At 37.2% G+C, this 223613-nt stretch overlaps 3 protein-coding genes and 2 long non-coding RNA genes across 16 annotated transcripts; 3 read left to right on the top strand and 2 right to left on the bottom strand.

Moving 5' to 3' along the window:
- Nucleotides 1-40175: 40175 nt before the first annotated feature.
- THAP1 (THAP domain containing 1) lies at nt 40176-50629 on the bottom strand. The gene is made up of 3 exons (XM_045458799.1): nt 50315-50629; nt 46502-46697; nt 40176-41826 (listed from the first exon to the last, which is right to left on the bottom strand). Exons 1-3 carry the CDS (start codon nt 50383-50385, stop codon nt 41452-41454), a joined length of 642 nt encoding a protein of 213 aa, XP_045314755.1. The 5' UTR covers nt 50386-50629; the 3' UTR covers nt 40176-41451.
- On the top strand, nt 50559-51414 carry LOC123588239. The gene is made up of 2 exons (XR_006707774.1): nt 50559-50668; nt 50969-51414. It is a non-coding gene; the product is annotated as an uncharacterized LOC123588239 (long non-coding RNA).
- Nucleotides 51415-60326: 8912 nt separating this feature from the next.
- RNF170 (ring finger protein 170) lies at nt 60327-104165 on the bottom strand. Of its 6 annotated transcripts, none has more exons than XM_045458768.1 (8): nt 104052-104072; nt 97957-98032; nt 97130-97273; nt 79284-79359; nt 75998-76106; nt 71937-72010; nt 67291-67401; nt 60327-63220 (listed from the first exon to the last, which is right to left on the bottom strand). In XM_045458768.1, exons 3-8 carry the CDS (start codon nt 97264-97266, stop codon nt 62951-62953), a joined length of 777 nt encoding a protein of 258 aa, XP_045314724.1. In that variant the 5' UTR covers nt 97267-97273; nt 97957-98032; nt 104052-104072; the 3' UTR covers nt 60327-62950. The 6 variants fall into 6 exon arrangements, with proteins under 6 accessions (XP_045314724.1, XP_045314707.1, XP_045314698.1 ...); XM_045458751.1 differs by lacking the exon at nt 104052-104072 and adding an exon at nt 103732-103918; XM_045458742.1 differs by lacking the exon at nt 97957-98032 and having other exon boundaries at nt 104052-104165.
- On the top strand, nt 64801-67445 carry LOC123588241. The gene is made up of 2 exons (XR_006707775.1): nt 64801-64912; nt 67099-67445. It is a non-coding gene; the product is annotated as an uncharacterized LOC123588241 (long non-coding RNA).
- A 260-nt stretch (nt 104166-104425) lies between the features above and the next one.
- HOOK3 (hook microtubule tethering protein 3) lies at nt 104426-220655 on the top strand. 7 transcript variants are annotated; one of them, XM_045458674.1, is made up of 24 exons: nt 104447-104745; nt 112801-112886; nt 119690-119788; nt 133158-133230; nt 136340-136390; nt 137870-138002; nt 142022-142089; nt 150514-150576; nt 152200-152283; nt 159698-159861; nt 166369-166509; nt 168079-168280; nt 172544-172654; nt 173366-173453; nt 180723-180792; nt 183383-183523; nt 196568-196655; nt 199380-199385; nt 201289-201323; nt 204707-204789; nt 205362-205462; nt 208144-208248; nt 208416-208487; nt 210975-220655. In XM_045458674.1, the coding sequence occupies exons 1-24, from the start codon at nt 104689-104691 to the stop codon at nt 211113-211115; spliced, it is 2262 nt and encodes a 753-aa protein (XP_045314630.1). In that variant the 5' UTR covers nt 104447-104688; the 3' UTR covers nt 211116-220655. The 7 variants fall into 7 exon arrangements, with proteins under 7 accessions (XP_045314660.1, XP_045314651.1, XP_045314686.1 ...); XM_045458716.1 differs by lacking the exon at nt 104447-104745 and adding an exon at nt 104995-105370; XM_045458695.1 differs by lacking the exon at nt 119690-119788 and having other exon boundaries at nt 104442-104745.
- Nucleotides 220656-223613: the final 2958 nt, after the last annotated feature.

Raw genomic sequence — 223613 nt, 5'->3', positions numbered from 1 at the left:
CCAGGCCTCCATGAGGCTTGCCTCTGCCCCCAAGCCTTCTTGCTACTTTGCAGAGCATGGCTGTCTTCCCAACATCAAAGCCTCCCTAAGGTCTGAGAGGTAGAGATGAGGAATGGGGGATGGGAAAGAGGATCTGGGCAGGGAAGAACCACAAAGAATCACCAACCCCACAATTCGTGAGGCTGTTTGTGCCCAAAGCCTTACCTGGACTTTTATAAACATGACGTTAGGGGTGCCCGCTGGGCCCTCAGCTAGGATACAGTCTCCACTAGCTAAACCCTGCACTCTCAATGCACCCTCTCTCCTGGAGCCCCCACACCAGAACACCTCCTTCTTCCTCAAACTAAAAAGGCAGAGGCCCAAAGACTTACCTATGGATGTGAATTGCTGGGGAGAAGGTTGGCACCAGGAAGCTCCAACGTCCAGAAGCAGCAAGTGAAAGAAGGGAATGAGGAGAGAGGAGTGAGGCACTCCTCACAGGGGTCACTGGGGTGGCTCACTCTACGTGCTGTTACTCATAAATAGAGTTACACAGGAAGGAGAAAGAAAGTCAAAGTTGTGGAAAGGGAAGTGTACTGTTGCCTAGAGCTTTGCCTAGAGCCCCATGGCAAAGCAGAAAGCAGTGTGCCAGAGGCAACCATGGCTGTGTCAAGAGACATGGCTCTGCCTCCCCCAACACCTGTGCCCCGTGCACAGTAAGACCCTGATTTTACCTCTCTGGGCAACAACTTCTTCCTTCAAAGGAGGTGAAAGGACCAGAGGAACTCAAGGCCTTAGTTGTACTCAACGAAATATAGCAACATGAGCAGTGGTAGCCTACTGTGGGCAATGTTTTCTTTTTTTTTATTATTATTATTTTTAATGTTTTTTATTTTTTATTTTTGAGAGAGAGAGACAGAGCAAGAATGGGGGAGGAGTGGAGAGAGAGGGAGACAAGTAGGCTGTCAGTACAGAGCCTGACGCGGGGCTCAAACTCACAAACTGTGAGATCATGACCTGAGCCGATGTCAGACACTTAACTGCCTGAGCCACCCAGGCACCCCACCAATGTTTTAATTTAACAACTAGCCTAATATTAGAAGGTGCAGAGAGGTGCCTTGAAAGAAAGCAAGAAAGCATTCATTTATTTATTTTTTTTTTAATATATTTTTTTTCAACGTTTATTTATTTTTGGGACAGAGAGAGACGGAGCATGAACGGGGGAGGGGCAGAGACAGAGGGAGACACAGAATCGGAAACAGGCTCCAGGCTCCGAGCCATCAGGCCAGAGCCTGACGCGGGGCTCGAACTCACGGACCGCGAGATCGTGACCTGGCTGAAGTCGGACGCTTAACCGACTGCGCCACCCAGGCGCCCCAAGAAAGCATTCATTTAAATGAGATGAACTAAGGGGAGCAGTCAGGGCAGGGGGAAAAAAGAAGTGAGAAAGCACGGTATCTGGAGATGGTTAGTAGATCAATTTGGCTACTCAACTGAGGAGTGATGATGCCATTCAATGGAGAGCTCGCAGCTAGATTTTGGAGGAACTTGAATGGTAAGCTAATAGATTTAGTCTTTGGGTAATAGGAAACCACTGGAAAGTTTGAATATGGGATTCGCATGATGGAAACTGTGTTCTGAGAGCATTAACTTCCACTTTGTAGTGTTTGTTTTGATGTATCAGATTTTTGTTTTCAATAATTTATGAGTATTTTCTCTAGCATATTTCAAGGAATTGAAAAGGATTGAAGTGCATTAAACTAATTCTCTTAAGACATCTTAAGACTTTAAAACCCTGTGTTCTTTTCGAGTCCAATGCTCTCATGACTTACAAGAAAAATTTTAGAATCTACTGCAAATACATACGCTACTACAGTTTTTACATTTTTGTTTGGACTTAAGGAATTTATAACCTAAGACTTGAATTATATAGTTTCCGTGTGCTCTCTAGAGAGTTCGAAACTAAGCAGGTTAATTTATCTGATATCTTATAGTTCAGTTGAAATGATTGACAAGGCCATTTTTCACTTTCCCTAACAAATATGAGGTTACACCAAAGGAATTCGGCTGTTTTGATCTGTTTTTGAGCCTAATTTTGTATGGCTTAGCCAATTATATTGTTATATGTTCTGTTAGTATATACTTAATGTTCTCTTTTCCTTTAAAAGTGTCCATAGAGTATATAATATATGTATGGCATTGGGGAGAGGGAAAGATTACTGGGATAAATAGTAATAATCCTTACCCTCATATACCATAAAATCTAGAAGATTCTCAAACTTTCAAGTATATAAGAATTATCTGGAGATATTTTTTGAGAGGGAGATTTTTTTTAATTAATGAAAATCCCCAGAGATTCTAATTTTTACCCAACACATAAAGTCAGAGTTCTCAGACTATCCTCTCTCAAACACTGATCTACAGAGAGAAGCATTTCAATGACTAATATGTGTGGGATGTGGGATAGCTACAAGTCAGAGGAGGACCATTTTCTCCCTGGAACTCTGAGGAATTCACACAACATTTAGAAGCTATTGTCTACTCAATGACCTCTCAGAAACAGTCAGGGATGACCTTTGGAGAAAAGGATTAGGTAGAAAGAAGAATCAACTTTGCACTGTTAATATCACCTCCCTTGCCAATGGGTCTCCCAAGTTAGTAACAGTCTTGTTTTCAAAAATGGCCCAGAAATAGATCACTAACCTAACTGTCTCAGCTTGGTAAAAGTATTCTAAATGGCCAAACTTCTATTTTCTAAGTAGAAAGTTCAGATTAGAATTCAGTAGAAATTCAGAATTTTTATTTCCAGCAATATGACGTACACTAAAAGTATCGGAAAGCTTTTGAGAACAGAACACTTAAAATGAGATTTAAAATACAAAAAAAAAAAAAAAAAAAAAAAAAAAAGGCACCTGGCCGGCTCAGTTGGTTGAGCATCGGACTCCTGATTTAGACACAGGTCAAGATCTCACGGTTCATGTGTTCAAGCCCCATGTTGGGCTCTGTGCTAACAGTGTGGAGCCTGCTTGGGATTCTCAGTCTTACTCTCTCTCTCTGTCCTTCCCCCCATTATCTCTTTCTCAAAAATAAATAAACATTTTTTAAATACCAAAAGAAAATCTTTTTAAATTTTTTTTCAATGTTTATTTATTTTTGAGAGAGAGATGGAGACAGAGAATGAGTGGGGGAAGGGCAGAGAGAGAGGGAGACACAGAATCCCAAGCAGGCTCCAGGCTTTGAGCTGTCAACACAGAACCTGAACCCATGAACCTTGAGATTATGACCTGAGCCAAAGTCAGAGGCTTAACTGACTGAGCCACCCAGGTGCCCCGCAAAAAAATTTTTTTAAAAAATGTTTATTTATCTTGAGAGAGAGAGAAGGAAAGCATATGTACATGCGGGGTACGGACAGAGAGAGAGGGGGAGAAAGAGAATCCCAAGCAGGCTCCACGTGGTCAGTGCAGAGTCCCACGGGGGGCTTGATCCCACGAACCATGAGATCATGACCTGAACCAAAATCAAGAGTCAGATGCTTACTCAACTGAGCCACCCAGGTGCCCCCCCTCAAAATCTTTTTAATTCATGGATGAGATGGCAGGAAAGAGAAAATCATGAAAGTCAGTGAAAGAGTGAGAGAGGGAAGGAAAGGAAAGGAAAGGAAAGGAAAGGAAAGGAAAGGAAAGGAAAGGAAAGGAAAGGAAAGGAAGGGAAAAACATTACAGGCCCCAAATCCAGATAGGTATACCAGCCAAACAGGTAATGAAGCAATAAAGAGAATATTTGCCCTAAGGTAGCATCTGTTGATCCCTGGTTTCAGAGAGGAGACAAAGCTGTAGAGCCCCCACCCCCTCACACCATGAGTTTAGGGCTGGTGCTCACCCTATTTCAGTTACACAGGAAACCCCAAGGGGAAAATCCAGTTTAAAATGCACAGAGTGCACAGGTTGGCACCTGCCCCCTTCCCTGCAGGTACCTGAAAGAAGCAAAGCATATCTTTTTTGGATGCACCCTTTGAAGCCCAATCCTCAAAAACTTCAGACAGATAAAACTCTATATAATATGAGGAATAGTTTTTAAAAAATCACAGACACATAAGGGCGCCTGGGTGGTTCAGTTGGTTAAGCGTCTGACTTCAGCTCAGGGCACGATCTCGCAGTTTGTGAATTCAACCCTCACGGGCTCTGTGCTGACAGATCAGAGCCTGGAGCCTGCTTCAGATTCTATGTCTTCTTCTCTGTTCACTCTCTGTCTCTCTCTCAAAAATAAATAAAAAACATTATTAAAAAATCATAGATGCATAAAAAAATAAGCCACTCTGAGTAGAAGTCCAAAGAAACAGTAAACTATAGAATAAAGCTTGCAAAGATTTAGTTAAAAATTATTTATCAGATACAGATTCTGAAATATATTTTACATGTTTAAAGAGAAATAAAAGATGGTTATCATAAATACGATAAAGGAACAGGAGACTCTCAAAATAACCAAATGACAGATACGAAAAAGAATCATATAAAACTTCTAGAAAAGAAAAACATAATTAAAATTAGAAACTAAATAGATGGCTTAGACTGAAATTAGACATAATGAAATAGTGATTTGAAAAACTATTTAGAATGCAACACAGAGACAAATAAATGGAAAATATAAAAGATATTAAGAGACATGGAGGAAAGTGAAAGAAGGTCTAAGATTGATACATCTAATTAGAGAGGATAGGCTAGGATCACAAGGGAGTCGGTACGACAGGTGAGATAATAATGGCTACGGGTTTCCTAGAATTTATTAAAGATATTACATTTATAAATTGGTATAAATACCAAGCAGGACAATTACAATGAAATCCACAGAGCAGTAAAAATACAGAATGCCATAGGAAAAAAAAAATCTCAAAAGAAAGCAGGTAGGAAGACAAATCACATACCAAGATATGATATTTAGACTGAATATAAATTTATCTATAGCAACAATGGAGGTAAGAAGGTGGCGGAATAGTATCTTCAAAGTGCTTAGAGAAAACTATTGTCAACCTACAACTGTGAACCTTATAACACTGTCCTTCAAAACTGGGGTGAAATAGACATTTTCAACAGAGATAATACAACCTAAGAGTTAACTAAGAGACCCTCACTGTGGTACCTTCTAAAAGATGTACTTAAGAAAGAAGGAAAGTGGGGCACCTTGGTGGCCTAGTTGTGTAAGTGTCCAACTTTTGATTTCAGCTCAAGACATGATAACACAGTTCAAGGAATCAGGCCCCCCATCTGGCCTTTGGATGACGCCACAGAGCCTGTTCGGGATTCTCTCTCTCCCTCTCTCTCTGCCCCTCTTCCTCTCATTCTATCTTTCTCTCTCAAAATAAACATTTAAAAAAAAAAAAAAGAAGGAAAGAGATCATATTAGAGAGGAAAGAAGAAATAGCAAGCAGCATCATAAACATGTAGATTGATGTAAACAAACATTACTTGACTATCGAATTTTTTTGATACTCTCTTAAATTTTGTGTCCAAGGCAAGAGCCTCACTCACTTCACTATGCCCTGGGGGAGTCTCATCATTCAATGGGAAGAATTTCACTTTATCTCCCTATTTTCAACATGGTACCTTCCTCCCAGCCTCATCCTTGGGCCAGACTCCCTTTGGTTCAATATCTCAAGATAATGAAACTCTAGCCCTTTGCTTGGAAGAAGAAAGGAGATCTGGGGTCCAGTGTTTATTATCATATATCTTCCTGTATTTGTCATATGCATCTCTCATTTCATAAGTATCCAGTGTTTCCAATTCCTGACCTTTCTGGGGATCTGCCAATCAATCGAGGGCTTTTGCCACTGCTGGCTTAGGTTTCTGCTTTCTTGGGTTCATGAAGTCCATTATTACTCATCTATCTCTCTTCTAGCTTCCAAAATTTTGTCCTTTTCTTCCAACATCTTTACCCTGTGTTTATTCCTAGCATTTTAATGGAGTTTCGGTTGCATGAGAGGCATTTTTCAATCCACCATATTTTAACTACAGCTTTGTCTCCTGTGACTCTTCAGAGAGAGAAGAATCCCCAGAGGCTCCACCAGACTTCCCAGTTCATCTCAACGGTCAGAACTAAGTCACACACCCAATCCTAAACCAGTCACAGCTTAAGAGGAAAGAATTGTCAACGCTAATTCAAACCTTATTATCTGGGGTGGAATGGATGTTTGAGATCAACCACACCCACAAGAACCTTAATCAGGGAGTGGAAATACCAAAGTCCAAACCACTTACCCAAGCCAGAAAATGACCTCTTAAAGGTAGTGGTCATATTTTTACTCTTTACACCTTTAGTAGTGAATGTTGGTGTTTAGTTGACTGAGGGAATGATCTATTTCATAAATACAGTGTACAGAGATCATCTTTATGTATAAAACCATGAGATGGTGAAGGCAAGATGATAAAGGTTATCCACTCAGAAAAGACCTGGAATCATGGAGTGAGGAAAGTTTTAGAGACTGTGATTACCTGCCTGAATCCTTCCAGGCTAACCAGTAACCGTGACTTCCTGTGTAAAGAGGCATTTTAAATGTCAAAGAGCTAAAATACAGGATTATGGTAGCTCTCAAGCTAAATACAAAATCAAATTACTTCGAGGATTCTAGCCTGAAGGTCATATTTATATAACGATGGCCAAATTAGACTAGACAAAAAGTTTGGACTGTTTTGTTTAATGTGGCTTATGTGTATATACATATGTGCATATCTGGAATACTCCCTGTTCTGCAAGGCATTAAAAGTCTCTAACAAATTTTATCAAGTGAAGTTTGGGTCTGAAATTAAACTTTGTCATAATCATAAGGTTTGGGCTTAATATGAAATTTTAAGAGAAAGTCAACAGTTTGTCAGAAAATAAAAGACACGGTTGTATTGGTTGCCTAAAAAATAAGCAAAAACCATGAGAAGGCATGTGTTCTCATAATTCTGAATTGTCTGCTACAAAAACCTTGTAGTTTAAGAAAGAATGTATGATGGGGCACCTGGGTGGCTCAGTCGGTTAAGCGGCCGGCTTCGGCTCAGGTCATGATCTCACGGTCCGTGAGTTCGAGCCCCGCGTCGGGCTCTGTGCTGACGGACAGCTCAGAGCCTGGAGCCTGTTTCAGATTCTGTGTCTCCCTTTCTCTGACCCTCCCCCGTTCATGCTCTGTCTCTCTCTGTCTCAAAGATAAATAAACGTTAAAAAAAAAAAATTAAAAAAAAAAAAAAAAAGAAAGAATGTATGAAATTAAAGAGGTTTCATTTTTTGTCTCGTAAATGTCTTGTTAGGAGCTGTTTAAGTGAGGGGTGCTTGGGTGACTCGGTTAAGCGTTTGTCTCTTGATTTCAGCTCAGGGCATTATCTCATGGTTTGTGGGTTCAAGCCCCGTGGCTGGCTCAGCACTGAGAGTGTGGAGCCTGCTTGGGATTCTCTGTCTCCCTCTCTTGCTGTCCTTCACTCTCTCTCTCAAAAATAAATAAATAGGGGCACCTGGATGGTTCAGTCAGTTAAGTGTCTGCCTTTGGCTCAGATCATGATCTCATAGTTCATGAGTTCAAGTCCCACATCTGGCTCTCTGCTATTTTAAAGTCAAAGCCTGAAAAGCCTGCCTCAGATCCTCTGTCCCTTGTTCTCTCTGCCCCTCCCCTGCTTGTGCACGCTTTCTCTTTCTCTCTCAAAAATAAATTGAAATACATACATACATAAACTTTTAAAAAAAGAGAGCTGTTTAAGTGTGTTTGTAAATGCATATTTTGGCAAGATTTGGATGCATATTTGAAAAAGAACCTGGGGGTCTCTGGGAAAGATATTTATCTATACCGTTATTTGAGTTTATTGCTAATGCAGAAATCCAAAAAGTCACTGACCACTTCTAACTTCAAAGCTGCTGAGCCACAAATTTTTGGAAAATGAAGAAATATAGAAACGACACAAGCACCTTTTAAAGGAGAGTGCACAGTGGATTACATTCAAATTATATACAAATAAGTAGTGCAAATACTTCAGTACTACTTTTTTAGAAATGTGCTTTATACTGATGATAACATTTCCTACAATGTCAGTTTTTATGTGCTATGCATATGTGAAAAAAACAATACATTTCTAAATATGATGTCCCTTGGGGCGCCTGGGTGGCTCAGTCAGTTGAGTGTCTGACTTCAGCTCAGGTCATGATCTTGCGGTTGGTGAGTTCGAGCCCCTCGTCGGGCTCTGTACTGACAGCTCAGAGCCTGGAGCCTGTTTCAGATTCTGTGTCTCCCTCTTTCTCTCTCCTCCCCTGCTCATGCTCTGTCTCTTTCTTCTCAAAAATAAATAAATGTTAAAAAAAAAATTTTTTTTAATAATAAAAATAAATAAATAAAAATGATGTCCCTTTCCAGTAAACTCATGAGTTTATGACATCGTCATGGGGAATTCACTGAGTTTCACAGAAGAAAAAAAATATATACATAGGAAATCTTCTAAACTTTTGAAGTCGATGGGTGATATAGCTAAGAAAAGAAGAAAACTGCATCACACTGGTCTTTGATATTTAAAAAAAAAAAAACAAAAACAAAGAAACAGTATCATACATAAGATTTTTAAAAAGGCAACAGAACTGCAGACGTTTGCAAATACTGATCTGATATTCTCAAGCTGTTCTCATTGTGGATAATCGGGAGAAATAGGAGATGGTGCACAGTGTACATGAAATCCAGCTTCTCCACTGCCAGCCTCTATCCAGAAAGATTCACATGTATAGTGAATACCATACACGGAAATGTATGGTGATGGCGAAAAAATATTTACTATTCTAAAAGCAAGCTGCAGCTTAAGACTGTTGCTCTAAGCAAGAGCTGCCAACTCAAACACCTTTAGAGCCCAACAGGCATCGGCCAGGAGTAAAAGGGCAGGTGGGGGAAGTTGCCCCCTGCGGGGCTGCCACAGCCCTGTTTGGCTCCAGCACGTGTGGCCATGTGGAATGGCGTTGCCGGGATTGATTTCTCAAAAGAAACACAAACTTTCCATTATATGTGATTTCTCTTGTTTCTTTCTTCTTCACCTTCTCCTCCTCCCCCTCCTCCCCTTCTCCTTCTTCTTTTTCCTTTGTTCAAGTAATCTGTATGTCCAATCTGGGGCTCAAACTCATGACTCCAGGGGCGCCTGGGTGGCTCAGTTGGTTAAGCATCTGACTTCGGCTCAGGTCATGATATCACAGTCCATGAGTTCGAGCCCCGCATTGGGCTCTGTGCTGACAGCCCAGAGCCTGGAGCCTGTTTCATATTCTGTGTCTCCCCCTCTCTCTCTGACCCTCCCCCGTTCATGCTCTGTCTCTCTCTGTCTCAAAAATAAATAAAAACGTTAAAAAAAATTTTTTTTTAATTAGAAAAAAAAACCCTCACGACTCCAAGACCAAGAGTCACGTGTTCTACCAACTGAGCCCGCCAGGTGCCCCTTTCTTGATCCTTAATTTTAACAAATTAAAAAACATTTTATTTTATTTTATTTTTTAAATTTCGTTTAAGAAACATTTTTAATAGCTTGTGGCCCCACAAAATATGTCTGCTGGCCAGATTCAGACCATGACCTAGAATGTTCTAATTCTGCTCTAGAGGAAAAACAATATCTGTAAGTAGAGAATTGCAGTGCCCACTTAGGAAAATATGCAAATGGATCTTTTTGCTGAGCTAGTGTGCATTGCTTAGTTCATCCGCATAACAAAAGTAAGGTAAATGTGTAATTTTGGTGGAATTTGGGGGCCAAACAAAAACAAAATTTCTTGGGAGTGAGTGGGAAAGCAGATGTCAGCAGTATGGATGATGGTCTGCACTTAAGCTGAGGGAGATGGCAAGAACCCAGGATGACTGAAAATTTGCCCTGCGCGCTCGAGTTTGTGTGTGTGTGTGTGTGTGTGTGTGTGTGTGTGTTAGAGAAAGGGAGAGAGAGAGAGAGAAACACTGCATTAACCCTCTACTACCACAGACCTTCAGGTCAAGCCCGGTTCACAAAAACACAGCAGAGGTGGCACTCAATACAAGCCTGAGTTGCCCCACCCTGAAGTTAAGAAGTTTTGCCAAGAAAGATCACAGTATAACTATTAAGGACAATGGCTACCAGAATGCGAGTGTGTATGGAAAAGGAAGACACTAGTTTTGGCTACTTCGTTTTAATTTGGAGAGTGACATGTGATCACAAGGACTTTAAAGGAAGCATTATTTTTTCTGTGATTAGGGGGACGGAAGAACCTGGGTTTTTCCCTTTTAGACTCTTCAAATACCAAGCTTTCCCTGCCACCTGCTGGTTATTGGTTGCAACTTAAAAAAAATATCTTCTGAATAAGTCCTAAAGTATAAAAAACATCACCACAATGTGCCAGCTTAAGAAATAAAATAGTATTGGGGCGCCTGGGTGGCTCAGTCGGTTAAGCGTCCGACTTCAGCCCGGGTCACGATCTCGCGGTCCGTGAGTTCGAGCCCCGCGTCGGGCTCTGGGCTGATGGCTCAGAGCCTGGAGCCTGCTTCCGATTCTGTGTCCCCCTCTCTCTCTGCCCCTCCCCCGTTCATGCTCTGTCTCTCTCTGTCTCAAAAATAAATAAACGTTAAAAAAAAAATTAAAGGGGCGCCTGGGTGGCGCAGTCGGTTGGGCGTCCGACTTCAGCCAGGTCACGATCTCTCAGTCCGGGAGTTCGAGCCCCGCGTCAGGCTCTGGGCTGATGGCTCAGAGCCTGGAGCCTGTTTCCGATTCTGTGTCTCCCTCTCTCTCTGCCCCTCCCCCGTTCATGCTCTGTCTCTCTCTGTCCCAAAAATAAATAAACGTTGAAAAAAAAAAAAATTAAAAAAAAAAAAATTAAAAAAAAACCAGTATCAATGAAGTTTAGAATTTCCTGTATTCCTCTCCCTGATTGCACCCCCCTCCTCTTCCTAAGTACATATCTTGAATTATATGCTTATCATCCCAACACACCTCTTTATTTTTCTGTGTATGTATCTCTAAGCTATGCGGGTGTTATTTTGCATGTTTTTAAAGTTCACCTAAAGAGTATCATTTTGTATAGAATTTTCTATATGAAATCTGCAGGTTACTTTTTTTTTTAAGTTTATTTATTTAGTTTTGAGATGGCCGGGGTGGGGGGGGTGGGGGTAGAGAGAGAGAGAATCCCAAGCAGTCTCTGCACTTTCAACGCAGCTGGTCTAGACCATGAGATCATGACCTGAGCTGAAATCAAGAGTAGAATGCTTAACCAACTGAGCCACCCAGGTGCCCCTGCAAGTTACTTTTTGAATTCACATTGTGTGTATGAGATTCATCCATGTTTGACCAGTGTATTTTCACTGCCATATAGAATTCTGTGTAATGGATATGTCATAAGTTATTTGCCCATACTCTTTTTGATATGTATTTAGATAGCTTCCAATTTTCTTACTAATACAAATGTTGCTGCTCTGATCATTCTAGAATATGTCCTCACATGTAAATGTTGAGTTTCTTAGTTAGCCATAATGCAATTGTTTTGTACTTGATATTGATGGGATTTTGGAATGATGGGGGTTCGATGCCGACAGCCAAGAAACAATTCTTAAAGATGTATTTGGTGCAAAAAGGTGATTTTATGAAAGCACAGGGACAGGACCCATGAGCAAGAAGAGCTGCACTGGGCTTGTGAAGAGTGACTGGTTACATACTATGGAGTTGGGGGAGGTAAAGTCAAGAGGAAGTTTCTTAAAGGGATTTCCATATGCTAAAGAAGACTCCTAGGATACTGGACGCCTTGCTATTGTCAAGCTGAGGTTGTTTTTCCCTCCAGCAAAGCAATAACATTAAGACAGTAGGGAGTTCCTGGAGATGAGGCTATTGATAAGATTGTTCTTTTTCTTGTAATATTACTAAGATATTTGTAAACCGATGGAGACTATCAGTTTAACCATTTGTTTTCTGTCCTTTCCTTTGTTCTTGGGCAGGCAGGAGTGCCTGAGGGATGTCACACAGATTCCTGGAGGGGTTGGGGGGGGGGGGTGCTGACTTGTGCTTTGCCCTCAGTTTGCCTTATGCTCCTTCATCAGTATTGTCAGATTTCTGAATTTTTGTAGTTCTAGTGGGTGTGCAGTGATATCTCTTTGTGGTTCTAATTTCATGTGCTTGATGGCTTTTTGCACAGGATCTGTGAATCAAGTTTTTTAGGGCACCTTGAATAAAGGTTTATAATTGCCTCTGTAAAGATCTTTCATTTCCTTTATTGGATTCATTCTTAAGTATTTCATATTTTTATTGTAAATGTATTGTTTTTATTTTTTTAATTATTATTATTATTTTATTTTAGAGAGAGAGAGCATGAGCAGGAGAGAGGAGCAGAGGTGGAAAGTGAAAGAATCTTAAGCAGACTCCATGCTCAGCATGGAGTCTGATGCAAGGCTCAATCCCATGACCCTGGGATCATGACCTGAGCTGAAATTGTTGGGAAATAAAGTTTTACACCATAAGATGGCCGAAGGGACTAAAACAAGCTCTGGTCTCTAGTTTGGAGACCCCTCTTCCGGGTTCTTCTTGCCCTGTTTGCCAAGCGCGTGAAAACCCCCACAGATATGGAAGCTGACAACTATAAATTACACTTCTCACTTGCATTCTGCACTCAGATCTTTGGAGAAATGGTCTCCTCTGAGCCTGCCACTGTTAAATAAATCTCCAATCCACCAAGATCTCCAAGTGCCCCTTGGTTTTTCCACCAGCATTCCAGCCTGGTTCTGTAACAAAATTAAGTCAGATGCTCAACCAACTTAGCCACCCAGGAGCCTCTAAATGGATTATTTTTAAATGACATTTCCTAACAGATTTTCTTTTTTTTTTTTTTGGTACTAGGGTATATTAATGCAACTGATTTTTTATATTGGTTTACTGTCCAGTAACATTGTTAAGTGCTTTCATTAACCCCTAAGACTGTATTTGCAGATTCTTCTGGATATTCTATGAAGGCAATTATATTTTCCATGGGTTTTTATTATCTTTTTTCCTTTTTAAATTCTTGTTCTTGTTACCTGTTTTTCTGATCTTATTATACTGTCCTGGGATGTAGTACAGAGTTGAATAGAAATGGTGAAAACCAGCACTTTTGGATAGCCCATGATATTATCAGGAAGTTCTCTTTAGTCCTAGTTTTTAAGAGTTTACTTTTTGTTGTGTTTTTATCATGAATGTGTGTTAAAACTTATCTTTCTAGGGGCAACTGGGGGGCTCAGTCGGTTAAGTGTCCAACTTCAGCTCTGGTCATGATCTCACAGTCCTTGGGTTTCAGCCCCACATCAAGCTCTGTGCTGACAGCTCAGAGCCTGGAGCCTGCTTCAGATTCTATGTCTCTCTCTCTATCTCTCTCTTAGAAATAAATAATTAACTTTAAAAAAAAAAAACTTATCTTCTTAGCCCTGCATAAATGGATAATTCTATTTGGTTTGTCTCTTTTGACAAAATTTGAAGTGAGATTCATGAGCAAACAGCTAAGAAAGAATTCTTGAGATGTCTTTGGTGCAAAAAGGTGATTTTATTAAAGCACGGGACAGGACCCATGGCAGAAAGAGCTGCACTGGGGTTGTGAGGAGCTACTCATCATATATTTTTAAGTTTGTGGAGGGAGAGAGGGATGGAGATAATGTTATTTTTCAAGGAATTTCTGGATGCTGAAAGCAGGGGCTCACAGGACCCTGAAGATTTAGCTATTATCAAGATAAGATTGCTTCTATTTTTTAAGAAAGTGTGAACATTAAGGCAGCCATAAATGTCTTGGGGAGTGTTACACGCTGCAGTTCTCTGACATCTATGAATGGGCTGCAAGCTGGAATTTCATTTAAACTATATTTTTCTTAGCACTACGAGAAATTTATCCTAAGGATACAGGAGTGCTGATGCATAGGGGCACATGTACCCCGATGTTTATAGCAGAACTTTCAACAATAGCCAAATTATGGAAAGAGCTTAAATGTCCATCAACTGATGAAAGGATAAAGAAGATGTGGTTTATATATACAATGGAATACTACTTGGCAATGAGAAAGAATGAAATCATGCCATTTGCAGCAACGTGGATGGAACTGGAAGATATTATGCTAAGTGAAATAAGTCAGTCAGAGAAGGACAGATATCATATGTTTTCACTCATGTGTGGAACTTGAGAAACTTAACAGAAGACGGTGGGGGAAGGGAAGTGGAAAAAATAGTTAGAGGGAGGGAGGGAGGCAAACCATAAGAGACTCTTAAATACAGAGAACAAACTGAAGATTGATGGGGGGTGAGGGGAGAGGGGAAAATAGGTGATGGGCATGGAAGAGGGCACTTGTTGGAATGATCACTGGGTGTTGCATGTAAGTGATGAACCATGGGAATCTACCCCCTAAACCAAGAGCCCATTGTACACACTGTATGTTAGCCAATTTGACAATAAATTATATTTAAAAAAATTTAAAACTACATTTTTCTTGCCTTTCTTTCCTTCATCATCTTTCATTCTATTACTCCAGTAAATAACATTAGCAGATTTTTTCAGACTGAAGCCATTCTTGCATTTGGGGGATAAACTTAACTTGAGTTTATCCCAAAATTAATGAACTCAAGCCTGATATGTTATTTTCTTACATTGTCTGGTTCTGGCTTATTGGCCACATAAATTAAATGGGTCACATTCTCTCATTATCTTTTCTCTGCCAATGAATATTAAGACTTAGTAGAAATATTTGTTCCTGAAATCTGAGGCATCAGTGGAAACATTTAAAGAATGCCTCACTTCACTTTGCAAATGTATAGTCTACTGTTAAAAAGAAAGCCACAGGCCCAAAATGGTGTCACTTAGGTTGAGGCCCCAGGTCAGTAAACCAAGACTTAATAGCCAAACTAACTAGAGTTTCAACCCCCCAGAAATGTGACCGTTAGGCTGTCAACATGGGAATTTCCTGGTCAGCTCTAGGAAGTTTACTGATAGACCTCTTCCATTCCCCTTGGGGGGAGGGCAACCTTGCCTAAAACAATGCATTCTTTGCTAATAGTTTCCTTTTTACCACTCCCTATCTACCTTTAAAAGTCTGTCTTTTTCTGTAGCCCTTTGGGGTTCCTCTCTACCCCATCTAGCAGATACTGCCAGATTCATGAGTCGATTAATAAAGCCAGTTAGATCTTTAAAATTTATTCAGTTGAATTTTTGTTATTTTTAAAAATATTTGTTATTTAACAGAGCATATGTCAAAGATTCATTTAACTCCTTCACGGGGGAATCAGCAGCATAACAAAGCATAACAAAGCTGGTTCAGTGTTTGAAAGAATGAATAGGTACTGAAGCCAGATGCTGGAATATGATGGCTAGATTAGATTCAAAACAGGTTAATGTCTACGCAGGGAAATAAAATTATAACCTTTGGGGTTATCTCTTCTACCAGATAGAAGTCTCGTGCATCCTTATTGGGCAAAAAATGTACAGGTTAGCCTGCAACTTCAAAGAGTCTTAGTCCTAATCACTACTACATAGTCAATCAGAAAAAGGTATAGTTTTTTTAGAGAATGAAATAGTCTTTGGTGAGCCTGTTAGATAATGCTCTAGTAAGACACTGAAGAGACTTGCAGGCATCCTTTGCCCTACTTCCATGTTTTTGCTTTGATTTCTTAACCATTGAATGCCCATGGCGGGCTGAACACCCTATTGGGGACTAAGGTGAATGACCTCAGACTTGTTTTCAGATATCTTACAGTCTAGCAGAGAAAGACAGCCATGTAAATGACTAAGTTCAATACTGTATTATAGGTTCTATAATAAAAAGTCTCCCAGGGCACAGGAGAGACAGTAAGAAGGGATAGTCCTGTGTTAGTGGGAGAGCAAAAAGGCCAGAGGCATTGCACAGGTGCTGGGGAGGGAAGTCCATTCCAGGGAAGAACAAAGTCAAGAAGGTGTAAAAAAACAGTCATTTTTCTTGTCACAACCATTGTTTATAGCCTCTAATTACATGTTGCCCTGAATTGTCATTCAGCTGCTTTCTGTAACAGCAACATTTCAGCAGTATCATATCCTCCTCATGGGGAAACACTGGACAGAGATGGTCATATACTTTTTGAAAAAAGTCAGAAGTCATGGGTAGATGATGAGATTTGTAAAAATCAGGAAAGTTGACATTTGAAACCCAGGTTCAAATCCCAGCACAACCATTTACGAATGCGAGACCTTGGGTAAATTAATGAACTTCTTTCTGTGATTGCTTTGTGCAAAAGGGTCCCCAAACCACCTGACACTAGCACCACGAGGTATAAATGAAGGAGAGCATTTCCTTGGAAGCTCACAGGTAGAAAAGCAGCAGAGTCCACTCCAAAATAACAATCTAGCTATGTTCAGGGGAGGGGGGAGAGTGAGGGGGAACATTTAGGTGAAGCCATAATTACAAGAACTTCCTAGAGGAGGAAATGACGTTTTTAGAAGGATGAACCTCCAGAGGCGGCCTCTGGTTTCTGCCTATTGGATGTATGTTCAAAAGTTATACCTGCAGGGGCGCCTGGGTGGCTCAGTTGGTTAAGCGTCTGACTCTTGATTCGGGCTCAGGTCATGATCTCATGGTTTGTGAGTTTGAGCCTGGCATAGGGCTCTGTGCTGGCAGTGCAGAGCCTGCTTGGGATTCTCTCTCTCTCTCCCTCTCTCTCTGTTCCTCTCCCACTTGTTCTTTCTGTCTCTCTGTCTCTCTCTCTCTCAAAATAAACTTTTAAGTTAAAAAAAAATTACACCTGCAGGATTTTAATTCATGAAGGGCAGGACCAAGTGCCAACAGGAGAGGCCAATGCCACTGAGAGAATTTATCACTTATATTTCCCAAGAGAAGGGGCCACACAAGGCCACACAGGGCCACAGGGGAAAGCCAGGATTGGTCAGGTGGGAGAAGACAGGAGAGAGGGGAAAGCTGAGGCCAGAGGTTCTGTTGGGGTTTAGGCAGAAAAGGCAAGGCAGGGCTGTGTTTACAGGTTAGGCTTGGCTAGTTCAGACATGGTCTCCAGTTGTCCTATTTCTGGCCCGGGGGGATTTGGGGCTGGGGAGATACTGGTGTGCAAGAGTCAGAGAAGGGTCTTGGCCTCATGTCTGCCAGTCTGCACGTGAAATGTGTATCCTAGGCAAGCTACTCGCGGTCCCCAGGAAGTTGCTAACCCCGGGAAGGGCAGTGTCTCTTCAGGACTGAAAGGTCCCCAAGAGATATCAAAACATAAGATACAGAAAATTAAAAAAGCATAATGAATAACCTGCTGGGACAGCTTCCTGCTAAACTACTCATGCACCTTCAGCATCACCTGGACTTGTCTGTCCTCACCTCATCTACCATACGGGAGCATTCATGTTAACCAACCTCACAAGGTTATTATGAGACTTATGTGTGGTAGCAGACACTTCATAAATGGCAGCTCTGTGACCTGTCTCACCAGCCTGAGCTTCCATATTGCACATCACTTTTTTATTGTAACAAAATATATGTAACATGATTTCTTCTTTACTTTCTGTAATTTATTTATTTTTTATGATTTACATCCAAGTTAGTTAGCACATGGTACAACAATGATTTCAGGAGTAGATTTTTAAGCTCCTTACCCATTTACCCCATCTCCCCTTCCACAACCTCTCCAGCAACCCTCTGTTTGTTCTCCATATTTAAGAGTCTCTTATGTTTTGTCCCCTTCCCTGTTTTTATTTTATTGTTGTTTCCCTTCCCTTATGTTCATCTGTTTTATCTCTTAAGTCCTCATGTGAGTGAAGTTGTATGATATTTGTCTTTCTCTGACTAATTTCACTTAGCATAATACCCTCTGGTTCCATCCACGTAGTTGCAAATGGCAAGATTTCATTCTTTTTGATTGCCGAGTAATACTCCATTATATATATAATGTCTTCTTTATCCATTCATCCATCGATGGACATTTGGGCTGTTTCCATACTTTGGCTATTGTCGATAGTGCTGCTATAAACATGGGGGTGCATGTGTCCCTTTGAAACAGCATACCTGTATCCCTTGGATAAATATATAGTAGTGCAATTACTGGGTTGTAGGGTAGTTCTGTTTTTAATTTTTTGAGGAACTGCCATACTGTTTTCCAGAGTGGCTGCACAAGTTTGCATTCCCACCAGCAGTGGAAAAGAGATACTCTTTCTCCGCATCCTTGCCAACATCTGTTGTTGCCTGAGTTGTTAATGTTAGCCATTCTGCCAGGTGTAAGGTGGTATCATTGTGGTTTTGATTTGTATTTCCTGGATGATGAGTGATATTGAGCATTTTTTCATGTGTCGGTTGGCCATCTGGATGTCTTCTTTGGAGAAGTGTCTATTCATGTCTTTTGCCCATTTCTTCACTGGATTCTTTGTTTTTTGGGTGGGGAGTTTCATAAGTTCTTTATAGATTTTGGATACTAACCCTTCATCTGATATGTTGTTTGCAAATATCTTCTCCCATTCTGTCGGTTGCCTTTTAGTTTTGCTGATTGTTTCCTTCACCGTGCAGAAGCTTTTTATTTTGATGATGTCCCAATAGTTCATTTTTGCTTTTGTTTCCCTTGTCTTCAGAGACGTGTTGAGTAAGAAGTTGCTGCGGCCAAGGTCAAAGAGGTTGTTGCCTGCTTTCTCCTGTAGGATTTTGATGGCTTCCTGTCTTATGTTTAGGTTTTTCATGCATTTTTGAGTTTTTTTGTATGGTATAAGAAAGTGGTCCAGATTCATTTTTCTGCATGTCACTGTCCAGTTTTCCCATTTGCTGAAGAGACTGTCTTTATTCCATTGGATATTCTTTCCTGCTTTGTCAAAGATTAATTGCATGTAACATAAAATTTACTGCCTTAACCATTTTTAAATTTTTTTAATTTTTTTGTTTTAGAAAGAGAGAGAAAGAGAGCACGAGCAGGGGAGGGGCAAAGAGAAAGGGAGACATAGGATCCAAAGCAGGCTCTAGACTCTGAGTTGTCAGCATATAGCCCAACGCAGGGCTCGAGCTCACCAACTGTGAGATCATGACCTGAGCCGAAGTTGGCACTTAACTGAGTGAGCCACCCAGGCACCCCTACTACCTTAACCATTTTTAGTGTCGTTAAGTGGTACAAATATATTCATCTTGTATAGGCATCACCACCATCCATCCACAGATATCTTTTCATGTTGTAAAACTGAAACTACCTATTAAACAATAATGCCTCATTCTCCCTTCCCACCAGCTCCTGGCAACTACTGTCACACTTTATCTTTTTTATCTTAACTACTTTAAAATACCTCGTATAACTGGTATCATACAGTATTTGTCTTTATCTGACAGGCTTATTTTACTTAGCATAATGGAACAAGACTCATCCATATTGTAGCATATTGCAGAATATCCTTTCTTTCCAAAGCCAAATAGTCGTGTGTCCATATCCCATTTGCTTCTCCATTCATACGTCAGTGGACACTTGGATTGTTTCTACCTTTTGCCTACTGTGAATAATACTGCTGTGAACATGGGTGTACAAATATCTCTTTGAGACTCTACTTCTAGTTCTTTTGGATAATAACCCAAAAGTGGGATTGCTGAAATATACAGCAGTTCTATTTTTAATTTTTTGAGGAACTGCCATATTGTTTTCCACAGCAGTGTTACCATTTACATTTCCCCTGACAGTGTGCAAGTTCCCCATTTTCTCCACATCTTTACCAACACTTGATTTCTGGTAGCCATGCCAATGTGAGGTTATGTATATTGTTGTAGTTTTCATTCACATTTCCCTAATAATTAGAGATGTTGAGCACCTTTTCATGTGCATAGTGGCCATTCCTATATCTTCTTTGGAGAAATATCTATTCAGGTCTTTGCCTATTTTTGAATTGTGTTGTTTATTTTTTTGTTTTTGGGTTTTAGGAGCTGTCTATATATTCTGAATATTAATCACCAATAAGATACATGATCTGCAAACATTTTTTCCCATTCTGTGGGTTGACTTTTCACTCTGTAGAGTGGATCACTTTTGATCCACAAAATTTCTGAATTGTCATGAAACCCAATTTGTCTATTTTTTTTGTGTTACCTGTGCCTTTGATGTCATAGTCAAGAAATCATTGCCAAATCCAGAGTCTTGATTAGGTCTTACACTCAGGTTCTTAATGCATTTGGAGTTAATTTTGTATAAAGTGTTAGGTAAGGGTCCAACTTTATTATTTTGCATGCATCTAGTTTTCCCAGTACCATTTGTTGAAAAGACTGTCCTTCATTGAACGGTCTTGGTACTTTTGTCAAGAGTCATTTGACCATCTATGTGAGGGTTTATTTCTGGGCTTTATCTTCATCCTATTAGTCTATATGTCTGTCTTTATGGCAGTACCATACTGTTTCTAATACTGTAACTTTGTAGTCACTTTTAAAATAAGGAAGTGTGAGTCTTCCGGTGTTGTTCTTTTTCAAGATTGTTTTGGCTATTCAGGGTCCCTTGAGATTCTTTATGAATTTTAGGATGGGTTTTTCTATTTCTGAAAAAAAAAAAAAATCATTGTTTTGAGAGGGATTACATTTAATCTGTAGACTGCTTTGAGCAGTAATGACATTATAACAATATGAAGTCTTCCAATCCATGAGCATGGGATGTGTTTCCATTTGTTTATATTTTCTTTAATTTCTTACTGTAATGTTTTGAAGTTTTCATTATACATGTCTTTTATCTCCTTGGTTAAGTTAATTCCTAAGTATTTTTTTTATGGTATTGTAAATGAAATTGCTCAACTGTAGCTTCCTGATCAAAGTGTTTATTGTTCATGTATATAGATATACAACTGATTTTTGCATATTGATTTTGTATCCTGCTGCTTTTCTGAATTCATGGATTAGGGTTTTTTAAATGTTTTTTTATTTTTGAGAGACAGAGCATGAGTGGGGGAGGGACAGAGAGAGAGAGAGGGAGACACAGAATTTGAAGCAGTCTCCAGGCTCTGAGCTGTCAGCACAGAACCCAACATGGGGCTCAAACCTATAAGCCATGAGATCATGACTAGAGCCGAAGTCAGATGGTCAACTGACTGAGCCACCCAGGCGCCCCATAGTTCTTTTTTTTTTTTCTTTTAGTTTTTTTAAAAAAATGTTGTTTGTAGTTTATATATTTATTTTGAGAGAGAGGGTGAACGTGAGTGGGGGAGGACAGAGAAAGAGGGATAGAGAGAGAATCTCATGAACCATGGGGCTCAAACTCATGAACCATGAGCTCATGACCTGAGCCAAAGTCAGACACTTAACTGACTAAGCCACCCAGGCACCCCAAGTTCTAACAGGGTTTTGTGTGTGTGTGTGTGTGTGTGTGTGTGTGTGTGTAGTCTTTAGGGTTTTCTACACATAAAATCATAGCATCTGTAAACAGATAATTTTACTTCTTTCTCTCTAATTTGGATGCCTTTTATTTCTTGCCTAATTGTTCTGGCTAGCACTTCCAGTACTATCTTAAATACAAATGATGAAAGCAGGCATTCTTGTCTTGTTCCTGTTCTTAGGGGGAAAAGCTTTCAGTCTTTTACCATTGAATATGATGTTTGCTATGGGGTTTCCATACATGCTTTTTATTATGTTGAGGTAGTTTCCTTCCATTCTTATTTTGTTGAGTATTTTTATCATGTGATGTTGAATTCCACATCACTTGTATTTCGGAAAGCAATCAGTCAAATCCACCTTGACCAGATTAGCAGAAAGCTCATTATCTCTTTCTTGTGCTGTCCTGCAAAAGCAAGAACTGGATGCAGGCCCTTGGAAGATAAGGCAGGCCATTACTAGCAGTGAAAATAGACCACAGGGTAAAGGATGGTAATGGGCACTGCCAGAACAACATCTGCCAACAAACTGCTGTTGGAAGTCATGTCCAAAGCAAACTGTGGTGTCTACCCCTTTGCAGCCCCCCACAGGTAGTACATTCCTGTCCCAGCCCCAGTGGTTCTTCACATGGACAATCCTCTCACTCATCTGGTCAAGGCTGCTCCCACACACTTTCCTTTTTGCTCATGTGCCAGGCATTGCTGCCTGGGCACACCCACTGTGAGTTGAGGAGGATAGACCAGGCATTTCACACCCTGCCCTGGGCTTCCAGTCACCAGTCCAGATGAACTATTTCTTCATACTTGGTTCCTCTGGTTGGGGGGGGGGGGGGGGTTCCTTAGGGCCTTCCCTGCTAGTAGACATCACTTGGGCTCTCAGAAAGGTTCTAATAATATTAAATCTTCAAAGGGGAGTGCAATGTATCCCTTGAAACTGTCCAGATCATGAATAACAAAGGCTAAGAAACTGCTACAGACCTGAGGATAGTAAGGAGACATGACAACTAAATGCAGTGTGGATCCTGGAACAAAAAAGGACATTAGTGGAAAAACTGGTGAAATCTGATTAAGTTTGGAGTTTAATTAATGGCAACATACTAATGGTGGTTTCTTAGTTGGGCAAAGGTGCCATAGACTATGTAAGATGAAAACAGGGGAAGCTGAAACTGGGCAAGGCTATGTGGGAACTTTGCAACTTTTCTAGAAATCTAAAATTATTCCAAAGTAAAAAATTTATTTTAAAAAACGGGAATGGCTGGGGTCCCTGAGTGGCTCAGTTGTTTAGACGACTGACTCTTGATTTCAGTTCAGGTCATGGTCTCGCAGTTCATGAGATTGAGCCCCATGTTGGACTCTGTGCTGGCAGTGTGGAGCCTGCTTGGGATTCTCTCTTTCTCTCTCTTCCTGCCCATCCCCACTATCTCTCTCAAAATAAATAAACATTTTAAAAATAGAAAGAGGGGGTAGGGGATGGGGAAGAGTCAGGTCTTAGTCCCGTTTCTCCCAGATGACTCCCTGGTTCTTACACAAATTTATTCACCTCTTTCTTACCCACAAGTTTCTCTTGAAAATAAAATTCTCGGGGTGCCTGCATGACTCAATTGGTTAAGGGTCTGAATTTGGTTCAGGTCATTATGTTGCAGTTCATAAGTTCGAGTCCTGAGTCAGGTTCTGTGTTGACAGCTCAGAGGCTGGAACCTGCTTCCGATTCTGTGTCTCCCTCTCTCTCTGTCCCTCCTCCCGTCTCAAAAATAAACAAACATTAAAAAAAATTATAAATAAATAAATAAATAGTTCTTTTGAGGCGCCTGGGTGACTCAGTTGGTTAAGCATCCGACTCTTGATTTTGGCTCAGGTCATGATCTCACAGTTCGTGAGATCAAGCCCTGCAACAGCTCTGCACTGACCACATGGAGCCAGCTTGGGATTTTCTCTCCCTCTCTATGCCCCTCCCCCAAAAGCATGTGAGCATCTCTCTCAAAATAAATAAAAAACATTTTTAAAAATCTTTAAAAATAAAATAACAATAAAATTCTTTTCTGGCAGGGCAACCTGGTCAAACCAAAAACATGGATATGTTCATCTTTTGCATACAGTAATTATTTATCTACTAAACGATGCATGATTCTTCACAGATCATGGAAAATCTGCTCTGAGAGGACTAAGTAGCTGAAAACTCCTAAATGGCTCCTTTGACTAAGAAAATGTAATGTCTGGTAATCCCTCCTTACAGTAACTACTCTTATTGTTGATATTAACCAATGAGAATAAGATAATCACCATATATTTTAAAAATATTAGTAAATGAATCAAGCTACTTTTTACAAGTAGTCTATTTACATCTTGGCCTATGGTGAAGTATCATTAGTATCTTCTAATTGGAAGACATTATCTAGATATTTCTTAGGATAAAATGACCCCAAAATGAGTTCCCCCATGCAGTGCACATGCATTATTTACATTCCGTGTTGGTGTCCTTTTATTGGTGGGAAACATCAAATGACTTAGCTGTAGGTAAGCATGTTAATAAAATGTTAAACAGCTGTCAACTTGGCTGCCAACAGCTTATATCATAAGAGTGTGTTCAGTTGCCCCATGGTGGCCAAACTTGTAAATACGAAGGCATATTGTTTCAACTGAATGAATGAATGAATGTGAACAGAGACCTAGGTCCTCCAAAGTCTTACACTGACCTAATAGGGAATCCTGTGCCAAGTATACCACAGGTTCCCTAATGACAAATGCTAAGGGGAGGAGAGAAAATATTTTTTCTGGACATACATGAAAAACAAAGTTTCCAAAAGATAAAAAGTAAAAATAAATTAAATAAATAAATAAATAAATAAATCAGAGATTTCAAATAAACGACAGAGGGGCTGGCCAATAACCATAACTCTTGGTACGCTGAAGTCGTCCCAGGCCAGAAGCTGATCAGTTACTGAACTTTTCCCCATGTCTCAGCAAAATTTAAGCAAGAAGCCTAAATTCCTATACCTGTCCAACAGACAGGACTATTTTGATGCTTCTGCTTTAGCCCCTGCTCATCATGGTTCCCCCAAGATGGAGAGTCGGGGCCCAGCTGGCAGCCAGGCATCCTACACTAGATGGTGAAATGAGAAAGGGATGGGGGGTGGTGCACATTAAGTCCTTCTGAGCACCATATTCCCAAGAGCTCTATTTGAAGGCCCTAGCTATTATGAATGTCTAATTTGAATGTGTGAGTTAGGGAGTGTATCTGTTAAGGCTCTTTGTTTTAAACAAAGAGAAATCAATTCTGGTGAACTTAAGCAGAGATAAAATGACCATATTTCATTGATTCCTATACACATATTGTTTACTTTTAACATCTCTTGAAATCAGGAATATCTTTCAAAAATGTGCCTTGTAAGTGCTGTTGGCCAGGTGGTAGTTATGATATAGTTGTCACTGCCTGAACACTGATGTTTCCATTGACATGATGGAAAAGTGCAATCCTGGACATTTCTGTCAACAAGCCATTTAAGGTCCATGTGAGGGAAGAACGTGAGCCTGCTTTTGTCCGACAATCTTCTACTAACATCTGTGGTGAGATCAAGAAAGTGTGAGCATTGCAGCTTGAACAACTGGTATAAGGGACGTGGAAGAACCTTGAGTGGACAATAATAGGGCACTCTTTTATTAAATCACCTAAGCTCTTGGTGACGTAGAGTGTGCTGTTTTTTAAGGATTCTAAAAGGTCAGACTCTGAATGAGAAGATGTTTTAGGGATACCGTAAGCCATTTGATCTGCTAATATTTTCCTTTTCATGTATCCACAGGTGATATATAAGGAACTATGTCTAAATACATCTTTAAAAAACACCTTTGATGAGTATATAGATTTAACATTCCTGGTGACAAGAGGACATTGTGTCATCATGGAATTGGCAACCGCTATGAAAGATAGTGGTACATGAACTGCTTGTTCACTGATCATTTGAAGGTTTCTTAGATTTGGTGACAGTTGAGATGGTATTGTAAATAGGAATTATGGAGAGAACCAGAAAACCAAATTGAGGTTAGAAGTCAAGAATAATGCTGAAAATCATTCCAGAAAAATGGTATGGTGTGAACACCGTTACTCCCACTCCCAAGCATGGATACCACAGCTCATACAACCAATAACCTTAGCACTACAGCATCACAGCCAATGCTGACCAGAACTCAACACTGCTCTATTATAATCCCTACTAGAGACCACGTCTCACTTTTTTTCCCCACCCCTCCCTTCCCTATGTCTCACCTTTTTGCATTATTAGCTTCTGGTACAAAGACTGAGGTGGGTATTAATGCCCTTACCACAGAAACTGGGAAAACAAGTATCTGGCATTTTAGTCCTTCATAGTAGAAAGTGGACTTGGTTTCTGGCCAGTACTTATAGATAAGAGAATTCTCCAACTGTAAAAAGGGGATTCAGATGTGGGGCAGCCCGAAAGAATGACAAATATCCATACAGGGAGGATTGGGATAAGATCTACTGGTGAAATCAAAATGCCCTTCTATGGAAACCCATGGTGAAAAGAAAATCATGCTTAATGCTAGGGAGAGGCCAGAACCACAAAAACTCTGATCCCACCCCAAAATCAAAGCCCCAGGGACACCAAGGATCCCCAGGGACTGCAGTTCATGTTTCAGCTTCATTGGTCCTGGTTCTTCCCTCCAAGATAGTAATAGACAAATTATTTCCACTTTTACTTTTGGAAAGCCTTTCATATGTTTGAAGATAGTAGCTCCTTAGAAAACATTTCAACAATTTAAAATTTTAAGTTATGAGAAAATAGAAATTGAAAAATCCCAAGCTAGTACCCTCAGACTAAGACATTTTTTTGCCTTGTAAAAAACTTATTATTGCATATCAAGAAAAAAATAAAATTTATTATAGGGCTAAAAACTACCTTTCCAAGTTAAGTGAGAATTACATAGAGAAGAATAACATAAAATCTTTGTGATGATCTTTATTCACCATTACCTGAATCAGAATTTAACTTTGTATTTAGAATAATATAAATCAAAATAGCCAAAACTTTAAATGAAAAAGATCTGACTATATGGAAGTGGTTTCTGCATGAATAACAATAATAATGATAATAATTTTTAAAGTATTTATGCTGACTTAAATTCATTATCATGCATTCTTTTTTTCCAGCTTTATGGAAACATAGCTGACATCTAATAGCTTGTGAGTTCAAAGTGTACAACATTGATTTGATACATTTATATATTGCAAACTGATTTCTGTGGTAGCATTATCTAACACCTCCATCAGGTCATGCAGATACATTTTTTTTTTATGAAAACATTTAAGATCTCTTAGCTCTCAAGTATATGATATAGTATTATTAACTATAATCACTATGCTGTACGAAAGATCCCCACACCTTATTGGTCTTATAACTTGAAGTTTGTTACCTTTGACCAACATCTTCCCATTTACTCTACTCCTCAGTTTTTGGTAACCACCGCTCCACTCTATGAGTTCAGCATTTTTAGATTCCATATACAAGTGAGATCATACGATATTTCTCTTTCTCCCTCTGACTTCCTTCACTTAAAGTAATACCCTTAAGTTTTATCCATGTTGTTGCAACTGGCAACAAATATTCATAAGCATATGAATTTCATGTCCTGAAATTTGTGCAAGTAAGTCTCTGAGGTCATCTCCAAATTGCTTTTAGTATTTAAAATACTTCCTCACGAGAGGCTAGAATTCAGAATGTTCAAAATGTGTAACCATTTATTTTTCTTAAGACTCTAGAACACTAGTCAAGCCCTGGTTTTTCAGATTCTTTGCTTTGAAAGGAATAGAAACATGTCTAAATAGGTGTGGATTTCTTTACCATACACTCCTCTCATCCAAAATTAGGACCACTTTTTTACTTCTTAGGGAAGGCAATATATCATGATGGCTAAGGGTGCCCATTTTTGAGTCAGCTGCTAGAGTTCAAATCCTAGTCCTGCTTCTTTCTAACTGTGGGATTTCTCTGTCCCTTTGTGGTCCCATGTGTAATGTGAGGATAATAATAGTATCTCCCTGACTCATTGAGGTGTCCTGAGGATCAAATGGTATGAAGTGTTTAGTAAGGTGTCTAATGCACATTAACTGCTAATAGAGTAGCTATTTGTTGCTATTTTTTGTGTGTGTTTGGAACCTCAGGTTACAAAATTAACTGGTTGATCCTTTATTCATAACCCACTGTCATCATTAGTCCACATAAAGTACTCTTGTTTTATTCATTTTATTTCATTTGTCGTCATTTTTAATTTTTCTACATTAGCTTGTTTAATAGTATATTAGATACATACCAACCCACTCAACCCCAGAACTATATATATATATATTTTTTAATTTTTTTTTTCAACGTTTATTTATTTTTGGGACAGAGAGAGACAGAGCATGAACGGGGGAGGGGCAGAGACAGAGGGAGACACAGAATCGGAAACAGGCTCCAGGCTCTGAGCCATCAGCCCAGAGCCTGACGCGGGGCTCGAACTCACGGACCGCGAGATCGTGACCTGGCTGAAGTCAGACGCTTAACCGACTGCGCCACCCAGGCGCCCCAAGAACTATATTATTATCAATAACTTGCATCTACTTAAAGGCTCTCACCTTGTCCTCTCCTTTAGCCTCCCTCCTCCCAGAGATAACCACCATCTTGAATTTTGTGTTACTCCTAAATACCTCTGTATTTATTTTATTTTATTTTTTTAAGTTTATTTATTTTGATAGAAGAAAGAGAGAGAGAGAGCACTTGAGCAGGGGAGAGAGAATCCCAAGCAGGCTCTGCACTATCAGCATGGAGCCTGACACAGGGCTTAAACTCAGGAACCATAAGATCATGACCTGAGCCAAAACCAAGAGCCAGCCACCTAACTGACTGAGCCACCGCCCAGGCATTCCTCTTAAATACCTTTTGAAGAAATAAGTTATATACCTGTATGGCTCAACAATATATTATTTAATTTTGTTGGCTTTGTACTTTAGAATAAGGATACAAACTATACATTGTGTCCTAAGATTTGCTTTTATCACACATTATTTTACTACAACAATTCATCCATGTTATTTCATGAGCCCTAATTCATTCATTTTCACTGTTATATGATATTCCAGTGTGTGACTAAACCACAGTTCATCCATTCTCCTATCAATGGGAATTCAGACACTTCCTTTTTCTTTCCTAACACTGCTTCTATGACCATTCTGGTGGATGCCTCTGGTGCATTATGTGCAACAATTTCTCTTGTGCATATAAATATAATGAACGTGCTAGTTTATATGCCAAATTGTTTCCCAAAATGGGTGTACCAGTTTACAGTCTCACTAGCAATATGTAAAATATCACATTGGTCCACATGCTCTCTAAAACCAAGTATTGTCAGACTTTTTTTTCAGTGACACATTTATTTGGGGACCTTGTTTGAGAATTATACAAATAAGCAGTTGATTTTCTGTTAATTTGTTAAAAATAGAGAAGGATAGGGACGTCTGAGTGGCTCAGTCGGTTAAGTGGCTGACTCTTGGTTTCTGCTCGGGTCATGATCTAGCTGTTTCTGAGTTCAAGCCTTGCCTCAGGCTCTGTACTGATAGTGGGGACCCTGCCTGAGATTCTCTTTGTCTCTCTGCCCCTCCCCTGTTTGTGGTCTTCTCAAAACTAATAAAATAAACACTTTTTAAAAAATCATATTTAAAAAAATAGAGAAGGATATTTGAAAATACATATATGGCATTTCAGTTGCTGAGCATCAAAGTTGATCTTGTGTTCAACTCAAAAAGAATAGAATGGAAGCTGTTTTGTCTCAGCATGCTTAATTTTATGTTTGTTCATTCATGGGCTATAATTATACATTACGATTAAAATGTTAGGTTAAAAATACTAAATAATATTAATTGAATGAAAGTTGAATAAGTAAAGTCAACTCTATGTTTTTGTTTCTTGTAAGATATGATTCAGATTGCTATTCAGTTAATTGACTATTCATTTAACAGATTTTTGTTTTTACCTTTCACTTCTTAATTCTTAACCATCAAATGAGTATGAAATTATATTTCATTATGGTCTCTATTTCCATTTCTCTAGTTATTGATGGGATTGAATATTTTCTTATATGGTTATTAGCCAAATGTGTTTCCAGTTCTGTGAAATTCCTTTAAGGAGGCAGTCATATTGGCATTTAATTATTGTTGGTTAGTCTAGCTAAAGTTTGTCCATTTTGTTGATTTTCCCCTACAACCAATTTTTAGTTTTTTCTATTTTCTCTCTCATTTTTCTATTTCATTACTTTCTACTTTAATATTTATTATTTTCTTCCTTTTGCATACTTTAGGTTTAGGTTGTTCTTTTCTCAATGTCTTTAGGTGGAAGGTTAGGTTATTGAGTTGAGATCTTCTTTTTTTTTTAATTTTTAAAATGTTTTTATTTATTTTTGAAGGAGAGAGAGACAGAGCATGAGTGGAGGAGCAGCAGAGATTGAGGGAGACACAGAATCCGAAGCAGGCTCCAGGCTCCGAGCTGTCAGCACAGAGCCCGACACGGGGCTCGAACTCACCAACGGTGAGATCATGACCCAAGCTGAAGTTGGGCGCTTAACCGACTGAGCCACCCAGGTGCCCCGAGATCTTCTTTTTTAATTTTTATTTATTTATTTATTTATTTATTTATTTAATTTTTATTATTTATTAATTTTTTTTGAGATCTTCTTTTTTTAAATATAGGTTATAAATTTCCCTCTAAGCACTGCTTGGGCTGCATCCAATAAGTATTGATGTTATTTGTTTATTTTTATCTATCTCACAGAATTTTTAAATTTCTCTTGTGATTTCCCCTTTGTTCCATTGGTGGCATAAGAACATGCTTTATAATTTTTACATTCTTGTGAGTTTATCAAATTTCTTTGTTAGTGATTTCTCATTTAATTCCACTGTGGTTAGAAAATATACATTGTATGATTTCAATACTTCAAAACTTATTGAGACTTTTTATGGCCCATCATATGTTCTATGTGATTTGAAAAGAATATGTACTCTGCAGTGGTTCGGTGCAGTGTTTTATGGAGGTCCGTTAAGTCTAATTTGTTTATAGTGCTGTTAAAATCTTCCATATTCTTGCCAATTATCTACTTAATTGTTCTACTGATTATTGAAGTCTTCAACTATTATTGTTGCATTGTCTATTTCTCAATTTCTGTCACTTTTCACTTCATGTATTTCGGAGCTCTGTTGTTAGGTGGATGTATGTTTCTAATAGGTATCTTTCTGATGGATTGACTTTTTATCATTACCAAATATCCTTTTATATCTAGTAATATATATATAATACACATTTTCTGTTTTGTCTAATATTAGCATAGCCACTGCAGCTCTGCTGTGGTTGCTATCTGCCTGGTATGTCATTTCCATCTTTTTACTTTCAACCTATTTTTGTCTTTTTTTTTTTTTTTTTTACATTTTTTAATGTTTATTTACTTATTTTTTAAATATGAAATTTATTGTCAAATTGGTTTCCATACAACACTCAGTGCTCATCCCAAAAGGTGCCCTCCTCAATACCCATCACCCACCCTCCCCTCCCTCCCACCCCCCATCAGCCCTCAGTTTGTTCTCAGTAACCTATTTTTATCTTTAATGTTAACTGTGTCTCTTGTAGACAGCATATGGTTGGAGCTTGTTTTTCTTATCTAGTCTGACAATCTCTGCGTTGTGATTGGATAGCTTAATCTATTCACATTTAATGCTATTACTGATATAGCTGGATTTATGTCTGGCATTTTGATTTTTGTTTTCTATATGTCTCAAGTATTTTTTCTCTATTCCTCCTTTATTGCTTTCTTTTGCATGAAGTGAAGGTGTCTCATTTAAAGTTTTAATTCCTTTAATGATTCTCCCCTCTACACTTTGGAGTTATTTTCTTATTGGTTGCTATCGGGCTTGCCATATACATCTTAATTTATCATAATTTACTTCAAAGGTATACCAACTTAATTCCAGTGAGATATAGAAGCATTACTTTTATGTAACTCTATTACCTCTTCTCCCATTTGTCTATAATAACCTTTTAGTTATCATTTCTGTTTCTCTACATGTCTTCTTATAGATTCAAGTTACCATCTGGTTATTTCCTTACTTCAGTATAGCTTTCTTCCCACCCACTTCTTATTGTAAAATTGATTACATTTCTCTATGTTATAGGCTAACAATTGTACACATAGATTTATGCAATTGTTTTTTTTTTTTTTTAACGTTTATTTATTTTTGAGAAAGAGAGAGACATAGCATGAACGGGGAGGGTCAGAGAGAGAGGGAGACACAGAATCTGAAGCAGGCTCCAGGCTCTGAGCTGTCAGCGCTGAGCTCGACAAGGGGATCGAACTCATGGACCTCGAGATCATGACCTGAGCCGGTGTCAGATGCTCAACTGAATGAGCCACCCAGGCGCCTCTATGCAATTGCTTTTTAAATCAGAGTGAAAAATGCAGTTATATTGTCTTTTATGATTACACTATTACCTTTACTGGCAATCTTTTTATTATTCAAATTACTGTTGGGTGTCATTTGCTTTCAGTGTGAAAAGCTTCTTCTGGTATTTATTTTAAGGTGGGTTGGCTAGCAACAGATTCAGTTTTTGTTTACCTGAGAATCTTTTTACTTTATCTTCATTTTTGTAGAATTATTTCTCCTTTCAGTTGTGCCAAATTTTTCTTTATATTTTGGTAGTCTATTAATAGGTATGTGAATGTTTATAATTGTTATATATCTTATTGCTGTGTTGAAACTTTTGTTAAGATAAAATGTTCTTTTTTGTCTCTTGTGAACTTTTTTATCCAAAGCCTATTTTGTCTGATAGCCACCCTTGCTTTCTTTTGGTTACTGTTTGTAGTGACTCTCTTTCTCTCATCCCTTCATGTTTAACCTATTTGTGTCTTTGAATCTAAAGTGAGTCTCTTAGGGACAAGCATATAGTTTGATCATGTTTGTTTGTTTAAAAAAATTTTTTTAACCTTAATTTATTTTGAGAGACAGAGTGTGAGTGGGGGAGGGGCAGAGAACGAGGGAGACAGAATCCAAAGCAGGCTCCAGGCTCTGAGCTGTCACCACAGAGCCTGATGCAGGGCTCGAACCTATAAACTGTGAGATCATGACCTGAGCCGAAGTTGGACGCTTAACCGACTGAGCCACCCAGGTGCTCCTGTTTGTTTTTTAATTTTTTTTTTTTAATGTTTATTTATTTTTGAGAGAGAGAGACACACAGAGTGTGAGTAGGAAGGGGCAGAGAGAGAGGGAGACACAGAATCTGAAGCGGGGTCCAGGCTCTGAGCTGTCTGCACACAGCCTGACTCGAGGCTAGAACCAATGAACGGCAAGATCATGACCTGAGCCGAAGTGGATTCTTAACTGACTGAGCCACCGGGCACCCTTGTTTGTTTGTTTTTTAATCCATTCTGCCAATCTCTGTCTTTTGATTGGAGAGTTATTCCATTTACTTTTAAAGTAATTACTGATAGGGGCACCTGGGTGACTCAGTAGGCTAAGCAGCTGACTTGGGCTCAGGTCATGATCTGGCTGTTTGTGGGTTCGAGCCCCATGTCAGGTTCTGTGTTGACAGCTCAGAGCCTGGAGTCTGCTTCAGATTCTGTGTCTCCCTCTTTGCCACTCCACTGCTCATGCTCTGTCTCTCTCTCTCTCTCTCTCTCCAAATAAATAAACATTAAAAAAAAAGTAATTACTGATAAGGAGGGACTTACTTTTGTCATTTAGCTACTTAATTTCAATATGCTTTATAGCTTTTTTTGTCTATTTCTTGTACTATTGTCTTTTGTGTTACATTGAATTTTTTTTATAGTGAAATATTCAAATTCCTTTCTCATTTCCTTTTGTGTGTATGCTTTAACTATTTTCTTTGCAGTTACCATGGTGATTACATTTCACATCTTAAAGTTATAACACTATAATTTTAATTTATACTATTTTAACTTCAGTGACATAGAAAAACTGTTCCTTTACTGTTTCTTTCCTACACCTTTCAATATTGATGTCACAAAATTACACTGTGTGAGTAAAAACATAAACTAATACTTTTGTTAATGTATTAGTCTCTTAAATTATGTGGAAAACAACATGTGGAATTACAAGCCAAAGTTACAATACCATCTTTTTCACTAATTGTTTTGTTTTTGTTTTTGTTTTTTTTTTTTTATGTTTTCAGCATTTCTTGCAGGCAGGACTAGCAGTAATGAAGTCCCTCAGCTTTTGTTTATCTGGGAGTGTCATAATTTCCTTCTCACTTTTGGAAGACAATTTTGCCAGCTGCATAATTCTTATTTACAGGTGATTTTTGTTTTTGTTTTTGGTTTTTTCTTTTAGCACTTCGAATTTATCAGCCCACTGCCTTCTGGCCACTAAAGCTTCACCTGAGAAATCTGCTGATAATTTATTGAGGATTCCTTATATGCAGTGATTAACGTCTCTCTGTCTCTTGACAGTTTGGTTATAATGTGTCTTACTATGAGTCTTTTTGAGTTTGTCCTATTTGGAGTTTGTTGACTTTCCTGGGTATTTATATTCATGTCTTTCATCAAACTTGGGAGAATTTTCAACCATCGTTTCCTCAATACTCTCTCCAAACTTCCTCTCTCTTTTCTCCTTCTGGGACTCCCACGATGCACATGTTGGTCTACTGATTTCTGTCCCGCATGTCTCTTAGGTTCTGTTCACTTTTTTCCTATCTTTTTTCTTTCTCTTCTTCAGATTCAACAATTTGAATTTCCCAGGCTTCATGTTTGTTGATTCGTTTGCCTGTTCAAATCTGCCTCTGAACCTCTCTAGTGAATTTCTCACTTCTGTTTCTTTTCAGATCCAAAATTTCTTTTTAATTCCTTTTTCGTTTTCTGTCTCTATTTTGTTCATACATCATTTTCTTTACTTTCTCCATGTCTTTCTTTAGCTCTTGAGCTCACATCTTTATTAAAGTTGTTTTAATACTAAAGTTGTCTAGTAGGTCTGCCAACTGTTCTTTCTCAGGAATTTGCTTTTGATTTATTTTCTTCCTTTGAATGGGTCATATATTCCCTTTTTTTTGGTATGCTTTATGACTCCTTTGTTGAAAACTGGAAATTTGAATCTAATAATGTGGCAACTGAGGAAATCTGATTTTCTCCCCTCCTCAGGGTTTGCTGGGTTTTGTTTTACTTTTTTTATGTTGTTGTTATTGTTGTTGTTGTTTTTTATTGCTTTAGCCTATCTACTAAGACTCTACCAAGGGTCAGCATAAAGTGTGAACTTAACATCTTCTCAGGTCTTCCCCAAGATTTTATTTTCCCCTGAGTATGCACAATGACTAATTGTGTGGATGTTTTAATGCCTCGGCCCCCAAAGGGGAGGGGAAAAAATGAAGTAGGGAGGGGAAGGTACCAGCCTTTTAAATTCCCTGAAGTCACTTAGGTCAGAGGAGAGGGCTTGGAGAGTGAGGGGGGTGCAACAATGACTGCCTATTCTGTGTTTTCACCTTTAGGATAAAAATAGTAGTCACCTTTTAGAACACAGATCTCTGATATTTGGAGGACAGGATCCTTATCGTTCATCATAGGTCTCACCAGCTGCATACAAATTTCTCCTGCAACTCCTCCACTGCCTGCATCGGGGCTGGGGGTGGTAAATGGGTCCTTGCCACTGAGCTAATAGTTGAAATTCACTGATATTAACCACAGTTTACCATCCAAACTTTCTTCTGGAAGTTGCAGGCCCTCAATAGATTCCAGAGTTCCAAATATTTATATCAGATAAATTATGTCAGTGCCAGCGTGGCCTAGGTAAGGAGACAGATTTCCTGGTGGTTTCTACTGCACCTTCTTAGAAACCTCCTTCATTTTTGATAGTTTGCTACATATGATATTCTTGGTTAACAAGTTTTTCTTTCAGGACTTTGAATGTCATCTCACTGCCCCCTGGTCTTCATTATTTCTGATGAGAAATCAGATGTTAATCTTATTAGGGTTCCCTTGCATATAATGTCATTTTTCTCTGGTTTTGATCTTGATAACTTTACTATGATATGTCTGGGTATGAATCTCTTTATCTTCCTTAGTACTTGGTGAGCTTCTTGAATTTGTAGATTCATATTTCAACTGAGCCAGCTAGGCACTCCTCTTCAAATATTTTTCTGCTCCTTTCTCCCTCTCCCTGTCATTTCTATTCTACTCTCCCTTCTTCTGGTACTTCCATTATGCATATATTGATGAGTTTAGATGTATTATTTTTCTCTTGGGGCTTCTGGGTGACTCAGTCAGTTGAGTGTCCAACTTTCAGCTCAGGTCGTGATCTTGTGATTCACAAGTTGGAGACCTGCATTACACTCTGGGCTGCAGCTCAGAGCCTGCTTCAAATTCTGTATCTCCTTCTTGCTCTCTGCTCCTCCCCTGCTGATGCTCTATCTCTCAAAAATAAAAACATTAAAAAATATATTAAAATATATATATATTAAAAAAATAGAGGTATTATGTTTCTCTGAGCCTCTGTTTATTTTCTCTATTCCGTTTTGTCTCTGTCTCTTGATCTATCTTCAAGTTCATTGATATTTCTTCTGCAAGGTCGAACAATTGTTGAGCTTCTCAGGGCTCCTGGCTGGCTCAGTTGGGGGATTGTGTGACTCTTGATCTTGGGGTTGTGAGTTTGAGCCCCACATTGAGTGTAGAGATTACTTAAAAATAAAATCTTTAAAACACAGAAATGTTATGCTTCTCTAGCAATTTTTTTGATTATTGTACTTTAAAACTCCAGAATATCATTTAAAAACAAAATTGTATCTCCTTGATATTTTATTTTTGATGAGATATTGTCATCATTCCTTCATTTCTTTAAGCATGGTTTCCATTAGTTCTTTGGAACTGATATTTATATAGCTTATTTATAATGGCTGCTTTGAAGTCTTTGTTAATTCTGATATCTGCCCCTCTGTTTCTCTTGCTTGCTCCCTGCCCAACCCCCTCCCCATGTATTAATTACACTATCCTGTTTCTTTGCATATCTCATAACTTCTTTTTTATAACTGGACATTTTAGGGGTGCCTGGGTGGCTCTGTTGGTTAAGTGTCCAACTCTAGATTTTGGCCCCAGTCATCATCTCATGGTTTGAGATCAATCCCCTTATGGTTTGAGATCAAGCCTCATGTTGGGCTCCATGCGGACAGCATGGAGCCTACTTGGGATTTTCTCTCCCTCTGTCACTCTCCCCCACTCTCTCTCTAATGAAATGAATTTTAAAAACTTAAAAACAAAACACACAACATTTTAGAGTATATCTGTTGTAGGATCTTTGGACCTTGACCCACCCACAACCCCCTCCCAGGCTTGGATTTTTTTTTTTTTTAATTATTTGAGTTATTAGTGAAGTTTATTTCCTATCCAGGGTGAAGTCTCTGATTTCATTTCTTAGAAAGTGCAGCCTTGGGCATGAACATTGTCACTTGGAGTGACAGAGCTTTTAACAGGTCCTTCTCTATCTTCCTGATATCTTTGTTAAACTATCTAGCCTTTGCTGGTACCAAACTCAGATGTTAGTTCCAACTGCCAGTTAATGGCTTTTTGAAGATGTCCTAGAGCTTATATTGCTCTGTAGCCTGATCCACTTAGATTCAGGCCTTTTGCAAGGTAGGTTTTGAGGTTGGTCTTCAAGGCTTGTTATGACCCCAGGAGGGCTCTTCTTCTTCCCCTGTTCTCTCTGGTAAATTAGCTAGCCTAAAAATAACAGCTTATTACTCTGGTGGAGCTATTAGCCTCCTTTAATTTTTTTACCATTAAATTTTCCATTGTCCTTGAGAGTTCCCTTAGTCTTGAACTTCCCCAAACTCTTCCAAATAAAATTAGTTCTTTTGGGGTGAGCTTCAGAGCTCTCTTCTTATGGCCTTCTCTCCCATGGGAAAAAAGTCTATGTCACTCCACTGTAGTTACAGGTAGTAGATGACATGATCTGCTTCTTTAGGATTGATATGCTTGCTTTATGAGCAGAACTCAGTTGGGATGGTAGCTTCTGGTCTTCTTGGCTTACTTCTCCTGGCATGAAAACCTTACCCTATGAGCATCTACGATGAAGGTGATCAGAGTCCTGGTACTCTTGGCCTGCTGCACCTAGGGTAAAGTTCCACTTTGTGAGTGGGAGCTGGGTGGAGGGAGTCCTGACCGTTTGGCTGCACTTACCTGTAGTTTAGCCTTTGCAACACAGATCTAGGGGTGTATGAGAAATATTGGCTGCCTGCTCTCCCTTGGGAAATACCACAGGACTTAATTGGGTACTGGGAGGAGAGTGACCATTGTCTTCTTGGCTGTATCCACTCAGAATGGAGTTCTGTAGCACTATGCTGTGTGTGTGAGAGAGTGGTGGTGGACAGGTGGTTTAGGGCAAGAATAAGTTGTGGCATAAATGCCACAGACTCTCTTTTTTTAATGTTTATTTATTTTTGAGAGAGAGAGAGAGAGAGAGAGAGAGAGAAAGAGAGAGGGAGACAGGATATGAAGCAGGCTTGGCACGGATGGCAGACAGCTTGACATGCAGTTCGAACCCATAAACCATTGAGATCAGGACCTGGGCCAAAGTTGGACGCTTAACCGACTGAGCCACCTAGGCGCCTCAATGCCACAGACTCTTAACACTCTTTCAGAGATTTAGATGTTCTTGAATGTTTCTTCATTTGCTGTATGCCCCTAAGACAACATGCAGAGAACTTAAATGGTTGTTTAAAAAAAATTTTTTAACCAATCATGGTAGTTAGGGTGAACATGTAGCCAGTCCAGAAGTCATTTGTCTATTTATTATTAATATTGTACAGTTTGTCTCATGAAAAACAGTTTAAAGCAAAGGAAGTTTATTCATATCCCTTAGGATATTTTAAAAATGAAAATTTAATAATCTCAAAACACCAAATAATATGAATTTAGAAACGAATAAAAATTCCCAATATATTTTTTGAGCTTAAAAAATATTTATCATTCAGAAAAAAAATCCCAATAGAATAAAACAACATCCCAGGTTAAAAGAAAAAAAAAAAAGTTATCAAGACATGGAATTGTAACTTTTTCTGTTATTTTAAGTACAATAATTATAGCTGCTTTTTTGCTTGTTTGTAAATCATTGTTTTTTGATCACACCAAGAATTGTATTTTAATGCACAATATAAAAACATAATGCCCAGAAACACCAGTTAACATCATCAATGCTCTTCATTCATTGGTTATCTAATTCACATGGTTGCCAGTATCAGGAAGAGTAATAGCCAAGCAGATTTGTAAGCCTGCTGTGATTCTTTGTTATTCATCGATGGCTGTCTTTTAAAAATCCTAGAACATAAACGGGAATTTTCTTTTTATAGATCATATGGACTTTTACTAATTTATGTTGCTTACCACTGACTTTATAAAAGTCATAGGTGTTGAGTATGTGTATGTGTGTATAATTTTGTAATAACTAAAGATGGCCAGAGAATATTAACTTCACCAGAAAACCCCATATCAAATGAAACTTTCATTTGCTTTCACCCTTACTATTACACTTCTAAAAAAGAGGAAAAAAAAAATCTTACATACTTGGACTTCCAAGTAAAAGTTTTGCTAATAATTTTAAACACCGCTGTTTGTTTACTGCAACAACAGAATTATTTTTAGTTCACAGAACAGGTATACAATTACTAAACATTTAAATTATTTTACAAAATTTTAAAACTTCTTTAACTTGGAATGTGATGGTTCAAACTATGCAGCAGTTCAAAGTGAAGTTTGTATTTCCACTATAAACAAGTATAAAAAGAGTGGTAACTAATTCTTTCCTAATCCAGAAGCCCATTTTAAAGAATCTAATAAGAATAACTGCTTAAACAGAATAGATGACCACTTATCACGGATATTTTACAAACAGATTTCTGTAGGGTTTGGAGGTTAGGCTAGTGTTTAATCATGTCTAAGTCCCTTCTAATTCTAAAATTCTATGAGTCTATAGTTTTCCTAACAGTTCTATTAAAGAAGTTATTTCTTCTCACCATTATTGCCAGATTATGTCATTATACATAGATGGAAATTTTAGTATGTTACTGTATGTGCTTAAATGTCACCTTTCAGAATATGCTGCGGTTCACATGAGTCTTCCCCCTATTTGTTCCAGATTGAGACTTTGTCCATTTGTTTCAGACTGAGTTTGACTATACTTGAACAGGACCTATTTTAAGGACCAGTTTTCCTTTAGTTGGCAATGTAATAAACAATACAGTAGACAGAATGAATTTTGAAAGCATTCACCAAATGTTACATCTCATATTCAGAAATAACTACTTGTAACCTCAAACTCCCTATGTTAAACCATGGTAATTTATTTAAATGCAAACAGTTAGTATACATGCTGCTTGCTCAGTTCTCTCCAAATAGGGATTTACGTTTGTTAGGAAAAGAATGTAACTCAAGGTTAAATCATAATGGTAAGATGCTAAGTAATTAGGATTGCTACTTTTACAATCCAGTATTGGATTCTTGACTGTGGGAATACACACGTACACACACACACACACACATACACACATACACACCCACACACACTTCCTTTTATGTAGATGACAATTTAGATAGATTTATACTTTGCAAGATGTTCACCCATATATCCTCCAGGAATTGCTAGTGAGATGAAATGTGAAAACAAACTACTTGGAGATTTCATGGGTTTCCAAACCAGGGATGAGATTCATGAATAACTAGAGAAAGTCTTCTGATTCATTAGAGCTAGTTCTAAATGTTATCAGACAACATAAGGTCAAGTAATCTTTTGATCATAATTTTCTATTTTTGAAATACTGGTTCATAAAAAATCACGGTATTATCCACTGGCAGGACAGTAGTAAATTACATTGGAATCCACATCTACAAAAGACACTTCTGAATGTCATTGTTTCAGATTTTTAATACTGCCTTAAAAAGGCCTGTTACTCTTCAACTATCTCAGTATACTTTTAAATATAAAATAATTATAATTGGAACAGTTATTGTAAATCTAAGTAGATAATTCCTAAGGCAGTATTTGTTTAATCAGAACATATTTTCATTTCAAATATATAACTAAAACTTCTCACAAAGTCAGAACACAACTCATAGTTTGAACAGAAACTTCAGTGTTTAAATCTCAACATTCAGTAAAATAAACACTACACATTAAGTTCCTCTGGAATACAAATCACTCATTTAAGTAAATGGGATATAATTTCTAATTTGTGTTAAAAGTGAAGAAATCCTTTTTTATGTGAAGACTTGACCAAAATCAATTAGTCCTATTACGGTACAAATCAAACTCTACTGACACAACACATTTATTAGAGATTCGGATACGGATATAGCTACAGTTGGAAACTAGATGCTCCTTAGCTTGGGGGTAGTGAAAGAAAAAGGCATACTATGTGGATCAGGCCCCCGTTTTTATTACTTTATTAACAACAATGCTTACTTTATTTAATGAAGAATGTCTCTTCCACTGGAAATACACTTCTAATTTAATAATGCTAGACAGTGGGGAAAAAAAAGATGGACCCACTTTTTAAAAAATTCATCCTTTATAAAGTTATGTAACAATATTGATTAGGTATAGAATGATTCTTCATTTTATGCTCTGAAGACAAGCAATTTTTTTAAGTATTGACTTGTCAATTTATCTTTGACAAGTGATTAAGAAAGATAAACAAATCTTCTGACTTTACAAATAAGAATATGTGAATAAGAATATATATATTCTGAGAAGTTATGTCCCGTGATCTGACTTATACTTCTGATTTATAATGTAACTAAATTCTTTTAATAAACTGCATTAATTTTACATTTTAAACTTAAATCATCCTTGCTGTACTGTTCTCATTCACTTTACTTTCAATTTTTGCATTTCTATAAATACTCAAAAAACAAAACTCCTCAATTTGAAACCAACTTACATTGGAGTTCTGAAGTTAGATTATAACTTTTAAGATACTTTGTTAAAATGTAAAAACCCTGAAATTACAAACAAAAAATTTACAATTTTACAGTATATATCTAATTTATTTTTTTAAAAAAATATTCTGAATTGTTTTTATACAAGTAATCAAGTGTTATTTTTTCAAATTAAACTCCTTTATAGGCTAGAAGAAGGTATGTGGTTCTGCCCCATTAAAAACCAATACAAATATCATTTTTTTATGCTGGCACTTCAACTATTTCAAAGTAGTCATTTGGTAGAATCACATAACCTCTCTCTGATATGTCGTCCTTCTCCTTCTGGAAGTGAACAACCTCCTTTAATTTTTCAAGTTGTCGTTCTTGTCTTCTGCATCGCTGCTGTGCGGTCTTAAGCTTCTTTCGGAGTTTTTCAACTTGTTGTTCTAGCTGATGAATCCTTTTTCTCTGGTGCATTGTATCCTCCACAGTATAGTTGTGGTCACAGAAAACTGAGAGATTATCAGGGGTCTGAAGGGGAGGCATTAGTAATCCAATAGCAGCATCAACCTGGGAAATGGGAGGTGTTAAAGGAGGCGGGGGAAGCTGTTCTTGTGGCTCCAGAAGGTCTTCCTTCTACAACGATAATGAAGAGTATGTTCAAGTTTAGTAACTACAAGTAACAGTTTAAAAGAATCTACCCAGGGTGCCTGGGTGGCTCAGTTGGTTAAGCGTCCGAATTCAGCTCAGGTCATGATCTTATGGTTCGTGGGTTTGAGCCCTGCAACGAGCTCTGTGCTGGCAGCTGGGAGCCTGGAGCCTGCTTCGGACTCTGTGTCTCTCTCTGTCTCTCTGCCCCTCCCCCACACATGCTTTGTCTTCTCTCTCTCTCAAAAATAAATCAACATTAAATAAATAAATAAATACATACATAAATACATAAATAAATAAATGAATCCACCTGTGGAATTTAAGAATGACTTTTTACAAACTGGACAACCTAGAAGAAATAGATATGTTTCCAGAAACATACAGCCTTCCAAGAACAAATCAGAAGAAATAGAAAATCTGAAAAGACCAATCATTAGTGACAAAATTGAAAAGGTAATCAAAAAATTCCCAAAAGACAAAAGTCCAGGACCAGATGGCTTCACAGGTGAATTCTATCAAATACTTAAAGAGTTAATATCTATTCTCCTCAAACTATTCCAAAAAATACAAGAGAAAGAAAAGCTTCCAAATACATTCTATAAGGCCAGCATTACCCTGATATCAAAATCAAAGACACTACAACAAAAGAAAACTATAGGGACAATATCCCTGATGAACACAGATGCAAAAATCCTCAATAAAATGAGCATATTAGATAATACATTAAATATTAAATATACATTAAAAGGATCATTCACCAAGATCAAGTGGAATTTATTCCAGGGATGCAAGGATGGTTCAATATTCATAAATCAATGTGAAACACTACATCATCAAAATAAAGGATAAACCCATATGATCATTTAGGGGTGCCTGTGTGATTCAGTTGGTTGAGCGTGTGACTTGACTTCAGCTCAGGTCATGATCCCAGGGTCAAGGGATCAAGCCCTGCATCCGGCTCTGTGCTGAGCGTGGAGCCTGCTTAAGATTCATTCATTCTCTCTCTCTCTCTCTCTCTCTCTCTCTCTCTCTCCCTCTCTCCCTCTCTCCCTCTGTCCCTGTCACCCTGCTCATGCTCTCCCTCTCTAAAATAAAATAAAATAAAATAAAATCATTTGATCATCTCCATAAATGCAAAAACAGCACTGGACAGAATTCAATATCCATTCATGATAAAAAGTCTCAATAAAGTTGCTTTAGAGGGAACATACCTCAGGGCAACTGGGTGGGTCAGCTGGTTAAGCATCTGACTCTTTGTTTCATCTCAGGTCATGATCTCACAGTTCATGAGTTTGAGTCCCACATTGGGCTCCAGGCTGACAGTGTGGAACCTGCTTGAGTCTCTCTCTCCCTCTCTCTGCCCCTCCCCTACTCACTCTGTCTCTCGCAAAATAAATAAGTTAATTTAAAAAAAAAAAGAGGGAACATACTTCAAAATAATAAAGGCCATATATGAAAAACATACAGTTGCTATCACACTCAGTGGTGAAAAACTGAGAGCTTTTCCTCCAAGATCAGAAACAAGACAAGATGTCCACTCTTGCTACTTTCATTCAACATAGTACTGGAAGTGCTTGCCATTGCAATCAAGCAAGAAAAACAAAAGGCATCTAAACTGATTAGAAAGAAGTTAAATTGTCACTATTTGCAGATGGCATGATAATACATACAGGAAACCCTAAAAACTCCAACAGAATACTACTAGGAATAATAAATGAATCCAGTAAAGTTGCAGAATACAAAATTAATATATGAAATCAGTCGTTTCTATACACTAATAATGAAGTAGCAGAAAGAGAAATTAAGACAACGATTCCATTTATAATTACACCAAAAAGAATTAAATATCTAGGAATGAATTTAACCAAGAAGGTGAAAGACCTGTACTCTGAAAACTATAAAACACTGATATAACAAATTGAAGATGATGCAAATAAATCGGAAGATATACCATTCTCATGGATTGGATGAAGTAGCATTGTTACAATGTTTATACTACCCAAAGCAATCTACAGACTCAATGCAATCCCTATGAAAATACTGACAGCATTTTTCACAGAACTAGAACAAATAATCTTAGAATTTGTATGGAACCACTAAAGACCCTGAATAACAAAGAACAAGCCTAAGAAAGAACAAAGCAGGAAGTATCACAATCCCAGTGTTCAAGATATACTACAAAGCTGTAGTAATCAAAACAGTACAGTACTGGCACAAAAACAGACACATTGATCAATGGAACAGAACAGAGAGCCCAGAAATAAACCCATGATTACATGGTCAATTAATCTACAACAAAGAGAGTAAGAATATATAATGAGGAAAAGACAGACTCTTCAATAAATGGTGCTGGAGAAATTGCACAGTTACATGAAAAAAAAAATGAAACTAGACCATTTTCTTACGACATACACAAAACTAAATTCAAAATGGATTAAAGACCTAAGTGTGAGACCTTAAACTATAAAAATCCTAGAAGAAAACATAGGCAGTAGTTTCTTTCACATCAGCCTTAGCAACATTTTTCTTTTTTTTTTTAATTTTTATGTTTATTTATTTTTGAGAGAGAGAGAGACAGAGAGAGCAGGGGAGGGACAGAGAGACGGGGGGACACAGAATCTGAAGCAGGATCCAGGCTCTGAGCTGCCAGCACAGAGCCTGCCGCAGGGCTTGAACTCACCAACCAGTGAGATCATGACCTGAGCTGAAGTCAAACATTTAACCACCTAGGTGCCCCAGCAACATTTTTCTAGATACGTCTCCTCAGGCAAGGGAAACAAAAGCAAAACAAACAATTGGAGTTAAACCAAAAGCTTCTGCACAGTGAAGGAAATCACCAACAAAATTAAAATGCAACCTACTGAATATGAAAAGATATCTGCAAATGATATATCTGATAAGGAGCTAATAATCAACATATATAAAGAACTTATACAAGGCGCATCTGAGTGGTTTAGTTGGTTAAGTGTCTGACTCTTGATTTTGGCTTAGGTCATGATCTCACAGTGGGATCGAGCCTGTCAGGCTCTGCACTGACAGTATGGAGCCTGCTTGGGATTCTCTTTCTGCCCTTTCCCCACTCATGTGCCCTCCCTTTTTCTCTCTCAAAATACATAAATAAACTTAAAAAAAAAAAAAAAAGAAAAAAGAATTAAAAAAAAACCTTATACAACACCAAACAAACAATCCAATTAAAAAATGGGCAGAGGACATGAACAGACATTTTCCAAAGACATACAGATGGCCAACAGACACATGGAAAGATGCTCAACATCACTAATCATCGGGGAAATGAAAATCAAAACCACAATGAGTTATCACTGTATCTGCCAGAGTGACTATTATCAAAAGACAAGAAATAACAAGTGTGGAGAAAAGGGAACCCTTATGTACTGTTGGTGAGAATGCAAACGGATGCAGCAACTGTGGAAAACAGCATGGCATTTTCTCAAAAACTTAAAAATAGAATTACCATATGATCCAATATTCCACTACTGGGTATTTACCCAAAGAAAATGAAAACACTAATTTGAAAAGATATATGCACCCCTATGTTTACTGCATAAACATATTTTTTTTTACAATAGCCCAGATATGAAAGCAACCCAAATGTCCATTAATAGATGAATGGATACAGAAAATGTTGTGTGTGTTTACATATATATCTATACATACATATATATGTACACCCACACACACATATGCACAATACAATATTACTCACTGTAAAAAAGAATGAGATCTTGCCATTTTGTGACAACATGCATGGACCTAGAGGGTGTTATGCTAAGTGAAACAATTCAGATAAAGATAAATACCATGTGATTCCACTTATATGTGAAATCTAAAAAACAAATGAAAAAAAACAAACAAAAAAGCAGAAACAGATCCATAAATACAGAGAACAAAGTGATGGTTGCCTGAGCGGAGGGGATAGGGGGGATGGGCAAAAGGGTAGAGGGGAGTGGGGAGATACAGGCTTCCAGTTATGGAATGAACAAGTCGCAAGTATGAAAGGTACAGCATAGGGACAATGGTCAGTGGTATTTTAATAGCCTTGTATGGTGACCGATGGTAGTTATACGTGTGGTGAGTGTAGCATAATATATAGATCAGTCTATTTAGTATGCTTACATCTGAAACTAATGTAACATCATCATGTGTCAACTACACTTGGATTAAAAACAAAAGAATATTAGATTTTTGTAAATCCTTGATATGGAAATATTCTAAAATAAGAAAAAAACTTAAGTTCTAATAATTACACTTTTCCACCTGGAGTAGAAATGGGATGCAAGAAAGAGAAAGAATGACTGGTGAGATTTAATAAAATACTAAGCACTTAAAACTGAGGGGGAAAAACTTTGAAACTGAACTGTCACTGATAAAGGAAACCCAAAACTTATTAACATATATGTAGGAGTAGAAAGTGATCGTCAAGTAAGTTACAAAACTAAATTGACTTTCTTAGTGTGAGGATGTTTAACTTTTAACAAACTGCATTTTGTATTTTTAAATAGTATATCGTTGTTAACAGTGGTTATGTACAAGTTATGGCTTCCAGGTAACATTTATTTTCTTAACACTGATCTGAATTTTCCACAATAAAAACAAATTAATTTTATAAATAGAAAACCCAGTATTTTAAAACACATATTACCTTGTCATGTGGCTCAGTACAGAGAAATATCGTGGGCACTGCATTCTCTTTCAGCAACTTGTTGTTGCACTCCCTCTTAAAGCAGTCTGGAGTAAAGTGTTCTGAACAAATACTGCTATACTTGGTGGGTTTAAAGTTTTTTCTTCTGACAGCTGCCTCCCATTTTTTACAAAGACTGGGTCTTGTAAGAGGAAACCTAAGAAGAAGAGATAATTCAGTTCTCTGACTTTATTTTAAAAGAAAAAAAAAGGCACATCTCGACTTTCCTGCTTAGAAAAAAACTATCTTACATTGGCATTAACAAACTAAGGGGTATTTGATTAAAACACTAGCTCTGCTATCTTTTCTTTTCTTTTTTTTTTTTTTTTTGACAGTTTTTAGTTGTGCTTTTATTCACTTTAGTTAAGAATGTACTTGTTTTAAAGATCCTATAAATAAAGTGACCATCCACTAATGTGGGATGTAAACCACCCCTCCCAGCATGGAATTTTTGTTTTTTTTAAAAGCAGTATTTGTTAGGGGTGCCTGGGTGGCTCAGTGGGTTAAGCACCTGACTTTGGCTCAGGTCATGATCTTAGGGTTAGGGAGTTCGAGCCCAGTGTCAGGCTCTTTGCTGACAGCTCAGAGCCTGGAGCCTGCCTCAGATTCTGTCTTCCTCTCTCTCTGCCCCTTCCCTGCTCGCATTCTATCTCTCTCTCTCTCAAAAATAAATAAGCATTGTAAAAAATTAAAAACAAAAAGAAATACTGCTTTAAAAAGAATTTTCTTAAATGTTTTTATTTGTTTTTGACAGAGAGAGAGAGAGAGAGAGAGCGAGCATGAGTTGGGAAGGGACAGAGAGACAGAGAGGCAGACACAGAATCTGAAGCATGCTCCAGGCTCCGAGCTGTCAGCACAGAGTCCGACGCAGGGCGCAGACTCGGGGCTCAAACTTGTGACATGCGAGATCATGCCCTGAGCCAAAGTCACACGTTTAATCAACTGAGCCACCCAGGTGCCCCCAAAAAGCAGTATTTTTTATAGGAATCTTTTGATCACAGAGTAGTTACGAGAATGTCAGATACAATGATGTATACAATTTGAACAAGACAGGCTGATAAAAATTTACAAAATGTAAAAAGATGCATATTAAAAGTTAGCCATGCAATGGGAGGAGGAGATGATGGGAGGTCGGGGGTCAAGAGAAATATGTAGTAATATTGCTTGTCTCTCTCCGTTACAGTAAGTGACTTTCACTAATTGATACAGATATTACACACACATCTAAATACACAAAGATAAATCATGTAGCTCCTCTCTCATTTATTAATGTTTAACTTTTTATGTCAAAGACACTAAGAGTTTCAAGTAAAATACATACTATGGGGTGAATTTGTTATTAATTTTTTTTAACCAATAAAAATAAAATTGCATGTTTATATCTACATACTGCAAAAAAGGTTTTAGTTCTCTTAGGATCAGTCTGACATAATGAATTAATCAAATCATAGTCAAATCATAATGATAAATACAAGATTTTATGTATGTATGTATGTATGTATGTATGTACGTATGTATGTATGCGTTTGGAGAAGACTGGAACTGAAATGGGGTGGTCTATTAGTGTCATGAACTTGGATATCCAAGTTTCTCCCCAGGTTTGGGAAGTCTTTATTTTTTAATTTTTAAAATTTGTATTTATTTTAGTCTTCCAATTTGTTTTTAATTCCAGCATACGAATATTATTTATCTGAATTTACCTTGAACTCAACTGGAATATGTCTCTTTAGGCCCAAATAAGGAGGGTTAAGAAGAGTTTAAATTTATTGTGATTTTACTTTTCCAAGTCAAGTATTTAGTGAACTGGGGAGACTGGAAAGAAGCCAAAAGATGTTTCAACTATATGTTCCAGTTTCTCTTCCATGTAAGGTATGCTACAGCCTGACTCTGCTATATTCTGAAGACCTAACCAATCCTGGGACAGTTCTCTTCGCCCAGCATAGTTGCTGCCACTGGGCCACTGTGTAGAAACTGGGAAAATAAGTACTCCTAGAAGATCCTGCTGGAAATGGCCTACAGAAATACAAACTATGTTAGCAATTACTGGTACAATTCAGCACCTTGGGCCTCCTGTCTCAAGGACTACAATGCTCAGGCTGTTTATGAGATTCTGTCAAGGTATTCCCATCTACTCTCAAAAAACCGTTCTTTATAGGTAAGAATGGGAGGCAGATCAGCCCTTCCTCTGATTCAATCAATTGTTTGACAGCCAGAAGAAACTATTTCTGATGTGTGAATGCCATCCTTAGTTTCCAGTACCAATGAAAGGTTTTCCATATTTTTAGATTTCTTTAGATTTTAGATTCCTTGCATATTAAGAGGACTTTGTCTTACTTAGCCTTGTAACCCCAGCAGCTTGCAGTGTTTGGCATAAATTAGAAATGTGGTTGTGGGGAGCAAACTGTATGTAACCATGTCACCATCTTCTGACTTATTCCAACACTTTCAAAGAACTGGAAGTCAATTCATCAGCTTTCAGAAATTCCAATAAATCAATTAAGTAATACCAGGAAATACTGAAGTAAATCTTGCAAGTGTTAGTGTTCTAGCTCCTCCTGGAAGTGGGGGGCCAGGGGTGTTGGTGGTGGTGGTACATCAACACTCAAGATCTTTCTATGCTGCAAAGCACTCATTTCTATAGGGTCCCTCTCATATGAAACATAAAAATGCATCTACGCTCTGTTAAACACAAAACGAATCCCACCAAAAATTGAAGGAATACTTAATTTTGCTTTTGCAATTATTTACCTATGAATAATTCCTATAATTGACCACTGGTTCTAGTTTCTTAGCTACCATCTATTCAGGGTGGGGAATTTTCGCAAAACAAAGTAAGGTAAATGTAATAAAATTTGTATTTGGCTGAATAAAAATACCATCGTGTCACATTTTGCAGACATCTGATTATCAGTAAGTTGTTTCCATTTTGCAGTTTTCTCTTCGTATTTTCAAAAGAACATTTCCCCCTCTAGGCCTCTAACTGCAACGCTTTTTGGATAAAACAGCCCTGAAAGTTGTGGGGCAGGTTCTTTTCCAAGGGCTTCCTATAGGTGCCCATAAGAACTCATATTGACCTTTATTATGACCCTTCATTATGACCTGTGTTATTATTGTCCAAGTTATCGTTATTGTCCGCTGAAAACATTAAGTATTCATGCTGGTAGTACCAGAAGCTTTCTCTAAAACTTAGGGGTCCTTAAAAGTTAGTTCCTAGAAACTGGGTGAAGACATCCTCCCTGAAATTCTGGCCAAAATCAATCCTTAATTTCTGTGATGCTGGCCTCCCATCCACAGCAAGAACGAAAAAGAGTGACTTCGGAATTTTAAAGGTTTTTGTTTCTATTTCAAATTTACTTCTAAGGCGTTATTACCACCTGGTTTCTCTATTACCCCAGGAGTGAAATCCAGATGCCTCTCGGCTTGGAGGACCTCACGACCTGCGCTGGGCCGAGGTCCCGAACACTCCAACCGCAGGAGGCGGGCGAACCTCACGCAAGGGTTCCAACCCTCGAGCGCGAGAAACGATCGCCACGGCGACCTGCGCCGAGACCGCGCAGCCCAGGGCGACATTGCATGAACTTCTACCAGAGGCGGGCACACCCACCGCTCGCGGCCGGGACGGACTGTGAGGAAGATCCGGTCGTGCCCCGCCCCTGTCCCGCCCCCCTTATTAGTCTCGCGCGGACACGCGCCTGGCTCCGCCCCCGAGCCTAACCGGCCGCGCGCCCCCAGCCCTAGCTGGGGCCAGCCCCGCGAGAGGCGCAGGGTACTTACTTGTGGAAAGAAACGGGCTTATCCTTATCATATCGGTTCTTGCAGCCGTAGGCGGAACAGGACTGCACCATCCTTCCGGTTTTCAGTCACTTCACTTCTGCCTCTCCAGCAGGCAGGAGAAGCTATCAGTGTCGCCGCGCTGGGCTTTGACACCCTCGCTTCTTGTGTAGCTTTGGTCACCAGATACAGTGATGATAACCTCTTTCGGGTTGACTAATGTGCCCGTTTTGTTGTTTGCATTAGCAGAACCACAACCATCGCCCGTCTCCCATCTCCAAGATGGCGGAGGCAGCTTCAACCTCACCTCTCGCGAGGAGTTTGTCCCACTGTCTCTGATTAGCCCCGAGGTCAGAGGTAACGTTCCTTGGGAAGCAGGCCATTGGCTAAAGCCCGGTGTTGCGGAAGTGGGTGGGGCCTCCTAGCTTCCGGAAAGGAGAAAGGAGGTGCTTGGGCGAAGGGTGACATGCGTGCGGAGTGGGGAGGGGAGAGCAGCGTGATTGTAGGGCCAGGTTTTGCAACGTGTTGGGTTTTCTTGTGTAATATTTTCTGGGACGGTTTAGGGTGAGGAACAGTACGGTCTTTGGATCTGGTGGCCTAAAGGAGGACAGATGTAAAACTGAGGTCGTTGGGTAATTCTTCCCATTTCTTTAAAAGGGCAGCCACAGATGGTATATGATTTGTGAAACTTTGTGGATCCCTTTCCCACATTGCCAGTCTTCGTCCCATTACCTGTCGTTCAGGTATCACAGGCTTTGTGAGAACTCAGCTGCCAGAATTTTAACAATGAGAGAAAACATTCATTCTCACTTCTGAAGGCTTTCATTGCTGTAATGATCTCCAGGTGCTGTGTTGGAACTCTAGAACTGGTGCAAGCTGTTTTCACACCATTTGCCTCCTGTTGCGTGCCCTTCCTCTCTATGCAGATCAGAGTCTGGAAATCCGGATAGCGGGATGTTGACAAATTCCAGTGCTCTATTAAGCTTTTTTCTCCCTCCCCCCACCCCGCCAAATCTTGTTGCTTCCCCAGGGTTCCATCCTCTGTCTTCCTCTCACTCAACACCCTGCTGCTTGAATTCAATAAAATGCTATGATCTACCAAGTCTTCTATTTCTTATGTAAATTTTTCTGCCTTCGGATTATTGTCTGAATTATCTATTCAGTTGCTTAAACCGGAACCTTAGTTTTCTCACCCTCTACATCCGTTTGATGACGAGGATAATATAGAATAAGTAGTTATTAAATCCATCCCTTTCCGTCTCTCTTATTGTTCTTGATCAGGCCCTCATGGCCTCTTACCCTCAAAGGCAGTAATTTCCTCCATGGTTTGCTGTGCAGGAAGTATCAGAATGTGATAAGTGCTTGTGAACTGAAGTCTATTTTAAGAGTTCACTGAAATTCTTTACTCATCAGTTGATTCCCACAAATATTTACTGAACACTTGTTTTATGCACAAAGGGCTTGGGATACATTAGTGAACAAGACAAAGATTTCTGCCCTCATGAAGCTAATATTCTAGTGGAGGTTGGAGGAGGCAGAGAAGTGTGACCATATAAAACGTTGTAAGGTGAAGGGGGCTAGGTGGCGATGAGGGGATTGCAATTTAAATACAATGGATGGGACAGGCCTAATAGAGGAAGGGACTATTGAGCAAAGATGTGGAATGGGTAAGAGTTAGCTCTGAGGACATCTGGGGGAAGGGCCTTGCAGGCAGAGGGAATGGCTAAGGCAAAACTCCTGAGGCTCAGTGTCCCCAGCCTATACAAAGAACAGTAAAGGGTCAGTGTGGCTGGAGCAGAGTGAGCTAGGAGGACAAATATAAGGTCAGAGGAAACAGGATGCAGTCCTATGGGGACTTGTACGCGAGGGTAATAAGGCTTTGACTTTTACTCTGAGATGGAGAACATGCTTTAAGCAGAGGAGTAGTGACCCAGTCTTTTAAAACGATCACTCTACTGTGTTGTATATAGGTATCAGGGGGCAACTTAGAGGCGAGGACACTGGTAGGCAGGCTTCTGTAGTAACCTAGGTGAGAGATGATGGTGGCTTACACCTGGGTGGTAACAGTGAAGGAATAAGAAGTGATCTTGTTATCTCTTCCTTATTCCCTTCCATTTCTTTATTAACCTTTATTTATTGAGTACCTATTATGGTGGCAGGCATTATGCTAGGTCTGGGAATATACTGGTGAGCAAGACTAACATTACCTATCTTCATAGAGCTTATCCTAGTGAGGGGAAGCCATACAATAAAAATGTGAATAAAATAACATTGTGCTGAGACGCCTGAATACATTACAATGTTATAAAGGTGAATGAGGTTAGAGGAGGGGTCACTACCTACTTTAGCTGGGGGTAGTTTAGGTAGTCTTTCTGAGAAGAGAACATTTTACTGAAAACCAAAGAATAGAAAAAATCTAGTAATGTGAAGAATGAAAATAGGAAGGATGGGAAGAGCATTCTCCAGACAGGGAGTGTGTACTGGGGCCTGAGGCAGTTGTGAGTTCAGTATTTCCTGGGAACTGAATGGAGGCTATGGTGTGAGCCAGGGGAAGAAGGGTATAAAATGAGGTTGAAGAAGTAAGTGACTTGTTAGTTTGGATTTTAAGTGCAGCAGGACGTCAACAAATCTTTTTAGGGATGGTAGAGACCTGATTTAAACATTTTTTTTTTTTTTCAACGTTTATTTATTTTTGGGACAGAGAGAGACACAGCATGAACGGGGGAGGGGCAGAGAGAGAGGGAGACACAGAATCGGAAACAGGCTCCAGGCTCTGAGCCATCAGCCCAGAGCCCGACGCGGGGCTCGAACTCACAGACCGCGAGATTGTGACCTGGCTGAAGTCGGACGCTTAACCGACTGCGCCACCCAGGCACCCCTGATCTAAACATTTTTAAAGGCCATTCTATTATGTGAAGAGTTTATCAGTGCAAGTGAGTAGCAGACCAGTAAAGAGGCCATTGCAGGCAAGTAAGATAAGTTGGTAACTTGGACTTAGGTAGTGGCAGCGGAGAAAGAATGACCAGGATTTGAGAATATGTTGCAGGTAGAAACATCAAAACTTGCTCACAGATGGATATGAGAATGAGGAAAAGAATCAAGGTATTAAGGTTGACTTGTACTTGAATTTCTTCTGGCTTGAGCATTTACTGAGATGTGGATGGCCTTTAAGAAAGAGAACAAAAACTGCCAAACTACAAAAAATAAAAATAAATATATATTAAAAAAAGAAGAAGAGAGCAATGTAACCCCCACAAAACAGGAATTGTGAGATGGGAGCAATTTAGGAAGCAGGGTCATCAGCCATGGGGTTGTAGGACTGGGGAGTGCCAGAAGAGAAAGAATGTATAGTTCTCAAAGGTTGGTAATGCAAGTTACTAAAGAAGCATGCAGGATCACCAGCCAGTGCAGAGTGCCCTTCTGAGGTTTGTGATTTTTTTAAGTTTATTTATTTATTTTTGGGGGGAGGGGTAGAGAGAGCAAATCCCTGAACCCAAGAACCATGAGACCACGACCTGAGCCGAAATCAGGAGTCTAATGCTTAACTGACTGAGATACCACACACCCTGGTTTGTGATCATTTTTAATCAGTGTAGAGTGAAACTAGTCAATTAATTATTTGGTTAGATTTCCTTCCATGAAGTTCTCCTTTGCTCCCCATTTTTTCTGTTTTCTTTCTTCTAGCTATCTATAATTTGGAAGTGAAATCTACATTTTTATTATTGAATATAATCCTCATTTTTCCTTACTTCAAAATGGTAAATTGATCATGTAAATTGTATATAATTTTTAAAATATTAATTGAACTGACTGTTGAATTTTTCTTTCTAAAACACCCCCCAAATTAAATTTTCACTCTGCATGGCTTAAAAATTATGTACTTAATACAACAATAATTTTCACTTTTTCTAAACTAATTTACAACCATTGTCTGGTTTTCTTCTCTCCTTTATCCAGTTCTTCTCAACATTTCCTAAGGCTCACATAACTGTTCTCAACTTGTCAAAGGGTGACTGTGAGGAAACATTTTTACTTTCAAAGATGACCATCTGCCTTTTTAAAAAGTTGATAGAAACTATCCAAATGCCTGTTAATAGTTGAATGAATAAATTGTGGTATAGTCATATAAAGGAATACTATACAACAGTCAAAGTAAAGCTATGGCCCACAACAATATGGATAATTTTTACACCCATAATATTGAAGTCACACAAAAGTAAATATGGTATCCTATTTTTTTGTAGAGTAAAAAAGGTAGGTAAAAGTCAGTAAGTTGTTATTTGGGGGAGAGAGGCAATGAAAGGGGGCTTACCGGATGGTGGTAATGTGTGTTTTGACTGAAGTGGTGGCTAAATAGTGTGTTCACTTTATGATACTTCATTATCTGACCCTGATGATTTAGAAAATCTCTGGTGTTTATTCTACTTTAATAAACTAAAAGTTTATTAAGCAAACAAGGGCTATATAAAATATGTAAAATTGCCTTTCTTTTAGAGAATGGGAGATATTTATATGCTCATGTGATGTCTTCATTTGGCTCCTTACATAAGTATCAAAAATGAATTTATGTCTTAGCTTTATATGACCATTTAAGGGAATGAGAATAAATACAGGTAAGTTGAGGAAGGTTGGTTAGAAGTTTGATGTTTTTCAAAGTCTTAAAGGCCAAGAGCTGGTTCACTTACTAATAGGCTTTTTAAGGAAATAGATAAATACGGTTTTTTTTTTTAATGTTTATTTATTTTGAGATTGGAAGAGAGAGACAGAAAGCAAGCCAAGGGACAGAGAGAGAGAGAGAGAAATGGAGGGAGAGAATCCCAAGCAGGACCCGTGCTGTCAGCACAGAGCCTGACATGGGGCTCGAACTCACAAACTGTGAGATCATGACCTGAGCCGAAATCAAGAGTCAGACGCTCAACTGACTGAGCCACACAGGCACCCCGATAAATACAGTTTTTAAGGAAAAAAGAAAACCCTTGACATTAAAAGGATAAGTTGTGTCATAATTATTGTAGAAGGCTTAACTTTGTCTTCTTGTTTGATAAACTGGAAAGAAGTAAGCCATTTGTTTTGACATAAGGACTGAACATGTTTTAAACTCACTGATCTCAGTTTAGATTTTAATTTCTATCTAACTATGCTTTCCTTTTCTATAAACTTTTATTAAAAATACCTAGCATTCATTCTCTCTGGTTCTCATTATCCTTTTCTGTAGAATAAAAGCTATGGGACTAAATGAAGAATTTTTAATTTGAAATCCATGAATGCCAAGGTCTTTGAATCCTCTGAAAATGAAAGAAAATCATACATAGGTGTGTATATATGCATTTTTCTAGGGAGCTATCAGTAGCTTTCATCTGTTTTTGTAAGGTCCCTTCCACTCTGGTATTCTAGAATTAGTGAAACAAAGATTAATTTTCATGTAGATACACAGATTTTCTCTAAGACTGATTAGAAGGGTTATTAGTGTTTTGATCTGAATATCAGGTATTTCAAAAATTTGTTTTTAAACAAATTGAAATGTAAACTATTAGATACACGTTTAAAATTTTTTTTAATGTTCATTTATTTTTGAGAGAGAGAGAGAGAGAGAGAGAGAGAGAGGGACAGAGAGAGGGAGTGGGGGAGGGGCAGAGAGGGAGTCACAGAATCTGAAGCAGGCTCCAGGCTCCGAACTGTCAGCACACAGCCTGATGCGGGACTCAAACCCATGAATCATGAGATCATGACCTGAGCCAAAGTTGGATGCTTAACCAACTGAGCCACCCAGGTGCCCCTATACCAGTAAGTTTAAAACATCATTAGCCCTTAGCCCTCTCCTACATCACATAAACTATATTCCCCTCAAAAGGCCTACTACAGCTACGGGTGCCTGGGTGGCTCAGTCAGTTAAGCATCTGACTTTGACTCAGGTCATGATCTGGTGGTTTACAAGTTTGAGTCCACTTCGAGCTCTGTGCTGACAGCCTGCTTCAGATTCTGTGTCTCCCTCTCACTGCTCCTCCCCCACTTGTGGTCTCTCACTCTCTCGCTCTAAAAGAAAAAAAAAAAAAAAAAAAAAAGGCCTACAGCTAAATACCACTAGTCTGAAAGAATAGGGACAGTGTCCAAACACATTCAGTGTTTCTAACAAGGTGTTTACTCCTCTCGTGCACCCTTCTGGGACATAGAACAAGTCAGGAGATGCAGGTGGATGAAGAGGACAGCGACTGATAACACTTCAAATTTGCCTGCAGTCAGTATCTCAATGCTTAAAACAAATACTAATGCCATGAAGATGGTCTGGTTTGGGGAGAATAACAAAAGCTCAGTGATTGTCTTTATTTCTATAATATAGCTTCCTATCAGTAGCCTTTAGAGCCCACTGGCCTGATCCTGGGAAACTCTTAAGTCTTAGAGCCATAAAAACTTGAGTGCCCTTTCCTATTATGACCCACTCCCAGGTTTTTGGGTTGCTGTTTAGCAAAATAGAAGAGCCTGGAGTACATCAGTACATTTAGTATTTCAAAGAGTGGTGAAGGAAAGTGTTGGTGCAAACATAAAGACACAGACTCAGAAAAGAACATTTCAACATCACAAGAGAGGACAAAAACATATGGATCGTTTCAATAAATGTACAAAAACCATCTGGCAAAGTACAACATCCATTCATGATAAAAACCCTCAACATAATAAAGGCCATATATGAAAAACCCACAGCAACATACTTAATGGTGAAAAACTGAGAGCTTTCCCCCTAAGGTCTGGAACATGACAACGATGTCCACTCCCACCACTTTTATTCAAAATAGTACTGAAGTCCTAGCCATAGCAATCAGACAATAAAAAGAAATAAAAGTCATCTGAATTGAAAAGAAAGAAAACTGTCACTTTTTGTAGATGACATGATATTACATATAGAAAACCCTAAAGACTCCAATATACTACTAGAACTGAAAAATGAATATAATAAGGTTGTAGGATACAAAATCAATATACAGAAATCTGTAGCATTTTTATGTACTAATAATGAGGTAGCAGAAAGAAATTAAGAAAGCAATTCCATTTATAATGGCATCACAAAGAATGAAATACCTAGGGATAAATTTAACCAAGGAGGTGAAAGATCTATACTCTGAAAACTATAAAACATGGATGAAACAAACTGAAGATAACAAGTAAATGAAAAGGTACACCATTCATGGATTGGAAGAATTAACATTGTTACAATGTCTGTACTACCCAAAGCAATCTACAGACTCCATGCAATCCCTGTGAAAATACCAACATCAGTTTTCACAGAACTAGAACAAATAATACTAAAATTTGTATGGAACTACAAAAGGCCCAGAATAGCCAAACCATGCTTGAGAAAGAAGAACAAAGCAGGAGGTATCACAATCCCAGACTTTAAGATATACTACAAAGCTGTAATACTCAAACAGTATGATACTGGCATAAAAATAGACACATAGATTAGTGGAATAGACAGCCCAGAAATAAACACACGATTATATGGTCAATCTTCAACAAAGGAGGCAAGAATATGCAATGGGGAAAAGAGAGTCTTTTTTTTTTTTTTTAGTATTTATTTTGAGAGAGAGAGAGTGTGGGGGAGGGGCACAGGAGGGAGAGAAAGAGAGACCCCCAAGTAGGCCCTGTGTTGTCAGTGCAGAGCCCAATGTGGGCTTAATCTCAGGAACTGTGAGATCATGACCTGAGCCAAAATGAAGAGTCAGATGCTTAACTGATTGAGCCACTCAGGTGCCCCAAGACAGTCTCTTCAACAAATGGTGTTAGGAAAACTGGACAGCTACATGCGACAGAATGCAACTGGACTACTTTATGTCAATATATACAAAAACAAATTCAAAATGGATTAAAGACCTAAACACGAGACCTGAAACCATAAAAATCCTTGAAGAGAGTGTAGGCAGTATTCTCTCTGACATGAGCTAGAGCAACATTTTTCTAGATATGTTCCCTGAAGCAAGTAAAATAAAAGCAAAAAAAAAAACAAAAAAAAACCAAAAAAATTATTGGGACTATATCAAAATAAAAAGGTTTTTCTCTTTAAAAATAAATCTAACAAAATAATGCCCCTCTCCCCTGCTTATGCTCTCTAAAAATAATAAAAAGCTGCTTCTGTACTGCAAAGGAAACAACCAACAAGAAAAAAATCTACTGAATGGGAGAAGATATTTGCAAATCATCTATCCAATAAGGAGTTAGTACCCAAAATATATAAAGAATTTATACAACTCAACACCACAAAAGCAAATAATACAATTACAAAATGGGCAGAAGGCATGAACAGACATTTCTCCAAAGAAGACATACAGATTGCCAATAGACATGTGAAAAAATGTTCAACATCACTAAACATCAGGAAAATGCAAATCAAAACTGCAATGAGACATTACCTTACACCTGTCAGAATGGCTAAAATCAAAAGCCTGAGAAACAAGTGTTGATGAGAAGGTGGAGAAAAATGAACCCTCTTGCACTGTTGGTGGGAATGCAAACTGGTGCAGCCGCTATGAAAAACAGTATGGAGGTTCCTCAGAAAATTAATAGAATTACCATGTGATCCAGCAATTCCACTACTGGGTCTTTACCCAAAGAAAATGAAAATACTAATTCAAAAAGATATAGGCACCCCTATGTTTAATGCAGCATTATTTACAATGGCTAAGATATGAAAATAACCCAAATGTCCACTGATAGATGAAGAAGTTGCAGTGTGTGTGTGCGTGTATGCATATATATATGTATACACACATATATGTATACACGCACACACACACTGCAACTTCTTCAGTGTGTGCATATATATATATATAGTGTATATATATGTACATATATATATGTACACACATACACACACAAAATGGAATATTACCTAGCCATAAAAAAGAATGAAATCTTTCCATTTGCAACAATATGAATAGATCTAGAGGGTATAATGGTATGTGAAGTTAAGTCAGAGAAAGACAAATACCATATGATTTCACTCCTATGGAAGTTAAGAAACATCTAAGAAAGATATAGGCATCCCTATTTAACCAGAACTCTTAAATATTACATATCTATATAAAATATAGAGAACTGGTGGGGAGATGGGTGGGGGGATGGGTAGAATAGGTGAAGGGGATTAAAAGTACAGTTATAATGTTGAGCCCTGAGTAATGTATAGAATTGTTGAATCACTGTGTTGTATACCTGCAACTAATATAATATTAACTGTATGTTAATTATACTGGAATTAAAGTTAAAAAAATAAGTTAAAAAAAAAGAACGTTTCAGTTATCAAATATATACGCAAAAGAAACAGGAGTGGGGAATCAGGGTACAGGCCTAATTTCTAATTCACCTGTATTGTCCAGAATAGTTTGTCCAGATTAAAGAATTTTCCTCAAGAACAAAACATTTCTGCTTTTTCAATTTAACAATATCTAAGCATAATTAATTAGAAATGTGATGAGGTACACTTGCGTGGCTCAGTCTTAACTCTTGATTTTGGCTCAGGCCATCATCTCTTAGATGGTGAGATCCAGTCCTGCATCAGGCTCTATGCTGACAGTGCAGAGCCTGTTTAAGACTAGCTGCCACCCCCCCCCCCCCCCCACCTAACACCTCCCCTCCCTGCTCTCTGTCCCTCCCTCGCTTGTGCATGTGCACTCGTTCTCAGAATAAACATTTAATTTTTTTTAACGCTTATTCATTTTTGAGAGACAGAGACAGGGTATGAGCTGGTGAGGGGCAGAGAGAAAGAGAGAGGAAGACACAGAATTGGAAGCAGGCTCCAGGCTCTGAGCTGTCTACACACAGCCCAATATAGGGCTCAAACTCACGGACTGTGAGATCATGACCTGAGCTCAACCACCTGAGCCACGCAGACACCCCAACAAATAAACATTAAAAAAAAATAGAAGAAGTGTGATGAGACATCAGATGTCCATTAGTGGAAAAGGAATGCTATTTCAGGAGTTCTGAATTTTAAAGCAAATATTAGAAGAAAGGAATATAACACAAGTTTTTAATTTTAGATATGTTGCTTTTATTCAAAAGAATATCCGCTTGACAACTTAAATCACAAAGTTTGGACCAAACCATGAGTCCGCTGAAATAGTCCTGTGAGGTATGTATCTGCACAGCCACAGGGACTGACAAAGTCTTTTCGTCTCTTGTTGCTCTCAAATGCTGAGAACTGTGGTAGCTGAAACCACTATTCTAGTGGACAGTTATAATAATTATTTCTTCATCTTGTTTCCTACAGAGCTGCCCAAAGTTATCTTCTGCTCCTGGGGTTGGACCGTGTTTTTGTGAAAGTTACAATATTGCTATTTACAAAAATCCAAATAGTTCTTTTGATTTATATGATCTAACTCTGAATCATAGAAGTATTACTATGATGTTTAAAACACTGATTGACTACTTACTTTAAATACTCTCTCAGATCCCTTACATGTTTATTACCAGTGATCAGTAAAGAGGACATAATAAGCAGGTCTAAAATTCTGAGATGTCTACATGTTCCCTTTTTAGTTTAATAAGACTTCACTTTATATAGTGTTTTTGTATGTTACAAAGTTGGTACAATACACCTCTACCAGGAAAGTCTTAGAAGGAATTCCAAATATTACAATAAAATTGTAACTAGAAACATGACACGCGAAGCAGAATACATGCACAGAAAATTAAATCCTTTCCAAAAAATGACACTGCTGTAGCCCTACACCAAATCTGTAATTAGTGAAAAATCCATTTCTAGTCTGGTAAATGGTAGTATAGCAACCTCTTAACTCATTAGCTTTTCAACTTGTGACTGCCGCTGAAATGTTTTCTATGAAGCATGCCACTGTCTGTATTAGACATTTGATTTGGAAGTGTAGAATTAGGATTCATGAAGTCTTGGTATATAACCTTTCTAGACCTCTCCTTTAGGATCACCTAAGTTATGGTACTCCAATGTGTTCTGAAAGACTTCCCAAGGATCCCACTTTCTCTCCTGCTTCCCCTCTCCATAACCTTCAAATCTACTTGAACCCATACTAGGGAGTCTACTAAGAGTATAATACCTGTTCAGTCACTTATTTGTGTGTGGCTTCAGGCAAAAAAACTTTGACCTGTAACATATGGGTTTCATCTGTGAAAAGGAAGGCCTTCACATAACTATCCTAACGATAAAATTAAAAGTATGCAAGAAATGCTTTAATTATAATGTGCTATATTTAAGCACTTTTTCTCTATGACAAGCAGCTTTGTCCTAGGCCCAAATTAGAAAACACTGTTACTGATACTTCATTCAGCATCTCATTAATTGATGGCTAATTAGTCTGATGAACTTGAGAGAATGTGATAGATTTGGTTTTCCTCTCCCTATCACTACATAATGAGGCTCACTAATACATGAACAGACAGTATGACTATCAGTGACTGCAGGTAACAGATCCAACACTAACCCTTAGCAGCAAGGACTAGTTCACAAATGAGCAGTTCACAAATGAGCAGTGCCACCTGAGGGAGTTACGATTTCATAACACTTGTGGTTTTGAATATTCTAAACCAGAAAATTGCAGATGAGAGCACTGGGGACTTAAGCTGTAGCTATCAAAAAAGCAAGATAACTTTCTTATTGAATTGACTCAGACATTTACGCATTCGGTTAGACCTGAGGAATCTGGGCTCTATGCTGCCATCTAGGGACAGTATTACAAAAGTTTTCTGACCAGAGAAAAGCAAATTTGGCCGTTTTGTTGGTATAGCTCACCAGTAATTTCTCTTGTCAAATTTAAATAGTGTTCCTTTACCCTCCTAATGTCTTTAATGCTCATTGCCATGAAAATCTACTTTCCTTAGAAATGCATCAAACTACTATGTGTTTGCAGTATTATAGAAGTTCCTGAAAAAAATTTCCCTTTACAGTTACTTGTATATACTATTCTTATAAAAGGACCAAACTCTTGTTTAAATGTCTAAGTGAGAAAATCAAGAGTGCTGACTGGAGATAAACGTCTTATATCTTATTAATTCTTCTATTGATTAAGAAGTGTCTTATAAGCTAGTATATGAAATCAAATTATAAACTTCAAGTTTCTTCTTTCACTTTTAGCTGTTAGCAAACAATTATATCAGAATGGAAAAGCACAGCTGCTCCAAGTACATAAAAGTTAGCTAGTACTGAAAGAAACACTGACTTTCCCCCAATATTGTACAATATTTTATTGTAACAAAAATATTTGAACGTATCTCATACCAATATATTACCATATAGGTACTCACTGAGAAGGATAAATTGGATAAACTGTAAAACAATATCTTACTATATACATCCAATTAATCTGAGTAATTTTTGGAAAAAAAAGATATAAAAATCATCCCTTTTTATATAATTCCATATTTTTTCCAGACACTTCATAGACAACACAGAATCAGCATATAATTGTAAATTATTATTATAATTCTAACCTTAATATTAGAACCTGTACATGTAAAAATTCCAGTCATATATTGCTAGACATTTGCCAAATGAAATCAAATGTTTGTCATACAGTGGTTTTACGCTCGTATAATAATATTCAAATGCCATATGCTGCCATGGGTCCTTCTGTTTGATTTCACGTATTACCTGAAATATTTTAGTAAACTCACATTTTTTCACCTGTTTAGTCTCTGTGTTATCACCTCTCGATACATAATAGAGATGTAGATGAGCAACAAAAAGATGACAAAGAAATCATCTAGAAAGCCTAGAATTCCAAACAAGGCTTCAGGTACAAAATCTAGAGGTGATATAAGATAGAAAAAAGCTCCCATTAAACAAAGTATTATCCTGATGCGGAACATCCAGAAAAGGCCCCCGACTGAAAACATTTCCCTGAATGCATGCCTCAGTAAAGTAGGTAGATCCATAATTCTTTCCATAATCTGGCAGAGGAAAGAACAAATATGATTTGTCATCTAATATGTCAGACTTCAAAATAATATAATTTTCTTACAATGTGCAAACTCCGTTAACATGAGTTAGGAGTTTCATATATTTTCTAGTTACACATTTTACTTCAAACAGATCTTTCATTACTAGGTTCTTATAAAATAGATCTTATTGCAGATAACTGAAAGGCAATTAAAATGTCCACAAACTTGAAAATAGAGGATACAGTGAGGCAAAACTCAAGTCCTCTATTATTTGAATTAGTAAAATAAATGAAATGAAGAACTTATCAAGTCTCAGCTCTAAAGTCAGACAGGTCTGGGTTTAAACTCCAAGTCAATCACCTTGGGGGAAGTTGTTTAACCTACTAGAGATCCAGCAACAACTAATGGAGTATGATATGCCACAAGGACTAGTAAGAACTAAAAGAGATATTGTATACAAAAGATCTTTATAAATTGCTAGACAATATATAAGTAGTATACGTTAAAAACACAGTAACTCGGAGGACTCTGACAGTCTAAGAACAGCAATGAAAGGGACTCCATCTTAGGATGTTTATTCGGCTTAACTTGAGTTTAAGTGAATTACTAACTGCCACAGTGATTTTTGGAAAGCTAGACCCTACCTTTCTGAAAATGATTAAGTTTCTGAATATGTACAGAAACATCAATTACTGGGATTTTACAAAAGTGAGCATAATTTTCACAGCTGAAATTTTACAAATTATATAAATTTTTGAAAATTGAGGGATTCAGAGAAATTAGAACCCTCATACACTACTGGTGGGAATGAATGGCCTCCTTGGAAACAATCTGGCAGTTCCTCTAAATGTTAAACATAGAGTTATAATATCAAGCAATTCCATAATGAAGTATATACCCAGGAGAAATGAAAACATATGTCCACAGAAAAACTGGTACACAAATGTTAATGGAAACATTATCCATAATAGCCAAAAAACAGAAACAATTCAAATGTCCATCAACTGAATGGATAAACAAAATGTGATATATTTGGCCACAAAAAGCAATGTAGTTCTGATAGATGTATTACAACATGGATGAACCTTGAAAACACTAAGCTAAGTGAAACAAGCCAAAGACAAAAGGCCAAATACTATATGATCCCATTTCAATGAAATGACGAAATATTCAAAGTAGCCAAATCTATAGAGACAGAAAGTAAATTAGTGGTTGCCAAGGGCTGGGGGTAGGGAACAGGAAAGGGGACAATGGGAAAGGATGGCTAAAGCTTTTGGAATGATGAAAATATTCTAAAATTAATTATGGTGATAAGCCAATTATATTTACTCTGAATACATGAAAGACCATTGAACTGTATACAGGTTGCACTTTATGACATGTAAAATACATCTAAATAAAGCTGTTAAAATAAGTACTAGTATCTATTTGTATTGCTTCGAGCGACTTAGTTTATCCTCTGACTGCAAACTTCTCATTTGTTTTGTGTAGTTTGTTTGCTGACTACATGATCTAGAAGGTCCTGTGTGGTAATGAACTACCATGACTTCTCAATATAACTTCTTGATTTATCTCATTTCTCAGGGGCTAGGAGATGCAGAGAAACTGACCAAAGGAAGAAAGTCACTTCCTGTGGTCATTCCACTGTAACAGTTCAGCTATTTTTAATAATCTGTATAATTCCTATATATCCAAGTCTAGGTATGTATCTTGTGTGTTTAACAAGTACCAAATGAGAGGGAGGGGGAGATAAAAATGGGAAGAACTATTTTCTAAGGAAACAGTTTTATAAACTCCACCAGATTATCTTATAAATCCTTTTTGGAAAACTGGTCACAAAAAACAAAATGGTCTTTTTAGAATCATTCTAAATGTTAATTTCCTATTGTTTATGGGAGAAACTAATATTGAAAGCAAGACAGGTGCACAACTTTCACAAAGTCTATAGTCAGTTACTTTAAATATTCTAGTGACCAGACAGGATATCTTTTGAATATTTTTCTGTCATTTTCAGAGCTATTTGTTCACTTCTCAGATGGTGTCATTTATATAAAATCTATAATAAATAGATAAGAAGTATGAAATGGGTTATTAAGAAATGTTTATATATTAATCACAATCTTACTTCAACTTTGGAGGTGACAGAATATCAAACTAAGAGCTAAATGTTTCTATTACACTATAATTTCATAACCTACAAAGATTTCTTATTTATTAAATATCTGATATGTACCAAAAAAATAATAATTGAGCAATGGTATGCTTCACACTTACAAATATTAATAGATATCTTAAAATGATTTATTTTTAAGGTCAGTGGTAGTCTTGAATTTGGAACATGTGAATTTTCAAAGAATCATCCTATAGGTGTTACTGCAGAATATGTAAAAAAAAAATTGCTGGATGAAAAATAGCAGAAGAGGCTCCCAGATAACTGTGGATTAAATTTTCTTTCTGTTTAAACATCTAGAATATTTACCCTTTATTTAAAGGCATGGGTATGCCTTTAAAGGTATATGACATCACAGTATAAGGAACATGTGCAAGGGTGCACAAGAGCACACAAGTGTTTAATACTGAAGCATTTTAACAGCTTATATTCTTGATGGAAAGTAGTAGTATCAATTCTTAAGGATAGCTTATTAACCTATTCAACAAATATTAAGGGCCTACTGTATACCAGGGCACTGAAATTGGCAACGAGAATATAACAGTGAATATATAAACATGGTCGTTGCCCTTATGAAGCTTTTAGTTTACTGAGAAAAGGATACTGAACAAGATTTGAGTACTGTTTCTAATAAATGCTACAAAGGGAAATGTATAATGGACAATAATAGAGAATACCTTAGCCGATCAGGGCAACCCTCTTTGAAGAAGGTCTATTTAAGAGCGACCTAAAGGATAACAAGAGCAGAGGGACAAGCACCCCAAAACAAGGGGTCACATGTGAAAGCATTAGATGGAAAGACTTGGAGTGTATTTTGAGAGCTGAAAAGTGACTGGTGGAGGTGAAGCATTTTGGGTGAGGGGAAGGGAGGGACCAGGTCATACAGGGCTGTGTAAGCACAGTAAGGAGTTGGAACATTATTCCACAACATTTGGAAGTTTTAAAATATAAGAATATCATGGTCTTACTTATGTTTTCAAAATATCACTTGGGCTGCTGTGCAGAGAAAAAAGTCACAGTGAAGAGGCCACTTGCAGTTATTCTAAGCAAGAGATGATGGTGGCTTGGGCTAGTATGATGGCTATAGACACAGGACATTTTTATGAAATTAAAATGACAGGATCTCCCAAAAAGAGAGAAAAAAATGATACAACTTATTTATAGATCAGATGAAGGGAATGAGGGAAAGGAAATCAAAACAATTAAGACTGAAAAAAGAGTAAACTGAATTGAGGAGACAAGCAATTCAATACTGTACATGTCACGTTTGAGGTGCCTATGGAACATCCAAGTGGATATGGAAATGTATAGTCTAGAGCTCAGAGGAGAGGTCTAGGCCCTCCATATAAATCTGTACTTAGAATATTCTGATTTTTGAAGTACATAGTCATGCACATGTTTCTAGAATTGTTAGATTTTGAAAAAACTGGAATGAGTCAGTAAAATGTGACAGTATATAATCTATCAAACGCCTTTTTTGGGAGGAGGAGGTAAACTGTAAAATGAACGTGTTCTTTAAAAATCAAATGTTTTTGAGTAGCTAAAATGATATACCAAAAAAACTGCCTAACACTGAGGGTTACTTAGGAAAACATTTCAAACAGGAAACCAGGGTAAGTAAAAAAGAGGAAAACACAACTGTAAAACTTTTCAGAAGATCCCAAGTTATAAGCCTCTTTTATAAAGACTTATAATCCTTTTTTTTTTTTTTTTTTAGACAGAAAACTGTAGTTCTTGGGAAAGCTGTAACTCAGTGATTGACAACAACGATGAAGTTTGTTAAAACTTTACCTAAACACATAAACAATGAGATTCTTTTACAGTCAAAGAATACTTGTTGGTAAATCTCACCTTATCAAAGAGAAGTATCATTATACTGTAACTTTGCACCTGCTATAACATTACTTACAGATCTGGGCTGCCCTGAGAATCTCCGGTTATAATCATTAATATCTTGACGCAATGATACAACATCCTGAGACTGGTCATTTTCACCAAATACTGTTAGCAGTAAAGTTACCTGTATATTACAAAAAACAAACAAAAAAACACTGTTAAACCTTTCTACAGCATTAATTTTTTCATTTTGTGTTATTATTCCAACAGAATGAGAAAAGCTTCTAAATTTATATTTCACTCATTTCCTTTAATAAAGGCAACATGGGGAAGAAAGTAAGTTATCATTGCCTTACAATAAAATCCAATGCAAAATGTAATCTGAATTCCTATAAAATCAAATGCGTACCTTAACCAAACACGGGTTCTAATATGTTCCAGTTCACACCAGGGATAAAGCCAGTAGTTCTCTGTTTGAACTAACAAATATTTGAAGATACAAGAACTGAAAAAAATATTCAGGGGCAAAGTGACATAAAAATATATATCACTCTGAGAGAGAAAAATTAGGGAAGTTGGTTTTTTTTTTTTTGGGGGGGGGGTTCGCATGCAGGGGAGGGGCAGAGAGAGACAGAGAGAGACAGAGAGAGACACAGAGAGAGAGAATCCCAAGCAGGTTCCGTGCTGTCAGTACAGAGCCCAACATGGGGCTCGATCCTATGAATGGTGAGATCATGACCTGAGCTGAAATCAAGAGCAGGACACTCAACCAACTGAGCCACCCAGGTGCCCCTGGAATTTCTTTTTTTGATCAAAATTATTCTTCCACCTCACTGGTATTTGAAATATCTTTGAATGCTACCAAACAGAATGCAGAGATTAAGTTATTGCAGGGACCCACTCTCAAGCACCCATCCCTACTATAATCAAAAAGGGTAGGGGCACCTGGGTGGCTCAGTTGGTTGAGTGTCCAACTTTGGCTCAGGTCATGATCTCGTGGCCTGTGAGTTTGAGCCCCGCATCAGGCTCTGTGCTGACAGCTCAGAGCCTGGAGCCCACTTCCGATTCTGTGTCTCCCTCTCTCTGCCCTTCCCCAGCTCATGCTCTGTCTCTCTCTCTGTCAAAAATAAACATTAAAAAAAAGTTTGTTTTTTTTTTAAAAAGGTAATTTGTGACACTGTAATATAACACAATATTTTTAGCCTGGTTTCCTCCATGGTAGAGGTGAGTATACACAAATATCACAGGAACATAACTGGGGTAATGTGAAGATGACAGTACCTTGAAAAATCAGTATATTTAAATTATAACGATGTCTATAGAAATGCTAAATGTATGATGAGATACAAATGGGAAGGAGCAGTAACAGATTTAGGTTTAAATCATCTAGGTGTTTTTATCCTTCATCAGTTCAGCTTTCCAAACAGATGCTTTCCAAACTCAGATGCTTTCCAAACAAAGGACTGACAAAGAACTGTAGGTGGTAGGAAAGCAGGTACAGCCTGTTTTCACAAATATGTTAATAAAAATGAATCTTTCAGTAAATAATAACTGAGTACCTATTGTGGGCCAGGCACTGTATTAAGGGCTACATGTACCCCCCAAATGAAGACATAGCCCTGCCCCTTGCTAACCACAGCACCCAAGATAGAAGGGGAGGCAGACCTGTTCAACAGCCTGTTACAAGGCACTATGGTGGGGGTTATAATGATGCTTCAGAGGAAGGACTTCTACTTGGGGTGCTCAGAATACTGGAAACATAAGCTGGCCTTGAAGTACAGGTAGGACTATTGGTATGTTAGCGTATACATTCAGGAAGAGAAGTGGTGAGTATGTTACAGTCGGAAGCAGCAGCCTATGCACTATTTCCAGCGAAACAGGATGGGGAGCAGGTATCTGCCACCTGTCTTGCTTCTAGGATGAATTATTCTACAGTTAGGGAACCAAAAGCTATTATATAAAAACAATTTTATCTCCACCTTTTTAGCCTCTAGCAATTTATGGGTGATCCAAAGGATATCACCTGCTAATACATATATACCCTATGAAAAGCCATGGATAGAGCCAAGAAGGGGACAGGTGGTGGAACTAGCTCTTTAATGCTAGACCTATGGCCTGGTCTCAGTGTTGCTGGCAGATAGCTAAAGATTATGAGAGGTGGTACTGGCAAATAAACTTCAGTGTTGACTGCTTGTGTCACATATTAAATCAGCCACAGAGGCAGTGCCCAAAAAAAACAAACAAAAACAAAAAATATTTTCCTCCTGCCATGTGCTACAAAGTCAAATGTGAAAGACGCAGAATTTGGGAATGTACAAGCAAGGAGGAAAAAAGATAAAGCCCTGAACCTCTCTCTCTACACCAAAAAGGGAGGCAGTAATGGGGGTAAGTGGATGGCCAGAACAAAGGTTGAAAGTATCTGTGCATGTGCATTCATATAACAATAAGTCCAAAAATCAGACAAAATTAAACAATAATCTTAGAGATGCATGCTAAGGTAATAAACCTATAAAGAAAATCAAGGAAATGCTTATCATAAAAGTCAATAGTAGTTGCCTCTAGAAGATGTAGGAGAGAGTAGAGATTTGGAAGGGGTCCCGAAGAAATTTCTGGGGGCTGTTGGCCAGTTTCTACTTCATCTGAGTGGTGATTATTGAAGTGTTGCTTTGTGGTAATTCAATAAGCAGTACTTCTTTGTTTTGTGTATGTCTGTTATATTCTACCAAGAATTTTTCAAAAATTGTCACCTCTTCGATCATTTTGTTTATTTTCTGATCTCTGTGGGTTTATGCCTTTACAAAATGTCTTGTTCTTTTAGTGGGGTGGCAAGCAATAGTAAATATATGTGTTCAATTTGACATCTTAACTTGGAAGCTCTCTATCCTTTTTAGGACTTCATTTTGCACTTTGGAAGACTTCCTAAGGAGCTGCTGTCTTTTTCATGTTCATAACTCATTACTAGAAAGGTATTTTTATTTTAATTTTCTTAATGTTTATTTATTTTGAGAAAGAGAGAAAGACAGAGTGTGAGCAGGGGAGGGGCAGAGAGACAGGGAGACACAGAATCCAAAGCAGGCTTCAGGCTCTGAGCTGTTAGCACAGAGCCCTATGCGGGGCTTGAACCCACAAACCATGAGATCAGGACCTGAGCTGAAGTCAGACACTTAACTGAGCCACCCAGATGCCCCAATATTATTTTAAATGAGAAACAAGTATATAGGAGATTATGAAAAAATAGTATACAACTGTTAGAATGTTCTGTTTTACTACATTTGCTAATTAAAAAACTAAGACTTAATTTTCTCGGGTTTTTCAGTATTTTGTTTTTCCAGTTTGTCAAAGAAATTGAGAAAATGTGGCACATATCATCTGTGCTAACATTTCAGTCTTCAACATATGTTTATAAAAACTGTCTCCCTCCTGAAGTAGCTTCTGTACTAACTATAACGGTCTGATCTGTTCTGGATAACGTAATGTGGTTATGTCTCCAAAAGAGTCATTTTATGAGACTGACGCGCTGCCCGCAGCGCTAAGAAGGCACCTTAAAACAGACATTTTAAAAAATTATTATCCATCCTAGAAAGCTACCTACACCCTCACTGGAGAAGGGCAGATTAAAAATAAATAAAAAAGGAAAAATATTTTTTTCAAAAGAAGTATATGTAGGGGAAATATCTGTTTAAGCTTGATTAGCTAGTTCAGTTATTCCTTTGCTAGTATTATAATAAAGACTTATTAGAATTTTAGGGAGGATTCATTTAGCAGTTGTTTTTTTATTACAACTAAAGGATTTCAAAGGGAATTTCTTTCTTTTTTTTTTAGTGTCTGTAAGACACTAAAAAAAAATAATGGAGGGATGCCTGGGTGGCTCAGTCAATTGAGTGTCCGACTTGGTTTTGGCTTAGCTCATGATCCCAGGGTTGTGGAATTGAGCCCTGCATCAGGCTCTGCACTGAGTATGGAGCATACTTGAGATTCTCTCTCTCCCTCTGTGCTTCTCCCCCACTAGTGCTCTCTCTCTCTCTAAAATAAAAAAATAAAAATAAAAATAAATAAGGGGGTAACATTATAGAAGTTTGGAAAAATAGAACTACCCTATGATCCAGCATCTGCACTGCTAGGTATTTACCCAAAGGATACAAAAATACTCTAATAGCCAAATTACGGAAATAGCCCAAATGTCCATCGACTGATGAATGGATAAAGAAGATGTGGTATGTATGTACAGTGGAGTATTACTAAGCCATAATAAAAAATGAAATCTTGGCCATTTACAATGATGTGGATGGGGCTAGAAAGTATTATCTATGTGAAATAGTCAGAGAAAGACAAATATATGATTTCACTCATATGTGGAATTTAAGAAACAAATGAGCAAAGCGGAAGAAAAAAGAGAGAGAGGCAAACCAAGAAACAGACCCTTAACTATAGAGAACAAACTGATGGTTGCGGGGGGGGGGGGGGGGGGGGGCGCGGGTAGGGATGGGTTAAATACATGATGGGATTAAGGAGTGCACTTAATCCCGGATGAACGCAGTGTGATATATCCAAGTGTTGAATCACTGTATCGTACACCTGAAACTAATATTATACTATATGTTAATTAACTGGAATTTAAATAAAAACTTTAATAAAAATAATTCAAAATTTAGATACAGAAATTATAAAAATTTACAAAATAAACTAGCATAAATGATGCTTTCTGGATACAAACATTACCGTTTGTCTACAGATTGGACAACTGATTGCCCCAAGCCATGAACCGTATCGCCAGTATGCAATAATGCAGGTACCTAATGAGAAAAAAAACCATTAATACTGATGTTTTAAATTTTAAAGCCCATGAGTCCTCAGAAAGTTTCAAATTTGAAATATTTTTATAGCATCATCTTATTTTAAAATATTTTTATTTCATTTCATTTCAGGAAAATTCAAATCTGGTAATAATTCCCAGCCATTAAAAAATATTTTTATTTGAACTACCAATTAAGATAAAATTATACAATCCAAAGCAAGAATACATTAACTGCTTCAATACTGTGAGGCTTAATAGAAAATACTGCATTTCCTACGTAAAATAAATGAACATCACTGCAAATATGATAACCAACAAATCACAGCTAAATTTTCTGTTCCAAATGGTATATATGTTACAAAAACATAGCTTCTATTTTTTTTAAAAATTTAGAATGCCAAATTATAGTAGTATCAATAATAATAATAAAGTACTATGAATAAGGAACCAAAGGATACAAAAATTACATGCTATCTGACCTAATAAAGTTTATAATCTAGTTCAATAATTCAACCAACTTTTGTACTGGATAGATCTGATTTTTCTGCCTGAAGCTGTTCATGAGCAGCAAAACAACTAAACACAGCTTAAAGGAAGAGTTTATAGACCTCAAAATTAGCAGGTCAGCTAAGTGTATAAGCACTAAAGTTCAGACCAGTAACAAATGAAGAAGGAATATTTATTTTATTTTATTTTATTTATTTATTTATGAAGAAGAAGAAAGAGGAGGAGGAATACTTTAAAATCCTATCTGATGTTTAAGGGCCCAATTCATTTCTTCTCTGCAGGACGCCTGTTTCTCAGACCATTCAGGTCCCATTGTGAATCTGAACTAAGTGCTTCCAGTCTCACTTCTACCTCCAAGATCTTTTCTGTATTCTTTAAAAAAAATTTTTTTAAGAAGAGTTTTTTTCTAATGTTTATTGATTTTTGAGAGAGAGAGAGAAAGAGAGAGTGCGAGCAAGGGGCAGAGAGAGGGAGGGAGACACAGAATCTGAAGCAGGCTCTGGGCTCTGAGCTGTCAAGATAGAGCCCAGTGCGGGGCTTGAACTCACGAACCATGAGATCGTGACCTGAGCCGAAGTCGGATGCTTAACAGACTGAGCCACACAGGCGCCCCATCTGTCTTCTTATCCTTGTCTTAGCAACTTAGGTTAGCCCTTCTGCGTTCCTTATTCTGATTCTTCCAGATCAAATAAATGTCTAGAATTTGGAATAAGCAATGACAGTCAAATTGAGAAGTCCAAGGTGACATACTGAAATCAATCAGAAGGTAGTTAAATCTCAAACTATGTAATATTAACTTTAAGTACAAAAGGTATGTAGGAGAGAGAATTCTGGGATATATCAGAGAGTCATTTGTAGATGAGAAAGGATTTGAACTGAACTTTGTAGGATAGGTAAGATTTAGAACTAGAAAACAGGAGGGAGGATGCTCCAAGTTTTATGAATAGCAAAGAGCAAATACCAGAAGTAGAACTAAGTGGTATGTAAGGAGACTGGTGAGCATCCAACGGGCTAAGCAAAGGCTATCCAAATTGGACATTACAGTGACTGTGGGGAAAAACTGGTTCAGTGATTTAAAGATGAATTTAAAAGCTAAAGAATTTTTATCTGATATCTTTTCCTACTTTCAGAGTGCTGTGTTAGCTAATATTTATTAATTTGAGCAATCTAATTTCATATAGAAACTATATGAAAGCAAAACTTATAAATTTTGTCAGTATTAACATCTGTAATGATGCCTTAGTTTTATCTATGACCTTTTCACTCAAAAGTTCAATGTGTTTTGACATATGTTAACTTATTTAATCCCACATCTCTTTTCTACAAATTGGGGTACAGATGTCCTTGTTTTGCAAATTATGTAATGGCCACTGCCTGCATAGAAAAACTATGGTCCAGCAAATCAAACACTTCAGTTCACACACATCTGCTGTGATATGCTTAATGTTTTCCCTTTTCTTCAACCTTCCCCCTGTATAAAAAGAGAGATCCACCTAAATAAGATGGTGGGAGAGACAATGACATTAATCTGGGTCACAATCTCTCTCAATCTATTTATTTGTAAAATGGGAAAAACACCTCATAAGACTGCTGGAGAATTAAATAAAACAATGTGGGTTACAAATGCAAGTAAGATGAAGTCTGTTGCTGTTATTATTCTTAACACACTGTAAAGGAACAGACCTGTAGTTCCATATATAGGAACCAAGCTAAGGTGCTCTGGATATATACGGTATCAATATACTTGAACTACCATTCAAAGAAACACATTTCTGTTTGAGAAGCTGAATAACAAGTTTTTTGAATCTTTGAACCTAGAGACAGTAAATAAGTGTCTAGCAAGTACAGCAGGATATCAGAATCAATCTACCCAATTACGTCAGACCCAGAAACCAAGAACACAATACAGCCATCTTTGAATTGACTAGGTTATCCACTCAGTGAATTACCTAAGCCTGGGCTGGCAAATAGAGTTCATCTAGCCTGCCAAACCGCACTGATTCTTAACACCTGTCCAAAGTATTGTGTTAAAGGATGGCCATTTAGGCCATATCCAGACTCAGAAAGAATGTCCAATTGATTAGGAATATCTACCAGAGGTTCGAGAGGGGGAAAAGTATCTGCTTTCTCTGTGGTCATTTAATTCCCTGTAGCTGATCTTTCATAATTTTGCTGCTCATTAGCATTCCCAACAGACAAAGACACTGAAATAAGTGTTTTATAACTTGTTAGCTAATTTAGGCAAAACCTTTAGGGAAGACAATGAAATTAATGGATGATGCAATAATAGGACTGGTCAGGTATAGAAAAGGTATAGAAAACCCTGCATTGCATGATATGGATTTCAAAGTATTTATGTCATCCCTGAGAGCATAAATAATAGCACTATATACCTAATAATTCTATATAATCCCAAACAAAAGATACAATAGGGAGAAAGAAACTTAAAGGATGATTATATGCTATATTTTAAATTAGTCTTAAAATGGAAAATGGGTACATTTTGGGAACAATTAGAACCCTATCTTGAATACAGCCATTGGAACAAGAAAGAAATACTACAAATAAAACAACAGGTCTAGTGAATGGATAAATGTTAAGTAGAGAGTAGTTATGTAAGCCACTAATCACGTAATAGAATTGACCACAGGGTTTGAAGTAGACCTACATTTAAAATCTGGCTCTTTCTCTGGCTGGGTTACCCTTTATAAAATTTCTTAGCTCAGTTTCAGTTTCCTCGTATCTGGAGTTTGACACAATGAAGTAACTTAAATGTCCAGTACATAGCAGGTATGTAGTAACTGACTCTCCTCAATCTCATAGGAGCACAATAAGCAATGACTATATGATACCTCGTTCTCTATGAAATCTTTCTGGAGGAAAGAAATGCCCAGAGGTAGAAAGCACCCCTTACTGATACTAAGTAAGTGTGAATTGGTGTTCCCTTCTTGTCCTACTATATGCTCTGTGTTCTTATTCTCTCTTACAAACCCTCCTAAGATCACACACACACACACACACACACACACACACACACACACACACACACACACAACAGGCTAATAACTTTTGTGCTGACGCAGGATAAAAAGGAGGTAGGAGAGCTAAGGGAAGGTCTTGGCCAGGGTCCTTGAGAGAACCTTCCTGCCTTGGGAAGGACTACCAAAAAGTGATAAACAATGAAGGATTCAATGAATCCCTCATGGTATTCATATACTTGAATTACCATTCAAAGAAACACATTTCTGTTTATTGAGAAGTTGAATAATTAGGTTTCTTTTAATCTTTGAGCTCACAGATACTAAATAAAAGTGGCTAACAGGATATCAGAAGCAACCTACCCCACTTGTGAAATATAAAATGTAAATTAGGAATAATTTAATAATAAATAAAAAGTAAATTAGGAATCCAGCCCATGTACATTTATGGGTCTTGGTCTAAATAGTCACTTTTACCAAATATAGTATTGTTTGCTTACCACAAAAAAGATGTCCACAGTTTGTTTCAACAGGGAAGGAGGCTTGATGTAAACAGATTGGACAATACATGTCAGTGTAGAACTGCTGTCGAGCAGCAGCAGGGGCATCCTGAGGAGAAAACAGGGATTCATAATTACACAATGCACACAGGCTTTCAAAGTTATCTCTTAATTATACTTAAGAACACAGTCAATAGTGTATAATCCTCATCAAGTTTTAGATGTGCATTAGCTTAAAATCTTGTAAGTTTGATAAAATTATGAAGCCAAATTGTTGTTTTATTAAGCTCCACGGTCTCTACCTTCCTTCCTGAGCACATTTTAAAGACGAAAACCTACATTGACTCAGGAGTTTCTCTTTCACTGTTAGAATGACTATGTTATTCTGAGAAACACAGGCTGAGCTAATGCAAAAGCTAAAGATATATCAAGCGGTTTCCCAAGTAATAGCTTTTAATCATTTCTTACATCTTTTTCATTCATACATTCCTGGTAAGTGTTGCACGTGTGCCGTGCCTCACAAAGGGACCAGAATTAAACTTGCAAAGAATATTGGTCATTTTGGAAGAAGGAAATTTAATACCATTGGTACCTTGAACTTAATCTTCCACATGGTCAGATTAGTAAAATTTAATGTTCCCCAGTTACATCACTGTTATGAGATTGTAATAGGAATGTTGAATAGAATCATCACTACAAGAAGCATCCAGATATCAAAGAACCCATCAGAATGTAAGTGCTATGAAGGAGCACTTTACCTATAGGACTCGCTGCAGTGACCCAGGCACTGGAAGGAATCTAGCACAGTATGTAATGTGTATCTTTGAAGATACTTATAAAAAACTATATTCACAGCACCCAGCACACCTCTTATAAAGTAGCCAGCATTAAAAACGTCAAATACCAAAAAAAAAAAAAAAAAAAAAAAAAATATAGAATTCACTAAATATGAACTATTCTTAGTTGTAAACCAAATCAAAGATTTTTGTCACCTGGGTGCTTGGGTGGCTCAGTCGGTTGAGCATCCGACTTTGGCTCAGGTCATGATCTCACAGTTTGTGAGTTTGAGCCCTGCGTCAGGCTCTGTGCTGACAGCTGGGAGCCGGGAGCCTGCTTCAGATTCTGTGTCTCTTTCTCTCTCTGCCCCTCCCCCACTTGTGCTCTCTCAAAAATAAATAAACGTAAAAAAAAAAAAAAGATTTGTCACCTAAAACTAATAAACATAACCAAAATCTCCTATTTCTTATCAGTCCTAAAATACTAGAATATTCTATAAGCTATGGTCACACCTTGATGTTATAGTCTTCTATATTATTTAAAACAGGAAAACAGAAAAAAACATAGCACTTAGTTAAGTCTCCCTCTCTACCTTTTATCTTATTATTCTTTGTAAATTAACTAAAACAAAACAAAAACAATTACCAGTTACCAGTGCTGTCCAACAAAACTTTTTGCAGTAATGGATATCTCCTTTATATCTTTGAGTATTGAGTCCCTGAAAGGTGACTAGTGTAATTAAAACATACTGAAATTTAAATTGTATTTAATTTTGGTCAATTTAAAATTAAATGGCTACATATGGGTAGTGGTTACCGTACAGACCCGCACAAGAAGGGCTAAGTCACTAGCTTTATTCTAACTAAAGCTACATGCCCTGTGTGAGGTAGGTGAACTGGAAAGTGGTGCAAAGAAATCTGGAATATCCAGCTCAGTGTAGGACTTCTGGATAGCCAGATCTATTCATGTAATTCCAGTGTGCATTTAAGTAAATCTTAGTGATCTAACATGTTAGATGGGAATGATACTTGTTGCCTTACTTGTGTTTGCAGATTAAATAAGATAGCTGTAATGTGAAAGCACTCTGTAAATTATAAAACACTATCCCAGCATGAATTATTAATAACAACAGCCCTTGAACAGAGTACTATTAACATGCTTAAGCTATTTTTACATCAGTGAATTGAAATTTTATGAAGGCAGGAATTCTTGTTTGTTCAGCTCACAACTGAATCCTCAATGCCCACAACAATGTCTGACATATGGTAGATGTTTAATAAATATTTGGTGAATGGATAAATTATAAAACCCTCTTTGGAATTAAAATTTAATTGGTAGGAAATCAATTTTTAAGGGTTGTTTTTTTTTTTGATATTAGCTATCTTGGCATGCAGGTGTATAATATCCTACTTATTCCAGCCTTCATGAAATACATTTCTGGTTCGTAGAGAGTCCATTTGGTTAAAAGCAAAGAAGAGGCAGAAAAGTTTTCTTTTTTTGCCTAACTAGTTTTATTAACTTTGACCACTGAAGAAAAAGAAGAGGAAAAAAAAAAGCCACCCCTTATAGTCATTTCTTTGTAGGTCTTAGATATTAGAAAAAACACCTTATCTAGGGTGCCTGGGTGGCTCAGTCAGTTAAGCGTCTCACTCATTTCAGCTCAGGTCATGATCTCATGGTTTGTGAGACTGAGCCCCTTGTCAGGCTCTGTGCTGACCGCATGGGGCCTCCTTGGGATTCTCTCTCCCTCTCTGACCCTCCTTTGCTTGCATGTGCACATGTGGTCTCTCTCTCAAAATACATAAATAAACTTAAAAAAGAAAAATAGTTTTTCCATTACATTTCATTAAAGCCAATTAGATAGTTATTATTTCCTCACAAATAACTAATAGGAAAACTGCCGGGGTTTTTTTGTTGTTGTTTTTTTTAATGTTTATTTTTGAGAGTGAGAGTGTAAGCAGGGGAGGGGCAGAGACACAGGAAGACAGAGAATCCAAAATGGGCTCCAAGTTGTCAGGGCAAAGACTATGTGGGGCTTGAACCCACAAACCATGAGATCATGGCCTGAGGCAATGTCTGATGCCCAATTGAGCCACCCACACACCCCGGAAAACTGCTGTTTTTAAAGCAGTTTTGGGGCGTCTGGGTGGCTCAGTTGGTTAAGTGTCCAAGTCTTGATTTCAGCTCAAGTCATGATCTCACAGGTTCAGGAGTTCAAGCCCCACATCCAGCTCCCGCTGAAAATGTGGAGCCTGCTTGGTATTCCCTCTCTCTCCCTCTCTCTCTCAGAATAAACAAACATGCACATGAAAACATTTGAATAGTTAAAACTAGTCATTTGCCTAATCTGAAAATATACAATCAATAGAATCACTTAAATTAGTAAAGCAGGAAAACACCCCATGTTTCCCAACAGTAATTTATTGTTTCATCACCATTTCATATGTAAGGAGAATAGCAACATCTACCCCTTACATAAATACACATATTTATATAATAGCAATAGTACCTGTTCTGTTTGAAGTTGCTCCCGAAGCACCCTTACTAATTCTTGGTTTTCTGGGTGAATGTTTTGATGGGCGTTTCTGTTAAATAAAATATAATAAGCTTTGAATACAAAATAATGCCAGATGAATCCGTTTTCTTTATGGGTCTAATTTTCAACCAAGAACTTCATAAACGTAAATGATGGCACACAACTGTACTCCAATTCCAGGACTGAACATTTCAGGCTACTCTGTGAGGCGTTCTAAGGTTACCGAATACAGCTGATTTCAGGTTCAGCCGGCAAATGATGAAATCCAGAGGCCTAGCACCTTGTAGATTTGATGTAACTGCAGGCTTACAAATCATCTGAAGAACGATTAACGCGTTTATTTCTTCTGCAAAATTCCTTCAAAATAAACTATATAATTCTAGATATTATTACGCATTTGAACACTTTTGCATATCTAATTAGATCTTTCTCCCATAGAGCTTTTCACAGATCTTCATAGAGCTTTTATGAGGAAAGGGGGACAAAACAACAGAAAATAAAACTATGTCATACAGAAAAACCCAGACGTAACATACCACTTATACCTTAACATTAACAATTAAAAGGGAGATTCAAAGGCAAGAATTTAGTGGCTGATACACAAGGATGAGATAAGGTATGTGGGTATTGGAAATTGGAAGGGGTGGTTTAGGTTGGCAGGGTGGGGTTGAAGATTTCCATCTGAATCACAGCTTAATTCCATTTGGCTGTAACAGTTTCTTCTAAACTTAAACATTTTTTAACAGCAATATTTTAAGTCCACAAAATCCCAGTGTTACTTTATATAAGAGCCTTTATTCCCTGGGTGAGCTAATACCCAACAGTGATTAAAAACTCTAAATCAATAACTTAATGGGACATGGAAAACTTTTTAAAATACATCTTACGATTATTCAATTTTTAGTAAAAAATCCAAATTTTAGGAAAAAAGCTGGCAAAAAAGAACCATTAGTTTTGAAGAACATTAAAAAAGTCAAATTTCTTTTTTTGTTTTAATTTTTTTAATGTTTATTTATTTTTGAGATAGAGAGACAGAGTGTGAGCAGGGGAGGGACAGAGAGAGAGGGAGACCCAGGATCCGAAGCAGGCTCCAGGCTCTGAGCTGTCATCACAGGGCCCGATGCGGGCCCCACGAACCGCGAGATCAGGACCTGAGCCGAAGTCGGACACTTAACCAACTGAGCCACCCAGGAGCCCCCAAAAAAGTCAAATTTCTAATCAGAAACTAAACATAAATGTAATAAAGCTACTTGAACTGTTTAAACATCTTAAATTCTGGTGGATTATTTATTTTAAATATTACCTTCTTATGACTGAATAACGATCTCTGTGGTGGAAACAATCTATCCGGAACAGCACAAGGAACCATCTCATTTAAGTATCAATAACTACCTACCTAAACAGCATTTCTCTGTTCTTTGACAGTGGAAAACCATTCCCTTCTCCTTGAAAGAAAGACAGTTACTACTTTTCAGAGTACACATATAAACCATGTAACTGGAAGGTCTTTCTTTTGGTTTCTTTCCATAAAAGAAAAGATACAAGATTGTAAAATCTAGTAGTAGAATGTTAGAAAAGTCAAAGTATAACCAAAGAACAAGATAAACAGCCTGAGATGTTGAACGCAGCCTGTAGTTTAGGCAATTAAATGGGATTAGCAACTGCGAGTCCAGAACCAAAAATCTAGAAAATAATGGGATAATTAAGACAGACTGAAAGTGAGATTAGAAAACCTCAAGATGTGATCACTTCAGCGATGAGAAAATGACAGCATTTGACACTAGGTCTAAAGATGCCGAGGAAAACAATGGCTCTAATACAGAAACAAAATATATCATTTACCAATGATTTATGGTCCTTTGTTTCTCATGAAAGGAGAAACCAAAATTATCAAACCAGTTATGTGGCTCTGGAAAGAAGTCAGGAATCTCTGATAAGAGGAAATAAATGATATCCAAACTCTGGGTCAAGAAACAAAGTCTGAATCAAAGTTCACAAATGTGCAAGAGCAAATCTGTGGTTTATAGGTTCAACTGCTTACCAAACCCTTTGCACTGGTTTTTAGTATGTCAACAAATGGCAGCTATTCATAACAGCTTAAGAAGGGAGGACAAAAAGATTTAGAAAGAAATATAACTGTAATACACTGCTGAAGGAAATTAAAGAAGACGTAAATAAATAGAAAGACATCCTGTGTTCATAGACTAGAAGACTTAATATTTTTAAGATGTCAGTACTACCCAAAGTGACCTATTTACAGATTCAGTGCAATCCCTGTCACATCCCAACAGGATTCTTTGCAATATAGAAAAACCCAGATCTCAGGAAGATGGCAGAGTAGGAGGATCCTGAATTCACCTCCTATGGACACATCAAGGCAACAACTACATACAATACAATTCACTCTGGAACTAAAGACTGGCAGAACAGCTCCTCCACAGCTAAAGATATAAAGAGAAGTCCACATCAAGAAGGGTAAGGGCAGAGATGTGGTCAAGAACCAAACCCTCTACACAGTATCCCACAAGTGGGAGGGATATCACAGGCATGAAGGTCAACTCTGAAAAGGGAGATAAAGCTTAACATTGGGCATCCGCAGCCTTGGGGAATGGCACTGCATTTGGCCTATGTAGCCAGATGCTTATGGGAGACAGTTCTGATACTCTCTTTCTACCTTGCTAACCTTGTTAGTCCTGCTCGCCCCATCCCAGCATTCACCTGTGGAACTGCCCCACCCAATCATTCTACCCTGGCAGGCACCCTTTCAAAGTGGTTCCTGCCCTGGTGCACCCAGCAAGCAGTCCTGGCTAGAACTGGCATCTGCTCCAAAGCAATTCCTGCCCCAGAGAGGGAGGAGAGCCAGCCCCGCACACCAGCATGGCTGCAGCAGATGTGGCTAGGACGCTCAGCCGGTGGTGCAGGAACTAGCCCCACCCACCATAGCAGCAGCAACACACATGCCCAGGCACAACCAGATAGCACCTGCAGCCTACAGAGAGGACACCACTGGAGCACCTGGTTCTAGTGATGGAGGTATGGGGGGTGGGATTGTGCTACTGGGCCCCAAAGCACACCTTCTACAGAAGGCCAATATCTTCAAGACTAGGAGACCTAGCTGACACACCTAATACATAGAAACAAACACAGAGAATCAGAAAAAATGAGGGACGGAAGATTATGTTCCAACCAAAAGAACAAAACCAAACTGGAGAAAAAAGAATTAAACAAAACAGAGATTAAATAGTCTACACGATGAAGAGTTCAAAATAATGGTCATAAACATTTTCACTGTACTTGAGAGAAGAGTAGATGAACTCAGTGAGAACATTACAAAGAGAAAACATAAAAAAAGAACCAATCAAAGCTGAAAAAAATACAGTAAGTGCAATAAAAAATACACTAGAGGGAATCAACAACAGAAGAGAGGATACAGAACAATTCAACGAATGGAACACAAGGTAGGGGAAAGCATCCAAGCTGAACAGAAAAAAAGGATTTTTTAAAAAATGAGGATAGGTTAAAGGACCTTTATGACAATATCAAGCATACTAATATTCACAATTATGGGGGGATCCAGAGGCAGAAGAAAAATAGAAAGGGGCAGAAAACTTACTTAAGAGATAATAGCTGAAAACTTCCCTAAACTGGGGAAAGAGACAGATATCCAGGTCTAGGAAGCACAGAGAATCCCCAAAAATATGAACCCATAGCAGTCCACACCAAGACACATAATTAAAATGCCAAAAATTAAAGATAAAGAGAGAATCATAGAAACAGCAAGAAAAAATAAAATAGTTATATACAAGGGAAACCCCATAAAGTTATCAGCTGGTTTTTCACAGAAACTTTGCAGGCCAAAAAAGGTCTGGTATGATATATTCAAACTCTAAAAAGAAAATGCCTATAACCAAGATTACTTTATTTGCCAGAGTTGTCATTCAGAATTGAAGGAGATATAAAGAGCTTCCCAGACAAACAAAAGTTAAAGGAGTTCATTACCACTAAACCAGCCTTATAAGAAATGTTAAATGAAACTTTAAGCAGGGGAAAAGAAAAAAGTCAAAACTATAAGTAACAACATTATGAAAGGAAAACATTTCACTGGTAAAAGCAAACATACAGTAAAGTTAGTAGATCGTTCATTTATAAAACTGCTATGAAGGTTAAAATACAAAAGTAGTAAAATCAATTATATCTACAAAAACTAGTTGAGATACGCACGCGCACACACGACAGGGGTGCCTGGCTGACTCAGTTGGTAGAGCATATGAATCTTGATCTAGGGTTGTGAGTTCAAGACCCACATTGGGTGTAGAGCTAACTCAAAAAAAAAAAAAAAAAAAAAAAAGATACACAAAATAGAAAGATGCAAAATATGACATCATATACATAAAACATGCAGGGAAGGAACAAACATGTATTGCTTTCAGAATATTTTCGATCTTAAACAAGCTTCCACTTAATGTAGACTGCTATATATACATAGGATATTACATATGAATCTCACGGTAACCACAAACCCAAATCCGACAATAGACACACAAAAAATAAAGAGAAAGTAATACAAGTAAACACTAAAAAAAGTAATCAAATAACAAGGGAAGAGAGCAAAAGAAAAAGAAGGAAAAGAGAACAACAAAAACCAGAGAATAGCTGACAAAATGGCAATAACTTCATACCTGTTAATACTTTTTATTATTTTTTCATCATAGTAAGTGCACTCTTTAATCCCTATCAGCTAATTCACCCTTCTCCCCACCAATCTCCCCTCTGATAACCATAAGTGTGTTCTCTATAGTTTTGTCTTTCTCACTCTTTTTTCCTTGCTCATTTGTTCTGTTTCTTAAATTCCATATATGAATGAGACCATATGGTATTTGTCTTTCTCCAACTTATTTCACTCAACATTACACTTTCTAGCTCTCTCCATATTGTTGCAAATGACAAGATTTCATTCTTTTTTATGGCTGAATAATATTCCACTACATTTGTATGCCACATCTTTTTATCCATTCATCTATAGATGGACACTTGGTGGGGGCACCTGGGTGGCTCAGTCAGTTGAGCATCCGACTTCGGCTCAGGTCATGATCTCACAGCCTGTGAGTTCGAGCCCCGCATCGGGCTCTGTGCTGACAGCTCAGAGCCTGGAGCCTGCTTTGGATTCTGTGTCTCCCTCTCTCTCTGCCCCTCCCCTGCTCATGCTCAGTCTCTCTGTCAAAAATAAACAAACATTAAAAAAAAATTATAGATGGACACTTGGCTGCTTCATAATTTGGCTATTGTAAATAATACTGCAAATAAACACAGGGGTGTATGTATCCTGTTCATTAGTGTTTTTGTATTTTGGGGATAAATACCCAGTAGAGTGATTACTGAATCACAGAGTAGTTCTATTTTAAATCTTTTGAGGAACCTCCATACTGTTTTCCATAGTGGCTGCACCAGTTTGCATTCCCACCAACAGTGAACAAAGACCCTTTTTCTCCACATCCTTGCCAGAACTTGTTGTTTCCTATGTTTTTGATTTTAGCCATTCTGACTGGTGTGAGGTGATATCTCATTATAGCTTTGATTTGTATTTCCTTGATGATGAGTGATGTGGATCATCTTTTCATGTGCCTGTTGGTCTCTGGATGTCTTCTTTGGAGTAAATCTATTCATGTCTTCTGCCCATTTTGTAATTGGATTATTTGTTGTTGTTGTTGTTGTTTTTAATTTTTTAATGTTTATTTATTTTTGAGAGAAAGAGACAGAATGTGAGCAGGGGAGGGGCAGAGAGAGGGAGACACAGAATCTGAAAGAGGCTCCAGGATCTGAGGTATCAGCACAGAGCCTGACGCAGGGCATGAACCCACGAACTGTGAGATCATGACCTGAGCTGAAGTCCGACGCTCAACTGAGCCACCCAGGTGCCCCTATTTTTTTGGTATTGAGTTGTATAAGTTCTTTATATATTTTGGATACTAACCCCTTACTGGATATATCATTTGCAAATATCTTCTCCCATTCAATAGGTTGTCTTTTTGTTTTGTTGACTGTTTCCTTTGCTGTACAGAAGCTTTTTATTTTGAGGTAGTCCCAATAGTTTAGTTTTGCTTTTATTTCCCTTGCCTTAGGAGACATATTTAGAAAAATGTTACTACAGCTGTTGTAAGAGAGATAGCTTCCTGCGCTCTCTTCTAGAATTTTTATGGTTTCAGGTCTCACATTCAGTTCTTTAATCCATTTTGAGGAAACTCTCATAAACAAGCTAATGTTACACATACAGAAACTAGAAAAAGAATGAACAAAGTCAAAAATTAGTAGAAGGAGGGAAATAATAAAGATCAAAGTAGAAATAAATGAAATAGAGACTCAAAAAAAAAAAAAAATAGATCAGTGAACCTAAAAGCTAGTTCTTTCAAAAGATAAACAAAATTAATAAATCTTAGCCAGACTCGTCAAGAAAAAAGACAGAGAACTCAAATAAATAAAATTAGAAAGAGAAGTTACAACCAACATTACAGAAATACAAAAGACTGTAAAAGACTACTATAAAAAATTATATGCCAACTAAATTGACAACATAGAAGTGGATAAACTGCTTATAAATATACAATTTTCGGGGCGCCTTGGTGGCTCAGTCGGTTAAGCGTCCGACTTCAGCTCAGGTCACGATCTCACGGTCCGTGAGTTCTAGCCCTGCGTCGGGCTCTGGGCTGATGGCTCAGAGCCTGGAGGCTGCTTCTGATTCTGTGTCTCCCTCTCTCTCTGCCCCTCCCCTATTCATGCTTTGTCTCTGTTTCAAAAATAAATAAACGTTAAAAAAACAAATAAATAAATAAATAAATACACAATTTTCCAAAACTGAATCAAGAAAAAAAGGAAAATCTGAACAAACCAATTACTAATAACAAAATTGAATCATAATCAAAAAACAACCAAGAAAAAAAAGTCCAGGACTAGAAGGTTTCACAGATGAATTCTACCAAACACTTAAAAAAGAGTTAATACTTATCTTTCTTGAACTACTTTAAAAATATAAAAGAGAAAGAAATGCTTCCAAATTTATTCTATGAGGCCATCATTATCCTGATACCAAAACTGAACACAGATACAATAAAAAAAAAGGGAGAGAAATTACAGACCAATACTCAACAAAATATTAGCAAACCATATTCAGCAATACATTAAATGGTTCATTCACCATGATCAAGTTGGATTTATTCCAGGAATACAAGGATAGTTCGATATCCATTACTCCATCAACATGATACACCACATTAACTAAATGAAGGATATAATCCATATGATCACCTCAATAAATGCAGAAAAACATTTGACAAAATTCAATATACATTCATGATAAAAACTTTCAATAAGGTGTGTTTAGAGGACACATACCTCAACATAATAAAGGACATAGATAAAAAACCCATAGTTAACATCATAGTGAATAGTTAAAAGTGGAAAGCTTTCCTTTAAGAGCAGGAACAAAACAAGGATGCCTATCCTTGCCACTTTTATTCAACACATTACTAAAGTCCTAGTCACAGCAATCAAAGAAGAAATGAAAGGCATCCAAATTGGTAAGGAAAAGGTAAAATGGTCACTATCTACAGATGACATGATACTACATGTTGAAAACCCTAAAGACTCCACCAAAAATTATTAGAATAAGTGAATTCAGTAATGTTGCAGGATACCGAATATACAAAAATCTGTTCCATTTCTATACATTAATAAAGAAATAGCAGAGGGGCACCTGGGTGGCTTAGTTGATTGAGTGTCTGACTTTGGCTCAAGTCATGATCTCCTGGTTCATGAATCTGAGCTCCATATCAGGCTCGCTGCTGTCAGCACAGAGCCCATTTCAGAACCTCTGTCCCCTCTCTCTGCCCCTCCCCTGCTTGTGCCCACTCTCTCTCTCTCAAAAATAAATAAACATTAAAAAAAAAAGTAGCAGAAAGAGAAATTAAGAAAACAATCCCATCCACAATTGTACTGAAAAGAATAAAACACCTAGGGATAAATTTAACAAGGAGATTAAAGACCTGTACTTTGAAAACTATAAAATACCACTGAAATAAACTGAAGACAACACAAACAAATGAAAAGATATAACATGCTCATGGGCTCAAAGAATTCATATTGTTAAATGTCCATACTACTAAAAGCAATTTACAGACTCAATGTAATCCCTATGAAAATACCAACAGCATTTTTCACAGAACTAGAACAAATAATGTCCATAATTTGTATGGAACCACAAAAGATCCTGAAGAGCCAAAGAAAGAAGAACAAAACTGGAGGTATCACAATCCCAGTTTTCAAGATATACTACATAGCTATAGGAATCAAAGCAGTATAGTACTGGCACAAAAGTAGACACATCAATAGAACAGAGAGCCCAGAAATTAACCCATGCTTATGTGGTCAATTAATTTACAACAAAGGAAGCAAGAATATACAATGGGGGAAAAGGCAATCTCTTCATTAATGGTGTTGGGAAAACTGGACACCTGCATGCAAAAGAATGAAACTGGACCACTTTCATATACTATTATACACAATGGTAAATTCAAAATGGATTAAAGACCTAAAGTAGAGCATGAAACTATAGAACTCCTAGGAGAAAACACAGGCAGTAAACTCTTGGGCATCAGCCTTAACAATATTTTTTCTGGTCCTCTCTCCTCAAGCAAGGGAAACAAAAGCAAAAATACACTATTGAGACTGAATCAAACTAAAAAGCCTTGGTACAGCAAAGGATACTATCCACAAAGCAATAAGGTGATATATTGAACAGGAGAAGACAATTGCAAATGATAATAGCCACCAAGGGGTTGATATCCAAAATATATAAGGAACTCATACAACTCAGCACCCAAAAAACCCCACAAATAATCCAATTAATAAATGGTAAGAGAACCTGAAAAGACGTTTCCCAAAGAATACATACAGATGGACAACAAACACATGAAAAGATGCTCAGTGTTACTAACCATCAGAGAAATACAAATTAAAACCACAATGAGATATTACCTTACACCTGTCACAATGGCTATTACCAAAAAAACAAGAAATGGTAAGTGTTGGCCAGAATGTAGAGAAAAGCAAACCTTTGTGAACTATTGGTAGGAATGTAAATTGGTACCACTGTGGAAAACCAAGTGGCAATTCCTTAAAAAATTAAAAATAGAAATATCATACAATCTAGTAATTCAACTTCAGGGGTTTACCCAAAGAAAATGAAAACGCTAATTTGAAAAGATATATGCACCCCTACAATTTACTGCAGCATTATTTACAATAGACAAGATATGGAAACAACCTAATTGTCCTCTGACAGATGAAATGATAAAGAAGATGTAATATATGTACACAATGTAATATTACTCAGCATAAGAAAGAATGAAATCTAAGGGCACCTGGGTGGCTCAATCGGTTGGGCGTCCAACTTCGGCTTAGGTCATGGTCTCACAGTTTGTGAATCTGAGCCTCACATGGGGCTCATTGCTGTCAATGTGAAGCCCACTTCAGATCCTCTATCCCCCTCTCTCTGCCCCTCCCCCACTTGTACACGCGCTCTCTCTTTCAAAAATAAATAAACATGAAAAAAATATTTTAAAAGAATGAAATCTAGGGGAAGGAGGACAAAAGAATGAAATCTTGCCATTCATGACAACGTGGATGGACCTAGTTGGTATTATGCTAAATGAAGTAAGTCAGATAAAGACAAAAACGCCATATGATTTTATTTATATCTGGAATCTAAAAAACAAAACAAATGAGCAAACGAAAAAACAGAAGCAGACTCATAAATACAGAAAACAAATTGGTGGTTATAAGAGGGGAAGGGGATGAGCAAAATAGGTGAAGGGATTAAAAGGTACAAATGTCCAATTATAAAATAAATAAATCACAACAGTGATTAAGTACAAAATAGGAAATACAGTGAATACTTTAATTTTTTATGTTGACAGATGGTAACTATACTCATTGTGGTAAGCATTTGGTAATGTTTATAATTACCTAATTACCATGTTATACACCTGAAACTAATATTGCATGTCAATTATACTGCAATTAAAAATAAAAATTGAGGGGCACCTAGGTGGCTTAGTTGATTAAACATCTGACTCATGGTTTTGGCTCAGGTAATGATCTCACTGTCCTTGAGTTTGAGCCCTGTATCGGGCTCTGTGCTGACATTGCGGAGCCTGCTTTGGATTCTGTCTCCCTCTCTCTGTGCTCCTCCCCCACTAGCTCTCTATCTCTCTCTCAAAATAAATAAAAAATAAACTTACAAAAAAAAACATTTAAAAGAAATAAAAATAGGAAAAAAAAAAATCATCAACTCTAAAAAAAAAGAAAGAAAACTCCTAATGGGGCTCCTGGATGGCTCAGTCAGTTAAGTGTCCAACTTCCACTCAGGTCATGATCTCGGGGTTAGTGAGTTCAAGCCCCACATTGGGCTCTGTGCTGACAGCTCAGAGCCTGAAGCCTGCTTCAGATTCTGTGTCTCCCTCTCTCTCTGCCCCTGTCCCGCTCACACTCTGTCTCTCTCTTTCTCAAAAATAAACATTAAAAAAAATTTTTTTAAATAAAAATTTGTATGTTATGTCAATGGATCCCAACTAGCCAAAACAATCTTGAAACAGAGTGAAGTTATAAGACACACACTTTCTGATTTCAAAACTTACTACAAAGCTATAGGAATCAAAATGGTATGGTACTGACATAAGGACAAACATATACTAATGGAATAAAACACAGAGTCCAGAAATAAACTCATATAAATGGTCAAACTATTTTTGGTAAGGATGCCAAGACCCTTCAGTGGGGTAAGGGTGGTCTTTTCAGCAAATGATACTAGGAAAACTGGATATCCACATGCAAAAGAATGAAGATGGATCCTTACCTTCTACCATACACAAAAAGTAACTCAAAATGAATCAAAGAGCTAAAACTGTAAAAATCTTAGAAGAAAACACAGGGGAAGATCTTTGTGACCTTAGATTTGTCAATAATTACTTAAATATGACACCAACAACACAGGCATCAAGAGAAAAAACAGAAAAATTGGGCTTTACCAAAGTAGTGCACCATAAAGAGAGTAAAGGGGTGCCTGGGTGGCTCAGTTGGCTGAGTGTCCGACCCTTAATTTTGGCTCAGGTCATGATCTCATGGTTCATGGGACTGAGCCCTGCATTGGGCTCTACGCACTGAGAGTGCGGACCCTGCTTGGGATTCTCTGTCTCCCTCTCTCTCTGCCCCACCCTCTGTTCCCACTCTCTCTCTCTCAAAATAAACAAACACTTTTTTAAAAAAAGAGAGAGGGACACCTGGGTGGCTCAGTTGGTTGAGCATCTGATTTTGGCCAGGTCATGATCTCAGGGCTCACGAGTTTGGGCGCTGCATCAGGCTTGCTGCTGTTAGCATAGAGCCCACTTCAGATCCTCTGTCACCCTCTCTCTCTGCCCCTCACTTACTCTCTCTCTCTCTGAAAACTAAAAAAACACTTTAAAAAAGAGTAAAAAGGGGCACCTGGGTGGCTCAGTCAGTTGAGCGTCCGACTTTAGCTCAGGTCATGATCTCACAGCTCCTGAGTTCGAGCCCCGTGTCAGGCTCTATGCTGACAGCTCAAAGCCTGGAGCCTGCTTCAGATTCTGTGTCTCCCTCTCTCTCTGTCCCTAACCCACTCACATTCTGCCTCTGTCTCTCTCAAAAATAAACATTAAAAAAATTTTTTTTAATAAAAATAAAAAATAAAAAAGAGTAAGACAACACACAGAATAGAAGAAAACATATGTAAATCATATAGTTGGTAAGTGATTAATGCCATACTATATCAAGAACTCTCACAACTTTTGTGTCAACTATACTTCAATTAAAATAAAAAACAACAGGGGCGCCTGGGTGGCGCAGTCGGTTAAGCGTCCGACTTCAGCCAGGTCACAATCTCGCGGTCCGTGAGTTCGAGCCCCGCGTCAGGCTCTGGGCTGATGGCTCAGAGCCTGGAGCCTGTTTCCGATTCTGTGTCTCCCTCTCTCTCTGCCCCTCCCCCGTTCATGCTCTGTCTCTCTCTGTCCCAAAAATAAATAAACGTTGAAAAAATAAATAAATAAATAAATAAATAAATAAAATAAAAAACAACAAACAACTCTCAGAGGGCACCTGGTTAGCTCAGTTGAGACAGCATAAGACTTGATATTGGGGTCTTGACTTCAAGCCCCACATTGTGTGGACAGTCTATTAAAAAAGACTCTCATTACTCGAAACAAAAAGCAAGCACCCAATTCAAAGATGAGAAAAGAATCTGAATAGACTTCTCTTTAAAGAAGATACACAAATAGCCAATAAGTAAATGAAATGATGATCAACATCATGAATGAAATGCCAAATCAAAGCTCCAATGAGATACTACTTCATACCCATTTGGATGACAATTATAAAAAAAAAAATAGAAGGTATCAAGTGTTGGCACAGATATAGAGCAATCAGGGGCACCTGGGTGGCTAAGTCAGTCAGCATCTGACTTCAGCTCAGGTAACGACCTCATGGTTCGTGGGTTTGAGCCCTGTGTTGGGCTCTGCACTGACAAGGCTGAGTCTGCTTGGGATTCTCTCTCCCTCTCTCTCTCTGCCCCTCCCCAACTTGCTCTTTCTCTCTCTCTCAAAATAAATAGACTTAAAAAAAAAAAAAGAGAGAGAGATAGAGAAATCAGAACCATTGTGCATGGCTGGTGGGATGTAAAATGGGCCAGCTAGTGTGAAAAACAGTTTCCTCAAAAAGTTGAAATAGAATTACCATATGATCCAGCAATTCCAATTAAAAGCATTTGACAGACCCAAATGTCTATCAAAAATAAATGGGTAAACAAAATGTGGTATATACATATGGTGGAATATTATTCAGGCATAAAAAGAAATGATATTCTGATACATGCTAGAATGTAGATGGACCTTGAAAGCATCATGCTAAGTGAAATAAGCCAGATACAACTGGGCAATTATTTTATGATTCCACTTTATGAGATTCCTAAAACTGGCTAATTCATTGAGATACAAGGTAGAATAGAGGTTACCAGGGCTTAGGAGGAGGAGGAATGGGCAGTTATTGTTTAATTGGCATAGTTTCCGTTTAGGATGATAAGAAAGTTCTGGAAATAGATAGTGGTGATGGTTATGCAACATTGTGAATGTACTTAATGCCACTGAACTGTACACTTAAAGTGGTAAATTTTATGCTGTTTATTTTACCACAATACAAAAAAAAATATGACTCAAAACATCAAAGAAATTACAGAAAAGAGACAAAAGTTTCCTTTGAATTATAAACTACACATGCTACCCCTCTCCCAACTCATCACTAATTGATAACTGCAGTTGAAGTAACAGGATTACAAATGCCAAGTGAATTTGAATCTGAAGAGCTGGACAGAAACTTAAACTGACCTCCCACTCAATCAGATGACAGATTCAAGACAATGTCTAAATAATGGAGCACCTTACATAATTTGAAAAGTGACTTAGGCTGATCCAAAATCTATCATTTATCTTTACTTACCGGCCTTAGTTCTGTCCATGAAGCCACATGGAATAAATCTAATTCTTCTTCAATAAAACAAGCACTGATCAGGGCACTTTGGCAGCTCATTTGGTTAAGTGTCCCACTTTTGGTTTCAGCTCAGGTCAAGATCTCATGCTTTCATGAATTCGGGCCCCATCCCCTACTTGGGATTCTCTCTGCCCCCTCTCTCTCTGCCCCTCCCCGACTTGCACTGTCTTTCTCAAAATAAATAAAAAACTAAAAATAAAAAAAAAAGCTCTGATCATTTTTAAAGACAACTTTTATGTCCAACAGTATTTTCCACTAAGCTAGATATCCCCAGTCCCTTCAAGCATTCTATATGGTTTCTATAGCTTTATCCATTCTGAAAACTTCCCCTGAAATGTTTACCGGTTTAAAATTATTCACCCCCCCCAAACATAAAATTAAATTAAATTAAAATAAAATAATTCACCCAAACTGTATATAAGCCAAATGTGACCTCTTCCTGGTTATTTTGATTACTGCAGCCTAATACTGTTAAGTTTTTGACATCTCCAACACACAATTTTATATATTAAATATAAAACTTTTAGTTTGGGCTTCATATCTTCCCAGTCTGTGGGGAAAACACTCTTATTATATAAGTAATAAATACCCATAGTAGGGAAATTAGAAAAAAAAATAATGGGAAAAATATTTTAAAGTAAAATTAATTTTATCAAAAATAATTTTTAGACAGTATGGTTTACTTGACTTACAGTTTTGTGATGTCTTTTAAATTTTTTTGTTTTTAGAGAGAGCACAAGTGGAAGAGAGGGGCAAAGGGGGAAGGGGAGGGGAGAGACAGAGAAAGAGAGAGAGAGAGAGAGAGAGAGAGAGAATGAATCTTAACCAGCCTCCATGTTCAGTGCAGAGCCCACTGCAGGGCTTAATCCCTCGATCCTGGGATCACAACCTGAACTGAGATCAAGAGTTGGATGCTTAACCAACTGAGCCATCCAGGCATGCCATGATGTATCTTTCAATCAACAATTCTCACTCAACAATTTATCATGGATACTTCAACATGACAAAGTTCTATCTTCATCCCATTCTTAATAAAAAGCAGATACTTCATTTGTATCTGCCAAGTCATGACTCATTTTTAAACAGCTTTATTGAAATATAATTCACATACCATACCACACAATTTACCCATTTAAAATGTACAATTCAATGTTTTTTAGCATATTCACACATATATACAAACATCACTACAGTTGATTTTAGGACATTTCCATTACCTCAAAAAGAAACCCTGTACCCCTTAGCTATCATTCCTCATACCCCCTTCTTTCACTCCAGTCCCAAGCAATCACTAATCTATTTCCAATCTCTACAGGTTTCTCTATTTTGGACATTCATATGAACACACTCATATATATGTGGCCTTTGTATCTAGCTTACTTCACTTACTATATGTTTTCAAATTTCGTCTATGATGTAGCATGTATCAGTATATTATTCTTTTTATAGCTGAAAAATATTCTATCGTATGTGTGTGCCACATGTGTTTATCCATTCATCCATTCATGGACATTTGTTTTTTTTTTCCTACCTTTTGGCTATTACGAAGAATGCTGCCATGAACATTCTTATAGAAGTTTCTGGGTGCAAATGTGCTTTCATTTCTCATGGATATATATACACTTAGGAGTGAAATTGCATATTTAATCATTTGAAGAAGTGATAGTTTTCCAAAGAGGTTGAATCATTTTTAGATTTCTACTATCAGTGTATGAGGGTTCCAATTTCTCCACATCCTCAACAACTGTTATTATCTGATTTTGTGATTCTAACCATCCTAGTGGGTGTGAAATTGTGTATCACTGTGACTTTGATTTTGATTTCTCTGATAATTAACAATGTCAGGCATATGTTCATGTGCTTATTAGCCATTTGTATATCTGCTTTGAAGGAATGTGCATTCACATTCTTTGCCCATTTATTAATTGCATTATTTGCCTTTTTATTATTGAGTAGTAAGTTCCTTATATATTCTAGATCCATGTGACATATGGACATATGATTTGAAATGTTGTCTCCTGGGGTGACTGGGTGGCTCAGTTGGTTAAGCATCTGACTTCAGCTCAGGTCATGATCTCTCAGTTCATGGGTTCAAGCCCCGCATCAGCCTCTGTGCTGACAGCTCAGAGCTCAGAGCATGGAGCTTACTTTGGATTCTGTCTCTCTCTCTCTCTCTCTCTCAAAAATAAATACGCATTAAAAAAAAATGTTTTCTCCTATTCTATGGGCTTTCCACTTTCTTGATTATGTCCTTTCAAGTACACAATTTGGTAACTTTGATGAAGTCCAGTTTATCTATTTTTTTCTTTTGTTGCCCATATTTTGTGTCATATCTAAGAATCTTGATGTTTAAGAACCTTTTCTATAATTTTTACAACAAACTCATTGATTTGTAATTTTTGAAATTAATCTTTTTTTCTATTTAATACTTTTCTCAAAAACTTTTTTTTTTTTTTTTAATTTTTTTTTTTTTTTTTCAACGTTTATTTATTTTTGGGACAGAGAGAGACAGAGCATGAACGGGGGAGGGTCAGAGAGAGAGGGAGACACAGAATCGGAAACAGGCTCCAGGCTCCGAGCCATCAGCCCAGAGCCCGACGCGGGGCTCAAACTCACGGACCGCGAGATCGTGACCTGGCTGAAGTCGGACGCTTAACCGACTGCGCCACCCAGGCGCCCCTCAAAAACTTTTTAATGTTCATTTATTTTCAAGAGAGAGACAGAGTATGAGCAGGAGAGGGGCAGAGACAGAGGGAGACACAGAATCCAAAGCAGACTCCAGGCTCTAAGCTGTCAGCACAGAGCCTGATGTGGGGCTCCAACTCACGAACCGCGAGATCATGACCTGAGCCGAAGTTGGACACTTAACCAACTGAGCCACCCAGGTGCCTCCATACCTTTTTTTTTTTTTTTTTTTTTTTAATGTTTATGTATTTATCTTGAGAAAGAGAAAAAGAGAGCTTGCAAGCAGGGGAGGGGCAGAGAGAAAGAATCCCAAGCAGGCTCTGCATTTTAAGTGCAGAACCTGATGTAGGGCTCGACCCCAGGAATTGTGAGATCATGACCTGAGCCAAAATCAAGAGTCAGGACACTTAACCGACTGAGCCACCCAGATGCACTTCTATTTTATACTTGTATACTTTTTTTCCATTTCTGTTTTCAATTTTATATATATATGTGTGTGTGTATATATATATATATATACATATATATATATATATACACACATGTATATATGTGTATATATATAACATATATATATAATTTTATTTATCTTTGTGTGTTAACACTTAAATTTCTAGTTTATATCCTAGTCTGTGTACTGGCATATAAACATCTGAGGCTTTTAAAGATTGTTCCTGATTCTATAGCAGTAATTTTAATCTTTTTTTTTTTTAACATTTATTCATTTTTGAAAGAGAGAGAGAACGAGTGAGGGAGGAGCAGAGAGAGAGAGACATGGAATCTGAAGCAGGCTTCAGGCTCTGAGCTGTCAGCACAGAGCCCAATGCCGGGCTCGAACTCACAAACTGCAAGATCATGACCTGAGCCAAAGATGGATGCCCAACCACCTGAGCCACCCAGGCACCCCTAATCTGTTTTTAAGTTTATTTATTTTTGAGAGAGAGAGAGCATGACTGGGGGGGGGGGTTGGGTGGGTGGGCAGAAAGACAGAGAGATCGACAGAGAGAGAGGGCTGTCAGCAGAGAGCTGGATGCAGGGCTTGAACTCACAAACGGTAAGATCATGACCTAAACTGAAATTAAGAGTCAGATGCTTAATTGACTGAGTCACCCAGGTGCCCCTAATCTTAATCTTAATTCCCTACGTACTGTCCAACTTTTTTTTTTGCCTGTTTTTCCATTTGAAGACTGAAAATATTTTGCACTTATTGTCTGCATCACTTACAAATTGAGGGATTCAATTATGAAAATTATTATCTTAAACTGTGATACTTCCATAGAAAATATTAATATTTTATTCAAAATATGGTGATAAATTTAAATTTTATCTCATAAGACAGCTAAGGACAGGAAAAATATATAGTAGCATTTAGAGCCTAGTGGAAAATAAAATACCTTAGTAAATATATACAATCACTGAGCTCTATTACTCACTTTTTAAATGAAGTATTAAAAATTACTAGAAGCAGTCAGAAGGCAGTGGCCCTTGCAAATATATATTATTTCAACTCTTTTGTCCTTTAGTCTCACCTGAAAAGTGCATATACCAGGGTAGCAATCAAAGCGAAACTGACCACAACTGCCACAAGTACTTGGTCACTTACTCCTTCTATGACTGAATCATCATCCAGTTTCAAACTTTGAACCTCACTGTGATATTTGGCCATTCCAAGTCTAAAATATAAAGAAACAAGACGAAAGTTACAAATGACACAGTAAAAATAAAATATACTAATCAAAACAACATAAATATAACTGACTTCTAAGGTTTTTAAATTTTCAGAGTGCCCACTTAAGGAAGGTTGTTGCATTAACTACAACTCCAGTGAGGATTCTCCCTTTGAGTTCTGTAAAATTTGCCAGACACATTATTTTGAGGAAAAGAAAATTCTACTTCCTTTAAGGTAAACAATTACTCTAATTTGTCATCCATTTACAGTTTTTAAAAACAAATTAAAAAATACCGTTTCTTCTTCAAGCTCAGTTCCTTTAATCTTAAAGGAAAAAAAGACATTCCTCATGCTCAACAGCTCTTCTCATTCTTGAATACCAAATCAATTCTCCAAGTAAATCAGATCCCTCCTCTCCCTTATAGCACTAAATGTGTCCTGGAATGCACCATGTATAGATAAGGAAAGCAATATATTCTCTTCTTACGTAAATATTCTTATATTATCTAGCTTAGTGCTCTGTACACAGTAGGACCTAATAAATACATGTTTAAATAAAAGTGACTTACCTTACTTACAGTGTTAGTAATTTGAAAAGTAAAAGACATTTAGGCTATAGCACATTTATATCTACTAAGATTAGTTGAATTAATGAAAATTCTGGTGCTTGAAAACAATTAGCCTCACCTGGAACTAAACTCAGCTTATGGTTCAGAATTCTTTGAACTGCCTGGAATATGGAATCACTCTGAGGCTGCATTTCCTTATGAAGAGAAGAGGGAGGATATGAAACTCTGCTTCCCATACACTAAGCTAGAGAAAAATGGTAATATTCAATTTCTATAGGTATGAAGGGAAATAATCCAACCACATCAGAGTCCAAGTATCATAGGTAATTCTTATTTTTTATATGGCAAAAGAGAAAAATTTAGTCTCATAAGACACCACAAGGAAAATAAAGGAAATATTCAATTAAATATATATGACTATTCATAATTAAAATAAAATCCTGTAGGGGCACCTGGGTGGCTCAGTTGGTTAAGCATCTGACTTTGGCTCAGGTCATGATCTCGCAGCTCCTGAGTTCAAGCTCCGTGTCGGGCTTTGTGCTGACAGCTAGGTGCCTGGAGACTGTTTCAGATTCTGTGTCTCCTTCTCTCTCTGTCCCTTCCCCCTCATGCTCTGTCTCTCGCTCTCAAAAATATATACACTTAAAAAAAAAAGAGAAAATAAAAAAAAATAAAATAAAATTCTGTATATATGTACCTTATTGCACTGATAAGTTTTATTCATTAATCTAGTGAGTTTCTGTTAAGAGGAAACTGTGAAAGTCTAACACCTTTAAGAGAATCTGAACTAGCAGCTAAAAACGAAATTACCTTATGGAAGCAAACAAACAGATCAAGGTCAGTTTCCATCGGCTTTACACATAATAACAGCCTAATATATCAGGAACTTTCTAATGATAGGTTTCAAATAACCATTATGAAGGCCACACACCAGGAAACTCAGAAAAGCAGCTGTAACTTCATTATTTTCATTCAAAAGAACAGTTAAATGAACTGCCAAATGAAGGTGAAAAAACAGCCTCAAGTAGTGTAGGGGTGGGTCATGTAGTATTTAGATATTTATTTTTTCAGGTTTCCTCTTCTTATATTTTATTTTATTTTTTAAAAGATTTAAGTAATCTCTACACCCAACGTGGGCTCAACTCTACAAGTCCAAGATAAAAAGTCACAGGCTCCGGTGACTGAACCAGCCAGGTGTCTGGCTCTTTTTAGAGATGCTATGTACAGCTGTATCAAAAGTCCTAAGAACAGTCAGAACTATTTCTATCTGCAGAAAGATAACCAAAATGCTATCCCCTTGTGTCAAGATTTCCCACTTCTAACTACTGAAAAGTGAAAAGATTTTTCCCTATGCTATACATTTAGGCAATTCACTACTGAATAGGAGAATTTGTCGCCCCAAAATACGACTTTTGGTTTAAGAATTACTTTAGATTGGTTATTAAAAACAAACAGCAAACAAAGGAAAGGCTCTGAAAACTAAGTAGAAGCTATCCTATTTTTAAGAGCCATTTATGAGTAAAATCTCCATTTGTAAGGGTGTCTCTCTCTGTACCGGAAGAGGAGGACTAAATCTCTAGAAATTTTTATGAATGAGGCAGGGACTTAAATCTGCATAACATTACCCTTGTTTGCTGTGCTTTTCCTGGGAATCTCTCATAACTATGCTCCCTCCCTCCCCCAACATCTTTCTTTGGTCTTTAGCTGAAGGTGGTATATAATGTGATGGTTTGGGACATTTTGGAGTTACTCAGTTTTCCTGGGTACCTCCCATGTACGCAGAAGGTTTATAAGTTATTAAACTTCTGGGGTTTTTTCCTGTTAATTTGTCTTTTATTACAGGGGAGTCTCTGCCAAGAACCTAGTAGAGAGATAGTTATTTTTTTCTCCCCCACACTCCTTGTATTTTTTTTTAAATGGGTTACACTTGTTTTTGTGTTCTTTCAAGTGCAATCAATGGTAATGTGACTAAATTCCACTGTACAAATTATCTATTCTTTTAATCCTACTGTATATTTAATCTCTATGCAACTAAGATATTGCTTATGATATTGCTTCAGGCACACTTCCAAGAGCTCAGAGAGCCAGGATACTCTAACTCTTGCATGGCCATACTTTTGCATAATTTTACAGCAAAAGTTCCCAATGTTATTAAAATGAAGACACAATACCACAAATTCTAGTATCCTCAAAGGCGTTTGGGCTTAGAGAGGAGAGGTTGGGGGGAGAATGCTGATAAGTTTCTGAGAGGAACAGAGAGGTCAGCTGCATTTTCTGGTTACACGGAAATCCCAGCTAAACCTAGAGCTTTCATATGGAAAACTACTAATCACTGACCTAATTGTTGCGGGCTGCCAATAGCTCAACTTCCACCAGTAGTTTTCTTATGATGAGAGCTAAAAAACAAAATAAAACAAAACTGCAGGAGCTAATAGCTCAAAAATGGGGTATTATAACATCACTCTGTTTGGAAAGAAGCTGATCTAAGATTACAGAGGATAAACACTAAAAAGAAAATTTTCTACTTGAGGAGATGACATAATATCTCAATCTCGAAAAGTCAATCTTATCTGAACTTCAGTTCAACTTTTGCTTTTCACAGTCAGGTCTTGTCTAGATCAGAACAGTGCTCCTGGTTTTGTTCAATGGCATTGGCTCTCAACTCAAGCCTAAGCACTGCTACTTGGACATTAACAGTCCTAGATTTTAGTTCCAATTCTACTACCACAAACTGTGCCCTACATAAACTCTAATGACCTCTCATTTTCTGCAAAATGTAAAAACTGCGCTTGAGGATTTCTTAAGTTCCTTCCCGAATTACATCTCTCTGATTCAGGGTTTTTTGAATTAAAACAAAACAAAACAAACAAACAAAAAACCTCAGAAAGATAAATACAAGTTAAAAGTGGTTACATGTGGGAAATAGACCTGAGAGCCAGCCTTTCACCTTTCCCAGGACACAGTTCTATAGTATTCCTTTAACCATAAAAATAAAAGCCAGTGCCTAACTTCCTCCCTTGAGTGATGAAAATTAGGCTTCAGTGCTCAAAGACAAAATGTCTGTGTCCAGTCCCATTCTTACCTATCACCCTAGTCACTCTATTTCCTGATGGTCGCCTTCCTTCTAAAGGTATCTATCAAGGGCACTCTTAAGACACTCACAGAGACATCTTATTCCTTAGAGCAGTGCACAGGGAATATTACATGTGTTAGGGGCCACTAAATGCTGCTTACTTGAAACCCAGAAATAAAGTTTATAAACTTATAGAACATGATTTCTAATGTATTTCAAAGGATCCTATCAAATATGAAGATAAGAGTTACCAGTACTTCATTTTTGTTTGAGATTCACAGAAACAACACACCATAGATCTTGGAGACAGTGTGGTATAATTGATAGAAGCCTGAAGAGGAAAGGGTTTCTAGCTTGGGTTTTGCTATTGATTAGCTAAGTCTTATTAAGAAGTAGCTTCATATATTAGAGAAGCATAAGCTTTGGAGTCAGGCAACTGTGTACTCATGTGAAGTCTGCATCTCAACTCCCTCATATGTAAAATATGTAAAAATAATTTTAACCATATCAAATGCCCACTTTTTTAAAAAGTAATTTCCACACCCAACATCTCAACTCCCTCATATGTAAAATATGTAAAAATAATTTTAACCATATCAAATGCCCACTTTTTTAAAAAGTAATTTCCACACCCAACGTAGGGCTCAAACTTACAACCTTGAGATCAAGAGTTGCATGCTCTACCTAGTGTGCCAGCCAGGTGCCCCTCAAATGCCCACTTTTTGACGAAAAAAAAGCTCCTTGTTTTATGGAGTTTATAATGAGATAATGAAGGTAAAGCATTTAGCATATTGCTTGTTACACCATACAGACTTTCAGTAAACAGTTGTAATACTTTGATTATTATTATTTAAAAAAAATTTTTTAAAGTAATCTCTACACCTAACGTGGGGCTCCAACTTACAACCCCAAGATCAAGACTTGCATTCTCTACAGTTTGAGTCAGCCAGGCAGCCCTTGGTTACTATTATTAACAACTGTCAAGAAGAACCACTCTAAAACTTAGCCATGCATTCCCTATAGCTGCACTATGGTGCATCTCAAACTCTCTTTAATCAAAGCTCTAAGTATGTATTCCCTGGGAAGACTTGGGAACATGGCCACATAGGACACCCCCATGTTTATCTGAATCTGATAAACAGCTATAGATGACAACTAGTCTCCAACTAACCAAAGTAAGGAGACAGCTAAGGCAAATTATACTCACCTCTCAACTTGGCCTTTTACAAAATTTTCAGAAAAAAATAAGTAAATAAAAATAAGGGAAATACAGGAAATTCCATAACTTCCAAAGGAGAAATCCTTTGTCTTTTTACCCAAGCTCATGTAGAAACATGATAGTCACATGACTTCCACAGTTACATCCAAGAAGCTTTTAATATAATTTCCTTCATCGAGGATAATCGGAGCCACAAATGAAATCTTAAGAACACTGCAGTATCATGCATAAATGCATTATGGGTGAGCAGTCAAGATTAAAAAAGGAGGCTTAGGTCATCTGTGTCAAAGCCTTAAAAACCTGAGCAGCTGGAGTAAAGGTGTTCACTACACCACAGTCCCTCCAGAAAAAGCTAGAATTTGGTTCTCCACATCAAAACACAAGTTGTGGGTGAGTCAGGCTTAAGTCAATGTAACATATACTTACTGACTTTACATGTCTAAGAAGGGTAATGGTCATTAAAGTGCTGGGGACTCGACAGAAACAACCTAGTATGGAATGTAGGAACTCTGGTTAGACAGAGATCCAGAGGCAACAACAGAAGAAACAAAGGCAGTCAAGATACATATTTATCATTTCTAAAGATTTCTCTGCCCTTGGCATAGGGAAGAACATTTTTTAAAAAGACCATTGAGAAGACTTCAGGTAAGATTTTTTTACATTTGCAAAATGATAAATCATCACGTGTCAACTGTTAACTGGTACTTTGTAAGGCGTCCTTAAAAACTCACTGCAATTCTTAATGCTCACGGACAAAACCTACTCCTAATGGGAAAAAGGGGGGTTCCAGGAACTGACAAACCAGAGTAAAGATGTGCTCTAGGAAGTTAAGTTTGCTGCACTCCAAATAAAAGTTTGGCATTATCTTATTAAGTTAAGCATATTCTATGACTCAACAATTCTCCTAGGACTCCAAGGCATGTATCCTAAGGAAACCCTTACACATTTGCACTAGTATCCAGGTGTAAGAATGCTTACAGCACTGTTTTTAGTAGCCTCAAACTAGAACAAAAAATGTCCATTAACAGAACGTGTACACTGTTATAATCATGCAACGGAATACTAGACAGCAATGTAAATTACCTATAGATATAAACAAATTTACTATTAATTCAAAGCCACAAAATACACTGATCCCACTCGTTAGAATTCAAAAACACGCAAAGTAAAACTATATTGTTCAGGCATGCATACAGTAAAGCTCTACGGAAAAGCAAGAAAGTGAGTATCCTAAAAGTCAGTCTAGGGAGGGAATTGTTCTCAGGAAGGAACATTATGTGTGGGTATAACTTCTGAAATATGGGCAGTGTTCTTTTGTTTTTATCTGGGTGTTTATTAAATATTTTTCTTTAACCATGTACATTGTATGCACTTTTCTGCATGTTATGTCGCATAAAAATATACGGTACCCCAGCAGAAATCCACAACTCTAAAAAGGTGAGAGAACTTGAGGACAATCAAGCAAGCCATTAATTAAGACGGCCAACTCCTAGCTCTGCGCTAGGAGAAACAGGCCCTAAGAACTATCGGGGTCCTCACGGACTAACTGGCGCACACCCTCTCCCTAAAGTAGCCTAAGTTTTCAGGGAGTCGAGGCTCACCGCGACCCAAGAAGGAACGGCTGGCTCTCTTCACCCGGCCAAGCACCTAGAACCACCAGACACCCGCCACGTCGGCCCTTCCGCTGTCTCCGGAATTCCGGGCGGGAGCCGGGCGACTCTGGGGTTTAGCCCCGGGCTTCCCGAAGGAAGGCGGAACCCCTGAGTCCGAGGCAGCAACTCCCCCCGCCCCGAAGCCCGAGGCGACCCTTAGGGTAGTCCCGCTCTCGTCCGAGCCCCGCCGGCGGCTCCCGCGGGCCCGGACGCGGGTGGGCGTGGCCGGCCGCGGCCAGGCGGGCCGCCGAGGGGGAGGGGGCGCGTACCTCTCCACCGCAGAGGATACCTCGCCAATTCCCGGTGACTGAGACTAGAGATTATTTCCGGGCACGGCCCCCGCCACCCTCCCAGGCAATCACTAGCTGTCTCTTTTTCAATTTGGAGTGCGGACACAGGCGCACGCGCACTGCCGAGCTTCCGTAAGGGTGCGAGCGGACAGGCGAGGAGGACCCGCCGCCGCCGCCGCCGCCGCCAGGGCCGGGCGCGTGCGCGCCGCGACACGCAGCGGGCCGGCGTCGGGGCGCGCGCGGCGGCGGCGGCAGCGGGGAGGCGGGCCGGCCGGAGCGCGATTGTGCGCAGTGGCTCGTCGGCCGCGGTTCTGGCCTGGGCCGGCGCTCTCCGGAGGAGGGGTGTGGGGGCTGGGGGCGGGGACGCGGGGCTGCGGGCGTGGCCGGGGGCGCGCGCGGCGGGCGCGCGGTCCCGAGTGAAAAGAGAAGGAGGGGCAGCGGGGGTGACGGTGCGGGAGCCGCTGGCAGCGCCGGGAAGGTAGTCCGCGGCCCGGGCGGGAGGAGAAGGTGGGCCAGAGGCCAGGTCAACTGCCCGGACCCTCCAACGCAGCCCCAGACCGAGCGGCAGCGGTTTCTGGAGAGGTGGGGAGGCGCTGCCAAGCCCCAGCTGGGGAAGATGTTCAACGTGGAGTCGGTGGAGCGGGTGGAGCTGTGCGAGAGCCTTCTCACTTGGGTATGTGATGACTGGCGGGTCGGGGAAAGACCCCCTCCCCCAGGCCTCCTTTCCGGGATCCCCCACGCTTGTCGCGGGGGGCGAGCGCCGAGGGCGGCGGTGCCGTCACATCCGGGGCCTGGGGCGGGCGGAGCCGGGGGACGCCGGTGCGGGCCGCGTCTACCCCGCGGCCGGGTGGAGCGGGGGGCTGCGCGGATCGTCTGGGCGCTGGGGGCTCGGCCCCGGGTCCGAGGGGAAATTTGCCAGGCTTGGGGTTTGAGGTGTTGGCTGCGCTCCGAGAGGAAACCGGCCCTATGGAGGCTAATGATGGGGTGCAGGCGGCACTGTGATTAGGATTGTTGTTGTTTGCAGCTGATGAGGCGCTGGTGCTTCCCTCTCGCGCTGCCAGGGACACCGAAGTGTTGGCTGTCCCTGCGCCCCGCGCAGCCGGTAGAGGCACTCGGGACCCTTGGTTACGATGCTCCTCGCCTTTGTTGTAGCGTTCACGGAGGACGGAGGTTAGCCCCTTGAGGGATGAGCCAGGCCCACTGGAAGAGAAAAGTACTTTGAAGGCAAGATAGGAAAAATATGAAAAGGCACCCCGAGACCGTATTTTAAGTGAGAGATGCGCTTCAGCGATTAGAAAGTAAGCGGTGTGGAGGTACTTGTTAAAGGTGTAAATATAAAAACAAATCTGGAAGATATGTGGGGATCAGTAATGGAACTCGACATTTTGGGAGCAACGTTGTGGGAATCTGATTTTAAATTATTAAACTCTTATTAAAATGGTCACGTTTTAAAGTCACTACATGTTCAATTCTGATGCTAACAATTGTGCCTTTAGCAGCTTCTTCGAGAGCTGGACTTAAAACCCATGCTGTGTGTGTCACTAACTCTGGTGTCAGTTTTTGGTGTGTGTGTGTGTGTGTGTGTGTGTGTGTGTGTGTAGAGGTCTGCAGACCCACGGGATAAACCTTTTGCTTTTTCCCAGAGTGTTACTCATTGCTAAAAATGTTAAACGTCATTTCTAGAATAGGATGTTGATTGAGGTGACTACAGCATTTGGGTTCATGTTAAAGGTAAGACGCAGATGGCAGAGATTCTGTTCAGCGGTGCCTTGAGTTACAAGTTCAAATCCTTGAAGTATAGATGTCAGTCTCCTGTGTGGGAGCACTTCCGTAGAGGGTTTACAGAAGCATTGCCTTAGGTAGGTTGTAACAAAGGTGGTGAAAATACTCTTAAGGTTTTCATAATGTGTTTTGTGTCAGGATTCAGATTATGTCTTCTGATATAATATAATGGTCGGGCTTGATATATTCTGTAATTTTTTTTTTAATGTTAGGCTATTGGGATTTCAAGGGTTTTGTTTTTGTTTTTTGCAATAATACAGTTAACATACAACTTACAAATGTAATGGGTTCCAGCTTCAAACGAGGAGATGGATTTCACTGCTGTATTTTAGAGGAGAGAAAAACTGATAAACTGCATAATGTGGCCAAGGCAGGGGAGAGATAAAGGAAAGAATGACCACATTCTTTGGTACTGTGGAAGAACTAGCTTTGGCAGAGGTTGTAAACAGAAGATTGAGAATCTTAAGGTGTGCTTTTTGAGTCTATACAAGTGCCTCCCTCAATGCTAGAAAAAGAGGCAAGAGGGCAAAGATGAGGAAGCTAACTGAATCTGAAGTAGGGCTACGTTGCTTAAAGTCTAGAAAGACAAGTCTTGGAAGTAGAGGTGTATTTGAAGAGCATCCACAAAAAGATGGTAATCGGTGCGATTATTTGAGTGAGAAATGCTAATAAAAATAGAGAGGAAGAATCATAAAGGGAAGTTTGAAGGGATACTAACAGAAGCACACAATATAAGAGCATCTATTTAGAATCTGGTAAATATAAAAAAAAAAAAACAGGTATCAGGTACTAGAGAGGTCAGGGAATATGGTATTGTAGAAAAGGATTAAAACATTTTTTTTCAATGTTTATTCTTGAGAGGGAGACACACACACAGTGCTAGCCAGGGAGAGCAAGAGAGAGAGGAAGACACAGAATCCGAAGCTGATTCCAGGCTCTGAACTGTCAACACAGAGCGGGAAGTGGGACTCAAACCCGCTAACCATGAGATTATGACCTGAGCCGAAATCGGACACTTAACCAACTCCCTTAAAAGGATTTTTGAAATGTCACTGGAAAGCTCATCAAGGAAAATTTCTGGAGAAAATAAGATTGGAGATTGTCGGGGTACCTAGGTGGCTCAGTCAGTCAAGCATCCGACTTTGGCTCAGGTCATGATCTTCTGGTCTTTGAGTTCAAGCCCCAGATGAGGCTCTGTGCTGTCAGCAGAGAGCCTGGAGCCTGCATCCTGATTCTGTGTCTCCTCCTCTCTCTGCCCCTCCCCTGCTGGCACTCTGTGTGTATCTCTCTCTCTCAAAAATAAACATTAAAAAAATTTTTTTTTTAAATTAGAGATTGTCAACAAAACTGGAGAGCATAGTCTACACAAAGATTTACAATTCTGAGATTTTGAAACATTTTAAAACCTTGTGCATTGAAATGTTTTCAAAATAAAGTTGAGTTTAAATGCTGGATTTGTTTTCTTTAACTTGTCATTATAAAAAGCAGAATAAATGTGCAGAAAATGTTTGAGGTAGCTGAAAGTGTACATTTAGTCTAGTAGGTCCCCTCATATCTGGAGGCCAGCTTATGCTGAAAAACCGAGTGTAAGAGAAAAAAATGTATGCAGTACACTCCAAAGACAAGACTCCCATTGGAGCACCTAGCAGGCTCAAATCAGTAGACCCATGTCACTCTCAATCTCAGGGTCTTGAGTTCAAGCCCCATGTTTGGCATAGAGCCTACTTAGAAAAGAATAAACTCCCATTTAGACTGATTTGTTCTATTTTACGTAAACTTCTAGCCGCCTTGGTCACGTGGGTTCTGTGCACACAGAAGGTTAGAAGGTAACTGTAATATTAGGCAAGATACAAGACAGCTGCTAGTGACCTAAAAGATCCAAGAACTGAAAGTTCAGTCTGAGGATTCACCCTTTGAACTGACAGCCTTATAGAATTCAAGAGCCTCCATGCTCAGTTATTGAAGATCATAATTATGATCTTGAATATCAGAAGTTTATTTTCACTACACAGCATTTAGTACTAGATAGGTGGTATATAGTATACTTCAAAAACTCTTCCACTAGGAATAGTTAAAATAATAAAACCTCCGGTGTCTAAAGGGATGTATGTTAGTCGCCTATGCAGAATTCATTTCTGTGGACATGGAATTGCTTTAAATGCTGGATAAATTGTTATTGTATCAAGGAGCCTACTAGCTCAAGAACCAAATGTTCCAAATTTTTGTTGAAAGCGGAATACTTAGGAAAAGACAAGGTACCATCCTACCAATGGAAAATACTTTAAACTTAAATTCTCTATCAGAGTTTATGCAGCAAGCAAGTTCAGCAGGATGTGCTTGAAAATTTCCACTCTACCTCCTCTCCCCACCCTCTGAGTCAAAATGTATTCTTACCTGTTAGAGAAATCTGCCCTGCCTATTACACCTGTCAAGCCTAATTTCTTGAACTTCACATGAAAAGATTGTGCTTTCCTGGGTTTTAGAAACTGAAAAACCAGAAAAAATCTGGAACACTACCAGTTAATGGCAAGAAGCTGAGTGGGAAAAGAATCGTCACATAGGCTCACATTTCTTCTGGGAAACCCAGCAACATTAACATATCCTTGTAATTTTCATATTACTTAGCAGCCAGTGAAATGCGTACTAGTGTATAGACTTGAGGAAGGTATAATTATTGTGATGGTATCTCCCACATTCCATTCTCTCTGCTCTGCCTAACTCTTCTACCAACAATTTTTGTCCTCTGATGGAGGAATAGGAAATCCATGTACAAAAGTTAAAGCACACATTTTTTAAAAGCTTTAATTTTCTTTCTTTTTTAAAACTGAGGGTCAACATAAAATGGTAGGCAAGAGTGTAGGTTCTGACATTAGACTACCTGGATTCAAATCCTATCTTTGTCTTCTATTAACTGTTGGTGACTTTGGAAAAGTTACTTTATCTCTGTGTTTGATCAGCATCATTGGAGGCTCATTAAAACACTGATGGCTAGGCCCCCATGTGCAGAGTTTGTAATTCAGTAGGTCTGGGCTGGGACCTGAGATTCTGCATTTCTAACCAGCGTCCAGGAGATGCTATTGTTAGTGACCTGCGGAACCACACTTTGAGAACCACTGCTCTAGAGCAGGGATTTTTAACTTTAACATTACTTACATTTGGGGCTGGATAATTCTTTGTTGTGGACAGTACCCTGTTTATTTGAAAGTAGCATCCCTGGCCTCTACCTACAAGATGCCAATGGCACCCACTAATTTGTTAAAAACAAGAATGTCTCATAGGGAGCAAAATCACCTGTGGTTGAGCACTGCGGTTCTAGAGATACTAATTCCAGGTGATTTCATGTTTTACTTTTCTCATGCTTTTGTTGAGGAGGGTGAGGTGGAGGTTGGATAGTGTTAATACAGCTTTTTGGAACTGAGAGAGAGATTATGACCTTTCCCATAGAATTTCACATCTTAATGCTTTTAGGTGTAATTATCTTTAAATTTTACTGTACTGCTATCCCAAAATATGCTGTAGATGTTAACTCAGAGGTTATGAGAACTGGTAGAGGAGAGATTATTTTTTAAATTAAAGTACAATTCACATACCATAAAATTCATTCTTTTAAAATGTGCAGTTCAGTGGTTTGTAGTATGATGACCAGGTTGTGTAGCTATCACCACTATCTGATTCCAAGAACATTTTCATCATCCCAAAGGAAACTCCATAAAAACGGATTTTCTTTGGGACTTGCTCTACTTTATCTCAGAGCAGAGATGAACATCATCTACCCTCATGATCAATTATTTACCTCAAGACCCAGTACAGAGAAAGCCACATTTAAAAAATCAGGATGAAGATAGTTTTTTCTAAATCCCAAGACAGAAACAGAATTTTAAAACTAAATTATTTAAGAAGAATTATTAAAAAATTAAAGAATTATTGAAGAATTGCGTGCTTTATTGAGTTTTTTCTTCTGATTGGCCAGAGGCAGTTTTTTAATCTGCTTTGGATTAGAAGGATTCAAATGCCCAGTGCCCCACCACATAAGAATTATTTGGTAAGCTTGTTAAAAGTAGATTCCTAGACTTCTGCAACTTCCCAGATGATTCTGATGTATACCAGGTTTGGGAATCACTGCTTGTAAGTTTAAAATACCTAATGTGCATTCATTTTCTCATATATTCTTTTAGCAGCACATCTCCCTCTAATGTATTTTTCCCAATTGCTAGGTTGAAAAACTCATAATAAGAGAAGTAAAGTAGCACACCCAGGTTCACACAGCAAATTAGGGGCAAAGCTGGGGATAGAATTAGTTTATTACATTCAAAACATACTGAGGGCTTGTTCTGTATCAGACATTGTACTAAGATTAGTGAGAGAGATGAATGAGATGTGGTTGTCACTGCTGCTTTTTCATTCTAAACAAACCTACAGGAAAGATTGATGTATCAACTGTAAAATGAAAGGTGCTTATCTCTTTAAACTACATTGTTGTTACCATATTACCATTGAAGAGCCAACTAGAGATAGTATGGAGTAAACTTTAATCTCAGTTCCTGCAGAGGTATTTATTTGTTCCATTTATTCATCTACTAATTATTTATTGAACCCCTGGTAGGGGGTTATGTCCGGGAATGACTTTGGGACTTGAGGTTAGTGTCCGGGAATGACTTTTCATTGCTTCTCCCAAATGGATATCTAGATAAAATACACTTGCCATATGCTTTAAGGTAATTCCCTTAGTTTTTGTCACCATAACCACCACTGCCCACAAGACTCTCCTATATAGAAAATATGGAAAAGCTACTGACTGCACTTGTCAGCCTTTTTATTTTTTAAAGGTTTGATAGATGATACAGTACAAAGAAGTAGACACTCATCTTCTGTTAGCAAGAGACTAAATTACTAGACTATTTGTTAAGGGCAGTTTGTCAATATTTATCAAAAACCTTAAAATGTGCATACACTTTGACTAGTAATTTCACTTCTGAGAATGTAACCCAGTAAATAAAAATGTGTGAGAAGAACTGTTATTCCCAGTATTTCCATTGTCACTACTTAGTTTGATCTCATCGGTGTTCATAATGTAAACTTACTAAAATAAGTCTCTGTGCCTGCCTCTTTCCCTCCAATCCTTTCTTCATACTGCAGCCAGTGTGGTTTTTATGCAGTGCAAATCTCATTTCCTTCTTGGGGTCCTTTGCTTACTCCCCATTATTCTTAGGATAAAGTCCTAACATGGCTTACGAGGTTTTGTACAATAACGCTTCCTTCTTTAGCCCCATCTTTCACCATTATACTCTTTTCCTTGTTCCATCTCTTCCTCCTATTCTTGCCCCCCATCCCATGGTAAGCAAACGTTTTTCATTCCTAGACTGCATCCCACTCTCACTTCTAATCTTTGTGTTGCTCTTTCTTTTTGCTAACTTATAAACTGCAAGAGCATGGCCTACCTCTGTCTTTCCTCAGTGATTTTTTTTTTTTTAAGTCTTGGTTGCACTATTGGGTATAATCATTGTTGGCTTGGCTGTATTATCTTACTCGTGGAAATACTTTCTATTTCTCAGCCTTGTCATGTTGACTAGTACAAAGTTAGTTTTTGGGTTTTTTTTTGCAAATTTCTAATTCAGAATACATTTTTTTGAGAGAGAGAGCACGCCTGCGCACATGCACACAAGTGTGGGGAAGAGGGAGAGGGAGAGGGAGGGATAGAGAGAATCCCAAGCAGTCTCCACTCCCAGCAAGGGAATGAGATCTCACAACTGTGAGATCATGACCTGAGCTGAAATCAAGAGTCACTTAGTCAACTTAGCCACCCAGGCGCCCCTAATTCAGAATACATTTAAATTCAAAAGTAATTGAGGAGACAAAACATAAGAGACTTAAATATGGAGAACAAATAGAGGGTTACTGTAGGGGTTGTGGGAGGGGTGATGGGCTAAATGCATAAGGCGCATTAAGGAATCTACTCCTGAAATCATTGTTGCACTATATGCTAACTTGGATGTAACTTTAAAAAAATAAATAAATAAAAATTAATTGAATATTTAACCTACTGCAGTGAATGTAACTTCTACTAAATAAATAAAAATTAATTGAATATTTAACCTACTGCAGTGAATGTAACTTCTACATCTGTATAAAGATATTTTGGTTTTAAGTAAAAGAAGTCTCAACTTGGCAAGGCTTAAACAAATTTATCTCATATGCTTTGAGACTTCAACAGTTTTTAATTCAGTGGCTCAGTTTTGGCCTCAGGGACATAGTTCTTTGTATCCTTCTTCTGTCATACACTGCATTGGCCTCATCGTAAAATGGATTCCATTAAGAGCCAAGATGACTGCTTGTGACCATTGAGTCAACATACATGTTCACATCAAGAGGAGATTGGCTTTGGGGTTCCTGACTGGCTCAGTCAGTAAAGCATGTGACTCTTGATCTTGGGGTTATAAGTTCGAGCCCCATGTTAGGTGTAGAGATTACTTAATTTAATTTAATTTAATTTAATTTAATTTAATAGATTAAAAAAATAGATAGATTAAAAAACCACTAAATTTAGTTTAATTTAAAAAGAGGAGATTGGCTTTTCTTTCCCAAAAGCTCAAGTAAGCTCTTTGGTTCAGATTGCCTTTGCCCTGTCAATCTCAGAGTCTGTCACTGGTAGAGGAGATGAAGATATCAGGACTTGCTTAGATTGATTATCTGTGATGAGAATGAGTGCTGGGAAGTCACCAAGTGCCCAGCACAATTTCTTTCCTACCCAAGGGAAAAAATTACAGTAAGAACCTGCAGGAAATTTCCCACAAGGGAAAATGTTTCCAACTCTTCCACTTTTTAAAATTTATTCCTACTCCCAAGGTGAGATAATCACAAAAATAAGCTAAGAAATCTTCTGTGTAGTTCATCATGGAATCCACCGAACTCAACTCCCCCACCCCTCCCTTTTTTTTTTTTTTTCCAGATCCAGACATTTAACGTGGATGCACCATGCCAGACCGTAGAAGATTTAACGAATGGGGTTGTGATGGCCCAGGTTCTTCAAAAAATGTAAGAATAAATTGCTTTGTCTTTTTGTATGTTCTTATATGTGAATATTTATTAGATTGAAAATATGGACAAAAAATAAAGGGTTCATATGAAACGTGTGTTGGATGTAGAATAAGAACTGTGTCGGTGAAAATTTTGATGGCATGTACTCGTTTAGGTACAGATTGACTGGCTGAAAGTTCAGTTAGGGCTTTAATTGTTATAACACTCCAGTAGTTTTAGCAGAATTATTTGCTCTTGTGTTTTTCAGCATAAGCTTGGCAGAAATTTTCATGTTAGTGATGAGATTTTCTCATTGTATCACAATCTAGAGACTTAATCCCTCTAAAGGATTTTGCTCAAATGTTATCAGTGAGGCCTTCTCTGACCGCTCATATAAAATAAGTGACAACCATTCCCTTTTAACCTTTTGTGTTCTTTGAAGTATGTAAGACCATCTTATATACCACGCATTCATTTGTTTTATGCTGCTTCCTCCACATCCGTGTACACACAGACACACACACACACACACACACACTCACACACAGTGTAAGCTCCACACAGAGGCAGGGAATTTGTTTTGTTCACAGTTGTATCCTAGCACAGTGTTTGGTTTTTGGTTGAATCATATGAAAATGCCCTATGTAGGTCACAAATACCATAAGTTTTTCAAGATTCAGTTTGCATCATGGGTACTCATGTCTACTGAATGACTGAAAGAAGGACATACTTGTTTGGGATATACAAAACATACCTGATTCTTTCCTTCTAAGTACTTGAAAACATAGTAGTTGTAAAACTGATGTTGTATGGCTATCTTCAACTTTTGATCTGGGAAATTTTCAAATAAATCATAACATGTAAATTTAAAAAATCATTAGGTTTGATGTGATTTGAGAGAGATACTTTTTTTTAAAATTTTGTTTATTATTGAGAGAGAGTGAGTGAGAGAGTGCACACAAGCGAGCAGGGGAGGGGCAGAAAGAGGGGGAAACACAGAATCTGAACAGACTCCAGGCTCTGAGCTGTCAGCACAGGGCCCGAAGCAGTGCTTGAACTCATGAACTGTGCCGAAGTCAGACCTCTACTGACTGAGCCACCCAGGTGCCCCATAGGGAGATACTTTTGTCTTTGAAGCACTGAGCACTTTGAGGCCTCATGATATTAGAGATTTGCATATCAATAAATGGGATTTCCTGCAGTTGTGTTAAGAATTAATATCATCAGTAAATGAATTTTTGCTGTTGTTCACTTTGCAGTGGACTATGTAGAGTTGCCCATCTGAAAAGCAGTTCAGATGCCTGCATTTCAGAGAATCTATCAGTGTGCCTTTAGTACTGGGGACTCATGCTTGAAAACTAGCTTGCTGTCACTTTCTTCCAGAACTACGTGGCACATCTCTCCAGATACATAGGCGCATAGACTTCTTGATGGAGTGTGAGAAGGCTCATTTGAAACCTTGGATCAGGCTTGGTTTTAGCACTCTGAGAAGAGTGAGCTTGTGATTTTCATGGTCACTTCTGAGTGATGCCCTAATAAGTTTTAGAAGTTGAATGGTCTAGAGAGTTTCAATGAAGCTAAGCTTTCCAAGTATATGTCACTAAATGGATTTTTTGTTTAAGTTAATTAGGGTAGGATTTCTGTCACTGCAGAAACCAGAAGGACTGTATGTGTATATTGTTTTGCCAAACCAAGATCATAACATACAGTATTTTAATTTACCAAAGTCTTGTAGGCATATTTTTCATCAGTACTTAGTTTTTTTTTTTTTTTTTTTTTTACCTTTTTCCCACAAAATGCCTTCCTTTTTTCCTATTGTTGTGGTATAACATACACAGAAAAGCATAATAAAAAAAGTGAATTTGTGTACGTACATGTTGTATGTATTTGTGTGTGTATACACATCTAAGTAACCACCACCCAGATGGTTCCCTCATGACCCGTCCTAATCAATAACCCTTGCCCCCAGATAGTCATGATTGTGACATCTACACCACTAATTAGTTTTCTCTGTTCTTGGGCATCTTATAAATGGAATCATACAGTATGTACTCTTGTGTCTGACTTCTTTCACTCAACATAATGGCTGAGATTCATTCATATTGTTGCATGTTATTTATTTTTAATAACTGTATAATATGTATGATTTCAAGGAAGTTCAGTTCCTCCTTGTCCCTGTGGTATTTATTGAATGGCTACTTTGTGTCCAGCACTGGTGATACAAGGGTAAGCTACAACCCACAGGGCAGGTACCTTCAGAGAATTTATAGCCTTAGGAAAAACAGAGTTTAAATAACTATGAAAACAAAATTGCTATTATAACCAGTGCTCCCGGGCAAAAATACACAATGTTATGAAAGTTTGTAAAGAGGCTTATTTAACTTAATCAAAGAAGATGCAAACATTTACCTGAATAAAGAAATTAAATCTGCAAGATGATTGGTAACAGATTTCTTAGCATGTGGAAGAGCATACACTGAGGCCTCATAGGCTGATGGAGCATGGTGAACACCACCACGGAGAGAGGGTTTGAGTGATTAAAGCAGAGACAGGGGAGCATGTTACAAAATGAGATTGGAAGGATAGATGTTGCCAGATCACATAGGGCCTCATGTCTTTATTCCAAGGGCTGTGAAAAGCAATTGAGGGATTTGGGGTCAGGGAAGGGTTAACAGTCAGATTTACATTTTTTAAAACTTTAAAAAAAAAATTATAGTTAGTTAACGTAGTGTTATATTTGTTTCAGGTGTACAGTATAGTAATTCAGTACTTCTGTACATCTGGTGCTCATCACAACTGCACTCCTTAATCCCCATCACCTATTTAACCCATTTCACTCCTCCCCTCTGGTAGCCATCAGTTTGTTCTTTATAGTTAAGTCTCTTTTTTTCCCTTTTTCTCTTTTTTTTTTTTTTTTTTGGTGCCTTTGCTGGTTTGTTTTGTTTCTTAAATTCCACACATAAGTGAAATCATGTGGTAGTTGTCTTTCTCTGGCTTATTTCTCTTGGCATAATACACTTCAGTTCCATCCATATTGTTGCAGATAATAAGATTTCATAATTTTTTGTGGCTGAGTAATATTCCACTGTGTGTGTGTGTGTGTGTGTGTGTGTGTGTGTGTGTGTGTGTATCTCAATGTGCACCATATTGTCTTTATCCATTCAGTGGATATTGGGTTGCTTCCAAGTCTGGGCTATTGTAGATAATGCTGCTATAAACATTGGGTGCATGTATCCCTTTGCATTAGTATTTTTGTATTCTTTGGGTAAACACCAGTAGTGTGATTGCTAGATCATAGGGTGGTTTTTTTTTTTTTTTTAATTTTTTTTAACATTTATTTATTTTTGAAAGAGAGAATGTGAGCGGGAGAGGGGGCAGAGAGAGAGAGAAAGAGAGAGACACAGAATCCGAAGCAGGCTCCAGGCTCTGTGCTGCCAGCACAGAGCCCAAAGTGGGGCTAGAACTCATGAACCACGAGATCATGACCTAAGCTGAAGTCAGAGTATCAACCAGCTGAGCCACCCAGGCACCCCAGGGTGTTCTATTTTTAACTTTTTGAGGAATCTCCGTATTGTTTTCCAAGAGTGGCTGCACCGGTTTTCTTTCTTTTTTAAAATTTTTATTTATTTATTTTAATTTTTTTTTTCTTAGAGAGAGTGCATGCAAGAAGGGGAGAGGGACACAGAGAGAGAATCAGGCTCAGCATGGAGACTAATGCAGGGCTCAATCCCACAATCCTGTGATCATGACCTGAGCTGAAATCAAGAGTCGGACACTCAACTGACTGAACTACCCAGGAGCTCCTCTCTTTCTTTCTTTCTTTTTTTTTTAATGTTTATTTTTGAGAGAGAGTGAGAACAAGGGAGAGAGAGAAAGAATGAGTGGGGGAGCAGCAGACAGAGAGGGAGACATAGAATCTGAAGCAGGCTCTAGGCTCTGAGCTGTCTGCCCAGAGCCCAATGTGGGGCTTAAACCACGAACCTCAAGATTATGACCTGAACCAAAGTTGGACACTTAACCAACTGAGCCACCCAGATGGCCCTCGTTTTTTTTTTTTTTTAAGGTTTTATTTGAATTCTAGTCAGATTTACATCTTGAAAATATTCTGCAGGTGTAGAATAAATTAGAAGAGGCCATAATGATGAGGGATGATCAATTGGAAAGAAATTTGTAGTAAGTCAGAAGGGAGATTATGGTACTTTGGATTAGAAGGTAGTGAAGGAGATGAAGACAAGTGGGTGAACTCAAAATAGTAGAGAAAGCCAAATGTTGATGATTGGTATGGGAGGTATCAAAATTGACTTTTAAGTTTCTAACTTAAGCAAATACATAGAAGAAGGTGCAAGTGACTGATGTGGGAACGTTGAAGGGTGATCTGCTATGGAGGAGTGCTGGATGTATCATGAGTTTAGTTTGGGGGACACTGACTTTGGTGTTGAGACATAAGAGAAAATGCCAAGTTCGCAATAGATCACATAGATCGAGAGGGTAGAAGAGAAGTCCAGAATCAATTTGGCTATCTCTTATTGAAGACATTATTGTGGATTAAGTCACTTGGGGAATAGTACAGCATAAGAAGAAAATATGTGTAGCCTGTGCCTTGAAGAACTTTGACATTTAATTCTTGGTTGGAACCTCAAACGGCAGAAGTGCCAGGGAGGTATGAGGAAAGCCAAAAAGGTGGGTGCCAGGCAGAGAGTTGCATTGCAAATTGCAAATCTTTTCATTTTATCTGAGCTGGTAAGTGAAAAACTGTATCTTTCTGTAGTTTAAGTAGAAATTTTAGCAAATATAAATGGATGTAAGTATGTTTCTTGTTACTGTAATTTTTTTCTTTTTTTAGTCTTTTAAATCATTTCCTATTAATCTGCTTTCCAGCTTCTAAAATTTTGTTGCTGTTGTCTTCTTTCTCTTTTTTTGTCCATATAGGTTCATGTCCCCCCTCTTTAAAAGACACGTTTTTTTTTAAGAAAAGTTTTGGTTTAACAGCAAAATTGAGTGGAAAAGAATTTCCAAATGGGATGATGAAAAAGTTCTGGGGATGGATGTTAGTGATGGTTGTACAACAATGTGAGTGCACTTGATACCACTGAACCACACACTTTAAATAGTTTACATGACAAATTTTATGTATATTTTACTACTTTAAAAGAAGTTTTTACAGATTGAGAGAAAAGTATGGCAAATTCCCACATACTTCTTGCCCCACTATACACAGAGCTTCCCCCACTATCAGCATCCCATACCAGAGTGCTACATGTGTTGCAATTGATGATCCTATGCTGACACATCATTATCACCCAAAGTCCCTAATTTATTTATTTTCTATTTTTTTATTAAAAAAAAATTTTTTTTATGTTTGTTTATTTTTGAGAGACAGAGAGACAGACTGTGAGCTGGGGAAGGGCAGAAGGGAGAGGGAGACAGAATCCAAAGCAGGCTCCAGGCTCTGAGCTGTGAGCACAGAGCCCGATGTGGGGCTCAAATTCATGGACCATGAGATCATGACATGAGCTGAAGTTGGCTGACTGAGCCACCCAGGTGCCCCCAAATTTATTTTAAGTTTCTTAATTTCTTTTATAAATTTATAGTGTGAGCAAGGGAGGGGCAGAGAGAGAGGGAGAGAGAGAATCCCAAGCAGGCTCCAAGCTGTCAGCACAGAGCCCCGATACAGGGCTTGATCTCACCACCATGAGATCATGACCTGAGCCAATATCAAGAGTTGGTTGCTTAACCAATTGAGCCACCCAGGCACCCCTAAAGTCCCTAATTTACATTAAAGTTCACTGTAGATACGTGTAGATACAGAGGAGTTTTACTGTCCTAAAAATCCCTTTTGCTGCACCTAGTCATCCCTCCTTCCCCCTAGACAGACTCCCAGCAACCCCTGATCATTTTTACTGTCTCCATAGTTTTGCCTGTTCCAGAGTGTCAGGTAATTGGAATCATAATCATATGTAGTCTTTTCAGATTGGCTTCTTTCACGTAGCAATATTGCCTTTAAGATTTCTCCCTGTGACTTGATAGCTCATTTCTTTCTAGTACTTCCCTCCCCTTTTCTGCAGCTTCATTGAGATGAAATTGACATATAGTAAATTGCACATTTTTAAAGTATAGCATTTGTTAAATTTTCACCTAAGTAGATACCTGTGAAACTATCACCACAGTCAAGATAATGAATGTGTCAATCACTCCAAAAAGTTTTTCAGTCCCTCCTTTTTCCACCCCTCTCCCATCTCTAGGCAACCACTGATTTGCTTTCCGTCACTATAGATTAATTAGCAATTTCTAGAAATTTATATACATGGACTCACACAATATATTCTCTTATTTGAGGGAGAAGGTATGGCTTCTTTCATGCAATATAATTATTTTAAAATTCATTCATATTATTGCCTGTAATAGTTCATACATATTTCATTGTATGGATATACCATGATCTGTTCATCCATTCATCTGCTGATGAACATGTGGGTTATTTTAGTTTAGGACTGTTACAAATAAAGCAGCTCTGAACATTAGTGTACAAATCTTTGTATGGAAATATGCTTTCATTTCCCTCAAGTAAAATCCCGCCTAAGAGTGGAATGGCTGGAACATATGGTTAAGTGTGTTTAATATATATTTTTTTACATGAAATTTATTGTCAAATTGGTTTCCATACAACACCCAGTGCTCATCCCACCAGGTGCCCTCCTCAGTGCCCATCACCCACTTTCCCCTCCCTCCCACCCCCCATCAATCCTCAGTTTGTTCTCAGTTTTTAAGAGTCTCTTATGTTTTGGCTCCCTCTCTAACTAAGTGTGTGTTTAATATTTAAGAAACTGCCAAAGTGTTTCCATAGTGGATGTGCCATTTGTGGTCCCACAAGCAGTGTATGAATGTTCCTATTGCACCACAGTTTCACCATCACTTGTAAGGTCAGTGTTTTGTGGGGTGTTTTTTAAGATTTTATTTTTAAGTAATTACTATAATCACTAATGATGTCGAGCATCATTTCAGGCCATCTGTATATCTTTTTTGGTGAATGGTTTCCCGTAATCTTTTGCCTGTTGTTTATTTAGATTGTTTGTATTACTGAATTTAGAGTTCTTTATATTCTAAATACAAGTCCTTTTTCAGATGTATATTTTAAAATATTTTCTCCCAATTTGTGGCTTCCTTTTCGTTTTCCTAATAGTGTCTTTGAGAGGCAAAAGTTTTCAGTTTTGATAAAATCTAATTTATTTTTCTTTTATGTTTTTTTTTTATGTTTTTAAAGGTTTTGTTTTTAAGTAATCTCTATACCCAGTATGGCGCCAGAACCCACAACCCTGAAGATCAAGAGTTGTATACTCCACTGACTGAGCCAGCCAGATGCCCTGTTTTTTGTTTTTTGTTTATTAAGAAATGTTTAGCAAAGTCAGGGTCACTTAAGATTTTCTTCTACATTTTCCTTTAGAAGTTTTATAGTTTCAATGCTTACATTCAGGTCTATGATGCATTTTGAGTTATTTTTTGTATAGAGGATTGTTTTTTTTCTTTTTTGCGCTATTTATTAAAATGATCCCTTTCCCATATCTTCAGGACTTTTGATTATGTTGATTTGCCTAATGACCAGACAGACATCATCCATAGATGATTAAATTCTTACTTGTTTAAATATTTTTTACTAATAGATCAGTCACTAGAAGCATTAAAGTGTTCAAAACGGAAACCTATTTTTTCCCTTAAGTCTTGAGGGAACTGTGACTGTTAAATGAATTTTCTATTTTCAACCCACTTCAGAGAGCACAGGATTTAAATTGACTGTGCTGTTAAGCCTGTGATTCTTGGTTAACCTGCAGTATGTGTGCCAAAGAACAATCAGCACTTTTCCTCATCAGCTTTGGCTCTGAAAGAAATCTGGTTCTCCCCTAATGCTACTTGTGCAGGCTTCTCAAGTGATGGCTATTTTTACTCCCACAGGCCTTAGAAGTACACTTAGCCCAGAGGCGGTGCTCCTCAGTGCTGTTCCAGACCATTCTCCTTCATCTTCCCTAAAACCCTAGTTTTGAATCTTATGATATCATCCACTACCCTTCATTGTTGCTATCATTTCTTCTTGTTTCTCAACAGTTTTGGATCCTGGGACACTATTGGCTCTTTTCAATACTACTCTTATCTAAATTCTTGGTGATTTGGATATCCTTGCCTACCAGTTTCTTGAACTCTTCTCCATTGATCTTGTCTTCTGCTAGATTTCAGCCACTCATCCCCATGGTCATACCCCGTACCTTATAATTAGTGATAATGTGTAATCCCTCCATAATCTCAGTTTTCTCATTACCACTGTCTGATTATTGTTTCCTGTCTTTCCACCTCACTTCCTCTGGTATCAAGTGTCCAATAATTCTTTGATTTTCTTCTGCCAGTGGGATCTCAACATTGTCCACCTTCATCTCTTTTTCGTTCCTCTTATTTAGCTGAAATTGCATGGTCAATCATAATCACTCCCTTGTGTATACTTTTAGCTTTGCTGCCCCCCTCATATTTGTTTGTCAAAACCACAACTCTGGTTAAATCTACCGTCCCACCAGTTTTACTTCTTACCTATGCAGCTGAACCCAGCTGAAAAAAAAAAAGCAAACATGCTGATGGATCTCATTTTAAATTTCTCACCACAAAATTGCAAGTGTTACCTTATGGAATCCCACAGTTGTACTGTGTTGCCCTAGTCTTCCCATTCCCCCAACCTTCCAGATGACTGTCTCACACTTTTCTCTCTTCAAACCTCCAGTATCACCTTCTCATCTGATCCCCTTAACAAGGTAGGATACATCCTACTTCTCAGGAAGTTGAAACAAATATAAAAGAATTTCCGTGGAATCCCATGACGACGTGTACCCACCTACCAGCATCAGTTTGACTTTGCTTTGCAACCTGTTGTCTACACATGAGCTGTGGGCTTGATAGGGAAGGGTTCTATCTTAAAGTCAGTACCTGTACTTTGTATTTTGCACCCTATTGCCTCTCACCTACTCAAGATCATCACTTAACCAGTTTGCCTCTCCTTCCTACATCATCACTTTTCCCTTCTCTGCTGGATTGTATCTATTAGCATGTAAGCACACTGTTACTTCTTTTCTCTTTAAAAATACTTCTCATGATCTCACCTCTGTCAATCAATTTCTCCTCCTTTTGTAGCAAAAACTTCTTTAAAGCATAGTCTGTATCCAACTATCTCAGATTCCTTTATTTCTGCTCTCTTAAATGCACTTTTCAGGCAGGGATTTTTTTTCCCCAATCATTTTATTAAAATTTCACTTTTTAGGGGCGCCTGCATGGCTCAATCAGTTAAGTGTCCAACTTCAGCTCCGGTCATGATCTCGCAGTTCATGAGTTCGAGCCCTGCATCGGGTTCTGTGCTGACAGCTCAGAGCCTAGACCCTACTTCAGATTCTGTGTCTCCCTTTCTCTCTGCCCCGCCCTGGCTCATGCTCTGTTTCTCTGTCTCTCAAAAATAAATAAACGTTAAAAAATTCTTTTTAATAAAACGGCACTTTTTAGGACCACCAATTATCCACACATTGCTGATTCTCATGGCCCATTTTCAATCCGTATCTGGACCTGACAGCAGCATTCAAAGTACTTACCTCCTTGTTACCCTCTGGGGTTTTGTTTGTTCGTTTTAATGTTTGTTCATTTTTGAGAGAGAAAGAGAGTCATTCAACTGGCTGAGCCACCCATGCGCCCCAACCTTCAGGGTTTTTCTCCTGTCTCACCAGATGATCTGCATTTCCTCTACTCATTTTTCCTCTTCTATCCTACTTCCTCACACTGGCGTGCATAAGAACTCAGGCCTTGCTCCTCTACTCTTTTCTGTGTTCACTTCCTTGATGGTTTCTTTTAGTCTCATGGATTTAAATGTCATCCATGTCTTAATGACTCTCAAGTTTGTGTATCCAGCATCAATCTTTCCTTTAACTTCTAGACTTAGCTCATTTTCTACTCAATGTCTCCATTTGAGTCTAAAAGATATCTCAAAGTTATATATAAAACTAAATTCCCTGTTTGCTACCCAAAAGTCACTCAGCCAAAAATCTCATTTCAGTTGGTGTTTCTTGCCTTCCAGTTGCTCAAACCGTAAAACTTTCTTTTTCTCCCCATCCCACATCCAACCTATCAAGAATCCTGATAACTCTACTTTTAAAATGTATCTATAAAATATATCTAAATCTAGCCTTTAGCTCCAACTTCCATTTACAGAAAAGTACAGAGGCTAGAGAAACAAGTTAAATTAAATCATGAGGAAACAATTAGGCAAATCCAGAAAGTAAGATATTTCCCAGGGCAATTGACCTAGTCTCCTCACTAAGTCAGTGTCATGAGAAAAAAGGAAGGAGGTAGACTGTTTTAAATTAAAGAGCCTGAAGAGGTGAGACAGAGACACTAACCAAATGCATTGCATGGTTCTTGGAAATACTGCCATATGCAACAACGTGGATGAACCTGGAAGGCATTTATGCTTAGTGAAATAAGCCAATCACAGGACAAATAGTGCAAGATTCCACTTATGGGAGGTATCTAAAATCATCAAATGCATGGAAACAGACATTAGAATGACAGTTGCCAGGAGCTAGCAGTTGGGGCAAGTGGCAAGTAAATATACTTGCTGTTCAGTAAGTATAAAGTTTCAGTTATACAAGATGAGTAAGTTCTAGGGTTCTGCTGTACAACATCGTACCTATACTTAACAGTATTGTGCACTTAAATTTTTGTTGTGAGGGTAGATCTCATGTTAAGTGTTCTTTCCACAATTTTAAAAACACAAGCAAATGCAGTGAATGATTTTTCTTGAATCTCATTTGAACAAATCAACTATAGCAGACGTTTTAAGGATAACGTAGGAAATTTGAAAATAGGTTGAATATTGGGTGGTATTTGGAGAGTGTTGTATATTAGGTGTATATCAGAACTATAAGAAAGTGCCTTACTGATTAGAGACGTATAGTGGAGTTTTTAGGAGTAAAATGTCAAATCAAATATGGAGCAAATGTGGGAGAATGTTAAATCTCTATGATTGACATATGGTTGTTCACCATGATATTTTCCTTCTCTGAATGTTTGGAGAAGTTTTATATTAAAAATTATTACCTTTACTGCTACCACATTGACCACCATTATCTCTTCCCTTTATCATGTTAATAATTCCTGACTGGGGTGTTCTACACTTGGCTGCCCACAGTCTAATGTGAACCCAGCTACCAGAGTGATTTTTTTAGTTAGCTTAGAATTCTCATTGGCACCCCGTTTCACTCAGGGTAAAAGCCAATGTACTCATAATAGTATATCCTAAGTGATCTGGACGACTTGTTACCATTCTGATGCCTTGTTTACTCGTGTTCTTTCCCACATCAGTTCCCTTGCTCATCCTTATGCACATCAGGCAACTCCTGCCTTAGGACTTTTACATGATCTCTCATAAATCAGATGTCCACACAACGCTCTTCTTACCACCTTCCAGCCTTCACCAATATTTGCTGGTTTTTCAATATATCCTGCCTTGACTACCTGTTTAATATCATCAGCGCCCTTACAGTCTAATCCTCTTATCCTGCTCCATAGTAAGTATTTTGGAAATATTTATTGAATGAATGAATATGGACTTACAAATTTTGACTTTGAAATTAAAGCAGCTTTTATCTTTTGTATCCAAGAAGAGTTTACCACTACTCTGTCATTTTCCATCAACAATTTCCCTGATAACAGCTGGATGTCCTGCATTTCAGTTCTGATGCTAACTTCTGAGTTAGCACAGTCTCCACAAGTTAAGGCCTCAGTCCCATAAAACTGCCCCCACTTCAGATGCCAGGGGGACATGGGGTCTTCAGTGCATCCACACTTTTTCCTGGCCAACTACAAATTCAGGAGTTCCTGTGAACTCCCCTCCACTGCCACCCCTTTCAGTAATTTTCAAGAATGACACAAAACTCAGGAAAGCTTTATATTTATGATTACAATCTTATCATGAAGGATAAAATCCAAGAATAGCCAAACGAAAGAGATGTATAGGGCAAGGTATGGAGCTGGGGGCAGCGCAGAGCTTGCATGCCCTTTCCAGGCATACTACCCTCCCAGCACACTGATGTGTTCACCAACTTAGAAACTCCCTGAACCCAGTTATTTAGGGGTTTTATTTGGGGTTTCACTCCATACGTATGATTGAAATTATGAACTCAATCTCCAGTCCCTTCCTGGAGGTCAAAGTGGGGCTGAAAGTTCCAACCCTCTATGTGTTTTGTTCCTTTGGAACGAGTCTCCATCCTGAAGCTGTCTAGGGGTCCATGATGAATTACCTCATTAGCATAAACTCAGTTATGGTCAGAAAGTGCTCATTATAAATTACAAAGGACACACTCCTTCTGAGGACATTTTAAGGGTTTTAGGAACTCAGTGCCAAGAACCAGGGATGAAGACCAAATGTATTTTTTATTATACAGCAACCACATATTGATTGAAAGAGTAAAATCAGAAGTAGTAAGTTGTGCCTCTGAGTGCCTTTAGTTCTAGTTTTCAGAGTTTTAGAAAGAGGGGAAAATAAAATAGGAGACCAAAAGAGATAAAATGAAGGTCAAGCTGTGCACAATGGTCGCAAGCCTCTTAAATGGATACTTTTCAAAGAGCCCTGAGTTGTTGGTCCTTGGCTCAGAGCCTATCCCTTACACGCCTTTATTGCTTATTTTGATACAGTAGGGGCTAAGCATAATTCCCTATATTTTTATTGTTACTATAGATGTGAAATTTAATTACTATAGCTAACTCTTGAATAGACATTTAACGTCAGGGGACCAAAGTGATTGTTTTGGGTAATTAAAACATAGGAAAATAGACCTGAGAATCAACATATCTAAAAAAGTACTAAGGTTGGCTAATAAAAATGCCATATTAAGAGAGAATCAAAATATAGTGTTGGTTTTGGACCCGTCTCGATTTGGCTGAGTTCAATAAGAATATTATGGTGCTTAAGTAATTTTAGCAGTACAAATGAAATTTAATATGTTTATTTTTGTTAAGGCAATTAACTGCAGGCAGATAATATATTTCTGGAATTTTATTAAGTGTTAAAGTCAATGAGCTTTTTTCTTTTTTTTTTATTTCTCTGTCTTTTTTTATTTTTTAGCTTAAGAAGCTATGACTGGTACATAAGTTAAAGTCAAATAGATGTGCTACTGGAAAAATCTAAGGAAATGGTTTTGTACGTTTCATAGGTTCTTGTTTTTTTGTTTTTCTTAGCAAGAGACAGGACATAGTAAGAAGCTAAAGATAGCTTCTTACTCATGAAGAATGCTCCAGTAAGATTATCCGTTGTTGTTTACATGTCTGTGCAGAACTATGATCTATTAAGATCTTGGGGAAAAGTACCTTTATATTGTTTGATCATAACCTGAGAGCATTAATTAAGGGGTATTTAGAAAGCATTGCTGAAATTGTAAGCTACTTACAAAAACAGAGTTATGGCTAGATGCCTGCATATTGAGTCAATATTTATTACTCGGAAAAGTCACATTGGATATAAGAAGACTGGACTACGGTTCTTGCTATGTTCTGTGCAAGCAGTAGATTGGAGGCTTATGGATAGCTTAAAAGTTCACTTTCCAAATTTATTTTATTTTTTTTAATTGTCTATTCATTTATTTTGAGAGAGAGATAGAGGGCATTCATGTGTGAGCAGGTGAGGGACAGAGAGAGTGAGGGAGAGAGAGAATCCCAAGCAGGCTCCATGCTGTCAGTGCAAAACCCAACACGGGGCTTAATCCCATAACCATGAGACCATGACCTGAACTGAAATCAAGAGTCAGACTCTTAACCAAGTGAGCCACCCAGGCGCCCCCCCCCCCCCCCAATGTATTTTAGTCCACAGATATTTAAAAAAATTTTTTTATGTTTATTTGTTTTCGAGAGAGAGACAAAGAGTGCGAGCAGGGGAAGAACAGAGAGAGAGAGGGAGACACAGAATCCAAAGCAGGCTCCAGGCTCTGAGCTGTCAGCACAGAGCCTGATGTGTGGTTCAAACCCACAAACTGCGAGATCGTGACCTGAGCAAAAGTTGGACATTCAACCAACTGAGCCACCTAAGCACCCCATATTTTAGTCCACAATATTTATTGAGAACTTGTTATGTGTTAGAAATGAGGTATGGGGAAGGAGTGGGAACAAATACCTACCCTTAATGAACAACATAGAGTGCCATGAACAATATTGGTCTTTCTCTTTGTGATCTAGTTTATTGAGCATGCATGAAGGAGATAATTAGACACAGGACCTTTAGTGTTGTTTGCTGGAACCAGTTTTGTGTTGAACTCTGCTGACTTAAGATTTATTTATTTATTTATTTATTTAGAGAAAGAGAGAGAGCAGAGGAGGGGCAGAGAGAGAATTCCAAGCAGGCTCTGCACTGTCAGCAGCGCAGAGCCCAATGTAGGGCTCAAACTCATGAACCATGATATCACGACCTGAGCTGAAGTCAAGAGACAGACGCTCAAGTGACTGAGCCACCCAGGTGCCCCTCTGCTGATATAATTTTTAACAAAAATTATTCTGTCAACTTTGCTGCTTAATTATCTGATAGAACTTGTGGAAATTATTTAATTTCTGAGTATGATATTCTTCAATGGTAAGAGGGATAATAATACCTTCCTTGCAATGTCATTGCGAATGTAAAGTACCTGATTCAATGACTGGTATGTTTACTAGTCCTTTGCAGTGGTTTTTGTGTTTTCCCTTCCTAGCTTAGACATAATCTTTTAAGGAATAAGCAAACTGTATCATAGTGTTTTATTTGCAATATTTTATTCAGATATTCTTTTAGTTACAATAAGTATTGTTCTAAATTGCAAATTAAGTATCCCAGGAGTTCTTAGAGTATATAATTTTCTTACACATTTTTAAAGTTAATTGTTTATGTAAACTATACCCCCCAACACAAGGCTCAAACTCATGACCCCAATATCAAGAGTCATGTGCTCTACTAACTGAAACAGCCAAGCACCCCTTCTTACACATTTTAAAGCATTCTTTTCTATAAGTTTATGAGCTTGCTGGTGAAGTGTATTTTTAAGCAGTGTGACCCTAAATTGCCACTCAGTAAATTCAGCGTCTTTGGCTTTGACTAATCATCAGCCAAATAGCACCAAACTCAGATTGTCTTCCTTATGAGTCTTTTTTTGGTTGGGAAGACTAACATTTGATTGGCAATGATTATGCTCTTTAGATTATTCAAGTATCAAAAAATATTGAATATTTTCTAATTTCTGTATTTTTATAATACTTTGGTATTTTTTTTTTTTTTTTTTAATTTTTTTTTTCAACGTTTATTTATTTTTGGGACAGAGAGAGACAGAGCATGAACGGGGGAGGGGCAGAGAGAGAGGGAGACACAGAATCGGAAACAGGCTCCAGGCTCTGAGCCATCAGCCCAGAGCCTGACGCGGGGCTCGAACTCACGGACCGCGAGATCGTGACCTGGCTGAAGTCGGACACTTAACCGACTGCGCCACCCAGGCGCCCCTACTTTGGTATTTTAGAACTCAATTGTTGCTTTTCTTTGCATTATCTGTTTTTTTTTTTTAATGTTAATTTTTTGAGGGGGGAGAGTGCACATGGGTGTGAGCAAGGGAGGAGCAGAAAGAGAGGGTACAGAGTATCCAAAGTGGGCTCCGCAATGATAGCAGCGAGCATGCAGGGCTTTAATTCATGAACTGTGAGATCATGACCTCAACTGAAGTTGGACGGTTAACTGACTAAGCCACCCAGGCGCCCCGCCTTATCTATTTTTACAAGAGGTTTTAAGGGACAAGGACACTTTTGGGGGTGGTCACAATCACTTTCTCTGAAAACTCACTCTTATCCTGCCAGATGTGGTCATTTTTCCCTTAAAGTTGTGTGTGTCCTACTTGCAGCCCTCAATCCTTTTGGTTACATATAAATCGGATTAGGGATGAAAAAGAGACTCTAGCTGAATTATTTGAAACGATCTGGGAATTTAGAATTGGGACTGAATGATGGCTGGTCTTTAAACTATTTGGTTGAACTGAAGTGGTGAAGACTTGGAACATGTCTGCAGTTATCTTCAGCATTGTATGTGGAGAAACAGAAAAAAGTTGGTCTGCAGAGAGAAACTGTATAGGTGGACAGAAACAAAGATGAAAGGAGAGTACTGTCTGGATTCCTAACAGCTTTCCAGATCCTTATTCCTGTACTGTGTGAGGCCCAGTTATTTTTCAGTACCGTAACATACCTCAGTGGTCTTCCAGCTCATACCACTTCCAGTAAGTTTCCTTTTTTTGTATAAGCTTGCTCAAATTAGTTTCTCTTCATTTTTATTATTCTTTTGTTGAATTCTAAAGAAGATGAAGCTTAAAAATAAAAGGGGTATATGACTATCCACATGCTGAAGAATGCATTTAGACTACTCCCTTACACCATACACAATGGGTCATAGACCTAAGTATAAGAGCTAAAAGACTCTTAGAAAGTGAAAGGACAACTCATGGAATGTGAGAAATTATTTACACATTTTATGACCGAAAAGAGGCTTTTATCTTGAATACTTAAAAACAAAAACAAAACCCCAAAAGCAGCTCTTAGAACTCAATAATAAAAAGTGAACCCAAATTTTATTTTATTTTATTTATCTTATACATTTTTAAAAATTTATTTATTGAGAGAGAGAGAGCGAGGGATGGGCTGAGAGAGGGGGTCAGAGCATCTGAAGCAAGCTCTGCGTTGACAGGCTGACGGTAGTGAGCCTGATGTGAGCAAAAATTGGATGCTCAACCGACTGAGCCACCCAGGTGCCCCAAAGACAACCCAATAGGCAAAGACTGAATAGATTTTTCCCCAGAGAGAATATACAAACGGCCAGTGCTCAACATGATTAGTCATTAAGGAAATGCAAATCAAAACCACAGTGACCTACCACTTCACATCCACTAGGATGCTATAATTAAAAGGACAGAAAATAACAAGTGTTGGCAAGGCTGTGGAGAAATTGGAACCAACATGCATTGCTGGTGAGAATGTAAAGTGCTGCAGCTTGACCTTGCTTCAAATGTTTGAAGCAACAGTTTGACCTTGCTTCAAATGTTAAACATCGAATTATTACGGGACCCTGCAATTCTACTCCTAGGCATATACCCACATGAAACATGTCCACACAGAACTAGTACATTCAGAGCATCATTATTCATAATAGCTAAAAAGTAGAGACAACCCAAATGTACAATGGCTGATGCATAGATTACCAAAATGTATTTTATCCATAAATGGGATATTGTTGAGCCATAAAAAGGAATGAAGTGGTGATACATACTGCGATATGAATGAATCCTAAAACCATACTAAATGAAAGAAGCCAGACACAAAAGACCACATAGTGTATGATTTCATTTATATGAAATGTCCAGAATAGGCAAACCCAAAAAGACAGAAGGGTGAGGAGTAATTCCCAGGGACTGGAGAGAGAGAGAGAGGGAAATAGGGAGTTACAGGTAGCTAAGGATTTCTTTTTGAGAAGATGGAAATGTCCTGGCATAAGATTGTGGTTAGGTTGTACAATTCTGTGAATGTACTAAAACCCATTGCATTGTATACTTTAAATGGATGAGTTGTATGGTATATGAATTCTAACTCAAGCTGTTTTTAAAAGTAGGTACAGGGGCGCCTGGGTGGCGCAGTCGGTTAAGCATCCGACTTCAGCCAGGTCACAATCTTGCGGTCCGTGAGTTCGAGCCCCACGTCGGGCTCTGGGCTGATGGCTCAGAGCCTGGAGCCTGTTTCCGATTCTGTGTCTCCCTCTCTGTCTGCCCCTCCCCCGTTCATGCTCTGTCTCTCTCTGTCCCAAAAATAAATAAACGTTGAAAAAAAAAAAAAAAAGTAGGTACAAAGTTAATGTTCACTTTGATACAAGCTTTAAAACAATCATAAAATAATTATAAAAAATAAATAAAAATTTGAAAATAAAAAAATAGTAGATTTATACAGAGGTAACTTAGTTGTAACTGTTTTTTCATAAATTTTATACCTAAATATATTTTTCTTTCTTTTTTTTTTTTTTTTAATTTTTTTTTTTTTTCAACGTTTATTTATTTTTGGGACAGAGAGAGACAGAGCATGAACGGGGGAGGGGCAGAGAGAGAGGGAGACACAATCGGAAACAGGCTCCAGGCTCTGAGCCATCAGCCCAGAGCCCGACGCGGGGCTCGAACTCACGGAGTGCGAGATCGTGACCTGGCTGAAGTCGGACGCTTAACCGACTGCGCCACCCAGGCGCCCCTTTTCTTTCTTAATAGTAACATTAAACATTATAAATAACATGTGACTTCGTGTAAATATATCAACAAAATTTAGCACAGATTGTACTTTCAGTTTGAGTGACAATATAAGTTGAAGTGTAGTTTTTTTTTTTCTCTAACATTTCTTTCATTGCAATTATGTTTTTTGGGTAAATGGAGACAGTTGTGGTGTTATAGAAAGATCTTTGGACTTAGCTTTTGCTAAAGCAGGATAAACATAGGTATTCAGTCTCTGGTCTTGAGCAAATAATGTCATAGAGCATTGGTTTCAAAAACCTTAAAATGAGGATCATGCTAGGGAAAAAAATTTTTTTTTCTACTATTTATCATAGTTTGAGAGATTTTCCTAAGAAAAATAAGTATAGGTATATTCACAGGTGTTTTAAATGTGTCCACGTGACACATGTCCACATATGTCCAACATGTCTAATGCTTAGTATTACATTGAGAAAGTGGTTCTCAATCTTTACTGTTTAAAGGAATTGAAATTTTAATAGCATTTATTATTTATTGGTGACCTTCAAAATATTAAGTGATGGAGGTCATTGAAATATTAACTCAAAGGCTAATGTTAACTTTTTTCTTGCTATATTTCTTTTGTCTGTTTAAAATTGTGTCATTGATTTTGACTTTTTAGATATTATTGTATCTAAACATTATGTTAATTCCAAGGTAGCATATTCCTCTATAATTTTTTTTTTTTTTTTAATGTATCAACTGTAGGGGCACCTGGGTGGCTCAGTTGGTTGAGCGCCCAACTTTGGCTCAGGTCATGATCTCACAGTTTGTGGGTTTGAGCCCCGCGTCAAGCTCTGTGCTGACAGCTCAGAGCCTGGAGCATGCTTTAGATTCTGTCTCCCTCCCTCTCTGCCCCTCCCCCACTCATGCTCTCTCTCTCTCTCTCTCTCTCTCTCTCTCTCTCTCTCTCTCTCCCCGTCTCTCTCTGTCTCTCTTTGTCTCTCTCTCTCTGTCAAAAATAAATAAACATTAAAAAAAAAATTTTTTTTTCCTCCCCGTAGGGGCACCTGGGTGACTCGGTTGAGTGTCTGACTCTTGATTTCGGCTCAGGTCATAATCTCACGGTTTGTTGGGATCAAGTTCCACGCTTTGAGTGTGGAGGTGGCTTGGGATTCTCTGTCTCTGCCTCTCTCAAAATAAGTAATTTATTTTTTTAGTTAAAAAAAAATAAATAAATATATCAACTGTATGTTACAACTTTTATTTTTATTTTTTTAACGTTTACCTTTAATTTTTTTTAACGTTTATGCATTTTTTGAGAGACAGAGAGTGAGTGGAGGAGAGGCAGAGAGAGAGGGAGACACAGAATCTGAAGTAGGCTCCAGGCTCCGAGCTGTCAGCACAGACCCCGATGCGGGGCTCAAACTCATGGACCATGAGATCATGACCTGAGCCAAAGTCAGATGCTTCACTGAATGAGCCACCCAGGCATCCCAATTTAATGTTTACCAACGGAGAGAGAGTGAGTGTGAGTGCGAGTGGGGGAGGGGCAGAGAGAGAAGAAGACAGAATTTGAAGCAGGCTCCCTGCTGTCAACACAGCTCGACATGGGGCTCAAACCCATGAATGTGAGATCATGACCTGAGCTGAAGTTGGATTCTTAACTGCCTGAGCCACCCAGGCGCCCATTTTTCTAGTTTGTTTTTGGGGGGGAAATGTATGTATATATGTGTAATACACATTATATATGATGTATATATAAATATGTGTGTGTATGTATGTCTATATATGTGTGTGTATACATATATGTATATATACATGCATATCTTATGATGCTCTGGTAATAGGTTGATTTTAGAGAAATCTGCGAAAATTGCATCCAATCTCCAGACTGAGTTCTTTAATTGCTTGGTATGTGGTAAATACATTTTTATGTTGCAGTTAAGGGATAGATTTCATTTTTTTTTAAGCTTGATAGCTGCATGATCTTAATATGCTAGCTTTTTCTGATTTGCAGAGATCCTGCATATTTTGATGAAAATTGGCTGAACAGAATCAAAACCGAAGTAGGAGATAATTGGAGGCTAAAGGTATTTTCTTTTTATTTTTCCATCTGTTAAATAGTCTTTTAGTAGTATGTGTGTAATATTTGTTGGAATTTTATCTGATGTGTTCAGTGAGCTTTGGAAACCTGGACAGCCTGTAGTGAAATAATCCAGAATTAAAGATTGGAGGTAACCTGAGGTTGCTCACAAAGATACATAGTGTGAGTTAGTAAAGCACTGTGACTAATGGCATGGAGTCTAGAGCCATAGTGCCTGTATTCATATCATAACTTTACATTTACTGTCTGGGGAAGTCCTCCTAACTGTTCTGTACCTCAGATTCCCCATTTGTAAAATGAGAATAGTAAAAGGATCTACCTCACAGAAATAAATGAGTTGGTATATATAATGTACTTAGGATAGTGCACATGTAATGTTAGTTGCTGGTGTTGTTGTTACTAATAATGAGAAAATACTGATTATAGTTGACTGAGTCCAGAGCACTCACAGAATGAAATATTTTCATTTTTATCCTAGTAGCCTTAAGTTCCATTATTTCTCAAGCTTCTTTGACCAGAACCCACAGTAAGAAATACAGTTTACATTGCAGCCTACTGTCAACTAAATGTATGTGCAGATATAGTTCCCTTAATCTGTGCACTGATGTTTTGATTTTAAAAAACATTAGTTGCAACCCACTAAATTATTTTTTTAACTTTATATTTTGAAATAATTCTGGAGTCACAGGGGATGCAAAACAAAATGTGCGGAGAAGTTCTGTGTACCTTTCACCCAGTTTCCCCAGTGGTTACATCTTGCATAACTATAATACAATATCAAAACTAAGGAACTGACATTGATGCAATCCAGTTCATTCAGCTTTCACCAGATTTATCTGTTTTTTCATGCTTTTGTGTACAGTTCTGTGTAGCTCTATCGATACGTGGTTTCCCATAATCACAATGAAGACACAGAGCTGTTTTATCTCTGCAAGTCTCCATGATGCTGCCCATTTCTCTTTGATATAGACAGGTAGAGACTCAGAAATGCAAATGAGTAAGCATGTGAAGCCCCTGGACTTAAGATATGTTAAGCTTAGTTTGTCATTTTAGTTCTTTTTTTTTTTTTTTTAAACATTCAATTTTGAGAGAGTGAGACAGGGCGTGAATGGGGGAGGGGCAGAGACAGAAGGAGACACAGAATCCTAAGCAGGCTTCTGAGCTGTCAGCACAGAGCCCGATGTGGGGCTCGAACTCAAGAACCGCAAGATCATGACCTGAGCTGAAGTTGGACGCTTAACTGACTGAGCCACCCAGGTGTCCCCTTTTTATTTCTTTCATAAAACACATATTTGATGAACAATATTCACTGATTGCTTAAATATTGAGTCTGCCAACATTTAATTCCCTTTTTTAAACTAAGCTAGAGTGAATGAACACTGTTTAAGCCACTGTTTTAATTTCTAAATAATCTTTCAAGAAGAGGCAATTAAATGATTACTTTTATATGGTATAACATGTATAAAACAACTGTGGATGTTTAAAATAATTCTACGAATCATTTTGTATTTGCTTGCTATCTTGACCAAAGAGGGAGTTCTTTACCCAACTTGCATGCACAGAACACACACATAAACAAACATCCTGTCTTCATCTTTAGTATCATTAGTGTGGCAGAGACAGTAATATAGAGAAGGGGAAAAACTTTATCATATTCTTAATATTCAGAACTGGGATTAATAGGAAATCAACTACCATTTTATTATTATTTTTTTAATGCTTATTTATTTTGAAAGAGAGAACAAGTAGGGGAGCAGCAGAGAGAGAGAGAGAGAGAGAGAGAGAGAGAGAGAGAGAGAATTCCAGCAGGCCCCACACTCAGTGCAGAGCCCGACGTGGGACTCGATCTCATGAACCAGTGAAATCATGACCTGAGAGACCTGAGCTGAAATCAAAAGTTGGACACTTAACCAATTGAGTCACCCAGGCGTCCCTCAACTATCATTTTAAATGAACACATTGATTTTTAAGACATGTTAATTTTAAATGTTAAAATATGAAAAAAAAAATTCTAAAATAAAGGAAATAAAGCGTATTGTGTATTTGCCATGTCCCCAGATCTTTCTAGAAATATGAACATATTCGTTTTCTTTATGAGTTTTTTTAAATAAGTTTTCAGTTTATATTCTCCCTTAGAAATAAATACGTCTGGTTGCACTGGATTGCACTGCCATGATTGAGTGTCTGTTACTTGATAGTCACAGGTTCTACTGTGACTTCTGTCCTAGGACATATTCAGCTACTAATGTTGGGTAGGGACAGTTAGGGTCAACAGAATCCTGTCGTATACACATTTAACTTAACACAGTATCAACCGAATGAGATGGGTCAAAAAAAAAGGAAAAAATAACAGCTTAAAATAGTGCAGGTGATCGTGCCTGTCATTTCACTCAGATCACATATAAGGCATTGAACCCTTACTTTAGAGTGGCTGAGTGATAGGAAACATGTTGGTCCCTCACCCTCTCTTGCTTCTAGAGGATGCTTCTTGTACCACAAGTATCTTGCAGTGCCGAGTGTTGTACTAGCATTTCAACATAGTATATTTTTAACCATATGGCTCCTCAGTATTTACTTTGGTGCTCAACTGAACAATCAGCAGTCTTTTCTGACAGTGAAGAAAATTTGGAGACATTTCCAACCCTGATTTTGACTGTAATTTTCGCTTAATGCTCTAATTTTAGAATTTAACCTCTATGTGAGATGCAACTCCATTTTTCTAGGGAAGACAGTACTAGAGGATGTTTTCAGTAAGGATGGCACATTTTTTTCTTTACTTGCGGAAAATCTGATACTTTTAATCTTACTGTTAAGTCTTGTTCAATTACCCTCCAGTTTCTGTCAGTGTGATCATAACATTGAAAATTTAACATGATTGGAAACTTAATTTTTTTGCTATAATCACTTGAGATCACATAAATTAAGCCACTGATAGTCCTTTTTTGGTGATTATGGAATTCACATATGCTGTTGAGTTTTATTTTTTATATTTATGATTAACTAGAATGATTAGTTGGTTCAGAAATTTTTTATGTTAAATTATATTTTGATCTATGCTTGACTTTTACCCAGTTGTTTTATCTCTCTCTAAACAGATAAGCAATTTAAAGAAAATTTTAAAAGGAATCCTGGATTACAATCATGAGGTAGGAACTTTTTTCTCACTCTCCTTAGAAGTATTACTATAGGAAATTTAATTTTACAATATTTTACAGTGGTTTCAAGTAAAGGAAAATTTACCTCAAAATTAAAAAGCAGCTTATCTTCCATTGTTTTAGATGTTGGTTCAAACAACTATCTGTTAGGTGGTTACTAAATAGAGGCTCTTTTTCACTGTAACGTGGACAGTGTGTAGATGATTATTAATGTTATACTTTACTTTCTGCCATATATGAACTCTCTCCTCTTCTCCTCTTATGAAGGTAGTTTAGAATCCAGGCATTATAGCCAACTCCCTTGCTTACATTAGTTTTATTCCGTGGCAAACCTCCATCCCTAGATTAACTCAGTTTATCCTCTGAGTCTGCATCAGAACAGTCAAGGTATTAAAAATCAGGCAGTGGAACTAGTTTTACTTTAAATTTCATGATCACAGATAATCAAATGAACACAACAAAGCCTAGACGCCTATGTTATTTTCTTAACTGTTTTTACCCCATGAGCTTACCTTCATTTATACCTACATCTATACTTGTATCATTTATCTTCACAACTTAGTAAGTGGTCCAAAACCTATAAATCATCCTATAGTCCTTCCTTTTTTTAAATATTGTCATAAGACCTAAATCTCCAAAATAAAGCTTTTTTCCTTCTTTACTGCCACTACTTTATACCATGCCATCATTAGCTCTTGCTTATATTTCTAGAGTAGTCTGACTAGTAACCCTGATTTCACTCTTGCCCCTCTACAGTCTGTTCTTATTCTTCACTCTAAAACCAAAATGATTTTTAAACATGAAAATTTGATTATGTCATTCTTCTCAAAAGTTTTTCATGGTTTTCTATTGAGAATCAAATTCATAGCTCTTACCGTGAGCCACCAGGTACTGTGCTCCTTGCCCTGCTCACCTGTAACGCTAGTGCCTTATTCATCCTGCTTGTGTGCTTCTAGGATTTTCTTTATTCACTGTAGGGTTATTAGATAGGAACCTACCTGTTTGTCTGCATATATTTCATTTCATTTGGGACCAGTTTCCCCATAAAGGAATCCTCTGTTTCCTTCCTGATACAGGTATTTGGCTATCAGCATTTTGGAGTTAAATGATATTAAATATAGGCATGAATCTATATTTAATCTCTGCTCCTTCTGGTGCTCCCTTGTTCAGAACCTCTCTGGCTCTACTTTGAACTTCAGAGAATTTTTCTTTTGGGAGCTGGTGAAGGAATCAAAGTATTCAGTTTCTTTTCTCGGTGTTTATACCATATACCAGATTGGGACTAAATTTGTAAATCAAGATCATTATAATTTAGCTTATAGGAGGTAAAAATAGAAATTGAAAGTGAAATTGACGTAATAGCTCTGCCCTTAGCAATGAGTTTCTGGTGCTGATGAGCTAATTTGTATCAAATATTTTATTTGGACATATAAATGTAAATGCAGTTCTAATCCTTTTGTCTCTATTCAGATTTTAGGACAGCAAATTAATGACTTTACCCTTCCTGATGTGAACCTCATTGGGGAACATTCTGATGCCGCAGAGCTTGGAAGGATGCTTCAACTCATCTTAGGCTGTGCTGTGAACTGCGAACAGAAGCAAGGTAATTTATTTGATGTTAGGGTATGCATTTAAAATAATTAAGCCAAAGGAATACATATTGTATAGATTATATATAAATCACTAGTACAAACAATAGCGTCTTCGCAAGGCCACCCTCAAACAATGCTATTTTCTATGATTTTGCTAGTACTTTGTTTGCAAGCTTAAAAGAGTTTTGCAGCTTAGAATAAATTTGATTATGAGGATTCTCTCCCTATCTGCAGGACTATATAATTCTTTGAGTAGATTAGTTTTAGCTGCAGTGAATGTGATGAAATTTACTGTTAATTGGAGAATGTCCAGCTAAATTAATCTCAGTAATAATGGTAATGTTATGCTGGATCAATTTAGCTCTGGGAACTTAAAATTGGATACTTTAGATTGCAAGTATGAAGGATTTATTTCACAAATATTTACCAAACTCCTGCATTATGCTGGGGCTAGGAGCACATTGCCAGACAGAGCAGACACGGTACCTTCCCTTGTGGAACAGGTTGGTGAGTGGAGGGAGGGCAGGAAGCAATGTCACACATAATAACTGTGTGGTCTGAATGGGAATGAGTGCTGTGAAGGTAAAGTGTAATGGGCCAGGGAAGTTATTTAAGCAAAGATGTGGACATGGATGAAGAGTAATCTGAGTAGTAGAAACTGAATGTCATAATGACTTAGGTTATCTTTGAGAGACTGAAAAAACCCACCACTATAATTAGAGAGTAGTAAGGAAGGGATGAGGGGTGATGAAATAGAAGAAAGGTACATAGGGACTACTCCAAACAATGAGGGCACAGCGTTTTACTGTTACTGTATGAACTTCGTAGAAGACGGAGGTTTTTATCTTTTTAAACCCAAAGATTTTTTTCTTATTCCTTCTTCCTCACTCCTGGTAATGCAAAACAGATTTTTCTTTAAATTGTCTATACCTTTTCGGTGTTCTAATGTGATAAGTTTAATAGCTGTCAATATTGTTTTCTTGAAACTGTGACTAGTTTTATTGGTGTGTGATCCAGGAATTTTTTTCTAACAATATATTTATTTCTCTTTGTCCTCATTCCTGTTAGATTTTAGTATGCATGCTCTTACAGTAAGTTTTAGTTTTCTTTATTCAGTTTAACAATTAAAATGGAGAACTTTCTACATTTGTGATTTTTATATGTTACTAAGATGTCTAAAAGTTTTTTGCCAAAAGTTAGAAGATTGCTATAAATAAGATCCAGACACATTAAATTTCTAAGTAGATGCTTTGATTTTAAAAGGTGTATGAAAATTATTTAATGTAGTTGACTGAATTCAGATAATGACCTCTTATGTGCTTACTCTGTTAGGAGATTCACCTACTCTTGGAAGCAGCATACCTGTTAAGAGTTGACCAATTATATTTATCACAGGAAAAGACATGGATGTTACCTATATCCATAGTCCTATGGAAAGCAATCATAATATTTATCCAGATTCTCACACAGACCAAGAGTCCTGTGTAACACCTAGATTCATTTTTTCCCTTGAAATTGTGTATAAATGATGAAACCTTTGAACAGGATTTTAACATCTAATTTATCCAGAGGGCATTCCCTGTTTTCAGAAACATAGTTGAGAACCAAGAATCAAAGTAAATGAATTCCTGAGTTCAGATTTTCGGTGTAATATGAGGCTTACTAAAGCGGCTCTGCCACTTACTACCTGATTGACTTTGGACTAGGTACTCAGCCCATTTCCACATCTACAGAATGAGGATACAAAACCTGATAGTCGTGAGGAGTAAATGAAATTGTATATGCATATTTGCTTTGTAATCCATAAAGTGCTATACGGATAAAAAAGCTTTTATGTTTAGATGAGTTTTTCAGTTACTAAAAGTAAGGAGCAATTGCTCAAAACATTGACTTAACATACATTTATGTTGGCCATCTGTCTTCCTAAACAGGGCAAATAAATGGTGGTAAAATTGAAAAGGCAAATATTAGTAATATAAAACATACTACTAATCATTTCTAAGTGTCTGTCTTCTGCCTGGTACTTTATTAAGTACTCATAGAACAAAAAAATACTTTATACACATGAGGAAAACTAAGTATTACGTGATTTGCCCAAGGTTTCTGGTTTGTGAAAGGCTAGGCAAGGACAATAACCCATGTCTCTCCATGTTTAAATCATGCTCCTCATACTCACCTGCTATAAATTTTGGCCTTAAAAAAGCTGTTTTCAGGATGAACTCTGTGACATAGCACACCTCATTCATTGCCTCGTAGATCTGCACCAAATAATCGTATATATTTATATTTTGGACACAAGATTTGTAAATTTTTTTTCTTTTCAAAAATTGTACATTAACGTAGTTGTCATCATCATTTTATCATGTAGCATTTTACGGTGTTCGCGGGGAAGGGCCTTGACGTGGCAACACCGCTTCTTAACTAACGCTTCCCCTCTCACACCTTACTAACTTCCTTACCTCCCTGTTCCCACTGTTAGTTTCTTCACTTCCAATAGGCTGTCATTAAGTTTCCTTCCCCATTATCAGTGCCACTGCTTTTTCTTTTCCATGTTCACAGTCTTTTATTTTGAGGGCTGTTAGTCATCCTAGCTATGCCATTTTCTCCATAGCCCTGGGATTCTGTGTGTAGTAGCTTTGAACAGAACATCTACAAGCACTCCCTTGCATTCCAACACTTAGAGGATGCTCCTCATTAACAAAACAGAACAGGAAACGGAGCTCAGACTAAAGAATTTTTTTTTCCCCAAATAGTGGTTCTGATACATTCCTACTATTGTCCTAAGAAAATACCTGTGATTTAAGTGTGTTGTGTGTGCTTGTGTCACCACACATTTGATTGGGTACAAGTATCCTAAGAACAACACTTGCTTAAAAACATGTTTTTTAAAATCTTTGGCATCAATAACCAGGATGTCAGAATGTCACAATTTAGTGTTGTCAAAATACTTTGGTTTTGTTTGTTTGTTTGTTTTTAATAAGTTGTCTGTCACACACAGCTTTATACACCTTGGCATTCCAAATACATGAGTCTCGTAAGTTCACTTTAACAATTTCACAGTAAGACGCCCATCATGTAATACTTGAAGTGCAGAGACAAGTTTTTGGTGTACATATGGAGAGGATTTTTTGGATGTATGTGGAGAGGCAGGTTGAGACTAAAATTTCCTAATTATTCTTTTAAATGTTTCTTATTAAAATGTATTTACCATGTTTGTTAGAACCCACCTGGCCTGTTGATTTTATTTTATGCTTAATGCCACTTTTTCCATTCATTGTTGGATTTGCAAATAAGGAAAAGTACTTCTAGGGCTTTGTTTTTAGGAGACAAGAAATAATTTTTTTCAGCTTTTTCATTACTGACAGCTGAGAGATCCTTCTCTTTTTTTGGCAGTGGCGAGGGTAAGATTGATGAAGTTGGTACTTCAGCTTATTAGAGATGTGTGTATTTTAAAGTCCAGGGTTATGCAATATTTATTTTTTTATGGTATCAGTTTTTATCTTAATTTCGTCTTAATTCATTGTCCTAAGCAACTCTCAGGTTTATTAAGATTTTTCTATTCTATAGCAGAAAATATTAAGGTAGAAATTGTACACAGTGCAGTGCTTTGTCACACAAGCATAAGGCACAGACTTCAGAGTTATTTTTTTTAACTTGTAACAAAGTATAATGTGAAAGACAGATTTCTAAATTTTAGGAATAGCAATAAGGAGTTCTTTCCATCCTGGCTTTAGGCTTTACCAATTCATTGTCTTGCATTCCTGAGATACTGTATTCCTGTGACCTTTAGCTTGTAGCCTCAAACTTTGTAAATTAATGGGGTGGTGGGTGTGGTTTCTTAAAGAAAGAACTACTGTAACTTTCAGCCTGTACTTTACCTGTAGTGCAGATATTTAACCACTTATGAAGAATTCCTGGAAAGAGTCAAAACATGGGAGACTACTTATAAGAATTCATGAAGTGTAAGCCTTTTACTCCCTTGAGTATCTTTAACTTGAACAGTGACATTCCAGATTATTCTTGTTTTCAGAGTACATCCAAGCCATTATGATGATGGAGGAATCTGTTCAACATGTTGTCATGACAGCCATTCAAGAGGTACGTTGGAACTTTAAGTATGTGTGAGAAATTAAAGGAGCAAATAGGAATATGAATAGCAGAAGTAAAGATTTTAAAAAAAGATTCTCCTCATTTTTTTTTGAGAATTTTTTTTCTTACACTTACAATATAGCTTGCCTCATTTTTATTTTAAAAAATCATACATTTTTCTCATTTTTATTTAAAACTTAAACATTTGTCTTTAGGTATATTCAGTAACTATTCCTAATTTTTAAAATTGCTCTACTGAACTAGGAATAGTAGACTAATTCCTAAAGCCATTATAAATACATATCTTAAACCAGCAGTGTACCTCACACTTAATTGTTAGTTTCTTGTTTGGCAGAAAATACGTCTTCAACTCCAACCATACCCAGAGCAGTTTCTAGATGAATATTTATACTGAAACTATGGGGAAGGAAAAATATCTTTTTCCTCTACCCATCCAAATTCGCAGCTGGGACCTCTATTAACAAAAGACAGATTAACAAGAAAAAGGGTACAAATGTATTTAAAGGATGTTTTACATTACACCAAAACCTTCTTAAGGAAATGAAGACTAAAGACGTGTTTAAACCTGAGTGTTTTGATGCTAGGTTTGATGAAGAGTGGAGAATCATGGAAAAATGTGATAGGGCAAAAAAGGTTTGAGCTAAGGATAGTAACCTGGGGAAAACAGCATATCCTATTCATTCAGAATCCTTTCAAAATCTATCTTTGGAGATAAGGATGCTTCTTTCATCTGAGTATAGGGAGAGCACCTCTCACATGAGGGTCTTATGACCTGCTTCAGGAGAAGGTAGAAAATCTTTCCTGTACCTACTCAGATTCCTTCAGCTTGAAATATTCAGTATGCCAGGATGCCACATTTTGGGATAGCATGTCCTCAACTCCATCAAATGTGAAACATAAAACTATAAAAGTAAAAATAAAATGTAGATTAATATAACCAGTTTATCTCAGGATGTGAGAATGTTTTTGATCATAAAAGGGGAACAGATTGTTAGGGGTACTAGAAAACAATATATGATGTGAATGTGCAACTGACAGAGAAAAAATATAACAAACATGAAAAATGCTAAATGCAAATTAAGTAAAGTTGTGGTTTTTTAAAAATCTGACCAAATGACTATAAATCTGGAGGTTCCCATTACCCCCTCAGGGTGCTGATTCACAGAACTCAGGAATGATGACAGTATTATAGCAGAAGAATACAAACCAGAACCAACTCCCCCCACCCCCAAAATGCATAGAGTGAGGTCTAGGAGAGTCCCATATGCAAAGTTTCTGTTGGTATCAAGGCATACCACCACTCCCCCAGCATATTAACATGTACTGCCAACCAGGGAAGCTCACCTGAGTTTTCATGTCCAGAGTTTTCATTGGGGTTTCATTATGAAGGAATGATTATTTGGATCTGTGACCATGGGGTTGAACACAGTTTCTAGCTCTCCTCCCCATCAGAAGTCAGGCTCATTATCAAGTGATAATCTGATACATCTGGTCTTCCTGGCATGACCAGCCCCCAACTGGAGTCATTCATCTTTTTAGCTTAAGCTACCTAGAGACCCACAGATCATAGATACTCTTTATCAGTTAGGAAATCCCAGAGATTGAGAGGCTACTTGCCAGTAACAGGACAAAGGCCAGCCAAATTCATTACTACACAGGACGTTTCAAAAAAACAAAGCTTTGAAAAGATCACTTTAGCAGTCAGCTCTGATGGTAGGAAGATAAACTGATACATCTTAAAATCATGTCATATTCTTTTATATCATGTAAGATATTAAGTCATGAGTATTAAAGTATCAAAACAATGATCTCTTTTAAAAAAAAGTTTTTTATGTTTTTCTTTTACTTTTGAGAGAGACAGAGTGTGAGTTGGGGAGGGGCAGAGAGAGAGGGAGACACAGAATCCAAAGCAGGCTCCAGGCTCTGAGCCCTCAGCCCACAGCCTAACATGGGGCTCGAACCCACAAACCATGAGATCATGACCCAAACCAAAGTCAGACACTTAACTGACTGAGCCACCCAGGCATCCCTCAAAACGAATACCTCTTAAGCAAGATAGAAGATTTTGCTCTTAAGTGGTCCTGGACTTTGCTCTATCGTCATGAGGGATCCAGCTTTCTTGTTTCTTATTGTCTGCCATCCTTAATATATGATTCCCAGGTAGTGGGAGCATCTGTGGGAGTGGGAGTCATCTGTGGCTTCTCAAGTTCCATCTATCACATTCACATTTCCAGCCATCAGGAAGGATTGAGGGGATAGTTATTCACTTCCTCTAAGTAAACTTTCAACAATTCTCACTCCTATTAGCCAGATATTACTCACACAGCTACACAGGGAAACTGGGAAATACGGTCTTTTTTTAATTTTGAGATAGAGAACAGGAGAGGGATAAAGAGAGGGAGAGAATCCCAAGCAGGCTCCACGCTGTCAGCACGAAGTCCAGCGTGGGATTCAGTCTCTCAAACCATGAGATCATGACCTGAGCTGAAATCAAGAGTCAGTTGCTCAACTGACTGAGCCACCCAGGCACCCCTGAAATGTGGTCTTTATTCCAGGTAGTCATAGCCCAACCACAATTTGAGGAGTCTGTTATTAAGCAAAAATAGGAAAAAGAATAAGGAGCCACTAACAGTTCTGCCTTACAATAATTGATCCTACAATTCTATTTTTAGGAATTTATCCGAAGGAGATCTGAAATACAGAGGTACATAATAGTAATAGCAAACATTCATCTAGCACCTACTATGTGCAAGACAGTGCTGGTACTTACTAAATACAATACATCTATTAACTCTTTTAAAATTATAATTAATACTACTGAAATGTACACTTAAAATTTTAAATGGCAAATTTTATGTTCTACATATGTTCTACATATATGTTCATACATATAGTATGTTCTACTACATACTACTACATGTAATAGTTCTGCAACTACATGTGGTTCTACATACCACAATAAAAAAATGAAAAATTAATTGTAATGTTTTGAGGTATATATTGTTATTATCCCCATTTTATAAAAGGGAAAGTGAAACATAGAACTCAGCAGTAGGGAGACAGATAAGTAAATTATGGTAGAATAATACTTTGGCATAATATGTAGCATTGAAAACATATAACAACATGGGTCAGACTTGTCTAGGGAAACAGAGCACATAAGCAATAGAATCCCATTTCTGTTAGAGATTAAGATGAGTGAAAACAAACTTGTAAAATGTTAATTATCTCCAAGTGGTTGGATGTTCTATATTCTTTTCTATATTTGCCAGTTTCTCTATAATAACAGGTTTGCATCTATAATCAGAAATATTTTTAAAATTAAAGTCTATGACCAAGCGATTTTTAATTCTACATATCTAGCCCAAGGAATTATTTAGAAATTCAGACCAAGATTGGGTACAACAGTGTTTTTCCAACTATTTTATTTATTTATTTTTTTTAAGGTTTATTTATTTAATATCTACACCCAGCATGGGGATTGAACTCCCAACCCCAAGATCAAGAATCAGTGCTCTTCTGACTGAGCCAGCTAGGCACCCCCAAGCTATTTTATATTAATAGAAATATGAAAATAATGTGCATCCATTAGTAAGCAAGTGTTTAACTTAGGGTACCTCCATCTCATGGAATATTATATAGCTGATAAAATTTTTAAAAAGTATATTATGACAAAGGGAAAACATTTAAAATGTCACGTGAACAAAGTACATAAAATTATACATACAACTAGATTTTAAAAATAGATTATATGTCTTTATGTGCGTATTCCTTGTATGCATTTAACACATACTGTCAAGCCCTTAATATGCACCAGAAGCTATAGATACACCAGAAGCATTCAGGATACAATTGTGAAAAAGACAGACATGGTCTCTTGCCCCAGAAAGTCTAAGTCTCTTGGGAGAAATGGCTAACCAAGCATTTCACGTACATTTAAAGCATTCAAAATGAAAAGTACCATGTTGGGGAAAATATTAAGAGGACCTCCAAGAAGTAGCTAACTCAGCTTGGGGACTTAAGGGAAGGCTTCTCAGGGAAGGTGGCATCTCCTCTGAGCACAGAAGGATGAGATGACATGAGGAAGGGGTAAAAATTGTTCTAAAGTCCAGGTGGCAAGAGAAGCAAGACCTGCATGGAATGTTGGAGGTATTGAAAGAAGGTGCCTATAGCAAACATGGTGAGGTAGGAAGTGCTTAGAAATGAAACCAGAGACCTAAGATCATTAGAATATTGAGCAGTTTCATTAGAGATTTGGGACTTTGGAAACCAATGAATAGATTTTAAGGAGAAAATACACTGAAGTCTGTATTTAAGAAAATCCATATGATGAGAAGAATGGTTTGGAGGAAAACCAGGTTAGAAAATGGGAGAGCAGTTGAGAAACCTTGATAATTATCCAGCAAAGAATGACGGAAGCCTGAACTAGGTTATGGCAGGGTGGAGACAGGTGAACAGATTTGAAAATTGTTAGAGCTTGAATCAATAGGCTTGGTGATTGATTGGACCTAGAGGGGAGAAGGTGTAGCTGGATAGAATAATAGAGGTAAGAAGGGCTTTTTTTTTTTTTTTTTTTTTTTTTGGCATATTCTATTTGTATTTCTTTATTCAAGTACTAATGACTTAGACTTTTTTTTTTTTTTACCATGGTAAAATACATATAACAGAAATTTGCCGTTAGTAACATTTAGTGTGCTCATAATGTTGTGTAAGCATCATCACTGTTTAGTTCCAGAACTTTTTCCATCAGCACAAAAGGAAACCTTGTACACCCATTACACAGGCAATTCTCATTTCCTCCTTGCTCCAGCCCCCATCAACCAGTAATTTGCTTTCTGTCTCTATAAATTTCCCTATTCTGGATATTTCATATAAATGGAAACATAGGATATGTGACCTTTTGTGTCTAGCATTGTTCATTTAGCATAATATTTTCAAGGTTATTTTGTAGCATGTATCAATACATACTCCTTTTTATGCTGAATAATGCATTGTATGGATGTGTAGCATTTTGTTTATCCATTCATCAGTTGATCGACATTTGGGTTGTTCCTACCTTCTGGCTATTGTGAATAATGTTTCTGTGAATGTTAGTATATGGGTTGTTGTTTTTGAGAGGGAAAGAGAGACAGCTGGGGAGGGGCAAAAGGAGAGGGAGAGAGAGAGTCTTAACTGGGCTGTGCGCTGGGCATGGACGTGGATTCAATCTCACAACCATGAGATCATGACCTGAACTGAACTCAAGAGTTGGATGCTTTACGAACTGAGATACCCAGGCTCCCCAGGTTTTTGGTTTTTTGTTGTTTTTTTTATAAAACACCTATTCTGCCTATGTTGAAATTGAATTGCTTGGTCATATGGTAATTCTCTGTTTAACTTTTTGAGGATGCACCAACTTCTTTTGCATGGGTGCTGTAGCATTTTACATTCCCACCACCAGCACTAGGATTCTAGTTTTTCCCCTCTTTGTCAACCCTTGTTGATGTCCATCTTTTTTATAATAGCCATCCTAGTGGGTGTGAAGTGGTATCTCCTTGTGGCTTATTTGCATTTCCCTAAAGGCAAATGATGTTGAGAATCTTTTCATGGGATCATTCTTTGGAGAAATGTAAATGGTGGTCAAGTAAATGATAAGTCTTTTAATTCTTTGAATGCTAATTGGAAGAAGCCACAAGTAAGAGAAGGACAGATGTTGATTTATAAGAGAGAGGATGATAAATGGTACAGGGTCTGTGAGAAGCTGGGAAGGGACTGGGTCAGGGAGCACAAGTGAAAGGATTAGCCTACTATGGGAAGAACAATACTTGTATTACAAGATTGGAGAAGGAAAGGATGGGCATGAATGTTGCCAATTTTGTGGATTAAGACATGGGAAATTCTTATTTGGAGACAAAGATTTTTTTTTTTAAACTTGTTTTATTTTTTATTTTACATCCAAATTAGTATATAGTGCAACAATGATTTCAGGAGTAGATTCCTTAGTGCCCTTTACCCATTTAACGCATTTCCCCCCCCCCCCCCCCCGCCACAGCCCCTCCCGTAACCCTCAGTTTGTTCTCCATATTTATGAGTCTCTTCTGTTTTGTCCCCCTCCCTGTTTTTATATTGTTTTTGTTTCCCTCCCCTTATGTTCATCTTGGAGACAAAGTTTCCTGGTGAAGAGTATGGGGGTGTTGGTGAGGTTTGAGAAGTAGGAAAGGTTTAGAATAATCTCTGAAGGGAATAAAGAGACTGCTGACTGGGGAAGCATAACTATACTTTGGGGACAACTTTGAAGTCCCAGTTGAAATTGGAAACTATGTATTAATAGTGTTTTAGGATTAAAATATTTTTTGTTTACTCTCTCAGTACTTAGCAGTCAGGATTTATGGTCAGAACAGACAGGTATTTGGATTGATTCTAGATTGAGATTTTGCCAGGAAGAAGAAGGAATGGAGGTAAGAGAAGTGATGATATTGGCAAAAGTTATCAACATAATAGACCATGGAAAATCTAGGCTAGAAAGAGAAGGTAGTTGGTTAAACAAATGATGAACCATGGAAGCTAAATCAGTGGAGGAAGAAAATAAGATGATGTTAGCAAAATAAAGAAGAGTAAATGTGAGCAGACAAAAACAAGAATGTTTACTATAAAGTCTAAGCAGAATAAGAAAGAAAGTGATGGGTTCCGACTGGAAACCTGGGAGAAAGGAGGCAGGTAGAGGGCCTGGAAACCTCAAGCGGAGAAGCACGTAAACTAAACATAATTGAATGAGAGAGCAGGGATGACAGAAGGTTGTGTTCAGAGTGTAGGACACCTAGGTTTTTATTCAGAAGTGTTGCTGTGTTATGAGGAGGACTTAACTGCAATAATGGGAAAAGGAAAAAGATGGGGAGGAGATCACTCCTAGTATTTCTGCCACCTGCCTCCAAGTCAGATACCACCTCTCTGATAATCTGTCACAGCCCTTATCACACTGTGATGGTTTTTTTCACTTGACCTGTGCTACACCCATGGTTGGTAGCTTCTTAAATATTTCAGAATTATAAAAGGTAATGATTATTATAGATGGTAAAATAATGATTTTTCCTTTTTATATTTTTAATGAATTATATCTTCTCTACCATGGGATTATTTTTTCAGTTGGAAGAAGTCTTAAAAATCTTTTGATTAATATTGTCACAATAAAAGCATAAACATTGAAGCCAGTATTTTTTTGCTCTTCCTAAGATTTTTTTTCCCCCTAATTATGCTAAGGGACTTTGAACTCTTCTCATCCCATTAATATAGAGCAGTGATTCTTAAACTTCAGTATGCATCAGAATCAGCTGGAGGACTTTATTAAACATGTTGTTGAACCCCAACCCCAGAGTTTCTGAGTCAGTACATCTGGGCTGGGACCTGGTAATTTGCATTTCTGATGAGTTTCCAGACAATGGTGATGCTGTTGTTTTGAGAACTTAACTTTGAGAACCACTGATAAGAACAAGGTACAGCTGAACATAACATTTCAGGTCACTCCAGATTGGGATTAAAGGCTGAAATTATAAAATCTCTCAACAGAACATCCCCACATTTCTAATTGTCCCCTTTTCTTTTGTCCTTCAGACAGAACATAAGAAGGAAGCAAAAAAAATTGAGACCATTTGGGTCTGCCCCTGACTTTTGTCACAATCAGATTTTATCTTTTTCTCCCCTAGCCCCTCACACTTTATGGATCCTTTCTCTTTGCAACACAAGGGTGAGAGAGGCTAAGACATAGATTTGTGTGTGCATGTGTTATAAACATCAGCCAATTCATTTTGGCTTATATTGATTTATATTGATGTTGACCATATTTATTCTTTAGAAATAGTTAACTTGTGTTGCTGGTTTTTTTTTTTTGTTTTGTTTTTGTTTTTTTGTTTTTACTGAAAAGTCAGTTTTAAAATATTTAGCCACTTCTTAAACTAAAAGACTTGTCTTTTTAGTGATAAGAATACTTGATTCTTATGACTGGGCCTACAGTGAAAATGAGCACCAGAATTTAGACCTATAATTTTATTTATTTTTAATGTTAATTTATTTATTTTGAGAGAGTGTGAGCGTGCACACGAGCGTGGGGGGAGGGGCAGAGCCCAACTGTCAGCCCAGAGCCCAACGTAGGGCTTCATCCCACAAACCATGAGGTCATGACCTGAGCTGAAATCAACCAACAGAGCCAACCAAGTGTCCCCTAGACTTGTAATTTTAAATGAAGACATTATTCTAGAATGAAAAAATATTCCAGACTGAAAAGTTTTAATGTGTAAGAAAATGTTCCTTTTATGTTTGTGTTTTCATTTTCATTTTTATAATTTTATGGTGATTTGGGTATTCGTGTTGTTATGTAAGTACATTTTATATGATGTCTTTTTTGCCACATAGTTACAATCATTTAAATCTTAATTTCAGCTGATGAGTAAGGAATCTCCTGTCTCTGCTGGAAATGATGCCTATGTTGACCTTGATCGCCAGGTATCTCATTTTGCATTGTTTTTATCCATGCAGAGATTGAAAAGAATAAACCTTATATATTCACAAAAAGAATGTTTCATTTGAAATTGCTTATAGAATATATTGGTTTAATTCGTTGTTTTTTACTAAAATTCAAGAGCTTAAGCTACTTTACTAGTGGATATTACACATTAGTAATTACATTTGTAATTTGTAATTAAAATATTGCATAACCCACTTTAACTTAAAGTCATTGTAATTCGTATTTCCTAGTCATGATTTTTCTTTTTCCATTAGTGATATCTTTCTTCATGCTACATTTAACACACAGCATTTCCTGGAAAATGGCATGCATTTAATGTTATGATTTATTTATAATACAAAATACCTTTTATTTCACATTATTCTTCCTTTATCTTTGTGAGAAGGACCGTTTACCCTTTATCTTTGTGACGAACAGTCAACAGATACTTAAATACATTAAGGAATGTACTATATTTTTAAAGGAACTCTGTGGTGTATTCTTTTGGTTTTAACCAAAAGTTATTTTGTAATTTTAATTACTACTTTTCAATAGAATACTCTTAGTTACATTGTCAGTTTCTATGTTCCAACTATCCTGGGACATCTGTCCCAAAGGGTGAACAGATATCTTCACATTACCCTCTCTCATTTCTTCCCCATGGTTTCTAAATGTTTTGTAGGAAAATCTTTGGACATATGATTTTAACCCAAGTTGTAATTTGCGTCCCTTACTTTGTGATGTTAGGTTTTAAAGGTGTTACTTTTTTTTAAGTTTATTTATTTTGAGAGAGAGAGAGAGAGAGAAAGAACGCATGTGTGAGCATGTGAGCAGGGGAGGGGCAGAGTGAGAAGGAAAAAGAGAAAATCCCTTAAGGGGGGGTCCAGGGTTGGGGGGGTGGAGGCTGGAACCAGAGATCATGGCCTGAGCCTAAATCAAGAGTCTGACTCTTAACGGACTGAGCCACCCAGGCACCCCTAAAGTTTGTTACCTTTATGAATTTTTTTGTATCTATATTACACAGAAGTTTGGTCATGTGAAAGGAAAAGCCACTATAATTTTTTAGCCAATTTTTCTTTTTTTAAATTAAGTAATTAATTTTAATTAATTTTTTCATGCTTTGCTAACTTAGAGTTTATATAATAATGGGACACAACTTAGAAGTGTTTGGTTTGTGTTGAGAATCAGAATAATAATTTAAAAACTGTTATGCAAACTAAAGGTTTAATATGACTGAAGAACTTGGGTTGAAATACATCAGCTATATATTTCAACTATTGAAACCCCTATCCTCTAGCACATGCATATTTTATCAAGGTAAAATTTCTCACTTATTACAGAATCAACATTACCGAGAATCATGTAGCCCAGATAGGCAAATGTAAGAAAACTTGATAAGAGGAAAGTACCAGATTCAGAGTACAGAAAAAACAAGACTTAGGACTAGAAGATACTGAGTTAGAAATGCCTTCTTTTGACTCTCCAGAAGGATTCTCCATTTCTCCCTGCCCCTCAGAAAGAAATGGGATGGAAATGTTTTAATTCTTTATTGTACCTATGTAATTATTAACTGTTGCTCCTTCATATTGAAATGTTTATTGTATCTCTTTGTTTGTAACTAGTTGAAGAAAACTACGGAGGAACTAAATGAAGCTCTGTCAGCAAAGGAAGAAATCGCTCAAAGGTGCCATGAACTGGATATGCAGGTAAGAGATCCGTTCTGTGTACTACCTGTTTGAAATGCACCATTATAAGTAACACCAGATATACTGTGTACTACCATGTACTATAGTTTGGCTGTAACACAACCCTAATTAAAGAGAAAAAAAGGGAAAGCAGGTTTTTGATTAAAAATAGACTAATCAAATATGTTAGCTTTCTTTCCTTCTTACAACCCTATTAGATTGATAATAACTGAATGAAAATGGCATAAGGACCCAAGAAAAGAAAGGAAGGATATCAGTGCTAGCTTTAGGGAGGAGTGGAGATTTTTAAAAGCCCTGATTGTAGTGTTTTCCAGTATCCATAGTATAAATACTCTAATTTACATGCAGTCCAGCTTCTTGTAGAGCATGTGACTCTTGATTTCAGGGTTGTGAGTTTGAGTCCCATGTTGGGTACAAAGATTACTTAAAAATCTTCAAAAAAAAAAAAAAATTAATAGGGTAGGTAAATTTCAAGAAGTCACTAATAAAAAGACAGAAAGTAAAGTGAAATTAGTCAGAGAAAGACAAAAATCATATGACTTCACTCATATGAGGACTTTAAGAGACAAAACAGATGAACATAAGGGAAGGGAAACAAAAATAATATAAAAACAGGGAGGGGGACAAAACAAAAGAGACTCATAAATATGGAGAACAAACTGAGGGGTTGTGGGAGGGGGGATGGGCTAAATGGGTAAGGGGCATTAAGGAATCTGCTCCTGAAATCATTGTTGCACTATATGCTAACTAATTGGGATGTAAATTTTAAAAAATAAAAAAATAAAGTTAAAGAAAAAACAAAAAAGACAGAAAATAAAAAAAATATTTGGGATTTACCTCAAAATTAAGGAGGTTGGGGGCATGGAGAGAGGTACAAATAAGACATAACTGACCATGTTTTGATGCTTGTTAAAGCTGGGTTATGAATATACTTAGTTCATAATATTTTATAATAGAAGCACTTTACTTTGAAAGGCATAGGTGTTGGTCATTGCTTTGGATGCACATAGGAGGAAGTATAATCATAGCACACTTGTTGGGTTAGAAGGTAAATAATATTATCTGGTCACAATAACATTAAAGTTATACACTGGGATTGGTAAACTACACCTTGTCATCTGTTTTTGTAAGTAAAGTTTTATTGTAGCACAGCCTTGCTTTTTCACATCTTGTCTATGACTGCTTTCATGCTGTAAGGACAGAGTTCATGCCACAGAGACCTATGGCTCTCAAAGCCTAAAATATTCACTGCTTGATTCTTTACAGAAGAGTTTACCAAACTTGGTATAGACATACTGCAAAGTGAATGGCAGGGTTGCAGACAGGTTATGAGAATAGAAGGGGTTGCCCTATGACACACTTAGTTCTGCAGAAAATAGTAGTAATACACTTGATACTCTGATTTCTAATGTAATAATATAAACCAATTTCAACATGTAGAATTGTCCTAGAGAGAAATGTTATTGTGAAAGTAGAGGTGCAGGTGATAGTAGTTGAGAAGTAAACTAGGATAGGAGCCATGAGGAACACTAATGTTCTTGTCTTACCAAGAAGTCAAGAACCACTTCTGTGGCACAGCAGCTATTACATGGCTGGCTCCTTCTAGTCATCCAGTCTCAGCTCAAAATCACATGATTAATTTGGCATAAAATATGTATTGGGCACTTAAATGTGTGAAGTACTAAATTAGGCCTCCCGGAAAGGCTTTCCATGGTCCTGTGGTCCGTGGTCCATATAGTAGGCAGATGAGTGAGTGCATAAATGGGTGGGGGATTGAGTGGAGGAGTTAATAAGTAGTTAAGATTGCAGAGGTGACCAATGAAGGAAACAAGAATAGTGATATAGCTGTTTGTGGAAAGGAAGGATGGCACAAGTTGCTATAATTTAACCTGTCAGAGGAGAAAGTCACTAGATAATGTCTGATGTTGATAAATCAAGAAATAGAAGTGTAAAACAGTTAGAGATGTAAAATAACAACCCAAGACAGTAAAATTAGGAATAGTTAAAATTAGTTGTCTGTTAGAAGCAGAAGCACTCTGCGGGAAACTATAGCTTTTTTATGATAAACCCCTTTTTTGTCTGATTTTTTTCTTAAATCATGTTTAAGTATCATTTTTTATTACAAGCATACTTAGGAGTTATTGTTCCATACTGCTGCAATAATGCTGGTATCCCAGTAAAGCAAGTCAAATGAATTATCTGCCTTCCTAGTGTGTATAAAAGTTATGTTTATCCTTTATCGTAGTCTGTTAAGTATGCAATAGCATTATGTTGCCCCTAAAAATGTAGGGGCACCTGGGTGGCTTAGTCGGTTAAGCGTCCGACTTCGGCTGAGGTCATGATCTTGTGGTCTGTAAATTCGAGCCCCACATCGGGCTCTGCGCTGACAGCTCAGAGCCTGGAGCCCACTTTAGATTCTGTGTCTCCTCTCTCTGCCCCTCCCCTGCTCACTCTCTCTCTCTCTCTCTCTCTGTCTCTCTCTCTCAAAAAATAAACATTAAAAAAAAAATTTTAAATAAAAACAAATGTATATTCTCTTTCTTTCTTTTTTTTTTTTTTTTTTTTACAAATGTATACACTTTAGGAAGACTTTATCGCTAAAAATTGCTAACCATCATCTTAGCTTTTAGTGTATCATAATTTCTTTTGCTGGTATAGTGTTTTGCTTCAGCATTTATGGCTGCTGATAGACTGATCAGGATGGTGGTTGCTGAAGGCTGGTGTGGCTGTGGCAGTTTGTTAAAATGAAATTTGCTCTATCAATTGACTCTTCCTTTCACAGTTGATCTCTCTGTAGCATGTTATGCTGTTTGATAACTTTAGCCACAGTATAACTTCTTTCAAAATTGGAGTCAGTCTTTTCAAACACTACTGCTGCTTTCTCAACTGTTTATGTGATACTTTAAATCCTTTGTTGCCATTTCAACAACCTTCACAGCATCTTCACCCCAAGTCACTTTTCCACCCCAAGTCACTTTCTTTGCTTGTCCCTATGGAGCAGCTACTCATTTATTAAAGTTTTATCTGAGATTGCAGCAGTTCAGTCCCATTTTCAGGCTCAATTTCTTTTTTGGTTGGTTTGTTTGGTTGGTTGGTTTGGTTTTTGGTTTTTGTTTTTTAGAGAGAGCGCACGTGCCAGGGAGAGGGGCAGAGGGAAAGAGAAAGAGAATTTTTTTTTTTTTTAATTTTAGAGAAACAGCGTGCAAGTGGGGGAGAGGGGCAGAGAGAGAGAGAGAATCTTAAAGTCTAAGCAGGCTGCATGCTCAGTGAGGAGCTGGACGCAGGCTCCATCCCGTGACCTGGATCATGCCCGGAGCCAAAATCAAGAGCCAGATGCTCAACCCACTGAGCCACCCATGTGCCCCCAAGCTCCATTTCTAATTCTAGTTCTCTTGCTATTTCCACCACATCTGCAGTTACTTTTTCCACTGAAGTCTTGAACTCCAAAATCATCCATGAGGCTTGGGATCAGCTTCCTCCAAACTTCTGTTAATGTTGATTTTTTTTTTTTTTTTTTAACCTCTTCCCATGAATCATGAATGTTCCTATTGCCATCTGGAATGGTGAATCCTTTCCAAAGGTTTTCAATTCATTTTACCCGGGTCCATTAGAAAAAGTATTATAATCTGTGGCAGCTACAGTTTTACCAAATGTGCTTCTTTTTTTTTTTTTTTTTAATGTTTATTTATTTATTTTGAGAGAGCCACAAGCACAAGTGGGAGAGGGGCAGAAAGAGGAGGGAGAGAGAGAAAATCCCAGGCAGGCTCCATGCTGTCAGTGCAGAGCCCAACTCAGAGCTCGAATTCACGAACCGCAAGATCATTACCTGAGCTCAGATCACAAGTTGGACGCATAACCAACTGAGCCACCCAGGTGCCCCCCAAATGTGTTGGTTAAATAATAAGACTTGAGAATCTAAATTATTCCTTGATCCATAGTCTACAGAGTGGATATCGTGTTAGCAGGCTTGAACATTAATCTCATTGTACTTCTCCATCAGAGCTCTTGGGTCACCAGGGGCATTGTCAGTGAGCAGTAATATTTTTGAAGTCATCTTTTTTTCTGAGCAGTAGGTCTCAACAGTAGACTTAAAATATTTAGTAAACCATGTTGTAAGCGGATGTGCTGTCATCGGGACTCTGGTTCCATGGGTAGAGGACAGGCAGGGCAGATTAAGCATTAATTCTTAAGGGCCTTAGGATTTTCAGAATGGTAAGTGAACATTGGCTTTAACTTAAACTCACCAGGTGCATCAATGTTTAATAAGAGAGTAGATCTGTCTGTTGAAGCTTTGAAGTCAGGCATTGACTTCTCCTGTCTAGCTGTGAAAGTCCTAGATAGCCTCTTCTTCCAATAGAAGAGAATTTCTCATCTACATTGAAAATCTGTTTAATGTAGCCACCTTCATGAATTATCTCAACTCCTTAATTTCCTGGATAATTTGGTGTCTGTCGCTTCTATATCAGCTCTTGCTACTTCATCTTGCACTTTTTGTTATGGAGGTAGTTTTTCCCTTTTACTTCATGTACCAACCTCTGTTGGCTTCAGACTTTTCTTCCGCAGTTTCCTCACCTCTCTCAGCCCTCATAGAGTTGAAAAGAGTTAGGGCCTTGCTCTGGATTAGGCTTTACCCTAAGGGAATATTGTGGCTGATCTCTCCAGACCACTAAAACTTTCTCCATATCAACAATAAGGCTGTTGTTTCACTTTCTTATCATTTGCGTGTTCACTGGAGTAGCTTTAAACCTTTAATTTCTTTCAAGAATTTTTCCTTTGCATTCACAATTTGGCTATACTGTTTAATACAAGAAGCCTGGCTTTCAGCCTATCTCGGTTTTCAACGTGCCTTTCTCACTAAGCTTAATCATTTCTGCCTTTTGATTTAAAATGAGAGATGCGCAGCCTTTCACTTGAACACTTACAGGGTATAGTAGGCCTAATAATTTCAGTATTTTTGTGTCTCTGAGTATAGGGAGGCCTGAGGAGAGAGATAGACTAGTGGGGGAGGAACAGCTGGTCAGTGGAGCAGTCAGACCACACTCAACAGTTACCAACTAAATTAACCATTTTATATGGGTGTGTTTGGTGGCACCCAAAGCAATTACAATAGCAACATCGAAGATCACCGTAACAAATACAATAATAATGAAGAAGTTTGAAATATTATAAGAATTATCAAAATGTGACAGACACATGAAGTGAGCAGTGCTGTTGGAAAAATGGTGCCTATAGACTTGAGACTGTATTGCCACAAACCTTCAATGTGTAAAAATGGCAGTACTGAGGAGTACAGCAAAACAAGGTATGCCTGTAGTCTCCGTTTTCCGTGTGTGTGAAAAGGACTTTTGCCAAATACACAGGCATACATCATTTAAAAAAAAAAATGGAGGAAGGTGCAGAAATGGATGAAATAGTCCAGTGACATGGAATAGAGCCACTGCTCTCTTCTGAGACCAGACTCACGCATTTATAGAAACCTGACAAATTATAGAGCTGGCATTTTAGCTTCATTCATTTATTCAACAAATGTTACTGAGTGCCTTCTGAAGAGAGTGTGTGAAGTGGATATCAGTCTGAAGAGGCCTTAGAAGCCTTTGTAAAGATTTTGACTTTGAATAAGTGGGAAGTTGTTGGAGGATTTTGAGCAAAGTAGTCATGTGAGCTGACTTTGTTTAAATGGATTATTGTGACCGGTGTATGCAGAATAGACTAAAGGGAGGCAAGGGCCAAATTTAGAAGACTAATTAAGAAACCACTGCACAAATCCAGGCAAAAAAAAATTATGTTAGCTTAGATTGGAATTTAGGGCTTGTTAAGAAGTGGTCAAAATATGTTTGAAGGTATAGCCAATGATATTTTCTTACAAATTGGATGTGAGTATGAAGGAAGATGTTAAGGATTATGACTGAGCTACTGGAAGGACAGAGTTCCTTTTCACTGAAATAGGAAAGACTGGAGGGAATGAGAGTGAGAAGCGATTAAGAGCTCCACTTGGACAATTTAAATTTGAGATGCCTGTTAGGCATCCAAGTGTAAATGATGTCCAGTTTAGGCATGCAGGCTAGAAATAGAAATGTGCAAGTTATCACTGAATCAAGGACGTTTATAGCCATGAAACTGGAAGCCATCACTGTATGTAAAGAAGAAAAGCTGTAGGGTAGTCCAATGGCAGGGAAATAAAGAGGAATTGACTAAGGAGACAGGGAAGCCTGGTAGGCTGGTATAGAAACCAGGAGAGTAAGGGGTCCTGGTAGCCAAGTGAAGGAAATGCTTCAAGGAGGAGTATGTGATCGGTTGCTTCAAACATTGATTGATCGCAGTGACATGGAGGTGTCAGTAGTGATCTGATGAGCAGTTTTGTAGAATGGTAAGGCCAATAGCCCAGCTAGAATGAGTTCAGGAGAAAGTGGAGGATGGGGAGCAAGAATTAGAAATGGCAGTTAACTTTTGTTATTACAGCTTTATTGAGATAAAATGAACGTATAATAAACTGCTCATATTTGAAGTGTACATTCAAAACTGTTGACATATGTATGAATGTGTGAAAACATTACCACAATTGATATAATGAACCTATCACCCTCAAACGTTTTCTCATGACTCTATATTCCCCCTCCAGTCCCCAGCTCTGCTTTGTTACTATAGATTTGTTTGTATCTTCTTGAATTGTATATAAAAGGAATCATACATTATATACTTTTTTGTCTGATTTTTTTCATTATTTTGTGATTCATTTATGTTGATGGTATCCATAGTTAATTCTTTTTCATTGCCAAACAGTATTCTCTTATATGCACATACTAGAATTTATCCATTAACCTGTTGATGAACATTTGTGTTGTTTCTAGTTTTTCTCTATTACAAATAAAACAGCTGTTAACATTCTTTATAAATCTGTGTGGCCATGTGCTTTAATTTCTCTTGAGTAAGTAAATACTGCCTAGGTCATGTAGTAGTTGCATGTTTAATTTTTTTTTAAAAACGCAAAGCTGTTTTCCAAAGTGCTTGAAACATTTTACATTGTCACCAAAAGCGTATGAGACTTCCATTTATTCTACATCTCTGCCAACACTTGGTATAGCCAGTATTTTTTATTTTAGCCTTTCTAGGAGTGTATTGGTAGAACATTGTGGTTGTAATTTACATTTCCTTAATGATTAATCATGAGTATCTTTTTGTGTGCTTAGTTGCCATTTACATATCTTACTTGGTGGACTATCTTTTCAGATGTAAAGAATGAATTCCTGCTTACTCTTGTATATTGCTCTGCCTGTGCAGTATTCAAAGGTAGTGTAAATGTTTGCAGTGGAGGTTGATCAAAACAGGCTTTAATTCATAATGGTAATTCACAAGTGATTGTGCTGATGCCAGTGTAATTGGAAGAAATAATTGCTGTCTTCCTATATTCTAACAGGTTGCAGCATTGCAAGAGGAGAAAAGTAGTCTTTTGGCAGAGAATCAGGTATTAATGGAAAGACTTAATCAATCTGATTCTATAGAAGATCCGAACAGTCCTGCAGGAAGAAGACATCTGCAGCTCCAAACTCAATTAGAACAACTCCAAGAAGAAACATTCAGGTAAAAGACCCCTCACTAAAGTCTATCTATTAAAACATTTGGTAATTGTCTTTTAAAGTTAAGAATATAGTGTTAGGACTATAACACTAGGTGGCTGCAAACCACAGGAGGATGTAAAATAAACAACTTCCCCAAATCTTCCCATGTGACACGAAGGTAACTTCATACCTAGGAAAAATTCTGTCAAAACCACATGCTCAATATTACCTGAAAGACAGTATGCCTCAGCCGTTCTTGTGAGAAAAGCAAACAAGAACCACACATCCCATACACATGTCCCACCCCATCCTGCTAGGTGCTTTGAGGCAAGTAAAAGGCAGATTAACAAAAAATTAGAGGAAGACAGAAAAATACAGGGCCTGAGGGTAAGGTAAGTTGGAGAGATCATCAGAAAGATTAAACTCCCTCAAAATCTGAAATCAGTTTTAAGACAAAAAAGAGATTAAACCACAAACTGCAGGGAAAAGATTTCAAAGTCAAGTGAGTTGCCTTAAAGGACCAGATACCCTGAAAACATAGTGGCACTAACATAAAGAGATTGGTGCCCTTTGCAGGTACTTGGTTTAAAGGGACACAATAAAAAGGCCAGGTCCATGATTTATAGAGATAGGCTTATTTAAAGGTCAAGCTAATTTAAAGGGGCTGTTTTCTAAACACATCTTCTGGGAGAGGAAAAGGCTAAGAGGAAGGGAGAATCACCCTTTGGCAATTGGATGGTGAAAGGGAAAAGGAGAAAAGGAAAAATTTGGCATCCTGCCAGATAAAACAGACCCACACGATTGAAGGATTTAGCAGTAAGATATATATTTTGCTTTAACAGGAAAAAACAAAAAAACTATATTTAAGTCTTTTCTGAAACCTTAGAAATAGTCCATCCCCTGTGGTCTACATGAGCAATTCAAGATATGGTCTGTGGGCCCCTGCAGGTTTGCAGAGACCCTTTCAGAGAGGCTTCCAGCCCATCCCTTTTCTACCTACATGTCTGTGCAAGGGTGGATTTCCTTCATACATTTCAGCCAAAAAGGTGTCACAACAGGTGAATATAGAAATAGCTATGACAGCCCAGCTGTTTCCTGTAAGACTGGATTATTTGAATCACAAAAATGTAAAACATCACCACTCTTCTCCCTATTTTTGTGTTTTAGGATATACAGTTATTTTTCATAAATGATGTGTTGTCTATATTGATATAATAGTTTTATTACTGTCCTTTTCAATATATTTAGGTGTTTCTGTTTTAAGTTTTAAATATGATAAGTAAATATCAATAGATAAAACCTATGTAAAAAAAAGTTCTTTGAAATGTCAGTAATTTTAAGAGTGTGAAGAGGTCCTGAGACCAAAAAGTTTGAGAACCCTTCATCTTAATCTTGACCTTCTAAGACAGAATTGGTAGATAGTAAAATCTAAGTATGACTGTACCCTTTTGTTTCTAAATCATGGCTAGTTTTTTTTCTGTTTTGTTTTGTTTTGAAGGGGGGTTGAGGGGTGGACAGGGGGGAGAGAGAGAGAGAGAGAGAGAGAGAGAGAGAGAGAGAGAGAGAATATGAGAATGAGAATGAATTCCATGCAGGCCGCACTGTCAGTACATGGAGCCCAATGCAGGGCTCTAACTCCTGAACTGTGAGACCATGACCTGAGCTGAAAGAAAGAGTTGGATGCCTAATCAACTGAGCCACCCAGATGCCCCTAAATTGTGGCTAGTTTTTAAAGTATGGTTTGGGGAAGTGGTATTTAGAATTGTCCTGTGTATTCATTATGAAGGAAATAGTGTCTAAGTCTTTTATTTGTTCCAGAATACATGTTGTAGTACATATTGCAATTATTATTTTGAAGCGCTTAAACAATTCAAGTACTTATCAGCACTACATATTTATACCTCTTAGTATTTATTATTCCTTATAGTCAAATATAATTCTTCTGGGTTATCTGTATTATAACCTTGTATCTTTCATATTTTTTCTTTTTTGAGCATTGATACGAGCTTTAAAGTTTTAACTCTCATAGATTGTTTTTGAAGAAATTATTAATTTTAATATATGTGATAGTGGTATTGTGCTTTTAATTTTTTTAATGTTTTTATTTATTTTTGAGAGAGAGAGACAGAGCATGAGTAGGGGAGGGGAGAGAGTGAAGGAGACACAGAATCAAAAGCAGGCTCCAGGCGGTCAGCACAGAGCCTGATGGGGGGCTTGAACTCATGAGCCGTGAGATCATGACCTGAGCTGAAGTCAGATACTTAACTGACTGAGCCACCCAGGTGCCCCTCATGGATTTTTTTTTTTTTTTTAACGTTTATTTATTTTTGAGACAGAGAGACAGAGCATGAACGGGGGAGGGTCAGAGAGAGGGAGACACAGAATCTGAAACAGGCTCCAGGCTCTGAGCTGTCAGCACAGAGCCCTACGCGGGGCTTGAACTCATGGACCGCGAGATCATGACCTGAGCCGAAGTCGGCCGCTTAACCGACTGAGCCACCCAGGCGCCCCTCATGGATTATTTTTAATTACAAAGGGACAATATATTTTTCTAATGGAGGGATCTGGCAGTTACCATTTAATTAAATCATCAAACTAAGCAGCACCACCCACAGGGTACACAGTGTCACTTGTATAGTATTTTTGCCAGATATTTAACCTGAATGTAATCATGAAGAAATAATCAGAATAAGGAATATCCTTAAAGATGGGTAAGACTACTCAAAAAAGTCAATAAAATAGGAGTTTATTTTTTCTCTTTATTTTTTTATATTTTTTAAATGTTTGTTTATTTTTAAGAGAGAGACAGATTGCAAGTGGGGGAGGGGCAGAGAGAGAGAGAGGGAGACACAGAATCTGAAACAGGTTCCAGGCTCTGAGCTGTCAGCACAGAGCCCGACCTGGGGCTCAAACCCACAAACTGCGAGATTATGATCTGAGCTGAAGTCTGATACTTTAACTGACTGAACCACCCAGCCACCCATCAAAAAAGGCAATATTATAAAAAACAAAAGGAAGGAAATACAAAAGGGATAATACAACTAAAGATAATGTGGATCCTGGATCAAAGTGGAAAGAGGGAACATTTTTACTACAGTTGGATAAATATGGACTACATATTAGATAAATTAATATTAATTGTCTTAGATATAATGATGGTATTGCGATGCTGAATAAGACTATCCTTACTGCTGTAGTATTTAGGGGTGAAAGGTCATGACCTCTGCAGCTTCCTTTATGATAGTTCTCAAAAAAAATGTACGTGTGTATTTTATGTATGTGTTTACCCATAAAGTGAGAGAAAGCATATGAGGCAAAATGTTAACAATAAGTAGATGAATCTAGCAAAGGGTATGCAGGTATTCATGAACTAGTCTTTCAAATTGTAGATTTCAAATATTTAAAAGTAAATAGTTGGTGGGGGGGCGGTTAAATACAATTTTCTAGACAATGATAACATCTGGAGCATAAGAATTTACTTCCACTTTTCCTTCCCTTACATCAAACCCAACAAAAATAATTTTAAAAAATACTAACATCTGATATATGAGTATTTTTAAATAATCCTAAATAAAACAACAGCAACTTCAATTGGTACTTTATTACAATGAACTTTATCCCAGGATCGTTAACCTGTTATTAAGTCTATTACAATAACTATTAAATTTCTTATTTTAGCTCTTTCAATCCATAAGTTAAAGGAGAAGGAATAGTATAAAATAAGGTTGGTGTGTGAAATTCTCAGTAAAGAACAAGATGATAATTTGTATTAATCTAGTATTTGAGTTTTTTTCTAGACATTCCAAAAATCCTGGCTTTGCCACTTAGTAGCTGTGTAACTTTGGGCATGCCTCCATTTCATTCACTGTAAGATGGTCTAATAATTACCTACTTTCTAGAATTTTTGTATTAAATGAGTTAACATGTGAAAAGTACTGAGAATATTGCCTGGCACACAGATACAATTTAGTTATTTCTAGAAAATGAAATAAAAATAAGATAAAATTTTGGAATGACAAAATGTAAATGATCATTATTTATGGATAATAGGTTGGTCCACCTAGAAAATGTGAAGTGAATCAACCAGAAGTTCTCAGAACCGGTAAACACTTAATGGGAAGAGAGTAACTATAAGACATTTGTATAGGTCATAAGATGTTCTAGTAATAACTAGGTAGGATCATCAGGAAAAACTTGCTTTTGTAAGTTTATAAGTACCCAAGGAATAATAAAATTTAAAAGGAATATGAGGGACTTGTACAACAAAAACTTCTTAGTCGTACATAAAAAGTATTTCAGTATATGGAGAACGATAACATCTGTTTGTTTACTTTGGTTTTTTTACACATTTTTAACGGCGCATTGTAAGAATGCCATTTTCTCTTAAATTATTATATAATTTGAACTTGATTCCAATTCACATTTTGTGTTCAGCCAGAAGTATTGATGAGCAGGAGATTCCCAGAACGTTTACACTCAAAGTATAATGAGGGAGTGCTTGCAATGTCCATTGTTGAAATGTTACACACCTGTACTAATTTTGGTATTGGTGCAGCAAAATAGACAAACCAGTAACAAATGCAGATCCAGAAAACTGACCCAAGTGTATACATAAATTTCTAATATGACAAAGGTGGCATTTTTTAATCAATCGGTAAAGATTAAATTATTTGTTAAATGGTTTTGGGATAGTAGGTGAATATTTTGGCAGGAAAAGTTAGATTCCTACATTACATCATATACTAAAGTTAATTCCAGGGGAAATTGAGAATTTTAGTGTTAAAAATGAAACCCTGGGGGCGTCTGGGCGGCTCAGTCGGTTGAGCGTCTGACTTCAGCTCAGGTCATGATCTCGCGGTCTGTGAGTTCAAGCCCCGCTTCGGGCTTTGTGCTGACAACTCAGAGCCTGGAGCCTGCTTCGGATTCTGTGTGTGTGTCTCTCTCTCTGCCCCTCCCCCGCTCATGCTCTGTCTCTGTCTCTCAAAAATGAATAAACATTAAAAAAAAATTCAAAAAAAAAAAAGAAACCCTGTTAAATACTAACAAGAAATATAAAATATTTTTATAATATTTTATTATATATGTGTATATTTAAATTTATTTAAATTTGTATTTATTTATAGTAAAATTTATTCATTAAATTATTAAAATTTATTTATTAAATTTATTTATATTTAAATATATTTTAAAATATTTGTAATATTTTTATGTTTTATATAAAAGAAAAAAGCTTTATAATCATACACCAAAAGTGAAAACTATAAGGTAGAAAATGCATCAATAGAATATTACATAGAAATTAAGAATTTCTGTTAAATTGAAATACTTCTATAAATAAAATTGAAAGTAAATAAAGGAACACCTGAGGGGGCGCCTAGGTGGCTCAGTTGGTTAAGCGTCCGACTCCTGATTTCTGTGCCGGTCATGATCTCGTGGTTGGTCAGGCTCCTCGCTGGGCATGGAGCCTGCTTAAGATTGTCTCTCTCTCTCCCTGTCTCCAGTCCTTCCCCACTCAGGCTCCCTCTTTCTCTCAAAAAAAATTTTTAAAAGTTGGGGGCACCTGGTGGCTCAGTCAGTTGAGCATCCCACTCTTGGATTTCAGCTCAGGTCCTGATTCTCAGTGTTCAGGGGATCAAACCCCACGTCAGACTGCCCTCTTCTGCCCCTCTCTGCCACTTGTATGCTCACTCACTCTCATTCTCTCTCTCTCAAATAAAAAAAATAAATAATCAACAATAAATATTTGTGACATTAGAGACAATCCTGTAAATCAAAAGGAAAGATTTATGTTAAAGCAAAATAAAATAAGAGGTATGAACGGTATTATCCATATTTAGAGGGGAAAAGACCTATGAATAGCAACCAGACTAGAGGATATACTCAAAAATGTTAATTAACAGTATTATCTACTTAGATTAATACATATTTTTTTCTTGCTTTTCTGTATTATAAATTTTCTTTTCTTTTTTTTTTTCTTTTCTTTTTTTTTTTTTTCAACGTTTATTTATTTTTGGGACAGAGAGAGACAGAGCATGAACGGGGGAGGGGCAGAGAGAGAGGGAGACGCAGAATCGGAAACAGGCTCCAGGCTCTGAGCCATCAGCCCAGAGCCCGACGCGGGGCTCGATCTCACGGACCGCGAGATCGTGACCTGGCTGAAGTCGGTCGCTTAACCGACTACGCCACCCAGGCGCCCCTGTATTATAAATTTTCAACAAGGAACATCTGTTAATTTCATGGTCACAAATAAAACTTTAAATAAATTTTATGTTCTGTATTTGGAAAAATATTACGTGATGTCTAACTTTCTGAACAGAGGAGTGATAATCAGTTGTTATGTTTCCATAAGCCTTGGACCAGTGGAATCCATTTTCAGGATAGTTAAAACTTGAAGATAGAGCTTATGGTCACAGAAGTAGGAGACAGGTTCAAGAGTGTATTCTTATGTTTTTTATTTCCTTTTGCTGTTCTAAGGAGAATTATTAGACAATAAATAGTACTTTCTTGGTCTATTTTGTTTTGATTACAGACTAGAAGCAGCCAAAGATGATTATCGTATACGCTGTGAAGAGTTAGAAAAGGAAATCTCTGAACTCCGGCAACAGAATGATGAACTAACCACTTTGGCAGATGATGCTCAGTCTTTAAAAGATGAAATAGATGTTCTTAGGTAAGAACATGTTTGTGACCTCTCAGGCCTGTCATCACCCAGAACAGCTCTGCCACTCATGTTATAAACTCTAGGATCTCTTAGCATAGCAGGGTATTTTAACTGGGTTCAGATTCCAGTGCTGTCATTTATTTAACCTCTCATGTAACCATTTTCTCATCTGTAAAATGGAGATAATACACCTCCCACCTCAGATTTAGATGCAGAACTAAGTAAGTTTTTATTTCTAAATCGTTGGAACAGCATCTGTCAAGTAAGTAAGTGCTGTATAAATGTTTGTTAAATAGAAACTAGTCTCCGACCATCACTAAATACTTGTGTAGCTCTGGAGCTTTTCTTATTATGACTCCTTTTCTTTAATTTCAAGTCCTCTGCTCACTCAGTCTTCCTCTTTCTCGGATACTGTCATACCCCACGAGGCATCATTTCCTTGCTGGACCAGTTTACCTGCACCTCGACTCATTTAGTGAGAGAACTAAGTGCCTTCACTCTCTGCCACCGCAATTTGCCACCATTCCACTTGTATAATCTATCTTCTGTCGGATCATTCCAGCCATTTACACTTTTGCTCTTTGAATACTGAGAATGAATAGAGAAAATCACATAGTGATACAGTTTTGTCCTACTACAAAGCCATGATCTTTACTCTTCCTTGGGCTCTTACCTGTGGTCCACCATTCTGCTGCTCATGGTAGATAGCTCTGTCTCCCATTTCTCTCATAGCTAGCACCTATTTCCATAACTCTTTTCACCTGGACACCCACCTCCCACCCCACCCCCCCACCTCTCAATGCTTTAGTCTCAGTAGATGACATTGTCTCCTACTGCATCAAGGAAAAACCATGAGCTGTGGGGACTCTCCATGCCCTGTACTTCCTGCACCTCTAACTGCCCTGCATTCCCACCTATCTTTTCATTTTTGCTTTTAGAATGTAGACTTGTCATTCTTTCTCATGTCCAGTGCTGATTCCTTCTTCAGTGCTCTGGGTCTCAATACTTCTTGCTTACACAAGGACTGTGTTCCATCTGTTATCATTTCTCTTTGCATTTGGATCTCCCACTTTAGCATATATTTATATGTTTAGGTCTCTCATCTTAGAAAAAAGACTTACTCCTCTCTCCTTCCCTCCAGAACAAATTTAGATTACACAAGGTAAAATTTACATTCTCTCCTTAACTCCTTAAAATGTGCCCTCTCCTACCCCCACTGCTGCACGGAAATGGCTGTTCCTTTGGTCACTAATGTCATTCTAATTGCCAAATCATTTGGACACCGCACAATTTATTTTGCTTCTTTGCTACATGTCACTGTGCTGGCTACCCCCCTACACACACCCCACCACCACCACTTGCTTTCCTGAAATTATATGACATTCTCCATTACAAGTTTTGCTGTAATTTTGGTCATATTTTTTAGCCTGAACAAAACATTAATCTAGAGTCACCTTTGGTCTTATAACTTCATTTGAATGTGTTCTTTTCTGGCAGTCCCTCTTGGTTTTAGCACTATTAAAACAGCTTTACAACTCTGGATGTGTTTCTGATTTCTGATTTCCCATCTCATTCTAGACATTCTTCTGATAAAGTGTCTAAACTAGAAGGCCAAGTGGAATCATATAAAAAGAAGCTAGAAGATCTTGGTGATTTGAGGCGTCAGGTTAAACTCTTAGAAGAAAAGAATACTATGTATATGCAGAACACTGTCAGTCTAGAGGAAGAGTTAAGAAAAGCCAATGCAGCTCGAAGTCAACTTGAGACATATAAGAGACAGGTAAAAAGAATAGTAACAAAGTTTCTTAATGATGTTTTCAAGCAAGCTTTCCATTATAATACTGTGGCTTACCAAAAATCCACTGACTTTTGTTTTCACAGTATTCTGTTTTTTACCTATGGAAACTTCGTTCTTTTTTTCTTACTAAGTTCTTAATTTTAATTCCAGTATAGCTAACATTAAAACTTAGTTCTTATCCAGAGGTTACCAACTAGTCTCTATAGCAAATCTTTTTATTGTTTTTTATTTTTAAGTTATTATGTAATACTTAAGAAATACACAAAAGTAAAAGAATAAGTATCTATGCTTAAAAAAAATAAAACATACTCTTGCCCTCTTCATTATAGTAACCACTATGCTGTTTTGTAGTTTTCTTTCCCGTGCATCTCTTTATTCTTTTGGTGCATATATATTTACTCATGTATGTGTATATGTATGTATGTATATATATATATATATATGTATGTGTGTGTGTGTGTGTATATATATATATATATATATATATATAATGTGTAACATTTTTGACATGTTTCAGAACTATATAAATGATATAGTAAAAAGACTCTTCTGTGATTTACTTTGCTCATTATATTTGTGAAATTTGTTTATGTTGACAGGTATAGCTTTATTCGTTTCATATGTATTGCTATACAGTATCCTGTTGAGTCACGAAACCACAGTTTATCCATTTTCCTATTGAAGGACAACATAGGATGTTTCAACATGTCTTTTAATTACAAGAAATATCACAATAGTATTGAACATGTCCTCTTCTATACATGTGTGAAAGTTTTATAGCTATAAGGAATTTCTTCCTAGAGTATCTTCATTTAATGAGATACTGCTAAATTGCTCTTCAAAATGATTGTATTACTAACCAGAAGTTTGTATGAATCCCTGTTGTTCCACATCATCACCAACACATAGTATTGTCACACTTGAAATTTTGCCAGTTGGTTGAATATGAAATCGTGTCGCCTCATGATTATACTTTGCATTACCCTAATTACAAATATATTTACTGATTACATTTCTTTTGTGAATTGCCCATTTTTAATCTTCTATTCATTTTTAAAATTGTGTTATTTCTTGCTGATTTCTGAAAGTTCTTTATATGGTCTTGCTATTAATCTTTTGTCAATTACACTTGCTATTTTTATTTCCTACCATTCTGTGACCTTTCTCTTTACCTTTTTTGAGATTGATTAACTTTAAATATCTTTTTATGATATTGTCTTAAATATTTTGCCTTTTGTCTTAAATAATTTCCTACATAAAGATGTAAGACTAACCTCTGTTTTCTTAACAAAGATTTAAAGTTAGTTTTGTGCACAATTCTTTAAATCACACAGAATTAATTTTTGTGTAGGACGCTAGATTAAGGATCCATTTGAATACTTCATTGTCTGTGTAGGCAACCAGTCACCGTAGTGGCATTTATTTAGTAGTCCGTTTCTTCCACAATGACCTGCAAGTCCATCTTATCACATACCTAAAGTTTCCATCTTAAATGTGAGTTTGTTTCTGGGTACTCTCTTCTGTTTCATTGGTTTATATGTCTATTCTGACACAATACCCCACTGTCTTATTATTTATAAATTTTTAGTAATTTAATATTGATAATACACCTTGTTCTTTTTCAAAACTGTCTCTTAGAACTTTTCCTTACCTAAATACCCAAAAATTTTGGGAATTATAATTGTATTGACTCTTGTTGGTTAATTTGGGGAGAATTGACATCTTTATGACAATGAATGTTCCTATTTGATCAATATATCTTTCCATTTATTTAGATCTTCAGTGTCTTTCAGTTTTGTAATTTTCTTCTAAATGTCATGCACATATTACATTTACTCTTAGGTACCTTGTTCAGATTTTGTAACTGCAATTAGCAAAAGAAAGGATACCATTTTCAGTTTGTTGTTTATTTATGCAATTGAAATCGGTGTTTATGTCATTTTACAACCATGCCAGATTCTCATATTACTTCTAGTAATGTCTGCAGTATCTCTTGTCAGAAGTCATATAAAATACAAATAAAATAGTTTTGTTTCTCTTTTTCTATTCCATACCATTTTTTTCCTTCTCAATCAGCATGTCTGACCTGTAATACAACTCAGAATAGAAGTTATCATATTAGGCAACCATTTCTTGTTGATTTTATACAGAATGCTTTAAATGTGTTGCCAGTGTATTAGCATATATTGTTCAGGGTGTCTATTTTAAATGGATATTAAACTTAATCAGCTCCTTTTCCTGCACTATTGAGATACTCCTATTCTGCTCTTCCTTTCTATTAACGTTGATGAATTATATTAATGGATTGTCTCTGCTTAAGCTATCCTTGTATTCCTGAATCAAAATTCATTTAGTCACTGCAGATTTATTGGTTTCACATCATTAGGTTTGCTTTGTTCATTTTATTTAGAATATTTTGCCTCTATGATTCACTTGAAGGTTTCTATCTCATACTTTCCTTATCTGATTTTGGCATCAAAACTATACTAGCTTAAAATGAGTTGGAGAAGATTTAGTAGAACAGCTCTGTGCACCATGAATACTGGCAAGTTTTTTGCTGAGTATATTTCTCTTTATTTTTTAAATTTATTTTTTAATGTTTATTTTTTGAGACACAGAGAGCGTGAGCAGGGGAGGGGCAGAGAGAGAGGGAGACACAGAATCTGAAGCATGCTCCGGGCTCTGAGCTGCCAGCACAGAGCCCAATGTGGGGCTTGAACTCACAAACTGTGAGATCATGACCTGAACCGAAGTCAGACACTCAACCGTCTGAGCCACCCAGGCGCCCCCTGGGTATATTTCTTCCCAACATTTTATTACGCAATTTTCAACATACACTAAAGTTGAAAGAATTAGTTAACTTGAATGTGGACTGAGAAACTACCCAAAATAAATGTAGCCCAAAGAAACTATACGTGACATTAAAAGATGTTAAATTAAAATCAGATGATCCAATTAGAGTTCCAGAAAAAAGAACAGCAAGAAATATAAAAAGATGTTATTTGAGGAAAAGGATGCGTGAACATTGTTTTAGAACTAATGAAGGACATCAGAGGTAGTATTTACAGTGAATTACAAACTAAATAAATAAGGAATCTACAACTAGAAATATTGCAGTGAAATTCTGTAATACACTAATTCTCTCCACCTATTTCTGATCTGGAGCTTAATACACTTTGTTTTTCAATGATAATATTTTTCTTTCCAAAAGTTCTCTTTGAGTGTTCTTTCAAACCTGCCTGATCATCTTCCTTTCTTAATTTAGATTTCCATCTTTATTTTCTTTAAGTATTAAACCTACTATTTTATAACTAATAATTCCAATCTGAAATCCTTTCAGGTCTTATTCTACTAGTTTGTTGTTAGTGTTGTTAGTGTTAATGGTGTTCATGGTGGCTTCTTTATGGCCTTTGCTCTTTCATTTGGCTCCTCTTTATCTTCAGGAATACTAGGAGGTTTTGGTTGATGTTGTATTCTTCCAAACAATGTTTTGTATATGCCAGATTTGTCACAGCACTACCAACCAGGACAACTTTAAATTAATTGCCTGGGTTAGGATTTGCTGGATAAAGCCTGTGGTAAAAATGGAAACACAAATCTACATGTTAGTAGGCCATAGTTACAAACTTTCTAGTTATACTTGTTTAAACCCAGAGCACTCACTTTATGACAGGCAAGCTTCCTTACTGATTTTTTCCAGCTAATGGATTTTTTCTTAACCTACCTGTTTACTGACTCAGTACCTTTTAGAGCCCAAGATGGTTAAACAACTGGTCTTCCTTTACATTCAAAGCTCTAGTTTCCTGGTATTAGCAGTTGGTGCTTCATGGAACCTCTAGCTTCCATACAGACTTCCTACTCATTTCAGGCCCTGAAGCTTTCTCTTACTTTCTTGTAAGCACAGCTGTGCAATCAGGTTTTTTGTTCCCTAGCATTTCTTTTGCTTTGTGCTGAGTTTCAGACCCCTCTGTTATGTGTAGTACAGGAAATGAAAGTCTATACTGTACATTCTTTGTAATTTTGTACATTGCTACTTTGGATAATCAGATTTTAGAACCCATAATGTCTGAGCAGATTTTTGTTACTTGTTCTCTCTGTTGGGTTAGGCTGCTATATTGTACACTTTTTTTTTTTCTTTTTGATATTTGTTGCTGGAGGGGGTAGTTTTCATAGCTCTGTGGAAGAAAATAGTGATAATTTCCAATGTTTCAAATTTTAAAAATTAATGGTACCTTTCTGTATCAGGTAGTAGAACTACAAAATAGATTATCTGAAGAATCGAAGAAAGCAGATAAATTAGATTTTGAATATAAGCGGCTAAAAGAAAAAGTTGACAGTCTTCAAAAAGAAAAAGATGTGAGTATATATGTATTAGGCACTTTGGTTTTGAACATTGCTAAAATTAAGACAATGACATTTAATTCATATTTGGACTATAATAATTCCTTCTATTTATAAATTTAAAAATTAGAGATCCTATTTGTTTTTAAATTATAGATTTACATTTGTGTTTCAGAAATAAATGTAAAAAAGAATGTTTTTACTTCCACTCTAATTTCTTTTGTATACTTTTATGTTTTCTACCACTTTTGTTTCTCATACATTGTTCTGCTCATGACTTTCTATAAATTTGAATAGCTTTTCTGTTTTCTGTATAATTGAGAGGACACAATTCTTTTTGTTGTTGTTCATCATATCTTGAATCTTTTAAAAATATTTTTACTTTGTCATGGTTGATGAATATTTAGTCTTAGCTCTTTGATCTTTTTATGTCTCATGAAAAGAATGTTATATAATGTACTTTATATAATGTGCTGGAGTAAACAGTTTTGTTTCTTATGTTTAACTGTGTATAACATATTGCCTTGCAAATAGTAGATATTTAATATTGTTAAATATTAAATTTGTTGTAATTTTTTCCTTTTATGATCTTTCTATGGAAGATCAAAACATGAAACATGTCCACGTTCCCTACTGTTCATCACTCTCTTAGGTAAGGCAAAGACCACTGATGAATAAATTCATAAAACGTAAAGCTAACTTTCCTTATTTTTGATGTCTCTCCAGAGGTTAAGAACAGAAAGGGATTCTCTGAAGGAAACCATTGAAGAGCTTCGTTGTGTACAGGCGCAAGAAGGACAGCTCACAACTCAAGGTAAAAACATTTCAGTAGCTCAAGCAAGATCATTTATTTTTTACAGTATGAGTAGAAATTTTTGATTCATTTTAAGATGCCTGCACCAGTGGATGAAAATGAAAAACTGGTGAAGAGGCATGAAGTTGATATAAACTGTTACCCAGATTTTGTGGCAAATAGGCTATAGTTAATAAGACCAGATTTACTTGGCCTATTTTGTATTTTAATTATATGTAAATATTTGAATTTTATTAGATCAAAAGCATAAACATTTGTTAAATCATCTGTGTTAATAAGCCTGGAAAATTTTATTCTGGAAAGTTTCTTATGACCTCTTTTAAAAGTCAGTCAGTGGTTTTTTTTTTCGCCTGAGATGTGAGGTGGATATCAATGCATTACAGGACTTCTGTACAAAGTAGAACTCTGCTCTTCTCACAGGGAAGGAGCAGCACTTAGCTCTAAGTTAGTCCCTTCCACTTTTGTCATCATGCTGGCAGATGTGGAGCCTAAACGGTGACTTGTACAGCTTCACACTTTGTTCACCCCTGTTCCAGTAACTTGCCCTTGGCTTTTCAGTCACCCAAAACTGGAATTCTTCCTCTCCTCTGACTACAACCTCCTTTTTCTCCTCCTCATTCCTTCTGCCTACCGCATTTCACCTTTAACCCCCTCTCTGTTGTTCCTAAAAAAAATTTTTTTTTAATGTTTATTTATTTTTGAGACAATGCGAGAGACAGAGTGCAAGCAGACAGAGGGAGACACAGAATCTGAAGCGGGCTCCAGGCTCTGAGCTGTCAGCCCAGAACCCAATGCGGGGCTCGAACTCACGAACCGTGAGATCACAGCCTGAGCCGAAGTCGGACGCTTAACTGACTGAGCCACTCAGGCGCCCCCACTGTCTATGGTTTCTATATCTGTTGATCAGCTCTCTTCTGGCCTTATTTTCCAGCTTACACAGCCCACCTCACAGCCATTTAACTGTGTTCTGATCACCACCATCTTTCCTTAATGGTGAAAGCTTGTCAAACACCAGTTCAGATTGCCTAAAGTTTTTTTTCTCTGTTCCAAATTAACCAGGGCCAGCTAAAGACAGTTATATATCTTTATCTTTTTTTTTCCTTTTTTAAATTAAGGTATAATTGACATAACATTGTATTAGTTTCAAGTGTACAACCTAATGATTCGATATTGGTATTTATTGTGAAATGATCACCACACGAAGTCTAATTAACATTCGTCAACATACACAGTTACAAAATTTGTTTTCTTGTGATGAGAACTTTTAACTAATTCTCAACAACTTTCAGTATGCAATATAGTGTTATTAACTATAGTCACCACGCTATACATTATATCTGTGTGACTTATTTATTTTATATCTGGAAGTTTGTACCTTTTGACCCCTTCACCCATTTTGCCCACCCCCTCATATGTCACCTCTGGCGATCACCAATCTGTTCTCTGTATCTGTGGCTTGGTTTTTTTGTATTTTTTATTTTGTTTTGTTTTGTTTTTAGATTCCACATATAAATGAAATCACACAATATTGGTCTTTCTGTGTCTGAGTTATTCACTTAGCATATTGCTCTCAAGATGCATCATATCACAAATGGCAAGATTTCCTTCTTATGGAGTTCATATATACATATGTGTGTGTGTGTGTGTATGTATACATATGTATATGTGTGTGTGTGTGTATATATATATATATATATATATATAAAATCTCACAATTCATTTATATATCAATTGATGGAAACTTAAGCTGCTTCCATGTCTTAACTATTGTAAATAATGAGGGCACAGGTACCTTTTCAAGTTAGTATTTTCATTTTCTGGGATTAAATTCTCAGAAGAGGAATTGCTGGATCATATGGTAGTTCTATTTTTAATTTATGTTTTCCACAATGGCTGCACCAACTTACATTCCACCAAAAGTGCACAAGGGTTCACTTTTCTCCACATTCTCACCAACGCTTGTTATCTCTTGTCCTTTTGACTGGTGTGAGGTGATAGCTCATGTGGTCTTGATTTGCATTTCCCTCCTGATGAGTGATGTTCAGCATCTTTTCATGTACCTGTTGGCCATCTGGATGTCTTCCTCAGAGAAATGTCTATTCAGATCCTCTGCTCATTTCTTAATTGTTTTTTTTTTTTTTTTTGCAGTTGAGTTGTATGAGCTCTTTAAATGTTTTTATATTAACCCCTTATCAGATGTATTGTTTGCAAATATTTTCTTACATTTAGTGCATTGTCTTTTCATTTTGTTCAGTTTCCTTTGCTATGGAGAGGCTTTTTAGTTTGAAGTAGTCAGTAGTAGATTTTTGCTTTTGAGAAAATTCTATATCTTGCTTGTCTTCACCAAAAATTATTTCTGAACATAATTGGATACTCATTGCTGCTTGGTAATCCTTTCATGTATCTCTAATCTACTGTATAAGTTTTTCCCAAATTTTAAGAATCAGCCTAAACCTTAGTTCCTTAACTCTCAGCCCCCATATCAAGAGAGGCTATCTCATGTAAACTTACACTTTTGTTTCTTTGCTACCTATAAGCCTATATGTTTTAACCTTATTTATGTATATGTCATTGACCTAGCAAATTTGCTCAAAAAATTTACCCTAATGAATTAAATCGTCGTTTATAATAGTGAAATTTAGAAACAACCTAAAAGTCTCATTCAACTGTAAACTGTAGAGCCATTTAAAAAAAGAACTATATCTTATATGCCTGACCTGGAGAGATATGTATGTTATGTCATTAAGTTAAAAAAAATGGTGACACCATTTGTGAGAAACACTCTCAGCAAGCTTCAATAGAAAGAAATTTCCTCAACCTAATAAGGGACATCTATGAAAAACCTACAGCTAACTTTATACTTAATGGTGAATACTAAGTGTTTTCCTTAAGATCAGGAACAAGGCAAGGATGATCACTATTTTTTATGTGTTATTATTTATTAAACTCCAGCATAGTTAACATACAGTGTTAAACTAGTTTCAGGTGTACAATATAGTGATTCAACAATACTGTACATTACTCAGTGCTCATTCTAAGTGTATTCCTTAATCCTCTTCACCTGTTTCACCCATCCCCCCACCCACCTCCCTTCTGGCAACCATCAGTTTGTGCTTCACAGTTAGCAGTTTGTTTTTTGTATTGTTTCTTCTTTTTTTTTCTTTTGTTCATTTGTTTCTTAAATTTCACATATGAGTGAAATCATATGATATTTGTCCTTCTCTGACTTATTTCACTTAGAATTATACTATCTCCCTCTATGTTGTTACAAATTGCATGGTTTCATTCTTTTTTATGGCTGCATTTTATATATATATATATATATATATATATATATATATATATATATATATATATGTGTGTGTGTGTGTGTGTGTGCGTGTGTGTGTGTGTGCATATATATATATATATGTATATACATATATATATATATTATATATATGTATGTATATACATATATATATATATATATATAAAATGAATATCACATTTTCTTTATCCATTTATCTATCAATGGACACTTGGACTGCTTCCATAATTTGGCTGTTGTAAATAATGCTTCGGTAAACATGGGGGTGCATAAAGGATGTTCACTCTTGCTGCTTCTTTTCGTTGTCGTATCAGAGGTTCTTGCAGTCAGGCAAGAAAAAGAAATAAAACACATTCAGATTAGAAAGGAGGACGTAAAAAAAAAAAAATCACAGAACTAGTAAATGAGTTCAGCAAGGCCTCAATATATAATAAGATCCGTATATAAATACCAATTATATTTTTGTGTACTATGAGTAAATTATCTGGAAATGAAATTACAATAGTAGCATAAAGAATAAAATGCTTAGGAGTAAGTTTAATAAAGAAGCATAACATTTGCAACAATGTGGATAGAATTAGAGTATATTATGCTAAGCAAAATAAGTCAATCAGAGAAACACAAATATATGATTTCACTCGTGGCATTTAAGATACAAAACAGATGAACATAAGGGAAGGGAAGCAAAAATAATATAAAAACAGAGAGAGGCAAACCATGAGAGACTCTTAAATGCAAAGAGCAAACTCTGCATTTGCTCCAGGGTTTGGGTGGGGGGAAGGGCTAAAGGGGTGAAGGGCATTAAGGAGGACACTTGCTGAGATGAGCACTGGGTGTTACATGTAAGTGATGAATCGCTAAATTCTGTTCCTGAAATAATTATTACACTATATGTTAACTAACTTGGATTTGAATTTAAAAAAAAAAAATACAAGCAGAAGACCTGTACACTGAAAACTATTAAGTCATTGCCAAGCTAAAGATCTAAATAAATGGAGAGACAATCCATGTTCAGGTATCAGAAAATTCACTCTAGTTAAGACTGTAGTCCTCTTAATATTGACTTTATTGAATAATAAAGATTCAGTGCAATCCCAATCAAATTCTAAGCAGATTTCCTTTGTAGAAATTGACACACTTATTCAATTTATGTGAAAATACAAAGGAACCAGTATAACCAAGAAAAGAAATCTTGGAAAGGAAAAGGTTGGAGAAATCACATTCTGATTTCAAACTTACTATAAAGCTACTGTAATTGAAAAACATGAAATTCACATAAGAGTAGACATACAAAGATCAATGTACTATATCACATTAAGAGAATGAAGGGAGAAAAATCACATAATCATTTCAATTGATGCAGAAAAGGCATTTGACAAAGTCTAACACCATCATTAAAGGAAAAAAAAAACATAAAAAACTTCATTAGGAAGAGTGCTAGAAAGGGAACTTCCACAACATGAAGTCCATATGTGAAAAATCCACAGCTCACATCAACTCAATGATGAAAGACTGAAAGCTTTTGCTCTAAGATCAGAAGCAAGACTACCAACTACCACCACTTCTACACTTCTATTGAACATAGCCCAGCAAGTTCTAACCAGACCAATTAGACAAAAGAAAAATTTTTTAATCTAAATTGGAAAGAACTAAAACTATCTTTCGAGTTGGCATGATCACAAAAAACAAAAAACACCCGTTAGAACTAGTAAAATGAATTCAACAAAGTTGTAGGATGCAGCTCAGTTATATTAGCAGCAAAAATATATATGCAAACACTAATAATGAAAAATCTAAAAAGGAAATTAAAATAATTTTATATATTACAGGATCAAAGAGAATAAAATACATGGGAATAAATTTAACCAAGGAAGCAAAGACTTGCACACTGAAAACTACTGTTGCCACTTCTTACAAAAAAATGAAAAACCCATCCTAAAATTAATATAGAATCTCAAGGGATCCTGAATAGCCAAAATAGTCTTAAAAAGGAAAAAAGTTGGAGAACTCACCCTGATTATTTCAAAACTTAATATAATGGTAGCAATCGGAGTAGTGTGGTATAGGCATAAAGACAGTCATATAAGGCCAGCAGAATAGAATAGAAAGCCCAGAAATAAACCCTTCCTTATGTCGTCAGTCGATTTTCAACAACAGTGTCAAAGCCATTCAGTGAGGGAAAGGAAAGTCTTTTCAATATACTGTGCTGGAAAAACTGGATATCTACATCCAAACTCATGTTTTAAAAAATGGACTCAAGATGGGCAAAAGACCTAATGTAAGGGCTAAACCTATAAAACAGAGGAAAATTGTCATGACTTTGGATTTGGCAATGATTTCTTGGAATTGATACCAAAAGCTAAGTCAACAAATGAAACAAATTGGACTTCATCAAAATTAAAACTTCTGTGCATCGAAGAACACTATTTTTTTTTTTAATTTTTTTTTAACGTTTATTTATTTTTGAGACATAGACAGAGCATAAGACAGGGGAGGGTCAGAGAGAGGGAGACACAGAATTTGAAACAGGCTCCAGGCTCTGAGCTGTCAGCACAGAGCCCGACGCAGGGCTCGAACTCACGGACCGGGAGATCACGACCTGAGCCGAAGTCGGACACTTAACCGACTGAGCCACCCAGGCGCCCCTCGAAGAACACTATTGACAGAGTAAAAAGCAACCCATAAAATGGGGAGAAAATATTTGTAAATCATATATATATATATTTGATAAGTGATTGAAATCCAGAATATATAAAGAACTTACACAACTCAACAATAAAAAACAGCTAAGCTTACAAATGGGTGACTTGAATAGATATTTCTCCAAAGAAGATGGCAAAAAAGCATATGAAAAGATTCTCAATATCAAAGTCATTAGAGAAATGCAAATCAAAACCATGAGAGTTCACAGCCATTTAGATAGATGGCTACTACCAAAAAATGAAAGGAAAATAAGTGTTGGGGGGCATGTGGAGAAATTGGAACTCTTGTGCATTGCTGTTAGGAATGTAAAATGGGAGGCCACTGGTAGAAGAGTTTGGTGGTTCTTCAAATGGTTAAACATAAAATTACCACATGATCCAACAATTCCATTCCTACGTAAATATGCAAAAGAATTCAAAGCAAGGATTCAAGCATATACTGGTTTAACAGTGTTGAAAGCAGCATTATCCACAGTAGCCAAAAGATGGAAACCACCTAAATGGATAAAGAAAATGTGTGTGTGTGTGTGTGTGTGTGTGTGTGTTTGGCTATGAAAAGGAATGAAGTTCTGATAAATTCTACATGTGTGAGTTTTCAAAACATTATGCTAAGTGAAGTAATATAGGCACAAAAGGTTAAATATTGGTGTGATTCCATGAGGTATGTAGAATGGGCAAATTCATTGAGACAGAAAGTAGAATAAAGGTTATGAGGAGCTAAGGGAGAAGGGAATGAGGAGTTATTGCTTAATGGTTACAAAATTTGTGTTTTTGGGTAAGGAGTTTTGGAAATAGTGTTGATGATTCCACAGCATAGTGAATATAGTTATTGCCACTCAATTGTACACTTAAAAATTGTTAAAATGAGGGGCACCTGGGTGGCTCAGTCGGTTGGGTGTCTGACTTCAGCTCAGGTCATGATCTCACTGCTTGTGAGTTCGGGCCCTGCGTCGGGTTCTGTGCTGACAGCTCAGAGCCTGGAGCCTGCTTCAGAGTCTGTCTCCATCTCTCTGCCCCTCCCCTGCTCGTGCTCTCTCTCTCTCTCTCTCTCTCTCAAATATAAAAAATAAAACATAAAATTTGTTTTAAATTGTTAAAACGATAATAACGTAAGGCAACTGTGATACAGTCTTTTACTTGACTAAAACAAAGATTTTAGATATTAAAATTAATGCTCAAAGTAGTGTTTCATATAGAAACTAAAGGAGATCGATATACTCTCTCTTAAACCTTGCATCCATGTTTGTGTATTTGTAGGGTTAATGCCTTTGGGAAGTCAAGAATCTTCAGATAGTCTGGCAGCAGAGATTGTTACACCTGAGATAAGGTAAGGAGAATATGACATTCAGTCGTATTGCACAATGTTCCTAGAGGAAACTTACTCCTCTACAGTATAAAAAGGAGTTTCTTACTCATTATTACTAATAATTTCAACATGAACTCAGTATTAAATGTCCATGTTTTCAGCCTGTTAGAAGCTTTCTTCATTTGGCCCAAGAGACATTTTCCCACTTGGGTAGGACAGTATTTCGCACATTCACAGCAAACTAATATATCTGTGCTTGGGTATTCTTAGCAGACATTTAGCAGTGAAACCACTTGGCCTAAAGATAAAGGTTATGCCTACCCAACAGCCTGCAAAATAATTAGTCACTAAGATTTATCTGTCTGGGAAAGATATATTACAGTAGACAGACGTATCTTCCCCTCTCTAGTATTCTTCCTTCAGTATTAACTTACAGTTTTATTTAGGGATAGCATTTTTAAAATTCCATTTATTTCAATATATGCCTGCCTTGATGTGTAAGAATGAAAAATTAGGGGAGAGGCACCAAGTATCTGACAGAAGGAGAATGATTAACCCTGTATATTGCTTTTACCTTCTTGGGGACTATTTGCCCCCTTTTAAAATTGACACACTGGCCCTTGGGAATGCAAGCTGGTGCAGCCACTCTGGAAGAGAGTATGGAGGTTCCTCAAAAAACTAAAAATAGAACTACCCTACAACCTAGCAATTGCATTACTAGGCATTTATCCACAGGATACAGGTGTGCTGTTTTGAAGGGACACATGCACCCCCGTGTTTATAGCAGCAGTGTCAACAATAGCCAAAGTATGGAAAGAGCCCAAATGTCCATCTATGGATGAATGGATAAAGAAGATGTGGTACATATATACAATGGAGTATTACTCGGCAATCAAAAAGAATGAAATCTTGCCATTTGCAACTACGTGGATGGAACTGGAGGGTATTATGCTAAGTGAAATTAGTCAGAGAAAGACAAAAATCATATGACTTCACTCATATGAGGACTTTAAGAGACAAAACAGATAAACATAAGGGAAGGGAAACAAAAATAAGATAAAAACAAGGAGGGGGACAAAACAGAAGAGACTCGTAAATATGGAGAACAAACGGAGGGTTACAGGAGGGTTTGTGGGAGGGGGAATGGGCTAAATGGACAAGGGGCACTAAGTAATCTACTCCTGAAATCATTGTTGCACTATATACTAACTAATTTGGATATAAATTTTAAAAAATAAAAAATAAAACAAGTAAAAAAAAATAAAATAAAATCGACACTGGCCTTGATTCTTCATAAAATCTTTGGGAGGGTATTAAATGAAATGATTGTGTAAGGGTTTCATAAACGTTGAAAGTTACAATAGGCATTCAGTTACTTGTTGAATAAATGAAGACAGTATTTATTGTTGGCATTTATTTTAGGAGGATAAAAAGGAGAATAATGTAGCACCAACACAGGAAGCATCTTATATGCCTTTTCCTTTTCTACCTTCTGATGTGGTACTTTATTATTGGACCAATAAAATTTGTAGAATGAATCTAAATACAGGGCTATATAAAAAAAAAAAAAAAACAAACCACAGTTTTTAAGGAAGCTTTTAGATTATGCAGTTGGATTTTTAACCTGAAGAAGAAGAACAATGATAAAGATTCAACAAATAAAATGGCTTTTTTGAGTATGACTCATCACAAAGTCAAATATACTCTGTCTCCAGAAGAGCCATCAAGAAAATGAAATGGTAAAAGAGATGAAATATAACATTGTATTAGTTTTAGGTGTACAGCATAATGATTTGAAATGTCTATATTGTGAAATGATCACCACAGTAAGTTCAGTTAACATCACACATAATTACAATTTTTTTTTCTTGTGGTGGTACTTTTGTTTTGAGCAACTTGACAGGATTGTCATATTTTTCTAGAAATTAATCCTAAGGAAATAACCAATAAAGCTGATCGCTTTGATCACATCAAAGCTCAAAATTGATAACAAATTCCAAATAATTGTGCATTGATTAAATAGCAATTCATCTGCAGTATGTTGTTTAACATGTCATTTAAAGTGTTATATTTATCATTAAGGTATAATACTTAATGATATGAAAAGATTGTGCAAACTTAAGTATGAATAGCAGATGCAGCTCTGAGAACATGGCTTGTTAACAAGAATACAATTTCACATATTTATAGGAATGGGTGGACTGCATATATTGAAGGCTTTCTTTGTTGAATATTATGTTTTGACACCAAGTGATTGGTAGTTCAAGAGCATAGCATTAGAGATTATGTTTTTTGATGAGAACTGAAAAGCAAATACATAAATTCATTCACAGCTTAAATATTTAAACCAAAAAGGAAATGGAATTTTGAAGTATCGTTCATTACAGTCATGATGTTTGGAGATGCTGTTATCTTCAGATTATCCATTCTGAAAAGAAAGTACTGAAGACCTGAATGTAATGTCTTAGCCAATTACAAGAGCTAAATTCTTTGCAGTATTTTGTTTTTCATTTCTGTTCTATGCATTAAATCTGTAACTGTGAATAGCTGGATTTTGGTAACAGTATTGCATCAGTGTACTACATAATCAGCTTTTCTTGTGTTCATTCAGGGAGAAACTTATTCGTCTTCAGCATGAGAATAAGATGTTAAAAATTAACCAAGAGGGTTCAGACAATGAAAAAATTGCCTTATTGCAGAGTCTTCTGGATGATGCAAACTTACGCAAGAATGAACTGGAGACAGAGAATAGGTAAGGATGTATGTAGATGACAGCATTTTGACACAGGTTTTCTCTGTTTTCCTTGATTTTGATTCCCTTAAAGATTTGGATTGTATGTTGAGTAGTGATAATGTGTTATTCCGTTTCATTTTAAGAGTACCTTAATCCATTTTTCTGCTTACAGATAGACTTGCATAAAAGTGTTGTGCCTCTTTATAATAGCGTTCCCCTCTTTATTTCTTCAAGCAAACTGATACCAACCCCCCCACCCTTTTCCCTTTCTAATTACTAATTAAAACCAGAAGATTAAAAAAAAGTCTGATTGTTAATTCAGTCTTTCACAATTTTAGTTCTATTCATTATCAGAATAATACAGTTTACCCTGTTTTTATAAGCTAATGGGTTGAAGGATCAGTTTTGAGAAAAACAGGATCCATCAGAACTGAATTGACAAGAGTTTTTTTTCTTTTTTTTTTTTCAAACCTGTTATTTCTTGTGACCCTGAAAAGAAGTCATTCATTTTATAAACAATTCAATTATGAGAATTCAGAATCTGGAAATTTAACAAGAAAATCATTATGTAGTCATTCAAAGCAACTGTACAGCAGTAGCTTACTCTGGAAAGAATTACGTTTATATTTTGTTGACAGTCTTTTAGTTCTTTTCCTTTTTGGAAATGTTTCTTAGATACCAAACATGGTGTCTTTTCCTTTTCTTAGTGTTGTGATATTATGTTGTTTTTGAGGGACTTGACATTTTCATTAATGGTTTCATAGTTTGCTTGATATTACAGTTTCTTTATTATGCCTGATTGATTGGGCATTTCCCAGGTGTGAGTCAACAATGTTATGACCATTTTACATGTCCTGCCCTTCTTGGCACTTTAATTTTATTTATTTATTTATTTATTTATCTATTTATTTATTTAAATGTTTATTTATTTTTGAGAGAGAGAGAGACAGCATGAGCAGAGGAGGGGCAGAGAGAGAGGGAGACACAGAATCCGAAGCAGGCTCCAGGCTCTGTCAGCACAGAGCCTAAGTGGGGCTTGAACTCAAGAACCACAAGAGCATGACCTGACACAAAGTCAGACGCTTTAACGACTGAGCCACCCAGGCATCCCTGCAGTTTGATTTTTAAAGCTGCTGTGGTAAAATCAGCAAAAAGCATAAATAACAGGGTGATTATTAGAGCATAATAAAGCATAAAAAGGAGGACAGTTTTATATCAATTCTTAGAGCATAGAGAATGAATACTTTTTTAAAATACTTAGAAAAAAGTTTAGAATGAAAAGTGGAGAAAAGGGACTTGCAGAAAGCAGCTTGGCAATCATGCAGCCCCATGGGTGAGAGAACTTGTGTTCATCTCCATCGTCCTTTGCTTCTGGGCTATATTTTAGCCATCTTTAGTCAGGAAGGTCTTCCCTGTACCCTAATTTTTTTCCAGTGAATCAACACCCATAACTTCCTTTATAATGCTTTGCATTGTTTCTCACAGATCTTATGGCCATTGGTCTTCTCTGATCAGAAAAAGAACAACTACTTGTCATTTACACAGCACTCATGTTGTAGATGACTGATTGCCTCCCAAGTCCCAATGCCATTTACAGCTGTTTACACTTTAGTATTGTGTTTGTTTCTTTTTTTTAAATCATTTTATTTTTTTCATCATGATCAGTGTACTCCATCCCCACACCCACCTCCCCTCTAGTAACCATCAGTTTGTTCCTTATAGTTAAGAGTCTGTTTCTTGTTTTGTCTCTCTCTTTTTTCCTTTCTTTTGCTCATTTGTTTCTTAAATTCTTTTTTTTTTAATGTGTATTTATTTTTGAGAGGTAGTGTGTGAGAGTGGGGGAGGGGCAGAGGGAGAGGGAGAGAGGGAATCCCAAGCAGGCTCCATGCTGTCAGCGCCAAGCCCGACACAGAGCTTGAACCCATGAACCCACTAACTGTGAGATCATCATCTGAGCCAAAATCAAGTGTTCAGACACCCAACCCACTGAGCCAGCCAGCCAGGCACCTCTTATTTCTTAAATTCTACATATGAATGAGTTCATATGGTATTTGTCTTTCTCTGAGTGACTTATTTTGTTTAATATTATACTCTAGCTCTATCTTGTTGCAAATGGCAAGATTTCATTCTTTTTTACGCTTAAATAATATTCCAGTGTGCGTGTGCGTGTGTGTGTGTGTGTGTGTGTGAATACATCTTCTTTATCTATTCATCTTTTGATGGACACTTGGACTTTTTCCATGGTTTGGCTGTTGTAAATAATGCTGCAGTAAACATAAGGATACATGCATCCTTTAAATTAGTGTTTTTGTATTTTGGGGGTAAATATCTGGTAGAGCGACTACTGGATCATAAGGTAGTTCTATTTAAAAATTTTTGAGGGGCGCCTGGGTGGCGCAGTCGGTTAAGCGTCCGACTTCAGCCAGGTCACGATCTCGCGGCCCGTGAGTTCGAGCCCCGCGTCGGGCTCTGGGCTGATGGCTCAGAGCCTGGAGCCTGTTTCCGATTCTGTGTCTCCCTCTCTCTCTGCCCCTCCCCCGTTCATGCTTTGTCTCTCTCTGTCCCAAAAATAAAATAAACGTTAAAAAAAAAAAAAAAAATTTAAAAATTTTTGAGGAATCTCCATGCTGTTTTCCACAGTGGCTGTGCCAGTTTGCATTCCCACCAATAGTGCAAGAGTGTTCCTTTTTTTCCAGCTCCTTGCCAACACTTTTTTCCTGTGTCTTTGATTTTAGCCATTATGATATTGTAGTTTTGATTTGCATTTCCTTAATGATGAGTGATGTTGAACATCTTGTCCTGTGTCTGTTGGCCATCTGTATGTCTTCTTTGGATAAATGTCTATGTTTTCCACCCATTTTTTAATTGGGCTATTTGGAGTTTTGGTTGTTGAGTTGTGTACGTTCTTTATATATTTTGGATACTAGCCCTTTATTGGATATGGTATCTGAAAATATCTTCTCCCATCCCATAGGTTACCTTTTAGTTTTGTTGATTGTTTGCTTTGCTATGCACAAACTTTCTATTTTGATGTGGTCCCAATAGTTTGTTTTCTTTGCCTCAGGAGACGCATCTACAAAAGTGTTGCTACAGCTAATGTCAGAAAGATTACTGCCTGTGCTCTCTTCAAGGATTTTTATGGTTTCAGGTCTCACAGTTAGGTCTTTAATCCATTTTGAGTTTATTTTTGTGTATGGTATAAGAAAGTGGTGAAGTTTGGGTGCCTGGGTGGCTCAGTCAGTTAAGCGTCTGACTTCAGCTCAGGTTATGATCTCACACTCTGGGAGTTCGAGCCTTGCGTTCAGCCTCTGTGCTGGCAGCTCAAAGCCTGGATCTCACTTCAGATTGTGTGTCTCCCCCTTTCTCTGCCACTCCCCTGCTCATGCTCTCTCTGTCTCTCTGTCTCTGTCTCAAATATAAATAAAAACATTTAAAAAAAAATTTTTTTTAAAGTGGTCAAGTTTCATTCTTTTGCATGTGGCTGTCCATTTTTCCCAACACCATTTGTTGAAGATTAATTGACCATATAATTGTGGGTTTATTTCTGAGTTTTCTGATCTATTTTGTGTATTTTTATGCCAGTACCATAAAGTTTTAATTACTGCTGTTTTGTAATGTAACTTGAAATCTGGAATTGTGATATCTCCAGATTTTTCTTTTTTAAGATTGCTTTGGCTACTCAAGGTCTTCTGTGGCTCCATACAAATTTTAGGATTTTTTTTTTAGTTCTATGAAAAATGCTATTGGCATTTTTGATAGGGATTGCATTAAATATGTAGACTGATTTGGATAATACAGACATTTTAACAATGTTTGTTCTTCCTTTTAAAAAAAATTTTTTTTAACATTTATTCATTTTTGAGAGACAGAGACAGCGTGAGTGTGGGGATGGGGGCAGAGAGAGAGGATGACACAGAATCTGAAGCAGGCTCCAGGCTCTGAGCTGTCAGCACAGAGCCCTACGTGATCTCACAAGATCATGACATGAGCCAAAGTCGGACACTTAACCGACTAAGCCACCCAGGCGCCCCAACAATATTTTTTTTTCCAATCCATGAGCATAAAATGTTTCTCCATTTCTTTACTTCATATTAAATTTCTTTCATCAGTATTTTACAGGTCTTTCACCTCTGGTTAAGTTTATTCCTAGATATTTTATTGTTTTTGGCGCAGTTGTAAATGGGATTGTTTTCTTAATTTCTTTTTCTGCTGCTTTATTATTACTGTATAGGAATGCAATAGATTTCTGTATCTTGACTTTGTATCCTGCGACTGAATTTTTTTATCAGTTCTAGTCATTTTTTGGTGGAGTTTTCTATAAGTGGTACCATGTCAAGTGCAAATAGTGAGAATTTTACCTCTTCCTTACCAATTTGGATGCCTTTTATTTCTTCATGTTGTCTGATTGGTGTGGCTCAGATTTTCAGTACTATATTGAATAAAAGTACTGGGAGTGGACATTCTTGTCTTGTTCCTGACTTTAGAGGAAAAGCTCTGTTTTTCACCATTGAATATGATGTTGGCTGTGGATGTTTCATATAAGGTCTTTATTATCTTGAGGTATGCTCCCTGTAGATCTACTTTGCAGAGGGTTTTTAATGTGTTAATGGATTTAGTTTCCTGATACTTTGTTGAAGATTTTTGCATCTATATTCCTAAGAGATATTGGCCTATGGTTCTCTTTTGTTGTGGTGTCATTATCAGGTTTTGGTATAATCAGGGTGATGCTGGCCTCATGGAATGAATTTGGAAGTTTTCCTTTCTCTTGTATTTTTTGGAATAGTTTGAGAAGGATAGGTATTAACTTCTCTAAATGTTTGGTAAAATTCATCTGTGAAGCCATCTGGTCCTGGACTTGTTTTTTGGGAGTTTTTTGATTACTGATTTAATTTCATTGTTAGTAATTGGTCTGCTCAAACATTCTATTCCTGCTTTAGTTTTGGTAGGTTACATGTTTTCCAGGAATTTATCCATTTCTTCCAAGTTGTCCAATTTATTAGCATGTAGCTTCTTGTATAATACTGTTAAAATTGTTTGTATTTCTGTCATGGTCATTATTATTTCTCCTCTTTCATTAGTGATTTTATTTATTTGGATCCTCTCTCTTTTGTAATAAGTGGCTACAGCTTTATCGAATTTGTTGATAGTTTCAAAGAACCAGCTTTTGGTTTCACTGATATGTTCTAATGGATTTTTTTTTTTTTTTTAAGTTTCTATATAACTTCTATCTGCTCTAATCATTATCATTTCATTCCATTTGCTGAGTTTGGGTTTTGTTTGTTCTTCTTTTTCTACTTCCTTTAGGGATACGATTAGATTGTTTATTTGAGATTTTTCTCCTTGATGTAGGCCTGTATTGCCGTAAACTTCCTTCTTAGAACCACTTTTGCTGCATCCCAAAGATTTTGGACTATTGTGTTTTCATTTTCATTTGTTTCCATGTTAAGTTTTGATTTCTTTGATTTCTTGGTTGACCCATTCATCGTTTAGTAGCATGTATTTATGCTCTTTGCAGATTTTTTCTTGTGGTTGATTTCTAGTTTCATAGCATTATATTCAGAAAAGATGCATGATATGACTTCGATTTTGTTGAATTGGTTGAGAGATTTGTTTTGTGGCCAAATATGTGATCTGTTCTGGAGAATGTTTCATGTGCACTTGAAAAGAATGTATATTTTGCTGTTATTTTGGAATGTTTTGAATAAGTCTATTAAATCTAGTCCAGTATGTCATTCAAGCCACTGTTTCCTTCTTGATTTTCTAAGTGGTTGGTCTGTCCATTGATGGAAGTGAGGTGTTAAAGTCCTCTACTGTTATTGTATTACTACAGATTGGTTCCTTTATGTTTGTTAGTAATTGTTTTATGTATTTGGGTGTTCCCATGTTTCATGCATAAATATTTACAATTGTTATATCCTTTTGTTGGATCATCCCTTTTTTATTATCTTATAGTCTCTCTCTGTCTCTTATTGCAGTCTTTCTTTTAAAGTCTACTTGTGGGGCGCCTGGGTGGCTCAGTCGGTTAAGCGGCCGACTTTGGCTCAGGTCATGATCTCCTGGTCCGTGAGTTCGAGCCCCGCGTCAGGCTCTGTGCTGACAGCTCAGAGCCTGGAGCCTGTTTCAGATTCTGTGTTTCCCTCTCTCTGACCCTCCCCTGTTCATGCTCTGTCTCTCCCTGTCTCAAAATAAATAAAACGTTAAAAAATAATAATAATAATAAAGTCTACTTTGTGTTTTAGAAGTATTGCTTCCCTGGCTTTCTTTTGACATGCATTTGCATGATGAATGTTTCTCTATCCCCTCACTTTCAATCTGCTGGTGTCTTGAGGTGTGAAATGAGTCTCCTGTAGGCAGCATATAGATGAGTCTTGTTTTTTTATCCACTCTGTCACCCTGTGTGTTTTGGAGCATTTAGTCCATTTACAGTCAACGTAATTATTGATAGATTTGTGTTTGTTGTCATTTTGTTACTTGTTTTGTGGTCGTGTCTATAGTTTTTCTCTGATCCTTGTTCTCTTTCATCGTTTATTGGCTTTCTGTAGTGATATACTTGGATTCTTTTCTCTTTATTCTTTGCATATTTATTACTGGTTTTTGATTTGTGGTTACCTTTAAGTTTGTATATAACATCTTATGTATATAGCAGTCTATCTTACGTTGATGGTCGCTTAAATTTAAACCCATTCTTTATTCCTCTGCTCCTTGTTTTAGGTATATAGTGTCATATTTTGCATCCTTTTCTTTTATGAATCCCTTGACTGATTTTTATAAAAACATTTATTTTTCCTAATTGTGTTTTTTACTTTTCATATTCCTTTATGATCTTTCCTTTCCAAAGAATCCCCTTCAGTATTTCTTATAGGGCTGGTTTAGTGGTCATGAACTCTTTTAGTTTTTGTTTGAGAAACTCTTTCTGTCACCTATTCTGAATGATAGCCTTGCTGGATAGAGTATTCTTGGCTGCAGATTTTTCCCTTTCAGCACTTAAAATATATCATGCCTGCAAAGTTTCTGTTAAAAAATCCACTGATAGCCTTGTGGGGTTTCCTTTATGTAACTGTCTTTTCTCTTACTGCTTTTAAATTTTTTTCTTTATCTCTGCTTTTTGCCATTATATTACTATGCATCTTGGTGTGAACTTTTTGGGGGTTGAATTTTAGGGGGAATCTCTGTGCTTCCTGGATCTGGATGTTAGTTTCCTTCCCCAGATTGGGGAAGTTTTCAGCTATTATGTCTTCAAATAAATTGTCTGCCCCCTTATCTCTCTCTTCTTCTTCTGAGATCCCTATAATGTGGATGTTATGTTTGATGGAGTCACTGAGTTCCCTGTGACTATTCTCCATTTGCTTAATTTTCTTTCCTCTCGTTTAATTAGCTTGGTTATTTCCCATTACTGTGTCTTTCAAGTCATCTAGCCTGCTATTTATTCCATCAAGTGTATTTTTAATTTCATTTATTGTATACTTCATCTCTGATTAGTCATTTTTTTTTAAAAAGTTTATTTTGAGAGAGAATCCCAAGCAGGCTCCATGCTGTCAGCACAGAGCCCCGCACAGGGCTCGATCCCACCACCTTCCAGATAATGACCTAACGTGAAATCAAGAGTCAGACACTTAACTGATTGAGCCACCCAGACACCCTTCTGATAAGTAATTTTTTTATCTCTTTGTTAAGGGTCTCACTGATGTCCTCCATGCTTTTCTCAAGTCCAGTGAATATCTTTATGATCATTACCTTAAATTCCCTATCAGGCATATTATATGTGTCTACTTTGCTTTGGTCTCTTGCTGTGGTGTGGTCCTGTTCTTACATTTGGGAAACATTTCTCTGTCTTCTCATTTCATTTTGTTTTCTGTGTCTGTTTTTGTTCAGAAAGTCAGCTACTTCTCTTACTTTTAATGATATAGCCTTATGAAGAAGAGGTCCTGTGGTGCCTTGCAGTGCAGTGTCCCCTGTTCCCCAGGGCTTGGCACTTCAAGGAGTCTTTTGTGTGTACCCTGCTGTTGTGTCTTGACCTTTTTGTCCTTCAGTCATTTGTCTATAGAGGCTCTCTTTGCGTATTGTGGGCAGTGTTTGGTCCCCAGCAGGGGTGGGGTGCATTTTAACGTGCAACGGTGTGCTTGGAAAATGAGACCTACCCCACAAAACATGTGGGTTGGGAGATGTGGTGTTGGCAGGGTTTGCACTATCTTCTGGGGGAAGGGGACCTACAGTGCTGGGAGGGACTAAGGGGAGCATGACTGGGAAGGGCAGAACATCAGGAGCAGTGCTTGGTGCAAAGAAGTTAGGTAGGAGCGGTGATGTGTGTTTATGCTCTGGGACAGGGAAAGGGAAATGGTGACTACCAGCTCCTTGTTCCTGGAGGGGTGTCTGCGTGATCCGTGTCTCTCTAGGCCACATTCTGAGATGGACAAATCACTCTCCCTCTCATCTGCCCTCAAACTGCTGGTTCTCTGCTGTATTTACTTACACTGCTGTTGGTCATGCTGTCTCTTTACAGACTGGGGCACCACTTCCTAATGCACTCAGGTCTCTACCAGAACCAAGCTCACCAGTTTTTAAAATTCCAGGCTTTAAGTCCTGCTGGTTTGAAGAACTCATAAAATTTGGCCACTCTAACTTTCAAAGTCAAATATTTTGAAAGTCTGTTTTCTGCTCTTTCTGGCTCCCTCCCCGCCACAGACAGTCTTGGTCTGTTTCACTCCTAGACCGTGGCTTTGTCCTTGCCACCTTCTTCCATGTGGCCTCTTCCCTACCTTTAGTTGTGAAGTTTGTTCTGCCAGTCCTCGGGTCATTTTCTAGGTTATTTACACTGATGTGAATGTTACCTAGTTGTAGCTGTGGGCCACAATGAGCTTAGTCATGGTCCTCCTACTCTGCCATTTTCCTAGCAGAACTATTTCCTGAATTACAGTACTGATAACTTACATTTATAGTATGACCATCTGTAACCTATAACAATAATAATATTAATAATAGCAGTTAATGTTTATTAGCTTTTTTCTGTTCCAAACATTGTGCTATTTATTTTAAATATGTAGTCTTATCTTTATTAAAGTTTTATTGGTGAGGGAATTTGGGCTTAGACCCAGGCTGCCTGAATTCAGAGCCTCTATCTAATCCTGCCTTCCTTCCTTCCTTCCTTCCTTCCTTCCTTCCTTCCTACTTTCCTTACTTCCTCTTTCTCTTTCCCTTCCCTTCCTTTCCCTTCCTTTCCCTTCCCTTCCCTTCCTTTCCCCTTCTTCTCCCCCTCCCTTCCTTCCCTTCCTGCCTTTCTTTTTTAAAAGATTTTATTTAAAAAAAATAATAAAAATAAAAATAAAAGATTTTATTTTTAAGCAATCTCTATACCCACTGTGGGGCTTGAAGTCACAACCCAAGATCAAGGGCTGCGTGCTCCATTGACTGAGCTAGCCAGGCACCCCATCCATACTCTTTCTTGCCAAGTTATCTTTTTCCGTGTTTGCAAAACTTATTTTTTCTTTCTCCTGCAGAGCATTTTTTTCTCTTCGGGATTAGTTAGTTCTTACTGAGTTTAATAAGTAAGTAGATGACCTTGTCTCTAACTTAATCTCTTACAAGCATACAGCATTAGACTAGTACAAAGAAACTTGAGTTCCACTGAATCTTTTAACTTAAACACAATTTGTTCAGCACCGGTACATTGTCTGTCAGAAGGAAAGGTTTATAGTAAACCTCCAAAGTCCTTTCCAATTAGTTTTCTCAGCAAGTTGGCATTTTAAAAATCTATAATACCTGCTGACCCTCACTCAGGGAGCTTTCTCAAAGCATACGTGACCTTGTTCCCTTCCTGCCCAGAGTATATTGTGATTGCAAGCTCATCCTCTTTCTGTACGCCCTTGAAAATTATATGTAAGTAGATTTTAATTAATATGTTAACTAAACTTCTGAAGGGGGAGAAAATAAGTAGAAGCAATTCACACTTATAGAGTGCCTGCTCTGTACAGGTACTGCACTAGACACCTTACTTTTCTAAACAGCACCATGAAGTAGGTATTAGAGTCCTCATTTATTTTGGCTTTTTGAAGTTTGCATTTTTTTGAAAAAAGGTGAGCTCATATGTTTACATAGCTTCATACTTGTATGTGTGTAAATACTTCACACTTTTGTTTGTTTATTCCCCATTAATGTTTGGGGTATTTGCTTGTCTATTCCCCATTACTGAAAATGTGTTGTTTTCAAATACTTCCAAGGAACATCTTGGTAGACTTATTATATATGGCATTTACCAAGGCCTAATAGGTTTACAGTATTTGTTGACTAAATAATTTCAAAAATGGCCAAGATGGATGGTTGAAATACTCTAATGGTTTGAAATATATTTCCATATTACTTTCTGAAAAGATTGAACAAAGTTACAGTGTCACTAGTAATGTATTTGTATCTCTCCCCATATTGAATATGGATTTTCAGATAATTCCCTCACTATTTAAAAAACACCTAGGGGTGCCTGTGTGGTTCAATTGGTAAAGCATCCAACTCTTGATCTCAGGTCAAGATCTCACGATCTTAGGTTGTGATTGCACAGTTATGGAGCATGGAGCCTGCTTGGGATTCTTTCTCTCCTTCTTGCTCTGCTCCTTCCCCCCCAAAAATAAATAAACTTTAAGAAAATAAATAAAATAAATAAAAAGCACCTAGATTCTCTGTTCCTTGATGTGAAAAACATTAGTTATTATCATAGATTTGATTGAATTTTCAATGTGACTGTCACTAATTATAGAACTGTAACATTTATGGGAAGAATTTCTTACAGTTTGTTTAGTAAAAAAAAAAATGCTTATTGAATTTTCTGGCTGTTTAGATTCTAAATGTTCATTGCCCTGTTTTGTCCTTAATTTGAGATAGTCTGGCTTCTACCATTCCACTAAAGTGTTTCCTACTAAAATAACCAGTCATCTTGTAAATGGCCAATCCAGTGGGAGCATTCAAAATTTTTATCTTTCCTCGTGTCTGTTGTATTCATTGTTGTTGATCATCCTCCCCTTCCTTAAACTTTTTAAAATTTCAGTTAAAATACCTCTCTTATGTTTCTCCTACTTCTCTTCAGAGTGATGTTCCTCTTTCTACCCTCTGGTTGGTGATCTGCCATGGACCATCTTTGTTCCTCTTTTCTACTCTTCTTTACATTCTTTCTAATCGATATTATTTTTGTTCAAGGCTTCTGTTAACTCCAAATGGCTCTCACATCTATCTTTTCAACTCAGATTTCTCTTTGTGCTTCAGATGCAGAGATACAGCTGTTTGACAGATAACTCAAGGTGCTGCATTTTCAACAACTACAAAATGAGCTTACCTTCATTTAGCAACCTGCTTCTCCTATATTCTCCTTCTCAGTAAATGTTTTCCAAAAGCTCAAACCAGAATTCTGAGTGTTATTTTTTAATCCTTGTATTCTTTTGCCTTTTAGATATATTTCATCCTTGTTCCCTCCTCTTTCAGGCATATTTAGTAATAATTGTAGTAGTCTCCTTCCGGTCTTCATGCCTTCACTTTGACCTTTTTAATAACATCTTCCATCCTCAAATCAATGTTATCTTTGTAAACTAATTTTGATTAAGTCTCACCCTCTGGCAATCCTTCAAAGATTCCAAGGAGGAATCCCAAGACCTAGAGAACCAGGCTGGTATACTGAGTGTTGCATCATAATGACTTAGAGGATGTATGGGGTCCAGAATCAACATTCTTAAAGGCTGAGTTATTCAGCCAGATTTTAGGCCAGATCATAGGATAAGTTGTAAATACACATTTCATGTAAGGCTGTACTCAACAACCTCTCCTCTTCTCTGGTTTCATCTAGCCATTGTTCACCTCATAGACATGCCATTCTTAAGGAATTTTTTTTATTACCTATTTTAATTTTAACTTTACCTATTTTAATTTTAATTTTAATTTTAAGTAGGCTCCAGATCTAATGTGGGGCTTAACTCACAACCCTGAGATCAAGAGTCACACACTGTACCAACTGAATGACACCCACATACTTAAACAATATTGGGGAGGGGGACACCGGGGTGGCTCAGTCAGTTAAGCATCTGACTTTGGCTCAGGTCATGATCATGATCTGATGGTTTGTGAGTTGGAGCCCCATGTCCAGCTCTATGTTGACAGCTCAGAACCTGGAGCCTACTTTGGATTATGTGTCTCCCTTTCTCATGGCCCCTCCCCCTGCTCGCATTCTGTCTCTCTCTCTCAAAAATAAATAAACATTGAAAAAAGAATTTTTTTTTTAATTTTAAGCAGGCTCTAGACATGCCATTTTTGAACTCACTGTGCCCCCTCATATTTCTGTGTGCTTTGGACATGATGAATTCTCTGTCTTAAATCCCCTTTCCATCCTTAATCACTTAAGTGTTTTATTTATTGTTCTAGTCTCAGTTCAGTCAAGCCTAACTCCCCCATACAATTAGATTTAATTCTTGCCGCTTTGAGCAATCATTATTCTTCATTGTACCTCTATGTGATATGTTGAGGTATTTATCTTGTATTTTAACATTTTGCTTCCCCACTAAATTCCTTGAGTACAGGGATCTTTTAACACCATGCTGAGCATGGTGCATGACACATAGTGTGAATAAACATGTATTGAAGTGAATTTCAGATAATTAGATATGCATAAGTATACTGGTATGACAAGATATGTCCACTAAAATACCATATTTGAAATCATCATAGAAATTTCAAGTAAGGGGCACCTGGGTGGCTCAGTCATTAAGTGTCTGAGTTTGTCGCTCAGGTCACAGTCTCATGGTTCATGAGTTTGAGCCCTGCATCAGGCTGTCTGCTGTCAGTGTGGAGCCTGCTTTGGATCCTCTGTACCCCTCTCTCTGCCCCTCCCTCACTTATGCACAAACACTCTTTCTCAAAAATAAACTTTTTTTTTTAATTTCAAGTAAAACAAAAAATAATCTGAACAGTGAGCTGCACTACTATCTTAGCTTTGTGTTGCTAATTATACTGTGTCTCTAACCAATATGAAAACCAAGGGAGAAGGTATAAGTACGTCTGAACTTGACAAATTAATATATGTTTGATTTCTAGGCTGGTAAATCAAAGACTTCTGGAAGTACAGTCACAAGTTGAAGAACTGCAAAAATCTTTACAGGATCAAGGCTCAAAAGCAGAAGATGTAAGTTTTAATGTGAACTGAGCATGGTCCAAAAGTTTCACAATGTTAAGAAAAGCTATAACCTTTATTTTTTTTTGATGGTCTCTGTCAAAATAATTTATAATTATATTCGTTATAGAAAAAAAAAAAAAAACAGTGTTTTCCTTTTACTAATGTTCCTTGTGAAAAGGACCAGACAGTACTTCATTGTCTGTTTTGGAATCCTTCTGCTGGGAACTAGAAGTTTATTTGTAGTTATTAACTAAGGAATTCACTTCGTGGGGTTTTTGTTTGTTTGATTTACAGAGTAGAGAAGCTAGGATTTTTTTTTTTTTAAGTTTTTATTATTTATTCATTTAAGTTGCCTCTACACCCATCGTGGGGCTCAAACTCACGACTCTGAGAGCTAGAGTCACATGCTCTTCCGACTGAGCCAGCCAGGCTCCCTGAGGCTTTGTGTTTTAAATGTACTCCTCTCAGTATTCAGAGTACAGGGTTTTTCCCTCTGGTCAACAACAACAAAAATGCTGTACAAATTTAGTATGTTCAAATAGAAATTTTTTTTTTTTTAATTTTTTTTTTAACGTTTATTTATTTTTGAGACAGAGACAGAGCATGAACAGGGGAGGGGCAGAGAGAGAGGGAGACACAGAATCTGAAACGGGCTCCAGGCTCTGAGCTGTCAGCACAGAGCCCGACGCGGGGCTCGAACCCACGGACCATGAGATCATGACCTGAGCCAAAGTCGGACGCTTAACCGACTGAGCCACCCAGGCGCCCCAGAAATTTTTATGTATAATTGATATTTTTAAAAATAGTGTTATTCCTAGAAATAACCACCTCTGGATTTCTGAATCCCTCTTACTATCCCCAGCACTGCCCCACTCAATATAAGTTCACTGACCTTCTTTTTATATTCTCTTATGCAGAGTACTGCATGTCTGTCATAGCCTTGCCTGCTTGAATGGCACGCTCACAGTAGAATATCGTAAATGCATTAAGCCAGGAACTAGATGGACTTTCATCTTCTCATGCTCACTGTCTATCACAGTGCTTCTGTAGCACATAATAGTCAGTCTCTGATGAAAGTGCAAATAAATTAAATTTTCCAAATCTTTTACATTTAATAAGCAGTATACAGTAGAATTACAACAATAAAGTATTCAAAAATAGTTTAATCTTTGCTTCAGTCAGTTGGTTCTTTTTTATTATTGCTGGTGTAATTTGCTATAAACTCTGGCCTTTGAGTATAAACCTACACAGTTGCTTCCATTGGTAGTCTTTTTGGAGAATGTCAGAACTACAGATCTATCATTTCTTTCCAGCCTTATAAATATAACAGGGCATAAAAACAAAAGGAACCAAAAAAGGGGTATTAAATCAGTATATTACTCAAAACCTCCAAATATTAGATACAAAAAGCTCATTATTGACCTAATTTTAGGAGTTTCATAAACATGTATCTGTCTTCTACTGACAGTATCCTCTAAGATCGGTGGTTTTAGTTTATCCTTTAATTAATGTGTTGATAGTCTTTCTTAGATCCCAGATTGATTCCTAGTTCCTAAAATTGTAACCAACATCCAACCTACCTTATTCCCTTATTAAAATAGAACTAGTTTGAAATGTCATAAACATACTTGATTAAACATACTTTTAATCCAGAATGCTAAACCAGGAAGAGGTGAAGCAAAACCACCATTAGTGTATTAAAATATTAGGAAGCCCAGCTAAGTTCTTAGAGATGAACCAAAGTGATTTCTTCAGTGAAATCACTGGGTCCCTTAAACTGAGGTAAATGTAGACTTTGTTTTGGTCTCTAAAACTTTGAGGAGACTTTTTGTTGATTTGTTATGGTAGAAAGGGGAAGGGCATGTGGTACATAGGAAGTAAGAGTGGCAGAACATCAGTATCAGCTCTACTTTAGTGTTATAGCGATAGCCATTGTACAGGCTTGATTCTCTTACTCAGAGACACAGAGGAAATTTATTCTGTAAAAAATAATTTTGTGTAACCTGATTTAGATATCACTGTGGTAATCAAATCTAATTAAATATGCTCTGTGCCATCACTTTAAGAGAACATATTTCAGAAGTGAGATCCTGGCCCTAAAAGTACTATTTGCATAAGTTAGTCCATTTATTTGACTGCCCAGATTCTAAATGTCTTGCTCTAAATTCTTAGATATTTCCTCAGAGTTCCTATTCCAATAGGAACTTTCTCTGATATGCCTCAAAATGGTGTGGAGAAAGTATGTGGTTCTTTCCCCCAGCAAATGTTTGATGCTTTCATCTTCTCTTTCATACCTTACGGCATTGTGTCTCCAGAGTATGTAGTATGCAGGACAACCTGCCCAGTGGAACTGGTCCTCTCTGGAGAACATTATAATTCCTGCCTATTTCTGTTATCAAAAGCACAGTCCTTTCATGTGACCTTAAGTCAGAGTAGGATGGTTTACACATTTTTATTATTATTTTTATGTCATTTATTTTTAGCATGGAAGCAGAAAAACATTGTTATATCCAGTCATATGGATAATTTGAGCTAGCCACATTGTATAAAACTCCAGAGAACGAGACAGGATGAGGACACCATAGAAGAAAGAAAACTGTACATTTTTGAAAAAAAAAATGCATAACTTTTACTTCTATTCATGAATTACTAAATCGTTCCTTCTATTGGCTGCTGTGTTTGCTTCATACTAATATGTCCTCTCTGTCTCTTGGCATGGTTTCTGCTCAAAAGGCTATTGTAAGTATGGCTTCCTATTCATTTCTATATATTGAGCAACTTTTTGATTTATGTACATTCTCTTCCATCACAGTTGATGGTATTAAATTTTTAAGTGATGCAAATTTTATGGAAAATGAATATACCAATATTATTGCCTTATAGGTTTATGCCCTTTACACTTAAGATATTTAAGAGGATATTGAAAACAAGTCAAACCAAAAAACCTCTGCTCTTATTTTTTTACCATCCCACTTTTGTTCTACCCCCTTTTATAAATCACATTGAAGCTATTTTCCTATGGCAAATAGTAACTGGCCTCCTGCCACTACTTTAATAGTAACAGTCTTTAGTGGAGAAGTGCTGGAGCATCGAAAACATGGAAGTAAAGACCATGTATAAACTTTGGAGTCTGGCCGACCTGGGTGTTAATTTTGGGTCTGCCACTTGAAATCACTGAATGTCTCCCCAGTCTTACCTCCCTCACATGGGAGATGGGGCTAACATTGCTCACATTGTGAGATTAACATGAGACTGCGTGCGACAGTCTGTACACAGTACACAGTACACACTGTACACAGTGTCTGGTATATTAACCATTCATGAGGTAATTATTGTGTATTATCTCAGTTAAAACTAATTTTGCCAAATTCCAGTCAAAACACAAATGCAAAGTTGCAGTTAAAGTATTTAGAAAATATGTTCACTTTACTCTCTGTACTAAAGAAGGAACAAGCAATAATTGAAAGTTAATAGGTTAGTCCCTTTTTTTTATATTTGGGGGAAGCACTGATAGAGGACCTTATAGTCCACTGATCTTGCTCTAGCTAATATACTGAGCAAAGAAGCGAATTGGGTAAATTCCAGAGCTGTGTTACAATGGGCTTGAATGAATAATTACAGTAATCGTTATTAAATAAGGTGACTGAAAATCAAAGAACTTAATGTGAGGCTTTTTCGCCCCTCACTGCTGCTATTGGCTGATTGAACAGTTTGTTTTATAAGCTGGGTTTGGCTGAATTTATCTCAAAATGGAATGTTTGATAGAATTCATTAATAATATGTGCCCTACAAGTATAATGAAACCTAGTGGTCCTATGTAGAATGCCATTATTTTTTGTTTTTAGGTCAATTCTGATCTGCTTTTTAGGAGAATTTTTAAAAAATACTCAGCCAAAGCCGTGTTCTTCAGTCCATTAAATTCTGTGCATATGCCATCCTTCACATTCCCATACCATCACATAAATTATTTGTGTGCATATTCAGAAATCTCGGAGTGAGTCAGTATTTATGGAAGTTAATCCCGGTATCTGTCATGATACAAGGAAATTATACAGTAGATAAAGAATATGTTAGGAGAAAATCTGTTATTGTTTTTTTTTTTTTTAATGTTTATTTATTTTTGAAAGAGAGAGAGAGAATGCATGTACGCAGGCAAGGAAGAGGCAGAGAAAGAGGGAGACAGAGGATCCAAAGTAGGCTCTACACTGACAACAGAGAGCCCCATATGGGGCTTGAACTCATGAACTATGAGATCATGATACAGATACTTAACCGACTTAGCCACATGCCCTGGGAAAAAATCTATTAGAGTTACTAGAGTTCTAGCTACCTGCCTGTTGACTCCAAGAATATTAGGTCTATATATAAATGGTCTTCTCAGTCATTTCCTCCTGACCCTCATGACTATAGAGATTTCAGATATGCAGTTCCTGGGTATTTTATACCAATTGCTATCAATCAAGGGCTGCTCTCTCTCTCTAACCAAAAAGAAATAGACCTAGGTACATTGTGTGTTTTGAGCTCTTTGACAAGAGAACTTACTGAGAATTTATTCAGAGTTGGTTACTACTGTCCTCTTTATTTTAAAAAAATAATTTATTAGTTAAAATGTTAAATAAACTTCTTTATTTTCCATTTTCAGTCAGTTCTTCTAAAAAAGAAGCTTGAAGAACATCTGTAAGTATAAAAGCTGTTGAGTCTCATTATCCTATTTTCTAGTGAAATAGAAGTATTTTGTTAGATGGTTACGGAGTGTCTAGGCCATGGCACAGGTGGCCCCTGAAGATAAGGGAAATTATAAGACATGTTAATAGTGTCTAAAGGGTCATCTCAACCCAAGGTCCTTAAATCAAAGCAATTACTGCTTTAGAACTGTTTTCTCAAATAAGATTCCTGGGTTTTACATCTTTGTGATAGTATTTATAACTAACTATAGTGAGGAGTTTGAGACAGTCTAGATCAGGAGGCAGAAACCTTTTTCTGTAAAGGGCCAGAGAGCTTTTGCAAGCCATGGTCTGTGCCACAACCACTTAGCTCTGTAATCTGAAAGCAGCCATAGACTGACTATAAACTGATGTGACTATTCCAATAAAACTTTATACTAAAACAGGCAGCAGGCTGAATTTGGCCCACAGCCTAGTTTGCCAGCCCTAGAGTATAGCCAGCTGAATCTTTCTTTTGAAGTAAAGTTTTAAAGTAGTACAAAGCTATCAGTAGCAGATTTGCAAACATATCCTTCAATTGCAAATACATCTGAAAATGACTTTTTAATCTAAAGATGAAATAAATTTTTTCAAAAATTTTTTGTTTATTTATTTATTTTGAGAGAGAGCCAGCAAGCAGGGGAGGGACAGGGAGAGAGGAAGAGAGAGAATCCCAAGCAGGCTTTGCACTGTCAGCGCAGAGCACGATGTGGGGCTTGAACTCACAAACCGTGATATCATAACCTGAGCTGAAGTGAAGAATTGGAAGTGTAACCATCTGAGCCACCCAGGCACCTCCAATTTTTTTTTTAACATGAGAAAAGTGAGATAATCCTAGCAATGGACACTTGCTGGCAAGTCTAACAATGGGCAGATTCTTAATGTACTAGTAGACAGAAAATGGTACCTTCTAGCCATTGTGAGGTTACCTAGAGCCTGAATTCTGTCCTTTTCTTATTCCCATTTCTTTATTGCAAAAAAAGTGGAGTACCTGTTGTTTCATAAAACTGACCATTGTTCTGTGTTCATTTACATGGTAAATATCTTCATCTAAAAGAATTTATTAGTGATAATGAGGCCTATGTTAGTTTCCTGTGGCTGCCACAACAAATTACTACAGCCTGGGTGGCTAAAAAAAGCAGAAATTTATCCTCTACCAATTCTTAAGACTAGAAGTCTAAAATCAAGGAAGTGATTCCTTCTGGAGGTTCTAAGAGAGAATCTGTTCCATACCCCTCTTCATGATGGCTGCTAGCAGTCCTATGTGTTCTCTGGCATATAGACACATCATTCTATCTCTGTCTTCACATGGCATTCTTCTCTCTGTCTGTTTTATCTTCACATGGCCTTCTAATAAGGACATCAGTCATTGGATTTAGGGCCCACCCTGATTCATTATGACCTCATCTTAACTAATTATATCTGAAAAGATGGTATTTTCAAATGATGTTACATTCACAGGTACTGGGAGTTAAGACTTCACTATATCTTTTTTGGGAGATACAGTTCATTCCACAACAGGGTCCATAGACATTTCAAATGGTCATTCTCATGCACATTTATACCTGCAATGGAGGCTGATTTACACATACCAAGTTGGTAAAATTTAAAAGTCCGACATACTAAGAATTGCCGAAGCTGTTCGGTAATGGTAGTTCTAATCCACTGATGGTAGGACTATACATTGATTTACTTAGTAAACTGAACATGCACCTATCCTGTGACCCATCAGTTCTGCTCCCTATTTAAGCCCTAGATTCCTAGAAATGCTGCTACCATCTATCAGGAAACATGTAGAAGAACGTAAGAAAGTACGTTGTAATCATAGAAAAGTAGAAACAATACAAATACCACCAATTGTAAAATGATAGATAGAATGAAGTATATTCAAACAATGTGGTAAAATATGTAACTTAGGGCCAACACACCAACATACATGAATCTTGAGAGCACAGTGTTAAAGATGGAAGTCACAAGAGCAATACATACGGTATAATGTATAAAGTAAAATCAGGCAAAATTCAGCAGTATATTGTTCAGGAATGCACACAAAGTCTTACACAAAAATCAGGAGAAAGGTGAAAATTCTGGGCTTGGGTTCCCTAAGGTTCTGTGATAATTTGTCTCATAACCTGTTTCTTTACTAGGTTAAATTTTCTTATTCTTTAAACTATATATTTATTATTTATCTAGATATATCACATTCTCAAAGAATTTGTTTAAAAGATACTAATTTATTGAAGTATTATACGTAGGAAAAAACAGGAGTAGACTTAACGTAGTGCTGTTTTCTTCTTAGCTTTTTTTCCCCTGTGTTTTCCAATTTGTGCAGCCTTTTTTCCCCTCTCATAAAGTGCCAGAATTATGCATATTATATAACTACCAGGAAGAAACTTTCTGTTCACTTTTTACTTTTGTTTTGGAATATAACTTACATAAAGTACACAAGTTCTAAGTTCCTAAGTCTAGAGCTTGATGAATGTTTTCCTACAATATAAAGGTAACCCAAATCAACATGTAGAATACTTCCAGCAACTCCCCGGACTCTTCGTTTTCCCGTCTAATTGATTCCATCCGCAAACTAGCCACTATGCTGCTCTCTTATCACCTTTCATTAGTTTTGACACTTTCTGAACTTCATATAAAAGGAATCCTACAGGGGCTCCTAGGTGGCTCAGTTGGTTAAGCATCCAACTTTGGCTCAGGTCATGATCTTGTGGTTCACAAATTTGAGCCCTGCTTCGGGCTCTGTGCTGACAGCTCAGAGCCTGGAGTCTGCTTCAGATTCTGTGTCTCCCTCTCTCTCTCTGCCCCTCTCCGGCTCTCTGTCTGTCTCTCTCTCTCAAAAATAAACATTAAAAAAAAAAGGATCCTACAGCATTACCCTTTGTATCTGACTTACTATGGTCACCATTCTGTGGAATCTATCCTGGTGGGTGCATGTATCATTAATTCTTTTTTATTGGAGGATTGTGTTCTTTCTGTTAATTTTTATTTTTAGAACTTTACTTTTTAGAATAAGATTTTGCATTGTAAAACCTCTGTAAAGTTTTAAATTAATTTTTAAAATATACTTATTCCTAGAAGATGAAGATCACTAAATTCTTTGTACCTTCTTGTGCATGTTTCTGTAAAAGAAATGATAACTTTCAAAGTCTGAGATTTTTGTCTCTATTTTTTTTTGCCTATTTTGTGTGTGTGTTTTAATTCATGTTGGATTATGCTTTTTATCCTTTTTTGTTTCACAGCACTTGTGTGCTATGCAAGTGTATCCCAAGAATAAAGAACTTAAATCTTTCAAGTGGAGAAGAACACAAACCAGTAGTAGGTGACAATGTGTTATATATTTTGTTGCAGGGAGAAGCTGCATGAAGCCAATAATGAATTGCAGAAGAAGAGAGCCATTATTGAAGATCTTGAGCCACGATTTAATAACAGCTGTGAGTTTTTCCTAATTAGCATAGTTGTTTTTAATTGAAGTATAGTTGACATATTACCAATTAGCATAGTTTTAAATTGGTTAGCCAGGCATTACCCTAGTAATAAGTTTATATAAAATTCTTTCAGAAATAGGTCCTGTTACATATCCTAGCAATTAAAAAATTTGTCTTATTTACAGAGTATATAATCATCTTCAGAGTATTTCTGATTATACTTTTGAGTTTTTCCTTAACTATGGATGCTAATGAATATTTTATGAAATTAGCTATTTTCATAGTAAAGTTGCATGTAAGTCAGCCAGATTTTGACTGCTTTTGATATTTACACATGTGGTAGCCTATTAATTCTTTTGTGTGGAGCAGGACACAGACTTTTTTTTTCCCCCACTGTGGTAAAATCTACATCACATAAAAAAAAAAATGACCAATTTAACTTTTCTTAATTATATAGTTCAGTGACATTAAGTACATTCACATTGTTGTGCAACCAATATTTCCAGAACTTTTTCATCCTCCCAAACTGAAACTTTGTGCCCATTAAACACTAATCCCCCCCCCCCCCCCATCTGTAGCCTTAAAAATTGAAGAACTACAAGAAGCTTTACGAAAGAAAGAAGAGGAAATGAAACAAATGGAAGAACGATATAAAAAATACTTAGAGAAAGCCAAAAGTGTAAGTATGAGTTTCTGGGCATCTCACTCCACTTTCTTCTTCTTTTTTTTTAAGTGTTTATTCTTTCTTTATTTTCTTACTGTTTATTTTTGAGAGAGAGAGTGTGACTGGTGGAGGGGCAGAGAGAGACAGGGAGACACAGAATTCCAAGCAGACTCCAGGCTCCAGTATCTGAGCTGTCAGCACAGAGCCTGATGTGGAGCTCGAACTCAAGAACCACAAGATCATGACCTGAGCCAAAGTTGGACGCTTAACCGACTGAGCCACCCAGGGGCCCCATAAATATTTTTGAGAGAGAGAACGAGAAAGAGTGAGTGGGGGAAGGGCAGAGAGAGAGAGACAGAAGATCCGAAGCGGCTCTATGCTGACAGCAGCGAGCTCATTGTGGGGCCTGAACCCACGAACCACAAGATCATGACCCAAGCCAAAGTTGGACGTTCAACCGACTGAGCCACCCAGGTGCCCCTCCACTTTCTAATCATGTTTCACTGGTCATCCAGTTTAGTGCATATACAGTGACTTCTCACGCCGAGAGCTATCAGAAGAACAAAAGAAACCTTTGACAAAGAAAAAGCATGAGGAAGAAGCAGTGATCAAAATAGATCACCCCACAGAATAGTTATTAATTACCAAGAGGAAAATGTTCCTTTATGTAGAAAATAAGTGGCAGTCACCTCCTTAAGTAGTAATCAAAATTAGCTGCACTAATGGTAGGACAGCCAACATCTTATGCCTCCTGATGGAGTATCATTGTCATAATATTTAACTTGAAGCTAAGCAACCTATTAAACCTAACTCAGTTCCCAGGGAAAATGAGTTTATTGGAACAAATTAAATAACACCTTCAGAAAATCATCAGATAAATCAAGAACTGGGGATAAAAGTTAATGTTACAAAAAACAAAAATAGGCATTTGAGTATGGGGGAGGACAAGAGGCTGTTCTAATTTAAAAGAGCCCAAAGGGATCTAAGTACCAAATGTAATGCGTTAATCTTTGAGTCCTATATTGGTGGTGGAAGGAGCAGTTATAAAAGACATTTTGGGGGCGCCTGGGTGGCGCAGTCGGTTAAGCGTCCAACTTCAGCCAGGTCACGATCTCGTGGTCCGTGAGTTCGAGCCCCGCGTCAGGCTCTGGGCTGATGGCTCAGAGCCTGGAGCCTGTTTCCGATTCTGTGTCTCCCTCTCTCTCTGCCCCTCCCCCGTTCATGCTCTGTCTCTCTCTGTCCCAAAAATAAATAAAAACGTTAAAAAAAAAAAAAAAAGACATTTTGGAGACACTTGTGGAAATGTGGATTTGGAACCCATAGTGATGACTTCTAGAATTGTTCATTTTCTTACAGATGATGATGATCTTGTGATTATGTAAGAGAATATCCTTAGTCTAAGAAGTATTTAAGGGTTACATGTCATGAGGTCTGCAGATTATTTTATTCTGGTTTTTTTTTTATTTTATTTTAGAGAGAGAGAATCTTAAGCAGGATCAATACTCGGCACAGAGCCTGACACAGGGGTTGACACATGGCTTGAACCCACGAATTGTGAGGTCATGACCTGAGCCAAAGTTGGATGTTCAATTGACTGACCCACCTGGGCGCCCCATGCTGATTACTTTAAAATAGGCTCCCAGGGGTGCCGGGGTGGCTCATTCCATTAAGCATCTGACTTTGGCTCAGGTCATGATCTCACAATTCATGGGTTCAAGCCCTACATTGGGCTTTCTGCTTGCAGCACAGAACCTGCTCTGGATCCTCTCTCTCTCTCTCTCTCTCTCTCTCTCTCTCATAAATAAAATAAACATTTAAAAAAAGGTGATGTGGAGGGAGCTCCCAAACAAGCAAGTTGTCTGTGTGTGTGTAGAGACAAAATGTGGCAGTGCAGCAGTTGGCGAATTAGGGTTAAAGGAAATGGGTTTTTATTGTTCCTCTCTTTCAAGTTTTCCCTAGGTTTTTTTTTTGTTTTGTTTTGTTTTGTTTAACGTTTATTTATTTTTGAGACAGAGAGAGACAGCATGAACAGGGGAGGGGCAGAGAGAGAGGGAGACACAGAATCTGAAACAGGCTCCAGGCTCTGAGCGGTCAGCACAGAGCCCAACGCAGGGCTCGAACTCACGGACCGTGAGATCATGACCTGAGCCAAAGTCGGACGCTTAACCGACCAAGCCACCCAGGCGCCCCAAGTTCTCCCTAGGTTTGATCAGTTTTGATAGTAAAAGTATTGGGCCAAAAAGCAAAAAGACCTTCCCCGGAAGACTGCTAGTAGGCCAGCTAGAAGTGCATCACATGCGCATGCCTAAACCAAGCTACTGGCAGAGTAGGAGATCGGGTCACAGTGACAACCATCAGGATCAGCTCTCTCAGAGACAGAGGGTAGCTAAGCCACTTTAGAAGAAAGGGAAAGGGAACACAGCTGTCAGTAATGTGTGTTGTAGTATTCTTTATTAATTTTAAGCCAGAATTACTCCTTAAAATTGATTCTTTACATAGATAAAAGTTTTATATAATTGAAAGCTACAATTGAATAGTATTTCATACATTCAAATTTTAAAGTATCCTTGTAAGATAGCTTTATGATTCTCACAAGGTTTGTCCTTGATTTTTTTCTTTTATATAACTGCTTCCTTAGATGTTACATTCTTGCAAGTTTGAAACTTCAATTTTTTTTCTCTTATTCCTTTTTGCAGGTTATCCGTACTTTAGATCCTAAGCAGAATCAAGGAGCAGCACCAGAAATACAGGCTCTTAAAAATCAGCTCCAGGAACGGGACCGACTGTTCCATTCTTTAGAGGTAGGTAGTTTGCTATACTATACAATAACAATAAGGTATTTGATTTTTGATTCTTTATTTTCTAGGAGCCTTGCTGTATACAATTGTGTCCATGAATTTAGCTAACTAATTACATTTTATTAACATTGTTTTTCATCTTTACATGTTTACATGTGCTTATTTTTTAGAAAGAATATGAGAAAACAAAGAGTCAAAGAGAAATGGAGGAGAAATATATTGTTAGTGCCTGGTACAATCTGGTAAGGAAATAACACTTCAAAACATATTGCAAAGTTCAATGAATATGTAATAATTATTATACTACCTTTATTATAGAAAAAATTCTACTAAGTGAATCTGAAAGTAATTGCTATCCTAACACACACTAACAAAACCTAATGCTGATCTTAGGACTGAAAAGCAGAAATGAGAACCACTATAAGCAGGGTTACGACGTTTTGAACACATCATTATTCCTACAGCATAGAAAGATAAATGATGTTGATTTCTATCCCTCAGAACCATTTTATTCCAGGGGAAGGGGACTTTAATAACATCTAAACACAGATGCAGTAGCTTTTATTTTGTGGAATGATTTCATTGCCTTTGCAGGACAACAACATTCTGGGCTTCAGTAACACTTTCTGGATATAAATAGCTGTGAATTTTGAAGAATGCTGTACTTTTTTTTTCAATATTTTGTCCTAGACTGGTCTTTTTTTCTTCTTTGTTTTTCTTCCCAGTAAGACCACTTCTGCCTTGTCAAAATGTTAGTTGCCTAAGACAGGAAATTGAGCCAGATTTTTTTTCATCATCCCCCTGTGACCCTATAGTTATGTTATTGTTGTTTCTGTTTTACAGTTGTAACTGATACTGTGTCTTCAAGGGTAATGCCCCAGGTTTTCTAATAATGTGATTTTATGTTTGTCAGAAACTCAGACAATTTCATGATTTGTCTATATTTGCCTTGGTTAAAACTACATATTTCAAATCTTATCATAATTTACAAAAACAAAGGAAGAAACCAAATTAATTTAGAATACTATTATTAACAAATATAGATTTCTTAAAAATTAAAAAATAAAAATAGGGGAAAACTACCTAAGGAAGTTCTCTGGGAATTAGTTCTGAGTCCACCTCTTCTGTGTCCCCTTTGTCCTCTTTAAAGGTTGGTGTTAGTGATCTTGGAACTCTGTCCCTCAATACTTAGTAGTCATTTCATAAGTTTTGATTGATTTATATGACTTCACATATTGTGGTTATAGAACCAAATTTATTTATTCTGTGACATGGTATTAAAGAACATTTTTAGCTCTCCAGAGAGTAAAGGAGTAACTCCAAATAGTCTCACACAAGTTATGTTCTAGTGAGGTAGCCACACATACATTCAGAAAATTCTACATCTCAGACTACTGAATGGAAGGGGAGGTGACAGGCACTGGGAAAAGGCATTAAGTATCTCAGAGAATTGCCCAGTTGTGGCTATTGAGGTCTTAAAGGTGTGTGAAGAACTTGAATAAGTTGCTTGAAATGTGAAAATGAAAAAAAAAAAAAAGTTTATTTTAAATAACTTAATATATGTAGCCAAATTAATAAATTAAAGATTACCAATAGATATTTGTTAGTTTTCTTCAGATTCTTAAATGCTTTGATTTCAAATTGAGTAAAAAAACATGTTCTGGGTTTTCTCATTGGGAAAATGGAGAAGTGTTATGTATTTGGGTATACATGACAGATTCTGTTAAAGATACACAGCCATGGCCAGTGTTTTCCCTAGAAGCTAACTAGTGATAGGAAGATTGATTGTTTAGTCTTCTGTCTTCTGTGCCAGTCTTTCCTTTCTCTAGGAAAGCCCTAGGACTTTTCACATTGCTTGGCATATGTACCTGCTCTCCTTTTAGTTCTCAGTTGCTTATTTCTTACTTTCTTCCTTGTTACAGTGTCCACTTCCTCCCATCAGTTTACTTGTAGCCAATCACTAGTGAGATTAAATAGCTCCTCTTGTTTCTTAATGTTTCCCTGACCAAGGTTCTTTACTGGCTTATGAAATAAGTACCAAAACCACTATTTCCCTGATCTCCTCATAAACTAACAGTTGAAAGGGTGCACTCCCAGAGGTTTCCAATCCCCTGGTAAGGTGCTCTGGGCCCAGCAACTCTATATCCTCTCCCTTCTAAGCTAGTAGACCATCCTACTCCAGTATTCAAGAAAGACCCCCAGCTCTGGTTTGGGGCCTCTGTTGTGGGCTGTCAGGAACTTTTCTTAATTTGCTTGAGAATGCAAGCCTGCCTGAAGTGAAGAAAAACACCCTGGAGGTATGTATTATACCTAGTGTGGCTTTCCTCCTTAAGAAACAACCTGTGCTTTTCACTCAAAATAAGTAAGCCATGTGATTTCCACAACCACGTGCGAATCAACTCCTACCAATCAATTGCACTATTTGTTCTTGGGAAATCACTTTATACATTTGATTTGAGAAGGAAGTATATATGATTATGGGTAATCTATTGTTTTGATTATTGTAAATTCAGAAAATTAAGGCTTAATTTTTCCAAGAGAAAATTTGTACTTAATTATTGGAACAAAATGTCTCTGTAAGATTTTAATCTGAAATGAGCAGAATTAACATTCCTAATTGTGCCTTATGATTCATTGTGACAAATACTGCGTGAAGAAATTTTCTTTAGTGAGAGTATGTTCTACTTTTTTTTATATTGATTTTTTTTTTTTTTTCCTATGTTATATAGGGAATGACCCTGCATAAAAAGGCGGCTGAAGATAGACTTGCTAGTACAGGTTCAGGGCAGTCATTTCTGGCTAGGCAAAGACAAGCAACCAGCACAAGAAGATCTTATCCGGGCCATGTTCAACCAGCCACAGCAAGGTAGACAAGTCTTGCCATCAGAATAAAAAAACATCCTACATTCAAAGCATACTTCTGTTACATATGACAACATTTCAGGAAATTCAGCCAGCTTATTTTTTGTCTCTTTTATGTTGATATTTAGTTGTTTCTCATTTGAGGACTTTCTCTCTCCTATATCTATAATATTTTAGTTTCTTGGTTCTTTATTTTGTAGTCCTTTCAGTTCCTTTTAATGTGCCAAAAATTTTTAAATGCCCAATTAAAAGTGTTGTATAATAGTGTAGTACTTTTCTTTGTATGAAAATGTCCTTTCCCCAATGGTGTAGGCTTTGTAATGAATTAGATTTTCTGCCAATAATTGATATACAATTTATATTCTTTATTGTGCCTCTGTGTTACCATGCTTTATAAGAATGTCTTTGTTTAAAGGGAATTAATCTTTTTATGATGTATTAATCTGTGTTTTCAATTGTTTTCCAAATGCACTTCAAATAACTTGCATATTTACTATATAAAATGGTTGGCAAGTGCACTTTTTGCAAAGACATAAATACATTGGCAGAGGTGCTAATCCGATGTTACCTAAGGCACCTGATAGATTTATTTAGAGGGAAAAAAATAAGTTTTCCACGTTGTTTTATAGGAAATTAAATTTGTCCGAAGATTTGGAAACTATTTTTAAAACATACATAAAATTTCATTATTTCTTGCTATCTTGTTTGCTGACAGAAGATAATGGATTGGTTAGGTTATTTGGGGGGAAATTACAGGAAAAAAATCAGGCAGTGCATTCATTTTTTTCTTGTTTTGAAATATCATAGTAACTGAGGATCAGATTCTAGCAATGCGGCTGACATTTACAGTTTCAGTTACCCTCCACATCTAAAAGATTTATTTTTCATATACTTACTAGTAACAGGTAGCCTTACCTTTTGGGCAATTTCCTTGTTGCACCTCATTTTACTTATTCTTTAATATAAACCCTTCTATTTCTCAATTCCTAAACCTAACATCTTAGTATCAGTCCTTAAGATCAATAAGTGACTTCTTGTATGTGATGTTATGACAGGTCTTTTAACATTTTTTTCTTAATTCTATGTACTAGTCCAAGAATCAGCCACTGAATAGATTCTCTTGGGTATTTGGTTGCCTCAAAGTTCTTAGATTTGTTGACAGATTGTAAACCGTGTTCATTTACTTTTTTGAATGGCCATCAAGTCATAATGATTGTAAAGCACTTTGGCTGTATAAGGTGCTATATAAATGTGAAACAGCATTCATTTGAAAATGAAATGCCTCTGCCTGACTTTCCATATTAAGTATTTGGTCCCAAATTATATCTAAGTTCCCCTCCAGCCTTTTTCTTGCACCATAGCCAATTTTTTTTAAGCATAAAATTATTGAAATTAGGTTGATTGGTTGGTTGGTTGGTTTTGGTTTCAGATACGTCACCTAAAAAGATTTTATTTCATGTACTTGCTATTTGGAAGTTCAGGTTTCATTTAGTCTTGTATATTAAATACAAATGAATAACTCTAAATCAAGTTAAATGTAATTAAGAACTTTCAGAAACTATATTCAAGTGTTTGATTTTAAATCCTTACTTTCTTTTTTGTAAGAAAATTGACCTAAAAATTAGTAGCGTTTTCATTTGTCCTCAGAAACCATTCTTGAAGAAAGCTATTAGAGTATACACGGAAATGACTCCATACACTGTGCTAATTTTTTACATTACGTACAGAGGTCTGAGTGCAGTATGATTGCTTCTGCCTGATAAGACTATAAAGCAGGAAGAATTAGTAATAATGGAGAGAACGACGTGAGTAGAATGCATTGTGAGGTTTCAGGAGACTAAGCAGACCTCATCAACATAGGCAATTTAACAGTACAAGATTAAAAACTAGTTAAGATGGTTCTTACCCCTGCCCCCTTATTTCACAAATAACATAAGGATTTAGCTGTTTTAAAACAGGGCATGAACACTAACCTTGGTAACATTAAAATTGTTTGAAAATTATACTACCTGCAGAATAAGATAGATGAAAATAAAAAAAAAAGAGTCTATGATCTCTTTATTAGATGGATTATATCCTATGAGACGAGAGGTTTTAATTTTAGTTCTTTGTTTACTGCTCCAGTCCTGGTCTTCTGGTCTACCTGGTAGGTAGGCTACCAGGTGCCAGGCTTTTAGAAGCAGGTTTTACTCATTTTTCTTTGGCATCTGTTGCATGCTATTATTTTGGTGTTTACATTCATAACTTTCATGTTCCTTTACTGTACCTGTATGGGTTTAGTATATTACTTGCATTACATAGCAGAAATTATATTCCTAAACATTCTGATATTTTTTTAAAAAGCAGGAATAAAACTGAGCTGTAGCAGTGACAACCTTGTTTCCCTTGCCCAGCTTTGGGCGAGATTTATAAATCACTACTTCTCCAATAATGATTAATAATTTTTCAGGAGGTTTGTGATGATGCATGGTTTGTCTGGAAGTTAAAAGCCATTAGGCACTTTATCTAGATGTGAGCTATACTGTGCTATATTCTTACAGACTCCCTGTATACAGTAGCTTCAAGAAGCCACAGTTTGCTCGAACAACAACAGAGCTGTAGCCCTGGCCTCCACAATGGAGTAAGTACAGTGTTACTGCATTAGCTTGGGGTGACCCATCCCCGCAGTGTTGAATTCTTATAAACAAAAATCTTATTTTCTGTTTTCCTTCTAACCAGGGTAAGAAAATACAAAGTAAATAACTAAAAAAATTTTTAAGAGTAACATTTATGTTCTGCAGTGTGCATTTACAAAGTTTGTAATCAGAAAAAATCCAACAGATATTGTAGTTTTACCACCTAGAAACAGAGAATAAATAATACAACTGTACATATCTGAAAAGAGCTTCAAAAATTCAATCATATCTTTTTATCATTTGTCTAATTCCTTGATAATAACCAAGAAAAAAAGTCCCTAAATAAAGGACCCATGTTCCAAAATTGATTAAGATTGAATTATTTCTATTTGATAGTCCTAGCCTGGTAAAATTGGCTTGGTGGGATGTGAGATGAGTAGATTATAATAAGGATAATTTTGCATTTGTAATTTTGTTGAAGTTTTATTGTTCTGTTTATACAGTAAAGCTCAATTGTAAAAAATTAAGCTAGATGTTATCCAGTCAGACATTGGCCCTGACATTTCATTAACCCTGCACAGGCGTGAAAATCCACACTATGCAAGCACATCAGCAGTAAGTGATTGTTCAGTGAGAGATGAGTTAGGCTAAAGAAAAGATCATTTTATTAGCTAGTTTACTCACGTCTCCTTATAATAGCAGTTTTGTTTATTTTTGTTAGCTAATGATACAAAATATCTTCCAGTGCCTCTTGCTCTCAGACAAGCATTCATCTTTTCAAGCTAACACCATGTTAAAAATTTGAAAATCCCTATCCCAATATGAGAATTATCTTGAAACCAGAGTCTAAATTTTTAAAATTATCTTAACTCTCTGCATTTAATTTCCAATTGTCCAGATCTCAGACTCTGGAATGTTATAGTTATTGCCAGTTGAACATGTGAGATTATCTGAAAAAGCACCCACAACCCACAGCTACTGCACACCTAGCTAGTTTCCAGCCCTGTGGGTAAGAACACCGTGACCCTAAAGTGAGAGGAAAGTGCTTGGTGTTTTGCTTTTTGCTAATTACAGAATAACAACATTAAGGCAAAATGCTTTTTGTTGTCTATTTCTTAAATTATGGAAGGAAGCATTGACTTCTCCCCCTTGTATGATGAAGGGACTCATTGTGCTGATGTAGCATATTCATTATACTTCAAAGTCAACCTGTGTGATGCCCTGCAGTAGATGAAGGAGTGTGTTAAAAAAAGAAATGGGGCATCATAATCTTTGAAAATTATTTTAGCATGCCTTTTATTTTCCCTTTTTCTAAGTTAAGAGGGTCATTCAATAATGATAATCTCTTTTTCTATAGTCCCAACTGTCGAAATGGCAGCTTATTTTGGTACATTTGATTCATTACATTTAGAAAGTGGTTTCAGAGCTTATTCTTTGTAACTATAATGATTCTAATATTTTATATCATGAAGTTTTTATATGAGGAAGGCTATTCTCAATGTGTCTGTCATCCAATTTTTTACTTTCTATAAAGCATATTTACATAATAATTGGTGTATGTTCCTTTTATTGAAAATGTTTTATTGTCCAGTTTAAGCACAATAATTTTATTCTTCTAAAGTTTTATAGTAAATACTGTTCATTTCTCAGAACCTAAAAAACAAAATAATTTTCTGCTGACACAGCTAATTTCTGCCTTTCCCTATTCCCCCAAATCATAGAAATATTAATATTTAGCTTCCTTTTTATAAAACGAAGGACAGCACAAATGTGATGATATCCATCTCTTCTAAATCACTGAATATGTTCTTGAGAAGAATTTATTGATTATTTTGTTGCTAAACAGCCCTTTATCAACCCAATCCAACTCATGTGTGTTATCTATGAATGTAAAAACTTATGAAGTTTATTAAATTGATAGAGAAAGGGACATTAGTTTATTTGAGAAACAAGAGACCTGAACCTAATTATGGCAAGTATATGAGTTTGGACAATTGTAGGGGGGTCTATACATGTTTCCTAATGATTACATGTCAACGATTAATGTGATGTCTCTCTTCATTATTTTTCTATTTTCCAATAATATTCTGTAAGATCAGTTTGTCTGCTGTATTTATAAGTGAGCATAAAAATGTGAGGAAGTAACAGAAGACTGTGAAGGCAAATCCATTCCTAGAAATTAGAATGTATTATTGGGATAAGACATGGCCTGATTATAAACAAATATCCAGGCTGATAGAAGTACTAATACAATTAAAAATAACATTGTCTTAACAAATGTTCCTCAAGTGATAGTTTACATAAAATCTTCTCACTCTCTTACATGATCATTAAATAAAGAAGAGTAGACAAAAATGTAATTTAGTTTCTAACTGTCCTTCCCTTCAGTGGGCATTAGCTGGCATGCAACATTAACTATACGTTTATCAGTGGAAGGGAAAGCATCTATTTTTATTTTGAAACTGTTAACCCATTACTAAATCTAAGATAGTGATTTGAAGCCATTGAGGATACTTGGATTTGATCAGAAGAACTCTGTGGTGGCTGAAAATTACTACTGACTTCTCTAGATCTGCTGCTTTATCTAGTTTATACACCTTAGGATCAATTTTATGTTCCCCCCTAATTAGACATAGTAGCCCCCCCACAATATTTTGTTTAAATTGAAAGCAGGAGTAGAGATTTTTAAAAATATATTCAAGAGAGTCTTTATGTACCTGATACGTTATCACCAGGCTCTGAATTAGATCTTTAGGATCTGAAGATGAAATCATCAGAAAAAGTGTCCATAGCCTCAAAATTTCAGGCCCAAAGGGCTACCAAATGTCCCAAATTCTACCTACTCAGAGCTTAAAGGAAGAATTAAATACCATGACAAGAATAATCTCAAAATGAGAAAAAGAAAACTACCAAAGCATGTTGAGGCTTTAATGTATGTGGGAGACTTCTGAGCAGGTGTTATCACTTTAGATATCTCTAAGGTGACAAAGGAAAATAATTAGTTTAGCAATTGTTAAAATTAATAAAAGGGATTCATGTTTATTCTTGGTGTGTTTGTCAACCTATGGGCAGTGCTTACTGTATACATTCTATAGTGTGTATATGTCACTATTATAGATGAGTGTCTTAATATTATTTACTGTTCTATCTAATCATTTATGTATTTATACTTTACTGCAAGGTTCACAGCACTTTACTAATATTAGATAATTATTTTTCTTCTACTTTTCTGTGGCATTTTCTATTTATGTCTTTTCTGCTAGGGTCTTTTCCTTATTTTGGAGTACTCACTAAGAAAAATGTAAAAGATCGCCCAAAGAAATGGGCTCTGTACTCTTCCTGAAATGTTTAAAGTGGGATCTGAAAATCCAAGTCTAAAGATCTATTTGAAGCTGGATTGGGGCTATTGGGCATAAATTGCATTTTATATTTCACATTAATAAGACTTGTATAAGTCAGTACTCATGAGGCCAAATTCTCTCAGATGCCAACACCCTTGAAACCTTTTGTTTTCTGGAGTTATATTAGTAAAAAGTAAACAATCTTCTAGTTAATTAGAGAATACCAGAAGGCACCTAGTCCCATGGCCTGTGTGTACCCAATTTTGAGAGACCAGAATAGTCCAGTTCCTGGGCTTAGACGAACCCTTTAAACCCAGCTGAATTGTTCTCAGCAGGCTTCCTGATAAAAGGGGAAGTGTCCACTGGCCTGATAACTAAGTCACTCCTGGTCCTCCCGACTCCCAGAGAGATGGACCATCAGCCATGGGGAGTTCTCACCTTTGCTGTGCTGTTTCCTAAAATACAAACCTACCAATTGCCCTTAACTCTCATAGTTTCTTCATCATTGCCTATACCCAAAGACAGGAGAAAGAAAGCCAGGTTCCAGGAGCCATAAAGTTGGAAAATCTGGAAAATGGTGGGAGTTAGTTGATGAGAAAAGGTAGCAGAACGCTCCAGAAATATCCTTCATTCTGCTATAACAGATGCTTAATGAACTTGACTGTTCTTAAGTTCAAAAGTAGCTAAGTTTTCAGCCTGTTCTCTTCAGAGATATTTTTAGAAATCAGGACTCTTCCATTTGTAACTTAAAAATGTTAATACTCAAATCATAGTCAAAAAGTAGTGAAATATTTGTTGTTATGTAAACATTGACACATGATTACTGCCAAAGAATAGGGAGATTTGCTCATAAGAACATTCTCTTAGAGTTTTGTTTTGTGCTTTCACATGAGAGAAATGCCTTTATATTGTGAAAAGTTTCTGTAGTATTTTCTTCTGTATTACCCCCTGTTCTACTGATGTGCTTTGCTTAAGCAAGTCACCTAGAAGAGAGCAACACTGAAATAAGAGAAGTCTAGACCCTGACCTTTGAGAGAAGAGCTGCTTTTGTCCCCCTAAAGTAAAAAATTAAAAAAGAAATATGCTCATACATACACACACACAAAGACAGAATATTATGTTTTGAATATCTATTAATTTAGTTGTTGAGTGAATAAGTTCCCTTCTAAATGTCTTTACCATCCGGTGGCTTGCTGATTTAGATAAGAGTAGATCCTGGGCCTACATTGTCCAATTTATTAGCCACTAGCCACATGGTGATTTACATTTAAATTAAAATTAAATAAAATTCAAACTTTGGTTCTCTCTAATCACCAACCACGTTTCAAGTGCTCAGTAGCCGCACATGAATAGTAGTTACCATATTGGACAGCATAAATATAGAACATTTCCATCATTGCAGAAAATGCCTTTTTACAGTGCTGTCATGCCCAAAGAGAAAACAAGGACAAAATGAAAGTTTTCAGTTAACTTATAATAACTATTAGATTTTACTGCCGTAGTTGAAGAAAGCTGTTTTTCATATAAAAATTAATACCAGCCCTTTTTAAAGACACTGGAAAAATCAAAACCCCATTCTTTGAAACTAGTTTTCAATGTATTTTTTTAAACAGGTTCTTAGCACTTTACTTTTCAAGTGATTAAATTAAATCATTTCATAAATCATAACTTAGTATCTTCAGGCTTTTTTCTCCTTGTTTTGTAGTCCTCAAATTGATGATACATAGTTTCTAACACACATAGAGCAAAAACCAATGAATGCGTTATTTATTCACAAATAAAAATTGCTAAACATTTATCCTTCTGTTATTTTTAAATCTGTATAGATCTAATGAAAGTGGCAACAGTTTTTGTTTCTGTCCCTTTAAACATTTCTCCCTAACATCACATTTGATCGTTTCCCCCTTAAAGGTATATCAAGATCCAAATAATTCCTTGGTTTTCTTCATACTTTCTTGCTCTTAATAACTTGGATTACATGAATTAAGTTCAGTTTCATATACGAAGCAAGAATTTTATTCCAGTGACTTAGTTAATGAAACATTTTTTTGTATTTATTAATTTACTTTTGAACATAACGAAAAGGATGCACATGGATGCATCTTTGACTTTTTTAATGAAAATAAGGGACTTAATCATAACTCTTTTCAGTAGGCTTGGTACTTAGTTAAAACTGTCCTGTTAGGAAGTCATGATGCTGATGCTTTCCTCTTCTGTTTTAAATGTTTTAAATCAGGCAACAGACTCAATCCAGTAGGTCAAATTCCAAGCAAATTATGAAATTCTTATCATCATTCAAGTACAGATCGGTAAATGGTGTGATTTGAGTTTGTGTTATTATTTTCTTGTTGGCCTAATTTAATATGTGTTCTACAGAGATTCATGTTAGTTAAGGGAAATTTTCATTATGCTTGAAATACATAGTATTTTAGTATAAATACAGGAAAAGACTGTACACAAATGCCAATCAATGATTTGAGGCCTTTTAATTTTTTTAAATAGTAGCCTTTTGTTTTTTAATAGCCTTAGTTATTTAAAATTTAGATGCACTAAAATGTCATTGCTGTCACTAACTTTGCTGTGAACAGGTTATGTGTAATTCAGAATGCTTTGCACCTAGAATAATTTCGAGATTTATTTTGTTTTGCAGTTTTCATGTTTTGACAATTGCCCCACCATTTATAACACCCAGTTTTTGGTTGTGTAATGAATGGTAAAATTCAAACATATCTAATAATTTAATAATTTGCCTTATTTTGATTAATAAATTCTATCAAAGATTTGAGGATAGAAAAGGCTTTTTTTTTTTCTATAGTATTTTTTAAACTTTTCAGATGAGCTGGAAAACACCTTAGTACATTGGAGTTGGAATTGTATTGATTACAGTCCCAGCTCTAAAGCCTTATACTCATGTCTTAAGTATTATTGATTGTTCTATGAATTGTTGTTAGTTTCCTATTTGGCATCACAGTTATCCACCTTGCAGTTAAGCTTTGGCAAAAAGGATATTACTTGGTATATTCTTATTTCTGGTTGACTATTGAATTTATAATTCAACAACTTCATTCTTTGTCATTATAATCCAAAAATGAAAGCCACATAGAACTCTAAATTTCTCACTTCACAATGGAATCAATACAGATTTAGCAGCATAGTACATAACAGCATCCAAGGATTTTTCCACATGTTTACCAAGTTTACCAACCATTTACTGTATATTAGATCAGTGGATTTTCTGTTTTTCTGAGGTGAATGACTTATTAGCCTCAGTAAGAAATTTTCACGAAAGTCACAGAAACATTAAGTCCAATAAACCACCAGAAGACAGATTTTTAATTTTTTTGAAATCTTATATTGTATTTCCTTTTGATATCACTTATTCATTTTAATTTTATGACTGCCAACTTGTTATGGTATTAATTATATGTATATGTTTATATGTATGCATATAATATATGTATATGTATATGAAGAATAAAGTTAAGATTTGGTCAAACTATATTTTCCCATTCAAGTACAAAAATGTTTTCAAGGCTGCAAAAAGTGTACAGTTGTTAAACAAGTTGTAAATAAAGACTTGTATAAAAATTCAGTGTAGATTTTTCTTCTTACTCTTAAACCATGACAAACACATACTTAATAATTATCTAATACTGTTCATCCACTTGCCTTTGGCACTTGCCATAGTGTACTATCAATTTAAAGACTATGCCATTGGGGCACCTGGGTGGCTCAGTCGGTTAAGTGTCTGACTTTTGATTTCAAGTCAGGTCATGATCTCATGATTGGTGAGTTCGAGCCCCACATCCAGCTCTGCACTGTTAGTGGGAGTAGTTAGCTCCCACTGCTTGGGATTCTCTCTCATCCTTTCTCTGTCTTCCCTCCCCTGCTTTCTCTCTCTCTCTCTCTCTCTCTCTCTCTCTCTCTTTCCTTCTCTCTCAAAAATAAATAAATTTTGGGGTGCCTGGGTGGCTCAGTCGGTTAAGCATCCAATCCTTGATTTCAGCTAGGGTCATGATCTCACAGTTTGTGAGTTCGAGCCCCATGTCGGGCTCTGTACTGACAGTGAAGAGCCTGGCTTGGGATACTCTGTCTCCCTCTCTCTCTGCCCCTTCCCTGCTTGTTCTCTCTTTCTCTCAAAAATAAACATTAAAAATATTTTTTAAATAAATAATCTTAGACAATAATAAGGTTTATGCCATTGACTTATTGTAAATTACTAAATATTCTTTGAGGGTTTTTTCCAGTAACTATCAGAGATTTTGTTTTGATTTAGTCTGGTTCTTAATAGTTGTGAGCTGATTGTCCAAAGTTCTTAAGGGATAAAAGCTAAACATTACAGCTTCTCCCCTCTCAGAGTTACCACATTAGCACCATCAACCTTACTACTGACAGTACAGCAATAACCAATGGTAGAGTAATTGCATTCTTTAATAATATAAAGCATTATCCTTTTTTTATAAAAAGGGGTTTATTTGTTTTTTTGTTTTTTTTTTTTAATTTTTTTTTCAACGTTTATTTATTTTTGGGACAGAGAGAGACAGAGCATGAACGGGGGAGGGGCAGAGAGAGAGGGAGACACAGAATCGGAAACAGGCTCCAGGCTCTGAGCCATCAGCCCAGAGCCTGACGCGGGGCTCGAACTCACGGACCGTGAGATCGTGACCTGGCTGAAGTCGGACGCTTAACCGACTGCGCCACCCAGGCGCCCCAAAAAGGGTTTTTTTTAATGTTTATTTTTGAGAAACAGTGCATGAGTAGGGGAGGGGCAGAGAGAGAGAGGGAGACACATAATCGGAAGCAGGCTCCAGGCTCTGAGCTGACAGCACAGAGCCTGATGTAGGACTTGAACCCATGAAATAAGAGATCCTGACCTGAGCTGAAGTCCGACACTTGACCAACTGAGCCACCCAGGTACCCCTAAAGCATTATTCTTGAAGCATCCCATTTAGGTGATTAGAGCTCCTTTTCCTTTCCTTCCTTTTCCTGCTCCTTTTCCACCCTTTTTCTCATCTCCACCCTAAACCTTACTGGAATATGACATCTTTAGTGTTGGATAAAGTGGCAGTGGCAGGGTGGAAATTGATTGTATTTACATTAAAATAATCAGCTAATTAATTTCAAAGTGAAGTTAGCACCAAGATAAAAAATAGCTATGTAGTCAAAATAGTGCCCATTTTAATGTCAGATAAGTATAAGTTTTCTTCACTCATTACCATGGAGATACCATATATATTTAGCATTTTCTGAGTGTCTCTCCTAATATTGAAGTGAAGGACAAAGGTAGGTTGAATCAAAAAATAAGCAAAATATTTTTGGCCTTCAAAGATTTGGTTAAATGAAGCACAACACAGAAAAGTTCCCAAATAGAAGCATCACTCAGGTAAAACCTACCAGTTGGCCTTAAATACATTTATATACTGTTCAGGTTATTGGTGCATCACAAACCACTCCAAACCTTAATGGCTTTAACAATATAATCTCTCTCTTGCATCTGGAGACGGGCTCAGCCCCTCATTGAGCTGCAGATAGATGATGGTTGAGGCTGGAGCCATCTGAAGGCTTTCTGTCACACAGCTGGTATCCAGACTGATACAGATGGAATACCTGAGGGCTCATCAGGCAACTCCACACACAACCTCCTGACATGACTAGTTTGGACACTCACAAAATGGAGTCTCAGGGTAGATGAACTTACACACAGCTAGCTTCCTCAGAGTGACTTCTAAGAGACCCAGGTGAAAGAAAGCTTCACAGCTTTTAGGACCTAGGCCCGGAAACTACATAGTATCATTTTTATTTGTCAAAATTGTCACAGACTAGAGTGGGTTCTGAGGGCTGACCAAAAATACACTCCACTTCTCAATGGAGGAATACCAAGTTACCACAGCTGCCATTGGAAGGAAGATTTCTATGAAGATCATACTTCTGAAGCCAGAATCTTTCCATATCTTTTAAACCCTGTGCCAAGCACAATCATAGTGGTATACAATCAGGTACATAATTTCAGTATGAGCAAAACCTGAGGTAAATACTACATAAAACTCCACTAAATTTGAAGCCACAAATATGCTCATAGTTCTTTTATCCAATTGTATACAAAATGAGCTAAGGGGTGCCTGGGTGGCTCAGTAGGTTGAGCATCTGACTCTTGACTTCAGCTTAGACCATGATGTCACCATTAATGGGTTCGATCCCCATGTCGGGGGATGCACTGACAGTGTGGAGCATGGTTGGGATCCTCTCTCTCTCTCCCTCTCTCTCTCTCCGTCTCTCTGCCCCTTTCCCACTCCCCCCCCCAAATAAACTTTAAAAATGAGCTAAATGTTTCTACACCTTACTGTAATATTTAATTTCTATGACTATGTTTTAAGGAAATTGTTGAGAATATAAATATCTGTGTCTATATTCCTAGGCAAAGTTCTCTGCCTTTAAAGAACATGTTTCCAGAGATCCCCACCCCTTGCATAACAGCTGGAAAGGATGAAATGGAAGTACACTATTGAAGGTTCTTATGCTATACTTGTAGGAATATAATATCACTTGAGGG

Source organism: Leopardus geoffroyi, chromosome B1 (assembly GCF_018350155.1).
Source record: "Leopardus geoffroyi isolate Oge1 chromosome B1, O.geoffroyi_Oge1_pat1.0, whole genome shotgun sequence".
Lineage (NCBI taxonomy): Eukaryota > Metazoa > Chordata > Mammalia > Carnivora > Felidae > Leopardus > Leopardus geoffroyi.
This window is presented reverse-complemented; position numbering and strand designations above follow the sequence as displayed.

Coding starts and splice junctions, on each gene's coding strand:
- RNF170 (XM_045458742.1), bottom strand. CDS start 97,266: ATGGCCAAATATCACAGTGAGGTTCAAAGTTTGAAACTGGATGATGAT. Junction 79,360..97,129: donor CTGGTATATGCACTTTTCAG/GTGAGACTAAAG, acceptor TTTATTTAACAG/AAACGCCCATCAAAACATTC. Junction 67,402..71,936: donor GTCCAATCTGTAGACAAACG/GTAATGTTTGTA, acceptor TGTAATATACAG/GTAACTTTACTGCTAACAGT.
- THAP1 (XM_045458799.1), bottom strand. CDS start 50,385: ATGGTGCAGTCCTGTTCCGCCTACGGCTGCAAGAACCGATATGATAAG. Junction 46,698..50,314: donor AAGCCCGTTTCTTTCCACAA/GTAAGTACCCTG, acceptor TCTTCTTCTTAG/GTTTCCTCTTACAAGACCCA. Junction 41,827..46,501: donor GTACTGAGCCACATGACAAG/GTAATATGTGTT, acceptor TTATCGTTGTAG/AAGGAAGACCTTCTGGAGCC.
- HOOK3 (XM_045458674.1), top strand. CDS start 104,689: ATGTTCAACGTGGAGTCGGTGGAGCGGGTGGAGCTGTGCGAGAGCCTT. Junction 172,655..173,365: donor GTCTTCAAAAAGAAAAAGAT/GTGAGTATATAT, acceptor ATGTCTCTCCAG/AGGTTAAGAACAGAAAGGGA. Junction 173,454..180,722: donor AGGACAGCTCACAACTCAAG/GTAAAAACATTT, acceptor GTGTATTTGTAG/GGTTAATGCCTTTGGGAAGT.